The 288,358-nt window shown below is 39.1% G+C and overlaps 1 long non-coding RNA gene across 1 annotated transcript; it reads right to left on the bottom strand.

Moving 5' to 3' along the window:
* Nucleotides 1-22,441: 22,441 nt before the first annotated feature.
* On the bottom strand, nucleotides 22,442-33,571 carry LOC135447228 (uncharacterized). Its single transcript, XR_010440025.1, has 4 exons — nucleotides 33,474-33,571; nucleotides 32,259-32,402; nucleotides 24,074-24,228; nucleotides 22,442-22,523 (listed from the first exon to the last, which is right to left on the bottom strand). It is a non-coding gene; the product is annotated as an uncharacterized LOC135447228 (long non-coding RNA).
* Between the last annotated feature and the right edge of the window lie 254,787 nt (nucleotides 33,572-288,358).

The raw sequence follows: 288,358 nt of genomic DNA, 5'->3' as shown, positions 1-288,358 counted from the left end.
AGGAAAACCAGTCTGCTTGAGAAATATTAGAGACAAATTTTCTGGGTTATTTAGGGATGGTAGAAAATTGACAGAGAGGGCTAGCAGCATTCATTTTGCTCTCCAGTGAGCAGCAATAGCAGAGAAACTGCCAAGGCTTCTTTCCTATGCCAGAAACACAAACCAGATCCGATTCATGCACCAGGAAAATTTAAGTCAGTGCAGCAAAATTGGCCAACTAGCTTACCTTGGGCAGAAGTTGTTTGTGTAGAAGTTCTAGACTGTATTTCTAGTTTATCTGAGTTGTTATAAAATACTTTCCCCACCCCATGTACCTCTGTGTAAAACCAGTTCTTCCTAAGGATTTAAAATTTGATGGCATGGGCTTCAGATAACTGAGCATGATTTCAAGCATTTTGCAGCAAAAAAATGGGTTTAGACCAGCAATTTCTACTCCACATCCCCAAAATTATGTCAAAATGATAAATCTCTTGACAATGCTATAGGTCATAATCCATACATTTAGCATTATTTGGTGTAATAGGTCATCACCTACGGACATTTTTATTGAACTGAAAAGCAGGAAAATGAATGGTTTCAATGTCAGGAGCTGACATTACAGGAACCAGGGATTTTCAGATGTATAGAAACCCTAGCTGAGCCAAGAAAGAAGAAACAACAACCTGACCTGAGGCCTCAGCAGTTACCATTACTTCAAACTGAGACAGAACAGTTGGATTTGATGCTCTGTTTTCCAACCTGATTCTGTGATTCTCTGTCTACAGATGGGACAATCTGGAGCTGCAGTGCCAAAGCTTGTGCACTTTGCTGAAGCTGCCATTTCACCTCAAGTCAGGAGCTGGCAGCACATTTCACATCTCTCAGAAGTGAGGCAGGCAGCAGTGTGAAAACCTTCCTCTGGTCCAGGAGCCCTCCAAGAGGAAAAACAGAGCAGCTCGAGACAGCGGCACTCACAAATCGTCCATCACCACAAGGAACAAATGTCCTGCTGCTGTCAGCAGCCCCACTGGCCGCCAACAGCTATCACAGCAACAAACAGCTCAGAGATCACCAAGGCCACAATGGAGGGGTCTCTCCTGTGCAGCATGAAGACAGCTGGAAGCAGACATCAAACGCAGCAGCTGCAGGTGGAGCGCCTTGTCCGAGCCTGTCCCCATCTCCTGGCTCGGGGCTGCTGTGGGGACAGCCCAGCCACTAAGGATGCCCTACAGGATTTGGAGAGAGCAAAAAGCACTCACAGGCCTCCACATAATCCTAAATATCGTTGCTCACAAGCTGATGCAAGGGCACTGTCACTTCCCTCCACCTCTGTGCATCTGGAGTCACAACCTCATTGCACAGGTTGGCATAAAGGAAAAGGGTTAACACCAAGCTCCACTATTATGAGGCCCCAAAAAGGACACAAAACTAATCTTATCAGGTCCAGAGTATGGGGGACACATTTTTCCCCACTGCAGTAAAAAGTATTTTCCAGAAATATAATTTTAAACTCGTTTTTCCATAATTTCTCATCTAACTCTTTTTCCCTCTAAATCACTAACTTCAGTTATCTTTTGCATAAATATTTGTCTGAATGCATTTCAAATAAAAATTATTTCAATTTATTGACCCACAAAAAAATCATTCCATAATTCAGTCAGGGATAATAATTGTTCTTGAAGCTGTGAAATGCCTCAACTGCAATTTTCCATGTAATGAACTATAAACTTTTATATTAAATAATAATGATGTGTACATTCACTGAGGCATACATTTCTAACCACATAGTTTTGAGAGGAATGGCATTTTTAAAAGCACTTACACTCTACACTAATTAATTTTGAGAACATAAACACTCTCCAAAGTTGCAAAATTAGGCAATTATACAATAATATGTTATAATCATAACAGCTTTTCAGCTCTGAAGATTTTTTTTTACTTATTTTCTCACCATTGCTGGGCTCTTGGCACATATGTATGAGCACTACAAAGCCAATCAGCACTACAAAATGTATGCTTTGCATTTTAGCTCAGACTTCTGGTGTTTGCAGAACAGTGTGTGTCTAACTGCTGTTCCCACAGCTGTAAAGCTTTAAGACTTAAGAAGGCATTGAACCAGAGTCTGTCCTCACATAATTGGAGTGGTGCAAAGTTTTGTTTGGGGGTGTTCATTTAAAGCACAAAGCCCCATCTGACCAACCCCAGGTTGTTCCCCACATGATAAAAGTGAGGGGTTATTCATTACCCTGTGACATGTAATTAACATGATGATTGGCTCTATACACCTTATAAACAATGAACACTTCTTATTTCCTTCTTAACTACCACCATTTAAAATCACTAGGAGAGAGGGAGGAAAAAAAAATGTACAGCCACTGAGGGAATTTCCAAATTAAGAGGTCCTTGAGATTCCAAAACAAACCCAAAAAACATAACAGACACTCTTCTCTTCATAAAACACTCACAATAGCAGAGGCCCAGCTTACAACTTCTGACTGCTGCAGTGCTCCCACGTCAAGGCAGGATGCTGAGGTCCTACAAAGGGATCCCACAGCTACTGCACATCACGGGATAATGAATCTTTTCCCATGACAGGTACAGACCTCGGGACTGGGGTGGGAGCCAGGCTGTCAGAGGAAAAGTTCAGAGCATCTGCAGTGGCAAAGGCTCAGGGTAAAAGATGCTGCACAGTCTGGAAGATTTACCTCCATGAATCTATGCTATACCAACTATTTTCTAAGTTCCAGGGCACATCTACCTGCCACCATATTTCAGCCAAACATACACAAACCAAGATGCTGTCAATCTTGATGTTACTTGCTGAAGATAAATATACCTATCAGAGCTGAGAAAATTTTCCTTTTATCCTGTGAAAACCTTCCTTACTGCCTTGGGTAGTTCAATTGTCCAGACATCATTACAAGTCCAATCATTACTGGCATTTGAGGGAAATGTGGAGAAAACTTTCTTCAACTCTTTTTTCTAGTTGCCGTTTACTAAACATAATGGAATAATTCTGGCCTATTCTTAGTAATTAGTGAATAATATTATTAATTCTATTTGATGTGTAGCCTAGGTCCCTGAATATTTTCTCCAGTTATGTACAATGTAAGCCTCCAGTCTGATTTCTGAGAACCTGGGTACCAAGCTTGTTGCTGCAGCACAGATTTTGTCAGTCTCTACTTCCTCACAGAACACCAGGATTTCTCCCACTCCTGCCACAAAACAGCATTGGCTTCTCCTGAGCCAATCTAATGAAACTTTTTCAATCTAAACCAATACCTTTCCTTTGACAACTTTGCTTGTTTCTGAAACTGAGAAAGCCTCAAAAGAATTTAAAAGCAGGATTCTTCTCATACCATTTCAAATGTCACTGTATATATGTCTGTTATGAGCCAGGCATCAGAACTGACCCTTCAGCCAAGAGGGGAGTAAACACTTCCAGATCTTAACTATTTTAATTTAAGTAGAGATTAGTTATGTGCTAGATGCTCCTTTCTTTTCCTGTGCTGATTATGAGAACTGTTAAAATGATAGAGAAATCATGGTTAACCTATCAGTTAAAAGAACAGGATCCCTACAGACATCTTCTAAGAGCTGTTTAAAGGTCTCTCCATTAAGTCCTCCTTTCAGTCTCATCAAGAAGTAATATGAGTGAAACCTATTTTAGCCAGACTTGTCCTGACAGAAATCACAAACTCTGGTTGACAAAAAATCAATCAATCAATTAATCAATCAATCAATCAATCACAAACCAGTTATGATTTCTATTAATTCTTTTGGTTAGGAAAATGAAATATTATTCTGTTATACTCCAAAGAGGACATTTCCAGTTAGACATTTTTCTAACTAAACCATTTGTAGTCAGAGCCACACTTTATTTTGAAATTTGCCTGCATTTTAATCACAAAACAAATTATATTGGAATGAGCCAAGCAAAAAAATCAACAGCTCTAGTCACAAGACCATGTTCCACATTTAGGTTGTTGTCCTGCCGGGGAGCACAATCTCTTTTGCAACTGTACCCTGCCCTCCTTCAGCTTCTTACCTTGTGTCTCAGGCCTTACAAAGGTGGAAATTTTTTGGTATTTCAATTTATCTTCCCCTTCAGCTTTTGGCTCATCCCTAGGGCATATCTGATGGGCACTAATCCACCCTAATTAGCCTACTGGGAAAACAACAGATAGTTTGCAAGACTTGAAAGGCTTGTTCAGGAAAGTCGACATCTCTGGCAAAGAGCTTAATGTGTCTGCAATCAAGACAAAAGGAGAGATTGGATCACCATAATGAACTCTAACTTTGTATTGCACTAGAAGGATAAAATGAGGGTGAATTGAGGCTCTAAAATCTTTTAGCACAAGAGCAAATGAAAGCTTTAAATTATGCATTTTTTTCCTGTCAACTGAATAAGCACGACTTTATAAGCATGATTTAATCCAAAACACAGATGCACTCTTCCCTTAAGACAGAAATCTAAGCCAACTGGCTTGCACAAGCATTTTCTGTGCGTGATTATTGGACGTGGCAGGTTGAAAGAACCAAGAAGTAGGATTTTGAGCCATGGCAGGAGATGCAAAGAACAGAGGTCCAAATCTTCACAGGAAATAAAAGCAGGCAAGAGAGAGAGAGAGAGAATAGTGGGGGGAAGACATTCTGCAGCATTTAATGGCAGAGTTCAGGAATCAGGCTCTGAATGCAGCGATGACATGCACAAGTGGCGGTAGGTCCTCTTTGTGCGCGGGCGGCATTGCAAGCTGTCCTGCATCACCCATAGCCATGGTTACAATTTTTACCTAGTAATGATTCCATTGTAATTAATGGATGTTCCCACTGCATAAGGCAGAATACTGATGAGGAATGTGAAGGGCAGACAATAGTTTAACTATCTTTGATTAAAGTCTCACTTTGGGTAGAGCAAGCTGCATTCATCATGTTGCCTCTCTGTTTTCCATTCTTACCAATTATGAATAAATTGAACTATGAGATTTCTACCCCAGTAGATTTTTCTTTATTCTGTTTCTTTATATTGATATTTCTTTACCCTGTGCCCTGTCTTTCCTTTTTCTTTTCAAGACAGACCACAGATAGAAGTAGGAGCCCCTTACACTCTGAGTCAACTTCACTTTTGCAACAGAATGGATGCAATTCTCTGTGTTGCTGTAATCATGTCTCAAGCTTATTAACAACTAATTACAGAATGTCCTGGATAAAACTGAAAAACATGGAGTTAGATTTAATACTAACATATTACTGTATGCAAAACTTACTGCTGATTGAACTCCTCAGTCAGCAGCAAACAGCTTGAATATTTGGATTGTGAACACACATAACTGATAAATTGACAAAGTACAGAGGGAAAATTCTGGCCCACAGTACACCTACACAACTGTCACTGTTTCAGTGGGAAGCGCAACAATTCTCCCTTCAAATTTCTATTAATTACTGTAATTTTTCAGTTTTGCTATTTCAATGTCCCTTAATTTTGTCCTGATGTTTCCAGCTGCTTTTGAGAGCTTCGTGAAGTTTTCTGCAACAGTTTTTGACTTTGCTGCTTGGTTAATAAAACTAAACACATGTTGGTGCTTTTTCTCTATTTATTCCCATGTCCCTTGCACCCAGTGGAGAGAGGCCAGAGGAGCAGCAGATGAAGCAGGACCACAAAATACAGGAAAGTGAAAGCTGGCTGCTGCCAGCTCCCCACCAACAACACTCACTACATGAGAACTAGTGCCTGTAATCCCAAATACGTGCACATGCATATGCATGATTGTAGTGCCACTGATGAATAGAAATGTTTGTCTCGCTCATGTGAAAAGACATCAGCTGCTTTTGGCTTCAAAGTCAAGATGTCTGGTTTTAGCCTTTTTTCTGTCAGAGACACCTGATGGATCTGGACTGAATCCCACAGGGATTCCGATCAGGAGCGTTTAGCTAACTTTTCTGTAGATCGTGTAGAGCTAAGGGAAAAGCCTAAAGTTGATATCAGTGGTTTTAAAACTTTCGTTCAAGTCTCTCTTTTTTCTTTCTTAAGGAAGATACCAATATGCTGGGAACTGTTAACAGAGAATGGAAAAGCTCAAATCCACATTTGTTAGACAGAGGAGGTGGGCTAAATATCATGCACAGAATAAGGAAACCTCTTTAATCCTGGTTGGGTATTTAGAGGTAATCAAATAAATAACAGCCATGTTAACATAAATATTAACTTAACATGAAAAAGAAAACCATGAAACTGGGGGGGTTTTCTCCATCCCAAAAGAACTTCAAGAAATCGTCAGCTTCTGTGAACCAGCAAATAAATTTATCTCCAAAAACTTCCAGTTATGATATGCCACACAGGGATAAAAAAGTGATGGACTACTGTTCAGCCTTGTGTCCTGCCCTGTTTTCATATTGTTTGACTCAAAAGCTGCACAAAGTACTTTTAATATGCATCTCAGAACCAGAGACAAAACAATGTTTTTAACTAGCTACAAATCTAAACACAGAAACTCCACTGAACAATTTCATTTTCCATTTTCTTCTTGTTCTAAAAAAGTAATTAAAAACTCCAACCTTACAACCACAATCAACTCCTTGATTTGTTTTAAAACAAAGAAGGTAAGCATTACCAGATCATTAACTTGGAATATGGTGAACGGAAAAGGAAACTCTGATTTGATAATATTTGTTAGTTTTAGGCAAGCCATTTCATACATTATTGGAGAGATCCAAAATCACAAAAAAAACTTGACCATTTGAACTATTTAAGTAAAACATGAGAAATACACTATATGGAAAAAAGTGTGCAGAGGTAATGGCAAAAGAACCAGATGTTTCTGTAGGGCTTTTCAGTCTTTAACTTCAGCATCAGGATGATAAAGAGCAACATAAAAACCTGTCACTGCTATGGCCAAGCAAATACACACACACACACACTTCCAGCACGGCCAAGATATGACATTTTTAGGAACATGGAGTGCATCCATTTTGTTCTCATGTTTGTACATTTCTGTGAGCACAGCCAAGTTTCTGCAAGGCAGAACTCAAAGAGAAAGACCAGGAGGCTGGATAATGCTGAGTGTAGTCTAACAGGATATACCGGGCTGTTGGTTTCCCTCCAGATGTTTTTCAATGGAACCAGTGTTTCAGTGGCCAAGTTTCACTAAGCCCCATGATGTCAAACATAAGGTTCCCTACCACATGACTCAAGAAATTAAGGATAAAAGCGCTGACTTAAGTGTGATTGTGAATCTGGACAAACTCCTAGGAATAAATTCTCGTTGCAGAATGCATATATTGACTGAAGACACACAAGGGGATGCTTAACGAAGATAAGTGAAATATTAATAAAGTAAAAATCCATGAACATGTATTTAAAAAGAAAAGGTTGTAACAATAATTAGGAAGTTTTCCAGAGGAACGTAAGTTTTCACTTAAACCAATGGATAAGATTAGGTACACAGTTCAGCTGGAAAACCTTATTAATTACTATAATGGCCAAACTCCAGGGCCTAAATTTTTATGTTATTTCTTGACATTATGATTCATATGATTGTCCTGTTCTGGTGACCAAAAAAGGACCAAAACACGTAAAAACCTTGCACCAGAAAAAGAGAGAATGCTTAGTGACACACACTCTTCCCTCTTTTAAATTGAGATGAGGGATTCTTACATTATCAGATTCCAACAGAACCTGTCCTCAGAAAGACACTAAAAGATCAGAAGTAGAAAGACAAACAGAATTTTCCTCTTCAACACAGTGAAAGGCATAGGATGAAAGGAAGGAAACAGCTCCTGTTTTATTGCTGCTCTGATTACTATTTATGCATCACTTACTGAAGAATTTGTCATACTTGACCCAAGCTGCGACCTCATCAATGACAGTAACTGAAGTATCAGTGCTGATTCGTGGGTCAGCCATGTATTATTGTCTCTGTAGGCTACAGAGGATGTATAAAAAGAAAAGTCACAAAGAAATCCCAGCAAACAAAACAGGTGGAAGGCTACTCATGGGGTCTTTCAGGCATTCACCTGCTCCCACGTGGAGTCCTTCACTGGCTGCAGATGGCTCTTTGCTCTTCCATGGGCTGCAGGGGCACAGCTGTACCACCACAGCCTGCACCACAGAAGGAATCTCAGCTCTGACACCTGGAACCCTCCTGCCCTTCCTTCTGCACCAGCCTTGGTGTCTGCAGAGTTGTTCCTCTCACATATTCCCACCCCTCTCCCTGACTGAAGCTGTTGTTGAGAGGTCTTTTCCCCCTTTTTGAACCTGTTACCCCAGAGCTGCTACCACCACCGCCGCCGGTGGGCTCAGCCCTGGTCTGCAGCCGGTGTTTCTTGGAGCCAGCTGGCATTGTCTCCATCAGATACAGGGAAAGCCTCCAGCAGTTCCCCACAGAAGCCACCCCAAAACCCTGCCCTGCAAACCTAATACATTCTCCTACTCAAAGCAGACATGTTCTCAAAGCCCTTGCCAACCCTGTGTCGAGGATATCTGTTCCCTTCTACACAGCACAAACTGTAAGAATTGATGGATTGCACCCTTCTTTCTTCCTAAGAAATTTTTTGTTTCACAAATGCTAAGGTTCAAGAAAATGGCTTTGTATCAGTTCTTCAGGAAAAAAAAAATGAGATTTCTGTAGGATGCCTGATAAGCTCCCACCACTCTTGTATCACATTCAGGCAACCTCAGCTAAAGTCCTTGCCACTGTGCCATCTATAAGTCTAAACCACAGCATCACATGATTTCACAACTGGCTCTCATTATTTTCTACCACATAAAATCCTTGGGATGAATGTGCCATACTTAGTTAATTCAGCATTTTTTTTTCCAGTTATGGAGAAATGAAGAACATCTACATACCAGGTTAAGATTCCTTGGAATGTTTGAGAAGAGGATGCAAGTCTATAAATCATTTGAAAATGGACATGCACAGATGGTTTTAATTGACACAAGGACATGATTCATAGCAGAATATAAGGAAAAATCTAGCAACTTTATTTTGGTCTACTGATTAACCCTCCTGTGCAATCTCTGCATGCAACCAATGTTGGGTCTTGGGGTTTCAAGCACCCTGCTGTCAAACTGTCCAGAAATACAAGGGTCTGACATCTTCATGTCATTAACATTTTCAAGGCAGACTCTACCAACAAAGTGTTTTCTAGAGAATCAGTTCACTAGAGCTCTATCTAATTTCAAAGCTACACCCAGAATTTCAGAAATGCTCCAGACATTACATTGCTTTGGGAAATACACTACTACTGAGAATTGAAGCTCTGCTGAATGTTAAAGAAGGTCAGTACTTCCTGCAGCAACATTTCTCACTTGACTCTGCCAAATGTGACTTTTAGGCACTGATTATTCCCAAAGCAGAGGGCCTGCTTCACAAAACTTCTGGAAGATTCAGCCAAAACCATTCACCTGTTTCTAAGGAATAGAGAGGGGAAAACATGGGATTTTTTCTCCTGCTGGGAAACAAAAATTAATAAGCTTTGCTTATTAAATTGGTTGTGAAACAAAGCTTTTCATTTAGACGGGAAAGTTGTTCTGTGTCAAGGATAGCCTTTCAACCACACCTGTAAAAATTTGCCTATACTTGGCCCACCCAGAATCCTTAAAAAAATAAAAGTCTATTTAAGCAAGTCCAATACGAACTGGAAATTGGAATTGAACTGCTAATTTCCCTGAAGACTCCTCAGCTCACTGGAACATGCAGCTGAGCAAAACATTTCCTGTAATTAAAGAGGAGAAATTGTAATGACACTTTTTATCCTCTGTGACACTTTGGCTTAAGTCTGAAGGAGGAAAGATGTGACTGGATGCACAGTTGGAAATGTGAGGGTGGAAACCAGCTAGAGACTGAGGAATGAAGACATTTTTTTAAGAGAAATCAGGAGTGCAACTGGGCCTGCTTGGCCAGACACAAGGAGGGAAACAGATACAATGGGCAGGAGAAATTGCCCAGTGGAAACATGTGGGAGCAGAGAAGGGAAGGCAAAAAAATGTTGATACATAAGGAGCATAGATGGTATAAGACCTTGCAGACAATGGGAATTACAAAAGTTAGAGCCTTCTGGCAAAACTGGGCTTAGGCTACTTGAATATTTTAAAATTCAGCAACTGAGGTAGTGAGAGAAGTAAATTTCTGTGGGCAGTACATGAATTAGGGTGAAACTAATTCTGCCCTCCAACCCAGCATCTTGTGTCCTGCTGTAGCCACGAGCAGATATCTGGGGAGCATGAAGTTGTACTTTCCCCAATGCACTCACAATCTCCAGTGGTGGAAACAGGATCTTCCTGACCAGAATCCAACCAGAGCAGTCTTTCTTTCTCTTCAGTGGGTTTACCTTTCGAAGCTAAGTCAATTTTAAGTATCCACAGTGTCCCAGGCCAGTGTACTCCTTTGTGTGAAGCTGCTCCCTGTGGATGGTTTTGAGCCTGCTGCTGGCCAGTTGCATTGAGAGCTTTCTTATACTAGAAAGCAATGTTTGCCTTTTTTGCTTCCTCCTCTATCTCATTTGTCAGTTCATAGGCCTTTATCCTTCTGTTTCCTGAATCGTCTGCAAGGCTGTAAAAATTTGATCATTCTTATACAAAAAAAATTACCCCTTATTGTCTTTCCCTCTTTCTTCTCCACATCCTCTTTAGTAGACACAAAAGATCAGAACATCCATAAATATTAAAAACCAATTACATAACTGCAGATGCAATGCACTAATGACATCAAGATTTTTTATCTTTGTGAATAACACTCAGGAAGTAAGGAAATGGCTGCTGTCATCTGTGCCCAATATTCAGTGGTTTCATACAGGTATTAGATATTAGAGATGAGCTTTTAAAAAGATATTTCTAAGGGAAGGCAATACCAGCATCCTTCTAGAAATGCCCTAGTTCTAGTAAGAGAAGATTTTAAATATATTGCCCACGTCCACACAGTGAGGGAGGAAAGGAAGAGGTTGCTTTGAAAAGAGAAACAAACAAGCAGATGGAGCCTCCAAAGAGGAGAATAAGAAATTTTAATTTAGTGCCAGCAAACTCACTGAGAATATCAATGAGGAAGGAAGGACAATACCCAAAGATTAACAACTGTGCTCATTCTGGAGGTGAAATGGAGTCAGGGATACCAGAGCAGATAACAGGATAATAAATAAAGAGTGAATTGTAGAAAAATTTTGGTGTGTTTGAGGGCACAAAAACTAATGTTGAAAAATAGAATAAAAGACCCCAAAAATGTAAGGAATTTGCTTCTGAAGGTGTGTTTCCTTCTCTTTCTCCAAATATATTTAGCTTCAATCATGACATGGGGTAAGAGCACACTGGGGTGACCTTGAGAGTAACAAACCATTCAGCAAACAGCAACATCATATAATGAGATTTCAAATCATAGGGGAGTTTTTGATATAGTCAAAAAGCAAGAGGAAGAGAGGGGGGCATTAGACACGTTGAATCAAAACATACTCAAACTGTTCTGTGTTCCTGAACATCAGCCCTCACATCACCCTTGCAATCATGCAGGATCATCATCTTAACAAGAAAAAGCTTGAAGAAGTAGTGCTTAAAAGCATTTGAATGGACTCCAGGGAGTCAGTACAACAATTCTTAGAGAAAGCAGATCAAGCAAAACATCAAGGTTATTACAGATTCCCAAAGCAGAAATTAAATGTTTGCAGAATACCTTGCAACCCTGAAAAAATAATGATGTCCAAAACAGGCAGCTTTTCACCAAAGGGCCAGTTTAGATCTTCATCTGTTTTCAAGAGAGTTACCAACATTTTCCACTGCTGACACGGAGATCAGTCTCGGGTTCCAAGTGTGGGTCCAGAGGCCATTACACCAAATGACAAAAACTGCCACACAAAAATTACACTGGAATGCATATTCTGAGGGCCAAATTTAACATCATATATTTGGACAAAGCATTCTGGAGCATATTTCCAAGTTACCGGAAGGGAAATCCATTTATGAGAGGACAAAAAACAAATACCAAATGCATCTTTTCTGGTATAAGCATTTGCAGAAAAAAATCCAACAGTTCATGAAGACCAGCTTAAGGAAATTTCAGTCCGCCTATACTGCTGATCTGAAATTCAAAAGAAAAAAAACCCCAAAACCAATTTATTTTAAATCTTTTAAAAAGAAAAGTGGATGAAAGAAAGCAGAAGTAACATTTCAGCTTTTGGGGAATGAATTACACAAGTGCAAAGCAAGACATACAAGCCATGGGCAGAGGTCTTCCTCCACAGGAGGAAGTTGAATACTAATATGGAGGAGAACTGAGGGAACACACTGAAGAAAAATTAACAATCCCTGGCACTTACAAGCTCTATTAATACAGAAATTTTAAAGTGCATAATGTTCCTTTAAATCAGACATACAATTTTATATAAACCTCAGCGTAGAACTTAAATCTACAACAGATCAAGTTACATAAACTGTGTAACAGATGCTTTATATTCATTTTTTAATTCTTGTTTAAGGTTTTATTCATTCCTAATCAAATGTTTATATGATTAAAATTTGGGTTAACTTGAAATTATGTGTTTTATTTGAATTCTTGAAAGAATCCAATGCCCATAGTTGTCCTGTCAGTATTTAAAAACTGAAGTCATTAAAATATTTTCCAGTCCAATAGGGAAAGGAGTAAAGTTGAATGTGCTGTATGGCAACATTTTTCTACTGGACATGCTGTCGTATCCAGCAATCAAAATTCAGTGTTTTCTCATACCACAGAGGAAACAATATTGTGGGGTTATAAAATCCAAATCAGTTTACATCAATAACAGATCATAAGAAAGTAAAATCATCAGGACTATATAATGAAATACATCATGCATTTTTATTTCTTTTCTGCAAGAAAAAATATGGGATAAGAGGAGATAAATAGTTTTTATTGCTTTAAAAAGTGCAAGCAAAGAAGATGTTAGCATGAGAATTCTTAATCTGAATTTAAAGGGTATGTATGAAATTATTATGGTCTAGATTGCAAAAAGGAACCTTTTCCCAAGTTACCGTGTCTTGAAACTTTAGAGATCAGTGTATTTTGAAAAATTCAAAACTTCCAAAAAAAAAAATTCCACTCAGTTTTTAATAGCCATTAGTACCTGATGGTACTAATGTGTGAAGTATCAACCTTCACTTCAAGAACTCAGACTAAAATGCTTATCAGTAGGTTAATGAGACAAACATTGATTATCACTTAAATGGCAAGAGGAGACCAGAGAAGAGAGAGAGCAGTGGTGACATTCTGTCTTCCACCATGAGGTCTAAAGTTTTTTGAGTCTGTGGCACTTGCAGCCAAGGGACCTACACAATAGATGGTATTTGAGAACTATCTGTACCAAACATCTCCATTTACACTGGCCCTCAGTTTTAGGGACCTGGGCTGGTTGGCCCAGCCTCTTTTATTCTCAGCTTGTTTTCTTGAGATGAAGAATAGTCAAGCAATGATTTTTTTCTTAATATTAGAAATATGACAAATGTTAGGGGAAGGAGTGCCCAAACAAGAGGGGGGAATCTGTCCATATGTCTGTCAGGATGCCTGTTCATGCATTTTCTATGTTCCAAACTAGTTGAGTTTGTACCTTAGCTTCAAGCCTCTGAACATTCCTGCTCCAATAACAGCTACCTTGACCAGACCACTAAGCTCTTTTCTTGATGTTGTTCCCATCACACTATTGACTGAAACAATATTAGCTTAGTTGCAAGCATAAACTTCCAAGAAATTATTATTTTTAGAGATAGTTCCTTCTCTGAGTATAAATGGAAGCTAGTAAAAGAAAGATGATGATGTTGTGCTGCTATAAAAACATCAGTGAGTAATATCCATCCTATGCTCTTTCCAAAGATGGTACAGATGTTTTGGAAATAATAAACTGATAAATGTTTAAATTGTTTAAATTGCATCATTCTGCAAATAGAACACCTTATACCTTGCCAAAGTCAGTAACTATGTGGCATTTATAAATCAGTACTCATGGTATATGCCTGCAATCCCGCAAGGGTAACACAGAAAAAACAGAAGCTTTGAAGTTGTAAAGTTCAAATCCAGACTTTGCCCATATTTAAAGATAGCTGAAGCCAGATATTGTTTCAACACAATAGAAAGTTTGTAGCCAGCTGCAATTTTCTGGCCATATAAATGATTGTTTCTGAAATTCAAGTATGTTCATGAGTTAAGCTTTGGTTTGAGCCATGCGCAAGACATGGACCAGTCACAAAAGTTCAGAAATTAATTTGGGCCCACAGTCTGTGTCAAAGCTTTCTGTATCCAAAGTGTGCAAAAACTAGCACTAATTTTTATCTTTGGTGCAGCTAATGCAAAGAACAAGAAATACACTTTGGATGAATGTGAATATTCCAGTTTTCTTTTGTAAAAGTGCACAATTCTGATGTAAAAAATTAGCACTGTGGCATGCTCCACAACAGCCTTTAGAAAATTTCTCCAATGGTGACTAAAACTGTTCTTTTCCTTTCTAATCTAAATTTATCCAGGTATCAACATGCAGGCATTGGATCTTCTGACAGGTTTCTTTGCTACGCTGGTAACCCAGATTTTCAAGTTTTGTTCACCTTAGAAGTATGTATCAGCACAGACTGAAATACCCATTAAGCTTGTCATAGGCAGGAAAAACAGTATAAACATAAATATAAAACACACTTTCCCTAACCCCTCCTTGATCCTAACAATTTTTTTTCTGATCAGCTTTTGACCATCCAACTTGAATTCACGGTGTTAGGGCACACTAAAACCCAACAGACACTGCATCAAGACCCTGGATTTCTTTGCTTATTTGTGCATGGATCATATCAGCTTTTTTGGCCACAGCAGTAGTCCAGAAGGTAGCAATCAGGTATTATCCATTTGGATTCCCAAGTCTTTATTTACTCTTTCCAAGTTGGAGACCCTTCTCCTGTAATTAGAGCTGTCCTCCTGGCTAGTGGATGTAAGAAGTATTTGGCCATATTCAGACACATTATTTGCTGCAACCAGATGATCTAGATTTTCCTTTCTCATTAATCACTCCCCAGACTTCATGCCACTATTACAGCATCAGTAAAGCTTTCAGGTTTCATTCCAGCAGGTTAATATGGATCAATGTTAAACACAGTGTTAAGGCAAATTATCTAAGTCAATACTCTTTGCAGATACAATCCTGTTTATGGCTGTGGAGGAAGATGGTGTTTTCACTAGAATGAGGACAATAACATGACCTTAGAAACTTCTTAAAAACTCCAAAATCCTCAAGTAATATAGTCTGCCAAGTTCTAAGGTCAAAGATTCTCACTGAGGAGAAGATATGGAACAAGACAAGGCGCTGAGAATTTTGTGAAGTTCTCAGGTTACTTGTCAATATTCCAATTCTCCTTTTCCAACCCTCCATCCAACATTATGGGTTGAAACCATCTGAAGGAATGAGTTGGAAAAGTCTGATGGATGACTTGAAACTCTTCTTGCCCTCTGGAAAATTCTGAAATCCCTCCTATTTAATTACAACACAGCTTGTATAACACTTTGGCTGCCTTTCCTCCTCTGCTTTGTTTTGTTTGCGTTACTAAGAATATTTGCATGAAAACAGGATATTTGTTTATTAAGAGCTCATCATCTCCTGCTGTGTATTCTCCAGTTTAAGTCATATTCCTTAACATTTATTAGCAAAAGGAGACCATAAATCCTGTTTCCTGTAAAAATGCCTAATAATGAAATGAGCAAAGAAACTAAAGTGAAGTAGAGAGATTCAGGAAGAAAGAAAGAATGAGGAGGAGACACTACACGATTGATTGTGTAACTTGTGTTTTCCAGAGGAAATGGCCTAAAATGTTCCCCATGAAGTGTGAACTTTTCTTCAGCACTTCTTATCCACCCTTCTAGTTCCAAGCAGGCATTTCTCAAACTGGGCAGACGCCCATAAAAATTCTATCTTGCCATCAGCAGACAAGTCAATAACTCCCTCTCATCCCTTTTGGTTCTCCTGATTTTCTCAACAAAGAATGCCAGCCTACAGGAGGGATATACAACATGGGAAAGAAGGAGTCACACAGCTGGCACCATGGATATGGAACAGCAGAAGAAAAGATCGAAGTGCTTGCCAAGAAAGGACTAAGCAAACCTCAAGTGCAATCTTAGGTTTAGCTTCATACTGTCTTCTCATTTATCATTTTCCTTCAAAATATGGTTTGCATTTCCAAGATGTACTAGATTGATAGATTCCCACATGACTGAACATGTTTACAGTTTTGCAGGCTTTTTTTAGCTCTAAAATCTGCAAAGATCTACAAGTAGTTGGCTAGAGAAAATGAGCACGGAACCATTCTGAAGTGGTAAGCAATAGTCCAAAGCACTCAGATACACAACACACACCCAAAGGACTTCCACTTATTAACTGTGCAGGATAAAAATGGAGACTACATGGAGTCACTAAACTTTTTCAGGGCTGTATATTTATATATATATACAAAAATGGGGGGGACATTTTTCTTCCAAATAGGAATCTAGGCATGAGAAAAAGATGGAAAGGGAAGGACTGGGAATGATTTCACAGCTCTGGCATACAGTGCAACCAAATTACATCAACATCTCTTCAGAGGTGTTATGCAAACAAAAATGCCAAAAATAGGATAAGTGTTGCCTTTTCAAGATGGAGTGATTAGCTTCATGGGGTATAAAGTTCATCTATCCAGACTGGTCTCAGCTAGTATAAAGGCAAGGCAAAGTTCTATTTACTTAATAGAAGTATTTTAAATGCTATCTAAGAATGAAACATTTTATTGATTTCACAAGAAATTGGCATTCCCATTGAAATCCTCTTCTTTTCTTTGTCTTTCTTGAAACATTACTTTGTTTTGCCTAAAGTTACATTTGAGCTCTTCTGACATTCTAGACCCAAAGCACATATTTTCATTGATCTGCATTTACATCAAATTTTTCCTGAATATATGGTTTCACATGCACAAAGTGAGTCCTAAAATTCTGCCACTTAAAATTCTCCCTGCACAGGAAGCTTGACAAAATAAGAAACTTGGCAGTTCCCTATGAGCCCAAATATATCCGCAACATTCATGGCACCTGTTTCCATGAGATGTTTCTTAGTTTTTGGTTCTATCCAAAATGTTCTGATGGACCAAATCCCAGTACTGTCTCTCACAATATCCAGTACTAATTGCAAAAAAGCCCCCAGTGTTAAACAAACCTACTGCAGAGAAAAGTCAATTAAAAAAGATAACAAAGAACAGACTAAGTGCTTGTAATACATAACATATATAGATATAGATAGAAGTATAGATGATATAGATATAGATGATATAGCTATAGATAATATAGATGATACAGATATAGATAGATATAGGTAGGAAGATGGATAGATAGATATACACACTGCTACAGCTACATATACATAAACGCATACTAAAAGGCGTGCATGTGGAACATACATACAATCCATGGCCCATATTTGGTTCGGGAGTACCCATAATTCAGTATCACACCCATTTCCTTTGTCCTGTTCAGTGAACCAAATATTCTTGCTGGGAGAGCTGATCTCCCACACAGGGTGACAGCACCTGGGATGAACTGACTTTAGGAAATTCAGATAAATGGACAGAGGAAGTGTTGCAGGGAATTCCAGGAGCTACCCCAGTAGAAGCAGCTGGGTCAAGACCATGTTTTTACTTTACAGCTTGCAAAAAGCAGCCAGGGATGCCTTCTCTTTTTCCATTTGTTTCCTTCAGGAGGGCTGAGGACAAGGCCTCTACTGACAGTTTCTCACCTTTAGTGGTCTTTCCATTCTCACTAGGGTATAGACAGAGAGGTACAGGCTAAAACATGGGTTGCTTAAATTTTAATCAGAGACTTGACTACCTGCCAAACCATCCCAGAATTGGTAAGGAATCAAAAAAGTCTTAAATCATGCTTTAGACACTAGCTATAAATCATTTGGACTTTACATTTATAATAAACTAGATGCTTTATATTTTCATATAAAAAACTCCATCAGTAACAACTCAAGCCAACTGCTCACTAAAACCAAATTATTCCCATGACTACAAGTGCAGATTCTTTAAATGTAGTTGAACAGAATTTGAACAAAAGAAGTCATAACACTATTCCAAAATTGTAACTGGCAAATTCTAGAAGAAAAAAAAACAAACATTAGTCTCAGATACCTGCTCTGAGACTCCTAATTCCATACTTGTACTACTAAAATACAATGTATTTACTTTCAGAAGCAACAAGATTCTACAAGTTCCTCTGAAGATAGAGATCTAAAGAGCTTGAGTAATCATCATTTAGGATAATTTCAGCTGTAGAGCTCTTGCTATTTTCCATTGTAAGGATATAAAGTGCGAACTATTATGTCTGATGCATCTTGTTGGGAATTTGGGACCCTCATGACTTATGTTAAATAATATTTGTATATTCCATGTTTTTGTTGGACTTACCAACACATCTGCCTTCTGCCAGAATGGGGAGAAATTAGAAAAAATATTTAAAGGGATTCCAGTTCTCAAGCCATTTAATTTACAATCCTGAATATTTTCTCATTACTTGACTCCAGCTAAAGAATGCCAATGTGGTGCATGAGGCTTGGAAACAGGTACCATATTTTAGTTTAGAAAGAATAACAAGCACCACAACCACAGAGAAGTGATTCCTTTGCATTGTGATAGGACCAGGAGAGATTACAATCTGTGATATAGGCCAAGAGGGGAGGACAGATATTTTTGCCTGGGTGCTCTGACACACCCTCTGATACATCATCTTCAATATTTTAGGACCAGGCCTTACAGTAGGATGTGCCTGTGCAGGCTCCTGTTCCCGTGTGGCATCTCAGGAAGTTCAGTGAGAATGTGCATTGTTCCAGTACTTAGAAACACTTGGAAACACTATTCCAGTGTCTAGAGGTTTTATCTCAGAACAATATCTAATCAAGGTGTACTCATATGTCTGAGATCAGATTCCACCAAAAAATATCCCTTAAATATTTACTGGAGAACAGTACTTTTCTGTTTATTTATATTTTTCCTCCAGATTTCTTTCTTCTATCTTGCAAGTCACTGGCAAAATAGAGATAGAAAAAATTGAAGGATTTTCCTTAAGATTGATTTTCTTCTTCAAGACAGCTTCAAGCTTCTTAATCATCCAAAATCACATTAGGAAAAAAGGCAACACAGATCCCAAACTCTGAGTAGAAATATTCTCAAAAAAATTTTCAAAGTTGAAACTAGAGCTCTCTAAAAGCAACTTTTTCCAAAGATCAGCACATACAACCAACAGAAAGACTTCTCAAGGTAAAAATTTGCTGTTGAGGACCCAAAGTCCACACACTAAGCCCCTGAGGGGCAGGACTGTGAGTCTTGCAGATATTTTTGTTTGTCTGGTTTTTTGTTAAACTTTGGACCAGTCAGGTTTCATGGCCTGAAAGCCCTTCAGCAGCTGGAGTGCATTAGCTGCAGTGCTGGAGTGCATCTTCCAGCATATTTTCACTGGAAAGGAATCTTGTCCACCTTCTCCAAGATCTTTTGCCAATGCACATCAAAACAAGGTAAGTGTGGACAACTGGTAGATTCTCCTCACAAGTCCTGAGATGGACTAAAACATGCAGGTAGATGTTCCCTGTGCATGTGTTTTGCAGTGTGGAGGCTGGCAGAGTTCACTGACCCAAAGTATGTCACAGGGACAATGCCATCACTGGTATGGCCTTCTTATTTAAAAACAAAAACAAACAAACAAAACAAACACCACCAACCCCCCCCCAAAAACCTAATAAATCATACTACTAAAAAAGTAAGATATTATTCCTTCCCTATAGCACAGTTTTTCCAAATGCCAATTTGTCTGGCTTCATCAAGTCTGCTATATAAATATGCATGGAAACTAGAGATAGTCAAGCAACTATGAAACAAACTCATCAGTTACATAATCCTTCTGTTAAGATATGATCACATTATGGAAAAGTCTGAGAAATCTTACTCTAAGTGTTTCTTCTACCATTTCCTTTCAATCTTCCTTGCAAACAACACATTGGCTCTGGTGCCATGGCAGCAGATAATTCATTTACCTTGATTTACTTAGCCTGTTCAGGAAAAAGTTTGATAAAAAAAAATCTTCATATTCAAGCAATCTGACATAATGAAGCAGATTGTCTCCCTGTAGATGTTAGCATGTCAAACCAAAGGTAACAATGAACCTTTTTAAAATTAAAGGAAAACTGAAAATGCTTCCATGCACCCCTCTCTGTAAAATCTAAACATCTGCTCAAGATCCTGATGCAGTAACACAATATGTCTGCAGCTTTCATAGTTAAGAATAAATGCATCTTAAAACACAATACTGCAAAACCCATTCCTCCTCCATTTGCCTGCCAAATTCAGAGTTCACAAATCTCTGACCTGGCTCCTCTAATCAGCTCCTGGCCCTCTGGCCTCCCTTGGGAGCTGCAAAGGTGAAGGGAGCTGGCTGTGGCCAGCATTGTTCCCTCCTCCTGCACAAGTGCCCTCACTGGCACACAAGTGCCTGACCCAGAAACACTTTGTGCTTCCCACTGCCAGCCCTGGTAAGTGAGAGGCACAGGCAGGAATGATGTCAAAATCACCTCATTGAAACCACACCTTCGAGCTGTCATGCCGTGGTCAAAGGTGTCCCCTAAATACAGCACCAAGGGCTTAACAGGTATGAAAGCCTGAATGTTATTTTCAGCACACCTTATTATATCAAAAAGAAAAATTACAGCAAATAGAGCCTTGAAACCTTGAAATAAAAATTAAAAAAAAAAATTAAAATTGGATGTTATTTGTTTGTGGGCTAATCCCAGATGAAGAACAATTTAACTCACTGTTCTTACCAAGAGACAAGGGCTGAGGTCTTTGTTGCCTGGGGCTGCAAAGCAAGTTCATGGAACTCTCTTTGAGCTCCTCTTTAGCTATGTCATGATTGCTTAATTCAGATTTGGCTTGGTCAGTGACATTTCATGGATCATAGCTGTGTACCAAGGTAAATGTATGGCAAGACTCCTTTCATTTGATGTTTAGTATCAACACACCTTGTGACTATCACAGTATTAGAGCAGCTGCTCTAACAAGAAACACCTTTAAGTTTGGAAGGCTTTTTAGCTGAGTCCAATTTGTTTACCCTTGATAAATCATTTCTGATTTGTTACTTAGTTTGGGTTATAGAGTTATCAGCTCTTCATTAAAGGGCTAAACCCCCAAACCTGCTATTTTTCAAGGGGGCAGGGATATTTTGTTATTGTGTTCCACTTCATTCCCTTTTGTTTCGTTTTTCTCCTGGTAGAAGACTCTGCCAAATATTTCAAAGCCCTTCTTGGCAAGTAATAAAATAATTTGGACAGAGTAAAGTGCAATTAGAATTTTTTGGCAGGTTTCATATTTTGGATGCTGATGAGAAGGGTATCAGTTTTAGTGTACTTGACCAGTTCATTATTTCAGATAATTTCCTGCCACACTGCACCATTGCTACAGATTGTGTTTGGTTGAAAAACCAGCAAGGTCCAGTTTCGGGGTTTTTTCAAGTGCAGATAACATTAAATAAATTGGTTTTTCTCCACCTTCTGTCATTCACTCTAACTTAACTCATAAAATCTCATTTCTCTCCTCAATATTGTGTATCCTAAGACTGTTTCTTACACTCCATAATGTAATGCCATGCCACTTATTATGCAAGAAAAGGCTGTAAAACACACAGAGGAACACATTTGCATTGCTGTTATTAGGGGCCAATTTCAATTATTCCCTCTTTTGCTTGGCTTTGGCACCAAAGAAATCTATGTATATTCCAGTGAAACAAATTTTTTTGGTTGTTTTTTGGGGGTGGGGGGCTTTAGACGAGGGCTGTGACCTTCTGCACTTTTCTGCACACCAGAAGTCATAGGTTTTTATTGGATCCTGTTCTAAATTCGTGTCAGCACTTCCTTTATAAATCCTTATTTTGATATGGATTATAAACAGTTCTTAAAAAAGTCCATCCCAGACAAAAAGCCTATTTTTTTGGCATGGACAGTGTTAAGTATCAAACTTGATGATTTGGTATTTCTAGAGCCTAAGATTACAAACAAAACACACCTTGTGAGAGCTCAGAAACACTTTTTACCAGTCAGATATTTCTTCACTGCATGTTTTAAACTATCAGGCAAGCTGTTTGCTGAAGTTTTTATTTCCCCTACACAGCTTTTCCAATAAAAACTTCCAATGACACCATCAGTGACAGACCACAATGCAAGACATGCCATTATGCCCATTTCCCCCCCTGCTAGGAGAAGTCCTAGTGGTTTGTGTTATTTATTCCTCACAGAGTTATCACTTTTTGAAGAAAAATACTCACAATAAATCAGGGTCAGAGAGCACTGAGGGAAAAGTGAGGTCCATGTCTTCATTGCCAGGGAGAGTTGTTTTTCTCAAACTTTCTGTCTATATTTTGGTATTGCACAATAAAAGAGATTTGCATTTTTTACCTGTTGCTGAAGACAACATTGTTCAAGGATCAGCACCCAGCTTGCCAGCATTCTTAGTCCTTCAGCTCCATCTCCAGCACATGCCACGCCTCTTTCTGCAAGTGGCATTGAACAGACCTTTATTATATGGTTAAGGAATATGTGGGACAGTTCTAAAAGTGCAGCTTTCCCCCCTTCTTTTTTCTCCTGTCCTCAGAAAAGACACATCTGCTTTGGGCAGGCAAAACAAGATCTGTTAACAACATAAGCAGTGATTTCTTCAAAATTGCTTCATTGCAATGATCTCACATTGCAGGGCGACCTAAGGCAGCAAGATGGACTTTCACAGTGAACTTCTTGATCACAGAGTAGCTTTGCTGTTTGCCTCTCTGTTCCACACAATTTTAAGTTACTCTGTTCAAGGAAAATGCACACAGTCCTCAATCTGTTTTCCCCGCCCACCAAAATGTGTTTGATAAGACAGAAGTCATGTGCAACACCTGCAGGAATGAAAAACTGCCTCTGAAAGGCCTCAAAGAGAAGGACAACAAGCACATCTTAAAAAGTTCAAAGCTAACTATAACTTTAAGGACCAAAGTTCTTAGTGGAAAACATATGGAGAGCTGACACTGATCAGTACGTACATCTTTATAAGAAACAAGAAGAGAGGCCCACAAGAATTCATAGTGCTGTTCACAGGGCTGAACTGAGCTCAGCTTTGTGGAAGCACCAAACTGGAGTCCCATGTTGCAGGGAGAGCCCTTGGTGTGGTCCCTGCTGGGGGTGTTTCCACAGTCCTTGTAAGTAATTTGATATGAGTGTTCTGGCAGTGCTGGTGGCTGAGCACTGCAGAAGCTGGATATCACTTCACTGATGATTTGCAGAAACCCCTGTATGTTTATATCTTCAGCAGACCATCAAATGCACAAAACACTTTGGTCAGTTTAATAATTATCCTGGGAAGCAAAGTAGGGCTGCCACTATCAAGATGCTAGCTTCTGCCTAACAATTTCAAGCAGCTTTCATTCCTTGGGGTGACAGATGTGCTTGAACATTATGCAGAATGCATTACTTCCATAATAGGATTGTGACTTGTTATTGATCCCCATTGCTTTCATCACCACATTCACATCAGCTATTTATGTCAATCTCAATAACTGGTCACATGTATGTCTATCTGCATGGCTACATGAAGACTCTCAAGAAAACTTGTGAATCTTGCTCATTTTGTTCTGCCTCTGTTTTACATTGCTTGCTTCTTAAAGCAAATTTTTTTTTTTTTTTTATTTTTCCGTTGTTGAATATTAACACGTTCATCGAAACTCTCATGTAAGGAAGTGTTCTCCCTTAACAGCATTCAGATCTTAGGGAGTTGGTGAAATCTTAGATTTCAAATTAGTGTTATCACATACAATCAGCAGGGGAAGAAAATCTGGGTATTCACAGTAGCTGCATTTAAAAGAATTAAATTTTAAATGTGCATGGACATAAATGCCACATTCCCCACTAAAAATACAAGCCCTAGTTAGACTACATCGAATGCCAAGAATGGGAAACAAGCAACACAAGAGAATGTCAAATGAATTGCATAATTTCCATCCATGTCTTCAGCTTTCTTGTTTAAATGAGGATAAGGCAGGCTCTTAACAAAATCTGTGAGATTTACCTGTCCCATACCTACAAGGCCCTCAGCCTGTCTTCTTTGCATAGTTTTAGTTCCTGATGTTTCATTTTTTTCCTGCTTGCAATACGTTGATAGACAATAGAAATAGAGCTGGAACTGAAGAGTTTTTCAAAGGTTTTCCCTTTTCATCAGTTTTCCTGAAATCCAAGACCAAATGTGTGATTGGAATAAAAGAATTATACAAATCCCTCCATATTTTACTAAAGGAAAGGCAACAATCATGCATACTAATGACAATTGGAAATATAAGTCACAAATAATGGTGCATTACCCAAAAGGCAAATTCTCCAGAAGACTGAAGATAGAGTCAAAACTGCAGCTCCCTTTCCTAAATGAAGGGAAAATTTGCTTTTCCTTTGTTTTATTTCATAACCATGTAAATGAGCAGAGGTAATTTCTAGCTCACTTCATGCTTCAAGGAAAAGAATTTTCCTCTGCACAGAGTCCTGCACACTTAGCATACTGAATCTAGCAAAACCTCATGATTTTAATAAAGACAATTACATATAATTAGATATAATATAAAATAATGAGAGAGAATGTCCCATCCATCATAGGATGTTACACCAAACACACGAGGTGTCCCATATTTTAGTTTCTTTCAGACAACTGTATCATAATATTGCTGCTAAATTATACTGAAGTTACACTGTGAGATACACAAAGAAATGAGCTAAACGCTGGTTAACTGAACTGTGAGATATCAGCAAAATCTGGCATTGAACCCATGCTGGCTCAAAAGCAAACATTCAAATTGAAAAGGGAGGATACAAGATTAGTCATCCTCTGCAATTAGGAGGATGATGATGCAGTCTACTGTAGATGACCTTCACTAAGTCACTACTATTGTGAAACATTGTGTCTTTAGCTAAAAAAGCACATAATTCTTGCCATAAAACTGTCTTTCCCAGGAATAACTTTTGTTTCTGCCCCAGATGAGTATTTTTGGCTGGAATCAATTTCAGCTTTCAAGTCTAGAAGGAGTTAGTTCAACTTGGTCCTTATTCTACCTACTGGATAATACCATTCTGTATTTTTAGGGTCAGTTTGAGGTGCTTTAGTGAAAGTATACCACAACACACCATGTTTCCTCCTGTCTCTGGTCTCAAATCATGATCTCCCTCTCCTGCACTTTAAAGCAACAGCCTCCTACCTTAAACCTTCAAGTATTAATGTAGATGAAATTTCACTCCACTGGGCTCATTTCACTACAATTTCTAGCTATTTTGTCCCTCATGGTCTCTTCCTGCACTTTCTACAATGTGACCACGCTGTTCCAGTGCAAGCCCTCTCCCTCACACCCCACCCAGAAGGAGAACCATGCTGCAGAAGGATTAAGAAATGCTCACAATACCCACAGTGTGCTGGGATTTGCAATCTCCTTCTCTCCTGAGGGAGTCTAGCCCAAGGCCAGAGTTGCATGCAAGCAATTTTTATGCATTTCTGCAGTACCAGACTTTTGTGGCAAAGGGCCAAACATAGCTGTGTCTCCTTGCAGGCCCCATATAGATTATGGTATCAAACCCATTGACACTGTTTAAGAGAGTACACGTTAAAAGGTCCAAAGAGAAATGTAAGGTAAAACGTGTGGCCTCCATATGCAACTCTGCTCCCCAAACAGGCAAGGATGTAAATCTCTGGTTTCTCAGCAGCTGAAAGGAAAAGCCTAGGATCAGAAACCTGAAGTCCACTACGTCCCAATGCCTATTTTCCACTGACTGGCTGTAAGTCTTCAAAAAACACCTCACACTTGACAGGGATTAATTGGAGATTAGTCTTTCTGACCTGAAACAGAACTTCAGAGAAACACTGACTAATATCCCCTGTAGCTGTAACAGACGAACATCAAACTGCAGACCCTGGGAAAAAAAAAAGCTCAGCTGAATAAAGGAAAAGCTACAGAATGCTCTTCAGGAGATCCTGTGTAAAATGGAATTTATATCTAGCCAGGCTCTTCAATAAACCTACTTGATTCTTTCTGTAACCCCGGATGATCCAGTTCCCAGAGCTGCCATCTCACTGGTGAGGAAAGTAAAATTTGTCATGTACACTCAAAATTGCTTCACCATAAAAGGATGTTGATTCAAGTAACCTACAAAATTCTTTTTCCAAAAGACTGGATGTACTGGGTCGTACTGAACAGGAAATAACAAGAAAGTATTTTTCTCTGTTCACATGTGAGTAGAAGGCTGAAGCAGCTTGGGATTTCTCAGTAGAAGCAAAAGGAAAAAGGAAATCAGCATATTTATGCTCCTCTTTGTCTTCAGCCTATTCCACCTGCTGCCATAATATCACAAGCTCCTACAGGGTGCTTTTCTGCCCTGATAAAGAGAACCTTTCTGTGACACACACACAGATGCCAATTAGCAACTCCTGGAGTTACCCCATTTTCAGGGTGTTTATGGATTCTGGATGGCAGGTTGGCATCAGCTATAGCCAGCTGAAGTAAACTGAGCTAAGAATTTCCTCTAGAAGAATGAAAAATGAGTAATTTCATGGCAGTGAGTTTGGGGGCCCAGAGCACTCTTCTGCAGGGTCTCTGCTGCATTTTGGCCCCAGCCTGATCTGAGCTCGTGTTTAATGTGGAGTTGAAAACGCCCTACAATTGTAAGCCTGAGCAACAGATGAGTTTATTTGACTTACACCATATGATGAAAAGACACTGAGCCAGATTAGATAGCTTAGTTTACAAACAATAAATGAGGTCATTTGACCCAGAAATCTTTGCTTAAATGTTTGACTAAGTAGAACATATGGAATATGCACATAAACATATAAAATATAAAAAAAACACTTTCCCATGTGTTCCCAAAGGTGTTTCACAAATATGCACTTTTTTCACACAAATGCATAAATATTCATCTGAGCTCACATAAATAAAACTGGTAATATTGCTTGAAAGAAAGCTGAGGGTTGCTGGTACTTTTGTAATTTCTATAGGTGTAGTTTAAGCAGAACTGTTTGCAAATCTGTTTAGCCTGGATATAATTGCATTCAGTCAGAAAAACTCCAGAGCAATGCAGAAAATAGAAGCTCCTTCCACATTTGGAGGGAATTATGGAGGTTTTTACCTTATGAGAAAATAGTCTATCTAGAATTTCTTTCAGAAGTTTGTGTTTGTCTTCCAATATTCCTCCCTGAGAGAGCATCCAGGACTAGAGAACAGCTCTGTATTATGTTTATGAATTATCTGAGAGCACAGTGCAAGTTATTACAATTTTTACTATCTGAAATGATTTAATAGTCACCCACAAATTGTGCAACTGGTTACCTAATATACAACATCTCACTTTCTCTCTTCCTAGATTAGATTAAGCAAATCTGAGCCAGGGGCTCAAAATGTGCTTTTCATGAGTGTTCTTATGAACAAAAAGGTACTTTCACTAATATTCACAGAAGGAAAATAAAAGCCTCAGGTCAGGAAATCACTAAAGCATGTGTTTAATTCCTCCCCTCCTTAAGAGAGGAGTTATGCTCACACTTAAGTTGCATTGCTTAACTGCTGTCTGAATGCTTTTCTGAACCAGAACCAACAAAGAGGCAGCCACAGTTCAGTCATCTTTAAACACTAAAATGGTTTAAAGAGAATGAAGAAACACTAAAATGGTTTAAAGAGAATGAAGTTTTCTGATTTACTGTAGCACCCATGTCCTTTTAAAAGTTACTAATTTTGCATTTTTCTAACCTCCACTATTCCGTTAATATTGGTTTTCAACCCTTTGTCCTTAAATTCTTCCGCCCTCATGTGATTAAAACATGCTTAATAGGACAGCCTCCATATGTCCTATTAGACAAAATTTGTGTTTTAAACCTAGATCCAAGAGTAATTGAAGTTAATGGAAAGACTTAATTGTTTTCAATGAGAGTTGGATGAAGAACTGATAGTTTAACTCTGGACACTCTCTTTTGAACCTACTCACCAAGGTGCTGATCCAATTCCCAGTGAAGTCAATAGAGGGATTTGTGTTGGGATTTGGATAATAACTCTGTTCTTCTTGGAGTCAAATCCCCTTTGTCAATATGCACACGCACAAATACAGAGATATAAATGAAAACAAATGTTTGGCAACTTGTGACAGAAAGTCCAAATCTGTATCTGTGTATTTGGGCCAAACCAAAATTGTTATGCTTGACAAAAACATCATTATGCTGATCTGGTTTTGGTTTTTGCTTACTAGTAATTGTTTGGTAAGTACAAATCTAACTTCTCATATTTTATTTTTTTGCATAAATATATTCTTCTGTCACTGTAGACAGTAAAATGAGAGGGATTTCTATGTAAAACTTTCTGTTCAGATTTGTCATAACTTTGACAAACCTAATCCTCTCAGACCAGAATTTTCCATGCTTGGTCTCCATCAAGAGCAATTCTGTTTTTGCCAAGTATGAAGAAGTTTGCTTCAGCTCCTTCTTAGTTTCCAAAACACAAAAGGTTTCTCATTTAGGGTCGATCCTACACTCAAAACAAAAGGGATGTGGGCTGGATTCCCAGAGGTGCAGCGCTCTCGCCGTTCCCATTGGCTTTAGTGTTGCTAAAATCAGCTTCTGTGTTTTTAAAGCAAGAATTCCAGGCGGATGAGGGAATTCTGCCTTGGACACAAGGAGCCAAGTGGAGCCTTGGCTAGCAGAGCTGCAGGGAGCAGGGATGTTGCTGATTGCCTCATCTGCCCAGAGTGTGAGTTACGTGCCACACGTTGGTTGTGCTCATGCCAACAGAGCAGCGCTCGTGGTAGCACACAAGGACAAAAACAAGGTGGATATCAAGGGAAGACAAAAGGAAGGGAAATCTCCCAAGCGTTTGCAGAACTCTGTGTTCAATATAACTGAAGCAGCTTTTTCTGCTCTCCAGATAGACAATTTCAAAATTTATGCCTATAACAAGTCAGGCAATTCCGTACCCCTAAACAGAACAATTTTAAGACTCAGTGACAAAATAACTGGTTCATCCCCTGGTACCTTTTCCAGAATGATGCAGGCACTCTGGGCACTCTGCCATTTTAGGCTAAGATGATTCTTTCTGGATTGTGCTACCCCTCCAAATACCAGCTCAGCTTACTCATTAAACATTGAGGTCATCCTGCAGTTACTTAACTTGTGTTCTCCAAGATATTGTATTGCTGTAATTTTTACTGCATGAAGCAAATAGCATCAGATTATCCATCTCACTGTGTTCTCAAGATAGCCACCTTTAAAATTCATCCATATTCCCTTATGACGATATACGAGATGCATGAAAAATATATAGATATTTAAAAGTAGTAGTCAAACTCTAAAGGTCAGTAAACAAGCACCAAAAAATTCAAGTGAGACTGGCAAAGTAAGATTCCCTCCCTGAAAATAATTTAGCAATTCATCAGTTACATAACACAGAAAAGTTTCTGGCTATTCATTCTATGGCTGACACAGGCATAAAATACCTCCCTCAACAAGTCTATTTGTTGCAGAAAGAGGGCTTGGGTAATTTTTTGTATGTTTTGCTGTGTTTGTTTTTCAACAAAGCCTGCAGAGCCTGGAAAATCTGTGAAATAATAATTATAAAATATAAAGTTGCAATGAGAATTTGGAATTATGTTAAAAGGTATTTGGTAAATGGATACTAAAAGCGACTAAAATGGCTGACAAACACATCCATGACTTGAGAGCAGTAAAGTCAGAGACAAGAGAAGGAATTCCACCTCCATGGGGACAGAAGATAGAATACTTCAGTAGGAAAGGACCTACAACGATCAGCTGCATATGTGATAGGTCCAGCTGCAAAAAGGTGATAGTGATTTGAAGCCATCTGCCACTGGAGAGAGAAAATAATATAGGTCATGCCAAAATCCTGCAGTTTGAGCAGCTACTTATTATTTATGGATGAAAACTGAGTCCCTAAAAGAGTTCACCAGCCTACTGTGGTGTTTATTTAAGCTTTTGCTCATTTTATAGACCTCGCTACTGCTTTTAATGACATAAAGAAAACAAATCAAAAGAAATGAGAAGAAAAACGCCCCTCACAGCAATAAATAGGCTGTGAATTACAGAACAGCAGTAGCTGCTTTCCAAGGCTAGAATGGCAAATACACACATGCTGTAACAGCCCCAGGGGCTGACAGATGCCAAAAGGCCTGGAAGATCTGTTCATTCATATCCAGGCAGGTACTGACAACAGCTCCTCTCCAAAGGGGAGCCTGCATATTATGCTGACATCCACATCAGATGACTGAAATCCCACCAGGAATTCTGTGCCACACATTTCTTAGCCTGAAGATCAGAGAATGATTTTAAGGCATTTCCTCAATATCTGATTTATAAAAGGCAGCAAAAATGGAGAAGAAAGAGGGATGCCCTTTCAAATACATCTTTAAATACAGTTACTAAAGTCGTGCTCAGCTTTGTATTTTTCCAGACTGATCGACATTTCAAAACAGCAAACATATACCATTGATGGAAAAACAAAAGGAAAGCATTTTTCCAGAAACTGTTTTTCTGGAAAGGGCATGTTAGCATGGTAAAGGGAATTTACATTTTATATTTCTCAAATCTTGATTAACTTGATTTCTTGCTATGAGACTCCCTACATCTACTGAATCAGGTGAGTACCTTTAGCCTAACTCCTAATTTAAGTCTGAAAACTCTTTCCTGTACCCACTGTGTATTTCAAAACCAGATATTAGAACTCAATATATTTCTTGGGGAGCCACCAGTGTTCTCTGTATTTAACCCTGTGACCTATGCCTCTGTATGGGCTGAATTACACCAGCCTCAGTGGGAAGAAGGTTTAAGTCACAGGACTGGAGGGGCCTGTCTTTAGAAGGATGAAATTAAGCACACACAACTTTTGAGAAAGTTCAGATTGGTAAACTTGGCAGGACAAAAGGACAAGTCTTCAAACTTGCTTCACTTAGCAAGATTCGGGAGAAACGCGCCGACTGTACATTCTCTACCCTCATTATATTCTTGGAGTTTGGACTTCCTCTGCTGCTCCCCAGCCACAGATAGGTATCTAAACACGGGGAAGGCAGAGTGTTTTCACAGCTGTGAGCACCGTGTTACACCTATGGGCTGCAGGCCACACAGGGGGAGCATGGCTGCTCGACTATTGAAATAATAAGATGTTGCTTAAATCAAAAGGTTTTAATTGCTTTACACTCAGTTCTCTACCTAGACAAAAAAAAAAAAAAATTGTTAGCAAAAGGAGAGTAGTTGGATTTCTCTGGGGGAGTCAGAGCAGGAAAGAATGCAATCTTATGAAACCACCAATGCTCTGCAGCTCTTTGTCTATACTTGACAGTGTATACAAAGCTCTGCGTTTCAGAATGTACCAATGCTTCTCAGAAATCTAAGCACCTGGTAGGCAAAATGGAACTTCAGGAAATATTTTTGTCACTTCTGAAGTACCACTAAGAAGATGAAGAAGAAAGAGAGAAGTCCAAACTCTGAGACACTTTTTCCAAATTAAGACGTCATCCCCTTCAGAACAGAGTATTGCACTTAAAACGTCTGAATTTCACATGAAAAACAAACTATTGTACTTGTATTTGATCTGAATTTCAACTGAAAAACAAACAATTTGTATTTGACATAGGGCTCAATGTATTTTTAGCACATTCAGAGTCTCACTTCACTATCTTATTTTGAGCAATGTCATCTGTCCAGTGTCCCAAGAGAGCACTTACTGCCCTTTATCTAAGGAGGGGAAGATTAGCATCACACAAGCAGTTTTGTAACTGGTTCCCTTGGCAGTAATGAAAGACAATGATTCTGAAACACTTAGGAAGCTATTGCCCAAATCTACAACTTCTGGAAATTCATGTAGGTCCATTACAATGAATGGAGTTTTGCCAATAGGCCAACTGATGACCTGCCTGTTAAAACATAAGAAACCCAGCCTTGATCATCCTTTTATTGTTCTGATTCTTTTGCAGATTTAGAAAATGTAACAAAACTTCTTAAAATAACCCCACCATTTATTATTCCAGGAGCAATGTTTTCTTAATAATACAGTCAAAGTGTGTCTGGAATTTTGAAACACGATTTATTTTCCCACAACACGCCAGGCAATCAAAAAAGTTACATTCCATATCCAGAAAAAAAAAAAAAAAAAAAGTGGCTGTTACAAAACAAGAAAAAGTAAATCATTAAAAAAAATATTGCTAAGCCTAAAAATCTATAAAATAACACTGACCTTTTTATATACCTCATAAACAGCACAGAGAAATTCCTGCTGCTGTCCAACACTCCAGTTTGCAATGGTGTTCCAAATTTTCATTAGCACAGCAACCCTGCTGCCTGATACCCAGTGGCCCAAAATGTTTTCACATTCTTCCTTCTGAAATAAAAGAAAAAAAAATGTGAGGGGAAAAGTAACTAAAAACCAACCAGATAGGTTTATTTTATATCAACATGACACCTCTAGATAGTGAAACATCTACAAGTGATGCTGTTAGAATTGAAATGTGTCCAACCCAGAAGCCCAGGTTATTATTCAGATTTTGGAAAAGATTTTCTTAGGCATAAACCCTTTGCTCTAAGGTTCTTCAAACCTGGTATCTGTTGTTAGAACAGCACGTGCATGGACTGGTAAACAAGACTATTTTGAGAATAACTTGAAGAATAAATACGTTTGTAGATGATTATTTTCAGAAGACTGCAGGGAAACATTTGGAGGTTAAATGGTTGTGTTAATTATGGCTATTCTTTTTATTTATAATACTCAATCCAAACACATTTTAAAATTTCTCAATTTCTCTACCATGACATGAAAACAAGATGCCATAGAAAGCCTCTTAGTTTCTGAGTTTCTTACTGTAAAAAGAAATTTAGGGACCATAAGGAAGAGATAAAAATACTGACTGTATAAGAGTCAAATTAGGATTCTGATTTTACCAATCCCAAAATTCCAGATAATTTGATCTAGCATTTTCAACCAATAAGCAGATATCCCTTCCAAATACACTCTCAGTTTTGAAGGTCATGGTAATTACCTGTTTCTCTCATGAGACATTTTGATATGTGAGATGTTCCAGAACAAGAAAACTGGTTGGTGGCAGTTCAAATATTTCATGCTGCTCATATTGGAATAAAAAAGAGTGTGCTAGAATGATTCTTACTAAAGCAAAACAGGAATGAGATAGACCTCCCTTATTCTTTTTCTGATGCAAAAAAAAAAAAAAAAATCAATCCAATCCAACAACCAAAAATACCCCCAACCAACCAATAAAAAACAACCCAAAAGATGGGAAATAGGAATAGAGAAGAAGAGGAAAGAAAAACCAGTTGATTCAATGTTTTTCCAGTTCTCTTCCCTGTAATATATACATGGAAAACAAAACTCATGAAGGGGGCTTTGGGTTGCTGTATGACATTTAGGTGTCACTAAAAAAGTCTCCTAAATCCTCACCAAATATTGTTTCAGCTGCCTCAGAGCACACTCTGCAGTCACATAATGTTGAAGGTACCTGATTCCTCATCAGCAATGTTCAACACCTCTTGGGCCTGGGTCCTGTTACAAGAGAAACAGTTTAAAGGAACTGGAAGTGAAAATAATCTTTGTAGCAGATCATGTGGACAACATAAGCTCATTGTTAGGAAATAGTGGAAATTAACAAAAGGGAACCAAAAGTCCACCTTTGTATAAAGTGAGCTAAGGTTTATGTCATAAGACAAAGAATGCCAAATAATGGAAAGAAAAAGGAATAATCAAATTTAATTGAAAGATGCAGTTTTAAAGGAAATAATTTCATCTGTTAGACTAGTAAGAAAAAAGCATGAAATACTAAATTATATATAAATTTATTCTAGTCAGAAACATATTTCACAATGCCATGCAAGTGTGTAGCGGGATAATTGCTAAGATGCGGCTAAATAAGCAATATTTTATTATTTTAATATTAAATACAACCATGATTTCTTGTTTTCCTAGTTCTTTCCTTCACAAGGACAGTCATAATCCATCAAGTCCCAAATTTGGCATGTGTCTCTGTGTGACTTTATGATTAAATTCCACACTCAAAATTCACAAAGAATAAACCCAATGAAGTGCATGTGCACCTTAATAAGTGAAAGGGACAAATGAATCCATTGTCTATTGAAGCAGTTTTATAATATCTAAACATATGCTGAACAAAGCTGCAAGCTATTAAAACAAATCATACAGGCTTTAATTACAATCTAAATCTGCATTATTAAAGTAATAAAATGACCCTAAAATAAATGTTATGGAAGTCATGTTGTCCCTACAAATGAACACAGCATGAGGGAGTGACAGAATAAAACACTCTAACATCAATATGTTGTATGTACCACTGTGGCTTCCCACAGGGCTAAATCAACAAGACCTAACTCTTCTCTTCCATAGCTGTGGCCAAAATTCTCCTCTCCCTTAATTTGCCTTTGGTGGCCACATTCACCAGGGTTTCAGGAGCCTGTGTGGGGCAACATGACCCTGCAGGGCCCAGCCTCTTCCCCAGGGTCCCTGGAGATCTCCAGTTCTGGGGGATGTCAAGGCGCAAATCCTACCAGGAGCCAGATGGGGCAATGCAGAGCTGGGGAATAACTCAGCTTAACTGCAAAAAGAGTCCCAGTTTAAACAATAAATTTCAGCATTACTGTGTGGCAGCCAATTACAATAGTGGAGTCATTGTTGAGATTATACATGTGAAGAAGATTATTCCTATGACATTTACATATGAGAATTTGGAGGGTCAGCCATAACTGTGTTTTGTTTTTTTCTTCTGATCTCCAAATGCATGATCTGATATTATTTCCTAAAATAATCTGCTATTTTAGAATACTCGATATGCGATCATGACATTTTATGATCTGTTGCAGAGCCTCTACTACAGTCTAGAAGCATTTTAACCACAGTATTTGCTGCCATTTCTTAAATCATCATATCCCACATTGATTCTGACAATAGAAGAAAGGATGACAAGGGCACTGAAATAGTTGAATGGGAACAGAAGGACAGAGTTCTTACTTAACCATGTATTTGCCATGGACATGAAATAACACAAATAAATAACTTCCCCTCCTCTGTAACTCAGACAGGGAAATGTCCAAATCCTTCAGTCCAATTTAAGCACATGAGGGCACCTCCTCAGCAGGGTCCCTTTACAGACAAACACTCACAGGTCTCTGTACCTTCTGCCAAACCCCACAAGATCCTTTCTGGATTCCTTCTGAGCACTCATCCTTTCACTTGAGATATGGCAAACAAGACCAATCTCACATGGCTACATCTGCCTTTGAGGTGGAATGCCATAAAGTCTCCCCAAGGTTCCTTTTCCCCAGATTAACACCCACAGCTCCCTCAGCCACTCATCAGAGATGTTTTCCAGACCCTTCACTGCCCTTCTTGGGACAGGCTCCAGCACCTCAGTGTCCTTTTTGATGTGAGGAGCTCAAAACAGAATGCAGCACTCGAGGTGCAGCCTCACTGCGACTGCAATATTGGTTCTAAGAAAGAGATTTCTGACTTCTCCACTGTTCCCTCCTCCCCTCCAAGGGCAAGCACATGAAAAATAGATTAGAAAAGGAGCACATATCTTCTGTATCATAAAACATGAGATTTAAACAGACACTAGACCACTTAACCTTGTTGAACACACAGCAGAGATCAGCAGGTTTTCTGCCATGGCATACCAGGCCTAATGTACTCAGGCCTGAGTAAAAGAAGAAGCTGCTCATAGTTCCTGCATTAAGTGTGGCAGCCTTAATTGCTAATTCCTTGAATTATGTTGAGTTCCCACTGAGGCAGGCAGGACACTGGGCATTAGTTCTTCTTCAGATGCATTGATAAGAAAAATATGAGTGTGTTGATTTTTCCAGTTTCACTTAGGGAAAATAAAACCATTCCACAAGTATAAAATATTATGTTTTTAATGTGCTCAGATTATCCTACTTGACCTCGCAATGAAAGAGGGTAGGAGAGCTCACACACTTCATCCCCACTGTACAGTTCTGCCTTTGGAAAATGTCTCTCAGCAAACTCCCAGTCTTTTTCTGTGCAAAGTCAAAATGCTCTGCTTAAAGCACAGGTGACCACCTCAAAGCAAAAGGCAGCTTTACAAACTTCTACCTCTCTTCTTAATTACCACACCCATGTTTCTGTAGGTATAATTTTTCATGACCTGGAGGACAGAGGAATCACAAGTTCATCAATGCTAGCTGGCTTTCCTCCCTCTCCAGGGGTGATGTAAGGGGAGGCAGAGTTTAATATGTTGGTCAGTAAATTACAGCTCAAGATCAGATGCCAGCAGAGGCTCTGTGTAACAGGAGTGTGCAATGCAAGAGCCTCTGTAAAAGGCACCTTACTGAAAATAAAATGTGCAAATTAAATCCCATGTTGGAAGCTGGGTCAGAGCAGCAAGGATACTGCAAATTCACACTGCTGTTCGCTGCACATTCATTTTTTAGGTGGACGACTCTAATTGAGTGCAATCTTAGAACACACATACTGTAATGATTATGGCACCCTCCTACAAGGGGAGAGATCAGATTTCAGCTGGGAGCTGTAACAGGGGTCTCCTCCTTCCATGCAACCATTCCAAAATGCCAAAACACAAACTTCGTGTGCAGTTCAGTCGTGCTCTGTGGTGCCTGCCAGATGAACTCCTGAAGGTGAGCTGTGTGGAGTACCAAAGCTGCTCACTGAGACTTAGGCAGGAATTAGAGGCAGCTGCATTCGACTTAGGTGGCTGAGAGCACGTCTAGGAACAGAAACAGAGGTACTGCTGGGACTTTCCTAGAAAGCTTTGGCACCTAGAAGTATTACACACTTCTGAGGGCAGGTAGAATTGAATTCTTTGCAGACAAAAGCACGTGGAAGTGTTGAACCTGCTGCCCTACATAATTTGCTTTAGTGATGGCCCATCTATTAAGGCATGTGTAAAACATCTGAAACCTCATTTCATACCTGATGCCTTTCTCATCAGTGTTAAGTTACAAAATCCTGCTCATGTCAGCCCTGCAAATGCAGATTTTGGACAGATGACAGTGTCTAATTAATGTTAGATATTACCTAACCTTTCAGGGACACCTGAAGAATTCACCCTTCTTTACATTTTAACTTGCTAAAGAGAAAACAATCATATAAAAATAAATATGCCTGTCATACTTTATAGACCGCTTTTAAAGATGGCTATGATGAACTTAGTCCTTGTCACATTTTTACTTTTCAAAATATTTACACAGATTAGACAGCTGCATTTTTTTCATTTTAATCTCTGATAAATGCTTTGTAACATTTTAAATGCACAAAAGCATTTGTATTCCCTTTTCTTTGATTTCACTTAAGACCTTGGCAAAAGCTATTCTTCTTAACTGCAACATATCTGTACAGTCCATCATTTTATTCTTTGGAGAAATGACTTCAGTCAGGTCTCAGCAGCTATAAAACCTGTTCTTTTATAATTTCAGGATTAATGCAGTGGGATTAATCACTCTTAACCAGCTATTTTATAGCTGTGGTGTGAGAATGTCTAAGGTTTATTTGGAGTATTGCATTTTTTTCAGGATAAAGCACAGTAGACCATGTCAGCCATAGAAAAATATTACTCACTTCCTTCTCGTCACTCTTAATTGGGATCAAGTGGTTTTAGGTCAATCACTTTGGTCAAGAAAATTTATGAAAAATACAGGGCTATTTATACTTGATAGAGGTAACTAATGTTTTTTACAGACAGTCATTATAATGAAAGCCTTTCATTCCTCACTGCATCACTGTGAGAGATTCCACAGAAGAGATGAATGTCTGGACTGCAATATTGATTTCCCTGGGTTTTCTGGCATATGCTCAGAGTAGCACACAGCTCAGTACCACTCACTTGTTAATCATCAAACAAACACATACAACACAAAGTTTGTTGCTGTTGCTAAATTTGTGAGATTTGACCAGATGGCAATCTCAGGCTGACAGGTGTATCCTGAAAACTCATTTAAATATTTGTAAATAGTGGCACCATTCCTGCTTTAGGTGATTAATAACTGCTGATCCTGTCACTCTCTTTAACATCATTTGTCTTAACAAATTTGAACTTCATAACTCAAAGGAAACTTTAACAAATACCTTTTCAACCTTAACTTACTTGTCTTCATTAATTATCCAGCAACTTCTTTCCCACAAACACTGAACAGCATTTGTTAGGCTGTGAAAATTCCATCTCTAATTCACACAACTACAGGAAGTCAGGTTTTGCTTATCAGTTTAGCAAACATGAGTCACTGGGCTGAAAGTTTTGGATATCTGTCTGCATCACGGTGAAATATCCAGCAAAGTTCATTAATTAAAAAAAACTATAATTTAAATACATTGCATTTTTATTAAATATCTATTTCTTGGGAAAAGTTGTGGAGGGAAGGGAAGAGGAAGGGGAAGGGGAAGGGGAAGGGGAAGGGGAAGGGGAAGGGGAAGGGGAAGGGGAAGGGGAAGGGAAGGGAAGGGAAGGGAAGGGAAGGGAAGGGGAAGGGGAAGGGGAAGGGAAGGGGAAGGGGAAGGGAAGGGAAGGGGAAGGGGAAGGGAAGGGAAGGGAAGGGGAAGGGGAAGGGGAAGGGGAAGGGGAAGGGGTCGTGCAGAACGGAATGACTTTGGGAGCAGAAGTCAGGGAAGAGTACAGAACCAGGCTTTGAGAACAGAAGAGCAGAAATGGAAGGGAAATAATTTGACACAAAAGGAAGGGGATCACAGACGATGCAAGAGGACAATTTGTGGGAAGGAGCAATAGAGCAATGGGAGACACTTTGGGACAGAATGGACACCAAAGTTGAACAGAATAAATGGGAAAGAGAAAGAGCAGACAGAACTGTGAGAGAACAAGCACTTCCAAGACCCAAGGCTGTAATCAGGACATCACTTTTCTAGGGGCAAAACATGTGCTTCCATTCCCCTCTAGTGGCAGGTACACTTTAAAAAAACACCCATCAGTTAGCATTTTACTCCTGTGAGGTTCAAGGTGACACAGTCACCTAAACTTTAAAACATGCCCGTGACTTATGTAGGGTGATCATACTGCTTGCTTTACCCCCTCATCCTTCCTTATTTTGTAACCTTTTAAAAACCTTTGAAACTGCAATGAAAAATATTACATTGCTATTAAATATGCAAAATCAAACAAGAGAAGTCAGGAAATTAAGCCCGTCTTTCAACACCTACCAAAGGGCAGAGCTAGGGAAATGCACTTTTTAGTAATGCACAGACATTTCCCAAAGAGTGACAAATCTGTGCGGTTGCAGACTGGTTGGTTCCCACTGAAAGAGCAGATAATTATTACTGCTATCCCATAACATAGATTGGGAAATTGCCACTTGGCATTCTGGCACTATCCCTTCTGTGCAATGATATCTTTAATTTGCATGTTAAGAAATGTCAAAGCATGCCTTCTGCTCTGATTTGATTTCCACTTTTTTTTTGTGATCAAATTCATATTTTTCCACATACTTATTTCCTGCATGATGCCAACCAAAGTATTAATCTGCAAAAGTCATAAAAAAATAATTCATTTTACCCAATTTAGATTTTTTTTAGAGGAATAGGTATCCCCATATACACAAGGATTCACATTATGTAGGAATTAAACACTGATCACATCAAATACAAGACTTTTATATATCTTGCACATTCCAGAGAACCACTCTTCACTAAGTCCTTTTGTTCTCTTCTCATTTCAGATCCTATTTTCAGAAATAAAATTGCTTAAATGAAAATTGCTGTAAAAGGGGAACTATGCTGCTTACTCTTTCTCTGCATTATGTTGATATCTTTACTGAGATTGAATGGAACACTTCAAAGTGAGTCAATTTTTGCCTTGGAGTTTTGTGTGAAATGAAAGTGAAAGTAATTATTTGTAATCACTAAAAATTAGTAACTGTTTGCATTTTACAAATGACCTGATTTGAAAGTTAATCAAGAGCAGGCATTATTTGTAGGGTTTATCAAGTGACCCAAACTACAAGCTCAGCCTAATAGCTTCTGTAGGAATCCCTACTGTTTTTTTCTTTTCCTATTGTTTAAAGAAACTCACCAGGGGGACATATGCTAGGAGTTAACAAACCATATTAATTCCATTCACTGTAATTGTTCTTATCCTGAGTTTCATTACAGATGAATCTTCACAAATCTGAGTAATTGTGTTTTGATCCCAGAAACCTTTTTGAAGCAGTACTTTATACTTCAGAACACCAAGTTTTTTACTTGAAGCCCTGATTTTCACTCAGCATACAAAATCACTGACAAAGGCTGCACCTGAAGCTGCAGCACAGTCAGAAGGTCCAGCTTAGCAGTCTGATTTCTAAAGTTCAGGTTGCTAAGTCAACCAGAAGAGAGAGCTTCAAAGACAAATGTGATAAATGGTTTGGAAAGCCTCAAACCACCAAATGTCAAGGTTTTAAGACAAGTAAACAGAAAGAAAGTTCATTTTTGCTGAGACTACTATGGCTTACTTTCAGTTGTAAGGCAGGGAAAACGCTCTCTGCTCTTTAATTGAATGCTCATAAAGTTTTAATTAGCAAAGTTTCAAAACATGGCAATCGTAGTGCTGAAAATCAGCCACAGTTTTGATTTACAAGTCTGCAAAGGATTACTTGGTAGCAATCAGGATGGATTGCAGTGCCTAAGCCCAGAAAGCTCTAATATGTTATAAACACAAGCAAATGATGCAGTAATTGCCCTTGATTGCACTACTTAGAAGATTTCTAGAGGTAAGCCAAAGAGAAGTTGATAGCACCTATGTGCCTATGGCAAACAGTTTGTGACAAGATCAAATCCATGTAGGAAATCCTGGAGCACTGTTTCCTTTTTCCTAAATGCAGGTGATACTTAGAAAGCCAGCTCTGGGACAGAGCAACATCAGGTGTGAGGACCTGTGAAACTACGAGCACCCAAAAGGGGCTGTGGAAGGAGAGTGTGTGTTTCCATAAGGTTCCAACAGAACCATTAATGCAGATACCACAGTCACAGAGGAGTGGTTTTCTTCCCTACCTTGTCTGCCTGATGGGAGCAAGCTTTCCTTGTATTATATCCTTAAACCTTGTCATTAGCCAGCAAGAGAAAGGGAATGGGTGAAAATTGGGAGGGAGCTGTTAGGCTGTGACATTACACTCAAGGCAACTTCTGTGTAAGCAGTAAACAAAATAGTTCACAAACCCATTATTTATCAATCTGAAAAATCCACACTACTCATGACCAATGTAAAACTCTTCCTTTCTCCTTTAAATATACCCACTTACTAAAGCAGGAAGGACTTCCATAGTGTGGTCATTTCAAAGTTACAAATCTAAATTTCCATAAGCTTACACTGCGTGAAGAGATTACTAATTTGCCTTTGTGTAATGACCTTCATAATTTATTTCCTAATTGAGTTTCTAAGAGTAAAAGTTTCCTGAAGCCTGGGGCTGGAGAGGACTCTGCTCAGGAGCCTGAGGCAATTCCTCCTCCTCCTCCCCTCCTTCAATTTACATCAGAGGCACCAAACTTTAAGAAATCACATCTGTTCTGGAAACCTAATATCCACACGTGTTAAACTTAGCAAATAATTGCACACAAATTTGAAATTCCTTGAACTGCTGGTATTTCAGGTGGTTATGTTTTCAAATATTTCACAAGCCATTAAAAATTTTGGATTTGAGACCCAACTATCAGTACTAACTTCACTGATGACAATACTGTTTAATTTCTGATCAGCATATTAAATCTCTGGGCATAAAACTTAAAGCTGATAACACAAGTCAATCTGATGGAATTCCTAAGCAATTCTGATAGCTGCAAAAAAAATTTTATTCTGGAACCACATGCTACCAGCATCAGATAAAATGCCTGTTCAATTTTACTGTCAGATTTGAGAATACTATTTCTTGAACTGATATTGGGATCCTTCATGTTTCTAAAGAATTATTTGAAATCAAGAAAGAGTTATACCCCAGCAAATTCCCAGAGAAGAGCTCCCTGTGGAGCTACAAGGATTTCCCTGCTATAAGAATTTCAAAATCTCATTAGAAAGCATTTCCACAGCTCTTTGAGCTCTAATCCCAAATGTAAAGAGCTAGATAAAAAGAATGTGGATTTAATAATTTTTATGTCAGCCATTCTCTTTTTTTATAGATAGCTTATATTCACCAAAAAAAGATTAAGGTGGCCAGTGAGCTCCTAAATTTAAAAGTAGCAACATTTCTCTGGTGGCTCAGCTCTTGGCTAAGTTTGCAGAAATCTATAAATTTATATTTTTTTAGGACAAGTCACAAAGACTCAATTACATATTTCATTGTTTATTCTTCTCTTCAAAGCCTTAAGCAAAGCCAATATGCATATCTTTAAATCAAATGCAAAAGTATATTAAAAAAAAGAAAAAAGAGACATTGCTTTTAATAGCCTTTAAGAAGGCTTAAAGAAGGACAAATAATTGCCTCAAAGAAGGACAATTATTTTCCTCCAGTTAGTATCTGCAGCAATAAAATAACTAAGATCAAACATGCTTCATGTCCTGAGGATCTTGTTTAATATTTAATATAAAATATTTGAGAAATGCACCACCTTTACTGTCTCCTGATTATTTTCTTTTTCCTTCTTTTGGTGACCCACAATAAGTTACCATTTCAAGATCACAAACATAACGCTCCAGCTCCCATTTGATTCATGTGTATACATAAAGCAGGCCAGTTCCTGAGTTCCTTTATTTAAGGATAACTGGCTGCAGTCCCAGAAGGAAAATGAGTAAGTCAAATCATATCTGAAGTCTTATGATGTTGTTTATGATGACTATGATCTTGGACAAGTGGCCTGGTGGTGCTGAACAAAAATTACATAAGTGGGCATAGTTATTCACTTCAGCATTTATCTGGAAATGCCATAATCTTTTTTAAAAAATAGTTTTAAAAATATAGTCACTTTTATCCTTAAACCCTCTTTGATCTATATTACTGTACATGCACACAAAGGGGAAAAAAGAGAAGTTTTATGTTCTATAAATGTTATATGTTCTTATAATACTGTATTCCACTGAGGTTAAAGAAATGATTGTAAATATTCCCTTGAAAAATTGAAAGAATCGTGTCTTCAAAATAAATGGATGCATGTTTATTTGCTCTTAAACACAGAAATTTGTTTATGTCACATATATAAAGTGATTCTCTCTTGATTTAAACACAACTAAGACCCAGTCTCAGTCTGAGGGAGCTCAAAGGAGCCACCAGTTACCTCAAACATGGCCAAAATATGTTCTTTGGAGAGATTTCTACATTTTGAGGCCAGAATTACACTTCTGATTATCTAGTCTGATTTCCTGCATAACAATTAATCCATAGCTTCCTGTACAGAGCCTCACCAAGTGATTTCTCCATCAAGCCTTTATTTTCTGATTTAACTAGACCACACAGTTTATAAAAGAATTGGGTTCATTTTATACAATACTGACTTATATTTCAAGTTCTCACATGCAGGGAAGGAACCAGCTGACTCCTGTGAGTACAAGATTTAAAATGAGATGGTCAGCACAAAGTACCCCTTAGAGCTTTGCATTTTCCTCTATTGCTTCTCCTCTGAAGGAAGAAACAATTCTAAGAATTTCTTTGGCTTGGTTTCAGCCGCAGCATGGGCTGCTCTGTGCACTGCCCTGCAGTTCTCTTTCTGTATTCACTTTCTGACTCTTTCTTGCACACACAGACCCCTCCACTAAAAATATTCCCTGTATGTGCTCAGACCCCAGGGAAAACATAAGAATCCAGCCTGGTGCTCTGGGCATCTGCAGGCTAAGGAGAGGCTGCCTAAGTAATAGGAGGATAAAGTGCTTCTGACATTTTGCTAACTGACCTCTCATGCTTATCAGTTCCAATGAGATCTCCAGCTCCTAACATCATAACAGTGAGATTCAGTCAAAAGTAAGAGTAATACATAAAAATCTTAATTGTAGAATTCTTAAACTATATTATGTCTACCCCTTCCAAAGCTTAAGCAATTGCAAAAAGTGCTAATAAAAGCATTGTACTTTTCTTTTAGTGGTTAAATAATACTGAATAATTATGAAATAGACATAAATACTTCAATATACTTAAATATTATGAAATAATTACTTAAATAAATAAGACCCAAAAAAAATCCCATAAAATAATACATAAATATCTCCATCCATAAGCTAAACAATGGTCTTGAGGCAGATGTTTTGGTTTCCCAGAGTGAAACTTGGGAAACTAGAGTTTTTCCTTGAAGACTACAGTTCTGTCACTGAATTACCAGGGGAGAGACAACACTTTGGTTAGAATATGATCTTCACCAGACAACACTGATAACAGCCAGAGGGAAGGCAATAGCTGAGATTTGCTTCAGAGATCTTCCTAGCCAGCAATGGGAACACCACTGCTTACCACTAGAAACCAGGGGAAAACAAAATACACCCAGAGATGGGCATTGCGGGAGTGAATCTGAAGCTACAAAACTTTCTGACATTAATTTAGCTGAATTTGAGACATTATCTGGGTAGCTCTATATTTTTCTGACAAGTACCTTTTCCTCTTTGCCCACAGCTGCTGCACAAGTTCCAGCTGCAGAGATGACCCTCCATCTTACTTGCTTCTTGCTTGCTTGAGAAGATAAATCAGAGCTCAGTGAGGTGGGTCACAATGACCTGAAATTTCAGGCCTTCCAGCACTTTCCAAGTATTTCCAGCTCTTCACCACCATGGGCATTTTACTCAAATAAAACAGAGAATATCCTGAGTTGGAAGGATATAAGGATCACTGGCTCCAAGTCCAGGCTCTGCACAGGACAACCACTAAACCCAGTTTGGGCTGTTTGCTAATGGCCTGACCTTTCATAGTCACTCAGCTTCTTTCACTACCAGGTGTGACCCAACCCAACCAAAACTCACCTGCACTTGTTCAGAACACTTCAGCAAACTCTCTCCTTCCTGCTTTCAGCTCCTACCATCTCTACTCAGGTTGGCTTTAAAGCAGATCCGCTGATTTAAAAAGTACTTTCTTCTCTCTGTTCATCTTCTGTCTCCTCAGTAATTTAGAAGCCTTTCCTTGCTAAACTCTTTTATTAATTTCAAGCTTTCAACATATATTAGCATCAACAACAGCCTCTTCCACAGCTTTTAAAGGATTTTTTGTTCAGTGGTGCTGTAACATCAACTATTTCCTTCAAATGTGGGTATCTTCAAGTCACACTTTGCTAATGTTCCTATTAACAGTGTTAAAGGCTCTTGTTCTGATTAGCAACCCAAATATAATTTCAGCTTCATGTTGCTGTTGTTCAGTTCTTGACAATTTTTCTCACACTTTTACACCTAAGAAAATAGAGATGTGAGCAGGAAAACATTTCAGAGGCTGCAGGAAGGTCAGCTGGAGAGCAGATTACTAGAAAAATCAAAGACAGAAGCATTAGAATTGAGTATCAGCAAAGCCTCAATGTCAGCTTCAATGCTTTTCGATATTTAAAACCCTCACCCCAGAACCCTAAATTTTTTTTTGTTTCGTTTTCTTTTCTGTTTTTCCTTTTGCTTCTTTTCTTTGACGCCTCACCTTTTTTTGTATTTTTCCCAAATGGGAACTGGAAAAAAAACCCAATCAGTTATTCAGGGTCTTCTCCCTACATCCCCAACCCTGGGGGATCTTCTGGGACTGGGGACTCCCCAGGGCAGACAAGCACTTTTCCATCTCCTCTAAGGCTTTGAGGCAGCAAACTCTGGTAGAAATTTATTTTAAAAGATTTGGGGACCTGGACTGGGGGCAGTCAAACCCAGAATTAGAGTAGTTTGGTGCTATTTCAAGAATACCACTGGGATGGCACCTGCTTACCTTAGCTTAGCCTATTTTTAACTTAATTCAGCTGGATAGCAAACTTTGCTGCATGCAGATCTGTCTCCAAAAAAACTAACATAGCATTTAAAAAAAAACCAAGGGAATTGGAAATGCTTCTCTGTCTGGTTATTTGCTGACTTAAAGTAATTTCCAAGGAGACATTCTGAAAGCTGTCCAATAGCTTCTGGCATTTAGGAGGGAGGCCACACTTACTTTATATGGGTCAGCTCTGCCCTCAGATATGTGATTTTAGTTTTAGTGAGATTCCTATGCTATACTCCATCATCCAAGAACAAAATTAATTAAGCCCTTTGTGCCCAATTATCAGTTCTCTTAAACTGTGATGAATTACATCTCTTCTTCCCAAAAATATCTGTACAGAAAATTAGGAACAAATTCATTGACAGATACTTCTCTGGGAAAACACAAACACATGAACAAAACAAATGAACAAAAACACCCACCAAAAAAATCCCAACATCCCCCCAAAACAACAAAAAAACAAACAAAACCTACAAAAAAAGACAGAAAACCCCTCCTCCCCTCAATCCCATTATATTTCAGTGTGAATGAGAACTAAACCTTCACTGTTTGTGCACAGTTGAACTCATTGTGATGAGAATAGCAGTCCTGTGATTGCCACTCTTGAGTCTTATTTTGAATAATTTTATTGGCAGTCTGGTTGCTGTCTGTAAAGATGAGGCCACATCTGGTCAAGTGCACAGTCAGTGGGTTCAAGGCTTCAGTTCCCAAATGAATATTGCAACATTCAGACACTTCAGTGACCAGTTTCTCTTTTTATAGACTCTGGATGTAAAGAATTAAACAGCATTTACCTCCCAGAAGCTGTTGCCTTCTTAGCCCATCTGGGTAATGAGAAGTATCATTTACACCACATAAAACTGTGACATCTGGAAAGGAAAAGGCCAGGCTGATAAGATCACACAGACAAGCAGAGTGAACCAGGTCTTGATCAGCATTTCAAGTTTGTGGGCTGGCTTGGGTTTTTATGTAGTTTGTTTTGCCTTTAAACAGTGGAGTTGAAGTAAATGAATGCTAAAAAAATTAGTTGAAAATAGACAAATAAAGCATTTCCAAGAAATAAAAGCATCTTCAGTTCATACTGCAAACAACTTAAAATGGGAATGTGATGAGCAACCACAGGGTTTCTCTAAAAGACAAGCATGAACAACCCAAAAGTATAATGCAAGCCTAAAGTTCACAGGCATAAAAATTTGTATTTCAGTATTATCAGAGGATGAATGTTGTCATGTCATTAGCGTTGGAGAGGCTCCTACTTTCTACCACTCACATATTTATTGCAGAATGCAAAGGTGATCTTTAAAGTAATGTCATTTTACTAAGAGGGATACATCACTAATAACTCCAAAACCACACAGTAATTCCAGTTCTGTTCCTCACAGTAAATTAACATGCGCACTAAGTTTCTTACATTTATCAGTCCAAGAGCAGGCATTTTCTGCATATTTCCCCTCTTTGTTTTATTGGAGGTGACTCACAAGAGACACAAAAAACATCTCATTGTGCCCATGTCCAGCTTCCCCTCTCTGCAGTCAGACCAGCTGGACAGTGACATGGAAAAAAAGCTAATACAAATTAATTCCATGCTAAAACTCTTCCTTATCTGATGACAAGCACAATACCAGAAATCTTACAGGAAATGCCACCACCTCTATCATTTTGTTTCTACCTCTGTCCAGTATCTGACTTACATCAACACAATGTAATGGACATCAAATTTCTTAATTAATTAGGTTTATTTCAAGTCTATTTTATTTTGTTATTGAAACACCTCCCTGAAGGCGACTTCTTAATATACTTAAAGGCATGAATAACCCAAGTAAATGTCCCAAAGGACATCAGAGAGACACATGAATTTAATATGAGTTAAATACAGTCTAAAGCAAGACAGGAACTTAAATGGATCACAAAAATATCCAGAAAATTCATAACCAATCCTTGAAGTGCCCATATTACTAAATAATAATAATAATAATAATAAAATTTTTTTTTCTCTGCATGTTTAGGTTCTGCATCTGTTCTCATAAATACAGAGATTTAATGCCATCTCCTCTTCCCATACTGATGGTTATATTTACTGCACAGTAATTTCTTAAGCACCCAGTCCAAGAGATCAACAGTTGAGTGATCAAGATAAACCAACAAGAATTCTTGTTGTTTTATTAGCAACAAGAACTAATTGCACTGACAGACCAAATACAACCATGGCTTTCTTGTTGCTGTTAAAATTGTTTAAAAGCAGGAATATTTCTTCCAGTTGGGGAAAAGCAAGACCAAGCTGTACCTTAGTTTTCAAATATTTTCTTTATATAAAAGCAAAACCAACTTTTTCCTCAGAGAGTCTAGAATAATTGTTTTGGAGAGTGAACCAATCATAAAATCACTGTGGAAATTATTCCTGAGGAAGGAGCACTGATAGCAAGACATGGCCCCCACACCAGGATCAATTGTAACTAAAACCATAACCTGGCATCCAGGAACATCCTTGGCTTCAGATGCACATCTTGGCAATGCTCTAACTTCAAAACAGGGAGCCTGACATGAACCAGTTCCTCTTCCCACATCAAGTGAATTCAGATTGGGTTTAGAAGGTTTCCTAAATGAATAATTTTTGCTCTGACAAAAAAGTTTCAATATCAGAATATTCAGTAAATCTGCAGTTTTTTGACTCATTCAGAAAAATGCTGGTCAGCTGCAAAGATCTTTACAAGGGCTACTTAATGACAATATGTGCATCAGGCTGCAGGTAACTATTGCACAGAGAAGTTATTGTCCTTTTAAACTACCAATACTGAATCTGCACAGGCACAGCAGAAATTTGCACCAAAGAACAAAATCTGGGGAAGATGTGGCAGATACATTTCTGCTTTTCTGTGTTTACTGTTCCACATCCACCTATTGATTTCAACATGCTGCTGATTTAGCTTTAACTTTTTTTGCAGAATTTTTTGCCCCAACTGACCAAAATCTTTGGCAGCATTGCTGCTTGGAAAACGGAAACTGCACTGCCAAAATAATTGCCTAGGATAAGGATAGATCCAGTCTCTGGAAAAGGCATCATGCTTGCAAATTGCCAGTTTTCACCTGTCCAATACACTGTGCACTTTGGCTTAACACAGCCTAAGCTGGCTCCAGTGAAAACAGAAAAACTCAAGACCAAAGCTCTGACTTGGGAGGCAACTAAGAGTGTCCTGTCCTATTTGGGGATGGAGGCCTGGAGAATAAAGTGTGTGCTGATTGTACCCAAAATAGCTGTGTGCAAGTAGGGGTGAAAAAAGGGTTTACTCAGTAAGTGTTAAGCTCAATATTTTAATAATTTCTTTGGCTTTTGTTGGCTACTTTAGGGCAGTTTGGGTTTGCTTTTTTGAGGGTCTGTGCAATTTCCGTTTGACAGGTGCTTCAAATTCCTAAAAATAAGCTCTTCCTGTGGCTTAAATGATTTTTTTTTCCTTCACTATTTAAGTGTTGGAATTCTGCAGAAAGTAGAACTTGGCTTATACTTTAGTATAGTCTCCTTTCAGAAAATCCTTTATTAACAGAATGTAAGGAAAAGGATCCATGAAGTTATCCACAGTCATTCACTGTCACCCCCTGTAAAACTGCTACTGTGTTAATGTCAATAATTTTCTTTATTCATAAGTTCTATGAGAAGCAGCAAAAAGGGACTGTTCAAATCCTCAAAATGTTAGAATTTGGGGCTCTGGTTCTAGAAATCTTTTCTTTAGCCCTCCACTAAAAAAACTCTGTGCTCAGGTGAGGTTTTCTTCCTCCTCACCTCCTGTAGGTTCAGATGCAGTTCTCATTTCCAGTCATACTAAATGTTCACAACTATTTCAGAAGATTATTTTGGGGCCTTATCACACATGAACTGCCTCCACCATCTCAGAGAGCTGGAGTTCTCAAATCACCTCCCTGCTTCATTGCTAGTCTGAGCAGGATAGAAGCCCCACCTGGAAATTAATCCCACCATTAATTATTAACCTGCTTTAACTGTCACACTATTAAACAGAAAAAGTTACCAGAACACCAAAGTTCCTGGAAAATATGCTGGTTCTCAGTATAGGCAATATTCTAAAATGAAGCTTTTTTTGAAAATGCAATTTTTCAAAAGAGCTGAAATCCACGACTCCAGCTCACTCTCACTTAGCAACTTTTCAGCTCCAGCACAGACAATGCAGATATTGTTCTACCTCCAGCTGACAGCAGGAATATCTGGGATGTTCAACAACACATGGAGCCATCTGATGAGAGATTAGGCAGCCAGCTGAAGGCAGACAACCTCCTCCAAGATCAACCTCTGTGAGCCTCATCCTGCAAGGTGCAGAGAGCCTCGACTCCCGCCGGCTGCAGCGGGAATTGAAAGCAGACAAAAAGTTGCAGGAGATGATCAATATCTCTGAGACATGGGCCCTGAAGGGGCTCACATTTCAAATGCCTGGCTCTCACTGCAGATGTGCAACAGGAATAAAACTTCCTACAGCTCTGAGGGGCTGTTACATTGGAACAGAACGTGGCCAAATCTTAATGGTTATAAGGACATGAGATCCCCCTAAAACGTAGGAGCCAGCGAGACAGATGAGCAAGTTTTAAAACCAGATTGAAAGCAAAGTCCATAAATGCACTGGCCAAGAGTGATAGTGAATTTGCCTGTGGTTCAAATTACAAAATCACCTCTCCTGAAAGGAGCCATGGAGAAAAAAACACTGTATAACACACCAAATGGAAGGTACACAGCAAAGTTTTAAACACAAGGCCAGCACTTCTGTAGATGTACATCCATGATGCCAGCAGCACAGGCAGTGACAGAGTTAAGATAATGTGCCTTCAGGTGACAGGGACTCCATCTAATTGTGGTGCTCAGGGGTGTTTCTGTCTCTCAAGCCCATGACAGCAGAGGGCAGAGGCTGCTCACACAGCCCTCTCCTTCCCTCAGGGCAAACCATGACAGAAGTGGGATTCCCTGTTTCAGAAGGATGCCCTAGTCCAGAGCTCATTTGATTTTGATCCCTTTTTGGCCCTTCTTCAGGTTCTTGCACTACTCCTGGTGTTGTGTGGCATGACTACAAGGAAAGGATTAAGATCTTCCCCCTTCTCAGCCCATTTCCCAGCATTTTGTTACTGTATTTCAGCTTAGTTCTCAAAGCACAGTCCTTCAGAACAGGGTTTGAAGACTTGAGGACACGGATGAACCCTGAATCTACTTCTTGGTTTGCATTTTATTTTTTCCCCATCCAAGAGCTCTATACAACAGGCTGTTATACAAAAGATTTGCACTAAAACTAATTTTTATTAAAATTATTATGACCATGATACACTTAGATGAGCTCTGTTCTCCTACCTTCTGTCAGCTTTTTATCTAGGAGGTTCTTTGGGTTTTTTTGGGATTTTTTGGGGGTTTTTTTATCACTTGCACTGTTAAGTCTGTACCTAGTCACACTAGTTTGTCATTTCTAAAACATTATGAACTTTTTATTTACTTGTTTTGAAATGTTATGTCAAACAATTCTTAAATATTACAGAAGATTTACTCTTAAAAAATCTGCATAAATAGGCAATTGCTCATACACATTATTTGATGGCGGGACAAGGATCCACTTTACAAATTCATGACCAAACATACATAGAAGTAAAAATAGGTAGCTAAGCAAGGTATATGAAAGAAGAAAAATGACATATGAAACCAAATTTTAAAAAAAGATCCTTTCAACAAAAGACCACTAAACATGTATGGCTATTCCAGATGTTTCCTGAGATGAAACAAAACATTTTTAACAAATTGATGATAGAGGATTAAAATGGATGGAAAAATAGAATTCCAAGGCACTGAATATATGTGACACCTGAAGGCTCCAAGGTTAGGCTGGGAACCCAAGAGAACAGAGGTTCCAGGACATTGATCATCCATCAGGTAGAAGCACAGGGCTAAAGGAAGCCCACAAGCAGGGAAAATATTAAGCAACATTCATGGAGAAGAGGGGAATGAGCAAGGACAAACACATGGAAGAATTACTGCACTTTCTTCATGGATTTACTTTTACCTCCAGCAAGATAAAGAGCAAGGTCCCAGGGCATTTAAATGCCTTGTGGCTTAGGATCCAAGGTTTTGGAACTGATTACAAAGCCCACAAAGCCTGCATTTTTCACCTCTGCAGTAATAAGGACCTAAAGTTACAAGCAGCTGAATTGATTCCGTAACAGATAAAAATCAGCATATGGCATTTTGATGTCTTTGTTTTAATCCTGCAGTTCCCACTTGTAACATTAAAATACATAAAGTCCTCTAATAGTTGTCCATCTTTGTTCATTACTCTTGGAAGTATTTAGCTAAAGAAGAAAAATGCACATTTTTTACAAGTTCTCATCTCATGTTTCAGCACAAAATAACAAGCTTGCTTGTGTCTCCTGCAAAATAGGGCTTAACTGTTCTGCAGCTCCTAAATTGTACCCAACTCCCCTCCTGCCCTCCACATCAGGATTGAAATCTCCATTGTTTAACTTCACTTGTTGCTGTGACTTTCCACTTTGGGTGTTGAACAAATTTAGAATCTCTGGATTATTTTTTTCACTTTCATCTACTCACCAGTATTTATTTGGGATCCTGGCACTTTGATACTAGGGGAAAAATACTAGACCCCAGTAAAATCAAACAGAGGTGTTAGATTCAGGGACAGCACTGTTTCCCATATTCTGTCTATTTTTACCATGAGGGTAAATTGCAGCTGAGTGAAAACAGGCTCAAATTCCTATTCCAGAGCAAATAGGTCTTTCTGTTCCCAAATACATTTTTAGCTTATCATGAAAAATGATATGATGATATGAGACTCCCATCCAAGATAATAAAGATGAGCTCCAACTATGTAGGGCCAACTTGTGAGCCTAAATGAGTAGGGAAGAAGGTGACAGTTTTTTCTCTGTGTGCTATATTCTACATTTATACACATTAATGTTATTCTATCTTAATTGTTCATAAAAAATTGGACTCTGAAGTGGTGATTACCAGTCAGGACTGAAATCCTGAAGCCATCACACATATTGTCATGAAAATGAGCTCAGGAGCTTAAAAAAACCCCACCACACAAAACAAATAAAATTTCAAGGAACAGCCTCGCTAAGCCAGCATGGTACTGGAGATCCAGAGAAAGGTAATGCAACCTCTTTCACCTCAACATTTATTTCAGAAACATGCTTGCAAAAACCTGAAAATCCTTCTAGATTGACCAGTGAGTACAGAGCTGCTGATCCTTTTCTTCTTACACAGAATCTTGACTGGTACCCACAAGTGAATATCAGCCACCCTTTAAATAATTGTCATTGTTCAGACTCTTACATTTTGCTATAAAACCTACTTCTTGCTCCAAAGATGGGATTCTGGCTAATTGATCTGACCTGATTAAACTGCTCTTAGCTGCTTCTCTTTCCCTGGAAAGGAAATGAATCCAAAGCTTCCACAGGGATGTGAAGACTGATTCAATTTATCTGCATTTTCTCCTGCCAAAGCAAACCACTCCATGGTGATGGGGGGGCATAAACTTGCCCAGTTTCAGTGAGAAATGGAAATACTTGACTGTTCTTATAAAACATTCCAGAATAAAAGTCCAAAAATTCTACAAATAAAAGTGAAAAATTTTCTATAGCTCTTCACAGTGAGAAGTGGCAATATTTTCTATTTACACTTCACTCACTGGAGAGGTTTCAAAGCCACCATCCCTATGCTGTTTCCAGCTACCACTGAAATCCCACAACTCTGTGGAGTTCTTGCAAAAGAAGTCTTACCTGATTCTCACAACTGAAGGTGGATCCAAACTGAAGCTTTCTAGTTTTCCTCATTACAAAATCCAAGAGCATGTCCCTGGGCAGGTAAGAGCACAGGACTAAGAATCACACACACTTATTATCTATTTTACACACCATGGTATCTGAGCACTTAAAATGAGAATCAGTTTCTCATTTTCTAAGATTAAGTTTTATGAACTGTGGTCATTTATTACCAATTTTAAGATTCAGGTAGTGTCACAAAAATTAAAACTAAACATTAACACTTAAAATTAAAACTACCAGAAAACTAATTTATTAGCAAGATAAAGTATATTAGGTGAGAGCTACTCAAGAACACAGTAAAAAGAAAAATTATTCTCAATCCCAAGAGAAGAAAAAGAGAGAGCCTTGGGGAATGAGAAAAACATAGGTGGATGTGTGGAATTCTTTCTCTACTTTACTCTTTTATACATTTCCCTCTCCACTCCAGGTAGTGGAATAAGGCTTGAAATTTCTGGCATAAAAGCCTTTGCTGACACAGAAGGAGAATTGAAACCTACTCCCCAAAAACATCAAACACTGACACAGATTCATTGTACAAAAATAAAATAAATTAGTTAGAATCCCAAAGAGGTTTGCAACAACCAAGCTTAAAACCTTGATGCTGCTTTGTTCTGTGCTAAGTTGTGTCATCTTTGTCCTTTCTACTCTGCAGGAACCATTATCAGTGCACCTCACCCAGGGCTCTGCTGCCTCTCCCAACTCCCACAGCAGATTTAGAATTTACTGGGGGTAATTCAGTAGTGCTGTATTTCCTTAGAGGAAAAAGAACAAAAGATAGCCCAGTAAATCCAAAGCAGAAAGAAACAGAACAGAGCCAGGCTAGGAAGGATTTTCTAGGGATTTTTTTTTTTTTTTTTTGGTTCATTGCTGAAAAGATTTTAGGTTCAGAGGTACAATCATGATCATTTAGTCTGACTAAATTTTATGGTCTCTTATGCAGCACCTCCAGTTTGATTTGTAACCCAGTGAGCAACCTTGTTGCTTCCCCTCTCAGCAGCCTCTGCAGGGGTGAGAACACCATCTATCTCCTGTGATCTGAGATCTCTTGATCTCCAAAAGCTGGATGCCAGCCTTGGGGATACTTGGCTATTTGCCAAATAGTATTAAAAACAGGCCTCATACTTCACATGAGAAATAGCTGAGCAAACGAAATGTCATTTTGGGGTAAATCTAGTAAAGTTTCCTTTTTCTTTTTAAAATCAGAATTATCCCTTTCTTACTGTCAGGCCAAGTCAAAGCTAACACATTTTAGCCCATGAAGAAACTTCAGGGGTGAAAAACCTGCCATTACACTGAAGTGACAACATAATTTTTGAGGGCACTTAATGAGACAGAAAATATTTACAAAATATTACCAGCAACAAATTAGTATTGACATTGTCCTTACAGACATGTTGAAACTTTAATTATTGAACTATTTAACATCTTGAACTCTAATTATTCAGTTAAGAGTGTCTGCCTAAGATTCTTACCCCATCTTGTCCTTGCTTCCTTTTTCCAGTCTCTGCTGCAATTAAAGCTCCATTATTAGCTCTAAATAAAACCTTCCAAAGCATCACCTTCCTCTTGCTCACCTAATATCCTTCCTTGCCACCCTCAGCAGCCCCTCTATCTTTCTAATTATAACTCTCATTTTTTTTTTCCTTCAAAGCCCAGAATGTCTCATTTTTTTGTGTTCAGAAAGGGGTCTGAATTCATGAATTTTTGTGTCTCAGGGGTACCCTAAAACTATTTTCATAAATACTTCCTATGTGAATCAAAGTCCCTGATTCTCTCCAAAATTTGTACAGCTACATTGGAAGAAGCTGAACTGTTATTTTGGAAAAATAGATTTTTTTACAAAACAACCACTTTATAAAACACTAAAAGCTTTAGTTGTGGTGATAAGCATTACTGTAGAGTGCTGCAGTTAAGAATTAGATCAGGACAGTTTAAAGCTGACTTAAAAATACAATCTTCTAAGGCAGGAAAAAAATAGAAAAAAAATTTTTTTTCTTATTTTACATTAAACTCATAAGTATCAAGACTATCTTTATAAATACATTATGGTACGGAAGAAATCTATCATTAGGTATTTGGTAGCGGGTTTTGGTACTAAATAAGGCTGACCTTTGGAAACATGTTTTGCTCCTTGTGCCTCAGTCCCTACCCCATCTCCCTCTTGCAAAATATTTACAATAGGATCCTATTCACTTATTACTTCATGAGGACACTGTGTATTTACTTTTGCCAGCAGAAATCCCAAAGTATGTCTCTATTTCCTAAGAATAATCTTTCCAACAGCAGTAAAGAGGAAGGAAAACTGGATCAGCAGCACTGAAAAGAGCTGTCAGAAGATATCAATGAAAACATTCCAGGAACCCCTGTACTCTAAACTATGCACTTCCACTTTGAAGCAGCTGTTTTTTAAATTAAAAAAAAAAAAAATCTCTGTTTGATATTTATGTTTTGTTAATAATTTAACAGAGCTGTCAGTGCCATGGTGGCATCAGTGCCATCGCTGCAGTGGTACCCACAGCTGCACAGTCTGGAGGCAGCTGTGCCCGGCTGGTATCAGGCTGGCTCCCAGCTGAGAACACTTCAGTGCAGGATTTCTTTCCTCCTTGCAGCAGGACCATTTCCCTCCTCATGCAGGGGCAAACAGTCCCCAGCTGTGAGGACAGCTATTATTAAAATACCAGATTATGAAAATTGACTAATTCGTCGCTCTGCAAATCCTCTCCAAAAGAAGGCAAAACATATTCAGATTAAAAAAATAAATGTTAGAAGCAGTGAATGCTACAATCAGCCATTTTAACTCAGCAACAAGACCTGTTTGCAAGCTTTCTTTCCCTGCCCAATAGCCTAAAGACTCTCCAAGTGTTCTCAATTTATTTTATTTTAGATTATTTTCAAGCCGCTAATTTAGATGATGCTCAATCTCTCCAGGCAATTAATTGGCACCTCTTGCCCCACTGCATGAAAACCTCACCATTTTCACTGGAGACCCTCCTGTGAGTGAAATCAGGCCCACCAGCACTGCTGCCTGCTTACTGTGATCCTCCTCAAGCCTCTCAGCCCATCTGAAATCTGCAGTCATTTGCAACACATCCAACTCTGTTCATATTCTCATAATTCCCAACACCTTCTGGGAAGGAGTGAGCCATGATCCCCAAATTATCAGCTTCCCAGAGCTCAAACACAGCCAGGGAGTGATGACAACAACAGGCTGAGCACCAAAGGGCATCATTTCACAGCTCTGAAATATGATTAAAAACTTACAAATGACACTTAACCCCTGCTGCAAACCAGACTGAGTGGCATCCTCCCTTTCCAAAGGAGCTTTAATCTGGTGTGCTGGAAATCCTGACATGCCAAGTGTAACACTTTCAAATGGTGCTAGAGCTCAAACACTGCGCACTTAAAATAGGTTACACACAGATATGTGTGGAGAGAGAGCCAGAGGGAGAGATGGCTCATAAAACAGGCTCAAAGTACTTCATTTGGCTGCCTCAGACAATTCCTTTAATGTAAAGTATTTCTGCTCCAAGAAAGAGGCTTGAAGAGGGCCTTACAGAGAGTAACCCTTTTAATGTGTTTATTTATGACTGTCCCTCATGAAGAATTGTGCCTGGCTATGCCAATGCTCCCAAGGATGCTTCCTTCCTCACATGTGCTAGTCCTTCCAGGCCTTTCTGCAGGCAGAGTGATTCCTGCTCCCAACTACTTCCACATCAAAAAATAAATTAATTAAAGGAATTTTTGGAGTTTCAAGCTCCAAGCTTCCTTTCTCCCTGTCCATTTCCTTACCCCAGTGCACTGGAAAAGCTCCTTGTCACATATTGGTGGCTAAAAATAGTTTGAATTAAGATTCCCCCCCCCCTCCTCTGTACTTGTTCACGGGATTTAAATGACTGTAAGAAGATAAATGACATATTAGGATATATTCAGCTTTTGGCAGGTTACCTAAAAAGATTTTTCAGCAGAGTTTATGTCCTGTCAGATCTTATGCATGATAACTATTGAGTATTTATGTAATACTATTTATCCATTAAGACCGTTGCTTAATCTTTGAAATTTCCTTTGCTTTTTACCTAAAAAGTACTCTTATGAGTTAAACATGGACAGATGCCTCTCAGCACCTCTGAAAACACCTGAGTCACAGCACTGAGCAGCAATGGTCATCCTGGAAGCATTGCTACGACAGAATTATGTTGTAGCATAATTCATTGATTTTGATTAAAACATTGATTTTGATTAATTAGAGGTTTTGTGAAGATTTCTAATAAAGGTTGTAAAGAGTCACATCTCTTTTTCACATGGGCCCAATGCAACTTTTTTTTACCCCTCTGGATTTCATTTAAAATGAATTACCACTAACTATATCTCTCACATAAATAAATAAAAAATCTTAGTCTAAGATTAATCCATCAAATTATTTTACAGAGAACATTTTGTGTTCTCCTGCACCTCACACTCTTGACATGAGCCTTCCTGCCTACATGTAAATCTACCCCATTACAATCCTACCATACCATTTCACTAAATAACCTAATTTAAATTCCTCAATAGCCAGGGCTGAACACAGCTTAAACAATAAAATGTATTTCATCTTTACCTGGTGTTTTAGCCGCTTTCAGCAGGAGTGTTTCCACTCCTGACCTCCAGACCAACTGTGAAGCAGGAGAGAAAGAGTAAGAGAGCAGCATCACCAGCCAGTACATTCCCCACCTGAAAGAGATAACAAAAATCACCATGAGAAACACCTGTGGTCAAATCAAACAGCTCCTGTTTGGGCTCTGATGGATAATTACTGCACAGGTGCATCCCACAGCCCTCAGGATCCACTTTAACATTCCACAGAACTCCTGGCAATGACAACTTTTTATTTCCCTCTCCACTTACAAGCGGAACCCTGCCATATGCTCTACACACATAAAACACAGACATGCCCATGGAGTCAGAATTAGTGACAAGGACAGAATTTAGCAGCACCTCTGCAGGGTGCTCAGGGATTCCAAAAGGAATCCTCAAATCAACTGTGCCATTCAAGCACTTGAAATAATCTATCCAAAATCTTAATAAGCATAAAATAAAAAAATAACACAGCATAAGCCATTAATTATTGTCCTGTAGCAATGAGAAATCTTTACTGAAAAGGATGCAGACTCTCCACTCTCTCCTTGCCTGTTGTTGGAGTTTCTAAGCTGGTACAAAGTCTCTGACTGAAAACATCTATCAGGTGCACGGAATGTATCTGAGAGACATAGTGCTTAAACACAACTTACAGTTGTCACTTGCAAAAATCTGAAGTGAAAAGATAGAAAGCTTAGACATCTTCTGACAAAGAGAAATCAATGTACAGAACAACTGCTCTTCCATTTCCGTTCATGGCCATTTGGGAACACCATCCACTGGTTCTCATCACTACTTATGAAATGCTTTCAGAGGATTTGAGGCAAATCTAACAAGAAAGCAAGTATTATGTGGCTTAAATTCTCTATAAAAGTGTCCATACCAGCAAAAGGAAATGTTTCCATCTCTATGTTCTTCTTTAATTTCTAAGTATCCTTACCTCTGTGGTCAGAGGTAAGGAAATTTAGATTCCAATTCATTTTGTAAATTCCACGATTTCCCCATTTTCCCTCCAAGCAAATAAATTCTCTTTCCTGTGGTGGTGACAGTGGGGCCAAAGCACACTGATAGTTCTAACACTCACCCAAGAGATTGTCTGAGCCAGGCAATTTTTAGGAAAAATTCAAGGGAAGGTGACAGGCAGGATCAGTCTGGGTGATGTTTGACACATTCCTGGCCACCTCTCTTCCCTTGGTACACAGGAAAGCCTCACATGGGTTTAACTCCCAAGAGTAAAAACAATAATCCCAAACAATAATCCCAGTGGATGTACTGGCTTTTGCTGCTGAAGTCACCTCCCTGAAGTGAAGAGAGTTTTGCTGATATAATGCAGTGTAATTTATGAACCACTTCAGGCACAGTTTGTCCAAATGTCTTTTGAAAATTTGGTCTGGCAAGTACAAGAGCTACATTAGCACTGTGCTGCTAAAACTGCCTCAAGGGTTATCAAGCTATCCATCTATCTTCCATGGAAACTGTGGATGGAAAAGAGCTCCTAGGTGCTTAGCTCACATCCCTGCCAACACAAAACTGTTCCATGCTGTGTTCTGCAAAGTTTGTCCAGTTTTTAATTGAGTAAAGAAGCTCCCACCATTTCTCCCAATGGAGAAATTATTCTCTATCATAAAAGATTTCAGTGCAAAGAAACAGTTCCTGACACTTAGCCTAAAATATTCCCTTGCTGACATTTTTACATTCATCTCTATTTTATGCACACATATATTTATATGCATATGCTATACAACAAAAGCCAAACTGCTCCCACTTACATCATACAGGCCTTGAAAAGTCAGTCACACTGCCCTGGTGTAAGACTGGAAAGAATTTGTTCTCACACTTTGTTCTTCAGGAAATCTTGGTGGGGGTAACAGCTTGATTTTAATGACACACATTAAAAGAATAAACTATATAAACTGTCAGAAAACCTCACATCAAATGAAAATCTGCAATTCTGCATCAGCCAGGCCCTGGTTTAAAGTTATTTTAAAAAGTAAAAGGTGCTGGGGAGTGTGTAGGTAGTAGAATCATGTCATTTACCAGCAAAGAGATGCACTCTCTACAAATTTTCCTCATGGCAAACAATTCTTGCAGAAGTTCATTTCTGCAAGAAGTTCATTTCTCTTGAACCAAGAGCTGCTGCTTCTTAGTTCTTCAAGTCCATTAAAAGGTACCACAAACAAAACCAGCAACAACCACATTGTAGACATGCAGATTCCTTGGCTCCTCACAGTAGTATTTAATGTTCTGTATTTACACTTAATTTCTGACCAGCCCAGAACTGCCGCAGCTCTGTGGCACATGTGACTCAGGGATTAATAAATCCCACATCGCCAGCTGCACAATGGTTTTGCTAATCTTGCTTTCCTAGATATCCCCTAAAAAAAATCTTTTTAAGAAAAGCCTGTTCATTTCAAAAGTTCAAAATTCCTTTCAAAGCAGGAACTAGCAAAGCAATTTGTCTTTAGGTTTTAATCTGGATCACTTTGATTATTGATCAGATTGTTTAATGCAATTTTCTGAAAAATTGTACCATAAGTAATTCTAGAAAGGTCTGTATGCTTCAGAGTTAACATCTTTATATGTGAAATAAAAGCTGTATTTGAGCCCTGGTAGATATTAAAAACAGATGATTTTTTTCTGACTTTCACTGAAAACTCCTTCAATTAGTTTGCTCTTTAGGTTTGCCAAAACTACTTGTGACATTTTATGCATTGGCACAATAACTGTAGGTCATTTTCAATAACCCATGGCTAGCCCCATAGAAAGAGATTAAGCAAATTCCCTTATTTCTCATGGGAAACGTTAAGGTCAGTGTTAAGGCTGTACAAAGATGGAAGGGTTAAAATTCCACCACCAGAGCTTTTCCAGCAATTACAGATGGAAAGCAAAAGAAATCAATGTTAATTACACCAGTCCCTCCGGAAGGGGGAACAAAATTTGCACAATGAAAAAATATCTTCATCTCTCTCCTTTTTAAACTGGCCACCTGAAATACTTCATTATCCTCTTTTTGATATGGTACCCCGACCCAGTTTTGGTCATCCTCACCTCCTGCCATCACTCTGATTTTCAATAAAAGTGAAAGATGAAGATGCAGGAATAGTGAGAGGGGTCCACAAAATGTCACAGGAGATTCACTGGCCTTGCTCTCTTGATCTCTCACAAGCACTGTGACAGCTGAGACCAAGACCCGGGCTGAGCCATCTCCTGATGGTTTGGGTCTCAATTTACAATAGAGAAGAAATTTGGGCAATTCCTACTGAGAGCAGATCCCAGCTCACCCCAGTCCCACCCTTAGGATTTGTCACTACATTCATTGAGGCTCCCAGTGACACCAGTGCAGAGCAAGCCACATCAGCAGAGTTGCAGGGACCGAAGGCTTTGGATTTGAGGAATTCCTTTTACACAGCCCCACATGTCTCCAGATCCCCTAAAAGAAAAGCAGGCCAGCAGTCTGACAAAAAACATGCTGCCTGAGCTACTGCATTTTGAGTTTGCAGTGCCATGGAGATTATGAATGCCCAAATCAGCACATTTTTTTTCTCCTGTTTTTTAAACCTAAAATACTTTCCCTTATGGACCTAGTTTGTCCTTGTGACCTGCAGAGTGTGGCAGCTCTGCAAAAACAGGCCTTCAACAGTGGCTTTGTGAGAGTCTAAGTATGGCTCATTGAATCAAGCCAGAAGTTCCTCTGTTTATTTATTTAACTTTGCTAATGCAAACTAACCCCCTCAGAGCTTACCTGCAACTGAAGGCTAGGATTTTTCTTGGTTTTCATTGTGTTGGATTTCTATTTTACTTTTCTGGTTTAAAAAAAAAATCCAAAAAACCTCAGATAAAATTAATCCCCCAGTAATACTGCTTTAATTCAGTGTACAGATGATAGTTAGATGCCATTGCAACCAGAAATTATGATTGTATTAACAGTTATCTCATTCAAACTAATTTCTCTGAGAATGGAACCTGAAAATCTGACTAATGCAATCCTGGAGAAAGGTCTCTGTTATTCTTGCAAAACTGAGCTGCTTTACTTGCAGATTAGGGGCAAGTTAGCTAAAAAGAACGGGTCTGAAATAGTAAAAAGGGCAAAACCACAAAGATACCTAAAACAGAAACATGTGATAAAATTACGTTTTTGTTGACTCCACAAAGCTTTAGTGTGCCTGTTTGAGAAAAAACAATTTAAAGATAAATATCTGAGATGAGGCAGACATGAAGGTGTTATCGGTGGGAAGGATTGTCCAGAAACTCACAGGTATTTTGAGATGATTAAAGTAAATCTGAAATGTGACTGTGAAATAACATTATGTACTTCTGCCACTGCTGCTGCATGTGAAAAGAAACCATAACAGTTGCAGAATGGTTTTCCCAAGCACCATTACAGGTATATTTGAGAGATGGAGTTTTGCCAATAAATCTGTAAGTCTTCCATGTTCCTCCCTTATCACCTTTATCTGTGAAATTAGATATTGTATTGAAGAATCTGGATTATTCAAACAGTACAGAAAATCCATCTCACAGTGTTCAAGTGCATGGTGGTAAGGTTTTGGTTTGTTATCATTTTTCATGCTTTGTAAGAAAACCACCAGGGGCATGCTTTGCAATGCAAACTTTTTGACATTTTTGTGGTAACTGCAACTTTAGGAGACAAATTGCCTTTATAAAGGAGGGTCCAAGACAAAATATGACTCTATTCCCAAGCAACTGACATTTCCATTCATATTGAAAGATTTTGGCAAGAAATTTCAAAGTTTTGCTGAAACCTGAAAGAGCTCTTGCTGCAGACTCTGAGGGAAAAGCAATGACTGATGAATGACCAGGTTGCAGGAGTAACACTCTTCCAGTAAGAGTGCTTGGCAGGTATCTGCAGTTCTGAGGGGCATGAGGCTGGAGCAGGGATCCAAGTGCTGCTTTATCCATGTCCCTGGAAAGCACTCTTACTGTAAGACTTTGCATTTTCAGCTAGAAACATTTACACAGCTGCAATATTTGCCCTAGTCTTGTAGGAGAAGTACGTTATGGTGGGTTCCCCATCCCTGGAAATGTTCAAGGCCAGGCTGGGTGGGGCTCTGAGCACCCTGGTCTAGGGGAATGTGCCCCTGCACATAGCAGGAGGGTTGGAACAAAATGATCTTTGAGGTCCCTTCCAAGCCAAACCATTCTGTGATTTTGGGATATTGCACAAAATGTGATGAACGGTCATTGTGGATCATTTAAAAGAGCAAGAGACTTCAAATATGCAGTCTCAAACAACATCAGTGACAGTGATTAAAAAAGTAAATTAATTTCAAAGTTGTAGGATTTTAACCCGTATTTGTATTGGTAAGTATGGAGATCTTCTGTTGTCACTGAACATCATTGTCCTGATTCAGTTCCTACTGGGAGAGATGCTATCACCTAGCACCAATGCTATAATTCAGGGTTAGTTTGAAAGCTTAGGGAAATCCCTAATTAATTTCACACATATGAGAAAGCATTTTGGAAAGTGGAGCCTGGCTAGTTTTGTCATTTTTACACATCTTCCTTGTAGCCTCCTTTTATTATTACTTTATCTTATGGTCAAAAAAGTTGAATTTGCTTTTCATCTTCTGCAGCCTAAACATTTCAGGAAGCATGAGCAAAAAGACATTGATTTTTCATATTGGATGGCTTCTGCTGAGCTCCAAATTTAGAGCTATGTGCTGGCAAATACGCCACTCCTCTTCAAATTTTTTTTTTTTTTAATGAGATACCCAGAGTAAGTGCTTTCTCAGATTATTGCCTCCCAACTTGCATGATTTAATCATGATTTATGTCTTAAATTTGGATTCTATATTTGAATTCTAAACTTGGAAGTTTCACCCTCCAAGTCCTTAGAATACTGATTAATATGAATTACTCACTGTATCTGCACTTTTCTCTCAAATTGCATGGGGCTGGTGTTCAGATCAACATTTCTATTCCTGGTTTTTGTGCTCCCAGTAGTGCTCTGAAGAAGCTACAGTGGTTGCATGAGGGACTGAAGATGGCTGTATCTGCCTCCTCCTCTCTTAGATCTCTCACCTTGGATAAATACCTCAGCTGCAAAAAATGAAACCCGTTCAGGTCAAAGCGTAGGGGTGGCAATTCCCTTTCACAGCCTGGGATAAAACCCATACATTTTCCACCAAATTTAGTGAGGACTTCCCCAGTATCTTTATCATTGTGCGCTCCAGAAGGGGCCTTGAAGGGCTACAAGGAATGTTGAGGTCACCCAGCCAGCACATCTGAACAGGGTTGATGTTGTACCAGAGCTTTTCCAGGTGTCCAGAAGAATGTCACAGCCTACATGCAAAGGAATGAGGGAAATTATACCAGAAACTAAGGACAGAAATAATTTTACAGAAATACAGCCCTGACAAGAGTGCAAGAAAGCCATCATCTCCTCCAGGTTCCAATACACGTGAATGCTGAAACCATATTTGTCTTTGGCATCTGGCAATGTCATTTAATACATTCTTATGGACCTGCATGCAGTTAAGCATGCACTGTATATTATTTTATGGTGTTTGGATTGGAATCATACTTTCTGGGTACAAGTATTCATGTTTTTGCAGATTCTTGTGTAAAGCTGGGAGAACCTGTTTCCAATTTCAGGACCGTTTATCGCTAATCCAAAATGACTGCAGCATTACCTACAGACAGGAAGCTGGATGAGGTCTTGTGTGTTTTGGATTCATCCTGCTCTTCCCAGGAAACTCTGTTAAACTAGTTTTATGCTTACATGAGAGGAAGACAGAAATTACTAATGGACATGACTGTGCCTAATCTATATATAGTTTTACAAAATAGAGTTAAAACTGAGATGGGTCTTGTAGCAGGTCTTCATCTATAGGAGCTGAAATAATCATTTCAGCATTCCATTCAGGTTTCTGCTTTTGCTTTCTGAAAGCTCAAACAGCATAAAAGCACCCTGCACTCACTAGTCCAGCCAACCTTCAGGAATTTTACTGGTTTTAGTCTCTAGGCCTAATGATGAACTTTTCCTGAAATAAACAAAATCTTGCACCGAAGCAATTCTTCTATACAATTCACACTACCATCTGGCAACAGATTATGGTGGACTGTAGTCATATTACATGTCAAAAAAACATATTGGAGAATATTCCCCTGAGGAGCAAAAACCAATGTTAACAAAAGGACAGATTAAATTGTCCTCCAGAACTGGGAACTGCCTGAGAAAGATATGCTTATCATTTTATAAACTTCTAAAACTTTAGAGGCTCATTTTGGCCAACAGCTGATTTAGAATTCTCCTAATAATTTTTGGAGGAAAGGACTTCTGCTGATTTATGTCAGTCCAAGATTTTGATGGATAGAAATACCTGTCAGATTACTCTCTTAATAATTCTGGAATTTTATATTTAATCATAATCATACAGTAAAGGTGCACATATTCTTTTCCTCTTAAAAAGTTGATGATTTCATTGGAATTTTGCCAAAAAGTATTAGAATCCTACTTGTCTGTGAAGGATTTGAACTGATTGGATTGTTTATTATTCTGTTCAAATACTTTGCTCATTATGTTACTCAAGCAAGCTTTTCAAGGAACATGCATTGTTGAATACCATTCAACAGTTAGAAAAATTACTCTAAGTTTAACTTCCAATTAATTGAACCTGTCGTTAGTTAGGGGTAAGCTTAAATGATAGCAAGCAACCCTAAAAGTTGCATCTTCATTAGACAGCATTTGATATTAAGGAACATTTACATGACCTATTCAGCGTTGCGGGGATAAAAATGAAAATGCGAATTTAAAAGACACTGGACATAACAGCAAGACAACCATAAAAGATATTAGTAGGGCTGTGAATAAAAATCCATTTCCAGAAACCATTTAAAACTATTTGATGCAGTAGTGTCATGCATTATTTAGGCCTTTTGCTGTCTTCTACAAACTTTCCTTAAGAACATGAAATTTCAGTCAACCAAATCCAAATGCCTGCATCTAAGCCCTTCCTTCATGACAACCCCATACCTAGATTTTATTCCCTGAGACAAAGCTGTACCTACACTTGCTCGTTTTTCTTGTGAGAAAGTTAAAGAAGGAAACCCCCTTTATGAAGGAGACTGCTCTCAGTACTTCTGAACACTATGGAGATCTCTGAAGACAGTCTTTTCTAGTGCTTTCTTAGTCTATAGGATAAAATCTGGCACTTTTTTTCTATTGAAAATAACTCATGGTTATTTGACTAACATAATCATGAATTACACCGTGCTTTGGTGTTTCTTTAAATGATTTACATTTTTCTACATGACTTTATAAATGCCTTCAGGGTTTTTCCCAATAATTTTATTATTGGATTGTTATGTATTTAGTTACAGTAGATTATGATTTCCCTGGCTAGCTTTTTAACTGTCCAACCATTGAAAAGACTGGAAATGTAAAAATCAAAAAAGAATATATGTCAAAGTACATTCACAATCGATTTGTAAACCCCTAGAAATAATTACATTTGTAGGAAACTAAGAACAAAGCCATGTTTGTCCCTTGCCATTTGAGCTCTGGAGTGTGAAGCCCACCAGAATTCAACAGCTGTGAAGCCACAGGCACTACTCAGTATCCTGAAAGGAAAATAACCTGAGGCAGCTCTAACAGCTCCCCATATCCATTGAGCACCAGCTCCCCTCTCCTCAGAAATGCTCTGTCCCTCAGGCTCAGTATTTTTCAGGCACATTCTGGGTGATTTTAAGGAAAAAAATATGAGAACCATGTCTACTTGTCCAGAGGGTACCAACAGAAGCCAAGAACCTCAAAAGGGAAAACTACTGCCCATCACCTTCCCCAAAGGAAAAAGCACTTCAGCATGAAAGGGAAGTACAAAATAAGAATTTCTGGGGTGCGCAAGAATGAATTACCTTGACAAGCTGGGGAGGCACATGAGGATCCAGAAATCATGAGAATGGCTGTGCCCAACATGTAGCAAGTCATAAAAGACTGTACATCTTCTGTCTTTTCTTCCTGCAAAATGAAGGACTTGATCAATGATCACACTCACACACCTAGTGCCAGGTGTCATGTCTGGAGGAAAGAAAATGCTCAGTTCATGGGAAAATATCATAGTTCAAAATACCTACAGGACTATCCAGGACCCAGAGAACAGTTCATGAATGAAATGCAGGAAGAAGCATCAAAAGGTGCCTATTCCACTTCCAGCTTCCAGGACCTCTTGGTGAAACTTGAAAGAAGGTAATTAACTTTGCTGTGACTTAATATCCACAAGATGTTTTTACATTCCAAATTATTCTACAGCTTGTTGAGAAATAGGCTCAGTCCCTTCAGATAAATATTTCACATGGAGTAATTAAATATCCAGCAGAGGAAAAAGAGTGTGAAATCCTCAGGCACCTTCCCAATGGTTCAGATTTTTAAATTCATTATCATTATTATTATTGAAAAGTGTTTCTCTTCAAATAGCACAGATTTGACAAAACAAAACCATTTGTATGAATGTATCAAAGTTCTCCATGTCCAAAACATAAATTGTGTTGCAACCCCAAGATTTTTTACTACTACCCATCTCTCCTGTATCTTAAAGGTGAGACATTCATCTCAGGAGTGCAGATTTAAGTCGTGATTTAACTCACAGATAAGTCTTGAATCTGTGTCACACAAAGCAGAAGTCATCTGTAACCTTAACCAAAGGATAGAATGGTCTCATTCATAGTTGTTTTTAATTAATTGCTATTGTTATCCAGACACAAAGCAGGAAAAGTTCTACATTCCTATTTAATTTTAATTTTTTTCCCTGTGGGCTGGTAAATCTATTTCCTATTCAGCTTTAGGTACAACTTACTCACCCCTGCACTATTTGTCCATTGTAGGACTTCCTGTATCTTCAGTTATTTTCCCTAAATAATATTTTTTTCTTTTTCTTAAAGCTTCAATCAGGGAATTAGTGTTCCAGGCTCATTTTCAAGCAACTTCCAGACTGAATGTGTCTGTCAAAGCAAGTGCAGTGCTCCCTGTTAGTTACATTCAACCTGCGAAGGCAGAGCTTGGCTCAAGTACTGCAAACCCAGCAGCTCTGAGTTCTGGACCTTGCTGGCTTCTCATTTCAGGAGACAAACCAGCCTTTCCCACAGCAACCTGCTCTATGTTTAAACCCAAAAAAACCCTCACCAACCCAACACATGGGTTTGTGAACTCACTGAAAAGATATAAGACCAGATTCACCAATAATTTCCAGCTGCTTTGCACTCCTTGGCAGCAGAAAACAGCTGTAAGCTGGTTTATCTGTGTTTAGCCAAGCCCATGGATATTTTGCATCATTGGAGTATGGAAAAGTCAGGATTTTATACTGAATATGGCCAGTAGAAAATATTATACGGCTACTACACAAAGCTCAGGGAGTAAAGACACAAAGGTACCTTCAGCCTGCTGTACCTTCATGCTATTATTTTGGACTAAATCTTGTCACAGGTTGCCCAGAAGGGGAGGGAGAACCTCAATTTTGTTCTTCACAGTTATGTATCTGAAAAATGCGCCACACAGATGCTTCTTTTAAGATACTCAAGACAACAAATAACCCCATTTAAATGTCCCAAAAGTATCAGTTTCTAATGATACTTTGAATGCGTTTTGTTATTCCACATATTTGAAATATTATGAAAATTGGCAAAGTTGTCCCATTTTAAACAGACTATTTTATACAGGGGATATATATTTTAAATACATGTGCAATAAATTTTAAGCAAATGCATTGCAAGTATATAGAAAACCTATCTTTTTTTCCATGTGCAAAGCAATGATCCCTGTTACAGCCATTTTATTGCTCACTGCAGACAGTTATGCAAAGCAGACTGCATTCATTTTATTTTTTTCCTCCTAGAAATCTGGAAAATTTTTGCAGATCCCTCACTTACCGTTAGCACGATAACTGAACCCTATTACAGACACTGTGTAGCTGCAATGTAAAAGCTACCTCTTGAGCTCCACTGACAGAGCTGTGTGTTTTAACATGAGCTCTTAAAAAGCTGGAAAGCACATCAGTCCTACTTGGGTTCATGTCCTCGCTCCTCAGAGATCCATATCTTTATATCCTTGACTTAATCGCGCTGCATCTGAAAGCTTCCACTCACAGTTTCCTCTCAGTACTGGAAATATCTGCATCAGAAGCAGAGGGCCACAGTTAAAACAACCTGGTGACTAAGCCAAGGATTACTTGCAAAATCCCCCTAATGTTGGTGGAGTGATTTCATTTCACAACCAATTTGTTGTCGCTTCCAAATTTTTGAGTGTTTCGAGCTCTGAAAGAACCAGAGCTCTGGGTTTAGCACTTGGGATCATGGATCTTTCTTGGCTGTAAAACAGCTTTTGTTTGTTAAAAATGAATTTCCAGCTGAAAAAAAAAAATATTCATATGCTATAGTAAGACCAAACAACTGATATGCCTGAGATGCAGATTCCAAAACATTTTGTGGCACCTCTGAGGTGCCCAAACAATAAGGAATTAGGAATCAGAAGAAAGACAGATGTGTTCTCCAATTGTGCAAATTTTTGATCCTACTTGTACAAAAAACTATTCTGTTCAGGGGCAAATCTATTTCTGGAACTTTAAAAGATTTTTTGATTGTCATCTCATCCTGTTATTTTTATTTTATTTCAACAGCCAGCTATTTCAGTATTTCAGTTTCTACATTATTGCAGACAAGATGTGTCCTCTTCTGACAGATCTGAAATACCAGGGTATGCAGAACATGCAGTCATTTTATGGCTTTTTCAGATAATAAATTTTACTCTCCACACAAGAAATTGTTTAAATCATATCCAGATACAAGCTTACTTAGGAGGCTCCTTGCCTTGAGCCATTAAACAGTATCTTCTCCACTGCTGGAGAAAGAACAATGCTCAGTTTCCCCCATCAAACCCCATCCTGACCACAGCCAGTAGATGACACCTCAGACTTACTGAGAAATCCTCTCTGAGGCTTCAGGCTCTTTGTAGCCATTTCTGCACCCTGTGTATGTGCACCAAGTGGAAAAATTTGTGTGGCTTCATAAACAGTCACAAAGACACAAATGTGGTTCTGGAATCATCAGCTCAGTAAATGACAGGACCTTTAATTGCTTACATGGCAAAATACTTCATTACTTAATAATTCATGAGTTCCACAGTAATCAGCAGCTCTGAGCCACAGCACTTTCCCTCCAGCTCTCAAGAAATGCTGCCTTCTAAGAAAAATTATCAAAGTTGGCATTCTCTCTTTCTTCCTCTTATTTCAGTGGCGTGGTAAAGGGTTTCTGGAAGTTCTACAGTGACTTTAGATGCAAAGAAAAAACAAAGATATTTAAGTGGTGACTGCAATGCACATGATGGTAAACATCCCAGCTTAAACTAATCCAGGTAACAACAGCATAGAAAGCACAGCATCATGGGTCTGTGGTTCCTGCACTTAACCAAAGCTGGGGAAGGGTCTGCACACTCTTTTGATGTATAGAAAAATTTGTGCCATCTCTGCTCCACTCTTATTTTGTCATGCTTAGCAGGATGAGTTAAGACAGGGATGCAAGCACATGCCAAATGCCTCTGGTTTTATACATGGATTTACTCTTATAATTACATGCCACACCCTGACTGTGGTGCTGGGAGCCAATGCATCCCAGTGGGTATGAGATCCCTTGGAAACCTCTCCCAAAATGGGAAAGTTCTGTAAAGTTCATCTATCTTTGTATATTTAAATGACAGGTATGAGACGCAAAACCCCATGGATATTTATATATATTTATAGAGAGAGTGCATGTCTGCAAGTGTATAGACATACATAATCAATCATATAAATCTCAGACATATATGTGATTCATATGATTGGATGCCACCATTGTTAATGAGTAAATCATGTGGCAAAATTTACATTAATCTATATCAGCATGGCATAAATTGTCACAGATCAGAGTTAAGGGCATGTGTGTATCTTTATTTTTCATTTGAAACTCAATTTTTTTTTAGTATTTTCTCTTTTATTTGTTTGCTTTTTGGTTTTGAGGGATAAATGGCTTTCCCCAATCGTCTTGAGCAGAGAGAACATGTACCATCATTACTTAATGGTAGATATTTTCTAAATTTCTCTGAGTACAATGAGACTGATTTCCAACCCTTCCTCAACTGCCTCCAAAAAGTTAGATCCATTTCTGAAGATGCTTCAGCACAACTCTTCTGGAATGAACCATCTTCCTATGCACTAAAAATATACAGGGCCAGAAATTAGTGTGTCTCTGTGCTTCCACTTACCATCTCCCCAGAGGCTGCCTCAGAGTCCAAGTCCACAATGAAACCCCAAGAAATCCATATGATGGTATTTCCATCCAACATCAGAAGAATGTCTACCTCTCCCACACTGCCAACTGACTCTGAAGAAAACAAGAAAGAATTCCATTTTTTTTTTTCTAATGTATCAAGCCAACTCTGACCCTTTTTTTATCACTACCTGTAGTGAAAGATCTCACAAACATCCAGGAGCATAATGCAAGCAGTGCTAAGCACTTCGGGAATTCCCTCCTGTATTATTAAACATGCATTCATTTTGGCTTGCTTTTCTGCAAAGTATTTTTGTGTACATCAATTTTTGTCAAGGAGCAAGTGTTCCTCTGAATGCAGCACCTGAACAAATACTTTTTGCATGTATGTCTGTAAATATCTAAATGAATGTGAATCAGCAGTGGAACTGCTGCTTTGACCACCCTGTCTGTAAAGCAAGCCCTGTGTTCAAGAAATGTGACCAGAAAGAAATTAAATGAAAAGCCTGGTAGGTCAGCCAAAAAATCTGGCTGGTGTCTTACTCTCTTCCTCAAGCAGGAAGCAGCCCAGATATTTCAAAGTCTGGTGTCCAGGTACATAGCCAAAACCAAATGCTACTTCTGCTGGAGAAGAAGACAGGAAAAGGTTTTATACATTCTAAAGATGTCAGAAGGCTTGGTAGTCTCCTCTCTCTTTGTCCTTGGTGTGTCACATACTCTTATCCCAGGATAATTTACTTCCCACTGATGTTTTTCAGGTGCTGCCTTATGCAGTTAGCAAACAGGTATGACACTGCTCTATTTAGAGTACAGGCTTAAGAAAGAAACAAAAGCCAACTTCCCTAAAAGCCCCCACAAGTCTACTTAATTCTGTATTTGCAAAAGTCAGAGTAATAAATAAACATTTTTGCTTCAGAATATTGACAAACATTCCATAACTCAAGTCTATTCAAATTATTTACTGTCATAATTTCAAAAAGTAGACACTGTCATTATTATTACAGTCAAAAAGGGAAAGAAATATCTAAGAAGTCCTGAAGTCCTTTTCAGGACATTTTTTTGCTTCCTTAAGTTAAAAAATGGTTCAGAAAAAATAACTAGATTTCCCCTTTTTACCACATAATCTAGGTTTACATACATAATGTATCATTATAAAGTCTCCTGGACATTCACAAAACTAATTCATATAAACTTCCAGATTTTTTGCAACTATCTTCCATAATTCATCACTACTTACACTTTCTCTCCTTTGATACTCAGCTAAAAAGCATTTAAGTAGTCTTTAAACCAAAATCAAATTTTCTTCATCACTTCTCTGTTTTAACTTCTCTCCCCATGCTCTTGATTTCTTTTTTTTTTTTTTTTTTTCCAACCCTTAAGGCCTGACCAGAGCTTTTGGAAATTACATTAAAGAGTATCTTCCCTAAAAAGCACATGTGATTTATTCAACACTGCATCTCTACAGCAATTCTGTGCCATAAACTGAGATCCAGTTGCAGCTATTCTTCTGAGAGTTTCAGATGGCAGGCAGCTCCAAACATGGGCAGGTAGCATTTCAAGTTGAGTGTGAGCTGCCTACAACAGAAATATCTCACATCCAGTCAGGAACTAATCCAGATCCAACTGATGCAACTCTTGAACCTCTTCCCACACAGTCAGCTTGCCAATTTCAATAACTTAATAAGAAGATATAGTTGCCAAAGGACGTTTTGAGACATGAAACAATATAATTCTCTTTTAATCATGCAGCAAAAGGGCATGTGTACTCCAATGTTCTTTGATAGACGCAGCTGTATCAGTAATAAAACAGAGAACAACATTGTGTGAGTGCATCTTTCAAGCCTGTGGGGAGCACAAGTGACAGAATTCTGTGTACATAACAAATGTGTGGATTCCCTGGGCAACAGACCTAAACAATACTTTATACTAGACCCCTGCCTTTGAAAATTACAAAATTTCTTAAGCATTCCAGTAAAATCATTGTGTTCCAAATTCATCGTGTCATGGCCAGGTTTTCACTAATTGTCAAGATAAAAATTCTGGAATTCAATTGAATTCCAAGGAACACATGAGCTAACAGAAGAAGAAAAACACTCCTGTTCTTCACCATAGATTGATTTTGAAGGTCATGTTTGGGTTGTTTAGCTAAAAGAAGCCCAGGAAGGCCATGCTGTATCCTCACTCACCCTCAGGAGTGCATGAGGTGATCGTGTTTGAAGGGTTGGAAAGAGCAGGCTGAAACTCAAATGGATCAATTAATATGTTTATAGGAAAAGGCTTTATGACCCTGTGTTCTCTAATAAACTTTTCTCATTATAAAAAGGCAATGAAATTATTCAGCTTAATAAATCCTCTGGAGTTTTATATAAAATATAATATTAAATAATGAGAAAAGAAATAGTCTGCTTTTTTTTTTTTTTTTGCTAAACAGATGTTCCCAGAAAACCACTGGAAGAAATGCATTCAAAATATTCTTTGCATCTAAACTACTTTGTACCGGGGTTTCAATGAGAAAAAAAAATCCAGAGCCCTTATGGGAAAATGAGCATAGAAAAAGCATGCACTGTCCTGGCAGGACAGTGGGGAAAAGTGTATCACAAACTGCCCTGCCATAACCTCACCTGGCCTGCAGTTCAGCCAAGAGATCTCCTGGCTGCAAGGCTATGAAACCTTCATTTCATCACTTACACTCAGGAGCATCACTGCAGTCATTTTACAGGATCTGTGGAAAAAAACTGAGGGGAAAAAGACAGAAGAAACGGTAGAGATAGGGTCACAAACTGTAGAGAGTGATGAAATTTGTTTTTTCCACAAAGCTGGGCTTTGTGTGTGTCAGTAACATTTCTTAGTGATAAAAAATGCCAAAAGGAACATAAAAAAAAATCACAGAGTGGAATGATAAAACAAGGCATTTCCCCATTGCTGTGATAGAGTGGGAAACATAAAAAATTAGACTCTCACACCAGGGTGCTCCAGGATGCAGTCATAAAAAATGAAAGTACTCCAGGAGAGCAACAGCATTCTCAGGGCTAAAACACTTAGGGGTTTTATTCCAACATATTTAAAACCAATGTATTCCCTTATTAGTTTTCATCTTTCAACTCAGAGGAAAATGCTCTGATGGTCATTTACCCGTCAGTAACTCCACTTTGGAGCTACAAGTACCAAAATCCTATCAGCAGCAAGCAGTTCCCATTGTGTTGTTGACTGTTTCCCTTACACTGTTGCTTTCTTATGGCAAAGGTTGGTTTAACAAAGCTTAGGAGCTTAGGCTGACTAACTCAGACTGAGCCATCTAATTTGGGGCAGGTAAGTCTCATCTTGCCTAAGGTGATCTGTGTGTTTAAATGCCCATCTGTTCCCTGCACGCACATATCCCATCACAGCTCTGCAAGCCAGAATATGAAATATTGTGTTATGATGGCTTCAGGGACAGCCCCTGTATAATCATTTTCTACACACACCTGACACACTGCATCTTTTGATGGCAAGAGTCTTCCACAGCCCTCTCTCAGAGGCAATGTTCAAGTTATCCCATATAACTTGGGATAGAGTCTTTAGGATATGCACTGTAGTTCTGCCTCATATGCTAATTTAACCAAGGTATTTCTACAGTATCACTGTATTTCTGTGTTATTTCTGGGACCTATTGAACTGGGTACATGCAGAATTGCAGAAAAGGACTATTTCACACCATCACAATCAAAACAGGCATTGTTTGGCCAGATTCTACTTGACTCTACTTCCTGGATGAGCTGCTCATGAAACATCCTTTGAAATACACTGCAGGAATAAAATGCACCCTGTAATACTTCCTTTTTAACATTTTTCTAACAGAAAGAAGTATTTAAGCAAGCCCAAGAGCCCTGCATACCATTTTCACCACTGATTTACATTCTCTATCACAGGTGGAATGTTGTGGTTGCTCTCCTTTTAGATTAACCCATTTTCTCCTGAACACTAAGGGCAAGTCATCTGCCTGTTATTTCACAGCTCAGGCCATTACTTAACATGTCCCATTTGTTCTGTACCTATGTGTTTTATCCACCTGAGAAAAGCTACTTGACAAGCCACTAGTTTTATTTGGCTATTAATGGGAGAGTTTTTTGTTTTGTTTTGCCTCCAGACAAGCATTCAATCAATGCTGCAAAAAGATTCCAAGCACAGAGGTGAGCTCTCTCACTCTGTTCATCATATTTGGTGCACACACTATACTTCCACTGGAAGAGATTTTGTACCTAACTTCAGTGACTTAATGAAAACATCCATAACTTTTCCAGCAGATTCTTCCTAGGTTGCACTAGCCTGAAATTTTGGGGAAGATACAGAAGAGATCTGTCTTTTACTGCCCATCATAACAACCCTTTATTTTTATCCCAGATTTCTCTATTTCCTAACACACATCCACACATACTTTTGCTTGCAGACATATTTTAAGACAAGACAGAAAGTCAAGAGCTTCTTTCATTCCTACAGTGGAAAGGAATGAGTTTGTCTTCCCAACAGGACCTTCTCCAAAAGACAGACCACTGAACATGACTCTGAGCTCTTGCTCAAGGTTGTATATTGCCTCTGTTCTACATTTTTCAGAAAGCACTCCACTTCTGGTTTAAAAACTTTAAGATGCAAAGAAAATTCTACAGTTTTGTGAAAATTCCACTCTGTGTAACTTTTAAGGCATCATTTTAACGTCTGCCTAATGTCTATGCCCATAAAGTGATTATAGCTTCCCTTGAGCACAAACAGTATTAAAAGGCCAATTAATAACAGAAAAGGTTTTATGACATGCAATTAAATTGCACCTTTACTAATAATTTGAGGTTCTCAACATGCAAGACATATATTTGCAGATGCTAATATAACCTCATGCAAAAAACTCCCACTTTCTGCCCTCCACTAGCTATGTAGATGTATTTTTTTCTTTTTTTTTAAATATATATAGGTGCATTTCATCTTTAGCTTTAAAGCCCTGATATTCACTGAGATTTGAAACCTCTTCTATCTTCTTTTTACTCTTGCCTATCTCTGAAAGTTCAGAACACAGACATGAAAACCATATCCAGTAAGGATTCAAGGCAGAATTATATATTTCCTCACCAGGACTCTAAATTGACACATTATATTTTTCTAGCAGCTCTCAGTGCCCTCACTCTCCACACCAGTGACAGAGCCATGTGTACCAGCTCACTGCCTTTTGAAATTGTCCTCTTACACCACTGCCTTTTTCACTTCATGGTTTCATAAATCCAGCATTAAAAGGACATGAAAGTGACCAAGGACAAAGCACCCCCTGGAGAAAGAGGATTAATTTCCTGATACTTCCTTTGAGACAAGAATTCTAAAGACTGTATTTCTCAGCTTCCTCATCTCTCAGACAGCACACATTGCATCCACAGCACAATCCACATGATTATTTATTAAGTATTTAGAAATGTCATCTTCTGCCAAGTTGGCATTTGGGATACCAGCTCTTTTAGGGTGAATTTAAATAAGGCTGGCCTTCTTTGTGCCTCAGTCCTTCAGCTTTAAAATGGAAATTATTCTCTTTATCCCCTTCTAATTAGCAAGATACACAGTGATAAAACAAAAACTCAGAACTTCCTCTACTTCCTGAAAAGGAAATAAAGCTTTGTGGCCTCATAAGTCTGATTCATTACTCTATCATGATTATGCTAAAACAAGTATTGGAATGAAATACACATTTTGAGATTAAAAACCAAGTGAATATTTAATGGCCATCCCAGTTTAAGAGGCAGCTGAAATTCCTTGTCCCTGAAGGATCTACTGAAGACCACTTAACACTATCAGAAATCCTCCTCTAAAGCTTTTATGGATCACCACCTTCAACTAGCGTCCCACTCTTCCAGTATCTCCTTGTAATAACCTACACCCCAAATATTCCATCTAACTCATCAGAATAAATATGGAAAGGCAATAATCTCCAAGTCCAGCCTCAGATATTTATGGCTGTGCTCACCCAGCGTGTTTTGAGAAGTAACGCAGAAAGAGAAGCTCTCCCCACAGGCTCAGCCTCGTGCTACTGTTTGCTGCTCTCTGAATGCTGTCAATAGCTGCACTCCTTCAATTAATTCAGACTGTAAATAAGAAGCATCAAGTGAGATGGGATCACTGCCTCCTCTCCCAAAGTGTGTAAGAAACTTCTGGCCCAGTAAATTAAGTTTCTGAAAAGGTTTGTAAATCAGAGTTCTGCAGCCATGGGCTTTTACTATTACTGGCTGTTACATTTTAAACACACAATTGTAAGGCAATACTTTCATGCCATAAGAACGGGAATCCTCTGGCTGAGCAACTTCAAGTTACAGGAGGACTGAATCAGCTCTTAAACTTTGAACTATGCCTGTGGACAGCCAAATTCCTCTTTCACTTGCACTCCCTGAATTAGAAGCCATCCTGGATTTGAAATGGATAGCACATCTGTAAGAGTCTCCATTTGGTGATGACAATACAGAAAAGGGAGAGATCAGATAAGAATATCAGGAATTAATCAAAAGCATAAGATGCCTTCTTCATAATTATTCAAAGCCTTGAGGCCATTTTTGAGCAATCACTTGGTGATTACATTTTGGCCCTCTGTAGTTGTCATTCATTTATGTACTTAACTGCATGTTAGTGAAGGAAGAAATATATCACATATTCATCTTTGGTGAGTTTATCTTCATGAAATAGAAATTATTCTACAGATAGCAACAACCATAAGAAAATTCTGATGGTTTTGATTTATCCCCTTGGGCATGACAAATACTGAAAATGCTCATTGCCACACTATATGCTGTGTGGGGAAAAGAATGCAAAAGGAATTTTCACTGTGACCCTGGGAATGAAGCCACAAGTCACGTGCTCTTGAGCATGTAGAGTGAAGGCATTCTTGAATAATCAAATCCATTAATGTTCATACAGCAATAGCCCCAGTCATAGTTCCAGTCCTGAAAGATCTGAGTAAAACCTTCAAGTGTATTTGGGATTCAGGAAGAGCTACTGAAAGCTGTAAGGATTCTTTTTTGCTGGCACTGTGAAGGTGGGGATATGCCTTTTGACAGTAATTCATTTTTCAGACAAAAGCTATCTTCATTACTATTTGCCCAGCACTTAAGGCAGCTTACAACAGCACAAAGGACGTGTTCTCATGTTCAAACTCCTTAAGTAAAATCCAGATAGAGGGGGAGTCAGTGTAGCCTCACAATAGGCAGCTGTCTCCCTTACCAACAGCCAGAGACTTCAGGGCTCACAGCTCTCAAAAAGCTGTGGCTAACACTGCTGTTTCATTTTCTTCTACAAGCATAACAATGTGGGAGATGATGTTGCAGAGGAATCATGGTTAATTCCTTTTTTCATTTAGTCCTGCCTGACTGAGGCAAGACCAGCTGGTTTGGGATAAGGCAGGAGCAAACAGAAGCTGCTCTGGGTGAAGATTTGAGTGCATTTTATCCAACCTTTCACAGCAATCCAGCCAAGTCAGCTAGCAATCTCACTGAGTGAGATAGCTTCAAGTTTTCCTCCTTAACCTACATGAAAGGAATAAACAGATATGCAAAATCTGGACATCTGTCCTGGCTGAAGGGAGATACCCAACCTACTTATCACTTGAGTTTCAGAGATGCAGCACTTTTGTTTATCTCCTCCAGCGTCTCAGAAAAGTTTGGTTATTCATTTATGGACATCCTTGCATGCTTTCCAATCCTTATAAGCCACATGCATCAACCTCTGAGCTTCCTCCTACCTACCATGTGCAAAAGGAAGCTACCACACACACTGAGCTGGTGGAACTGCAGTGGTAATGTTCAGTTTTCCTCTAGTAAGGCAATCCTCTGCAAGTAAAGAGAGCTCCTCACATCTCCTTCACTGCCTTTCACAGTTTCTAGAGGTGTAACAATTTATGTGATTGGATGCCTCATCCATTTTTATACATGATGACAGAAAGATTCTTCCCTTTACAGCAATATATACATAATTAAGCAGTTCTGGATCCAGCTATAGAAAAAAAAAAAATGGATGGGTGCCCACACCCATTTCTCATTATTTGTCCACGCTCCAAAATGGCCCAGTAGCATTGACTGAACAAATATGATACCAGCCATTACTTGCAGTTGGAATAGACCAGGACAAATCAAGTGAAACATCTTTCCATTTCACTGCAATTAAAACCTGCTGGAGCAGAATCAGTGGTGTATTAATGAATCCAAATCTTTACTGTTGTGGTATTGGAACAGACAGCTTCCAGAAGAGGAAATGGGAAGGCAGCCATCAACCTCAGGATGACAAGAGAAGAAATATTTTTTTCTGTAGAATCCTTATGAGGACACTGAAATAATGCTCTGTCACAAGAAAGGAAAAATGGGGGGGGGGGAAGTGAAGGCCAGAGAAAAGGAGAAGTTTCAGGAGCCTCTCCATCAGATTCCAGATTCATCTTCCTTTTTCTTAAACTAAGAGCAAGTGATGATTGTGTGTACAGGAATTTTTTTTTTTCTCCCTCACAAATATATAGTTTGATTCCCTATTTAGTGACACTTCTTATTAATGCTCTTTTATGGATACTTTGGAAAGAGATTGTAAGAAAGGAACAATACACATCATAGACATGAATGATACATGTGTTGCAAATAGCTTAAAATCTAGAAATTGGAAGGTAGGATAGCTATAAATGACCCAGCTGATGAATTATGTAACTATTTAAAGCCATTGATTAACCAATTATTGAAAATTTATTAAACCCCAAAGTACCTCGAGAAAGCAACTGCCACACAAATCTTAGCTAGAAAAAGACATGTACCAAAAGAGAGGAAAAAGGACAACAGCTAATCCATACGGTCTGTTGGAAACTGTTAAGACTTGTGTGTTGGCAGGCTGTCCAGGGAAGAGAAGGGAGGAAGGGTAAGGGCCAAATTCCTGAGATGAGAAGCTTTCTAAATAGGAAATCCCCACAACCTCCCATGGAAATCTTCACCTGAGGAACAAACAGCCAGTGGTATTCCCCACATCTCAGTATGGGGTGAGAGGCCATGTCTTAGATAACAGGTCCCAGACATGGTGGGATTTAGAGATAATCACCAACAGCTTGAGTTGCACCTGGATGAGGACAGGAAACTAGTGCAGAAACATGAGCACAAGCATTATCCTCTCTCAGCAGCTCACCTCACAGATGGGAGTGCTCTCTAATAGCTGTAAATTCCTCCAAGATTGGCTTTAATTAGAGCCTAACCTTGCCAGGAGAGGCATGGAGAGCCATCACCCACCCAGCAGGAGTGATCCCAGTCTCCTGCCTGGCTGGAGATGATGAAAGGCACCACTGCTCACTGCTGCTACTTCAGACTGCAAAGCCGGTGACAGACTTGAAAGGCAAGGCTACAAAACTTCATCATGGTGAGAAGAATGATTATGAAATAAGGAGGATGAGAATTCCTACAATCAGCCTGAGCTGGCCTGCCCTAATTCCTCTCTGGCAAAGCACCACAGGCATTTAAACTCTTTCCTCATTTATGGTCACAGGATTTTATCATGCAATTTAAATACAACAGCAATGCAAGAGCCACATCTTATGGACACCTAGGTTATATCTGTACTGCAAAACCCCTCAGCAATACTTGGTTTCCACTTCTGCATCCTAATTGCAACCTAGATACACCAAGGGCAGGTTCATCCATGCACCACAGCTGTCTTCTATGTCCTGGTTTCAAAGGAGCCTCGGTGCAAAGCCCTTTAAGGAGACAGAATGCCCCTCAGCAGGCACCCTATGAATGGCACCAGAAAGCATCCCCTGACCTCCCTCAGCTGCTGCTGTGGACACAGCTGCTTCTGCCAGTGCTTCCCCACACCTACAAGTTGGTTTGTTACTACAGGATGATAAAATGATTTCACAGTCTGCATTTTTGAAGCCCACGGAATACCGTAGTCAGAGACTTAGGCATAAAACCAAATCTAAATTCCAAATGCACAAACTATCTGCTCTGTAACTCAGGGCGTGCTAAGCTGCAGCCAGCCCTGTGCCCTCCAAGGTGCTCCATCAACTCCCATATTCCCAGCAGGGATGAACCACACCCCATTCATGACATTCTTCAAACGTCTCTCCAAGCAAAGCATTGATGCTGGTTTATCAATGTTGAACCAGGGACAGTTCAAGCTCAGCTGGATCCTTACCTGGTCACAAAGTAATGGCCAAATTTAACCCTGGGCACATAAACTCAATTTAGTATAACTGTGAGACCATAATTTTACTCAGAAAAAGCCCTAAGAGTGAAGAATTTCTGTTATGAAAAGAAGACAAAAATCAAAATATTAGTTTAATGACTCTGCAGTTTAAAACTCATCCTCAGAGTTTCCTGGAAAGTCTATAAGGAGAAAAGGAAACAAAATAGGAAAAGACAAACCCCAAAGGAAAAAAAAAAAAAAAAAAAAAAAAAAAAAAAAAAAAAAAAAAAAAAAAAAAAAAATCCAAACTGGAAGAGGAGCTTCATGAAAATCTGGAAAGGAGAACCTCTAGGAAAGCTGAGTCACTGCTCAAGTACAATGTGTATTTGATCAAATGGAACTTTTTGTCCACTTCTCACATATAAGGATGATATGAAAACAAAAAGAGACCTCCAGGTACCTTACAGATATAAATGGCAAACCTTGGGTAAAAACACCAATAGAATGAGAAGGTCAGTTAGTGCCTCAGTGTGAGTCAGGTCCAGAACTGAATCACTGAAATGGAAACTGTCTCCCAGTTACCATTAGCAGGACTGGAACTGGATCTTCCTGCGATGCCATTCACATTAATTATGGAGCAGTGAAGTAGCTGAACCCTGGACATGGGTTTAGTTTATCTCTGCTCCAGGCATGGCTGCCTCCAGCAGAAGGCTGAAGCAGAGCTGTGGGGGTAATTTCTTCAACTTCTGCAGACAGTTTAGTCTGCACTTTCACCATGAATTACTTTATTTATAAGACAAGCTCACTTTGATTTCTCTTGGAAATTTACCATTTCTGCTTTCTTCTTACTGTTTTCTGGGAGAAAGCAACTTCTTTTATATTAAGGATGTACAGAGCTGCTCCATTTGCAAGGGAAATGTGTTGGAACCCAAATGCTTCAGAGGAATGCAGAGGGAGGAAGAAAACCTTGGAACTTATTCTATCACAACGTAAATAATCTAAAAAAGAAGGGTTTGTCCAATTCAAGTGAAAGCTCAAATATACTGCAGAAAAATTCAGCATACTCAGGGAGAAAGATGCTTTGAGCACATTTCTGAGACTTTACCACAGCATTTGTCAGACAGTAACCCTGCAAATCCAAATTTACCCAGAGTATTCAAGCTCCTGTGCTTTGCCATGTAATTGCATCCTACCCATCACAAGACCCATGGCTGCATCAGCAGCAAGCATTTCAGCTAATGAGGGTGCACAATGGAAAAAATTAAAGGTTTTCTGCATTATTTCCAAACACAAACCTTTCACAAAAGTAACTTTTGACTGCTCTATGTAAGGATATGTCCTCACTCTGCAGTCAAAGCTAATAAGGAGAAAAAAAAAAAAAAAAAGTAACACAATGGTTCGAATTTAAAATGTATCATTTTAAGTGGACACAGAGATGAGGCTTTCGGCTGGGTTTTGTTGGTTTTTTTCTCCTTTCAGGCTGTTGCAAGTTTTCTGAGCAAAGAACGCAAGGCAGCTTTGCTGTGTACCGCTGCCATCTAGTGACCTGTCTCTCTCTGAGAACGGGACTGCAACAGCAGCGTCTCCGTGCCAGCACTGTCCCGGTTATACTCTTCATTTCAGCTTTGGCAGGATGTTAAACCATTAGTTCAGTTCACAGCCCCTATTGCACTGCATAGGTACTCAAAGCAAAGAATAAATTTCAGTTAATGGGGGTGGCATATGTGTGATCATATCACAGTAATAGAACATTTATTCACTCTGCATAATTTTTATATCTATAAATCACCCACAGGAGAAAGGTAGAGAGAAAGAGAGAGAGAGAAAAAGAAAGAGAGAAAGAGAGAGAGAGAGAAAGAGATTTTTTTTCTGTGAAAGTTAATCCATGAGAAAATCAATTGTATTAGTAAAACATAATTAACATCCACAGACTTCATTATTTGCCTATGACATTGCAAGGAGCTTCTGTGGCATGCACAAGAGCAGAGATTATGGTCATATGTTTCTTCCAGCTGCTTGTGATAAGCTCTCCATGAAAACTCAATCTTGAACAGCTTCTGGCAATGACAGTGATTTAGGAAATGCAAGGGCAAGTTGTGGCACAATATGATTTAGAGTGGGTCTGTCTGAGCTGCTTAGGAGAGGTCCCATGAAACATCACAGTGACCCTGCTGGCTCTGGGCTAACTCAGCTGAGCCAGCCCTCCCTGTCTCAGAATTGGGGATGTAGGTCTGAATGAACAAGGATTTGAGAGACCCTGCTATTTCAGAGTCAGCTCTGCAACTAAAAGGTAGGTGTGGGAGAAGGGGCAGAACCCAAGAAGCAGGCTGTTAACATATAGGAGCAATAAATGTAATAGCCATAGCCTAATACCACAGCCCAGACTGTATCTTCATTTCTTTTATGCTCTAGACTTCTGGGAGGTATCACACAGTCCTGTATGTGGCTGAAAGTAATTTACAAGCCCATGGCAAGGGCCAAAATCAAGTAAACCTATATCAGAGTGTTCCTAACAGGGAAACTCATAAAGGTATATTGGGGAAAAAAAAAAAAGCTATTCAGCAAATTACACAGCCCATTCTCTAAGGAGGTCATTGAAGTGAAATAAATTTCATAGGTCTTTCCTATGCAATAATTTAGATGGAGTTAATATGCCCCAGAACACCAATAACAGCTAGATGCAGAGGTCATTTATTCACATTTTATCAATAGGATCTTTATGAGATGCAGGCTCCTTCTTCAAGATCCACCCCATGCCAACTACCCAGAACATCAATGCTGTCCAGAAACCCACCTCAGTGCAATCATCCATTTCAGACTGCTGACTGAGCAATATGAAGCTAGAAAATGTCTTTGGGAGATACTCAGCCCTCTGCCTCCACCTCAAGCCAAAACTAACTCCAGACTTGCTGGGAGAAGGAAAAGGCTGCCGTGCCCCAGCCATGAGAGGTTTTTATATGAAGTATGATAGCATCATGTTTCCTCTGAATAATAACTTACTTCAGCTTAATGCTTGTTGCTTCCCTGCCTGGGGTTCATCATTTCAGTAACACAAAGACGTTTTTTTCTACATACCCTGGACCAAACAGACATTTCTGGTGCTTCACTACACAGGATGCAAGCAGATGAAAAATTAGTTTAACACAACACATAATTGGCTAATTGACTACATCCCCTTCCCCTAACATGGATCTTACTACAATTTCAACTGGGGTGGCTTTTCAATGGACTTAAGACAACATTGTTTGAGTACACAAGATGAAAATGTTGCCACACAACAGACAAACCAAGCTCATTTGTTAAAATATATCCATGACAGTCTAAAGGCCTCATATAATCAGCTGATGAGTGCTCCATTGTCCAAGTTTAGAAAGATTTCCTTTAAGGTGCACCTACAGAACAAATATTCAGAGCAGTCAAATTGGGGAGTGCTGCTGATCCCCCTGCTTCCACAACCAGCTGAGGAAAATCACTTTCAGAAATCACATAGCTCATAACAGAGAGTTCTGCTTAAAAAGTCAGTAATGTGATTGATCCAGCTGGACAAAAAGCCTGAAAAAAATCAAACAAGATTTGGCCTGAAGATCTAGAACATTTAGGATTTCACTGTTTTCATTTGTAAGTGCTAAAAACCATTTTCTCGGCGCATTCAGCAATTCTGCTTATGTAAATACATTAGGGTTTCAGGAATACTTTTCAGTTATTCTGCTTATAAAAACATCACCTCCTCCCTGTCCCCCCAGTGATTTCCAGGGAGCTGCTACAGCTTGTTTCCTCCAAACTACCATCATCCTCCACCCCCGCCTACTACCCATTAGGAGCCTGATACAGATATCAAATATGGGGCATAATGGGCATTAAATGAAGACCTCCCAGCTGTCTCCTGACAGTTTCATTGCATAATGGTGACCTTTGCATGTCTTATTCACCAAATAAAAAAAGACAAAACTATACAATTCCAAGCTGCAGATTAAAAAAAATAAAAGTCTATGATATATTTGGGGGGCAGGTTGGGGGTCTTCATTTACTTGCATATGTAGATGCTCTTAAAAGGCTTCCCTTGGTGCTTCCTAGATGTGTAATATTTTATTTCTTAATAGTCATTCTTGCTTTCTTTTTTGCTGAAAAGTGATAGTTCACTTTGAAAGCAGAGATTTATACTGCAGACTCTTCATTTAAACCTTATGTAAAGAAATAAAATCTTTATGTCCACACATATTTGAGCTCCTACCTTCATACATTTATAGCGTGTTACATTTCCCAGCTTTCCCATATTTAATGTTTTACAGCCTGTTCTCCAGATTCAGGTAGTAAAAGGCTCGAAGGCCAGAAAGCAGGCAGCAGCTCACCATTTAATTAGAAAAGAACAAACACAGAGTTCTCCAAACTGCACAGTTGCACAAAGGTACTAGCAAGACCTCTCACTAGAATAAGAACAATCTGACCTATGACTTCCACCAAAATATTTTAATTTAGAGAGTTTTAAAATGCTTTAAGTGAATCCCTGCTGGACCCTGTGTTGTCTCATCAGTATTTAGAAATAGCACTGGAGGGGAAAAAGAAAGAACAGGAAAGGGAAAGAACTATACACTAAACAGAAAGAAGTCTGGGTAAGTAGAAATAACTATTCCCCCATTTCCAAAAGGTTTCACTCCCACTCCATTTGGCTATGCATCTCCCAGCCAAGATGTGTGACATTTTCTGCGGGTGGCAGCACACTTGTGTTGGTATTTAGCCTGCATCTGACAAGCCTGTGCATTTGGAAGAATCATAGAATCATAGAATATACAGAGTTGGAAGGGACCCATGAGATGATTGGTCCTGCACAGGACATCCCCAGGAGTCACATCATGAGCCTGAGAGCATTGTTCAAATGCTTTGCGAACTCTTACAGGCTGGTGCTGTGATGCTGCCCTGGGGAGCTGTTCCAGTGCCCAAACACCCTCTGGGTGAAGAACCTTCTCCTGATGTCCAACCTAAACCTTCCTGGCTCAGTTCATGCCATTTCCTTGAGTCCTGTCCCGGCTCATGAAAGGGAAGAGGTTGGTGCCTGTCCCTCTACTTCCCCTCACAATGATGTTGCAGACCTCAATGTCTCTCCCCTCAGCCTCCTCTTCTCCAGGCTGAACAGACCAAGTGATCTCAGCCACTCCTCATATGGCTTCTCTTCCAGAGCCTCCACCATCCTCATGCCTCTCCTTTGATGGTGTCTACTTGCTCAATGTCTTTGTCATACTGTGGTGCCCAAAACTGCACACAGGATTAAAGGGGGGGCCACTCCAGTGCAGAATTTGCTAATAAGAGAGAGTTATCAGAAAGAACTTATTACTGTGAAATAAGCTAAATACTGTGTAATAAGTGAAATATTACTTAATATTTCACACTTGCAGAGTCTGACTACATCCTTTCTATCCTTCCCACTTTGACTCTCCATGATTTTTTCCCCCACTTCACACTATATTTCCTGAAACATGAAACAGAGCATACGAAAATGCCATCAGTCTCAGGAAAATTACATGGCACCTTTCCCTTGCTCCAAAAGAGGACTAAATATCAACTCTGCAATACATTTCAGATGTTTGACTAATCCAGAAATATCCTCTGTCCCAAAACAACCTCCAAGGCTCCACACAGCCATCTGAGGGGGTAAACCATGCTGGCACGTCCCCCACCTTATTGGATCCATAGCAGGAGCCTCCTCCAACACGTCCATACACAGCCTTGCAGGGCACACACTGGAAAAACAAATGGGAAAATGGGCACCACAGCCTGGGTCTTGTCCATAAGTTAATGGCCAGAAAGTGGGTACACAAGTGCTGACAGAAAAGCTGCGCCTGGCACACAGCCTGCAGGTTACTCCTTAAAATACTTTGCTAAAATTTTCCTTTAGTTTTTCCATGTAGATCATGCCTTCCAAACCTCTTATTCCTGTTGTTATCCTCACAACTCTCTCTCTTATTCTCCCCTTTACCTCTTTCCCTTTCTCCCCCCAAAATTAGGTCATTAACACAGGGCAAATTAGGTCATTAATACATTAACACATGTTGCCAAGCAACACTACTGCTGATGACCATGGCAATGCCTACCCACAAGTTATTTTTATTTTTTCAAATACTTCTGAGGACAAGGTCCCTCCTCTGCCAAAACATGACAATGGTGACTATGGCTCAGCCTCCAACCTGCTCTGACTCACAGATGTTCCTCTGTGCTACAGCTCACTGGAACATTACCCAGGTTTATGCCTCAGGTTTAAGCATTACTTTTACATTACACTACATTTCTTAGGGGAATTCCCCAAGTTCCTCCAGAAATCCAAGCACAAAACTGGGATGAAATTCCAAATAGTCAAGATTCCAGGTGCGACCAGTAGCAGAGGCTGTCTGCAAGCAGCATCTCTGCTCTTCATGGTGCACAGCATAGGCCAGAGGTTTTGCTGTCCCAAGGCTGCAAGAATGGTGGAAACCAGAATACCTCGCTCCCTAACCCTTCATCCAAGGTTCCTTTTAAACCAGGGGATAGAGACCATTGGGAAAAAGGAGCTGCTGTCCTTGAGGCAGTGGGCTGTTCCAGGGACTCCCATTTTAGAGATTATCAGCCAAGTTCTCCATTAATGCCATCAGTATAACACAAAGCTTAGGAGGCAAAATACCAAAACCCTGTTCTCAGTGCCTGGCATCTGACAGAGAGAATGATACCTTGCTTCCAAGCAGTTATGTTAGGGTAGAGGGATTTATCCTGTGTGGACTTATTCTGACATAAATCCTTGCCTCTGATTGTAATAAAAACTCTTTATGGTCACTTTTCACCAAGCAAACTTCTGTCACAAGTCTTTCAGCATTACAAGCCTCCTTTCCCACACCCTGCCTCAACAAGAGGGAATGGAGGAGAACAGCATTTCTTTTGCTGCAGGCAAACTGGCTTTGTGTGCATGTGTTTTGGCTTGGGGTTTCTGCACAAAATTCAAAAAAGTTTTCATGTAAATGCTTATTGGTTTGGAGGGAGCAGCTTACAGTGGCAGCCTGAGGCAGGGTCAGCTGTGGATTTGAGGGGCTGCAAGGAAAATGTTTCTTCTAATTGAAACCCACACTGACTCCTGTATGGAAAAGCAGAGACACAAGAGGACACTGAGTCCAGCAGAGATGCTGCCTAAGCAGCTCAGGGAGGAGATGGGTGCTGGCAGGTTTCACTAAAATCAGGGAGCAAGTTGTGCTCCTTCCTCGGAGGAGAGAAGCGCCGCGCACGTCCCTGCCTGGCAGGCTGTGAAGTGAAAGCCTTATCTCTGAAAGCACACATACTCCAGGGAGTCTGCTGTGGAAAATCCCTCCATCAAACAAATCCCTAGGAGTTTCCAAGGAGTCCCAAATCTCTCTGGTCTGTCAGAAATGGATGCTTAGCTATTGCTAAGGCTTTTCTAGAAGGATGCAGAGAGCCAGCTGTATGACTTTGGCAACAATCAGTGAACCACCAGAAAAGGTTGTCTTTTTATAATGGAGTTAATTTATAAGAGTATTGTCACTGCTACTCTCTTCCAAAAGCTCAGTTTGCTACAGTGGCTCAAACTCAGACTAAAAAAAAAAAAAGAAAAAGAGCACGTAAATGTATATCATGTGACGAACTCACCTATCACATGAAACCTCCCTCCACATGACAAGCTGTCTGAGACATCCTGCTATGTATACACAATAAAAACTGTGGGAAACTGGGACTCAGAGAAGTGCTTACTTAGTTTACAAAGTTGGAAACTTTGTCTTTATTCAGCTGAGGTTTTACACAGACTAATGTACTCTCAGCTCCAGACACAGACTTGCACATATTCCTCTGTATAAATTCCTACAAGCTCCAATTACCATATGTAACTACACGTGTTGGAATAACCAAAGCAAATTTTTCACAGAGTACAGCTACTGTGTGCTACAGTGAGTAAAACTAAAGTCTTACAATCAAGAAATACCAGATCTGCATAGCCAGAAAGGAAAATAATCTTCACAAAATATTAGTTCATAAACTTGGGTAAAAAAAAAAAAAATTGTTGTCATGCAGGACATGGGACCCAGGTGAGGGATACAGGCAAGCAGCAGTGCAGATTGCTGGGAAATTCTAATTAAAAGTATATTTTGACCCCAGAAAAGCAAATAAAAATATATTACTTTCTAAGAGAAAACAAGCTCTCTGTTCTCCTGTACTTTTTACCAGCAACTATTGGATTTAGCAATAAACATATATATGTTCAGACCCCACACTATGAAGAACATTACCAAACATTTATAATGTCATTTATAATATCGTATTATAACCATATTATTTATTATAATATCATATGACTGACCTAAAACTTCCTGCCAATCCCATTATACATTACAGGAATCCACAAAGCTGCAACTTGAAGGTAGTGGTCCAAAACCTACTGTCACTGATTTCTGAATCTGCTTGTAGCAGCTACACTGACAAAACCTGACACAGCACTGCCCCACATTCCAATGGACAACTCAAGCCTCCCTCACTTAGTTTGTCCCTGAGGCCCCTATAAAACAGCAGCTACTACTGAGAAACTTGAAATCCATATACAGAGACCCCCAAAATCACTGTGTCCCCCTGAAATCAGTGTTTTCCTTAGATTTTCAAGAAAAGCAAGGCTTCCAGCCACAATCTTCAGATTCATATGGAAAAACCACTTAGAATTTCATTAGAGAAAGTAAAGCATAAGACCTTTAAAATTTGTTATAAAGTAATCCTTAGGAATAGATAATTTACTACAATTCTAAAATAATTTCTATAAAATTCCATAGAATTAGAAAGCGAGCATCTGTTCTAAATAACTTTTTAATTGCCATATAGAATTGGAGAAGCAGAAAATCTTTTCTTGTTCATTTTTATAGGCTAGTAGGTAATTCATATAGAAAGATTATCAAATTCTATTAAATGCCACAGCGCTTTTTCATGCAGGAGTCTTACTATTTTCTCCCTGTGATCCTGTCTTATTTGAGGAGGGGAATGGGTTCTGCAGCCAAGTCTCCATTATTTGCTTTGGACACTCAATTTTGCAGCTGAGCCCATAAGGTTTCTCCATATAATTATAAAGCATGTCTGACTGCTTCAGTGGTGGGTGGACAATTACAGATGTCAAAACTTTTCTTCCAGATAATAACAAAACTGCAAGGATAGCAAACCTGCTATATGAACCTCCAAATTAAATACCCAACATCATATCAATTCTTCATCTGAAACACCCTGCTGGGCAGCACACATGGAAATTACCTTATTTGAAAGAAAGAGCTGTTAGGCAGGGTAAATATTAGCACTATCTGGCATGAAAATCTTGCTTTGGCATAAGTTACAGGTCAGGAAAGAATAAACAATGACAGAAGAAAACCTCCCAGCTGAATACATTATGCTAGTTAAAGAAAGCAAAAGGTGAAAACTCCTTCCAAGATCTTTTGTTTTTTAGACATCTTGTGAATTACCTGAATCAGGTTCCATTTCAGCCATTCATTCAAGTATTATCTTAAGTATAATTTAAAAAGCATTAACATCACTCAAAGTATAGTTTTATTTCAGATATGCACCACCAAACTAAAGACTCCCAACACACTCAAATGCTCCTGAGGTTGCTTGCCTGAAGTCCTCCCCATTAACTTACAGTCAGCTCTTCCAAAATTTAATCTTTCTATTAGAGCAATAATAGTTCTGTAAACAAAAAGCATTCTATGATTGTTTCTGTATGTATCAAGATGTGTTTGGCACTGCAGTCTGCAAAAGAGAATTTCCTGTTTACAAGCTCATTTGCTGTCCTGAATTTGAATGCATATTTGAGCAAAACCCTTCCACACAACTCCTCATCTTATTTCATATGAGAAAATATTTTGATGAGCATTTTTGCTTTAAGTTAGCCATAATTATTACAACAGTTTGACCTCTTCTTTTCTTACAAAAAAAAAGAAACAAAAGTATTGACAAATTAACAACAAAATATGGATATTACAACATAATATATGAATCTAAACAACTTTATAGATCTGAGAAGTCCTGTTCGGTTCAATGAGACAACTCTACCACGTTGCTGGCCATGTTTAAATGCAGCCAAAGCCTTTGTTTGTCAGGTTTTTCTCAACAGCTGTTAAGCATCAGTCTCATAAGTCTGACTTTTTGTTATACTTATAATAATCCATACATTATTTTAGACAAAAGACTCATGGAATTATGCAGAGACATTAATTTACCTTATTTTCCCATTTCAAGATATCAAAAAATAGGGTTTTTTTCCCTTTTTGTTTCCCATCTCCTCATGAAGAACATGCATTAGTTATGCTCTCACTACAGAATCATACAAGTTCCAAGTTAATATGTGTTACATTCACGAACGTGAGTATTTGTGCTGTGCAGAAATGAAGCCAAAGAAACCAGGATAGAAATGAGGCTGAAATAAAGAAATACAAGGTGAGGAGTATGATTGTGCTGTTCAGGTAGCCCTTAAAACACTGACCTGGAGCTGTTCCTGAGAGCCATGGCAGAACCTGGACCCCACATGATCAACCCAGGCTGCTGGCTAAGTCTGCCCAAATTCCCATCTCATTTTCCTGAAACAAGTCTAACTTTGCTGCCTTCAACTGAATAATTTCTGACTTACAGTAGAATAAAGGATTTATCATCAGGTTTAAAAGAACATTTGGATGTAAACCAGCCTCAAGGCAATCACATAACCCTTGGTCCCTGGTAACCCTTCTCAGCATCATGATAGAACCCAAAAGTGCTTCATACATTATTCAGATCCAAAGTCAGCAGAAATTCAGAGAAATGTATTTACTTACTTGGATATTGTATCACTCAAAACAGCTGCCAGGTACAGAGCTTGTTATTTTGTCAGTTACAAATTTCTAGTCTTAGAAACCTGTTTCATACCATTAATTTGCCAAATGGTGGTAACCTCTATTTAATATTCATATTCTAAAGCATAGAAAAGCCTCAAATGTTTTGCAGAAAACAGCCACTGAATTAATGCCTCAACCAAGTCATTTTCTATAAGAAAGGGGTTTTGAACAGACTTTATAGTGCTTTTTATAATAGTTTTCCTTTACTCAAAAAAGCAAACAATTTTTCTTTGTGCAAAATAATAAACCCAGTGGGGTGAGGCTGCTTAAAGAACAGTAAAGCCAATCACAGCACAGTAGGGCAGGACCACTCAGGTCTGTTAGAGCCTGGTTGACTTTTCTTTCTTCTTCATTTCTATGACTGAATCTAAGGTTTGCTGTCCCCCTGATTATAAAACACTCAGTCACAAGATAAATGTCATCAATAGATTTGAACTTGCTCCACAGGATCCATAACTCCACTTAGAAATACTTAAAAGATTTGAAAATTAAAATGTGGTAAAAAGCCATGTAACAACATAGCTCCAGGCAGGACCAGTTGCTCAATATTTAGGGAGTATAATCCCTAATAATTTAAATTAATTATTCAACAATGCTGGATCTCCATTAGATCATCCACATCTCATCCCTCTGTACCCTTACGTGGGGTGTGCTGGGATTAATCTGCTGTGGGAAGCACAGTTTAAATACATATGGAGGAAAGCAGAGCCACAGCCTGGGAATGGCAGGCAGAGCAAGCCAAATTAAAATCTTTTCAAATGCACACGTTTGGCAATCAGGTCGCACACGAACATTGTCAGGTGCAATTTCTTCTGCTTTGCAAGTACCTTGGTAACTAGAGCAAAACCTCATGAGCATCTCAGCTCAGGAAGTAGAGGTGTGAGAACTGAGCTAATCCTCTGCTAACAGAGGCACAGAGGACACAGCAAAAAGGGGAACCTTTGGCAGTTCCTCTCCATCACTTTAATTGCACCAACATAAACTGAGCATCTTCACCACTTCTCTGCTGACATTTGCACAGCTACAGACCATCAGTGTCTGACAACTGCCATGCTTCATACAAAGTCAAGCAGGTCAAAGCTTAGCTTACATTAAATCAATCAGGATTTATGAAATAGAAATGAAACTGTCACCCCTCAAAAGGCTGATCTAACAGATACACTTCATTTGTAAATATTAAAGTAATGTATCTAGTCCAGAGGATAAAGCTTCTTGCAAAATAGAGCTGCAACAACTGCTTTGCTTTAGGTGGTTAAGCTGTGCTTTCATGCAAGAATGAAATTGTCAGGGCACTTACCCTCTGTGTGAGAGACCCAAGTCGTTTTCTTTTACATCTGCCTCCACCCATGAGAACGAACCATCTCCCAGACTGCACAAAGGAAATTCTTCAGCCTTTCAGTTGAATCACTGCTCTGTTTTCCTGTAAAACATAAGTCTCAGTGATACAGAAAAGAAAAAAAAAAGCATGCAAGAAATCATGCTTCTAAAGTCTAGTAGTTATGTCACTAAGAAAAAGACAGTCTTGGTTCTAGTCCCAAGACTATGCCTGTAATCCCCATCATGGCATAAAACATATGAACACAGCCTCAGACCTTCCATCCCTTCTTCTTGAAAAGAAAACAAATTTTTCTGTTCAGTTATTTAAAATAAAAGGTATTTTTCAGAAATACTCAGTGGATGTGCACCCACACAAGTCACTTTCCTCCTAAGCAAAGTGCCTAAATCTCATAAAATTATTAGAGCTGGACACAACCTCCTGTATTTTTGTCTTCTGCAACTCTTGTTAACTATCTTGAAGCATCTCCTCACTCAGCACACCCCCCTTCTGAGATACCTTCACTGCACACTTCCTCTAGGGTGCCAAGGCATACGAACATTTGCATTCTGGATTCCAATTTGCAACCAGGTGCTCAAAGGTTAAAATCAAATGCCTGCTACATTTTGCACCCTCCAGAAAATAAAACCAATATGCACATTTTTAGCAGCCGGGGTCTGGAAGCAAGCTCTCCTCTAGATTTCCATCTTTTTCCCTGCAGTTTCCCTCCTCTTCCAGTCTGTCCTCCCAGTATTTTATCAGATGAGCAAGCAGCAGGTGCTCATCACTGGAGCTGTGCTGATAAGCCAGGATATACTTACCTTGTGACTGCTTCCATCATGAGAAGCCAGGGTTTCCTGCCTTCTGTTGGTAGAACAATCCATTGGGAGTCCACATCCTCACTAATTACTGCTTTTTTCACCACATATCCAGAAATTTAAAATTTCTAAATCATGAACTCTTGCCAAATGTAAATAACTGAGTTCACCAGCAGATTTGTAAGATTGTTTGGAAGCCAAAATCTTTGTCCATGTGTACATTTACATGCTCTTTTTGACAATAGCACATAAATGTACACGTGGACAAAGATTTTGACTTCTAAACAATCAGGCTTAATGAGGAGATGCGGCTGGGGCAGAGAAAGAGAGGAATAGGAATTACGAAAATAATTGGCTATTTCTAAAGATGAGATTCACCCATCATGGACACTGCAAGCCTTTTGAGCACATGCTCAAGAAACCACCAATTCAGCAGCCAGAGACTGTGTGTGTGAGCAAACAGGGCTGAGGAGTGGGTCCAAGGCCTGGCACATCCTCCAGGATGCTCAAATCTCAGCAGGACCCCACTTTGGGCTGAGCACTCTGCAGGACAGGGCTGTGAGGACAGGTGGGACCCCAAACAAGGAACACATTCCAGGGGTACATTGGATGCAGTCCCTCCCTTTGGTGATTTTGCTATGCTGGTGCAAGCTAGCCTGGGCCAGTTGGCCTCAGGAGCAGAAACAAATCCTGTAGAAGTAGCCAGAGAAATTGGAACATCATCATGCGTTAATGTTGGCCCAGCTTATTGTTCATGAAGGGAGGGTGGATAAGTAGGGGAGTGTAGCTCTGTCCACAACTGGAGCCCTTTGGCTCTCCCCACACCAGCAGCTCTGAGCCTGCATTGCTGTGAGGACATTCCCAGTTCCAGGAACTCAGTGTTCCCAGATCCTGAGCTGATGTGCTCATGGGAAAATGTTCAAAATATCCCTCACAGAGAGTGATCTCATGTTTTTCCATAAATGCTCTTTTCTTTTTCAATCCTTCTGTGAAAAACTGAGATTCAAAAACTTGAAAGCAACATTGACAGGTCCCATCAACAGCATTTGCTGCTGCCCATAGGGGTTAAATCAGTGCTCAGCGACCTCAGTCACAAACTGGAAGACAGGAGTAGTAACAGGAATTAGTCAGAAATCCTTAGCCCTGGACTTGAACCTTCTTCCCCCATATTAGCGCTGTTGGCAAAATATAGATACAGAAACACACATGCAAACAAAAATTTGCATAAATATCAATGCACATATAGAGACATCTATTAACACATTTACACAATAGTTGTATTTGTGTCTAACCAATTTCTTAAACACATGCTGAGTATAAATATCTAATGACATGAGTATTCCTGTAAGTTTGTTTAGATACACACTCATATGCACACACACAATACAAATAACATACATTAAATACTGGTAAGGGAGCAGCTCATGGCATACATCCTGAAATATTTTGGCAAAGATACTCTGAAGGATGGAACTGGAAGTGTGATCTGCTAGAAAAGTGCCCATAAGTGCTGGCCTGGCCTGTTTCCCTGTGCTAGCCTGTATCACACACATGTATGTACACACACAGAAACTCCCACCAAAGCCAATATGAGCTTTGATGCAGAAGCAGCCCTTTACAAGCATTTCAGCAAAAAGAGAGCAAGATTTGGGTCATTTTGGTGTGTGACAGAATAACCATTCTGGCAAACAGGAAGAATTTTACGCTAATTCTTCTTTCATTTTTATAAATAAAAAATTTCCCAGACTAAAAAGTAGAACATAGAGTTAGGTAATCACATTCTCCAGCCCTCAGTCACATACTCAGAAATGAAAAGACTTGAAAAGAATGCACTGTATTTCAAGACTTTGACAGTATTTTTTTTTAAAGCTGACCTTTTCTTCAGGCTTCTATTTCCAGATAGACTGGAAATATGCTTCCAGATAGTATTTCCAATATACTTCATGTTTTAAAGCAATAAATTCAGGAGCATATTGCCTTTCTGGAAGTTTCTGTCTCTTAATTTTACCTACCCTGGTACCAGGTCAGCATTGGAAATGCTTCCCCCTTTCCTTTGGTCACACACAGTTTGGTACCCAGTAGCACACTTGCTACAAGGACACTGAAACCAATTCCCTTCCCTTCAGGTAAAAGTCTAGCTTTAAAATTTAGATCCACTACTCTAAGGTATCATCTTCTCTCTTCATACACCCTGGACTCCAGCTGTCATGCTCACAGCAGTGTTGGTATTAAAAGCCTTAACATTAATGTCAGTGATAGCATTAACCATTAATATTAAGATTAAAACCTTTGGCTTCATTCTTACTGAGCCCACCATGCTGCTATTTTAGCAGCAAGATTTTTAATTCTCAGTTATATACAGGTCTACTGACTATTAGCCTAAAAGGCAATACCTTTCCAAGTGTCCTCTTATTTAATTATCATTGACTGATAACAGCAGAGAGCCTTTCCTGCAACTGCTTTCCCACAAAATGCAGCCCAGACACTTTATCAAGAAACTCTTCAGTCACTGATGATGATTTTTCCAAGATGGGTAAAACTTCCCATTTTCTCAAAGTCTGTGTTTACTAACTTTTGACATATGCTCTGAATGCTTTTTTCAGTCCCTAAAACAAGGCAATAAGCTAAAAAGTAAAATTCCTCAGGGTATTAACTAGTTTAAAAGTATTGCAGTGTGATCATACACATGCAACATATAGAAAAATAAATGGTGCTATATTTCTCTTAAAAATAAATTTTAAAAGTATATAGAACCTCACTACCATTTTGAATTAAACCTCATGATAGCTGAGTCTATAGAATTTTGTTTTCTGACAAGCCGAGCATTTTTATATGAGACTTTTAATCAGAAATTTGTAAAGCTGAGGGAAAAGCAGATGGGTATTTCAGAAAGGGAAGGAGAAGGCTCATAAATTAACCAGTTGGCACAACCCTAACTATAGTATCACGAACAGTGCTGTTATAATATTATTGCTGTAGGTTAATGTGATCCTTTATACAGCCTTTTTTTCCTCCACAGTAGCCCATTTTCAAGAAGTAAAATGGTTTCATTTGAATTGCAAATCCCAACACATATATAGTTTGATTCTTTTGGAGCAGGATGAGTGACAGTGGTATATTAGAGTTAACAAACCTTACCCACTTTTAAATACATTTCTGGTATTGAAAGCTAACAGAGCTGAAATCTGAATGGGTAAAGGCTCTGCTCTGGCATTCATTCCTTTATTGGAGCCTTGAAAGGACCGTATGGAGGGAACCTGATAGAAATTTCGTGTTGCTGCTAAATAGAACTCAGTCCAAGGTAGAAAAATAAAAGCTTAGCTCTGTCGTCTTTTATAACATTTCATTCCTGGGGGCCACTGCTTTCAAAACTGAAACTAGGGGCTGTGCAGCCTCTTTGATTCAACTGGTCCCTCAGCTTAATGGACTACAGGCCTTGCAAAATTGCTGAATTCAGCCTTTTGAAAGATTCGGTGCTTCCTGTACAGAAATCCATTAGCGCGTGTGGTAGCAACAGAAGATTTAAAAAAAAAAGAAGAAAAAAAAAGGAAGCTTCACGAAAATGTGCAGTGGGAAGTAGATAATAATCTCCTTCCAAGAGTCCTCACTTGGGAAGCTGTTGTTTTTAGGTCCAGTATGGAAGTTTAACCTGCACATTGCCATTAGCAACAACCAAAGGCACACCATAGACAGACAGAGCGGCCAAACAACATGAATCTGACAGAGCCATGTCAGGCTGAATTCATTTGCTACTCTTAACTTCTAGAAAATTCTAGATCCCAAAGGGATATACAAGTATAATTTTATAAGAAGGAGAAATCAAATTTGTAATAGGAGAAATAGGACCCAGCCAAAGCTGTGCTCAGGTGCTCTATCAAAAATACCTGTCCAAGCAGGAATTCAAGGCAGAATTCTTGAGTATCACCCTCTATGTGCTTCCAAAACTTAAAAAATTAGCAGTAAGACATTTGCACAAATAACACAAATATTCTTCTTGTAACCAAGCTACCCATCTGTTTAAAGCATCGAGAAGCAGAGCACTCACTCCACAGCACGGGCACAGACTCTAACGCAATGTGTCCCCACAAAGGCATTTCATGTTTTCATAGTTAATCTTCCATTCAGCCATTGTCCTTTGATGTGCTCTGAAAGCAGAAGAAATTTACTCATCCACCCTTCACGCTGCAGCAGCTGTGGCACTGCAGAGCAGCACAAAGGGACTGCTCTGTGGCCAGGGGATGGCAGAGACCTGCCTCCATTTGAGGCTGATAACTCATTCTGCCATTTAGAGCTCCAGTGTTCAACAGATTTACACTCAAAAATGGAAGTTATTCCAGTGAGAGATACAAAATATATAAAAAGAATGACTTGCATACAGACATTAAATATACCTCAACATCAGCTGAGTTAAAGAGTGTCTGATCCCATAATCAAATTCTGACACACATTTCAACAGCTTTCAAATTCTTGATCCTAAACAAAAAATCTTTTCTACTCTTTCCTATTTCTGTAAGACTAACACGCAAAATTATTTGAATTTTACTCCTCACCATGCACATGATTTTAGATGCTGACTGCAAATGTACAAAGTAAGAGTTTTAATGCTCTGGTACCTTGCCAAAATAAGCCAAAGACATCCCTAATAACATAAATGTGTTATTATATGGGCCATCCTGCATTTATTCTACCAGTTACTGTAACAATAATTAACATGAAGACCATGAAAGCATCAATTTTAAATGCTTCAGGAATAAATTTCCAACATAAGGTGAATAAGTGAAAGCCCACTCAGCCATGGGGTGGACTTTCATGCTTTCTTTCCTAGTGGCTTTGATTCCTTCATCAACCTTAGAACCAGACAGAAAGCCAAGAAAAATGTCCCTAGATTGCTACTGCAAATGCTGCACAGACAATAGATTTTTCACACCTCACTTCTTTTAAACGCTGTCTTCATTTTTATATTTCAGGGATTTCCAAGAGATGAATGACAGATGTAGCAAATAGTGTTAGCTGCCAAAACAAACACTGGTCACTTCACTCATTGTCCAAAGCCTTTGACTAAACAGATTCAGGATGTGAAGGATGTAAGGAGAAATTCCACACTACAAAATGTATTCTGGGTTTTGCAATATCTGTCTTTGAAAAAAAAGACAGTCTGAATGTGAAAATCACTTTTAAAAAACTGGTCTTAAATCTCTCTCGTTGGCAGCACAGACTGTAGAAGTCAGAGACAGAAAAGACCTTACAAGAAATCTACATGTTTCCTCATGAACATCATTTCTTCCAACACAGTTACCCCTAATATACTGTTGTTTCAAATCTATGTTTATGAAAAAACTTGGATGATCCTCATAGAAAAATCTGTAACCAATATATTGGATCACACTTTTCCTCAGAGTCTCCCTGACCTTTCCCAGTTTCATTATTCAATTCTTTTCATAAATATCCCAAGCACAACTGCTTTTGTTTTACTAGTTACTGTTTAAGATTGAACACAAATGGAGACAGTTAAGCCAACAAACTTTATGGGACCACCTGTACATAGCTAGTATTTTTTAATTTATATGTTTTAAAAAATAAATATTCATTTTGCATCAGAGGTGATTGTGCATGGAGTTGGAATTTGATGGTCAAATTCAAGAAGTGAGAAAAAGAGCGGAAGCAGCTGACAATAGAAAAATAATTGAGTTTCCTGTATTCATGTATTTGCCTACTAGGAATAATTTTAAACGAGAAAATACCACCTTCCAATTAAACTGGGTACTTGTCACTTGCAATGCTCTTTGCCTCCTAAACAGGCAAAGTTCTTTGTCAGGTAACATGAAAAATAAAGAGCTATTTTTCACAGTTTATCAGCCAAGGTTTTATACAATCTTATGATAATTCAGGCTGTTCCTTTAGGATTGAAGAATACCCATAGTGGTAGGGTAGTAACAGAACCAATCAATATAATGGAAGAATTGTCAGTGGGATTTCCACACAGGAAGGGTTTCTAAACAAGCAAAACAACCAGTCCATTACTTGCATTTCTCTTATTACCTGCCAACAAAATGGCAGTGAAATCTGAAAAAACTCAGGTTTTGAAGGCATGTAGTAAACATTGCTTCCATCATTCAAGCCAGAACCCCAGAAGCTTTTTTTTCTGTGATATTTTATAAAATAATTAAAAAAAAAAAAGAGGGAAATCAGAGATTGTTATCACGACTACTTCAAAGTAGGCCTCTTATTTTGGCTCCTCTCTAATTCTTAGGCTGACAAGTGAATCTGGTGAATTAATGTTGGAGATTTGAACAATAAACACTCTGGGCCTTTTCTGTTGCTTCAGTGATGCAAAGCCTAATTGGATGATTAACTAGGCATATGGCTACTTTGCATCATTGTAGAAGCAGAAAGCATCTGATGTGCACACTGCTTCTAGAAATTTAAAAGCACTGTAATTGTTGACGCCAGTAACAAATGGTTGGGGTTGTAGAAACATGGAGCATATTACAGGTTTTTTCTTTACTTCTTGTAAATATCAACAGTATAAGCAGAAAACCGAAAAAATACAGTGATTATTTTTTATTGCAGACTCATAAATAAGTCAGAGTCAAGCAACAGAAATATACCAAGATAAAGGACCTATTTTAGATCAGTACTTGGCTTAGTTAAGGACTAAGTTGACTATCACATTTTGAAAGCAAATTCCAGCTTTAAAAATTGGTGGTAACCATTGTAAATAATGCTGCAATCTCATCAAATGTTACAACAAAGGAACAAAGACTGAAAGCTTGTGAACAACATTTTTAGGGTTGTACAAGGCTCATCTGTCCTTTGAAAAACAATGTTTGTTTTTCAATACTGATATTTCCATAAGCTAATCACCAAGAGAGTAACAAACCACAGCAGTTCTTCCAGAACACATGGCTGATCCTTTTTATCATTTGAAGCTCTAATCTAAAGGATCAGGATCTTCTCTAATGCCTTCATTATTTAAATTTATTCATAAAATAGGTTTTTAAAAAGTTACTTAGTTTACTGGCAATTTACAATCAAATCTTAGTGCACATTACATATACAGAACTCAAGCTCTTCTTGAATAATGAATTTGTATGCTTTGCTTCTGCTTTTTTTTTTTTTTCCTTTGAAGAAAGATTATATTCAGAATTGCATTTCCCATTCTGATTCCCTTGAATACAAACTTGAAACCACATTTCCTGCTAATTTGTGCAGGTTCTTTTCAATCAGCCTTATCAGTGAATGTTCCAGCACTTGTGTTTGTTTGGTAAGAAAGTCACAGCAATCAAAACCAAAGCAGAATATGAAGAAAGATCACAGAATTTGAATTCCTATGTATCAGGAGTTCTCCTGATACACAGGAGCATTTTTAACAATTACGAAACCACATGTTTAACCTGAGAGCTGGAAAGACACATTAGCACATCTAACTGTAAGAGCTTCATGGATTCCACATTTTTAACATTAACTCTAAAATTCCATCGTGCTTATAACCCTTACTTATTCATTTTTACTATTTTAACAGAGAAAATCAGGCTGGTGCCATTTAGCTACCTATAGGTGTGCTTCCAGTGGAATTTTCTGTAAGAATGTAATGAGAATAAGTGACACAGGGCTTGTTTCTGCCAAGTCAGCATGATTACACAACCTGAGCTATCCATGATCTCACTCATTATTCAAGGAAGAGCCTGGCTGGGAAGTTCCATGCAGTATTCCAGTGTCATAGCTGGGTATTTTGGGCAATTTGCTATATTCCACTTACCCTGGCACAAAATATCTTTTCAGAACCGATGCATATTCCAAAGCAGAACAGAAGGTTCAGATACATACAGTGGCCCAAGATTTTTCATTCCAAATTGATTTTGTTCATCTCAGTACATATTTTTTCCTAAATCTGAATTATTTTTATAAGGCATAGAATACTTTTTTCTCCCCTGTCAATAATGTCATTTGAAAGTTAAAATAACTTGCACTCTCTTCGTTCACCAATATTTATAAAGTTGGAATATCCTTCAAGTACTACTATCAAAAAAAAAATCCAACCCAACTGTTTGAGTTGCTTGATCCTTATATTATTAATCAAATTACTGAGTCTCTCCAATTCTCTTTACATCCTGTACTAATGGGCCCACTGCAAATATAAACCGGATTATTACCACAGCCACCAACTTTGTGCATTCAGTAGCTGTCATTCTTACATTGTAGCAGGCACTGCACAAGTATTTGTGATCTCAGGAGGTCAAAGCAAAGAAAAACAGGTGCCCAAAAGTAAAATAAAGGAGGTTTCAAATTATTTCTTTTAAATATTTGAAATTAAATCAGTCAATATCAAGAGACAGCCAATGATGGTATGCAAAATAAGGGCAATGGGCTTTCTATGGTTTATCAATTAATTCCAGGGATTAATATCAGTTAATTCAACTCTCTGACAGGAGGCTATTAGCAAGGAACAGCCCAACAGGAGAAGTTTAGTCTTAGAATAAATAGGTAGTGCTAAAATCTCATTAATCAAAAAGGAGTCTATAGGATCTTTCAGTCAGGGATCATGGACAAGGCATCTTACAGATTTCAGCATGCTTCCTGTGACATTAGAACGAGAAATTAGAACAATCATACAACAACATGCCTCTGCAGACACCAGAGTTTGCAACTTCTTTCAATGTTGCTCCACAATGTAACCACTAATGAAAAAACATTTTTTTTCCTTTTAAAATTACACAATGAATAATTGGCCTTGGCCAACTCTTCTCTTCATGACAAAGTGGCTGCTGCCACTTCCTCTCAGTGGGAAGTGATCCATGTCAGATGAAGGCTGCAATTCACATTTTTAAAATAACATCTCTCCTCTTTAATGTGAAGTGATCCTCAATCATTTCATGCAGATGAAAGAGGAAGTTGAAATTTATCCCAGCTTTTTATTCACTCTGCTATAATTAGCATTTACCTATCCCCAGCTGACGTGTCTTACATGTAAAATTCAGAACAGTCTGACAGGAATGAACAAGCTTACCTTATAAGAGAGTTGTACATAAAAGAAATGGTACTAGCTCCTCCCTGGAAAAGTAGAATCTCCAGCATGGAATAAGGAAAATTTTATTTCAGTGGAAATTAAAAGAAATAAATCTTATGTGGGAAAAGAGAGGATTTGTTCCTAAATTTAAAGAGTGTAGATTGAACGGCAGAAGGCCACCTTGCACTGAAAGAAAATAAAAACTTCAAGAATGTAGGTGTTTTAGTTAGAAATACCTAGCTCTAAATATCTGAGAAAGAAAATCCTGCCAGCCTTAAGCAGGATTTGCATTCAGGAAAAGGGCACTCTAAACATGAGTGCAGTGACACACACAGACAGAGAAGCAGAAGTTCATCCCTGGAGCAGAAAAGAGCAGGAAGAGGTGAAGATGAGATCAAAACTGAGAGCCACAGGAGCCATTCTCCAAGGAACAGCACAGCCAAACATTCCCAGGAGCCATAACAAGTAATGCATGCTGTGTCACAGAAGCACAGCCTGTTCTGTGCCATGTCAGCTCTCTCCCAGGACAGAGAGGCTGTGGCCACCCACTCAGGGCCCTCTCCACTGCAGCCCTGCCACCACCGGTAGCCAGCTGTGACCAGGGACTGCTGCCTGACAAAAGGGGTGACAGGCACGGCTCACTCAGGCTGGCCAAGTAAGCACACACCCAGCCACAATACTCTGGAGTTAAGGGTGACTTCACAAATACGAGCTGAACCAAGATAATGGCCTCAGAGCTCAAAAACTATGACTTAAAAACCCAAATTCTTCTATTTCCATATTTCTAAAATGAAATATCAATTTATATCCAATACTTCCTTCAAACGCTTGGCCAAGACATTTTATGTAAGAAACTCTACAAGCCAAAACAATAACCTTAAAAAAACTATTTACTTCCTTTCAAACCATGTATCTTTTTTTCTCTTGCCAGGGGAAAAAAAATGATGAAATTATTTTTCCTGAGGTTTTTTTTCATCTATTCATAAAATTGAGGGAAGCAAAAAAAAAAAAAAAAAAAAAAAAAAAAATCCTTACATTGCTAAAAACCTCCTAACAAAAGGCATTAACTGTCTCATTGCATACATGCACTAGCCCTTTGAATTTCCAACTGGACCACTTGATCCTGGAAATCCTTCCTGCAAAAATGGACTCAATGTATTTAAATACGGAAGCAAGGGAGACCACAACTGGAAGTGAGCAATACACATAGTAGTGGGATCCACATTTCCATTGAAGTTCAACCTCACTTTCCTCCATTGCAACTCATCCAAGAGCTGCAGAGAACTAACTTTTGACAGGTGGTGTCAGAAGGCAAAATTCTGTTTAGGACACTGGAAAAATTATCAAAAATGTGTTCTCACATTTAAAAACCTCTAACTGCAGGGTACTACCATGTGCCAAAAATGATAATAAAAACCTTTAAAAAACCAAAGCATGAAAAAATGCTTTCTGTTTGCCAATGCTATCTAACTCTATTTCTTATTTAACACATTACAGCACATGAAAAATAAAAACTCTTTGAAGCCATGAATGAATCTTACAGGTTCAAATATACATAATACGTGTACACACATACATAATCACCCATATCCTTACTCAGAAAACATTCTTCATATTTTTCCCATTTTTAACAAATTTAAGTTTTCCTAGATTTACACACAGAGCACTATCGTGCTCTCCTCAGATTCTTGAGTGGACTGAACTGCTCAAAAACCTCCTAGAAAAATATGTGCAAGGATTGAGAAATAACCTCAGGAAGTTGGACTGACACTCTTGGAATGCAAAGATCAAGGGTTTCTTTGCACTATTTTTATTATAAACAAAGAACCCATTACAATTGCAGTGGCGTCACTGGGGGAGGTAGAGGGAGGAGATGAGGAACAGTAGGAAAGCTGGAAAAAAAATACAGATAATTATTTGAAAGCCCTGAGTATATTCCTCCTGTACTCCTCACATCATTATGGCAATGAAAATACCCCAGGCTTGTTCACCAAGATCTTCATTTCTGTCTGAATGAAGTCATAACCTTACAAGTTTTGGAGGTTGTTTAAAACATCTTCATGTGAAGTCAGATGTGAATCACTAAACAGTTCCCTGTTTAAGAAAAGGAACAAAACCAACAATCAAACAGCAAAATACAAAGAAAAACAAAAGTAAGAGGAAGAAATAAAATGAGCTCAGCTTTCTGACCGTGTAAATCATCAGGAATTGTTTCATCTTAAACACTAAATGCCCCAGCCCTTGCTAGCATGTAGAGATAAGACATTTCCACCTCCACATGACAGCTCATACAAACTGTTCCTTGTTTATTTCCCTATTAGGAGTTCACAGCAGTCACCGAGATGATTTTGCTTGATTTGATTCCTTCCCTGCTCTCTGTGGTTGCTTTACCAAGCCCTGTACGAGGCTTTTCCCATCCCTTGGGAAGATCCAGAGTCAGGATTTGTGCTGACAAAAGCCACAGCAGATAAGGCTGCGGGAGCCGCCGCAACGCCGCTCCTTTGGCCAGCGCTCTCACCCAGGGCACCTTCCCAGGCAAAGAGCTGGGACAACACTCCATGCTGCTCCCATCTCACTGCTTCTCCCACCTCTCTCCATCTACCAAAGACAAAACAGCCTACAGTGACAGCTAAGGTGACAACAGGGACAGTTGTGAGGTTGGTGTCTGTGGTTGTTGAACCCCAGGTTTCCAGGGATTCAGCCTTTCCATTGCAAATAAAAGTCAGAGTGCCTGAAGTACATCTGGTTAAAACCAAAATACATTCCCAGCACTTATTTAAAACTCTTCTTTTTTTAGAGATATGAAATGAGGCCTCAGGTTTTAGCTTTTATATTTTTCAGATTCTGTGCTGCTTTAGTGGGCAGTTCTGAGCTTCATATGAGGGGATAGTGAGCTGTCTTCACAGAATAGGTGGACTAAACGATTCCTTCTCAGGCTGGGGACCAAGGACAAATGATCCAGATATCAGCCATAAACAACGTGGACTGAAGAGTGAAAAACAAGAAGGATGGGACTTCAAAATCTAAAGCTGTAATTGGACAATTAACTCCAATATCCTAATGGACCAGAAATTATAAAAGTGAGACCCCATGACTGATCATCCATTTTGTGCCCATTCTGGTTCATCTGAGGTGTAGCCCTGGCTGGGCTCTTGTGCTGCCCAAGGTGGATCCACTGAGGCCTCCAAATAAATCCCTACTGTATTCTTTAACTGCATCTAGTCTCTGTTCTAGGTCAGAATTCACAAGGCATGTAGAAAGCATATATGAGTGCTGGTGATGAGCCTCTGGTTTGCTGGTATTCTCTTACTGCTCAATCAAAAGCTAAAGAGAATCCCATTGTATTTCACAAGAAATGTATAAAAACAGTTTCTTCCACGATATAATTACTAAAAAATCTCAGCTCCAGATAATGCTCTCTGCTAGCTGACAAATCAAATTACCATGTTAGTTTCTGCAAATGACTTTTGGTTAGTTATTTCCAGCATACTGTCCAACCATACACTTACTTGTACAGGGTAAAATGTAAGTAATACATGAATGAGCTATCCATTTCTGCTCTAAAACCTGATGTAGTAGAAAAAGCCTTAAAAAACCCCAAAAAAGCAAAAAAAAAAAAAAAAAACCATGAAAAAGAAAATTTGTCAGAGTTCCTGAAAAAATGCTTTTTTCCATTGTGGAGAGCACCATCATCACCACTGAAGAATGAAAGCGGAATTTATTCTGGTACACAGCTTGCAAAACTAAGCAAATATTTGGGTTAGGAAAAGAATAATTTGATACCACTGGGAAAAAAAAAAAGAAAAAGAAAAAAGATAACCCACACAGCAAGGTTGTCTGCACCCCTTTCTGGGTGAGGGCCGTACCCTACTTGGACAATAGTTTAAGAGACTATAATAGTTCATAAGAATTTACTCTGGTGATAAGACAAAGCAGATTTGGTAGCATAACCAAATCAAAATCAAAGCAGCCATGCTTGAAATTTTTGAAAATATTTTACTAGCTGCAAAACCTGTAGCTTACCGTGCCCAAAACAAAATGGAAATATTGGGGGGGTGGGTATTTATTCCCATGCAACTTTTTTGTTGAAGTTACAGAACAGACTAATTTTTCCAGTTAATTATTACAGGAAGAAAAATATTATAGCAGGCATAGGTTTATTTTTTTTTAAGTATTCCCCACATCATAGTAATACTGCATTCTTTTCGTTTAATATTACAACTTGTAGCTGTTCTAACTGAGATACAAGTCTCCTGAGTGAGTGTTAAAACACTTCAGTATTACTCTCTTAACTTCATCTGTAAAATATGAAACAAACTGCAATTGTAACACTGAACACTTACCAACCTTCCAGAACATTCCAGCCTTTAACCTTTGTGTCAATCAGATCTCTGTACTCATATCACATGCTGGAATAGATAATACATGCCATACTTGTGAAAAAAAAAATTGAGGACCTGCAACTACAACCAATAAAATATTCTTCCATATTTTTTTGAAGTGATCAAAGAACAGGAGCTTCCAGAACACCATCCAGCAATAAATGGCAGAAATAGATATCTGAGCTTGGTGTGATTCATTTGCACATGTGACCTGGGAAAGAAATCAAATAAGTATTCTGGAAGGAAATCAAAGACAGAGTCAGTCTGAAAAATTTTAAAATAAGAGCTGGAAACAATAAATGATACTTAATCTAGAGTACAGCAAGTAAATACAGTAGTAGAGAACCCAGAACCATTTTCTCGAAGGCAGATGTGCAGAGAGAGGCAGTAGTATTTAAAATTAACTCTAGCTGAGACAATTGACATCTCTATACGTGATACAGATGTTAAATACAAGCAGCTATGGCCAAGTCCCAGATGGTCACTTGTGATATCTGTGACTGCTGACCTAAAATTCACTGAACAAAGAAATTGTAGGAGCTGTTGGGGTTTTTTGCTAAAACCTTCATTGCTCTTATTTGTTCCTGGATGCTTTAGTAGTGAAAAATCAACATTGTTACAGAGAATCAACCAAAACAACTGACTCAATCCAGAGGCTGGTGCCCAAAGACCAACCTACAAATGCAGAAGTGCAAATACATCAGCAGGGAGATACTGAAACATTTGGTTCACTCCTTTACTCATCTCCTCCAAGTTCAACAGCAAAGGAAAAATGATTATTGCATAATTTCAGATACTATAGAACATCTCTTAATCAAGAACCCAAAAGCAGCTTTGGGGAATACAGTGCTGAGAAGTAGGTCTTGGGAATTCTCCTAGCTGAAACCTAGGAAGGAAACTAGAGAGATGCCTGAAGTAGACCATGGGATTAAACATTGTCACACTACTTCAAATTTTTTCCTCATATCTATTTGATTGTCTTTGTCTGCAGAATTTGGCACAGATCTCCATTTTTTCCTCCTCCTCTTCCTCCAGTCTTCAATATTTTGATCTGCTGCAGACATTTCTTAGAACCACATAATAAGATTGTTTCATTTTACACTTGACATTTTCTTCTAACCTTAGATGTCACTGTATATTCTTAAAGGAACAAGAGAAATCCACTCTAAACTATGGCAACACTGGACTTAGCATGGGGCTTGCCTGGGAACTGCAGCTTTGTAAATTCAGGCAGCAACAGCATAAGTTCTGTTGAAAATAGGTCTCTTCTGGCTGAACAATAATGAGCACTGAATTCTAAGACTTTCTCTCTAACTAAATGTGTTTGGTACTCCTGAAAAGAAATTTAGTTTTGTACTTTGTTTTAAAGCAAGAAGGAATTGATACAATTAAATAAATGCAATAAAGCAAGGGGGATATAAAACATTAGACATGCAGGGGAAAAAATAAAAGTATGATGAAAACTAACAAAAATTTAAAAGTGGGGGGGAGTCAAATCAAACACAAGATATTCTACAGGGTTTTTTTCTACAAAAGAACAGTCTGGGGTATTCAGTTAAACTATAGATACTCAGGGTATTTCATAGGGCTGCAACCTGATGTCAAACCATGTAACCCCACTGTGCTCTGCTCTGTGGATCACATCTTTGTGAACTACTTCTAGGTATTCTCCAGGGCGTGTTTTCCATTACAAACTGGGTTTTGATCCTCTCTTTCCCATTCAGTGTCGCTGTGAGAACAGAAAATCTGCTTCCCTCAGGTGAGAATTCTTCAGGAGACTTGGAAAAACCTCTGGAGCCCATCAGCCATGGCCTTGCAACTCTCCCAGGTGTAGGACCTTATGCTGCGTGACTTTGGCTCTTTGCAAAAAGTGCGTTATCACTGTTAGAATATGGCACCAGAAGGTCCAAATTCTACTTTTAGTTCTAAAATAAAGTTGTTTTTAATAACTCCTCAGGAAAAGTGAGGGCCATACAAAAAAACTATTATCTCTCGTACCATCTATATAGAGATGCATGAAGCCAGAGTTTTTGAACCAAGCAGAACACATTTGGACACTAAAATAAGGTCAAATTTCCAGAAATGATCTGCAGCTGGAAGCTCTCACCATACTCAACATACTCTCACCCTCAACACACTAAACTCTTGGAAACCCAGCAATATATATAGACACCTAAACAAAACCTGAGTTGTTCAGAAAATCTGGTCCCAGTTGTGAATTCTGACATGTCCTGAACATCCAGTCTGGGGGTTCTGAAAAGCTGACTTACCTACAGCTCCCACTGACTGAGAATCCCTGTCATTGAAACACCTAAAAACCCATTGTTGCCTGAAGGCAGACTGCTGTGGTTCCAAATATGAAAATTCACTTTTGCATTTTTAATTTGAAAATATTCATCTTTGCTCCAGCCACATATGATATAATTTGGTTTTTTGAGGACCTGTTGCTGAAAGGTAGAAATTACAAGGATGCGTTAAAACTAATTAATGACACCCTCTAAAAATGAGCCAAACTTCCAGGGCTCCAGAAGCATCCATTTAAGTCAAACACTTTTGCTAGTGAAAATTCCACTATATTCTAGGAAAATGAGGGAAGAGGAGAGCTTTCTGCTGGGAACTTTGACCTGGGTATGATTGTGACTCCTTTTACACACATCCTAAGTATTTCATGATTTTGAAACCACCTATTTTTCCAATTAAGGTGTCAATGAAAAAAAAGAAATAAGCAATGAATCACACAGGGCTGGTCTTAAAAAGTCAACATCAACCTTAATTCTGTGTTGACACTTCATAGCTTATTTTCCACATAGTTAATTTCCCACCCTCACAGGATTAACATTTTCTTCAATTGCCACCACAGCATAACGTTAGTACAAAACAAGGATTTTTCTCATCACTTACATATCATGAGGTTCCCTCAATTTAGCTTGTGCTAAAATAATCCCAAAACTGACAAGGATTTTTCCCATCCATGCTCCTACTTCCACACTCAGCCCTGCAGGGACTTCTGTGATAGTTTTGGGTACTGGATTTTGAAAGCATAGTAGTGATACTACTTGAAGTATATAACTTTCATTTTTAAATGTAATAAAAAGTAAGAGTCCTACAGCTTCCCATCAGAGTGCACTACTTCAATCTCCTCACAGAGCTTTGCAACCAAAATTATGGATTTTTTTCCCCTCAGGAGAGAAAAAGAATAGAGCTTAAAACACAACAATAAAAAGCTAAAATAATAATGAATCTTAGCCTTTTTTTTCCATTAAAGCAATGCAAAAGACTGAACAATAGCTGATGAAATTTTCTCTAGAACAACCTCCTTGCACAATATAAGTATTACACCAGCTGTAAATTGAGCTGCAGAACTTCTAATGCATTAGGATACATGGATTAGGAGACAGATATTACAATAGTTTCTCATAATACCTTTGAAGAAGAAAGAATTAAAAGAAAAAAAAGGAAATTTAAGTGAGCCTCTGACAACTATCCATATTTCAAACTACAAACTAAGTTCCCTATAATCAATTTTAGTCCGCACCTCAAAAAAAGATAAAGAAATTTTAAAAATTGTCTTAATACTTCTGAGTATATTCACATCCTCAACTATAAACACCAAAACTATGGAAACAAACCCATTCTATGTACTTGAGCAATTTTTTATTTGCATGTAGAATGTTAAATTTAAGCCTAAGCAATCAACTGTGATTTTCATCCAGTATCCACAGACTTTTCCCTTCATGGTGGCAGGTGTTTTTACTTGGGGGCACTGCTGGAGTTTTGGGGGGTGTTTTGGAGGGAGAGGAATTGCTGATTTCAGAGATACTGAAAGAAAAGTGTACCTCTATAAGGATATCAGCATTTTAACTCAGTTTCTCATTGCAAAATGAATATCCCTGTGACTGATAAAGTCACCAACTCCATGTATTTTAGAACACCAAGGGAGCATGAAGATAAATATTTTGGAGAGCAGCAGAGAAGGCACAACCTGAAGAGAAGGGCGCCTCCCTGTGGCAAACAGATACAGGAGAGCCTTACTTCCAGTTTCTTTTCTCCATATGGATTCAAGCAGCCATAGCATCAAATGTTCCTGGGAGCACGCTCTCCTCTTTATGCTGTGAAAATCACCAGGGCAAAAACACCCCAAAAACACTCATAGAAACAGAGGAAAAAGTATACCTACAGAACATCTACAAAGGCAAAAGGCTTCACAAGTTTTCCCAAATTTGGGAGTTTAAAGTTTAAAGCTTATGCTGTATTTTGATTTTTAATTAAAACTAATTTAATTACACAAGCTTCTATCTTGACAACATCCAAATATAGACACAGGCACATTTCTACAAAGAATCAATTTTTTTTTTTTTTTTTTTTTTGCTGAGCACCAGTTAACATCCATTTTTTCTTGATGGTCCCTTTCCATTTTCTGCTTCTAAATCTTCCAAATCAGTTCCCTCTTTCCTGCAGAGTCCTACTCTTGTAAGGACTCCATAGTGCCTTTACTACAAGTTCCTTTTTCCTTATTTGTCCACATTTCCTGAAGTATGTCACTTTTAAAACTAACTCTAAAATTATCACAGCAATAGTTGGCCTTCTGCATTTATTTAGGTCAAACCTAATTTTGCCAATCAAATCTCTAGAAAAAACTGTATTTTTATCTGAATGAAGACTGCATCAGCAACAGTAAAGGTAATTATATTACCCAGAGAGCATCATCTCATACAGGTTGTTGAAGCATTTTCAGATGTTTCATCTTATTTCAGAAACAAATATTTTTGGGAGACAAGTTAGTTTATTTTTGTCTTCTTCCTTTTTGTTTTTAAGATTGTATTCTCTTTAGATTGTTTTTCCTTTCTTCACTGGTAGAGTGGAAAAATGACAGAAAGAAATGGAGGAACTACACCATACCAATTTCTTGCTATCCTTCTCTGCCTGCTTATCCTGCACATTCCTTTAATTATATCGGATACTATTCAAGATCCAGCACATGATTTTAAATTGTATTTGATACAGAAAATCACATATCATTGAAATGCAAACATAAAGTAAAAATAGTTTGTCCTTATAAAATTAGGATACGTATATAAAAATCTTCAAGAGGACTATTGCACGTTTGATGATACCAGTTCTTCATTTTGGGTAAAACAGGCATCTGTAAGATCAAGATGAAAGAAAAAAAGAGCCATATTTTAAGAAGGATAAAATTATCCTTTTGCAATCTAAGTGGAAAAATTTGGATTTAGGAGATGTAGGATCACTGCCTGGTTGCAGAGAACCTGTCCTGCATATTACCCCAAGAGGAAATAAGATTGAATATTAAGCAAATTATTCACTACAATAGCAAAATAAACTTTCAATATTTAATGAAAGCAATAAACAATAGACTGTAGTTGTCAACATAAAACTATTTTAAAGGCAGAACACTTATTATCCAAACACACTCAACTGGGCTAACAGGCTAAGTCAGGGTTTTTGGTTTTAAAATACACCAAAAAATCTTCAGCTAATTTTTCCGCTGTTCTACAGCCTGCTATAGGCAGATGAAACCTATCATGGTTATCATTGTATTCTGAACTAGTTTATTTGAAAATAATTTTGAAGTCAAGGTCTTGTGATGCTTTATGACCTCCTTTACTCTTCCTCTGAAATATTCTTGGATGGACTTAAAAGAGGGCTGCACATATGGTCTACCAGATTCAACAAGGAGGTAGGAAGGTCAGATTCTTACCAGAAAAATTTACATTTCCTTTTGCATTGGCTGTGTATTACATGAGCTCTAAGCAAATGAGACTCCCCAAAATTTATAGTCAGCTACGCTTTGGATTGAAAATCAGACTGGGGAAAAAAGAGATTTTACAAAAAGCAGAGAACAGAAATCACAATCAAAAACTGGAGATGAGCAGATGGTGATTAGAAATATCTTACCAAGCACCTGAAATGCAGCTCTTGCTGCAGCGTATACTTCACCAATTGTACTAATTTCAGTTAGTATTTCAGATTTTGAAATTTGTAATCACTTTATCAGGGAAAAGACATATTTTTTCTTTAGTCTCTCTTTACAGCAGTGAAGCCAACCACTCAGTGGTCATTATACTGTACTCCAACTGGAGGCAACACTTCACTGAAAGAGGCTGCACTGTTCCTTTGATGACAGCCTGATTGCTCTTTAAGAAGTTTCTTACTAAAATTTACTGCAAAGACCCTGATACCTAGGGTGGTCTGTGATACATCCACAAAACAGAATCATTTAAAAGGTGCATGTTCTGCAATAATCCTAGCAATGCTGATCTTTCAGAAACAATCTGTGTAGAATAAGGACGCCTGTTCACTGAATTTTTAAACAAAAAAAGCACACACTCCCCAGGGGGAAAAAAAAGGTGAGGAACTTTCTAGTCTGCATTCTCCAGTCATCTCTAAGAAATGAGGATTAATAACTAGTTGCCTGTAGGCAAGTTGTAATAGAATTACCTACTAAAGGGCTTCTTCCCCTTCACCTTGCAACACCCAGTTCTGCCTTGAGACAGCTTCTGTGTTTGGAAGGATATTTAAAAGGTTATTCAAAGTAATCACCATGATAAATGCAAAGAAAATCAACTGCAATTGGTTCAGGGAAGGGTTTTCTTTCCTTAGGAGAAAGAAAACTTCGGGAAGTGCTTTTGTCAATCCCAGTAAGACTTTGACAGTAACATGTAACCTCAGTCCTTGACCCAGCAAGTCTGAGCTGCATTTAATTGGTCTGTCTGCAAAGCTATGAAAAATTTCTCTTTGTGTACTGTAAAATAAAATGTATATATTTCATACAGCTGGGAAACAATATCTACTATTCAGAACTGCTGGCAGCACAACAGAGCACTTTCCTTGTTAAACTCCCTGAAACCATCCCCTTTTTTCCAGCCCTGCTTTTAGGTGCACTGAAGAAGCCAAAAATATAAAAGTCAACAAGTGGAAAGCATAATCACTGGAAAACTCAAAGGATATAAATCATTCTTAGGAGAAACACAACATTTGGTGAAAATCATGAGAACCTTACAGATTTGTTGGGTTGGTTTGTGGAGCTGGGGAAGGACTTATCAGGAAAAAAATACACTGAACAGCCACACTGAAATCAAATCCTCATCTCTGTCCAGCCCATCTCATTTTTTTTTTACTCTACTTACTGGTCTTCCTCAGCATCGAGCTACTCCCCATAAATCCACAACTAGCAGCCATGTGGACTTTTATGAGATAAATCTCAGTATAACTGGGAACCTAGAGTTTTTTTTAAAAAAACTAAGCTTTTCAATACATGATCAACTAAACATTCAAAGAGGAGGAATTTAAAGAGGAAGAGACAGAAGCTTTCTAATCTCTAATTCTCACGTCTGTCAGCGTGAGTTACCATGGCAGTTTTAACACACACTGAGCTTGTGGCTGTTTTTATGGCTGGAAACAGGATGGGCTGAGGTGTATCAATGTTACACAAGGAGTCAGCCAACAAATCCATGCCAGGAGATTCCCTTGTGGAGCAGCTACAGCAGCCATAAAGATGTAAACAAAGGTAGCAACAGGACTTATTTCACTGCTGAGGTGCAGCTACCCAAGGAGATTTGCTGGCAACAAGATCTTAGCAATGGCAGGGAGGACTTCCCAGTTTCCACTTAATAGACCCAAAACTAGTAAAATTTATAGCACAGGCTGAGCCTGAGCTGTACAAAAACATAGTCACTGAACGTTTACAAAGCACTGGTTAAAAGGAGAAAAGTGATTATTTAAAGGATGTCAATATTGATCGGAAATTCAGACTTTTCATTGATCCCATACTGACCCAGCAATAAAATGTCTGTTTTAAACATCACCACCTCATAGGTCTGAACACAGTAACACAACTTCAACTTCTTTTAAGCCTTCATTTGCAATCAAATGACAAAGAAACAGGTAAATTAGGTGTGTATTATACACATAGAAGTGATGCACATCATATATAAATGAGATCTATTTTTATTCTTCCAATTACCTGCAGATGCAGCAATAACTAACCAGAGAAAAGGTATTCCTGAATGCAAGCACTGTCAAGATGCAAGACCATTTTGAATCTTTAAAGCAGCTCACAATTTTAAAGTCACTGGCAGTAGAAAGACAGAAAAAAAAAAAAAAAACAAAAAAAAAAAAAACCCAAAAAAAAAAAACAACCAAAAATGGGAGTATTTTACTGCTAAGGGACCTGGACAACATTCTAACACAAGTTTCCTTGTTGTTTTTAACTAAAGCACAGAGAAATAAAATGGCCACAGTAACAATTGGTAATCATTAGGCCCAATTTTCTTTTTTAAATCCTGAGCAGGAAAAGAACATTCCTTCAAGTTTTGTTTGTGTGGGCACTGAGCAAGCGCTAAATCCACCCACTCCTGTTTCTCCCTAGATGAGTTTGGTGCTGTTCAGAGTTAAATGGTAAAGCATTAGCATTTATACAATTTTATACCTTCAAGCACTGGTATGAGTTGAAGGGATTTTTTTCAGCCTTCTGTAGGTGTGTGATAGTTACACAATGCAGAAATACAGGCTGCTGAACACTAATTAAAAACAAACCCTTAAAATACATATTCCATTTGCTTTAGAGCATCAATTATAAAACCAGATGTTCAAGCCAGATGTCAAAGAATTATTTTTCATAAGCCACAGCTTATAGCCATGTAGCCTCCATTTATCATCTCAGATGGGAACATTTAATTTGACAGCACACATTTTGGTTAATAGCCAGTTTCAACATTAGCACTTGTTTTTGCAATTTTATGTAAAGGGATGCGATAAAACTGTCTATAATGAAAATTCTGTTATTTCAGTACCTCAGCATTTACAAATCATGTCTATCTGTGCACAAGCTGAAAATGTTTTACACACTTGTGAATGTCTGCAGCATGTCTCAGAGGCATAGTTCTTTCCACATGCCAGCTTATTTAATATATATCTACAGATAGGGTTTGCTCCTAGAAGCTCTGCTCCTCTTTCAAGACATTTATCTTAAGAGAACACAAAATAAAACATCTTTGCTCCTGTGTTTCTTGAACATTACAAAACTTCACTGATTGCAGTGGATAATTTTGATTAAAAAAAATTATTGTACTCTGGTACTTTTGGTAGATGTTCTAAACAGAAATTTGGGCCTAGAGCTCTCATCACAGCGTATATTTATCAATACAAGTCCTGTCTTCTTGTGTATTTCTTGCATTTCTAGGTAAAATCTATGCCAGGTCTTCAGCTGTTGTCAGGCTGGCACAGATCCAGTGACTTCAGCACTGTATTTAAGTTTCTTTTACATTTGACAGGAAAAAAAAAAAAAATCTATCTGTTCTGAAGCCAGAAATAGTAAGGAAGGGATAACTGGCATACCTTAAAAATCTGCCAATAGATATCAATCCACCCTGATTTTAGCCCTAAAGGTGAACAGTCCCATTGCAAAACTTCTACTGAGAAAAACTGGGTAATCATATTAAATTATCTGACAAATTTGTGAAAGGAGCAAATTAATTTTCCTTCTGACTAAAGCCAGGATTTGACTCTCCAGATAGTGAGAAGACACAAGTTCATATTTCAACTGAGATACTTCAGGTTTGAATTATTTTGTCCAGACAGCAAAACAGATTTTTTGGATGCCCATCACACGTTTTCAAACCCAGACATTGATTTTAGAAAAAAATCCTGAAGAAGCAAAATCAAGATGTTTAATGCAGCCCTATCAGAAAGACATATTGTATGTGCTGCCTATGCTTGTGAAAAATGAAGGAATGTGCATTTTGATTGCTCCTGTTCATAAATCAAAGAATCTAAGGAACTAACACATGAACGGACTAAAGAGGAATACACAGTATCATCTATCAAGAAACTCCTACAAAAAGGAAATGGAGATGAATCATAACACACCTTTAATTTTAGATCAGACTCCAACTGCTAATAAGAAAAACACAGTCTCTTAACTGCAGATTAATATAGAAATCATGTCCAACGTCCTTTCATGCTGACATAAAAGAAACCATACCAGCCAGCTTTACTTTTCTATTAAGAAGCATTTCAAAATGTGCCCTAAACCAGGACACAGGGGTGCTGAACACCGGTGTTAAGCCTCCATACACTTCAGAGGCAGAAAGGCAGAAGGGCTGAGTGTAACCGTGCTCAAAGAGTCTCCCAGATTGTGAGCTGATGAGGATAGGAGGATTAAGATCCTTCCTGTGAAATGTTTCATTGGGGTTTTTTGTTTTTCTTTTTTTCTTTTTTTTTTCCCGTCTCAGGGAATGGAAGTTCCACCTATTAGAATTGGTGGAACATCAGTCTTACTCCTTCTGATCAATATGCAAGCAAAACAAAAACAAACATATTAACAAGTTAGCAGATCAGAATATACTGATCACTTCTTTTTACAGTTCCTGAAAATAAGACAGTATTGAAACATCAAAGCTATTCACACACTGAAAATTCTGATTTTTCAGAAATCAGTAGCAGTAAAGTCAGCACAAGGCTTTTGAGCATGTCACAGTTCCTTTCATGATTTTGGATATTTGTATACAAATACAACTTCAAGAGGCTGAATTCACTAGTGAACTTCTTATCCACACATGAGCATGTCACAGTTCCTTTCATGATTTTGGATATTTGTATACAAATACAACTTCAAGAGGCTGAATTCACTAGTGAACTTCTTATCCACACAAAATACTGTTCTGACCCAGGAAAAAGCCTTTATACAGTAATTGTAACTATTGGTTTCAGTTGTTATGGTCTGGCAAAAGGCTTTCAGTGCTCTCATATCTGCTAGCATCACAGGAGAAAGGCATTGCAGCTTAATTAACTTGTCAACAATGCAGAGGCAATGAGAAACTAACATTCTACCCTTTCACATAGATCAAGCATGTTGACCAGTTCTAACATTCAAATCATTAGCCACAAAAAAGTTGTTTTTCCAGTCACCAACATCCGTGTTTTTATTTCAGCAGCCATAATACTCTAATGGCTAAATGGGTTTGCTTTCCCAGAGTGTCTGGGAAATTATTTTGCTAATCTCAGTTCACAAACTCATTACCAAACTGAATTCCAGCATCTTTTCCAGTGTCTAGCCAGACTATCAAGTTTCGGGCACCTTTCACTACTCCTTATTTATGCAATTCTTTATTAAGCCTGCATTTTACAGCCTTTTTTTACAACTTAGGCATATTAAGTAACAAGGTTCTGGATAACTGGAAAAAATTCAGCAGCAGCTTGGGAGGTATCTCAGATGGGGGTGTAAAATAATATACAGAGCAGCAACGTACACAATGCTGCTGCTGCATGCACTCCATTGTACATAGGAATAATTGTACCTTTCCTCTCATCTCACCTTAGCCCAGGAATTCTTTTCTGAGGAATAACTGTTCAAGGGCAATATCCAATTTCCACAGCAAGGCAACCAGCACAGGAGCTAAATAACCTGCCCTTGTGAAGCCCTGCAGATGTTTGAAACACTGTGCAGACAATTTAGGGAGACACAACTCCTAAATTCAGCATCCATTCCAAGGCAGGCAGGCAGAAGGGGATGCACTGCAAGCACAGCCCCATTACAGCCAAAGGAGTGCACCAGGCATGAGGAAACGGGGGTAAACTCCTCTCACAGGACAAGGGACAAGAGCACAATCAGCACAAGAGATAAATGGAAAATTACAATTAGGGATTGGGGGGAAAAAGGCTCTTAGAGAAAGAATAGTCACACCCTGGAACAAGCTGCTTTGTTATGGCATCTCCATCCTTGGAACTATTCAAGGATTGCTTGGGAAAGGCCCCAGCAATCTCAGCTGATTTCTAAGTTGCATTTACAATGATGAAAGCTCTGCTGTGACTGCCTTGGAGCAGCCAACTTCCCCTCCCAGACTAATTTATTCCTTGATTTGATCTCACTTTCCACCCCACATTCAAGACTCCACAATTTGGGAAAAGAAAAGGGAAGCCTCAGCAGTGGAAAGGGGAGGCACATTTTCTGCCACAGAAGCAGCTTCAGCACACCCAAAATTCTTTTTCCTTTTTAATTCTTCCTCTACCCTCCATCCCCTTAGAAAAAGACAGCATGTACTAAAATCAAAGTTTATCACTAATTTCATCTCCTCAAAAAATATTTTTCTGGAAGAAGCTACAACGTGCTCAGTTTTCCATGGAATTTTGAAGGGCAATGACCTCCCTGCAAACTTGAATAATGTCTGCAGCTGGAGGTATGCTGGATCCAGGAAGCCTTTAATATTCTACCCTAAATCCATCACAGTGGATATAGCATTTTAGAAAATTGCTAACTTTTGAAAACAGACTTTTGCCAATTAAATGTCTGGCCTGTGCTACAGCTATTAGCTGATGACTTCTGCATTTTCTTTTTCCTCCTTCAAAATCTCATTCTTTCTTAAAATTTCAAATTATCTACCAAAATAACAAAAATTTTCAATTTTCCTAAAGAACTATCCAATTTCAATTTTACTGCTACAGTAAAATTAACAATTCCAACCAAGCATTTTCCCTACAGTTCACAAGAAAGTTAGAATTGCATTTAAACTGTAAAAATAGTTTGCATCTTATCAACTAATCTTATTAAACTAAGTAGCAAGGTTTTCTATCACATCAATGTCTGTTAAAGTCTCACAAAGAAAGAGAATTCCTAAACAGTTAAAAATTGAAAAAAACATAGGACTTTGTTTCATCCTTTCCAGCTTCTAGAAAAAACTGCACAATGAACTTCAAGACACTTCAGGTTGTTTCATTTTGGTTCTAACAGTATTTCATGAGTTGGTGGGTGCTTGCTCAAGTGTAACTTCAAGAAAACTAAATCAAATACAGTAAAGCAAACTGATAAGCTGCAGAGTGAAAAAAGTTCATAAATTCTCACTTGCACACAGAGATGGTATTCAGAAAGTTATTTCCACTTCTAATTATCACAAGCAAACAGCTGGTGTGTAAAATTGTTAGTGACGAAAAGTATGCGCAGATCTGTAATTTAAATTTATTTGAGAATGGAAATGGGCTCTTGGAATGAAGAAGACCTATAACTAATTGATTTATACACTCTAATTTGTTTATTTCAGTTAAAACATAAACATGTCGTACATTCCTGAAAGACCTGACAAGGAAAGTAACTGAAAAATAATGATGTTTCTTGCTTGAGTATTTTATCATTGTTCATTTTATTACTGCTTTTTTTTTTCCTACTGGGTATATGAAATATGCAAAAGTTCCTGTTATTATAATACAGATGCATAAACAGAGGAATTTGGCTTTTCCCTGACTCCATTGCAAAGGAAAATAAAACAGAATTTCACCTATTGTCAGAGTTAGGCACGGTTGTATTTTTTCAAATCTACATTAACTGTAGACCATATATGTGGGAATTCGGGTCAAACCTCATTCTGCCCATCCACTTTTCTTTCTGTCACACAAACTCCCTTTATTTCCTCCTGCCATTTCCCAGGCTTTCCTGACACTTGGAGCAGTCCCACTGAGGGGCTGGGAGGGATTATCCCAACCTATAACAGTGCTCCATCACAAAAACGGGCATTGCTCTAAGAACCCCTTAATGAGTAATTAACAGCACATAACCTGCAACTTGAAGTAATTATTTCCCAACATTTTAAGTTGAATTAAAAAAAATATTTATTTTTCTTAATACCAAGAGGACTCATTTTGAATAAATACTACTCTCTTTAATCCCATTTTAGTTCATTTTTATTTCAGTTTTTTGCTTTAATTTTGCTGGTACTTGGAAAAAATCCCAACATTTTAAAGCTTATAAAGCAAAAGGTAATGGTATGCCAACATCATTCACAAAGCAAACCTACTGCAAGGCTGGTCCCACTGTTTAAGGGTTACAGAGCAAATAAAGATTTTAAACTGCAATCCAGCAGTAAATATGCCTTGCTCAGTGCAGCCTGACAGTAGGTTTTGCTCTTTGTGTGTATATGCATGAGCATGCATATAAAACTCAGAGGGAAAAGCACTAAAAACAGCACTGGGAAGATTCAGCAAGCCTAAAGAGAATCACAAAAATCTTTTTTTAATGTCTTCAAATTCAGAAGTCAGACAAAAGTGGAAGTGGCCATGTTCAATTTTTGCATAATCCTTATTTCATGTTAAGAGCATAAATTAGAATCTAATCATTAATCTGAATCTCTCAAGAACACACCAAACCTAAAAACAGCAAAAAAAAACCATGCTGAGGGAGTGGCCTGAAGTTGTCTCACGGCAAATTTAGGTTGGATATTTAAAAAAGTTTCTTCCCCAGAGGGTGGCTGGGCACTGAACAGACTCCCCAGGGCAGTGGTCACCAACCTGGATAGATCTTAAGGAATGTTTGGACAAGGCTCTCAGGCACGTGGTGGGATTCTTGGGGTGTCCTGCACAGGGCCAGGAGCTGCACTCCATGATCCCTGTGTGTCCCTTCCAGCTCTGGGTATTCCGTGATTGTGTGCAGCCCCTGGGATGAACGGCAGCAGCAAGCTCCGTATCCCTGTGTGGGGCACTGTGACTGAACACCAAATCTGAGGGCATTGCACTACTCCACAGCCAGAAGGGACAGTCCAACCCTCCTTGGATTATAAGGAGTTCAGCCTCCTCATACCACCCATCCTGACTTTCACCCAGGCACACAAACACTGAATTTGCACCTTGTTATTAACAATAGGGAAGGTTGATGGTGGTATGTGTAATGACAGATGTTGCCAGTAGAAGAATGATGCTGATAAGCTCAATATGGAGTGAAAATCTTGATCTTTATGGAAAAACACAATTCTGAATACTTAAAATTGGTTCAGAAGCTTCATTTGAGACTGTAGATCATACTCGGAGTTTCCTTTAAGGAGGCTGACCCAAGCAATATGCCTGATGTATCAAAGAACAACTCTTAGTTATTTTAAAGAATAAATGAATCAATTAACTGGACTCTTAGAGCTGGCAAAAGAATGAGCTAGAACTGGTAAGTACAACTTAATGATCAATTGCTTAATATTTATAAAATATATATATATTACAACTGTGTTTTAACTTTTATATCTAGAGGGTTTTGGTTTCCCAAAAGTAGAAAAAGAACAATTAAAATTCTGCTTTTTTTTTCTGGCAGACAACAACCAAAGCAAACATCCAAATCCAGCCTCAGTGCCCTCAGATTTAAGGGCTTACATCCTGAATCCTGCTGGTCCCATGACAATCCAAATTCAGACATCCCCAAGGAGCCAAGCGAGGCACTTGGAGCCCCCAGCCTCCAACAATCCCTTTCACACATTGCAGCTTCACTTTGTGATGATTCTGAGCAGACACATCCCTGAACCATGACCTCTTCCAAAACTTCAGAGCACTTCCAGAAAAACAGAATCTTCCTTCAGCACTGGGCTCTCCTCACCTACCTGTGACCTGTTCCCTAACTTGCACACAGACTTTGGTTCTGTCTCCCTGCACATGAAGGGACCCACCCTCTTTCTGATGGGGATGCATTTCAAATACTGGTGTGAAGAGCATGTCGGGAGCTGCTGGCTCAGAGGAGCTTGGAAGCAAACATGGAGAGAGCTGGAGAAAGGGAGTTGGGCTCTTCTTGCATGACTTTTCCACACACTTTTGTAAGAATTTTAGGCTAGTCCAGACAGTTGGGAAATCCCAAATGACAGATGATCCATTTATATTACCCTTACATTTCCATTGTGGATATAACTCATATTGGACTTGTCGCAAAAAAGCACCACGCTCAAAGCCAAAGAAGATGTAGCACATTTCAAAACAGTCTTTTTCACATCTCTGTGGTTATTCTAGGAGGAGTTAATGTAAAAAGTAGCCAGGATGACATCTGCATTAATATATACATGCAGCACCTATGGGTTTACTTGTTAATTAAAGCAAGGGCCTTTATGTCATTTGTACAGCGTGAGGTAAAGAACATTTTTCCTGTCTGTATAAGCTTTGGTACACCAGTTTCCTCCCTAAAGAGCACATAATAGCTACATTTAAGTAAATCAGGTCAACGTATCCTCCTTTATTTTATGTTAAGGTAAACTAGCCTTCCTGTCCCACTGCAGCTTAATTTTTCTTTTATAGCTATTTAAAACCTATTATAGGTTAACATTAACATTCAGACCGCTTCCTGCACTGTCTGATTTTGCTAGATGATAAACTTAATAGCACTTAGTGACAGACAGCAACTGAGGAGCTGGGGGAAGGGGGGATTTCATCTCCAACAGCAGCCTACAACACTCGTAGCAGTTTAATAAGGACATCAATAAAAAGGCAGATCTACTGTAAAATGCCTGCGGTGGCAATTACTCTGCTTTGTTTACTTTGGCTGCAGCCAGCAGAGAGCAGGATCCATTCTGCTCACCACCTCTTCCCTTCCAGTCACTCCTATCCCACATCTGGCCAGGGAGAGGCATAACTCAGGGTGGGGATGAGAAAGTTGAGAGGATGGATAGCATACTGCACTGGCACAGACGCTCAGCCCGCCGCTGTGGCAGGACGCGTTAGCGTTCAATGGTGCGCACGCTGACTGCAACCTTGGAAAAGACATTACCTCACAAGCAAAAAATCTTGCACTCTGTTCATTTTTCAAGATTGAATTAAGCCTGTTTTGGTTAAATGCGAATATCAGTAGTTTGGAAACCCAAATCTGACGCATATGTCTCTCTATACTGCCTCAGAGGTTCAATCAGGGGATGTTTAAAAGCTTTCTGCTGGTAGCAGGCAGCAAAAGCCACTCAAGAGGCAGGAGGAATGATTTGTCAAGAGGTTTTTGATTCCCAAAACTGGTATTCAGGAGCAGTTTTGTTCTCAGGATTGGTGTGGCTTCTAGAGACAACAACTCTGCAGTTATGCTCTGAGGCTGCTTTGGAAATATCTTGATCTGCCAAAAGCAATATTTGTAGTATGAAAAACCATGTAAGTAACTTAGCAACACTCAGTTTCTAAAGACATTCACACTTAGCTGATACCTGACTCTTATCTTTCAGGAAAAAAAAAAATAAAGACATAGAAAGGACAACTGGAAAACTGGCTGTTCTCTTAAAATGATACAAATGGTGCTAAAATTATTCTAAGCTGGTGGTGGGTCTTCCTGGTACAGAGTAAAACACATGGAATAAAGAGAAGTTTCAACACCATAAGTTATGGACTCGGATTTTGCTCTGGCCGACAGTTTCCATATGGTCATGGAAAACAAGGAGAATTTTTAAAAGATGTCTATGTGCTTCCTTGTACAGATTTAGCTGCTTTGGTAGTGCACATAAGGAGGTGTCACAGAAAACATTGCTATCTCCTTGCCAAGGAAACCAGACAGGTATTCATCTGTACTCTCTAATGAGCAGCACAAAGCAGCCAGGCCTTTCATCTAATCAATTTCCTCCTAGAGTTGGACTCAATTATTCTTATGGGTCCCTTCCAATTCAGGATATTCTATAGCATGATAATGCAAACAGCTACAAGCATTGACTTTCCTCCATGTGAAAACAAAATGGTTTTGGAGACTTTGGGACAAATGCAAGACATCTCTAGCAAAATAAATGCCTATCACAGTTCCAGATATCTGCTAATCTTTTCAGCATATCGTGACTATTTTTTTCATCCCAAAGTGTGAGACCTCAAGATGGACCCATGAGATGGGGCAGGAGGAAGCTGGGCAGCCCTTTAAAGAGGGAGATGCTAGGCTGTACATCCAGGAGAGCTCCTCTGAGCATAGAGCAGCCACTCAGCACATCTGACCACGACATTTCTAGTTCACCTGTGCCCCATGACATGGGAAAAGAACAAAACAGTGGCAGGAAAGGAGGCAGAAGTCAACTGTGAGAGTTTCATTCTCAAAGCATGATACTCAAAAGTCAGAATGAAGAAGATATCAAGGAAAAGCCATGAAAATTTGTGTAAGCAGCAAAGCCAGGTAGTACAAATGCCCCTCCTGCTTCCCAGCCTCAAGGCACACTCAGTTTCAGGATACAGTGGCATCCCAGGAAGCTGCAAACGCTCAGGAGTGCAGTGGCTCCTGCCTCTCTGATCACCCCTTGGAAAAACATACTGCTTCATATAAATTAGAGGAAACCTAGGAATCATGTCTAAATCAAGATCTAGGCAAGACCCCAGCCAACCTAAAACATGGAGAGACACAAAAGTGCTGTAAAAGCACCTTTCCACTCCACCTCCCTTGAACTCAGGAAGAGCTAAGCCCCAAACCTCACAGCTGGAGGCAAATGCAGCTGGCTGGGAGAGGAAAACTCAAGTCTCATTGCAATGCAGCCCTCCAAGGCTGAGCCCCAGCCCAGGCAGTACTTGCAGCACCAAGAGAAGCTGTGCCACAGCCAGCAGGACAGTGCCAGCCAAAGGGCTGCCTGAGGACGGCCACCAATGGTTGCACTGCCAGCCCTGGCCAAGGGGAAACCTGGACACAGGACAAGGCAGAGAGGGGGCAAATGTTCTGCTCCTTCTCAAAACAAGCTGCTGTTTTTGTTTCCAAGCTTCAGGCTCTTTGGATCTAATTAAATTTGAAGAAGGAAATGAGGAGTAAGCAAAATTCTTGGACAGCAGGCTGGTTTGTTCAGCTAGCTGGGGCTGCAAGCCATGCATGAAAGGCAGGTGCTAAAGCAAATCCCTGTGTCCTTCAACAGCAACAAGAGAAGTGTGAACAAGCGAGAGGATATACCTATTTTAGGAATGTAATTGTTTTATAGGAAACATAGCAACCCCAGTGTTCTTCTCATCTTGCTTTTTAAAACTCAGCACTCATAAATTCCTTCAATTTGGGAAATCAAAGATTTCATCTGACAGCATAAATATTTGTTCAACACCATCTTTGGGTTTTTTTAGTTCTTAATATTTATATAAATATCACTTACTGAACACTGGACTGGTGAAGAATTAAGGAAATATGCCCTTAACTACCCTGAGCAGGTAATTTGCAACAAACCTCATGGCCCCTGGCTTACCACCACCTCCAAAACTTGGTGGTGATCTCCCAGAGACCCACCATGGAGAGGCCAAACAACTGTTACTGGTCTTAAAACGAAAAGAACAATTGCGCCATAGAGCTTAAGAGAGCATGCTGTCTTGGCATCAATTCCTACCAAGTCTGCTGACAGTACAGAGCAGTAAATAATGCAGATTTCTAATTTATACCTCTTAAAACACAACCTAAAAATAGGAAAGACTCCTATAACAAAGAATCCTCCACTGAGTGCTCAAGAAAGAAAGTCTTACATCTTCTTCTAGACCACACATAAACCAGGTGGAAGCAGTTCTGAAGTCAGATTTTAATAGCTCTGAGTGAGATTTTCTTTCACAGTTGCATTACTGAAGACTTGTAAACTCCCGGAATCTATATCATCTTTTAACTAGAAGCTGCAGAGTTTAAATTTCTTGCTGTGTGGAGAAATACCTGATTCAGTTTGTTTTGAATCTGCTGCCTGTCAACTTCTTTTGACCTTGTCAAAGGCTGTCTGGGGAGAACACTGTCAATGGAATTTTTGTGAAACCTACATAAGAATCTGAGAAGATTACTACACAGCTTGGATGCTAGAGGAACTGCTGCAAATAAAAGGCAAATTTTTCAGATTATTTAACTGATTCAGAACTTTGTTTCAGCCGACAATAGTTCAAGAATTTTATTTTCTAGTGTCTTTCGGTAAAACAAAAATAATCAGCCTCTGTCCTTTTCCCAGTTCAAATGGATATTCTTTTTCTTTAACCCTGAATTATGACAAAGAGACATTCAAAGTCAACATTAAGAAAGAGCCCTGAGAAAAGGCTACATGTTATATGTAAATTCCCTCATTTTATTCTGAAAACTGATTTTATACACTAGCTTTCTGGGTCTCTAGCTGTTTATATGATTTCTGTTACTACAGACCCTTCTAAAACTTAGAAAAAGTTAGTAATTTCTCCACCTTCACTTCGTGGGAAATTGTGGAGGGGGGAGGGGGCAAAAAACATGTTGTTTAGTCCAAGTTTGAGCAGAAATACAAATTCAGAAATACATTCTGAATGTTGGCCAGGTTTAATTTTTATTTAACACATTCCAATGGCCTCCTCTCTTTTTCCTGGAGTGAGAGAGGAGCAGATTATCAGATGACCCTCCTTGCTCACAGTGACTTAACCCAGGGACAGACCAGGAGCTCTGAACCTGCTCTCCCAAATCCCACAGCATTCCACTTGCTGTAGGATTGTTTTCCCTATCTGCTCCAAGCCATTTACGACACTGCAGCTTGGTAAATCACTACAGTTAAAGGAGAGCAGAGTCGATTTCCAGAGCTGTAACATTTTCCTAGAAGAAGCAGATTTTAAGAGCCACCTCAGTCACAGGTGGGAAGCTTAATTAAATGCCTTGCAGTGTTGAAAGACTATGTACTCACTCCCTTATTACTTGGGCTTCATTCCCTGCTAGATTTTGGGTAACTATATTAAGAACAGAAGAAAGCTTCCTCTTCTTTCAACAAGTTTTTTTAACCCCTCAAAAATGTGAAGAGAATCTGCACTATTCTGCAATAAATGCCTAAAGTTCTTTTCACACACCACCTTTAAAATATGATTGAGCAGTATGCTAGTGCTGTACTGCATATCCATCTGTTACAATTCACCTGAGAACAAAGAGAAATTTAAATGTGAAATATGTCTAGCTTTTGTGAAAAGAAATTGGACTTTTTGTGGTATGAGAGACACAGTTAAAAGCTAACACCAATGTATTACAGTTTTTAGTTGCTGAGCAGTTTACAAATAATTCCTTCAGAAGTTGCAGAAATCTTTGCTACAATTCATCTTAAGCAATTGTCTCAGGGCATAAATATTAACATATAATGATTTGAAGGGAGCAAAAAGCAATATGCAACACCACATATAAAAGGACATTTGGTGACCACTACTAAAAAAAGTGAACTACCTCATTTTCTGACTAAAAAGCTTTAAAAATTCTTGCACACCACTTTTGGCTTCTCCAAAAGTTGCCAAAGCAATTCCATCTTTCTCAAGCTGCAAACCCATCTAGAAGGGACTCACCAGGCAGCAGGAAAAGAGAAACTACGGCAATGCCTGGGTCAGCAACTGCAAGAATGATGTAGCTTCCCAGACTTTCCATGGAAAGTAATGGTTTCTCTTTTGCAGCAAAAAAAGGACAATCCAATGGTTCCAAACAAAACAGGGCTCAGCTCAATACAGCATTCAGGTTTTGCTTAGAGGATCCATTAAAAAAGCGGTGAAACATCATCCCAGCTGTAACTTGCTGTTGTTAAGAGATACTTCAAAAAAAACATGCAGAGTGCACTTCAAAGTGGTCCTTAGATGAAAAATTACCCCATTTTGGAGCATGCTTTAGATACTACAGTGATGAATTTTATAACCTATCACTTACTAGTCAAAACAAGAATTTGTTATCAAGATTCCTGTACAATTACCTTCATTTACAAAATTCAAGATCCTTTATGCTTCCGTGCACCATCAATGACAATACTCAGATAACAAAAACCACGTTCCCAACTCTCCAGTGGCTGGTTTTTCATGTGAACCATAAATAGAGAATATTACAAGGAAAAAAACAACTGAAGATGACATAAATTTGGAGAAACCTGCAGGATAATGGGGGCAGTATCAATTGTTTTGACTACAAATTCAACTAAATAATACACATTGTATACAAACATGGAGAGAGACATTAACTAAAAAGAAATAAAATGTTCTTTTAAAAAAAGCACAGCTTAGTGTTGGTTCTCTTTTCCCAAAGAAAGCTTCACTTCTTGAAAGCTGTGAGAGATGTGTGATTTCTCACCCATTTATAGGGCTAACTTTGAATTTTTATGTGTTAGACAGTTTCTCTGTTTTCGCTAACTTTTCTGTAATTTTCACACACACCGAAAGAAAAATTTAGTTGCCCAAAACAATACTTCAATCAAGTTTGCAACCACTCAATACACTCCACACAAACTACAGTCATGGTCAGACTTCCATTTCTCTGCAGCTCCAGCCCAGATCAGAAAAAATATACACTGAAGTCTGTCAAAGTGTCATCTGAGTTGAATTGCAATTGCAATACTCATCAGATATTTAAAGATATTTAAAAGTGACATGCAGTACACAGCTACTTAAAAAATTCTTAAATTAATTATTATGTAGAAGATTGCTGATATATTCTCTTGATCTTATTTAAGTTAATCAAAAGTCCAATGCACAGATTGTATGCTATAACATGTATCATTGAAAACATTTCTGAAAAAATGGGGTTTTTTTAAATAATGACAATTTCATCTAGTTTTAAAATGCTTTCACCAAAATGTATACTATGTCCTCTTGGCTAACCACAACAGTTAAAAGGCTTAAAGCAACTTTATGTCCTATGTAACCAGGAAACAAAATGCAGAACATATGGAACAAGCTGGATACTCTCTGAACCTGGGGTTTGGATAAACCCTCATAGCAAGTGAAGGCACATGAAAACCATGGACCTAAAAGCAGTCCATAGTCTGAAATATTCCAAACTTTTGACATTAAGAGCTGCATTACAGCCACATAAACTGCTTAAAATTCAACATGATAAAAAGATGATTTTACACTAAGAAAATTTACTCTTCATGACAAAACCACAAGTGTTTCATTCACCACATTCTTTGGCTGTGGGTGCCTTTTAGCTCTCCTAATGTTTGTGCCAGCCACCTTTCATAAACTCCTACCCCATCATCACCATCACACAGAGACAGCCCAGTTGTCCACTGGTGAATAGATATTTACACATACTTAGACAACATGAGGAGAAAGGCCAGTCCACATACTGGGGCTCTCATTCACTGTTTTCCCACTTCCATGTGAAATTTAATATGATGCTTTCCATTTTTAGAGGGCAATTTTCTGAACTGCTATGGAGATCTGAATCATCTGTAAATAATGATGTCTCTAGCATGGCATCAGCTCCCTTCTCTGCAGCACTAACCTTTGTTCGTGCCCTAATGATTTCTCAGCCACAGTTTCCCCCAGACTCTGATAATACTAAATTTACAACACCACAGATACTTTTTATTTTAGTCTCTGGCATCTTTGCATTACAACCATCACCTTACATTAGCTGCACTTTTTAGCTGCATTCCTTTATTCCCAAAGCTTTTTTTTCCCAGAGTGCTCTAACATTTAATTATGTGAGCGAATAGATAAGGAATAAACAACTTTTTTTCAGATGCTCACATGAATATAGTCATATTGTTAAATAGATTTTACCTACTTTCATCCATATATGTTTTTTCAAAAAGCAATCGAAATGGGATAGTTTAGCCTTCATTATCACACAGGATTACAAACTTACATAAAACAGATCTTTATTTCAGACTGGAAAATAAAAAAAAAAACAAACAACCCCCCCCCAAAAAAAAAAAAAAAAACAACAAAAAACCTCCCAGCAACAACAACAAACTGCTCTGGGAATAAGAAAACATTGAAAATCAAAAACACTCCATAGGCAAATGCAGTGATCCTCAGGAGTTTTTGACACATATTAAATTGTTAAAACACTAACAAAAAATTGACCAAAACATTGTTTCAAATTTTTGGAATTATGTCAGGTGCAAAGAGCACTGAAGTCAAAGCTTCTTTTTAGGACACATCTGTGTCCCTTCCTAAACATACCACAGTAAAAGAGCTGCTTTTCAACTTGCTCTAACTGGAAAATATTTTGAGAAAATTAAGCCATACAGGCCCAACATCGAATTCTCTTAACATGAGAGGCCTAACTAAGCAAAGACCTCAAACTTGACAAGTTCCACTGGGTTTTATGGGGGGGACAGTCATCACTGATGACCTGTAGCAAGACCTAAGCCTACTCAAGCCCATCACCCTGCTGATGGGCCTGTTCCCATTTCTGCTCTTCCCACTACAGCCGTGCCCAACATGGACAAAGTCCCTGCCAACACCCACAAGGACGCCATGCCCAGGTCAAGGGAGTGGCTCCTGCCCAGATTCCTCATTGTGAGGCCACGGGGACTGGCGTGACATCACCACCCAGGCCTGAGAGGTATAGACTGTTGTGCATCAACATACCTTTCAGTCGAGGAGTGGCTCTCTGAGAGGGAGCTTGCCCTAGGCTACTGAGTGAGTTTTGGTGCCTCTGAGGCAGTTCATAGGCGTCTCTCTTCACTCAAGGAAGGATCGGTACACTTTATCGGGAGGAGAAAGGCTGGCAGTGTTGCGGAACGCATCCTCCAGGCATTCCTCCATAGCCACAATGGTGCAGCCGAGAGCTGCTGAGAAGCGTCCTCCTGGGAAGGAGCGAGGTGAGAGCCAAGTCTCCCTCCCCACAGCTCCCCATGGCTGGCAGAGGGGGAGCAGTCAAGAGCAGCAGAAAGGGGAAGCAGGAACTCCGCAGAATCACCCCAGAGTGGAGGCCCTCCTCTGAGGGCCAGGCCGGGCTGTGGCCTCCGGCACTTCCCGGCCCTTAAGCCAACCCAGCAGGGCCTTGGGGACAAAGCTGCAGGGACATTTCCCAAGTCCTGCGAGGCGCTCACACCACCTGCTCTCTCTCTCTCTCTCTCCAATGCATTCTGTGTCACTGGGCAGAGGCAGATGCAAAGAGCAGCAGCCGCCTCTCCGGACAGCCCAGGTTGGACCCTGCTCGCCGCCGTTCATGGAGAAAGCGGGCCCAAGACTCGGGCAGCCAGACAGGAAAGCCCATCCGGCTGAACCGTGTGCCCCTGCTGCGTGCTGAGATCAGCAGCCCCAGCATCAACCCTCAGAAGGTGCCAAGGCTGGCCCAAGCTGTGGTGCTGGTCAGCAGCAGCAGCAGCCGCCCCAGCTTCCCCTACCGAAAGCAGGCCCTGAAGCGCCGCCGCCCACAGGAGGCCACAGAGCTGCAGGCCCCTGAGAGCCCGTTGGCAAAGCGCCGCAGGACGGATGATGTGCCAGCCCAGAGTGCTGAGTCCAGCAGCTCCAGACAGGTGGCACTGAGGCTGTTCCAGGACACTCAGCCATCCAGGAACCAAGCAGTTCCATACATTCCACCCTGGGTCTTGCCCCGCTCCCAGGCTGGGCCCATTCGTACAAGGCACGTCTGGCAGCAGCAGCGGCGAGAGACGAAGCCCTACAGTAGGCCCGAAAACCAGAGCAGGACCAGACGAGCACCAACCCCTGGTGCTCACCCCCCTCAATGCCCTCACCCCCCTCAGTGCCCTCAACCCCTTCAGCGCCCTCACCTCCCTCACCCCTAAAAATAAAGTTTTCTGTTTGTTTGAACTGGGGGATTCTACATTCCTTTTTCCCGTCATCTGCAGCTGATGTCCAAACAGAGGTCTCAGCTCAGTGAAACATTCCAGCATGTGTGTGCCCTCAAGGACCCAACCTGTCCCATGGCAACACCCAGTGTCATGGTGTCCCCATGGCCTGGGATACCAGCCCTACTTGTGCCAGGGAAAAAACAGAACGCTGCAAAAGGGGCAAGGAGATTTTGCAAGCATTCCTGGCTCAGGCAGCCTCAGGTGGGAGGGCACAGCTCTACCTGCTGCAGGTGCCCAGGAGGGAAAATCATGGATGCATCAGGATTATTCCCCTCCCAACCCAGCCCAGGCACAGTCCAATCTACCATTGCTGCCACTGGGGTTGCACATACCAGCCTGGAGAGTAACTGGGGTAGTGCAGCTCATGCTGAAAAAAGGCAAAACTAAACCCAGCCCCTTCTCAGTAAAAATATACAGCATCTGAAAAAAATAGCCGGCACCCTCCTGTTCTCCAAAAATTGGACAAAAGAGCTTAAAAAGTATAAAAAAATTAAACAGGTTTTGGAGAAGATACAGGTCAAACTATGTGAGGCTGGAAAACACTGTACAAGTTCTCAGAGGAAAACTAGTAGGAAATCCCTTCTTTCTGCTATTAAAATCTCAGGCTGCTGCCATCAGACACTCAGGCCACAAGAAAAGTGCTTCAGCACCAGCATCCAACTGAGCACCTGCTTGATCCACCTCAGCGGAAAGCCATCACTTTGCAAGCAGAATTCCTCCTCTGAGTTGCACACAAGATATTTTTTGCCAACTGGAAGTGCTGCTGGGTTTTGTTACCCAGCATTTAATATTAAATTGTGGAAGTATTTTAAATAAAAAGGGAATGAAAACTCGCAGTATTTAAAGAAAATTAGCTGGAAAACACTAAGATTTGCACCATTCTAAAAAGGGAACCAAGGTACCACAAGTCCTAAAAGACTCTCTAGCTCTCTCAAACAAGGAATAAAACCTAAGAGGTACATGAACAGATAGACTTGAATTTAATTGGGCATTAATACAGCTTTACAAAGGATTAGGTTAAGTTTGCAAAACACCTTTACTTTGATTCAGAGATTTGTTTGGGTTTTCCTTCAAACTCCAGAGAGCTGGCAACAGATCTTTTTGTGGTGTCCACAGGCCAGGGCAGTCAGGGCAAGGCAAGAGCCAACAGCTCATGGGAAGCAGGAGAAAAAGGCACCATGGAATGGATTGAAGTGAGATGGGAACAGGATAGATGGGATGGAGAGACCTCAGCTCCCACCTGAGCTGGCCTGTGGGTGTAACTGTGATGAATAAACACCTGCTTGAATCCAAAGGTAATTCTGCACCCATATCTGGGGTCCCCAGCATAAGAAGAACATGGACCCACTGGAGTGACTCCAGAGAAGGGTCACAGTAATGATCCAAAGGCTGGATCTGCTGCTATGGAAATGGGCTGAGAGAGGTTGTTCAGCCTGGAGAAGAGAAGTCTGCAGGGAGACTTCACAGCCCCTCTCAGTGCCTAAAGGGCACCAATCTTCTCAAATACTGCCATGGTTAGCCACCCCAATCCTGGAATTTTCCACTGCCTTAGAAACTAGACGTGGCTGCTTGTCACAGCACACGTCAAGTTGAGATGGCCATGACACAATTTCAGAAGGCTTCAAGCATTCTCCCATACACAGTAACACCTCATCAGAAGGCTTCTGGTGTCTGCCCACACAGAGTAACACCACAGCATCTCAGAAGGCTGCAGGCATTCTTGTCCCTCAGCCCAGCCTTTTATCCCCTCCTGTTGATGCCCTGCACCTGTGTGCCCTCTGCTCCCTTTGGTGGTTGGGCAGTGCCCCTGGGCTCTCGTTACTTTCAATATTATTCACCTGCTGCTCACAGCTGCAGCCAATTAGGGATGATGCTCAGCGGCAGCCCCACTCCCAATTACCACAAACTGTGTGCCTACAACTGCTCTGCCAAAATCCTGCCATGTTCCCATATCACTTTGTTCCTCGTGTTTCACTATCTCTCTTTTCAATACCCTTTTACCACACTTATTTTGGTCTTTAGGAAGCACTTCAGTCATAAAGAATTCAAAGGTTTTGTGACTTTTAACAAAGAAAAATTTGGCCCTGGAACTTTTGAACACAAAAGGATCTGTTCTATAGCATTATGGATTAAAAGCTTTCTTATAACTCCCATCTAATGTCCAAACCAAGATGCATAATCTTATTTGTCACCTACTATCTCTCTGGAATCCAGTATTGTAACCATGAACACACATGGGGAAAAGCCTAACCTCCAGTGTTACCCCAATTACTTGTGGTTATTAATCACAGATTAGCTTTTGATCTTCAGCCTTGCCCAGAGCTGCAAACAAGTTGTCCTGGTTTAAAAGAGTTTAAAGAGGTGGGAACTCTGAAATGGGTAACCTCCCCTTGATTCCAACCAAACCCTTTCTACCAATAAGGAACAAGTGAATAGATATATGTGATAAGATATAATTGGAAAAAAACCCCCAACAAAACAGCTTAGTAACAAACAGAATGTCAAAATGGACCTGCTAGAATCTGCTAGGTTCCAAAACCTGTTCTAGAATTCCAAATTCTGTAGCTAGATTCCAAACTGCTAAATCTCACAATGCCATGGGAACAAAGACACTAAAGGCCAAAAAGACCCATTCCCAGGGCCTTGCTCATCTCAGCCTGAGAAAGTGGCTCAGTCCTCTGATGCTTTCTGCCAAGTGTCACATCAGACTGCTAAAAAACTCTACTTAAAAGTTTTATTTAGTGGTACTTTTACTACCTTAAAACTGGCACAACCTTTTATTAACCTGGTGTGATGTTTACAAGACTGTTCTGCCAATTAGTTAACTCTGTGGAGGTAGATGACAGCCATATTTTCCCAAATACATCTTATTTAAACCTTAGGCTACAATTCTAGCTTTATTATCAAGAGATATTCCCCTTCAAAATAAAAATTATTCAAATTCTATATCAATCTTTAAGCTGCTCCAACACTTAAACCACAGATTTGAACTGAAAGACTGATGTAATGATAATAAGGAGTTCAGTCCCTCAAAAAACAAAACACAATCTACAGGATAATGTGAATTAGAAATGATCCATTGCATAGGAAAAGGAGTTGTATATTAAATGCAGACTGCCCTTGAGTTTCTGCATCTTTTAAATAGTGTGAACAGGAGACTTTCATCTGCACTACCTTCGGGGACTCAGGAACCCAAATTTGCATCTATTCCAAACCCCCAAACTGGGCTGTTGCGTCAGATTCAGGATTTTACTAGGAACTGTACCTGGACCCAAAACAACTTTTCCAGCTGTAAGTTTTGTTGAAATGCTATGCTTCCATCAAAATTTTAAGTTTTTGACAAACTGGCAGTTTTTGCTATGAAAGTGACTTTTGATATTAAAGTGACCTTCTCAGAAAAACAAACTCTAATCCTGAACAAAACAGATAAACTTTCCAAAAGACCATGAAGATTCTTCTGGTTATCAACAACTAATTGCTATTTAAAAGGAACAATACACTCTTGAAGTCAAGAACCTAATGAAGATATTGGAACTGTGTAGATGGAGCTGACACGCCTCAAAATTATGAGATCCTGACAATGCTCTCAGCACAGGGGTAAGACTGCACTAAATCACTGGAAACTACACAGAATTACAGAATAGGCTGAGTTGGAAGGGACCCACAAGGATAATCAAGTCCTGCACAGCACCATCCCAAGGAGTCACACCTGGTGCCTCAGAGCATTGTCCAAACACTTTTTGAACTGTCAGGTTTAGTGCTGTGACGCTTCCCTGGGAAGCCTGTTCCAGTGCCCAACCACTCTCTGGGTGAAGAAACTTTCACAATATCTGCCCTAAACATCTCTTGACACAACCTCAGACATGAACACCTGAATATTTTGTGGATATGCTGATTCTGTGTCCACAAAAAATAAAGTCACAAGTGCATGATTATTATTTTTAACTCTTTTCAGATACCTCAAGAGAGAGGAAATGGTAATGTGACAAACCTGCAGCCTGAATTAAGTTTCCATGGCCTAGAGAAAGACAGACATACACAAGATAATAATTTGGTTAACTGAAAGAGCTCATTAAATTTTGTTTTGCTGTCCATAAACTCCCTGATCTCTACTAAATGATGAAGGATAGCATGTAAAATATCTGTTCTATACCATTCACATCTAATGGCAGATTCTTAAGGCACCCCAACTGGACCAGAATTTTATGGGTACTGCACACCTTGTCTTGGTTGCCCTATGAGGTGCAGGCTCCCCATTAGGATAAACCCCTGCTCACCATTTTACCAACTGCATTTCCTAGGATCAAAACGGCCAGACCTCCAGAGTCCCTCCCCAGAATGTCACCAGGAATGTCTTGTATTTTCCTGTGAAAAGCTTCAGGTGCCAAACACAACCTAAGGAGCAGTTTGTGCAAACTGTCTCGGAGGAGTTGTTGAATGTGCACAAACACGTGCTCTGTTTTTGCAAGGGAACCAGCCAGATCCCTGCTGATGCATCGAGTGCAGGAAAGTATTTGGCACCAACCCTCAGCCCCAGAATTTATCCCCTTGTAGGCAGTGGAAAAACATTCCATTTTTAGTTGTTCAGGCATGTCTATACATAAGCAAAGCATTCTGTCTTGTTGTGCAAAGACAGAAACCCTGTCCACTGCTCTGGTGCTTCTAGGTATGGCAAGGCCCAGAGGACTGAACCCTTCCTTATCATATTTGAGCCCTTCTTTAACCTGATCTGTATTTGCTGACAAGAAGCAATCTAAGGACAGGTGGTGTCCCTGCCCTCCAAGGACAGGCCCTGATTTCCACTGAGCAGATCTGGGACTATGACTGGGCCAAGCCACACCTGGACTCCATCAGGAATTTGGAAAGCCAAGGGATTTTCTCATAACCTTATGTCTCAATGGAGGGGTCTCATACCCTTTGCATGCCTGGTCTTTATGCAATTCATTTTAAATTGGTTCTAATAAAATGCTCCTCTATATGTTTCTTTTGTGTACTAACAGAGTGACTCTTACCAAACTCCATTAGGTCTTGCTTTCAAAAATTTATTTTAAACCTGGTTTTATTCATACCTGTGATGGTGGTTCTTTAAGTGGCCAAACCCACTCATTTGCAATGGGCTCCCACAATGGAAACTGAAATGAAGTGGGGAAAGGATGGGAAATGCCTGAATTTTGTCCTGATGTACAAGGAAAATAAATTCATGGGAGCTGGGAAGCACTGCAAGTTCATTATCATAAAAGATGAGTAGGGAATAGTTTGCTTTAATTAGCTGGGGGGAGGTCCCTCAAAAATATGTGAAACTGAAGGATGAGGGAAATAAAATAATTTTGTAAAACCAACAAAACCAGCCCAGAACAAAGACAGCAAAGTGCCCCATGAGGGAAATAATGAAGCCCTCAAGGCAGAAAGAGAATAGAAAATAAGGTCTGAAAGCTTGAGCTTCTGACAAAACAAAGAGAAGCAAGAGCACAGTTCTGTCAAAGCTAACAGGAAAGACTAAGAGTGCTCAGACAGGATGAAGAGCCAGCAAGGTTAAAGGAAGAAATGTGCCATGGCCAGACCTCAGTGCTCAATTCCAGCTTTAACACTCTCACTGGTATCTTTGGCAGCACTGGCAGCTTTATTTTAATCATGCTGCACAGCCCCAACTGTCTGCACTCATCCAATACCCTTCAGGAAAATCTGTCTATGTATATTTGTACTTTATAACTTTAATCTAATTAGACTAAACATGCTTCCTATAACTAATTTCCAGTAAAAAATGAAATATATATGCCTCAACTCACTGTATTTTTTCCTATCAAGAATCTCCCAGCCTTCAAACATCTCTGCAATGAACTTTTAACAAAAGATTAAAAGGGTACTTTGTAAATGCTTGGAACAAATATAAGCAGAGGGGAGACAATTTCCTTCTTCTATTAAACAATGCAGCAAAGCTTGAGACCTTCCAAATAATGAAACAAATGTTTATGGCCTCCCTTTTTCTTCCCATAACAATCTCAATGTTAAATAAGAAAACTTTTAGCTTGTCACAGGCACATTTCTTTTCAGCATCTCATGCAGTACAGCCAAAAAAGCACAGAAGTACTGGTTTAATGGGGGCCTTTTGACAGAAAGGTTGAAACAGCTGTTGTATTGGATAACACAGAGAATCAAGATTTAAGGTATTTGGAAATATACTGTGATGCAAATAACAAACGAGGGGAACAAAAATTTGACCTTGCTCAGCTCCCTTCAAGTCAGGCTGAAGTTTTCACTCGCATAGAATGAGCTGCTTTAGCAGACACAACCCCAAGAAGGTTTCCATCAAAATCCAGTTTAAAAGAAGACAAAAAAAACATGGAGTGGAAGCATGTCCCATCTTTACAAACAGCATTCACACTTAGAGTGGCTACCACATGTTCTTAGCATCAGAATAGCAGACATCTTTTGATTTAAGATGAGAAATCTAAGACACACCTTTTCCTTCACCCACCCACTAAGGAGTGAAGACAATCACACAAAATCTGGATTTTCCTGTCCCCACAACATAAGGCAGGTCAGCTGTAGCGTTCAAATTAAAAACAATAAATTGCCTAAAATAGGCAAGATTACAAAGGAAAAAATTCTGGAGTTATATATCTCCAATCCTAATTCTTAACTCTTCCTAAAAATCGAGACACATTGGCAAGCAGATTGTTATTTTGGCAAAACTATTCTAAATTATCATCCCATGTTTACAAAAGATAACTCTGGATGTGCCTGAGCCACAGATAATGATTTAAGCATTCATCTGGTAATTTCCCCTCTTAAGTTAAATTGCATCCCATGAAGTTTTAAAAATTCACTTGCCAAACCACCTCTTTTCTCACTTTCGTCTGCTTGCAAGGTCTTATATCCATGTTCAAATTAAATTACTAGCAGTCTGAGGAACATCACAGCAGCATTCTTCCCTCTTTTCAGCGAGTGTAGCTAGTTTGCTAGTTTTTTTTAAGCAGTTTCTATTTTGGAGATTAAAAAAAAAGTCAAAAATATATAACTGACATCAGGGAATGAAAATATAATATTAATAATTTTTGGCCTCTGATATATTTCAGATTTAAAAACACTAAGCATATGTCATTTCAATGTAACTAGTATTCTTGAGGTTGGAAACAAGTTTCCCTAGGAATGGCCAATGGGAGAGGGGAAAAAATGAATCCTAGCCAACAACAAAAAAAGGCTTTCTAAAGAACTATTAATAAGAAATCTTAAGAGAAGGGCATTTGTCTGCCCAACTGAGTAAATATGAAGTATTTCCACCATTAATTTTCTCATACAGTAAATCACTAAAACATAGACTAGTATCAAGAAAATTCTCTGGATTCAACACATCTCTGCTCCAAAGTTAGTTGGTAAAAACAACTCAGTGATTATTCCTCTTACAAATAGGGTTATGTCTAAGTTCAGAACAAATTTTCAAATGCTCCAGAAAGGCAAACAGCCTTACAAACAGCTTGTTGAATGACATGCCAACTGAAACAAGCTCGTAATAATGTTGTGAAATTACATTATCTGACACGTTTCAAAAGCTTATTCAGGTGCTTATTTAAGTCCATAAAACCTGTAGGGAAATAGAGACAGGATGACATTTCAGTCAGCTTACCATAACATTTTTCTAGTGAAATTGCATAGCAACATATTAATGCTGAAAAAAAAGTGTCAGCAGTAAAAACAAATGCCAATAACCTACACACTTCCGTGAAGAAAAAAAAAAGCTACTGGTAACATACATCAGCACATTACAAAGGCACCACAGTCTTAACAGCAGTTTAGAGCATCAAATATATGCTCTAAAAATATCATGCAGCCTCTTAACTGCACTCTAAAATGGGAGAACATGCAGTTTATACCACATGCCGTGTGAAATCTGCGTCTCACATCGTTCTGCCAGTACGCACAATTTGCAGGAAACTGTCGAACTTTTCATTCCTCTCTGAACAAGCAGACAGCAAGAATGGCTGTCAGTCTAAGAGCTTTTCATGGATGATGAAACTCAACAAAACTCACTCATCAACTCACATGCTGCAATGAGACACACCATTCTGCCCAGCAGGTTTCTGGTCTGAAAATCAAGCTAAAAAGTGATAATCAGTTGCTTTAAAAGTCCTTCTTGTACCTAACAAGTTATTCCAGTGACAAAAATATCATTACAAAGTATCCCTTTTCCTACAACTCAATTCATCTGCAAATCAATTCAGATCAGACTATACCTGGAAAGGGCTGTAAGTGAAATCAGACAGATGATAAGGAGAGAAGCCTGTAGGAGAATTTAAATTAATGTCATGTGAATTGAAATGGAAAAAGATGGTACAATTCTTAATAGCAGAAGTGAAACACAAAAGACAGCACCATTCAATATGTGGGAAGTACCAAATCATCAATCATTTTAGTCCTCTGTTTCCCATAGCTTAGTAACAGTTGTCTCTATATTCTTTTCACACCCCAAAAATGCCACTGAAGTTGCACCAAAAGGACTGTCAGATTAAGATCTAGATGCTCAATGAATCACATTTGGGAAAATGCAGGCAGAATAAGCACTTAAACATCTGAAATTTTATTCTTCTGAGCTCTCTCAAACACGCAACACACTTTTCCAAATCTACTTCCCAAGCCATTCTTTACCCATTATACAATTTCCCAGGAGAGGCGTCTGTTGCCTCGACTAAGAAAAAGAAATACGACTGCAAGAACCCAGCCAGAGATGAAAGTTAACCATATTTTATAGGTACATCCCTTGGACACATACAAACAGCAATATGATCTCCTTGCTGCAGTTGTTCTCTCCGTGGTCTTTATAGTCCCCTTTTGTTCATTTTTAGATCTCACTTGTATTATTTTCTAGCGGTGTCTGATCCTTACACTCAGCACAAATGGATTAACACCACTTAGGGCAAACTGACAGCAGTGCTGATATCTTAGGTTGCAAGCTGCCTAGCTCTGAATGAAACTCTTCATGTGAAAAACATTGCACATTTCTGAATTCATAATCATTCCTTCAAGCGATACAACCAAACCCAGTGGAAAACATTTTCACCTATTCTAATAAAGACCTGTTTGTTTTTTAATCAAGAGTTTCAAATATCTTCCACTTAGAGCAAAGGAGGACCTTACTTGTAAACAGCAAAGGAAACACAGCATTGACAGAACACCAAACCAAAACAGGTAAAGTTTGAAGGATCACAAGCCAATTTGAATCCTGTCTGGACATAACCTGTGGCCATGAAGGCAGTGGGCAGCAGACTGAACCCAATGTTGGGATCAAAACACCAGAGTCTGAGAGCTCCCAGCCAACATCATTTTCTTGCCTTGGCCTTGATACAGCAGAGGTTTCCAGAGACAGAAATGAGGAGAACAGAGGAAAGAGAATATCTGAACAAAGAGCAACAAAAAAGGGGAAAAAAGAGCTTCCTGCTCTAGAGGAATTTAGAGAAGAATTTGCTTTTGGACATCATGGTGGCCATCAAATAGGTAATTGTGATATTCTTAGATGCCTATCATACAGATAGCAGAACTAAGCCCCAAATATTCTGCTTACAACATTTCTGAGGACCTAAAGATCTTAATTACAATGCACCTGAAAAGATATGCAGCCCCGGGAGAAAAAGTCACACCTCTTAATGGAAAAAAAACTTTCACTTTCTGCCAGCATTCATGACATCAGTGCTAAAATGAACAAGCACCAGGCTGTGCCACCTCTGCTTGGCTGCCACTTGTGTTCTCACACTCCCTCAGATAGAAGTGATGACATGAAGACTAAATCTGAATTACGGGGCAATTCAGCAAGAATACCAGGTTCTTTGAAAAGAGCATGTAATGTGGCAAGTAGATGTGGAGGTTTTTCAAGCCCCCATCTCAAGCTTTCTAACTTTGGTTAGTTTGGTTTAATTCCAACAAATAAGAATTCTGAAAATGGGGATATTTAGTAAAAGCTCCAAAGGTTTGTTATTTAATATTAGTTTTCTAAAGTAGATATTCAAGGTGTCTTCAAAAGGAAAGCAGAGGATTTGAATGCTACATAAACATCTTGCTTTGTGAACATAGTTAATGCTCAACAGAGATCACTTACACTTGTACCTTCCAAAAGATATCAGTAGTGAACAAATGTCATGAATCTCAAAATATTCACTGACTACTAATAAACCTCTAAATGGCCATGATCAAATTCCTTAGCCAAATGAACTTCAGCAAACAGATCATAGAATTCTATAAAAACTGGAATAAAATATTAATTGTAAATTTAAGAAGGTCTTCAGTTAAAGCACAGATGTATAGCTAAATGGAATTACAGATCTAATACTGACAGAAATTCCTTAACTCTCATCCATTCCTCTATCCACATGAAAATGTATCAGGTTTACAAAGGAAAAAAAAAATTGCAGATATTATCAGATCTCTTTTAAATAATTTTTTTTTTAACATGGAAGGAAGGATTCCAGCCTGCACCTATACTACTGATTTGGCTTGCAGCAGTGTCATGGTTTGCAAGTGAATCCCCTCATCCTTCACACTCACATCCATGGGCTCATTTCTCAGAGCACTTTAATGCAAACATGGCTGGGCTCACTCTTATCTGTGGAGAGCCAGTGAGGTTATGAAGCTTCTCAGCCTCTGGTGTTAGACCCCACAACCAGCAAGAGCTGTCAGAACTGCCCAGTTTATCTGGGCTTTTTGGAGGATGAGAGGGAGTTAGCGAAGGAAAAGAAAGGAAAACAAAGCAACCAAACAACCAGAAAATGGTTGTACCAATTTAACTGAATGCATGATTAGGTGTTGCAAGTTCTAACTCTGTCTGAGAAAAGTGCCCAGTTAGGACACAGGAAGCACAAGTAAAAGTTTGATTTCTACTCTCTTACTGCTTTCACACAACTTCTTTGGGAAATGATTTAACATAGTTTAGAGATTGACTAAATCCCCACTGGAGCAATAAGGCTGTTTCAAGGTGCAAGGAACATTTCTTTCCTAGCAAAGTGAAAATAAAATGTGTACATATATATTTAACTTTCACGTAGTTTGGCTGTCTTGAATCTTCGTGACAGTTGCAGACCACATGAACCATGTCAAGTCTTGGTCCTTTGCAGAATATACAGCACTGAAAGTGGAAACTTATTTTCTTTTCCTCTAATCATACAGCCAACATTTGTCTTCTTACAAAAGTAACCTGTTTTAATTGCTAAATTCTATTTTCAAGAGTTATTTCAGTATTTGAGAGTTTATGTGATAGCACAAAGGACTTCAGCTGGAATTTCCCAGAAGTTATTCAAGTACAACTTACCCTTAGGAAACCAAAGTGGGGAAACAGTAATAAAATGCTAAGCATCACAAATATTTGCCAAAGACAAGGAAAGGCAACTCCATGACAACAAAACTGATTACACACACACACAAAAAAAAAATCACTAAAGGCTTCAGTTATACCCTTGTTCAAAAAAAATGAAGAATTCTCCCAACATAAAGCCACCAGATTAAGAAGAATTCTCTCCAAGTTATTCATTGCTCAAATTACACTGAGTCCCAATCTGATGAAGTTAACATGGAAATTTACATAAATGCTTAGTCCTGCACAGGAGAAACACAAATCAGACAGCTAGTTCATTCCTTTTCCTCAGCAAAATCCCTGTTTTCATCTCTACTCTTTCCCCAGCAGGGTACAACAATCTCAGAAGCACAGAATGGTTTGGGATGGAAGAACTTTCCAGATCATCTAATTCCAACCCCCCTGCCATGGTCAGGGACACCTTCCACTGTCCCAGGTTGCTCAGAGCCCCATCCAACCCTGCCTTGAACACTTCCAGGGATGGGGCAGCCACAGCTTCTCTGGGCATCCTGTGCCAGGGCCTCACCACCTTCACAGAAAAGTCAAGATCACAGAAAAGTCAGGATTTTGGCTAAAAGTTGGAAATATAAAATCATGGAAATAAACCTCTAAGGTTTTCTAAGAACACACCCCTAGTATTTTTATTATTAAAAAAAAATGAAAGGCAAAAACTGACATCTCCATTACTCTCTTAATCCCATAGATTTGTCAAAGTATCCAAGCAAAACATGCCCATGTAAAGCTTTAAGAAATGGTAAAACTCTTAGCAGAATTCCCATTAATTTCTAGAGCATATAAGCATCCCATTTATAAGCTCAATTTTCTCATTTAACAAATTCATTTCCTTTCTACAGATACCAAGACTATCTAAAATAAGCTTAGTAAAGCATTCCAGTGGTAGACATATTAAAACCTTCAAAACTTCAGCCAAAAGCCAACTGGCAGGCAAACTTTCAATGAAAACATTTACCTCACATCATAATCTGAAGTGTACTCTTTGAAGCAATATTTTTAGATCAAATCTATGGTAAAGTAGGACTTAAGGAGATTTGTTCATAGCATGCTAATGTATAATGTCCTAATCTTATTTATTCCAAAACTTAGAGCTTCCAGTAAAATTCTGGTTTTTCCCCAGCAGTACTTTCTTTGGTTTTCTTCTGAAGATCCTTGCTGCTGCAGATCTGTTTGCTATTACCTTTCAGACATGAACACATTTATCATGATTTAAGGGTGATTGTCCATCTCTGTTTCCCTCTTCCCCCACCTAAAATTTCAGGTTAAAGTTTTGGCTACTTCACCCCCTCAACACTGAGTGCACACTTACTGAGACGCAGATGCTTTAGAGACAACTGCATCATTTGTGCACTGGCATAAAACATAACAAAACCAAGGCCAGCCTTCATGGTCTTTGAACTATGTACTCTAAAAAACCAGTATTTTTAACAACGGACTATATAATTCATATATATATATATATATATATATATATATATGTCACAGACCTTCAAATTCCAATACTGCTATGTAGAGGAAAAAATCAGTGTTTTCTTATTATATTTCCAGTCATAGAAAACCTACATTTTAATTCCAAGCTAAGAACCCAAAACAAACTCAGACTGGCAATAAGCCTTTTTCTCTTAGCCAACAATATCTTAATCAAACTTTCCATTTCCTTTGTTTACAAAGTTCTTTCTTGCTCCCATGTTACATTCAGCACTGATCCTGAGAGCACCATTCATCTAGGAAATTGCTGCTAAATGGGGTAGAAAAATGTTATGTGCAACAGCACTGTCACTGCCTATAGGTCCCCAGGATTTCTTCTGCATGGTTTGTACACCAGTGACAAAACTGAAGATCTCAAACCCCACCTCATTTTGACCTTGTCTTTGTTGGTTTTCTCTGCAAACACCTATATGTTCTTCTCCTTGAGGCATGCAAGAAAACAGTCTTTAAAAAAAAATATGGAAAAACACGTTTGTGTAAAGTGCAAGAACAGTGAAAAAGCCAAAAGACAACAAGAGTATCTTCAGAGAAAGTACTGCAGTAAACTGCCTCAGCTGCTGATAAACCTCAGTCCTTATCTGAAGGAGCTGCCTTGAAGACACAAGTGGATAGTTGTCTCCTTGCCCATTCATTCCCTGTTAAAGCTGCCAAATTTGCCTCTTTACACAAAAGACCACAAATCCAATATTTGCTTTTTCTTTTGAAACTCAGCTATGCAGCTCAGCTATGCAAAGCAGCAGAAAAAGTCAACGTGCATTCCAGATTAAGGACACAAAACCAGAACTTAAATCCAAACCAGTTTCTTTCTGTGGAGCACAGGACATGTATGGTGTGTGCTCATTCTTTCCACCCCAAACAATACATGCTGGAAGGTATCTTGTGCGTTCACTGCATGTTCTGGGGAAAGTTCCTGCTCTCTTCTATCCTGCTACCAGGGGACACCATAATCACCACTATTAAAGCTGTCCTTATCAAGTGTTAGGACAAGCAAATCATGCAGCCTGGGTCTGCTAGCACAACTTTTACATAGATGTCAAATCTGCCCGTTTGTAACGGGCACAAGACATTAAGTGAAATAAATGCCACAGAGAGATTTGGCTGCTCGTGCGCTGCAGCAGACATGACAGATTTCAAATACAAAACTTGCTGATTGGAAGACTTTTTTAATTGCCAAAATGTTACCATCTGTTTTTCTAGGTCTACTGAGAAATACAGCAAGGTTTGCTGCAGCCAGAGTTTGATAAATTGGTGGTAAATGACAGGTAATGGCTTTAAACTGACAGAAGCCAAGTTTAGATTAAATATTAGGAAGAAATTCTTCAATATGAGGGTGGTGAGGCCCTGACACAGGCTGCCCAGAGAAACTTTGGATGTCCCATCCCTGGAAGTGTTCCAGGCCAGATTAGATGTGGCCCTGAGCAATCTGGTCTGTAAAGTGGCATCCCTGCCAGGAGCAGGGGGGTTGGAAAAGGTAGAAAATGGCCTTTAAGGCCCCTTCCAACCCAAACCATTCTTTAAAAACTATAATTGCACATCTGAGGCCTTTCCCACCTGCCCTAGATTTTTCTCTCTCCTCTGCATATCAGATCATTTGGCCCAGCCCTACGCATGAGGCTCTTTGTGGAAATTTGATCACAAGCTGCTTCGTAGTGCAAGGAAGCTCCACTTCTCACATGGGCTTCTGCAGGTTTAAAACCTGGTGCAAAAATCTGGGAGTTGTCAGAAATCATTAGAAATTGAAAGCTGGATGGAAAAACAAAACCAAAAACAATAGCTCCAAATCCCTGACCTGGTCACACAGCTAGAAGACCTAAAATCTTCAAGAAAAATCAAGGCAATGACAGGACCTTTCAGAATAGGCTTGCAGCAAATCCAGCCTATACTTAAAACACTCCAGCCAGCCCTACTGAAGACAGAACTGAAGTTAATCCACTTCACGTGAAAGAGAAACAGGGAAAAGTGCGGGTGTCCTGGGAGGCAATGCCTCTTCAAGCTCAGAAACACTTTTTTGACACAATTTGACCTGCTGTATCCTATCTTGGAGCCCTGGCACAAGGTACAACGCAGCTCTCAGTGGGAGAAGGATAAATGTGGTTATAAAAATCAGACAGGAAGAGACCTAAGCAGGGAGACAGCTGAATAAAACTGAATTCTTGCAGTTTGACTAGTTGAGGCTGGTAGTTGTCAAGAATGAGATACTGAACTAGACAGAACTAGCCTGCCATCATGGCAGTCCTGACTCTCTTATATTTCTAAAAGGAAAGGCATGCTCTATTTCTTTGCATAAATCCTAAACACGATTCAAATGCTGGAGTGCAGATAAGAGAATAACTGTTAAAAAGCATAGCTGTCTCCTAAACACAAAGCTAAAAACTGAAGGAAATATCTTTGCCAAAATATAATTGCAACCTCTGAACTCTCTTTAATTCCATATCTGGCTTCTGTTTAATCAAAGCAATCTCCTCCCCCCTTTAAAAGCCACTTTGGCTTAGATCTCTAGCAAACCCCAAGTGCAAGGTCGGTGCTGGAGCTGTGACTTGAAAGAAGTGCCATTTCACCAACACAGGGGCCAGGCTGTCACCGCAGCGTGGCATTCGTCATCCCCCATCCCATTAATCTGTGAGCCAATAAAACTCTGCATGCTGCCTCTTGCTCAGGAATTAAGAGTCCTCACATGCCAAACCATGGAGCCTTTTCCATCTTTCAAAAAGTAGTTACCCAGCAGCACAATTGTCTCTTTGCTATGAGCAGCAAATTAATAGGGGTAATGGATCTAACCATAACCTATTCTCAAGGGTTTTTACAGGTATCAGTTAGTGACGCTTCAGAGTGAGATTATCAATCATTCCCTCCACAAAAGCAAAATTTAGGGCACTGTTTTAATTCTTTCCACATGGGCAATACACCTCAAAATTACAGATCTGATTACCACCGCTTGTTGTTCCTACAGTTTCAGGGTTTTTCACCTGAATTAAAAAGTGAGACCTGAAGTTTTCTAATTAGAGCCTAAAAAACCCCAAAATACTTTACTATAATAGATAATTCTACCCTCAGAGGAATTCCAGATTTTTATTCCTTTTTCATACCAGATTTTCACACTTTGTTTAAGGTTAGGGTGAATAAAAATTTCTGACTTTGGAGATGAACAAAGTTCCCCATATTTTTTAAGACTATAATTAAGGAGCATCCTGGGATCCACACTGTGCAAGCAAGAAGCTTCAATTCAGCTTCAGTAAAACTCAGACTTTTAGTGAAGCTCTCTAAAGCAGCTAAAGTCTGGTCCTGCTTTGTATGTTGAAGGACCTATCATTCATACTTGAAAAAAAAAAAAAATCACTCCTTATGGGTGTATTCACTGTAGAACATCAAAATACATATTTTTTTAAGAGAACTCCACAAGTAGAGCACTGAGCTGAGTTACACAGCAGCTTAAGGCTGCAACAATCTTTTGTTTTGGTAGGATCAATAACCAAAGCTAAGTATTAAATACTGTGCTTGAAAAATAAGTGTCCATTTCAGGAGTCATTTTTATGGCCCAAAGCAATATTTCAGCATTTTTGTATTCTGCTATAGAATTTCTGTTTCAGCTTTGCTTTCGTTTGTTTCATTCATGGAACAAAATTCCATGTGGATGTACTCTGCTCTTTCTTGAGGGAAGGAAATACATTTTTAATTAATTTACCAAATTAGTCACATTGCAGAGGCATAAATAACCTCTGTACTAATACCAAGTTCAGTAGCCCTTTCACAGCAGCTGTTAACACCTCTTCTCACTGCCAGAAACTTCCGGATGGCAACTTGGAACAGAGTCTTTCCATTGCACAGCAAGATAAGCCATTCTAATTCTTTCTCTGTTGGAGCAGGACAACAGTATTTTAGCACTTTAGAATTTAGAGGGGAAAAAAAATTTAAAAATGCAAAGATCAAAATTATGAAGTGAAAAATGCCAAGTGAAAACCAATACATTGCTTTTTTAAAACCAAGTATGAGAATTAAGTTGAATGAAAGCCCAAAAAGTAAAAGAAAACAGGCAAAACCATGGAAGAAAGGGTGGAGAAGTAGCAAGAGTGTGTGAGTAAGCACCAGGAGCTGAGGGAATCAATAAAAAGGTTATGATCCAGAGGGAGAGATACAAATCTACACAAATCATATGCCATAATTCAACTCCAGCTCCAGATGGGGCAGAAATGAAAGACAGGAAAATATCAAAGCAGAAAGAGGAGGGGGAGAGAGAGAAACAGAGAACCACAGAGATTATTTTACTTTAAATAATGTATGGTTTATTAGAAAAGCTCAGTGATAGTCTGCAGTTAAAGTATTCTCAGCTGTAAACTTCATCTGCAACGGCTCAGCTTTGCCCTTGAGTATTTAGCAATTTTAATTAAAATCTCACATATTTCTAAGTAATTTTTGCTAATATGTTTCTGTTCCAATTTCAGGCAATGAAATGGGGTCTTACTCAGACCTCTAAAACAATCAGTAAGTTCCACAGAGTGTGTGCTGTCAAGAGGCCAAAGCCATAAAACTCATGATTCTCTTACACAATGTGAACCGAACATGAGAAAATATCCTGCAGGGAATAGTCCTATGCTGGCAAGCAGATAGACAGGATGGCTTAATGAGCCTTTTCTATCAATTTCTATGATGTTATCACTGCAGTACTTGACTTTATCATTTAGGTAGTTTAAGGAAATTCCCATATTTTAAAATATCCAAGGAGGTTAAAGCTTGGTGTCATTAGACCATCTGATTCTATCTCTTGCTGCTGGTCATAAAGCATCTCCTCCCATTCCTTCCATGTTTCTGAAATTAAAATTGAGAATTATTCCTAGACCTTCTAAATCTCCATGCTCAAGCAGGACTCCCCTCTACAAAGTAGGAAGAAACGGGGGGAAAAAATCATTCCCCAGCCAGCAATGCCAACCACAGAGTGAACACCTGATTTACTCCTGATGGAATTTTCTCAGGTGGAAACATTTCACTGTTGAGATCATGTTCACCTGCCTGTGGTAGCACACAGCTGGAATAAATCAATCGGAATGAGACTCGTGTCTCTCTTCACTGGGATCATACAAACCCAGCAAAGAAGAAAATTTGTCAAATTATCATCTTTGATAGCTCACCTAAAGCCACAACCGCTCACTTTTCCATTCAGCTTGGAAGTGTTTCCTTTCATTAAGATAAATTTTCCCAAACAGCCTCTATCACGGAATTATTTTGCCCTCACACTCAATGATTCAACTCCCCCACATCCTGAAAGGAAAACAGCTGTCTACGCCCAAACTGCTTCACTGATCCAGCACAACTACTGTAAGCAAGTCCCAAATTCTGGTTGTTCTTTTATTTGGAGACCTAGGGAAGATTATGGAGTAAAGCATCCTTAGCTTGAGCCTCCTGGGGCACAATATTGATTCCTTCCAACCACAGCCAGTCACAAAAGATCTGACTCGTGCAGTTCTCGGTGGATAGGCTGCCTTGCCAAGCAAGCAAGAAGATTAAATTAAATAACAAAACTCAAAATATGAAATATCTTCCACTGTTCCAGGATCTTTTTCCTCACTGGTTGCAAGTGAAGGCAGAAAGATGATCCTGCCACAAATTGTGCTTTAAGGACTGGGTGTGCAGTTGGCAGGTACTCAAGCCTATATTTAAAAGTGCAGTGGGGATGAGGGAGAACTGAGATGAGGGGGAAAGAGAGGGTTGCTGAGAAGGGTGGGCTATTTTGGGATAAAAAAAATAAACTTTGTAATCAAATCAGGGTTGATTTTTTTTTTCCCCTGGGGATATGGGAGGTGGGGGAAGAGAGAAGGAGGGAAAGGGAAAGGTTTTACAGTTCCTTCAAAGTTGTTGAACAAAACAAAACAAACCCTTCCAAACTTAAAATATGCGAAATCTAAACACAAGAAGTGTTTTTAAAAAGAAAAGTACTGATAATTTCTCCCTCAGAGTGCATGGAGAAGCTCTGTCACTGAGAAGATAAACACTAGGTGTACATCAAGAACATGAGTAAAATGGTTTTTTCCCTTGGAAAGAGAATCTGCTCAATATGCATTTTAAGCACATTGATAACTGATTTACTGAATCTTCTAATGGTCTGACAGGTAATTAATTAGAAAAAAACCTATTTTACATACATACCAAACTTCTAAGACCTGATAAATCTGTAGCAAATATGTTAATTTAAAAGGATCAGGCCAACTTAAACTGAGGATGGTATTTCACTTTTCAATATATTGCTAGGGTAGGAATATTTTCTTTGTAACTGAAGTTCCTCAGAGATGCCTTATTTATTTAATATATTAAAAAATACACTTTATTTCCTGACCAGCAGACCATACCACTTTTATTAAAGATTATTCCTCTGGCAATACCTTCTTTTTTCACTTTTTAACCTATTTTTTGGAAAGTTACTTAAAGCACATAAAGATTATTTGAAATATAGGTCAACAGATATCTCTCCTATAACAGTTACTGCATTGCCCCAAGAGACAGGCAGGGGATTACTAATATAGTATAAACTGCATGGCAATATGAACAGTATCATTAAAAGAGCCTTTACATTGTGAGAGAATCTTAAAATGGTTTTAAAAGGACTGGAAGAATGCCAGAAAACCTTCTAGTGAACAAGGTTGCCTTTAATAAAACATTGCCTAAAATTTGCTGAATTAGTCATAGGCCCATCCTGCTTCTTTTAAACCAAATGAGAATTAAAAACTGGGAAAGAAATATTACATTTAGGAGCAAAAAGTATGAGAATAACTTTTGAACATGAGAAATATGCTCCAGTTTGTGTCAGGTAGTGGGGCACATACCAGTGGCCTCCCTTCCCAGCTGTGCTGTCTTTCTAACCCATTTCTTCACTCTCCTTCCCTTGATTTCTCATCCACAAATAACACCATAGAATTATTTTATCTCCTGAACACAGTGTATTAGAAAATAGTGGAAAGTATTAGAAAAATAAAAATCCTCATAAAAGCAGCTAGCAGCTGAGAGCTACAGACAGGTAGGAGACCTTTGCTATCATCAAACCAAAAGTCAGAGCAGTGATGCTGCAAAAAACACGTTGGAATTTCAAGGAGAAGAATGATCAAGAACAGAGAAGGGAGACCCTGCAAAAGATCGATTCTCAGTTTACAAAGACTCTGGGCATTGGTTTGTGTTCTCATTAAAGCTAGAAGAATCAGCAAGTCTGCCAGATACATAATGTAATATAGAAAGTATTTTAAAATAGAAGCCTTCCTTCCCACAAAATGCATTTTCCAAACTTCTTATTGTGCTCTTCTCACTTACACACTGCAGCTCTCTGTCCTGCTTGTTGATGAAAATGCACTCTTGCTGGCTTTCTTTTTACCTTGCTTCTCATTTGTCCCTCATGATTAATTATTGTCTCTCTCTGGTAATACTGGCTCCTGTATCATTATTCAATCCAGATGAGAGTTCCTGACTAAACAGAAATTAATTCATTCATGGACTGGACCCATCTGCCAACAGATGTAATGGGACTGAAAACAAGAATCCTCTAATTTCACTATTACTCTGTAAAATATACTCTTTTCTTTCAAGAAGGTTTTTATCATCTTCAAACTGGAGTTCAAAGAATAGGAAATTCATACTTCAACTTTATTCACCACAACCACGACATTTGAAGGGGAGATAATCTCAAAGATGAAGACTGAGGGGGAGTCTCAGGTTACAAATTAGGTGGGAGAGCAGGTTCCAGTTCCACCACCACAATAGGGCTGATGCTCCAGGGGCTCTGCCTTTCAATGATCTGATGGCAGATGTACCAGCACAGTCACACAGCATTGCAAATTTTGCACGATCATTGCCAGTCTTGCAGCTTTTGGGATTTCCTTACTTCTGCAATAGGTTTATTGCACACTCAGGAGCATGCACACGTGCTCAAACCCGTGCTCAAATCAACACTGAGGCAAAGGAGATTTCCTTTTGTTCCCCAAGTTCCTCTGTGTGAAAGAACAGAACAGTCAGGGAACATCATCATCGACTTTTTCACTGCAGCCCCAGATTAGAATAATGAAACAGAAATGTTGGACACTCTCAGATTGCACATCCTTTTAGTAATTAGCAGGCAGAAAAATGCATTTCAGGGAAAAGAAGGGAAAGAGAGATAGAAATCAATCCCATAACAATCAGCCAGTGTATCTGGATGTTTTGCCACCTCATCAAGGAGGAAGGGTTGTGGATGTTTTATGTAGAGAAATGAAAAAAGCAATAGGAAAGTTCTGGGAAATTTGTCCCAGAAATACTCAACAAGAATATTGGTTTGTTAGGGTTTTTTTCACTAATGCTTTAAGGAGAAAACAGCTGGCCTTCATGGCTATATACTCAAATTTCCAACAGCAAATAGGCACTGGAAAGGAAAAGCATCTTTTGCACAACTTGGCTGTTTAACACTTTCAAGGGTATCCTTTGATTTTTCCCACTAGAGTAAGAGTACCAGCAGAAATGAAGTCAGTAATCCTGTCTGCACTTTGAAGTGTCCTTTTTTCTCAAGGACACCTTAAATCCACTTAAAATATACAGCACTTACTGCACACTAATGATGAATGAAACAAAAATCTGTGTATTGCTAAATTCCAGACTTTATCAACATCTACATGTATTATCATAATACATATTTTGTTACCAGCAAAATATACAATCTGACCAAAAGTGGAGTTCTTTAAAAACCTTTCATTTCCTTGAGCTTATTGGCACCTGTGAGCCAATGCAGAATATATTTCTGAAGATATTTCAGAATATATATCCTGATTATATTTTGGAATATAGCTCTTCTCAGAGCTATATTCTAAAATATTCAGAAAAGATGAGTTATTCCACCTCCTGAGCAGATCATCAATGTTCTATTGTTTTCCCACCAGGTTATCTATGGTAGAAGTAAAGAAAAACCTGTGATTTTCAAGGAGAATGCAACAAATATGACCAAGGGACAGCCTCCTGCACTAGCTCCAGGAGCAAAATTAACCCAAACGAGAAAAATCTGGAATTCATAAAAGACATTCACTACCAAATATGTGACCACAGAAATTGCCAACACCAACTAAGCGACCGCAGAGTCCGGGGTATTTTAATCACAGCGTTTCCCAATTTGAAGCCAGAAGCACTAATGCAATACGTCTCAACCAGTCCAATCCATCACATGGCAAAAGGCAGCAAGGAAAGGAGCACTTTGCTTGCCTTGCCCCAGCTGGCAGAGGGAGGGCTGGGCCAGCACCTTCAGGGGACTGGCAGCATGGGCTGTCGCCTTGGGGCTGAGCTCTGGCCAGCTGGCACCACCTGGGGCCACTTTCTGCTTCCCCCTCTCTTCTGGTGAGCTCCTTCAAGCTTTTTAGGAAATTATTCTGCATTTCTTCCCCCTGCCCAAATTAGTCTTTGGCAGCCAGGAAAATAAATGCAGCAGGAGGAATATAGAAGGGCTGCTTTTATGACATGGCATTTTTAGATATTTATAGCAACAGATTGAGAAATCTGCTTTCACAGAACAATCAAGCATCAGATGACAATATCTATTGCTTCTTAGGGAATAGTTTTGTCCCATTACCTCAACCATCTCCTTTTAAATTCCACACAGCAGCATATTTTGGTCAGCCATGTCGGTGTTCTTAAACATACATGTATTTTTTTAAACAGAATCAAAAAGAACCTGCGTGGCGCCAGCCACCTCCAACTACAGGCAACCACGTGAGAGTCCAGAGAAGACTGATCACCTCCTCCCCTGGCTTCCTCCCCTCACCACACACTAGGAGCCAGAGACAGGAGCTCACAGCATGCCAACACAAACATGGGAATTACCAACATCAAGCGTCATGGCAGGATAAAAAAAATATGAGGAACAGGAAAGCCCTCTGGGGATGGGCCAGTCTGGGTGCAAAATTCAGCTGTGTCTGGCTTTCAAAGGGTACCTGCCAGAGCTGCTGATCCATGTTATTAATCAGGGAACAACCCAAGCCAAAGAGGCTGTCAGGACAGTCCCAGCACTACTGTTCTCCCAAGGCCTTTATGCTACTGTCACATTCATGTTTTCTGGAAAAATCCCTTTGCCCACGATTTTTCTCCTGGGAAGCTGAGAAGCCTCAGAGAAAAAGGAAAACAATAATTATCTGATTTGCTTCTCCTGTGTTTTGCTCCTTTGGAATATGTTTGGAGATTGTTTATCCAACAGGTAGTTGCATCATTGGTCTCATGTGACTTGTTTTGACTCTTTGGCCAATCAGTGCCAAGCTGTGTCAGGGCTCTGAAAAGAGTCAAGAGTTTTCATTATTATCTTTTTAGCCTTCTGTAAGTACCCCTTCTGTGTTCTTTAGTATAGTACAGTATTCTTTAATATAATATAGTATCATAAAATAATAAATCAGCCTTGTGAGAACATGGAGTCAGAGTCATCATTCCTTCCTGCCACAGGGCACCCCACAAATACAATAGGTTACCAACCTGGGCATAGCACACCCAAACTTTTTTCTGATCTCCAATGTTAGCATGCATTAATTGAAGCAAATAAAACTATGAGTACTATCACTATGGCCCAATTCTAATCCCAGGTTAAAATTAATTTATTCTGGAATATCAATTCTTACACTTTAGCACAGACAAAAAAGATTTATTGCTTTTTTAGTAAAGCAAGACTCCCTGCAAGGCAGCTGATGATAAATTACTCCAGCTGAGAAAGTCTAAGAGGTGAGGCCAACTTTACTGATCACCATTCAATACCTGTGAATAATGCCAGCCTTGTCTTCACCACCTGGTGGCAATTGAATTTTTTCAAAGTATTTATCTGTCCATACTGCTTAGCTGCTTGTGTAAGAACATCTGCAAAAGTAACACTCACTGGCTCCCAATGCATGTGATCTTCTGCTATTTTCCAGCTATGCAGTGAATTAGCTGCTGTTATATTCCTGTCTTGGCTGGCAAAACAGATTCCTTTTTAAGATGTGTTAGTTCAATTAAGTTCATATAAATTACCTGAAAAACACTATTAAGGATGTTGACACATGAGAACCTCTCCTTTACTGGCTGTTGCCATTAAAATGAGTGAACAAGCACCTTTTTTTAATGCAGTCCCATTGAAAACTGAAAATATAGAATGACTTTTCATGGTGGTTTTTTTTAAAGTGAGTGGAGGGATGAGATGGATACTTATTGTTAAGCCCCATATCAGCAGTGAAAGAATAGTTTATCTTTTGTCTCCCCAGCGGCCTCCTCTGAAAGGAGCATCACAGGAGTCTATCAGAAGCTGCCTGACAGGAGCATTTATAGAAGCACTTGAAATTCAAGGGAGGTTTTAGCTCATTCAGGCAGAGGAAGCTGACTATGAAATGGCAACACAGGAATCTGAGGGGAAATGCACTCCGTGCAGGAAAAATGAGAGGCAAAAAGATAATGACTTCTCAGAGTAAGGCAATAACACAGAAGTGTGTGCTGCCAGTGTCAGCCTGCAGAGACAAGAACAGAAAAGCTGACTCTGGTGACAGACCTGGCGTCACAACTGGGATCAAAACACTCCAGCACACACTATTGAATGACCCAGAGCTAGCCCTTGTTGAGGCACACAGAACTTGCCATACAAAATGAGCTGGTTTTTGAAGGAGGGATGGTCCTCAGCCATCACAGATATTGTCAAAAACCAAAATTTGTCTACAGAAGTCAAATAAGGTAAAAAAGAGCTACACATTTCAAAATGAGAATTACAAAAAAAATACTTGGTAGTCACCATCATCAACTAAAAAATGCTGAGAATTTGGGAGAAAAGATGCACTATGAAGAGTTCCACATCTTGGCTACAACGTTACCAAGAGGCAAATTAAACACGTGGGGTTTACAAGCATGCCAAAATCTGTTATCTCAAGATAATTATTCAGAGAAGAGAATATCTCAGAGAAAGATAATTGAACAACAAGCTAGAAAACAATACAGGCCAGTTTTCCTTTTCATTTTGGCAACAAGCATAGAAGCTAACATAATAGTATATAAAAAATGCTCTTTTCTAAGAATATTCACAATCACTAGATGAATGGGTAAATAGTCACCAATCCTCCAAAAGGAGTATGCATATCAGTCAAAAAGAAACATAAAAGATCCAGTTTTGAACCATTTCAAACACTGAAGGAGCAACTGCTGCACTGAATTTGCTCTTATCAGCAGGAAGAACTGCTAAAAAAGGACAGCAAAGAAATTCAGGAAAAAGCTAGCTACTTTTGCAAGCACTGAGGAAATCCTTGAAATGAAAAATACAGATCAGAAAATCCTCCCTGTTCTTATCACAGTGATCCCAATCTTAAGGCATATCACTCTGAGAATCACACACTGAGCACAAGTTTCAACAAAATGGGTAATATGTAAGCAGGTCACTGCCACAGAAAAACAGGCTTTTTTCCCCTCAAAATATATAGAGTAGTCAAATAAGAAGATGAAGGGATTTATTTTTTATAATAGAGCAGAATCCTAAAGATAAGGCTGATGCAGAACTATTCTACAAAATTAGCCTATCTGTATCTACTACAAAAATCAAAATTCATTACCAGTGTTTTTAGCACATCTTTTCCCCTCTGCCACTTGGGATCCACAGAGCTTCACCAAGAAATACAAGTTGCAAAAGGAAATAATTGCTACACACAACACCCATTTATAATTTGAGAGAAAATTATGCAAAGGTACAAGTAAAAGTTGTATCAACACTGAGTTCCTGATTGTTCTTCCAGCACCACCTTTCTTCAAGCTTCCCTACTAATTTCTTATCACTACAACATGATGGCAAGGAACATTTATGGTACAAATAAGTTTCTCCAAAATTTAAAAAACCACCCCTCCCCAGGATTACTCAACAGTGATGAGAGTGAATGGTGCAAAGGGATACAGGCTGGTGGTGGCAAACCTGAGGAGATGATGAGAACACCTGCTCCTGATGGTCAAGGAAAAGACAAGAAATGCTCCTTAAAGCACCAAACTACATATTGACTTCTTTTTTCCTCCTAATCCAGACCCAAACCTAGCAAGAGTATCAGATTTGCAGTTGGAGGAAAGGCTGCGTTCTGGTAGACTGTATTGGCACAGGTCACACAGTAAAATTTTCTACAAGGCAAATGAAGGTATCACAGCTTGTCCTCAAATTCTGCTCTCTGCTAAATGCTTGCAGCCAGAGCTGAGCATGCTTTTGCTTATATACTACAAAAAACCCCCAAAACTCAGCCATTATAATATAATAAAGGAGTTGGAGGAGGTGAAAATCCCTGCTAACCTCTGAAACATAGCAGTCCTTCTAACTAGAAAAGGTTAATAAAAGCAAAATGCTTTTAAGTATAAAAGGTTTAGATTTTTTGTCTTCATCCTATGTGCCAGCTAATTTTATCACACAGTCATGTCAGTATAAAATAATGATTTGCAGTTGCACCTTCTCAGGTGATGAGGCAAAGGACTATGACAAGGAACACAGGCAACTTTTGGTGAAACCAGAGGCTGTCCCTGATTGGCACGGGACGAGTAAGACCTCTGTAATGGATTCACCCTTACAAAAGCTCTCAACATGAAAACAATACTGCAATGTATCGGTCTTTCTTCTCACAGCATTTCTATAAAATATAATATTAAATAATCCACCTCGGTTACTGAATAATAATTGATCCCAGAATCCCATCTGAGGAGAGTGCCACAACTGCTTGAATTTTTCCTATCCAAAATTTTTTTGCAGAACAAGCAGTGCTGAAGTCCAGTTGTCCGTTTTTGGGGTTTTTTTTAACACTATATTGTTTAGTTATTTTACTTTTTGAATAGCTGGCTGAGATGATGGAAAATCCCCTATCATGTTTATCAATTCCTGGATCCCTGTTATTAGCCCTTGTAAATGCACACCAGCATTATCACATTCTAAACACCCAAGCACACTGTCAGTGTCCTAGGGAAACAACATGATGTGCTACAGTCCACTCTGAAAACTGAAAAGTCAGGAGTGTCTGGGTTTTCATTATTCATTTCCAGATATCCACTTTTAACAAAGAATCCTGTGGAAAAGCCATTTTTTGATATCATTTAGCAAATTTTAAAAAGTAATATTGCTGAGTGGACATTTGGTTTCTCCATAGTCGGAGAGAGGAAAACATTCACCCGTGCACAATCAAAAAATAGAAAGCATATGTGTTTTGGTATTTTTATGTTTGGAAGGGGAGTTGAAGAAGAAGGGGGCTTAGAAAGAGTCCATCTAAAGAAACAAAGCAAGAAAGAGCAGTGGGTTTGGAATAGGAAAAATTCTCTTTTCCCAGAAAAGAGAGACAACTCCCCATGAGCGCATATTGCACATATTCAGGCTGAGTTGGTTCTGGAAGGTGTTAAGTGTTCTGGCTTGGTTCCAACAAAGCACTTAATCACGTACTTAACTTTAACTACACCCACAGTCCTGTAGGACATCAATTAGGCTGATTTTTAAAAGACTACTTGAAAATATTTGAAGTCTCATACTTCTAAGTCCTGTTGGATTGGAGTGAATCAGAGCTTTTAAAGCCTCCTGTTCTGGGACAGGTAAAGGCAAAAGCTGCTAGAGCTGGGGGAAACTTAATTTGAAAATGGTCTGCCTTCAAAACCAGATTGCATGGAAGTTGTGTATTTCTCATCAAGATTAAGAATTCCAAAAACGTACAACAGGAAGAAATAATAACCCTCACTCTCTCCTCATTCTCCAATTCTCCATTTGCCTTTTTCTTTCTTTTTTTTTTTTTTTTTTTGATTCAATAACTTTGGAGTTTATTTCTTAATTTGGAGAAATTGCAAAAAGTATTTTTCCCAGAAGGAAAAAGAGAAAATGAGCAGTGCATTAAAATGTCTACACTTGTTATTTAAAGGTCTGAAGTGTAACCTGATGAAAAGAAATATTTTTGTTTCAGGTGTGAGCATGTGTAGGATTGTAATTTTCTGATTTTTGAATTAGAAAGTATTAAAGCCTTTGTAATCAAAACTGGCACCAGTTTACAATAAAATAGCACTCTGGAAGACTAGATGTCCAGAATAAACATCAGTAGCACAAGAACTGCAAACCTAAGTGCAACGAGGGAGCCAAGTTTATCTGACTCTGAGCCCAGGGAATCCTGCTTCCTGCTAACCAGTGCCTCTTTCTCCTACAACTGTGCTTTATATTGCTGCAGGACAGCTGGTACAGAAAGCAACCCCTAAAAGTCAATACGAATGTGCTGCTTTGCCAGCTTCTGCTGCTGCCCACGGGTTAAGCAGGGGGCTGCATAGCTGTGGTCTCATTCCTGATACACACATCCCCACACCAGCCAAGGCTTCAGGGGAAACTGAGGCCTCAGAGCCTTCCAAACCTGCCCTCCATGCCTGAAAAAAAAAAGAATGAGTAGAGCTGGAGCTCAATCATTTAAGGGGTTTACCTAGGGGAAGTAGAACAGGAGAAGAAAAATTTCTTTCACTCTGTTCTGCTTCTCTGTTTCCACTTCCAGGTGTTTCTCCTCTTCAGGAGTTGTGTGCATGATTAACATAAGCTAAAACAATTTGAGACAGTGTTAAATGCTGTAGCTCTCTACATAGTTGAATATTCTTCACCCAGGCTTGGCTTCCTGGCAGATACAAACAAATGTTGTGTAAACCTCCCTGTGAAATCAGAAAAAACTTAATAGTCTTTCTAAGCTGTATCTCTGAGCCACTTATTCCCAGAAGTTCTGTGTCAGATGCAAAGAAACAAGTTTCAGGGCCCCAGGTAAGGCAAAAGCATTTTATATCTGCTATCAGCATACTGGCTGCAAATGCCTTCCAGTCGACACATTTGGTCAAGAAAGGTTTTGAGCAGACAAACCAAACCATATTACACCATAGAAAATGCTTGAGAATTTCAGATACTTAAATTAGTTATATTTACTTTCCATTGTTTTGAAACATACAATGAGTTATGGCCACACTGTTTCCCCATATAAGCACCAAGTTTAATGACAACCTCAACTTACTACAAACCCTTGGCTTCATTTTTTTCCTTCTCTTTCTAGTACTAATCTCTGATGTAAAATTCTACCTCCTTTTACTATTGAAAAAGCAATTAAAATCTGATCATCTTAATGGCTGATGAAACCTTAAAAATATAATGGGATTGACACAAAACTTCTAATTCCATTGGTAAAAAGTCAACAATTGTGTCTCATTTATGACTATATAAACTTGAGCTGCTCCACAATACAACAGCTAAATATTGGTGTGAAGACCTAGATCATCACACTACTTGTTTTGACCAAATGTCATCCCTTCTCTCACTGCTTGGTTGTTAATCCATGTTAAGAAATGCAAGGCTAGAAAAGAAAAGCAAGGCTAGGATGTCTTCTGGAATATTGCCCTTTTTTCAAATTGGGTTACATCATTTACATGCTTAATCTCTTCCAGGCTGGAAGAAAGAGTTTATAGCTCACTCCCAAGCTATTAATGTGCTACAGAACTGCAAGGCTACTGCCCACTAGCTCGCCAAAACCAAAACACTCAATTTGGGGGACGTTGGGAGCAGCAGAGCAGGGGGCAGGGAGGAACAAGCCCCTCATTTCCCAGCCTGATCACCACTCAGCACCACAGTCCCTGGCACTTCCCACTGTGCTGTGGGCAGCCAGAGAACACACATTGACCTGCTGGACAGGCTCCTCCTCACCAACACCTGCTCTGGCCCCCCAGCTGTCCTGAATGATTTAACACAGGTAAACCCTGCAGAGAGAGGATTGTTGAGCCTGTGCACAGACCAAGACATAGGCTGTACTCAAAGTCTCTCCAGCCTGAGCACATTTATACCAACCCATAAATGAAAAAAAAGAAGTTGAAATGGATGTTTGCAGCAGCAATACTGGACTTTCCTCTCTACCTTCCTATCCTATATGGGTTACAGAGAGGTGCTGAACTGCTCACTGTCTTCTTTCAAAGACTTTTTATGTCCCCACAAGAAAAGTGAAGCTCATGCCCTTCCACAGAGCTCCTTGAAGGATGCAGTCATGCATCCTACCACTCCTATGATTCCTTGTATTCACTGTCACTTTTGTCAGCTGGCTCCTTGACTTGGTTAAGTGATCCTGCTCATTTAAGATGCAAAAGCTGCTCCTCTACCACCCATTAAAATGGCTGCCAAGGTTATTTCTGATGCCACCAGTTCTTCATCAGAGCCTACAAATGGCCCTGTTTAATTTCTTCCAGCATGGCAGAAGGATGGCTTTGCCAATGGTGTGTTGTGCAGTCAGACCCCCAGCACCAAACCCAGACCCATGCACCTCCCCAGGCACAGCCCTTCCAAAAATCTCATTACCTAGGCTCAGGAGGCAAGTACCAGCTCCAACTCCCAGAACTAACACACCAATAAAACATGACCTGTACTCCAGCAGTTTTCCAAGGGCTCTTAAATCCACCCCCCTCCCCACAGCACTGTGAGAAAGGCTAGTGCACAGGACAAATAAACATCAGCCAGCCCAGGAATCAGTGCTGGATGGCTGGCATATTTTCTGTGTTGCTTGCAAAGCAGCAGGCATCTCCCTTTGTTGCTGATGCAGATTGTTTCCAAGCTCTCAGCATGGCTTTTTCAGCCACTTGCTCCTGAAACTTAAAAGGAAAACTGTGCACACTTAATTTGAAAAATGCTTTGCAGATTCCATAGCAGAAGGGGTTGAGTAGGTGGGAGGGGGTAAAAGAAACTGTTTCACAGTGTTATTGAGGCCATGTGTGACAGGCTAAACAAAACCTCCAGGCAATTCTGTCACAAGTTATTTTCACTTCTTACAATTTGCACAACCAAGTGGGTGGCCATATGTCTATCCCTTCTCCCTCTTTTTCACCAAATGAAATGAGGAGGATTTTAATTTTTTTTAATAGTTTATTTGGTAACAGTTCTGCCTTTATTGTTTTCAGATTGAATATGTGCAACTGAACAAGTTTCCTCGTTAAATGCAAAAGCAGATGATGATCATGCTGATGAGGCTCTTTGCACTATGGGATTCCTTCTGCATATCAAGCTATATTTATCTTTCATTCCTCTAAGAAAAAGGTCATGTAGTGTCTTACACACATCATGGAACCAGAGTGCAAATGCAGAGCCAAAACACCATCCTAGTCCAAGGTATTCAAGGAAAAATAACCAGAATCTTTAAAAAGTTTACAGTAAAATAATAAGCCAGGCTCATTCCTCTTTCCTTTTCACACTCAAGAAAAGGTCAAGATTAAGATAAACATAAATAGGGCTTTTTCTCCCCATACTTGTAGAGGAAAGGATAGTGCTGCCTTCACAGTCTGTGCAGACTAAAGGAAAAGTCACCCAGCAGAACTCTTGGTCCTGATGGCAGATACACTGATGGGACAGTACTGCAAACAGCAGATATGGGGGAAAGAGCCTCAAGGAAGTCTAAAAGAGGTTCATATCTCCAGTCTGTCTCAGAGCTCAGTCTGTCAAAATGGTTTATTCCTTCTGCCTGCGGCTTAATATTACTACGTTTTTTTCGTCTTTTCCAAGCACACCAAAGCATGGATTTACTCAACAATCAACTCTCCCTGAGGAACAGGAGTGCACCTCTATGATCCTCTTCTCTGATTTAAGCTACTCAGCATTTCTGACTGAGCAGTGGACACCACCGCCTACACAGAAAAGCAGTTGTTTGGGAATAAAGCAATACATTCAAGTACATTTTTAATATCGGCTAGAATGAATTTGCAACAATGGAAAGTGAAAAGACATTTCATTCAAACTGTTCAGCAAATCTACAAGATATTAAACTGAGCTTCTGGTAAAACAATCCTATTCCCCTTCTAACTAAAAGCTGGTCAGTCTGTGCTTCAGGATAAGAATTGAGAATACCATTCCTCAGAAAGAGGTCATTTCATACAACATAGAGTTCAGTCCCAGCATATTAGAAAGGTTTTGGATTTAGTGTTGCTCACAGGGACTCTGACTCCTGGAAATTGATATTCCAGCATGGCAATTATCTTAAGTGAATGAGCAATAAATGTATATATACACACATATGTAAGGAAACAAAGAAGGAAGTTGGGCTATGTGCTTCTCTTCTCTACCCTGGTTCTACATTTTCCATCCATTCATGCAAACTCCAGCTTTTTTGTGTGTTTCTTAGTCCCCATCTCTTTTTAAGTTCTTTGGCAAGGCAACTCCACTCTTATTTTCCCTCCAGAATATAGAATGCAACTCCCACTCCAAGCACCCATCCTACACAGCATTCCGTTGGTGTGTCCTATTCTTTGTCCTAAACAATGTCTTCAACGCCCCACGTGCCCTCCGCTTAATCTTCATTTCCTAAATGCTAGCCCATCCCATCATCATCTCCACCTGTAACAGAATTTCCCAAGCCATTCCAAACCCTTTATACTACTTAAAATACTGTGACCAGCATCTAAGAGTGATTTTCCCCCTTGCCAGGGCAGACCTTGTCATCTCCCAACACCAGGATAGTTCCCACTACCCCAGGTCCACATTTAGCAAAGCCAACTGTACTTCTACTGCTGCTTTCAGCAAGACCCAAATTGAGTCTTAACATTTCAGCTTCCAGATGATGTCTACTTAGCATGAAATGTAGTTATTGTCCAAGATTTGTATGTGCCAAGCAATTTCTTAGCATAATAAATTTTAAATCCATTGGGTTTAGGTGTTTGGAAATCATCTGCTAGGGTATGTAGCAAGTTCACTACATTCTTATTTTCATTATCTATGCAGAGCTAAGGAATTCCAGTTATGAAAGGCTCTTTTCTGTAAGCTCATTAAAAGTTAATATCCACCACAACATTGTCTCTCTATTTCACTGGTTCTTTGCAATCACTTAGTACAGAAAATAAGCACCAGGCTTTCTAAAAGAGAGACACACTTTCATACATAGGAGGACTCAATCTTGTTCTCTCTCACACTGGTGAAAGTCACAATTTTCCTGACTCTTCATGCTTTTCCAAACCAATGCAGCATGAGAGAAAGTAACTATTTCCCAAGGCAGATGGATCACAGGCAGGTAATATGACATTGAGGCTCATTCCTCAGAGGCAGTCAGCAAGAAGCAGAGGATCATCTTAAGGATCTAAGTAACACCATCACCTTCCCAAGAGAGGAATCCTTTAAGCAAGAACATTGCTCATCACTTCCATCCTGCTTTGATTTAATGAACCAATACTCCTGGCAACGAGCAGCAAGAGGATAGAATTTGACTATCTTTTACTATCCTTTTTACATTTTATTCAATCATTACATCAGAATAGGCATTTTACTTTTGTTTCACATCACTCCAGAGGACCGTGGCACAAAGCAAAATGAAGCCAATTGAGAAATAACTAGTTTAAATTTATATACAGCAACAAATCATACATTTCAGCAAGTGTAAGAGAGACACGGGACTTTGCTTCCCTCTGAGCAGCTACAAGCATAAAAAAAAACAATGATGCAACAGTTGTTAATAAAACTGCTTCTTAGACATCTCTTCTTGCGGACAGATTGAACATCTGCAAGAGATACCCAAAACATACTCTTGGTGCTGCACTTCCCTTTTTCCATTCACAAGCTGTACATACTGAAAATGTGTTATGGAGGAGGTAGGAACACACCATGCTCCCAAACTTTCTTCTGACACATAGCTATGTATGTTATAAACAACCAGATACAAGGTAAAAGTATGGCACAGATCCTGCAGCATAGGAAATTCATTCCATTACAGATCTCCTCTGGAGAGCTCCACCTAAAAGTAACTTGGGAAACAAGAAATAATTGGCCAGCACCTCAGTCAGTGATGTGAAGGAATTTCTCACTGCCCCATTTACAGAATCTGAAGCAAGAAATAGCAGAGGATCCTCTTTAAGGACCCAACACCTTGAGCAGTGTCCAACACAGCGCAGAAATTTAAACTGAGCAATTCACAATGGGCAGCAATACATCTGGCCAGCTCACACCTCAGATAACTATCAGCAAAATCCAGACCAGCACAATACTCCAAGGGGCAGGGAGATAGCCAAAAGATTCTCAGCTAAAGAAAATCAGCAAAGAACACATTGTTGCTTAGCCTGGCTAACCTAGACAGCATCTCCCAGACATGAGAATGAAATTAAACAGAGAGAGAGAAGCTGAATTACTTCCAGTGAACAGATACTGCCCAAGTGAAATGTGACAGGTGACCTACAACACAAAAAATGCACTTAACAGTAAAAACTAGAAAGTGAAGCTAAAAATGAGAAAAATTAAAAGCTGTTCTTGGATATGCAGTAAAAGGCACGCTGACATAATAAATGAGAGAAGGAACACAAAAGCACCCAGCTGTTGAAAAGCTGCACTGTTAAGGTACAAAGAAATCAAAATTTTTTTAAAGGAAAAATCCCTCACAACTTGAACGAGCTCAATAACACTCAAAACAATATTATTTATTAGAAAAATCATCTGCTCCAGTGCCTGAAGCAAAAGCTTTGCAGTTTATTCCACCATTCCTCCAAATCCAGGGATTAGTGAGAACTTAAAAAAATTCCTTCCTTGCCCTATGGTTCTTCAGCCTCACCAGGGCCAAAGCTTGCTGCTCACAGTCAGTAATGAATCCCTGCAGTGTAACCATCCACCCTAAGTGAGAAAAGGGCTCACAATGGTGAACCAGGACTTGGGGCAGTTGTCTGATGTCTGAGCAGGATCTTCTCAGCTCAGTGGCACAAATTTTGCTTTTGTTCAAGCAGGAATTAAAAGAAAAAATGGCAGAAATTGATAGTAGGGGTGATGAGGAGAAACACTGGGCTGTGCACACAATCAATCCAAGCAAGATCAGCTCTAGGTGTGGCTTAAAATTCACATTTACTCTTTATTGAAGTCATGCACTGTATTTATGGCTCTCAGCGAATTCTGTATCCAAAAGGGACACATTAGATGATTAAGAATTAGTTGGATTTCTTTCCTTCTCCTGTAGCAGTGCCAGCAGGAGAGGTAACACAGGCAGTTCCCTGGCCTTCAGGCATTGCACAGCAGTGGGATACACAGACACACTCCTGCAGTCATTTAATTCAGGGCCTAAGACACAAAGCTGGGCTGCTTTCAATAAATCATGGACAGGGATGAGCTCCTAACTTTAACATTCCACCCCTCCCTCTTTCTCCAGAGACAGTCTGGACAATATGGATATCCCTGACACAGATCCAGGACTCCGGTACAACAGCCACCCCAAGGATCCATTGCTCCAACCACCTTTCCTTCTCTGCATCACACCAGCAGGAATAAAAGGAAATAAAACATATTTCTTTTCTTATCACAGATGAAAACTCCTCTAAGTCCACAGAAGAGAAGTTGTATTTTGTAACCTTGTTCTCCAGCTGGAGTTAAAGCAAGGTCTGGTGTGAGGCAACAAGAGGAGCAAAGAAAACGCTGAAAAGAAACTGAGGAACGTGAAGCCAAATTTTCAAGCATTCCAGGCAATCATACCACTCAGGGACATTGTGCTGCTCTGCAAATCACATGCTGGAATGCCATGGAGTAGGGAAATAGGGAACTGCTCACCAAAACAGGTGCTGCAGCCTCCCATGCTCAGACTCTCAGCCCAAAGCATGCTCCAACTCCAGCTGAATGGAGCTGTAAACCAGAAGAGCACGGAGCTTTTTGACCTTCTCACACATCAGTACTCATGCAGATCCTCCCATTATCATTTTTGCCATTTTCACTACTAGCCATAAAGTTTAGTGTAGCAGCCATCCAAGAACACAGGATCACTATATTAATAATACAGAATGTAGCTCTCAGAGTGCATTAATAAGGTACCAACAGAAAACCAAAGGAACAGACAAAAAATGTGTGAAATCACTTTTTTTAACATGGCTGAAATAAGGTAAATTCTTAAAATTAACTAAATTTCTGAAATTTAAATTTAAGTAAATGTAACTGTTGCAAAGTATTCAGAGTGCACATACAATACAACATACTAGAGTCCAAAATTTAAGAACTTAGTCATGGAAATATGGGGTAAGGGATATGTATATTTGGAAGTATCAGTTCAGCAGAGATCTCTTTGCTACAAATATCTTGAATTTAATTCTTCTACCTTGATACAACCTCCTGAGAAAATAAAAAAATAAAATAAAAATCATACAGGAAAAACTATTGTTGGATGCAATCTACTTAGAGCTGATAGAAAATTCTGATTATCTTGATTTATTCTCTTAAGGAGAATGAATTAATTATTCTTCAACTCAGAGGTCTGTGGCATTAATCCTTGAGTTGAATCAGGGAAAATTCAGTCTCTCCTGAGTTCCAACTCCATTTACTTTTCTTGTAGTATTGTGTTTCAGGGAAAAATTAATGAGAAAAGTGACATACAAGCTGCTTCACTGTTTTTCATTTGGCACAAAACAGTAATGCATATCAGCTAGAGAAAATTCCACTTCTACCTGCATTGAGAATTTTATACTCTTCCTTCACTGCACTGAAATCAAAGTCAGTGATTCTAACCATCGTTAATTGTGCTGGAATAGAGTCCTAGAGACTTGTGAAGTAATCCCATAAAACGTAGTGACTGCCTCCACTTCAAACCCTAGAATCCCTTTGGAAGAAGCCCTAAAGAAGCTCAAATCCTGAGGTCTATTTATTTAAACAAGAGGCTGAATCACCTTTTAACCTGCATTAAAATTGCCTCTGAGGTTTTAGAGGAGCTGTAAAATATGTAAGAGTTGGGTTTGATGTAAAGAAATGCAACAAAAAGACAATCCAGACAGAAGAACTCAAGGCTGAAGCTACTTCTCACATGCTTTAGGAGATAGGAGCTCCTACATTTTTGTCCTAGCAGATGACTCTAATCCTATTCCCAGTGGCACAGCCAGCGCAAAGCAGCTTGGACAAGGGTCCCAGCCGAGGGCAGACACCATCCACAGCATACCCCCAAACACAGATGCTGTGGCAATTCTTATCTATCTGAGCTATAAAAGCCTCTTCCAGATCTAGAAAGATGCAATTTCTCTAGTCCTCACTCCACAAGCCAAGTCCACACTCACACCCACCTTCTTTTGTTTTAATGACAAAGCCAATTTTTTGGTTTTAAAATGATAATTCATTTTCTCCGTTTCCTCATGTCAATACAAAGGAGGGGTTTTTTTCCTCCTTCAATAAGCATTCAATATTCCATAACATTGAAAGCTTTTACACAGTATGAGCTGGATTTGAAAATGCATAGTTCTGAGAGTTTACCTCAATATATTTTGGGGCACAAAACAAAAAATTAATTTTCAGTGGTGAGTATTGCTATAGATGAAGCAGCAATTTACAAAAAGAACCCTTAAAACTGAGGATAAGCATCTATGTGCAAAAGCACTTTGCCTCCTGCACCCTTTCTGAGAAGCAGCAGTGATCTGCACATGGGAAAAATATTTGCATTGTTTTTTAATTCTTTTTTGAAAGCACCCTGTTCACATCTGTGGGTGACTGCAGAACTGATACACAAAGTGCTCTTACACGGATCTTTTGCAGAAGTAGCACTCTGGAGAACATCTGGGGAAGACATATAGGGATGATATGAAAGTATATTTCATTTACTTTATTTTTTCCAGATGACTCAGTAGCAGAACCTCAGCGTGTACCAGTCTGAGAATTTTGGAACAGTTTAGATGGTAACAGATCAGTGAATATTGCTGACAGTAAATGTTGATGGGGTGCACTGCCTTTGGTGCTGTGTCTGAGAGAGGGAGGGCTTCACCCTGCAATAAAAGAATGGGAAACTTAAATAATTAAAGGTACAGAAGAAGCTGACTGGGCTGTATGCTTTGTGGCAGCCCATTCCTGAGCTGTTTGAACAGGCAGATCTAAGGCTATTTTAGTGCCATTCTTGAGAGCTTATTGTGGTATTCAAACAGCTGCTCTCTCTTAGCACAACTCTATTAACATTAGCTTGATGACAGTGGGTTTAATATTATGGTTATGTCAGTGAAACAGGCTTGGGGGTTCCCCTGGCTTTACCATACAATTACCTTGGTTTGCTGCTGTGTCTCCAAGCTTCACTTGGCACATTTTGCATCCTAATCTGTGCCCACCTTACCCACATGGAACCATTTACTCATGGCAGAGTCAGGAGCACCAGTCCAACCTTGCACCATGTTACATAATTGTACAGCCAACAAGGCTGGGAAGTAATTTACCAAGTTATTCCTAAGTGACACAAATAAAAGTGAAAATAGGATTGTGCCTAAGAGGACAGTAAACTCTTATATTGAAGGGTAACATGAAAAGTTAAATAAAACCATCAAATTAAAGAGTCCTCATTTAAATCATTGTGGACACCAACACATCTAGACAAATGGGAAAAACATCTACCTCTATTATATCTATATTAATCCCAGAATGCTTACAAATAAAATGGTGAGCAGTATTCCAGTAGCCCAATATCTGTTCTGCTCTTGCTCCTCCTTGCCGAGAAATCAAAATAATCCCAATTTAAGAATAAATATTTTTGCTAAAAATGTTAACATCATGCTATTCCAGCTGGCAAGTCCCAAAAAGTAGGATTAAGTACATAAACGAAAATTCAGCACTGCACATTCAAACTTGAATGACTGAGGGAAGACATAATTTCTAACAGACAGAGGAGGTGTTAGTACCTGAGTTAGCTAAACTGAAGAATGTGGATCCAAATTTTTCTACACAAGATAGTAAAAAATTTGTACATATACTTGTGTAGAAAAGTAGAAAACAACAAATATAAAAAGAATTCAGAAATACAGTGGAGCTATGGCAAAGAATACCTGGAGAAGCTCAGAACACCCAGAAGTCAAGATTATTCATTCTCCCAGAATTGCCCTCAATGTCAATGGCCTCCTGCAGATTTAGAAATAAGGATTCCCACAAACACGCTCCCTGCATGTCAGCAGCCCATGGGTATATCTGGTCCTGCAAAAAGAAACCTATTCACTTCTTTCATTTTAGGATAACCTATTCATTTCTTTCCCACCTGAACATATCTTCTTAGAAGGGGCAAGAAAAAATATACCTTAAACATTACCTGAAATTGGCAAGCAGCTCATCCCTACAAAGAGAACACATTACTTTGAGCTGGAGTTACAAAAGCACAAATGCTTCTTTTGCTCTTACATCAGCTTTGCTTCAATTTGGTACAGATTCTAGCTCAGTCAGATGAAGGATATGGGGAACAAATATGTACTTCAGGTTCTGGATTTATAAATTCTGTCCCTCGAGCTCCTCATTACCACCCCCAGCAGTCTCCTCCCTGAGATGGGAATGGACCCTCTGAGCTCCAGTGAAAAGTGGGACAGAGCACCTTAAACTGACACGTGATTAAGCTGATGAATTAACACCTTTTACTCTGCACTGGACAAATGAGGAATGTTTACAGACAAAATTCCAACATCTCAATTGAGAAGGCTGTAAGTCCCAGATAAGGAGCAGTAACAAATAGCTGGATAGCATTTTACATTATCTTCATTGCGCATCTTTATCACATTCACAAATGAAAAGTTCTCATTTGATAAACTAGTTAAACATTAAGTTTCAATATATGTTACCTCAGTGGATTTAGTATTTGGGGTGGGGTTTTTTTCCCTTACATAACCTATATTATTTGTAGTGGCTGAGTGTGAAAGTGATCTTGTCTTGTGTGGAAGAAAGAGAAACAAAAAAAGGGGTTGGGATTTTTTTAGAAATATTTCAGCAGGTTTTTTTACAAGGCTGGTCTCCTGAAAGTCTTTCTTTAATGATACTTTCTAATATCGAAGACAAGTAATAAAATAATAAATACTCTTTAATAAAAGGAGTACTCATCCAAAACTTAATGACAAAGTACCTTCAGCAGAAAGAACAAACTAATTCTCTACAGAGAAATTACTCACTTCAAAGGCAAAAAAATTATCCCAAATGTTTTGTGCAACTAAGATGAAGGGGTTTTCAGGGGTCCCCTGCAGCACACTGTGTAAAAATAACGGTGGGAGCCACTGCCTGTGAGACATCCCAAGAGCAGAAATCAATCATCTGCAGAGCACACGCTTAGATGTTCTCTGCCTTTATTACTCTGACTTTGGCTGGAAGGTTGATAAAGGCTCTGGCAACTGCAGACCCAAATCTATTTTTTATTAAAAGTTTTGGCAGCAGGACGGGTGCGTGCTTTACAATGAGCGAAGGGTGGGGGGAGCGGAGTGCTGAAAAACCTCCAGTCACAGCGCAGGGTTCCAGCACATCTGCCGGAGCAGCGAGGGCTGCCATTTCTGAGGGGCTTGTGGTTAACCTCATGGCACGGAATGAATTATTACCCCCAGCCCTGGCCTTCATTAAACCACCCATCCTCTGAAATGTGGCGATGAAGCCGACACATGGCCGGCCACTCATCGGCACCGCGACGGTCCGTCCCCTAGATGATTTCTTTTTTGGCCAGGACTGAACAGAGCTGTTCATCCCGCATAATCCTGAGCTGTTTACACTGTGTGCTGCCCAGAGGGATGAACAACTGTTGTGATTTAATTCAAACAGCCTGAATATTCACACATTCGTGTTGGATGTCGTGCAACGCGCCTCGCGAGCGCGAACACTGCTCAGGCCCTCGCCACTGCATTCGCAAACATAAATCAGATACAAGGAATAAAGATGTGCCTAAAAAGGGTAAGGGCATCTGAAATGGCCTAAAAAGGGGAAGGGCAAGGGCAGCTTACAATGAAATTTGCAAAACAAGAAATTTCCACAAGAAAGTCTTAGGACAGAAGTGACTGGAAGGCTGAAATCTTTATCTATAAAAGCTTTTATGCCTCCTGTGAGGTTTATCCCTCTCGTGAGGATCATTCATTATATGAGTGATTATTAAGTAATTGCTACTATAGAACACTTGAAATGGTAGAAAAGCAAAGAGAGAGAAAATAAACATAATTGAAATTTTGTTGAGCTGTATTTGACAAACAAAAATGGTATGAGATTTTGGGCCACCATTTAAATTAAGGTTTTCCCAGATAAGATTATTTTGAAGTGTTCTTATGGTGACATCTGATTTGCTGGAGCATTTTGTTACTATTTGAAGCAGGTATGAAGATGACCTGGGCTGAGGTGCTACAAAACACTAAGTTCTGGGAGAAATCAGTGTACAAGTAATTAATCAGGCTCCTTCAGTCAGACGCTTCAGACACCAGAATCATCACATGTCCTTTATCCTGAAGAGACCATCATATTTTCTCACAGGGAGAATGGAACAGGAAAAGAAACACCATGGCAATGAGGGAGCTGGAAAACCTCACAAGGAAACTGCTTAAACTGTTCTCAGAGCAACACTTCAATGGTATTAAGCAAATAAGGCATGTGAGCTACAAGAAATAAACACAAAGCACAAGTTTCTTACCAGCACATTCACTGAGCACAGACTCTCCTGGCAGGGTATTTGAAAACTGAGATAACACTCTACAATCAAACCAGATAAGCCTATCACCAAAAGGCAAGCTGGACAAGCCAAGCAATCCCCAGATCCAGATCTCCATTCTGGTTTAACATTTTGTGAAGTCTCTGCACTGTCTCTTTTCTCATACGGCATAATTTCACTCTTGATTCTGTGAAAGTCGTGCTGTGTTCCTGCTGACTCTAAGGAAAAGAATTACAATTGTCTGGCTGTTGGGGGAACCTTTTTTGAGGGTCACAAAAACAATAAATATTTGGCAGTGGGGACAAAATTTTAAAAGAGAAAAGATAAAATAATTATCTGTGATAGAAGTTCAACAAAGATCAACAATTTCAGCAAAGAAAGGAATATATCGCAAAATGCATTAAAGGCATTTGGTCAATACCTTTGTACAAGAGGTTGTTTCTCTCATTGCTGGCAGAGGACAACTGAACATATCTGCAGAACTTGAAGATTTATGGTTTGTACAATGAGGGGGTGAGATGGAATACAAAAGATACAAGTGCTTAAAAAAATTACATGCCTACTTCACATTTTTTTAAAACAGAACAATAGAAGTTTCAGTCCTTTCAGAAGCCAGCTATAAACTACCCTAAATTTTGGCAAGTCCAATGAGCCATTTATCCTCTGAGTTTGGTGTAGTGGATGGTGGTAGGTTTTTTAATCCTATTTACATTGTCGGTGGTAGGTTTCTTAAGCAGTATTTACATTGTCTTCCTTTGTTCTTCCTCTGACCCTTATCAAAACAACCCAAGGCTAAGAGAAAAGCCCTTTAATGTTGTATGCAAGGAATGTGTGTCACTAGAAGGAGCTGCTATGAGCTGACAAAATTTAAATATGAGATTAATTTAATAAAAAAGTGCTGTGGTGTGTTCTTAAGTTCGTTAGTTTGCTCCCCCCATTTTCTGTATTACTTCCTGCTGCTACCCTGCCAGTTATGTTGCTATGGAAATGAAACTGCTCCTCCCTTGGTTTCTCTTATAAAGTGAAAGTTGTTTCCTCCTTGGGGTCAGTCAATCACTCTTTTTCTCCTCCCAGGTTTCGAGAATTTTCCTTTCTCTGGGAGGTATGGTTGGCTGTAGCCCCGGAGCCCCTCCTATGATTTATAACAGTTAGTTACTTTAGTGTATCAGTTATGTTTCGTACCTCCAAATATGTATTTCTATTAGATAGCCGAGTTTCCCTGCCTTCTTCCCCCCTTTTCCCTTAAAACCCTCTCCTGCCCCTTGTTCGAGGCCATTTGCTAGGTGTTTCCCCTCCTTTGTTAGTTCTTCTGTAATAAACCGACAGTTTACCCCCAGCAAGTGGTCGCCTCCTAATTCGTCTCTCACTGCGCTGCTCCGAGCTATCACCCAGCTCAGCCCGAGGCCAAAGCCGCCGAAGGGGGCTGTTTTCTGATGCGCAGGGGCCCTGGCCTTCGCCCCTCACCAGATAGCCGGATTCCAGGGCCGTTCACGCCCCCGCGCAAAAAAGGGAGTGCCAAACAACTTTAAATTCTGTATATGCAGCATTCAGGTCATCTGTCAGAAGGAGGGGATGCACTCCTAGAGTTCAGCTTGGCTGAGCTCTCATTTGAGCTTTTGTCCTGCCTTCCCCTTTGTCTTAAACCTAAGCTTAAATTACTGTACAGTAACTAATGGGCTCAGTTTCCTCCCTTTTTTCAGTGCTGAACATAATGCATTATAGATGGGTTGAAAAGGTGCTTTAAAGGGGCTGAACTTGATACCATTCTGAAACTCAGGCCTGCTTATATATTTCTTAGTTTTGCACAGGAAAAAACCCAAAACACAAACGTACATACATATATAGGTATATATATGTATGTGTGTGTGTATATATGTATATAGATGCATCTGTTTCAGTCTCCACCAGTCCTGCAATGCCTCCCAGCTCTGTCTCAAATTTCAAGTTGCTGAAAAGAAGCTGTTTCTCCCTCCAGCTTCACAGATGCTAATCCTCAGTGATCACATCTCCCCTTCACTTGCTCCACATTTATTATAGAAGTCACTGGTGTAAAGGAGAGGCTGGTCAGGATAAAAATGGGGCGGTGTTATACTTAAATAAAGCAGTAATAAACTCAAGAAGTGCACCCAAATGATCCTGACCATCATTATTATTGTAACCCTGACCCTTCCTCTCCCTGCTCTTGCCTGCCCCCACACATATAGACATGCACTTCTCCTCTATTCACTTTCTGTCTGAAATAAGATCTTTTGCTTCCAAGGACTGGCCCACTTCTTTCACATAATCTCTGAAATCCTCAGTTCAAGTACCTTTATATACGTAAAAAATAACTCTGACAACCAGGCAGATACCTGGATAAAATTAGTCTAATTGCCTGTAAGAAAGGATGTTCCTTAACTAACACTCCAGTGAGCATGGACTACAGGCTTTTCCTACTTATTTTGAAATGATATTTCAAATAGAAACAGAGGTAGGGGAAACAGAGTGATGAAGTGTGAATAAAACTGTAATATTGTTTCTGCTCATTGCATATCCACTTTATCATGTATATATAATAATTAACATTTAAATTCATAATCTACAATGTGCTAAAGCTCTCAGCTTTCATAAGCCCTGTCTATCATATGAACAAAAACTTTTTTGACTTCTCTAAAGCATGTCAAATCATCCACTCATTTTTAAGAAAATAAATAAACTATATGAATAAACAAACGTTATTGCTGGCAGCTGTTTCACAAAAAACATAAGAAAGTTGGTTCTTCCAACCCAACTGGTTCAAGGCAGTTATAAACTCAGTGAACTAACAAGTCCACTAAATGAAAAAAATTAAACTCAAAAGTGACAAATTAAAATTTGCTTTGCATACTATGAAATACATCATCCTTATACTCATGTTTTCACTCAGAACACAACTCACGACCATGCAGGGATGAATTTGTTAATGATAAAAAGCTACTCAACAAAAACAGACACAAATTCATAGCTTCCCTAGGAAATAAAATAAAAATTTAAAAAATGAGACAATTTTATACAGTTTTTCACTGGAGATTATTCAGTTTGAGCAGAGCTCTGTGCTGGTGTACCTGGAGTTGGTGCTCTGAGACCCAGCTCAGCTCTCTCTGAAACCCCTGCCCTGCACCCAGTAAACTAACCTGCTTTCCTTCCATTTCCTTTAGCATTAATTTCTTCCAGCTTTTTAACATTTTTTCTCCCAGAGAAAAGCAAAATCAAAATGAGGAGCTCAGCTTCACAGAGTTTCTTTGGCACAGTCTTCTCATTTTCAAAACCAAACTATTCTTACACATTTTGCTGTATAACAGAATTCCCTCAGAACCTGAGGTTTTTCTGTGTTCGGGTGGTATCACTGAGTTTCCTTCAGCAGGTTTGAACTGAGTGGGCTGAGAGGGTGAAAGACAGACACAAAACAGTGGCCACAAACGGATGATCTGGAATTGTCATATTTGTATTTTTGCGTTCAGCAATTCTAAGAGAGACCCCACTGACCAGAAGCAGTGCTAAAAGGGAAAGAGAGCACGTGGAGAGGAATATATTACATAAGACTCTCCACTGCACACAGAAATAGATGCTTTGGGCACAAACCATAAAACATTTCTGTGCTGGAGAGAGAGTTTCTTCAGGGAGGTCTCACAACACCTCATCTCACCAAAGACTGAAACAGCAACCTTCTCCTTTCTGTAGTCTCCACCTCTCATATTTATGGGCACTGATGAGGGATCTGCCAATCTGTGAAGGGCACATCCAGTCTGGTTGTGTATTATTTGGAATTATTTGTCCTGCATGCTAAATGGATACATCATGGACAAAGATTACCTGTGGCAAGGGAGCATCATCAAAAGAAAGAGGCAATAGCCTGCAGCATATGGGTGGTGACTGGGACACTTCTGCAAGGAGCAGGGAACAAAATCCAAGCCCCAGGGAAGAGAGAAATTCAAGATTTTTCTTTAGCATCTCAGAGGGGATTGATTGGAGTTTATCATAACACAGCCATGAAAAATTGGTGGACAGAAAGCAAAGAGTGAACAATCCTCCTGGAAGGACAAGTGGGCAGAGAGCATATCTCTTCTCAGCCTTGTTTTACCTGTATTTTGCCCTACCCTGCAGACCTAATGTTTTCAATTTCTGAAGTCAGCTGTTCTGGCCATCTAGAACTGAGGGATTCCAAGTCCAGCTGGTAGACATGTCTCTGGGAAAAGGCACAAGTATTCACCCCATTTCTGCATGGCAACCTGCAGGAGCCAGGACAGTGCTTTGCTGGTACATCCAATCCCATCAGACATCTTAAAGCAAAGAGTGTTGAGTGATTGCTGTTGTCAATAAAAAAATTATGCCAAATTGTTACCATTTTTTTGTATCCAAACTACAGTGAGTCAATCAATCCCTGGTAATGACTGACTCATGCTATGACCCTTAACAGGCATCCAGACAAATAACTGCATGATACTACTTTGAAGAAAAAAAAAATATACACCTTACAGAAAGGACAGCTAAACAGGGGAGGACTCTTTCTTGATTTAAAAATATCATACTAGATATTACTTTCACCTTGAGTCCTCAATTTTGAATTAGATATATGTTTTACCATAAGGATCCATAAATTTTCCAAATGATTAGACCATATTTAAAACACCTAATGGTATTTTCTGAGACCTCATACATAGCAGTGGACTAAGTTACGTCTGACCAACGCACATATTGTCCATTTCATAAAAAAAATTGTTTATCATTGACACGTGCATTAAAATGTTCAGAAAGTGTGCATTTCCAGGTGATAAATAGCTCATTTTCAGCACTGACATGAAATGCTCTCATTTGTGGGAGGCCAGGACATGGATGAGAAGGAGAGCTGTGCTGCAGCACTAAAATGAATGTTAAGTACAAACACAGGTGTCCCCAGCCCAGGTGCACCCGTGGCCTGTATCTCACCCATGCAGCCGCACTGATATCAGCACTGCACTGAGGCACAACGTGGCCACTCCTCCAACGCAAGATTTCAGGAATCCAGCATCCTGGCACAGACCTTTAGAGCAGACAGGAGCTGGAGAAACTCCAGTCTGAGAGGAGCTATTTCAACTTCTTTTCTATTTAAAGCACAGTGTGCTAAGCGTTGCTAAACCCTAGAAATGACTGGTGTCCAAATATCCTGCATTTCCAATTACTTATATTCAGTCACTCCAAACACATGCCACAGCAATAAATTCCGCTCAAGATTTTGGCTCACCATACTTTATGCTCTGGAATACCAACTTTAGAACAAAATAATTCTAGGTTAAATGGTAAAAGCCCAAACCCTTAAAACAAACAAACAAAAATAAAAAAGAAGCCTAACAAAAAAAAAAAAAGGTGAGGGGGAAAGCAAAATTCATTTTCTCAAGTAAACACTTTTGCATGTGTCTTTAATACATAAATCTGGCAATGCATCCTTCCAAATAACAACCTCTCCTGCTATGAAATAAAATACCAACAGATAATAGATATATATGAACAATAGATGTGAATTTTTTTCCCCAAGATGCAACAGTCCTGGACAAGATTGTAGAAGTCTTTTACAGTGTTCTAGAGATGTGGATTAAGTGGATAAAGAAAAACAGAAAAGTGCAAGAAAATATTTACTTAAAGCAGGAGTTTCTAAACAGATGGAGGTACCACAGATTTGCCTTTTTTGCCCAAGTGACTCTTGGGTGGTTTGCATTTCAGGGCAAGTAAGACAAACCAAAGCAGTGTGCAGCCACCTGATAGAGGCCTTGAGCATTCTGCTAGAGTAATTCTGCATTGCCATGTCCAAGGTAATAACTAATCAGTCCCAGAGCACAGCTCTTTCTTCAGGTAAGATGAGCACTCTCAGCACATTCAAGTATTCCCAGCCCAAACCCAGCTCCTTCTCTCTATAAAATCCTCTCTTCCTCCTCTTAGGCATTGCCTATTTTTTTGCCCCTGTAATTGTAGTAGCAGAACAAGTGTCAGGGAGATTGCTGGAATTGTATCAAAGTACAAGGAAAATAAAACAATTACAGGAGTGTTTTTACAAGGGAGCAGTTTTTATACAAATCACAAAACAGTTCCGCAGTTTTGCTTCCACAGCTGAGGAAACTGGGTGCTGCAAAGCAAAGGTAGAGCAAAAGCACACTGAGCTCATCATGCCACTGAATTGACTTTGTACACAAATCCATATTCAAATGCAAAGATCACTGAAAAAAGAACACCAAGAGACAGCCAGTGAACTGTGGAATTCACCATGCAGGGTGAGGAGGAGACAGTGACTTTGGAACTACAGAGTCTTTCATAAGATATTGCTTCCTTAATGATTTTTGACATCTCCCTGTTCAGCGCTACCAGACGCTCCAACAATGAGCAAGGAATTAAATTTTATCACCCCCAACATATCCATGGGTGGGCTAATTTTCAACTGATAGCAATAAATAATGTTCATTGTACGGAGTCTTTGTGGGTTCTTTTTCACTGCTGGAGGAATCACTTGACAAATTAGGAAGTGGAATTGCATACTGACAGGATAAAGGCTCTTGAGGCAGTAGCAGGCAGTCACAAGTTGAGTGACACAACAAATTATTTAAATTACTTAAGTTCTTGCCTTACTTGCCTATATATATTTATATTACAGCTGGGCTTGAGGTAGGATTCATAAAACTGTCCCTGAAACAAGCTGGGCAGGGACCCAGGGGATTTAAAGGCTGTGCTTGTTGTGAGGCCACAACTGACTTCAACTGCCCTTGGAGGTTCATTACTCATCTTTGTTCTCTCACACTCAATATTCTTCCCAAGAAACGATGGCAATAAGGAATGATGCTTCATGTAGCACAACAAGTCAGATGCTACTTCAAGAATCTGCTTGCAATTCCAGAATCTATTTGCACAGGATATCAACTTTAAAAAAAAATAAAAATAAATCATTCCACTCTGACTAGATTCCACTCCAAGTTACAACAGGCTAAAAGGACACAACACCAGCTTTGTGCAGTAGAAGGCTCCTTCCTAAAGGGAGAAGCTGAAATAAACATGGAATAGCTTCCCAATGGCTTGCTAGGTTACAAATGCTGCAGAGCCATCTCCCTTCTCCACGGCACTAATTGCTCCACGTTTAGAAAGATAAAAACCCAAACAATCTTTATTCTTCAGCTTCCAGAAGGGCACCAAAATATGTGAAGTGCATATCTACCCCACATACTCAACCTACTTTATCTGCAAGATGAAGAGTTAATTGCTTGTGGAAGTTACTGACACCTACCTACATATTCAGTACCTGAAAACAGGGACAGATCTTGAATGCCCTTTGAGTAGAATGAGCCGGAGTGAAAGGTTTTTAGCAAAGCAAACTTGAACTGACTTCTTGGCTAGCTTGCAATTCACAACCACATGTAGCTGCTGGTAGGTAATAGATGTCAGGACAGCATCACTGCTTGTAGCTAAAGATGACCAAAACATTAAATCAAAACTTACACTTGCCCAAGAAGTCATATCCATATTCCAGCCACTTCCTCCATTTCAGCTCTGCAACAAAACATAAAAAAAAAAAATAAAAGACACCAGCCAACAAGGGGGAAAACATTTCAATAAGGAAGAGAGATAAACGCAGAACAGTCATCCATTCTGAAATAAAATATATTTCATGTTTGCATTGATGTTTACATTGAACGCCTCTGCCTTTTACATGCTGTCAGGCACAGTAAAACTGAGCAGATGTATGTGCAAGAATATAAAGTCAAACTGCCTCAGGCCAGGCCAGCTTGAACTCTTCTGATTTTTTTCCCCTTGGTGTTTTAGTTTTAATACTATTTATGTACATTCTTAGGGTGGGGAAGGGGGGAAAGGGGAGGATAAAAGAGAATTATTTGTCCCTTTGTCAGTCTGGAGGAGAAGATGGATTTTGGATTTTTGTTTTAATCTTCCCTGTCTCAGGAGCACAGCTTCTGCTGAGCTACTAAACTAAGGCGTCTCAAAAGCCTCGTTACTATGATTCCTTTATGAATTAAGATGTTTTCTGAAGGATACCAACAAAAGCAACAGAAACCACACACTGTAAACCATAAGTTAGGATATAAAGTCAAGAAGAGGAAAAGAATAACGAATTCAACTTATTTGAATTAATTAAAATCTGATTTAATTCCAAATTCAAATTCTCTTTGTCCTGAACTCAAATTGAACCTGTAGCAAAATTCTATGAAAAGAATATGTAGGTATTTTACAAAGTACTCAACACTGTTCATAGAAATCTACTCTGCTTTTATCTATAGATATATCTACATATTAGACTGACAAGAAATGTCAGATTTTAAAAAGAAAGAAAACAAAAAAAAACAGAACAAAAACTAACTACACCAAAAAAAGCAAAACACTGATAGCCAGAACTGACTGTATTTCAAAGCTTTTGTTTTCCTCTTTATGGGTCATGGAGATTTCTTTCCAATGATGGGTAGGTGACTGGAATTACAATAGCTCACATTAGTTTTTTGTGCAAGCGGAATCCTTAGCAAACATTAAAAAAAACACCACCAAAAACAATTAATGGAAGGCCCAAGCCTGGCATAAAATCAAACTGCAACATGCCATCTGGTAAATAGATTTTTCTTTTCTCTACCTCTGCTACAAAAGATGAGTGAGTGTGTAGGAATTTGCTGGGTTTTCTCCATCTTTTGTTTGAGTTTCTGGTGTTTGGTTTGTTGTTTTTTCCCCAAAACGTGTGCAAACAAAGAGTCCCTTTAGGTGCAGTAGATTATTCTGTTGCTTCTTTATGTCTTCCAGATTTTCCAAAAGGTTTTCTTATTTATTCTGTGGTGTGGCCATGACAGCATCACCTGTTTGTCACGCAGGGTATCTGACCCAGCCCTTTGACTCTCCCCTTCCATCTGGGACCCTTTGCTGTTTTCCACATCCCTCCATCCTTTGGAAGCACAATAGAGCCAGGGCAATGTAAGGCCTGGAAGGGTCACAGCACAACAACCTTTTTATGGAAAGATGGAAAAGCAAGACTGGGTATGTGTCAGCTTTAATTTGTATTTTTCAAGATAATATACTATAGCACAATCCATCACAGGCTACAAGTTTGTGCTTTACTTGATAATTGTTGGGATAACTTTCTTGGTTGACATTTGCCTCACCTATAGCTAATGAGCAGAAGCAAGCTGGAATTTCCTCCCCTCATGTCTGTTCTAAGTCATTCCCTTGCTGCATGTTTTACCTGCAGAAGATTGGGACTCAACTTTCTGCATAATTTTTTGTGGATGAAAAACAAATTCCGAGGGAACAAAGAGAAGTTTCTCCATAATAGGTTACTAGAGGCCAGCTATGAGTTTACATAAATTTTTTCCAAACATTTCTAAAAGCTGTGTAAAAAATAAAGAAGTGTCCTCTTGTATATTGTGACTTCTAGCACAAGCAGCATTATTTTACCTTAATGGTAAAAAGAATATAATTCAGAGGTATTAAAGTTCCAAAAGAGACATTTTTGAAAAATTAGGATATTGACCTAATGTAGGTCACCATTCTAATTCCCTCACTAATTTTAATTCCTTATGGATTGCACTCCCACTCTTAAATTGTTGCAGATCCAGCAACCGAGCTTCGGTCAGCACAAACCCACAACACTTCATTACACAACACAATCCTCCTCTTTACCAAACAAAATCTGCACAGAGTTTTTCCAGGGCATCATGCACTTGTGTGCATATATCTCTCTTAAATACATAATGAAGGACAAATATGAATATTTTTGGAAAGGCCACTGTGCTATCAGGCATTTCCATTTCTCTCCGCGCGTTGTCAGTGCCTCACGCTGCACACGGTTTCCATTCTGTTCCCTTCAATGCTCTTGGAAGCAACTGAAGTCAAAACATCCTGGAAGAAGAGTTCAGGTTTTTACACCCCTGGTTTCAATTATTTTTAAATCTGACACACAAACACAGCTTTTTAAGATATGTAAGCCGAGTGCCAAATAAGGATCTTTTGATTTTTTTGAAATACATGTGGTTGAAATCTGAGACCTGCCTGCTGCCAAGCCACAGTATTTGGAATCAAGCACTGGCACAAGAAAATAAGCCATTGTTCAGAGTATAATTTTAAGAAGAACTATCCTGCAAAAAGGAAAACGTAAATTCCCATAGTTTAGCTCATAGTTATAAGACAATCCCATAATTCTTTGTTAAACACTTGAAAGTTGAAATATAGGTCCTAGCAGTGTTTATCCAGGCTCTCAGAAATAATCTTTTGCTATAAACTACACTAAAGCCATTAAGTTTTTCTCCATTATAAAAAGAATCTAAATTATAGGATGGAATAGTCTATCTCATCAATGATTTTCTCGTGGTGTGCTGATATTGTCACTTTTATGTAAAGCTGCTTCCATATTTTTTTACTGTAGCTGCAAAAATAGTAACAGCTTCTAACTGAGATAAGTACCTTGAAGGTAATGCTGTATCATTAGGTGAGGCTGAGCAACATCACATCCCTGATTTTAGAGGCCAAAAGAGCACATTTTTCAGGTGTATAAACATTTAACCAATTATTTGCAGGTCCTCTGAGGGAGCTAGAGCTTCAGCCACTCTCAGCTTTAACCAAGTAATAAAACTTTAAAGGAAAAAAATGTTTCCTGTATTAATAACAGCTCAGAACTTATTTTACTACAAGTAACTCTTCCTAGAATCACGGATGAGCATGAAGGGCATGGACAAATAAAGTATAGTGAGAGAATCTGGTGTTTAGCTTTTGTGAGGGCTAGGGCTGCATAGAAAGCACACAGTTATATACCATGGATAATCACATTCAAGATAAATTAAGCTGAAAGTAAACTGAGAAGAGAAGATTGACCTCCTGAAGATAAAACTGAGTCATTGATTCTAATCTCAGGTAGTGAAACAAAGGAAAAATTTTTAAAATATACATTTTTCATTTCATTGAACAAAAAAAAAATGTACAGTAGATTTGTTTCCTCTGACAAAAACACTAATACAGTAAATGAAACAAAGCATTAAACAGCCAATCTAGCAACATCTCCATCAGCCTAGGATTTTAACTATGAATGTCCTCTTTCCAGTGCTTGATGCCAGAGTAACACACCAAGTCACAATGCTTAAGATGGACTTAGAGGAAAACAAGTATTAATCTATCTCAATGCTCAAATTTCAGTTCACCATCTCAGTCCCTTATGAACACACTAGTTCAATATTCCCCGCCAGTTTGTCACCCAGGTTTCCCTACAAAGTCAGAGCCAAGTTAGACCAGCTCTATCTTTGACAAGAAGCATCATTTTTAGGAATCCTTCCTATTGTTTATCTTAGAGCAGAGTAACAACACCACTGATTTTTAGGAAGTGTGCATTATGAGAACAAGTCTGCTCAAACCAAAAAACAAACATTCACGTAGCTTAAGTCACCTCCCAGAAGATTCCCACAGTTTGGACACCTAGTCTAGAAACTTTAGGGTACTGATCACTTAATGAATCATGGGAGACTTGATGAGTCACAAAATTAGGATGTAATGTATGAAGTGTCTGTGTGCCAGCCTGCACAGGCAGAGCTGCTCCTCTGCTCAGGCTGGCTTGTAAAGCACCTGCAAGTAGAGAAAAACCTGACTCATATCAGAGCACTCTATATCAGGGCACACCTGCACCGCTGACTTCTCAGTCCAAGCTTCTCGTCTGCTTTGAGGACCTAACTTTAATCAAGTCTGGGAGGAAGATAAAAGAGGATTGTAAGAGAAAACTTATTTTGATTTTGCCATACAGTCAGGTTTTAGTGCACACAGCACATCCTAACTCCAGCCTGATGTCTCCCATGGCTGAGCCTTTGCTGGAGCAGGCTGTTTCTGACCATTCTCTGCTTGTGTATGCACAGAAGGAAACTTTATCTTGTATATCAAAGCTGCAATATGTATTTCTTCTCCTCTTAAGACTGGTTGTTGTTGGTTTGATTTTTTTCCCAGAGAAGCACCAACTTACTCCTCCCTGTCCATGACACAGATTGATTTTACTTTGCTCCACAATCTGTCTTAAGTCATTCACATATCTGGAAACTGTTCCCATGTTTATGCTGCCCTTGAGAGGTTTTCCTCACATTGCTTTGTTTCATAAATAATCAACTCTTCCTTTTTTGTGCTCATTTTTGTTTGGATTATCTCTCAGTGTGCAATATGTCATGCTCAGGGTGATGCAGTGTCAGGATGCACTGACCTGCTGTGGACAGAGCCCACCCCAGATCATCACTAGCAAAGTGGAGGGGGTGTAATGCCCATGGATGCATGTCTGCATCTGCCTGCACCAAAAATGAGCCAATCCTAGGGTGATGCCTGTCATCTGGCTTCTAGGCTTTGATATGCCAATACTCTGAAATAAGCTCAACCAAAATATTTTCTTTTGATGCAGCAGAGGCATTAACGCATGATAGATACATTTGGAAATTATTTATCGCTCATTAAACATTCTCTAAATAGAAATTATGCAAAACAGACTACACAAACTGTCTACAAACTGACTTCCTCTGAAGCACCGAGAAATCTCACGAGAACCTCAGAGCAGGCAACACTCAAGAAGCAGGAAATAAAAAGGCACAAAGCTTATGCTGTGTCCAAGCAGAACCTTCAGACATGATTCTGCTCAGAATTTCCTTCATCCAGGCACTCTACTCACCTTCATCCATTGCCCCTGCAAGGTCTTTTAACTAGAAAGTTTTCTTTCAACACATGGTACATGGAGTAACCAAAAAAAAGACATTTAGGAAAGCCAACAGAGACACCAACATGAGCCTCAGGCAGCTGGGCAGGAGAGGTTGGGCATGAATAGAAAAGTACCAACACGAACAGCTGATGACTGCTTCCACCAGTCCTCAAGCACAGCCCTGCATCATCTGGAGGCCTTCAATTAGCATCCTTTAATTAGCACCCTCATTACATTCTGTTCAACGTGTAACACAGCATTTCTGGGCAGTCAACATGCCAGCAGTCTGAGGCTGCTATGCAGGCATCTGACACTGCTCAAAAAGAAAAGTGATCTCTTCTACAGGTGCACTTTCTGTACATGTGGCTTTTGTTTATTGACTCCATTTTATTATTAGAAACATGCAGACTTAGGTCAATTTGGGTTGTCCTCTGCAATTACAGAAAATGTCAATTATGCTGCAAAAGAAGCAGGTGGGTCTGTGCTCAGTTTGCCCCCACAGAGTCCATCCTAACACTTCGACTGCCTGGAAGCAAATATCCCACTTCTCAGAGTGTATTGTTAATGGAAAAGATAGATATTTTATTTAAGAGTTCTAAAAGAATTTAGTTTTTATAACAGCTGTGCTCCACTGTGTAAACAAGGAGAAAGGCTGTTCCTAGCAAGATTGCCATGAAAAATCTGGAAATGTGTTTCCATCTCAGGTATACTAAAATGGTGTTCCCAAACTGGATTTCTGAAGTTAAGTTCATTAGCATTTGTTTCATTAAACATGAAACTGAACAAGATTCTGGCTACAAACTCTATGGCCACTGGCCAAATAAAGTAATATTTAACATCTTAAAAATATAAAATTGAATTTTAAAAGTCAGCTGGAAAAAAAAATTACTAAAGACATAGTAATGTGTGATCAAAAAAAAAAAGGTATTCCTTGCAGTCCAGTTCTTTTTACTGAAACTGTTGTACTTTTTTAGCTACACTTAAACCATCACCCACAAACTCATGGGACACAGTGCAATCAAACTGAGACCCGACGTGCTCAATTGTTCCAGTTTGTGCTGCTAATAAATGCATTTACAGAATAATGCTTTCCATCTCTTCTCTGAAATGTTTTCCATGTGGTAAGAAGGTTCAGGTCTGCATCTGATCCTTGCATGCCATAATACAGGGCAAATTTAAAATTAATAAGGCCTTTCTGTGGATTAAAAAGTCAAGGATGACTTGTCAGTTCTGTTGACAAAGGATTTGTGGTTTCCTACAGAAATACATATCCATTCCTTGCTCGACATGCAGCTAGATTCCAGAGATGTGTACCTCTCCTGGTACTTATTCTGTTCTTTTCCTTTACCAGAGGCCATCTTTCTCACAGAATTTTGTTAGATTTAATCATTATTGCTAGAATCAGATCAAATGTATGTCAGCTCCATAAGGGCTGGCTATGTAGCTCTGTCTAGTAATACTAAATGCTTTCTAATAGCACACAGGGAATACTCTAACTCCTGCATTGTGGATCAGGAAACAGGGACACAGGTCCTACTTGAAGCCTCCAACATCACCAAGTGTGTTGGTGGCAAAGCTGGAAAGAGAACTTGTCTCTCAAACACTCAAGGGAGTGAATGAGGGAAGCAGTTTGCCAAGCCTCCCACACACACACATAAATGGAAGTTTGCTGTTGATCTGTTCAGTTCTTTGGCACTGCAAACACTTGCAAATTTACAGCTGCAGCCATAACTTCATTAAGCAGAACATCTCACAAGAATGTCAATTTCTTTATAAGGAAACCCACTCTCCCAGTAACCCGACCCTCTGTCCTGACATCAGTGATGTAATGCAGGGCAGAGGCTCTGAGGAGCATCTGGTAAAACGTGATGATTCAGTGGAATTCTGTAAAACAAGAGCTGGAAGGGCCGAACACATCTTTGAAGGAATTCCACTGAAGCTTGAAACGGAGGGAAGACAGCACAACGATGCAAACAAGATTACTTGAGGGATTAATCTGGCCTGAGATCAGCTTCACCTGCCCCTCCAGCTACTCCACTTAAATCCATGAACTGGCCAGAGAGAGCCATTCCTCTGGAATTAGAGCAGGCTCCCTGAACTTGAAGGTTTCACTCATCCCTGCTCCTGACAACTTCATTTCAATTCCCATGACTGTCTGGCTGAGCATCACCTTGGCTCTCCTCCCTTTTGTTTCTGCTTCCCTCCTGTCTCGTGCCGCCTCAGCTCTGCAGCCACCTGCACAAACTGAGGGGACAGCTGCTCTCTCCTGGTGCTCAGCCTGCTCTTCGCATGCACAGGCTGCAGTGATGAGCTCAGTGGAAGCCCATCACAGCACCTCAGCCCTCCTCTGGGAAGCCTCTGCGCAAAACTTCTCAAGGTCCTCCCAGTGATTTTCCCTCACATCTCTTCCGCAGGGAGAAATACCAACATTATCTGACATTCTTTCCACTGAAAATCTCTACAGTTAAAAAAATAAAATAGTGCAACATGGAATTTATTGAGCATTTTCACAGTCTTTGCGTGTCTTGGTCAAAAAAAAAAAGTCAGTTTTGCAGTGGGCTTCATTGTTGGGGCACAGCTGGGGGAGATGTCAGGTTGATTTTTGAGTTCCTAAAAAATCATGTTTGTGCAACCATAGTTAGGTTCCTTTGTTGGTGGTTTTGTTTGGGAGTGTTTTGCTTTTTGGGTTGGTATTGGTGTTTTTTAAGGGAAAACACAAACTTTATGGGAATAAAGGAGAAGATTCCAACCCAGCTCTAATAAAAGACACTGATTCCTCCTTCAGCCCCAGCCTGCACTGGGCAGACTGCTTGCTTGGAAGCCAGAAAAGAATCAGAAAAGCCATAAAAACAGTGAGCTAAATTTTTCCCAATAAAATCTCCAGATAAAAGAGTACAGAAGTCATTCAATGAAACATTACAAATCCAGAATAACTGGTACCCCAGACACTTGACAGACCATGACACATGACTTGCTGTTGTTGTTATTGTTTGGGGTTAACACCATTTTTATTTCTTCACTGCCTGACCCAAAAGAGTTTGAACAAATATTTGGGAGGGAAAATGAGATTTTCAAAAATCATGTTAAAGGGGTAATTTTGAACTCCCAGTTCTAAAATATGCTGCACTTATGGCTCCAGACAAAAGCCTCAAAATTCCTTGCATTGAGTCTACAGACAACCTGAAAATATTAATCCAAGAAGAGTTACCTTCCCTTTTCCCTACAGGACTTGGAACAATTATCAGGCTTGGTAAAAGGCTGTGCCAATGACAATTCACAGAACTCTCGTGCTGCTGCATGGGAACAAAATTATGTTCAAGACCTGGACTTTCTCTTTATTGAAGCATTTTCCTGACCTGCCAGTCAACATTATCCAATCTCATTTCCATGAAGCATCAAGGGAAATTAAAAAGAAGGCAAAATAGACCAGAAAACTTACTCAGAGAAAAAACAGCTACAGAGCTCCACAGCTACCTTTGTGCCAGGACAAGAGAGATGCTCTCTCAGATGGATTTTTTCACCTGTGCCCAAGTGTTGGCTTCTACAACACCAGTAAGATCTTTTTGTCTTTGACCCCCATCCTTAACTTCATCAAGACATTGAAAAAATTATTGGGGCAAACTGCTAGGTGAGCAGACACAGCACAACCACACCACAATCACTTCCTAGGAAACAAGGAAATTTCAAAGGAACAGAGGGAAGAATAAAACCTCAAAAAAGGTGGAAGTAAAACAGTATAAAGGAAGAGAGAGAAAGTTTATCTGCAATCAGTAATCTCTCAAGAGGCTGCCAAAGGAAGTGGCTTATCCTGTGCTCTACACTATTTTTATAAAGAAACCAATTTAAATGCTTTTTACCCAAGAAGTTCATAAGCAGGTAAGACCTGCAAGAAGACAGATTCTAAAATAAAGCATCTATTTGGAATACCACAACTCACATAAATGTAAGGTTCAAAAACCACAAGGAACTGTCCAACTGATCAATATTTACCCCTGTGGAAGGAGAAAAATGTGCATGCATTGGGACCAAGAGCCTTTCCTGGCATTACTCTCCTGCCTTTTCTCAAAGAGTTGCTACAAAGAATAGAAAAAAAAAATTAAAAAAATCTGTTTGGGAAATAACCTCTGTGGTCAAGTAGAACTAAACTCTCTCCTGGTACAAACTAGGAAACTTCCAAGGAATGGCACTGCTTTCTTTTTTGCTGGCAGGAACATGTGCCAGTTGAACTGGCAGAAGCCGAAGCAGCCCATCAGAGCAAACAACGGAAAGAATACTGCAGTAACAGCAAAATAATTTTCTTTCAAAAGTATTAAAAGAAAATTCAGTTTTACTCTGGGCTTATGCATGTTTAGTTTCACAAATAAGTGTGAAAATTGCCATGCTCTTTGCTAAAAAAATCATATTTTTCCTTTAGTATCTGAGTGACAATAAGTTACACTATTGCCAGACACATCAAATTCCATCACTCAGTGTCCTGCACTGAAAGTTATATCCACTGGTGCTTATTTTCATAGCTCTATTTCCATTTATCAGGAGAGTCAGAAAGGCTTTTTGCAGTAAATGCTGCTCTAGTGGCATGGTCAAGCTTCAAATTCTGAGCAAAAAGACAAATTTAGGTGTTATCAGTGCAAGCTTAAGTCCCTCTCATTACTATCACAAATCAAACCATGAGCTGTATGAAGGAGTTAATAAGGGAGATATCACACCTACACCTTGTTATTTGCTGATTTTATTACAGTGAAGACATGCTTCCTAAAATTAATTGTAGCAGACACTGATAAATACAGAAGTAGCTCTTCAAGCACCACTCAAAAGCTTTTTTTTTTGTGTTACACAATTTCCATTCTCTTCTCTCAGTAACCCAGGCCCAAGCTGGTTACCTAGGGCAAGAAAATAAACATCTGTGAAATGGGCTCAAGATTTGGGCTCCTTGGGCCAGACACAGCCCAAGTGATGCTGCAGGTACCACCAGTACCAGCAGCAATGACTCCTTGAGCTCTTCCAGAGCTCTCACCAGAGCATGACTTGTCTTCCAAAAAACCCAGTGGGGTTTGCCATTCCTTCAAATTGCCTGATTCCTTCCTAATTATTTTAAAGTACTTTGCACTTTCCTTAAAATGACATTTTCTGAATTAGGAACATTTCAAACCAGATGCTTGGGTTAAGAATCTGATATTAAAAACATTGCTATTTTTTTCCTTCAGCACTAGACTGCTCTCTTATGGGAAGTAAGTTTATATGTATCATCTGGTTGCAGAATGTTGCTTCAGGGCTGGAGCACTGGAAGCATTTAACCTTTTATTTTTTGGTCTCTGTGCAAGAAAACCTCAAGAGAATTCCAGAACTTTGGAACTTGCTGGATTGTCAGCAAGAGTTATCAGAATTATGTAAAACAAAAGCCTATTTAAAAAAAATAATCAAAGATGTCTGCTGGAATGAAAACACTTTTTAAAAACTCAGTTCTGTAATGTATATTGGTCATCTGTACTGCCCATAAATGCTTCTGCTTTTAGGACAGACACTGAGTAGACTACCTTACTGCCCTACAGTATCAAAAATTGCCTTTTTGATACTAAATGCATAATTGTTTTCCCTCTGTAACTTATTTCAATTATTGGCAGTTACTCAGGTTTTTTCCTCAGCATTTTCACAGAGTAAACAAAGCAGTTTGTAAATAGTTGCACATTTCAAAAGTCGCACTTTTAGAAGGCAGCTGAAAGTTCAGAATCACACCCCTTAATTTTCATGAGCAATGCAAGCAACAAAACCAATTCTGCTAGCCAATGGCTAAACCAATTAGCCATTAAATGTATCTGCATTCTTGAAGAATAGGGAGATGGAAAAAAAGAGACTTTACACCCCAGGAAATGTTATGTAGCTGGAAATGTCAAGATTATCAGGGACCTAATGGAAGTACCAATAAAAACATTCATAGGCCCCTGTACCATTATGCTAAACTTTAAAATCCAATGTCAAAAGGTCAGTAATTCCTATCTTGTTTTCCAGTATTATTGCATTTAACTTAAACCACATTTTCTCACCCGCCTGGAAGTAGGGCCATGGTCCATTCCTATGAGCTGATCACTACAAATACAGTTTGGAGCTCATGCAAAGCACCTAGGTCTGCTGTTTGCAAAAAGTGTCAGGTCACTCCATAAAAAGAAACAGACTGAAGAGTTCTGGTAACTGCCTGATGCATTAATTTATAAGATTTATGACTTTTATATAAAGGTAGGATTAGCACAATGTATGAAAATTCCAACTGCTGACAGAACTTCTACAAAAGCAAAAAAAAAACCCTAATGTTTTCAATAAATTGGGAAAAACCCTGTAACATTTTCCCCACCCTATGGTGAGTTTTTCTTCCCCTTTGAAATGCTCCATGTCTTTCATCACAGCACCTTTACAAGCAAAGGCTGCTCTCTTGTCTCATACATACCTCCACTCTCCTGGGGAAAACCATTCCAGAGCTAGGACTTGTTTCTAACATGCTGAGTTCAAATGAGAAGCTGAAAATCATGTTCTGACTTCCCAGCCTTCCACTTACCGGCTTGTCCTCAGTCAGTCCCCCTTTCTCAGCTGTTTGCACCCAGTAAAAAGTATTTTTTGAAGAAAAGCTCAGTCAGAATTCAGCCTGGACTAGTGGAAGTTGTTTCTGTCCATGGAAGGGGCTGGAACTACGTGGTCTTTAAGTTCCATTCCAACCCAAACCATTCTGTGATTCTGTACTAATATAGTCTGATATAAATAACCACATTACAGATTTAAGTATAAGAATTCACAGAATTTAAGTGTAAGAAATCACAGATTCCAAATATAGCCTGTCCCATTCTCCTGCCTCCTACTTTCCCTATTATTTTAAGCAGAACTAGGCTCACATTCTCAGACAAAGCCTTGAGGCAGTCTTGCTTAAACACAAGAACATAGTTGCAGGCTTAAGTGAACGCAGATTCCATAATTCTATATTTCTCATTAATGAAACATCTCCCAAAGGTTGTACCACCATACCTTCACTCCAAGAAGAACATTGAGATTCACAACAACTTCTGCTGGCCATCCAAAGGTCATTCAAATGAATTTACAATGGCCTTGTAACTCCCATTATGAAATTTATGCCATAAAAGAAGCAAACAGATAATGTTAGTGAGCACTGGGCAAAGTATAAATTGGAAAGATTTGAGAGTGAAACGGACTTTCATTAGAATGACCTTTTTTTTCATATTTATTATCCACAAAGATACTTATTACCTTGCTGCTATTGCAAATTCACATTTAATACCACACAGCTTTGACTATCAAATTGCATGTGTAATTGCAATGACACTACAATCTACCCAAGAAATAAAAACTGCAGTGAACAAAGAACAATTTTCCCTTGCTCCCTACTGCTATAGCTCAAATCCAGGTTTTCTGCAGCAATGGCAGTCTTCAGGTAGAAAAAATATTGGCTTTTGGGGCTATTTTTTGGTTAGGTCTGCCCTGAGCTGGCATGGTGGCAAAGATTGGTAGCCCTCAATAGTCTGGCAATACCAAGGCATGCTACTTAAAAACAATACCAAAAACAAACAAAAAAACACAGCATAAAATGAGGTTAACAGAAATGCAAAAGAAATGCAGAAATTCCCTAGCTCCAGAAGAGTGCATATACACAACAGAATTTGTTTGCTGAAGGAATTTCACAGATATTTGCAAAATATGAAGGTATGCAAAACACTTTGGCTTTTGTACAAAAGCCACAAAACACAGAGAATTGGTTGAACTTTCATTACAAATTACCCTTGTTCTACTTCACACAGCATGACCAACACTTTGAATTGTGTCAGCAAGAAAACAGATGGCTGCAATGTCCTGGAAAGTCCGACATGCTCGTGATCACCTTCCATGATAGTACAAATTTTGATTTCCATCTCAAGGCTGCTCCTGACAGGCTGGGGCTGAAACCAATGAAATCCTCATGGCCTGAGCAAGCACAGGCCCTTTGCCAGCAGCTCAGATGAAGAACACCTCGAAGCAGGTCACAACCTCTCAGCACTCCGACCAAACCCCGTGAATTCCCTCCATTCCCAGCTGTTTTCCAGACACTTTAAAGCATACATGGCTTACATGACCATGAATGAAAATCAGGCAAGGGTTCTGGAAAGCAGCACTGTCTTTAAGCATAGGCAACTGCCCATGGATCCAGATGGCTCAGGAAGCCCAACTCCTACACCAGCTCATCAGTGGTACTTGGCATCCCAGACTGACAGAATATTTGCCTTCACTAACAAAACTCATTGGAGGCCCACAGCAAGCAGGAACACAAAGCTACTTCCAAATTTCAAACATCACATTTCTTTCTAAAAACATCTAGAAAGCATTTTCACAAGAACAACTCCAGTCATTCATTACAACCTCAGAAATTCCATCTCTAAATTTTTTTTATACTAGAATTCTCTATTTTTCCCCACTAAAGAATTAAATTCACTGTCAGAAGAGCTCTCATTTATGAAATACAACATGGTTGTTCTAACTTTGAGAGGGCTGCTGTGCAGAAGTTAGTGTACTACTGCATGACAGACTAATGAATTAAAAAGTTTTTACAGATTTTGAGATACTGTAAAATCAGAGTCCTGAAATCATCACCTCTATCCAAAACCAGCACAACTGTCATGCATGAATAAATTTCTCTGTGGAGCAGCCAGTATGGTGGTGAAAGCAGCTAGCATTACATCCTCAGTGAGAAATCTTTGCTACCTCACTTAGAATCAGCCTTCCCCACTCCATAGAATTGCAGGTTACCCATTTCATTCCAAATGTTCTTACTCTGCTGCCCTAAAAGCTCATTACTGACTCTGAGTCTGGTTAAAAACATCACAAATGGTGACAAAGAGGCCAAGGAAGCAGACAGAGGAAATCCCCTTCTCTTGGCATTACCACTCCTACAGCAGGGGAATTGGGTTTTTCTAATTATTATTTACAGCAAATTGAAACATGTATTGAACAGCAAACATAGCAAAACTGAGCACACTAATGCAAGCAGATGAAAACAAAATTCTCATCTGCCCTCCAGACAGCCAGGATGAGAAAGATCCTTACATGTATTAATCTATGTTCTAAGACAATGATGTGCATAAAACTTGCAAGTGTTGGAATATTTGAGCATGAGACACATCCAGAAAAATTTGGCTGAGCAAGTTATCTGAGTCCTTTGTAAGACCTAAAAAATTCCCTTTTTTTAATTAGAAAATTTTACAGGAAATGAAATAAAATTTGATTTCTCTAATAATGAAAAAGTAAAACAAAATATATAATTCAACAGTATATATATATATACACACATTTATATATATATATACTGTTTATATATATATATAAAGTAGTATATACCTGCTGTCCTTATGTCCTACCAGATCATAAACATAAGAGCTAAAAAAAGAGCTGTTCTGCTTTCAAAATGTGCTAACCAGCAATCCATAAAATTCTAATATCAAAAAATTATAATGTCATGATGAAAGACAGACTGAAAACCTCAGTGCCACTCATACCACCCACCCACTCTACTCAAGTATTCTGGCAAAGATGCTGCTGCAGGCCTGTTGCTCAGTTTCTCCCTCACTTCTCAAGAGGTCCAAGATCCCTTTCCCAAATTCCTCCTTGAAGCATTGTGATCCATCATGAGATGACAGGCAGCCCCTCCAAACTGAAGGACACCCCCTTGGGACAGACCCTAGGCTCCGTGGATAAACACCATGGCTGGAAATAAACACCATACTCTGGAAATCTCATGTCATCACTTCGGCAGCCCAGCTGAACCCAAACCCTTGGCCAGCTCCCAAGCCTTGTGTCACTGGAGCACCAGGCAGGGTTGGCGGACCTGGAAGAGCAGCACAGTGATGGAGAAGGTGCTGAAGAACAGGAGATCAAATCCCCTGTTACAAAATGCAAGGTTCAACAGAAAAGGGTGTTTGTGAGCAGGCTATTGAAGGACAGACGGGAATTCTCCTCATAATAAAGATGACTGACAGGATTTCTTAAGGATTATATAAAACACACACAAAAATCAAATCTCTACTGCTGCAACCACTTCTATAGAGTAACAGCTCATCCCTTACTTGAGCTGTGCACGAAAATATTGAGAGTTTAGACCAAAGTGGGCATGTCGGTAAAAAACAAGTGCAAGGACTCAAAGGTGTCCAGTGGACTTCAGCAAGGAAGAGAAGACACCATGGCATCAAAAATATTCCTTAGAGAATGTTCAGACACTAAAACAGGACAGCAAATCAAGTCTAGCTAAATTATGGAAGAGTTTCAGTTTAGAAGCCACCAACTATCAGATTTTCTATTCTAACTTCAGATTAACTTAATAGTAAACGGTGTGATTATTATTGGAACTAGTTGGCTAGTTTGGCTAGTTCTAACCAGCCCAATCATTAAATCTTGTAGCCACTCTTTGGTAACCGACATGCACTAACTGTGTTTGGGTATTAGGAAGTTTCTATCCAGTTACATTACTCCTGTGTAGTTTCAAAGCCATAAAATTACAGCATCACACACTATTCTGAGTTGAAAGGATCATGAGGATCATCAAAGTTCAGTTCCTGGCCCAAGCATTCAGCTAGTAAATAATTTCTCTCATTTATACTTTGCATGGGCCACAGCACAAAAAAGGATGTAGCTTCAAGTGCTACATGAACTCATTAAGCAGTGAAAAGAAAACCAAATTAATATATACTTTTCTTTCAAACACCATTTACATGATTAATTGGAGTGATGGCTCTGAGATTCTAAAAGAAAATAAATCTCATTATTCCAACACAGGTTCTTTAAAACAGGCCACATAACAAATGACTTACCAAGCATGTTTTGCAGGAAGCTGAGAAAAGTCTTTGCCCCACAGATGCTTTAATTTAGGAATTTGCTTTGTAAGGCACTCAGAGGCAGATGCAGCAGGTGCATAAGACTTTGCCTGACTGGGACCTTAAGGAGCAAAATCAGAATGACATCAAAATGTACAAATGTACTTAAATGAAACACACCAGGGCTCTTGCAATCAAAGCAGCATAATAAAAATAAATGTAACAAAGTTGCTTTCCTTATGACAGTTCCTTGTCTGCCAGGGAATGACTGGAACTCTCTTTTCTAGATAACTATTCTTGAACAAATCAATTTACTTAGCAGCTCAGTTTTTCTCACTTTCAGTGTAAAAGTGACAACATTTCTCCTTAAAAACAAAATTTATCCCATACTTTCCACGCACAGTTTGAGAATTTATTTGCCATCTAGCAAAGCAAATTCCCCTCATCACCTTCAATTTCATGTATACTTGAGATAATCATGGCTTATTTATAGTATGTGCTTCATATACAGAAATAAAACCATGAAAATACTATAGAATGGAAAACAAGATGAGGGCATGTTAGTCCATGTTCCTTTGGATGAAAGGAAATTTGATTTTTGACATGAAAATAACTATTTTACTTCAACAATTTAGTTGTTAAGCTCTCAAATCCAGTATTAGTGTATTCTTTTCACATCAAAAATACCCCACAGATTTGGGCCTCAGACAACGAAAGCACTACCTATGATTGTAGGTTTGAGTAGAAATGATATCATGGGAATATCTGTTTATTAAACTAACCAGAAAATAGATTGTTATGTTTTTCAGCCTTTGAGTAAGAGCAACATAAATATTCCACAACATTGCTAACAAGGATTTCCAACAACTTTTGAAAGACATTTAAGTCAATTTAATTTAGCCAGAATTAGCAAGACACATCAATTTGATGCGATTCTGCATCAAATACACAAAAGTATACTGGTTAGCTGGAAAACTTACACTGTACCAAGTTTTCCTCTAAAGGAAGCCAACATCCACATTTATTTTTTCTCTTGTTTGTTTTAAATCTATGCCCATTTATTCCTTTTGTGTTAAAAAATAATGACACACAGTTCATTAGCAGAGCCCCAAGGAAATGGGGGGTACCTATGGAACACAGGTATATAGGTGTACTGAAAACAAAGAGTTTTATCAGAAGGTGCTGGAAAAAAGAAAATAGAAAAATATTATTCTGTGTCTTTTCTCCAGATTTGTCACAAGCACTTTGACGGAGGAGGACAATTAGTCAAGAAGCATCAGGGACTGCTGGCAATTGGCTCTTAAAGACCTTTCAGAAAGGATGCACAACATTTCACTTGTGTATGCACTGTGTTTCTGCATCCATGCAAATGAAACAGGCATTAATTTCATCCTCCTGTGCTGCCATAAAGAAATTTTCATAATTTGCCTTACTGTAGGTTATAACGCCTTCCCAGTTCCCACTTGGTAAGGAGCAACTGGATCCCTCTTCCAATATGAAACAAATTTCACAGACCATCACTAGACGTTCCTCAAACAGCTTTTTTGAAAACATGCAAATAATTACCCTGTGACACAACTTGTTTTTAATCAGATGGTTGCTATTTTTAAGGACTTTGTGCTTGTGACACTTTAAATACATAAACATGTAAAGTTCATATATGCTTGCCCTAAAATTCTTCTATGACTTAAACATAGAAAAGAGTGAAAAAGGAGACACCAAGTAAAGCAGGAGTGTAGGCTATAAAATTGTAACAGGAGGTTGGATGTACAGACCCATCAATCTATACTAAATGGTGAAACTGTCAGAGAAGACGACTTCATATCAAAGGTCATGCTTCATTTCTGTTCTTTGCTTTTTCCCCCTCATGCTTTCAATAAAATGCTTCACTTTAGCAAAAGAAAAAAGAAAAATAAAGGTGGCTGTTAATGTAACAGCCATATGTTCTGCTGTTAAAGAGGTTAGCCCAGCTTTTGCAGATTCTTGAGTTCAGCTACAGCTTGCTTGCATCTGGTCTTTGTCTAGATTTATTAATAGCATGGCAAGAATTCCAAATTTTGCAGCAGTGTCACAGAGATCATGCAGCATACATTCACTCCAAGCTTAAGTACAATATTCAGTTTAAACTTTTTAATGGGCTTCTTTAAAACAAAACTGGACAACACACCAGAAAATACATTTGAGAACAATCCTGCTTTGAAAGGCTGATTAATTAGGTGATCTAGTCAGTATTTTCTAACTATATTTTCCATGGCCCATTTAATTCTCTGTTATCTCATTGTTCCAGTTCAGCATCCAGGCACTACTCAGAGGCTATATGTGATGGATTCAACATCCCAGACATTGGATGTGCTGCTCCTGGTGGATCAAAAAGCCACTTTGGGAATGTCTAGCATCACCCTCAGGGTGTGCAGGAGCACAGCAAGCCCACACACAGGTGCTGCTGAGGCAGACAGCAACATTTCCAGCCCCCTTTTCCTTCTCTCTCCAGAGCTTATGAGCATGGGAGGTGGCATTTCACTCCCCATGCCTTAGGACATTTTTCTGCAGTGACAGATGACTGAGGGCTGGCAGCCTGTGCATGATGTGAGATGGCTCAGGGATTTCTCAGCCACTCCATACACCGTCTCCCACCCCAGGAGGAGATTCTTCTTTTCCTCCAAAGCTCCCATGCCGTGTTCTAAGCTCTGTTCCACACACAGAAAGACTTAACAGCCATGTCCTCTCAGCCTGCTGAAAAGCAGCCCCTGTCCAAGGCTGAGAGAAGCAGAGGTGGCTTACATCTAAAGGCTCATTATGTGCTTTTCATCACATTCACTGCTTCAGCCAAGATGCCTGGAAAGTATTTAAACCACAAGTGAAAGGGAAGAGGTGAGATGTGGCAGGTTCAAGAACTTAGATGCTGCACAGCTACAGAAATGTCACCAGAACATCAGGCAGACAGGTAACCTTACAGCAGGGACCTGGATTGCACATTGGAGGGATCCAGCAGCCACCAGGTAAACCTTCTAAACCTAGCAATATTATTAATATTATTATTATGGGAAATATATTAATATTAATAATATTATTATTGTGGGAGTACCTACCTCTGACATCTTTCCTGTGGCTGGATAAGACCCTTGTTAAAAATCTTGCCCCAGTAATTTCACAACTACACCCACAAACTCCTTATATTAAAAAAATATAAAGACAGAACTTAAGGTCCACAACGTTATTTGTTACAACGACATTATGGAAAATACATGAAAAAGCAACTCAGAATGCTGCCAGATATCATCATATATCTGTTTTTCTCCATGTGCATTATACATAGCTCAGGCATATAGGTAAAAATAAAGATTAAACAGTCTGGATTTCACATTTTTGAATTGGAGATGAGAGCAAAAGCCATCATCCTCTAAAGTTCAGGGGGGAATGCTTTTATGGTAGAAGGAAGCAGTGTAGCCTTCCTTCCAGCTGCAGGGCAGGAATGTGCAAAGAGTGGGATGGAGGAAGAATGGTGCAGGGCCAAACAGCAGAGAAAATGATGTACCAGAGAACCAGGTGAACTGGCAGGCAAGCTAGTTCTTTTCAGTGAAACACCTAGAATAGCTCCATGCCAATATCCTGTGTTCATCCTGATAGATTTATTCTTTACAACCTTCTCAAAGAAGTTGGTTGGAAAATACCATGGAAATCATCAAAAGTCAGCCAAATGCTCTTTTTGCTTTTCCCCTCTCATTCCCAGTGGTAACAGTTGCCCTATTTTCATTCTTGGTTATTGCTTCAGACTTGATGGAAACTGTTGTAGGAACAATCACAATCCTGTAAATGTGTTTATATCGACTTTCAAAGTAAAACATGCAAGAAAAATGTTCATGCTTCAACAGCTTGAGAATTTAAGTAAAAACCAAGGATGGTATCTTGATTCAAAGCTAATGTGGGAGAAAAAATAAAGAATGACTTCTTAATTTCGCATTATTTGGTCAGAAAAGAGAAGACATGCAGAAGGATGGGGATCATGGCAGAGCCATCTCCAAGCAGAGACCCTTTCCCTACCCCTTTGTTTTATAAGTAGGAGACACACAGGTCCCCATCCCAAGTGCCATAATGTCCTAAAAGAGGAAAAAGCTTGGCATCTCAGCCATCACAGATGAACCAGCCCTGGGATTCTTCCAGTGGGAAGGTCCCAGTACACAAGCAAAGGGCACTCACTACCTCTGGAGCCAGATAGAGGTCAGCTAAAGGAGAGAACACACATTCAGCATTCACCAAAAACGTTAGTGTGCCTCTGTCTGATAGGTGATGTGGGACAGCACCACAAATTCTGTAAATGAACCCTAAAGTTATTGAAAAATAACAGTATTCTCACAAGATTCCAATAAAAAAGTGCACAAATCTAAATAACACAAATATGCATCATTTAATCCATCTGCACTGACAGTGAATTCCTTCTGCATACAGTTAGTGAAAGCTGCTGTAAGAAGACCTAAAAAAAAAACATTGACTGTCCACAGATGCAACAACTGGAATTCTTTCATTCAGACACCATACATTTAACTACTGAAATTTAAATTTGGCATTCCCCATGTGAGCACAGGAACAGGCTTACAGCCCCAATTCCTAGAAACCATTAAATCCATAGAATTCCAGAATGAATTTCAAATTTTATAACCCCCATTAATATTACTGAGAAACAGCCTTGAACTACCACAGATCCACTCTCCAGCACAACCAAAAAATCAGGAATTAAGAGGAGAACATTGCATAGGAGCTTTATATTTTCTTTCCTGACTGATCTTTTGCATTTCTTTGACAACTATTTTCCCTCCTTCTCTCTTTCTTCTTTCCTAGAGACAACTTTCTCTGTCGTGGAGCTTTCCAATGGTGCTTTTCGGGATGATTTCCCACTGTTATTCCCAGGTGCCACATCAATGGCAAAGCAATTCACACAGACCAGGGCACATTCACAGCAATCATCAGGGAGCTTTGTCTCTTCTGGTTCCCTCTGATCTTTAACAGCATCCTGTCTTTCCCAAGGCTTAGAGAGGTAAGGAACAGCAATAATCCTTTTCTACCATCCTTGACTCAGAACGCTTTTGGCATTTCCTTGCCTCTAACCGAACATAAAACTTTGCTACACCTATTTTAAGGGTCTTGGCTGTGACAGAAAATGTGCCTTGCCTTGTTGTGGAATTCAAAAAGCAGAGAAGGCTTAGCTGCTAACTGGGTAGGGACTGACATCACCCTCTCTGCTGATGGTACAATATCCCCTTGGTCCGACCCTCAGACTATCAGAGCTGAGCAGGTTTCAGCCTCGTGTAAAAAAGGGCAGCCCAATCCCAGCGTGGCTTTGTAGCTTAAATAGCTGTGCAGCCAGAAAATAATTGCCCAGGTCTATCTGCCTCTTGCACAAAACTGGTATTTTGCTTTTCATCTTTCTGATGACTTGAAATCCCCTTTCTGCTAAGCTGAGGCAGGAGGGAGGTGGGCAGTGAGTCCCAGGGGTTTGTACCACTCACTCTCAGTCACAGTAAAATGCTTTTCCTCTTTTGACATTGCTTCAGCTGCTCTCTCCTTGCCCCATTTCATGCCCAAATGTTTTGTGTGTGTCTACATATACACAGCATTATATTCATTTAGCAGCATTTCCCTCCTTGGCTCTTTTCCACGTGGAGCCCAGTGAAAGCTGGGCTTTCTGGCAGCATTTTTCAGTGGCAAGCAGCACCACTGCCATTTCCAGAGTCTCAGGGCTTCATTCCCACTGCAGTTACACTGTGAGCATCCTTGTGTGTCTCCACCACAGGTGAAAAAACAAAGGCAGCAAAGACATAGAGAGTAAGAATTTTTAAGAGGGAATTAGATGCCAAAACTACCCAAGATTTCAATGCATGCTGCTCCTTTAATAAATTTACACCAAAAACATAGAGAGCAAAAGTGGAAATTAAACCATAAGCCTGGTTTGTCCCTGGTGAGATAACACTCTTCTTTCCTTGCTCGAAGAGCTACATAAACCCAAAAAATGCACAAAACCATCAGTCACTTTAGAAGACAGTGAATTTCAGAGCAAGCTGTGCATTAAACCACATTTTAGCACTTGACTGAGATTCTTTCTTCTCGGAGACACCAGTGGCAGAAAGGTCTCTGAACCACTAATTTTCTACACCTGAAAACATCAGCCACAATTCTGCCCTTTCAGCTAAAACATACTGCAAATGTATGGTAAAAATACACCAGTGTGACCAAATGCAGGTAAGTGAACTGTCAACAGCTCTAACATACCAAAAGACTATTTCAGAAGGCTTCTGCTAGGAGTTAACAGCTAAAAATTGCATTTATCTCCAATTCCTACACTTCACTAAATTGATATATCCAAGACTGCTTGATTAATCGAACTCATGATAGGTAAAACATTTATTCCCAAGCATAAAACTGCAAACATACTCAAGAATCATCACTTGAAGTGGTTTTATTTGCTTTGGGTGCTATAGCACTAATCTAACTTTTCCCACCCTAAGATTTGGAGCCCTCACATCTGGTGTTTAAACCTGAATCTCTAAATGTTGACACATCTATACAAGGTGTTTGGGCACTGGAACAGGCAGTGGTCACAGAAAAAAGGAGGATTTGGACAATGCTCTCAAGGACAAGATGTGACTCTTGGGGTGTCCTCTGTAGGGCCAGCAGTTGGACTCAATGATGATGATGGGTCCCTTCCAGCTGAGCATATTCTATGATTCTGTATATTTTTGATGCCAAACAAATCCAAAAGAGCCTACTCTTTTAAGGGCTATGTGAGCAAAACTAGGCACATTTTTAGAGTGAAGATACTGTAATTTGGTTTAGTGCAATGGTTGGTTCTAAGCACTAGGGGAAAGAGTCTTTTTAAGAAAAAGCAGATTGCAAATACCATTAATTGATAAAGTCCACTTTACAAAACAGAGCGTCTCCAATTTACTGTACCTGGATTTGCTTTGCAAAGCTACCTAGAAAAAGCAAAATAAGTACTATCACCACTTTCACAAACAAGAGGAATATGAAACACACACACACAAAAGGAAGGGGGAAAAAAAGCAAAATTAACTAACTGCCAGATGAGGTCACCTCACAGCAAAGACTGAAGACATGCAAAGAGACAACTTAGCAGACAAAAGTCAATGGAGACACAGATTAAAAAAGCCTAGATCAAAATAAATATGAGTCACACTACAAACAGGGCCAAAGGAAGTTTTAGTTTTGTTCTCTTTGCTCAAAATACTTCAAGCAACTATCCAGAAAAAATAATTTTCAGCCCTTGTCTGCCTCTTTTCCCATGGAAAAGTTGATGTAGATGAGTGATTCCTTTTGGAACCAATGCTTACGAGCAGCATACTTTAAACATCCATAAGAATACCTGTGTTCTTAAATACCATTCTGTTTTTCTCTATTGCCCACATTTTTAAAATCTGCAGGAATGTTTTTTTTTATGTGGGTATAGAAAGCAAGATGGTTGCAGGGGCATCCATGTGGCAGAATGTCTGAAACTGGGAGCAGAGCACGACAGGGTTAAAATTGGGTAGGTGTGCCCAAGGCAAAGTAACTCATGCTTGTGTTCCTTTTCTTATTATTGCAGTTCTACAAATCCCACTGGTGAAGTACAAGGAGCTGAGCAGACAGCTCAGGAGACATTTTTCAGGTTGATTTTGATCTGTTTAGACAGTTTGTGTAAAGGTTGCTCGCAATTACTTTATTTTCTCTGCCTCAAAAGCTTCTTCGAAAGAATTATTTTAGTCCTGTAGCAATTCCCAGGCTTTTGAATCAGAGAAGCCAACACATGTTGTTTGAAATATTCAGGCCTGACAGGTATCATATTTTCTACCTGTAAACAACCATTTAGCCATCTCTCTTCTATCAAACACCCCACTGAAATCAGCAGAATTATTGTCACCTTGCATCAGCACAGCTTCAGAGATAAAATACAGCAAGTATGCCCCACTCCAGGTAAAAAAAACAAAAAAAAAACCAAAAAAACAAAAACAAAAAAAAACACACCACACCAAAATACTGAGATTTCTACAAAAAAAAAAATAATCTCTCTCCATCTCAGTAAGCAGCTATGCTGGCAGTCTTGAGCCACAAGTACTAAACAGAGGAACATTAATAAGTTAAGAATATGAGACATTTATTGCATTAAAATATTTTGCTGGTGGGAATTTCAGAAGCCTGATGTCAATATACCTTACGTGTTTATGCTGCTATTTCATCTCTGGGAGAGTTTATTATTGAGGATAAATGTTTGTAGGACAGAGCTTTTTCCAAAATAACAGATTACAGTTCTTCTGGCTGTTTACACTGCAAGGTCAGGACCGAGCTGTCTGTTTGGGAAAACAGACATCCCAATCACCACTATGCTCCTCAAGTACCTACATTTTTGGCAGTCCATTCATATCTTGGGTGGTAATCCCCAACAGTTTTGTAATTCAGATACCTCCTCCACCCAATGCACTGAAAAATATCCTGTTCAACAACAAAAACAACAACAAACTCTAACCCAGATGGGTCAGTGGTGTAAACACAGCAGAAGACAGAGACGAATCACGAGAAATGGCAGACATGCCAATAACATCAGACGGCAGATACATTAAAAAATCCCCAAACACTGAAGACCTCAACTTGTCCTATGACTCAGGTCAGAGTTCAGTCTAGACAATCTCACGCAACTCAAATTAAGCACAAAAAGCCCAGCCTAAACCAAAGAGTTTGCACAAAATATTCCTCTGTGATGATTATAATCTTCTCATTTCTTGTTTGAATTTATTTATGGACAAAATAATTTCTTTTCTTATAGAAAAAATATTTTAAGCTTCAATACCAAGAATTCATTATTGCTCACAGCCATTGCTTGCCACAGCAAACAAATCAAGCTCCAGTCATAAAAACCCCTTATCATTCCCCTCTTTTGTTCTTCCTTCATGTTTTAAGTCCCTCCAAGCTTTATTTTTTCTTAAATGTCCAAAACTGACAGCAGGAAAAGCTCTAACAACCAATTTCCCTCTAATCTTGCACTTCCTTTCCCAAAGCATGAGATTTCCTGGTTTATTATCTGTCACTCCACATAACCTATTTTAGACAGTATTCTGGATGTTGTGTTTCTCACGAATAACAGACACAATCTTAGTTTTCCACAGCTATCCAGAACAAGCTAGAAAGGCTTCTTCCTTTCTGCTTCAACATTTGAAGGGAGGTGGAAGAAATAGCAGTGCTTACAAATGAGAACAGAGTAATACTTCAGTACTCATTTTGATTTTCTAGAGAGCAGACACTGAAGTTTTAACTGTTGAGGTTTGTGAATTTGTGACATTTATGAAAAATTCTGGCAATCTGGACCTGAGACTTTATTTCCCTGATATTTCCTTCATCATCCTGCCTAGCCCTCACCTCTCCAAGCTCAGCATTTTGCCACCATCTCCATGATGACAGAAACCTTCTAATAAAGTTTTCCTTCTTCTCATTAAACTATATTAAACTACTTCTCACTAAACTACTATCAAGGTCCTTAATATAAAGTGAAACAATATTTCCATGTCTTCATTTTTAATCATACTTGAGCCAATCTCTGTTCCATGGGCTCTTCATATTTATTCTACTGGTCTTCTCCATACTGCTGTACTTACCATGGCAAAACAGTATTTTATAACTGATTCCATTTTCCTTCTCAAGGCATGCAACAGCCTCTAGTTTCTGCAATTCCTTCCCTTTCAGAAGGTCATAGAATCTGAAGGATTTTCTGGGGCTTTAATACATGAGCCAATAATTTTCTTTCATACCATTAGTAAATGTACCTAGGACCCAAGATTTCGCTTTTTTAAGCTCATTAATCCCTTTGATAACTTCTTTAACTTCTTGTACACTCTTGAGTTACTCTAATACCTTTATTGAAAAGATTAGTTATTAATGCTAATATTAGTACTCTTCCCTGAAAGCTAGTATCCCTAAATTCTTCAACCAGTTTAAATCTCTTTCAATTGCTCCAATCACTCATCTGTTTCAGCAAATGCTTACACAGGAATAAACTGAGTCACCCTGAAATTACTTAGACCAGAGTTATTATCTATGATCAGCTTTTCATGCCATCCTCTACCCAAAATAATCAACTATACCTTTGGACTCAGTGATTACCTGTTGAAGGAATTACTAAAATTTGGCATTGAAATCAGTAATGTATCGTTTTGTGGAGATGCAGAAACCTGGTAGACAGCAATGTCTCTTGATTAAATTCAAGTAGGAAACATGCTTTTTTCTCCTCAAAATTCTTTCTTACTGCTCAGTAGGCATCCAAAGGTCAGGATGGAAATGCTGATGCTTTGAGGCCAGCATACTTTTGATTTCATCCATAGAAGAGCAGAAACTGGAAAGCTATATGAAATGTATACTTTTCAAGTTTAAATGCTGCAGTGTGTTTCTCAAAATATTTAAACAAGTAGGGAAATAAATCTCTGAAGTGGAAAGCTAATAAACATTCATATATGCATTTTGCTCATCTCTGAATGTAGTGGTAATTTAGTTATTCCCTTATTTATGCAGTGGGACAAAGATCAGGAAAGATCATCAGTGAAAACTATTTGGCTGTTAATTTTCTTTACTCCTGGTTGTTTAACATTTATTTTTAAATTTATAACAAATGGATCTTTTCTGTTTGGTAGGAAAGCAGGATGACAGATTGTGGGAAGGAAAATGTGAGCTGTATGGAAAGAGAGCAAGAACAAGAAAAGGAGAGGGGCTAATCCAACAAACCTGTGATAGCAAGTGGAGGGGAGAAAGTGAAAAGGGGTCTCTCCCATCCCACCCTGCCACAACAGTGATATCCTGCATAGAACTTATTCCCAATAAAGTATTACAACAGCAGCAATTCTCCCCCAACAGGAGAGAAAGTCAATTTAGAACAAAAAGAACACTATACAACATTCACGGAACATGAATCAAACATCAAATATTAATCTAGAAGAGGAAAAGCTGCTTCTTTCCAGAACAAAAGGTGTTCTACCCACTCTTTGTCATCACTGCCACTCAAAGAGAAGGCATTCAACCCCTATTGAAAAATAACTATAACAGACCATCTCAAAGGAGCATTACAGTGAAATAGGAATAAAAATATAAGGCGATCCTATGGGGAAAATTATTTAAACAGTTTCAGTCAGAATGTGCCTGACCATCACCAATTTTTTCTTCATTTCTTGCCAGGAAAGATGTGAAATTTCAAGGTTTTGAAACAACAGTTTTTTCTCAGATTCAAAACACAATGCAGCATCTCTTTATCCCTTTCTCTTGTACCAATCCTCTAAACTTCCTGCTGACTTTCATTCCTTCAAACACTGGGGAAGTGGAAATCTTACACCCAGCATGTCAATAAAATTACATGGGATCAGTGAAATCACACCTATAAACAACCATTGGAGTGATTACAGCTGAAAAGGACAGAGAAGGAATAAACTTGTAAACACACAAGCCTGGCTCTATTTAAATAGGAAAAAAAATATGACAGAGCACATTCAAAATAGCAATTCAAAGATTTCATAAAATATAACATAGGTCTACTAAAAACAGACAGTGTAAGACAGATGTTTGGGTAGAAATCTAATCAATCTGCCAAATAATGAGATCACAACACAAGACAAGTTCAAAGCTGAAAAACAGGGAGGAATGCAGAAATATAGAAGTATATGAAGAAATGGTTAAAATGGGGTTGTTACTTATATGTACTGCTAAGTAATCTTGATATGAGCAAAATTTGGAAATTAAATTTCTCAAGGTTAGAGACATGATTTTGTATTTACCATCAATTATAGCTGTTTGAAACCAAAACCTTGCTAGTGACTGAAAAATAGAAAGAACTCTCATTTGCTGGATGAGTATGAAAGATAAACAGGCCAGCCCAAGAACCTCACACTACCAGGTTAGAAATGGGTTGAGAGTAACTGGTACAATAATAATTTAGAGAAAATAGCTTTAAAGAAATCCAGTAGGCTGGGAGTCAGCCTTCTGGAGACAGAGGAGGAAACAACCTGGATGGAATTAGGACATGACACAGACAAGGTGGGAGGATGGCTTGAGATCCTGCAGATCTGTTGAAGCTTGGTTCCCTCAGAAGCAACCTACAGTTTCTTATCAGCCTTAAAATTTAATAAATCCAGACATTCAAGAGCTTGAAGGCCAGGATAGGAAGCTGGTGCTGCATGATACACAAGTCTTTCTGGAAAGCTGCTGAGTTCACCTCATGCAAGGATGGGTGCCTCAACACACTTTTCTCCCTATCAGTCCCAATTGAGTGAGGTAAGAATATGCTAACCAAGCAAACAAAATGCTGTGCTATTTTTCCCTCCAACTGAAATTAAATGGACTTCTAAATTCTAAAAGCATTTTTCTTCACTTCAAGTTCCTGACTTCTTGCATGCACTTTACCATTCCAGGCTTAAAAATGACTAGCATGGTTTTTAGATTAAATACTCAGTACCTATCCATGCTAAGCCAAATCCTGGCCTGATTTAAACCCCAGGCAACTCTAAGAAAAAAAATATGGAAGCTCTGAAAAATTCCTCTAAGGCATACCTTGCTACATGGCAAAAGGCCCTTGCCTCAAAACCCAAAGTATATTCTACCATAACTGTAAAATGTTTGCCTAACACATTCCCAGAATTCATGGCACCAGTTTTTGGTTTTTTCCCATCAGCCTACTTCCTTCAGAGAATATTTGCTCCCACCCATTGAACACCACATTTTCTATTTCATTGTCCCACAACTTTCATCTGATCTGAAAAGAGATGAAGAGAAAGGCTTGCTACTAAAGACTTCAGTAAAATCACATATTTCCCTCTGTTGCTTGCATCCATACCTGGTATATTAAAACTGAGTCCCGTAAGCTTTCCTTATTCAGGCATTTAATCATATGGCAAATGTGGTAATTTAATTAAAACAAGCAACATAGGTTAGATATCCCAAGGGATAAAGAGCAAGGAAAAACTATCTAACTCATCGAGTTTCCATTTCAAAAATGTATTAATATTAGAGAAGGAGACCATAGTAAGAAAAAGAAATTTTAAAAAACAATGGAGAAAAAAAAGAAGGAGAAAAAAACCATGGTGTTCATTTGCAAAGCAGTAATCCAACACTAAGGCAACTTTAACTTGGGAAGCCAAAACTTGAACTGCTCTGTCTCATGTCTGCAGAGGGTGTTTGTCAGAACATAAGACAAGCAGCAATTACTTGCTGCACCACAGCAAAGCCTGGATTTATTTTTTCACATGAAGAAGGGAAGACAAAGTGTTATTAGGTTAGACATCACTGCTAAAGATGGCACTTGTCAGACAGTTCATGAAAGGTTTTCACTCTTCCTTGCTATAAAGCGCAAGTGTTTAATTCTTCCCAAAACTTATGTCATGTACCTGGCACTCAACTTCAAAATGATTTATCAGCCCACTGTTGGGAGGGGAGAGTGCAGGGGGAGGCAGATCCATACACACAGATGTTTGCCATTCCCTCTAAAGTCCAGGACACGCTCCCTAAGCCAACCTTTTGTTTTCACATATTATTAAATAGTTGCTTTGCTCAGACCAAGTCTTTTGCTTCCCCTCCCTCTCACAAATCCCTCAAGCCACAACCCTAATTCCAAAGCCTTTATAGAATTTGTCCAAAATACTCCTCAGGCAGACTTCCATCAGTTATCAGCATCCTAGAAGGCCTCAGAGGTGCTTATGAAGAGGCACTGCAATGTTAAATTTATTTTATGTAATAAAAGTAGTTACTGCATGCAGTGTTGACACATACTTACAGCATCTATGTAGCCATTTGCTCTCCTGTAATTCTGACTTTTTTACTTAAATTGACTCAATCCTACATTTCCTCTCTTTCCAAAACTCCAATAGAAATTAGCAAAAGATACAAGCCTGCATTTTTCTATATGTGATAGAAAAAAAAAACCCACAAAAGCACAGGCACACTACTCATCTGGCCTATGTCTGCATAATTTCAGTGACATTGCCATAGTTTACATGTGCTGTTGTAAAATACATCAACGTATTACATACAAAAATACTCAACTTCCCACACATTTTCAATAAACATTAAGCAATATTTTACCCCAGTTTTAAATATCCTTTCAATATTTTGCATCCCTTCCTTTTCAGCATGCTCACATTTTCCAGTTTCTTTGGCTCACGCAGAGCAAGCGAAGAAAATAGCAAATATTTTAAAAACTAATGTTTCACAACAAATTCTGCATTTTTTTTTTTAAAAAAAAAGCACTGCAGTGTATTCTTCTCCATGATGCTGCTCTTCTTTTCTTTTTGTAGCTTAAGCTCATCTGCTAGCACAGGTAGGCATATCTCAATTTGGTGAGAAAATGGAAATAACTCAACCCTACCTTGGAGCAAAGGTGGGCCAGGAGCTTGGCCAAAGCCCTGTAACAGCTCCAAAATATCTGAGCAGCCACAGGTGCAAAGAGTTTGATCTGATGATCAAAGTGTGCACACCTGAAGCTTGTCAGGTAATTGAGATGTGAGGGATTCCTTCAGCTTCAATTTCACCAAAATAAGGAAGAGTGGGAACGTTTCTAAAACACATTTTGCATTTCACACTTTCCATTTAACAATCTGTGTATCCTTTGCATGAGCTATTTCATGCTGTGGGTTTAGGATTTTTCACAAATTAATGAAAACAGATAATGAAAAACTAACATAAGCAACATAAAACTTATGGATATCTAATACTGAAAAAATCTAAAAGCATTTTTCTCCCTTATTCCTTAGGGCAGAAAAAAGAAGTTTAGCAGCTTTTATTATTCATTATTCATTGTTGTGGGAAACCTAAACCCAAACATCACATTTAATTCAGTTTAAGTGAGAGAGCTTTGTAGAAATAAGCCACTTGCAGAAGAATTCCCAACTGCAGCCCTCACACACCGGCCCTCTGCATTCAGCACTGAGAGAACAGACAGCCTACAACTACACAACTTTGGTTTTTCAGAGCATTTATGTGTTTTCACCACCAGCAATCTTTAATTTAACATAGTAAGAAATATTTTAGCAAGTATCCAATCCATCAAGATATCAAACTTCCATCAGCTGGTCCCAAGAGTGGAGCTCAGCCAACCTGGCAGTCATGGCTTGGAGGAGCATTACATGGTACAAACCCAGGCCAAATAATTAAAACTCTGTGCAGAGTTTTAATTATTTCACTAAAAGCAAGTTTAAATTATTTCAGCTATCCCTCTGCCTATTTTGACCTGTTATTACTTCTGGTTTAGAGGCATTTTTTTCTCCCTCCAGGTCTTCAGAATTTACATAATGAGAAATGCTACCCCCCTTTTGACATTGCAAGCTTCCCAACCAGCCCGTCATCATCATCAGAGAGCTGTTATTTGTCACTACCAACTCCTACCATCAGCTGGGCACGATTTGCTTTACAAGGATGCAAAGCTTGTTGTGCCTTCATCTGGAACGATTTTTGAGATAAAAAGCACTGAAAAATTCTCACTTTTTTCAACCCAGAACACAGCATGTTTTGCCCCAGGCAAACTGCTCCTCAGTAGCCAGCCAGAGGAATGCCACACACTGTAAAATCTTCAAGTGTTAAGTCCTGACAACTGCTTGTGCTCCGGAGTGCTGAGGATGCAGTGAAGGGGGTAAATAATACCACAAACACCACCTCATTGCAAGCATCCCATTGCCCAAACACTATTGAACCTCATTAAGCTTTTCTACCAACAGGTTTAGGGGTTTTATCTGCTAAACTGTAGCAAATAAAATTGTAATAGAGCAATTACAATTGCTCTACTAAAAAAAAGAAAATTTAGAGTCTGGTCCACAGTGTTTTGTAGGCCAAGTTCAACATATTTTAACTGGAGCAAATAATGAAATATAAATTTTTTTCAGGGAACGCAAAAAAGTATTTTATTAGCATTTGAAAGGACTTGAGATGTCAGCTACCCAGAACTGTAATTGTTAAATTACTAAACAAAAAATAAGCAGATGGCACTCTCTTGTACCTTTCAGACATTACGGTCTTGTCTTCTCCAAGCACTGGGGATGTAGAAGAGGAATAATTTTTCATTCTTCAGCACTGGAGGAGTCAAAGCTGCCAGGAATATGCTCCTCCTTTCCCAGATGATGAAAAAAAATAGAAAATAAATAAGGAAGAAGGGTAACATGGCATAATGCAGGGGCAGAGGCTGGTCACAAGGTTGTGAAAACACAAAAGCTGCGATGCAGAAATCAACCACCAAACACTTCAGAAATGCAGAGTATTGATGGAAAAAGTGCACTTTCATGGACATACATCTAGTGTACAGTAACAAGGCTTTAATGGAAAAAATCTCTTATTGTCACATAAAATGAGAGAAAAAAATTAGAGTCAGAAGCTCTCCTCCTCTCTCTTCCACACACATCTTAAAATTCTGACTCTCTTCCTGTATAAAAAAAAATTCATCTACATCTTCCAGTCCCATGACTTGCTCATTGTTATTAGAAGAACATTTTAGAAGTCATGTGTTTTGCATGGAATTTTTTTTTCCTAGAAGGGGTGTGGGTTTTCTTTCATTTTGCATCGTGCTAAAGAGAACTCATGGAGTTAAAAAGCACTGCAAAGTTACAGGCTGTAACAGAATTACTGTGTGCATTCATGTAACTGATGGAGCCTTAAGATGCAATTCAAATTATTCTGAAGACAACATTTAATATGAAATCCGAGGCAAAAAAAAATTGTCTCAGAACATTAGTCCTAAATGAAAATTTCAATTTTCACACTGAAATATTTTCAAAACCCTGATGAAATCACGGAACAATTTTAGATGGGTTTCAGTAGGCTGCTTGGGCTATGAGGTGCTTTAATTTCAGAGTATCAGTGCTAATTCAGGTTACATCCATCCACCTTCAGCTCACTTTGCCTTTTCAACACTTTGCAAAGCTCCACCTCACTGAAAGCTTTCTTAGGAAAGAGAATCCAGGGATAAACTAAAATTCTGGAAAAAATCACAGGCATGGTACTCTTCAGAGGGGTGGGAAGGGAGTTACCTTCAGGCGCTCCAACAAGAGCATCTCCAAGGTGAATTGTCACATCAGTAAGGGACCACTGGGTGCCAAACTAACCTGTGACTTGGAGAATCAGTCCAGAAGGGATCAGCTTGAAGGGAAGGGAAAGCACACACATTTGTGCATCACTACCACTTGTTCATACTCCACTCACATTTTCCAGTCATTTTAGACTCCCCCAGAGGTTTCCTCTGACTGACTAATGTCCAGAGGTGGATCATGTGGACAAGCTCTGCTATTACTGAGCTCTGACATGAAATGAAGGGTATTGTCATCATGAAACCCACAATATGTATCTTTAATATAGAATATTCTACCCTCAGCTGTTTACACATAGCTCTAACATAGGGGAAAGAATGTAAAGGTTAAATATAGCACTAAGTGAACTTGCAATGAAACTCTTTATTTGCTGGAACTACAAGTCTGAGAGAAATAAAAACAATCATCATGACCTGAAAGGTCCATTCTAAGAAGCAACAAAATTTTCCTCTCAGTGTTCTTTTAGGTAAGAATCCCACGCCATCTTGTTTAGGACAGGTGGGAATCAATCCCAAAGAAGAAATACCAGTATTTGCTGGCCTCCAAGAAGGTTTTAGCCCTACTGTGGCATCCTCAGGGTGTTTTACTCTGCCCTCCCTGTCAGGCGAAGGAGCTCAGGTTCTTCAAAAGGCACACAACATGCTTGGTCCAGAGACTCAGGAACTACAAGAGTTCCTGGAAAAACTTCCCTGAACAGAGCAGAACACCATGGACTGCATAAAGGAGAGTATAAAATGCAGTCAGACTTAGCAAAAGGAGAAACAATAAAGATAATAAACTACCAGCATAATTCATCACACTGTATAACCTAAGGTTGCTGAGAGAAAACGTAACCCAACTGCACAAAAGAGGAAAAGTTGTCATCCAAAACCTGTGCTGATCTACATCTTCAGCTGGCCTGTCAGCCTCAGGGGATTGTGTGGGGTGGGATCACCATAAACCTGGCTGTCTCTGCCCACATGTTCTTTCATGAGTTGGCTCCATCTCCTCCAGAACACTTGGGATGCTGTCTGGAGAGCAGAGGCAGCTCCACTTCACTTGTCAAGGCAGGAACCATAAAGAGCAATGAATAGCAGTCAAGCACGCAAAGGCCCAAGGTACAAAATCCCTCATCACCTTTATTTTAGCCCAATCCAGTGCACAGCTCCATCATCTGCATAAAAACTGTGAGAATTCAGCAGTGCAAACTACTTTTTTTTTTTAATGTCTTTATGACCACAAATTATTTCCACAGAAGTTAGCTCTCCCTACAGAAAGCAGCAGACTTCAGAAAGGGCCTTAGAGACTGCAAAGGATACGTCATTTTCCTGCCTGTGAATCTCACCATTTTATAAAGACATTATATGGACTGACTGATATATTCAGCTCTTCATAAGCACCTGGGATTTAACAAATCAGATTTAAGCAGACAGGCTCCTAGACTTCTTATTCTATTCGGTCACAGTACCCAAAATCTGCAAAATTATCACCAGATACCGATAAAATTTTTCAAATAGTATCATCATCAAATCAAATGGTTCAGAAAAACAATAAAAAAATAGTTTTACAAAATAAATGTCAGTTGCTTAAGAGATTTTGTGGTTACAGTTTGCTTTGCTTCTCCCAAAGTACAGCAACTTAAATCCCCTTGTTTCTAATCCACTGGATTATTTAGCAATAACCATGTGACTCAAATACCATTTCAGCAATTACCACCACACTTGATAAGAAAGTAATTTTAAAATATGAGGCTTTAGGTTTCTTTCTGAGATTCAAGGAGTTACCTTGTTTTACTGCAAAAACTATGCTGAACAGGTGATCTGTTGAGAAGATAAGAAAAGGAAACCCAGCACAAATCCAGATGCAAAGGGTACTCTCTTCATTTATCCTTTTTTTCCTTGACCCAAGTATGGTTACATTGTACAAATACCTCAGGATAAATACATAATAATATTTTAATTTTTTTTTAATAAGATAATCCTTCCAGAAACATAGGTAGGGATTTTCCCACCAAGGTCTGCTACAAGTTAAATCACATCTGGTGTTTTGGTCACTCATTTCCAGCTGGCATTTACTACATCACAGCTTAGACAGACAGATTAGAATGAAAAAAAAAAATCTTTTAAAACAAAGTGGAAGAAAAGATGGTAAAGGTGTCTATCTTGGCTTCATTTCCCCATGATGGTTCACATTCCATCTGCTGCCTTACTCTAATACTGACTTATAAGGGGCATGAGACTTCTTTTATTGCACAGCACAGATTTTATATTTTATGCTAGCTGCAACAAGTCCCTCTGCCAGTTCTTGTGGAACCACACACCTGATAGCATCAAACTGCCTTCCTGGGTTCCTGGTGCTTTTAACACCAATTGTGACACCACCTTTTGCCCCAAAGCCATTTACTCAAGCTATTAACTAACATCATCATGCAGATGATTTCATGCCTTTAGTTAATCCCAAATCTGTGGAACAACACAAAAAAAAGAGTAGGTGAGCAATTCTCAAATTGCTCACACAGACCTTGAACATGCCTTACTTAAAACCTATCCAAGTGACTTAGAATTTTTAGTGGCCATTTTTTGGATACACTTGAAAAACACTCAAAGATGCTTCTGAAGTCCAAGAGGAGAAACGAAGCATTCTGGAAAACCAGGCTGTTAGTGCATGGAGATGCATCAAGACAAGCTGAGATTTGCCAAAGTAGAAACATTTTTTAAACTGCTGTCACTGTGTTTGAGTCATTAAAGGCAAATAGCAAGGTGAGAACATTACTTGGAGACAGACACCAGATGCCCTATGCACTCTCTTACAGTACTGAAGGCCTAGATAAAACCAAGTAATTTTTGCAGCAATGACAAAAAATTTAATGTTTTTGCAATGCAATTTTGCATTATCTTTTTTAGAGATGCATTTCTTCTAGTTACTTAGGTTTTTTAAAAAAAGGAGAATGGCATGGTGGCTTAGGTAGATCTGCATACTGTGATGATTTAGAACATGCACATCAAGTGAGTGTTCTTCCAGGAGAAACATTTTCCATTTAGCCTTCAAATGCTGCATTCCTCCTACTGTTCATTATCTTTCTATGAGGAGTTATACAATTTCTGACTCCAGATTTCTGCAAAATAGATTTGTGTGCCTCTCTAGAATACTGTACAAAGCCCAAAGCATCTTTGTTTTTCAACAGAGGGGGGAAAAAAAGGCAATTGCCTGCAAGTAGTTTAACACTTCATTTTCTCTTGCACATCTGAAACAGATCACACTTTTGTTTCAGAGGCATAAACACACTTGTGCTGGTGTTCTTCTATTAGACAAGGCTGCACCTGGAATGGGTTTGATGACGTTCTGTGCTTGGAACACTGTCTTGTTCATTTACAGAGGAATCAGAAATGTCAGTATTAAATTATATCCTGCATCGGCACATGCTCCTGTACATGACCTACACAACATATGAGGTCTAGTTTAAATAATAACTTCTGTCATAAATTCAATATGCATTTGTAATAATGAAGACACTTAGCATGTAATCAAACTTTTGGGGGCTAAAGGAAAGCATTTATGGCTACTAGGACTTTCTTTTCACGTTCTAAGTTGCAAAATTTACCACTTTGTTTTATCTGATTATTCCTAAGACAGAAAGCTGGATTAACCCATACAGCAAATCAAACAGGCCTCCTGAGTCACTATTTTATGGATGATACATAAAGACTTTCATGTTTACTGTTGTGTATCTTGAATCTTTTTCTCCTTCCGTGCTTCCTGAAGCTGCCCTCTTCCCAAAATAATTTGCACATAAAAAAAATCATTGCGGATGTCAAGTTACAAAAAAAACAGCAGTAAAAAAAGTAAAAAACATTTTGTTTGCATATATCATTCAAAACCAGACCCTTTAAGGTTTCGTTCTGTCAAGCCTGTCCAAAACAGGCTGTGAAGAAAACAGCTCAGAATAACTCCCTACTCCACAGTGTTACTCTCCTGTGAATGAAGAGCCATTATATCTATTCTGCTCAGGGCTGCAGCAATTGCCCGTGTAAGGACACCCTAATGAAGCCTGTCATTAGCATGCTGAGCCACTTCAGTAGCTTAGCACTTCTTTTTGTTTTCATTTTGTAATTTGGCATGTAATTTGCATTTCTATGAACTTCCAGGAGCTAAGCCTGCTGGGCTAGCAAACCTCTGCTCCTGGGGAAACTCCAGGGTAAGCTTCAGCCCACACTGTCACCTTTCAAACACTTGAAACGTTTCAGTCATTCACATTTATGAGAAGGGATGCCAGCAAAACGTTTGTCTTGGAATTTTAGTAGTTAACTGCTTTCCAAGACCGGTTTAGCAGTCTCTGATAAAACACAGTGCTGGCTGACCAATGCCCTTCATCCTGAATTCCTACAGAACACTCACTTATCTCTCAATTCAGCCCAGGGACATGATGTTCTCATTCAGGCCAGACAGATGCCAACATTGAGATCACTTCTGGAACTCACCTAAAGGAGTTGCACCTCCAGCTTGTGGTCTCTGCACGGCCAAATTTGTCCTCTCCCAGCTAAACAGAGCATTGTCTTCCAATGGTTGTATTTTATACCTAGGCATTACTGTGTGTGCCCTAAGCTTTAGCACCTCTCCCTCCAAAAATATAAAAAGAAATCAAGCTATTCAATTTTAAAAGTACTGTTTTCCTACAGAACACAAAATCACAACTCAGAGCTTTTTGCTGACTTGAAAGAAAAGCCTCTCCTTTAAATAGAATTAAACAATCAGATCAGAACAGATCTAAAAATTAGAGTTTATTGCATGGCTTACTACAGAACACTGCCTAATATCCAACCTGCCACCCTGCCAGCATGGCTGTGCAAGAGAAGAAAATTGTAAGGAGCATCAAGACCAGACAATGCCACTGACAGATTGAGATGCAATCATTTTTCTTCTGAAACCATCTGAAGGACAGCTTCAAGTTTATGTGGATTTGCACAATTACAACTGCATCAAAAAGTCGAGTCCAGTTAGTCCAAGTAGAAAGAATGTCCAAACATATCCTGTGAGCTGCCAGCTGGGCTTGTTTAACTTGTATTTTATTAAAAGATGCTGAACACACTGAAATGGCACTCAAAGGACACTGTGCCTTTGATTGTGGATTTAAAACCCAATAAGCGTGATCTAAGAGTATGTTAAAGCAAACATGTTTATGAACTAGTTGAAAACACAAGCTAAAGATGTGCCTATGAGACAATGTATGAAATCCTGCACATGTTGACTAAGGATTAGCATAGATGATGGAGAGAAGATGTCATATGGGGAAATTAAAGAAATTTAAGTTAAAACAGATGTCTGGAAGTCTCTCCCTATGTCTTTATTTAAAATTTTAAAAAAAGTATTATGAGAGCAACCATCACAACACTCAGGTAAAAACAGTGGGGCCATTCAAAACAAACAGTAATAAAAAATGGAAAAAAGTATGAAAATTAATGGGTTTTATAGAGGGCAAGTCTGGTTTTTGGTGAAGGCACACATTTAAGTACAAACACCACCACTATATATACATATTTGTACACAGAAACCTTGTGTGTTATTCTGAAAGCAGTTCAAAACAACCAGAAAAAGAAAAACAACATTGCCAGTACCAAAGGGCTGGCAAACCATAAATAAAAAAACAACCCAGAAAGCTCCATCTTCACCTCTTTCCGTATATTCTAAAATTAATTTAAATTTTCATGTTGTTTGGAATGTCATTTTCGCTATGCTAGGACAAACGACCAGGACACATTTCAAGTGCTCAGTCATGACACTCAAATCAGTTCTTGGGCACAATACTTTGGTTTTCATAGATCCTGTAAAAGTAATTAAGAAATCTTACACTCAGATGGTTTACACACCATATCCCTGAAAACACCGTTTATCAAAACTGCTTTTGCTTCTCTGTTGGAAAGGTACCATATTGAAAAGCTAAAGGACACGCACATGCATGCACAAAAACAAATCATATCCACAAAATTCTTGCAAGTTCCCATGGAAAACTGTGTAACTCTGTAACAACATTCATTTTTATTATGCACCTTTGACCAGCATTTTGTTTGCCCACTAATTCAGCTTTTGGGATTACTTTTAACTTTCCAACTCTTGAAGTAACACTGAACTGCAGCCATTTGGTTCTTAGATCAGATTCTGAAACGATTCTTCAGTCTCCCCTCAGTTTTGGAGTTTCCATTAGGATAGCACCTGTCTGTGATCCAGAGAGGAAAAGTTGTCCTAGCCAGCATTTATTCCGTCCTAGCCAGCATTTATTCCATGTCAAGGCTATGTTTTATAGTTCATTATTACTAGAATGACTGTCTTTCTAAAAGCAGCTTAGTGTCTCATTCTGCTGGATACCACATCAGTATCTTTTTTACAAGTTTGTGAAGGAGAAGCAATTGCAGGTGAAGGAATAATTCTGGAGGCATTGCAGGGAGGGCAGCCACTTCCAGCCCTTACCTATCCATACCTGTGTTAATCACATGAGCCTCATGTTCTGCTGTGAGCTGGAAGTTATTTAAAGGCTGCTTCTGAGGTGGGAAATGCAAACACTGCAGCACTGCCTGAGACATTTCATAACACAGCGTGTACCCATCCAAATAAAGAATATTTCTCCAGATCACAAGTGAAAGGGATAAGCAGCCTTGTTTTTCTGGAGAAGCTGGGAGAGGAACAATCTAGTTCAACTACCTCCAACAAACTTCTTGAGCACTGATTACCAGAGAGATAAATGATAACATGAGCAGTGAAGAGCCTTGGTGCCCACAAGAACAAGAAGTTGCTGGGCTCTGAAGGTCAGACGAGACACAGGAGCTGCCCCAGGCAGTTTTATCCTGCCTTGCTACCTTAGGTACAAAACAGACTATTACCCTCATTATGAGGAAAACCAGAATCACACCGTCTAGTGTGAATAAAATAATTATACTTGATGCACAGGACAAAATCCAGGCAATTGAAGCTTTCTGTGAACACAGGTCTTTGTTTTAAGTTCAGTTAGAAACCCAACCATAGTACAGGGAGTTCTGGATCTTCCCAGATGATGGCCTTTGAACTGCAAGAAAACATTTCTGAAAGTCCACAGCAGTGAGAGCATTCCAGGCTGTCCAAACACCATTTTCTTTAGGTTAAACTAATTTTTCAGCAAATATCTGTCCAAGAATCTTAAAATCCTAAAGAGTATCCTCACAATTGCAAGTAACTGCCTTGCCAGATGTTAAGCAGAACTTATTTTAGGCCACAGAATAAAGCACAGGAGGCAAAACCCCACCACTAATAATCTCCTTTAGGAGCAGAAGGACAGCTGAATATTGCTATTTTGCCACTTTCAGACAAAAAGTGATTAACAAAAAGAAAAATAGTAACATAGAAAAGCAGCTCAGAAGCTCAAGAATGCATGACTTTATCCTACTCAAAACTTCCTAGACCTGACTACTTTGGGGAACATTCAAGTTCAAAACTGTATCAAAATTTCAGCATCCAGTTTGATTCTATTTAATACATATCACCTTTACTTCGCCCAAAATGCTGGTCAAAACCATAGGCAACTATACAAGCAACTTGACCATCTAAATTAAATACAAGCAGAGTTACATAGAAATAATGTGAGGGCAAGGAAAGGACAGGAAACCCTGACAATTAAAGCAGTGGAAGGAAAGTTTCCCGTTCCGGAAAAATACAGACAACACAGGCTCCCAGCTCTTTTGATCTTCAAACCACTATTTAAAAGGAAATGCTGAATTACAAATGTATTAAATGTCTGAGTCTCTAATTTCACATGGAAAGAAGAAGTCTGTAAGGAAAGGCAAGATATTAATCAAAGTAGCTTAGAAGTTTTTGAGGGAAGAACTACAGACTGAAATGGAACTGTGGATTGTTATCATCTACTAAACATTTACATTAAAAAACCATTTGTTCTAACTGGGAATTGATTTGCACCAGAGCTGTCATAAATGCCAAATTGTTCTCTACATATACAATAGGTATAAATTGAGGGTTACCAGTGAGGACAACACATCAAAAAAAGCTAGCATCGACCTTTCCAGTTCCATGCTTAACTTGTAAGCATGGTTGGACAAAACCAAATTTTTCCTCACAAATGAACCAGGTTTTATCTAGACATGATTAAAAGCAACTCCACCCTGAAAATTACCCAGCATCACTGCTAGCAGTGGAACAAGAAATGCATTTTGGGGCAGTGCAAAGCACTGCATGTATTTTGTTGATGGCTGTTAGAACTGACAGAAGCAGGCATTTTGATTATTCCAATGTTTAATGCTGGCAAAAGGAGAGATCATAGCTTTTCATAAGTCTGGTGCAAAATACATCAAGTGCTGTACATGAGGACTCCCATCTCCTCCCTATCCCTTGAGAGAAATCATTATATATGTTGCAGGGGAAAAAGAGAGAAGGGGAAAAGCAAAAAAGCATCTCAGGGTTATTTTCCTTCTCAGGTAGGCAAAGGCTTGGATGGATCCTGAATTTCACCCATCCCAAACACAACCAACAATATGCCATGACATATTAAACCATGGGAGCTTATTCCTCAGCCTGAGGTACAGAACCTGAGGTATTTCTGTGACATGTGAAATTGCAGGGACAATTCCAGTCCCACCTGACAGGGCTGCAAACTGACAATGAACTCCACAATACATCTTCTAAAATCATCTGTGAATTAACGGATAAACCCTTCCACAATTTGACTGCAACTTGAAGCACACAGGCAAACTAATGGTCACTACTGCAGGCTAGAGATTTCCATTCATGTTTAAACAGGTTTTAACATTCAATTCAAGCAGGATTCCAAGCAATCCCAGTGAACAGCTCTGGAGCAGAGCCAAGGTGGCCCAGAAGGTTGCACGGCAGGACACTCCTGTTGTGGAGCACCATCAGCCAGGGCACCATCTGCCTTTTCAAGTACAGTGAGGGCTCTGTGAGTGCTTCCATAGCACATCTCACACCTTGTTTACCTGACAGCCATGAGATGGAACTGAATAGCTACAAAACCTATAGTGAGCAGTCATTACAGCTGGGCAGGCACACAATCTCCACTTGGCAAAGATCTCCAAAACTGGCAGGAAGAGAGGAAACACCAGTGCAAGCTTCAAACCGAACCTGATTGTCATTCAGTAGTTAGAGGGAGCAGAAAACCTGCACACAAAGACCTTTTGCTCTATTTCTGTAACAGAGACATAAACAAAACGTCAAACAGTAAGAGAGGAAACTGGATATTTGCGGCTCGGCTGCCAGAACAAAGCGCGAAATCTTAACTTGCAGCTCCATCTCCTCAGAGGAAGTTCCCCAAAGGATAAAAGGATAAAAGCGAGATGCTGAAGCCAGCAGCCCCACTTTCTCACTCAGGTCCTTGCAGCCACAGAAAAGCAGAGACAGCACGCCAGCCCTTGGCACGGAGACCAAGAGCGGAGCGCAAGGGAGCCGGGCGGGCTGGGAGCAGAAGTGGAGCCTCCAAAGGCAGCAGAAACAAAGCTGCTGGCAGGGCCGGTGCCATGGAGCAAGTATGTCTGTCCATCTGCTGAGTCAAATGACAACAGGCTCATCATGAACCCCAAAAGATCAGGATAGGGATGGCTGGGCACAAGGGCAGGGCACACACCCTATTAGTGCTCTCAGCAGCCCTATTAATTCTCAGAAGCACTCCCAACAAGGCATCTATTCAATTTTCACTCCATGTGTTCCATCTAATGGGACCCGTATTATGTTTCACACTGAAGGCAATTACCTCTTGAAATTTTTGTGTACAGGGGGAGTAAATGCTTTAATTTTCTGCAGGTGCCTTGGACACATTCCTCACAAATGCTTTGACCTAAAATGAGGTGTGCATTCCTGTTTTACAGGGCTGCTCTCAAATAAGGATGGTTTATATTTGTGGGCCAAGCTGAAGTCATTTATCCCATTCTTTAAACAGAGATGTACACAATACCTTCTAACATCACCACAACATAAACAAGACCTGCTCCAGCGGAACAGATTTAATACCAAAACCTTTCTATTCCTAGTTACCAGAATATTAATGGCTCAGGGTTTTACAGCACAAGACCAGGAGGCTGCTTCCCTCATCACTTCATTCAAGGCATCCTTGCACAATTTCCTGGAAAGGCCAGCAGAAAACGCTACAAGCTCCACCATCTCCTTAACTTAGCAACTTCTGCATGAATAGGAACAGCAAAACCTCAATTCTCTTCTCCTGTTTCTAAAAATAGTTTTTAAAAACCATATAAAAAATTATCAGAACGCTGGTCTAATGAAAATACTTCTTTTTCCAGCTGCATCATTTTGCTAACAAAGTCCTATTATCAGGCCATAAGTTACTAATCCAACTTTAAAAGTTTCAGTATTTCATCTTTACTGGGCAGAAGAATCCAACATACTTTGTATGACAACTAATGTTTTCATTATTTTTTTAAACGAGGACTGTTGCTAAGCTATTCAACAAACTAACTGTTACATTCATAGTTCTTGAATTATATCAGCCAAAGAACCGCAATAAAACACAAATAAAAGCACAGTCTGGAAAAGAGAAAATCAGCTCCCCATCACCAATAATTTTCTAGATATAAAGTGAAGAAAGAGCTGTACCAAAACTAAGCAGTACTTCTGAACCACTCAGAAAATCAGCTTCAAAAAATGTGCATTTCCTTCTGGTGGAATGAACAGACCTTTCCAGTCCTGCTGGAGGCTGTTACTGAGGCTACTCCCTGAAAAGGTTTCTGATGCAGGCCACCACTGCTCTTCCACAAGCAAGCTGATCATCTCCAAGGAATTCACTAGGCTGACACCAAACTTTGGTTGCTTCTGTTGGAGCTTCTCTACTTGTTACAACCATGACATTCTTTAGAAAAAGGACTGGAATTAGAGCTTTTGTACAATATAAATCCATACCAAGAATGAGGCAGGAGGGAGAGGGATCTCATCTGTTTTCCTCCATATGCAATTCTTCCTTTGATTGAAACATTTCCAGTTGGACCCTGCTTTGACTCAGAAACATTTGAAAAGCGTTGGCTTTGACAACCTTTCATGTTTTGACCAAGAAAAAAGCTACCCTATGTTTATTGCTCCCTGCACCTTTCTTAAGTAATGGATTAGTCTGCTGAAGGATGTAACATGAGGAGCACCTTCTTCACCAAGTCATAGCTTTATTAAAGATTAGGAAAATATCCAGAAAGAATTGGAGCTTTTCTGCTCAGTCTCACTCCACAGGTGCATTTTCCAGGTTTGCCTGGATTTGGCTTATAATTTAACCAGAAATAACCCCCCTAAAACATGCTCAGGCACTTCTTCCAGAGTATAAAATACTTCCTTGTAAAAGTTATTTTCCAACCTTGCTGGACTTGGGTTTTCCTCTCTCATACAAGTGATTGAACCAATTTTGCTCAAGTCTTCCAAAAAAATGCATGTGTGGCCACAGTCCAAGACACAGAACAATTCATCTGCAAAGCTGAATGTTTCACAAGCCATCTGCAAATAGGGCTTTATGAGAGGAACCATTTTGTTACCTTAGCCATGCAGCAGGAGCAGCAGCCATAACATAACATTCAGAAGGAAGGATTACAGCTGTAAAAAATGTTCACAATGAAGTCATAAACTCCACAATGTGCCCCTTTTGAATTTCTTTACAAACACAAAACTTTTCATAAAAGGTTAACTAAGATTCACACATCTTTAGAGAGAATATGGGCCAGTGTATGGGACCCACATAAACCCCTGTCAAACAGTGCTTTTTCTATTTTTTATTTTTTTTCTTTCCCCATGAACCTGAAACTCAAAATAAAAATCATGGGGTGCAGACCCACGTGGACTGAAAGCAAAATTGGTGCACATGAAGCCCCCAGAACAAAACGCCCCATGTTTTGCACAGCTCATTAGGATGACATTATTATAAGAACTGGGACCACTTAGGAGAGCTCATGGAGAAGCCAAGAACATTCTTGGGTGGGGGAGGGCAATACATGCTCCAGTTTGCCTGCAAGCCTAAAACAAGCTCAATTAAAAGTTTCAGAAATGTTAAATAATGGTAATTTGCTGCTCTGGCAAACTGCCTGCTGCAGCTCTGCAGACTCCATAAATGAAAGTCTGTGGCACCATTACTGAAACCCCTTCCTGAGCTAGCTGGGCTGTTTAAGCCCTTTGTGGTTGTGATTTCTGACTTTAAAAAAGCCACTGAAGCAAAGCTGTAGACAGACTCAGGGCTATCTCAGGTTTGAAAGGAAGAAAGGCCCATGGATTCCTTCCTGACAGCGTTTCTGATAGAAAACTCTGTCAAGAAACAAAGCATCCTGCCTTTCTCCAGCAGGATCAAATCCAGATGGCCTTTATGAAAAGTACACAAAATCCTACATGATATGGATGTCTATTCAAGAATTATTTTCACTTTAGTACACATGACAGGACAAGGGGGCATATATGAATATTACAAGAAAAAAAAAATTATTTGAAGCAGATGTCAGGAAGCCCTGTTGCATGCAAAATAAAAAAGGAAAAAAAAAAATCAGGAATAACTGTAAAAGCCAAAGAAGCAGATTTGTGCAGGTACAAACACTGGACCCATTCACAAGCAATTGGATATCACCTCAGGTGGACTATGGCCAAAGGGTCAAAAACTGACTGACAAGAACTTTAAATACATTCAGTGCAGCAGTGTAGAGTGGATTTAGGGCTGTGCTGCACTGAATGTCACACCTAGGACCAGCTAGGGACAGCAGCATTTCCAAACATTTCCTTTCTTAGTGGCTGTGGATACATTTTTGAGTAGAGGTCAATATTGCTGGTTTAGAGCCCCTCAGACCACTAATTAACTGAAATTTAGAAGTAAATCTCTTCTATCTTTTCCAGTTTATCTTATTAACTACATACACACACTGCAAAAGTACATGGAAAGAAGCCCAAGCAGCATAAAAAAATTTTTACAAGAAAAGAAAAAGAGGAAAAAATAAAAGAGGGAGGGGGGCAGGGAGGCAAAGTTATAGCAAATTCAAAATATGGACCATCTAAAACCCCAAAAGCTTTCACACTTAAACCCTCAGCTCTCTCTACAGAAAAATGATATTTTTATTATTATTCTACAGACAAATAGCTTTCATTCAGATCAGATTTATTCTGTTTCAGATCAAAGGGATAAGAAAGGAGTTAGAAAGTTTAAAAGAACTTAGAAGCAACATGGAATACAATGAATTCTTTTCAAATCTAGAGACTCATACACATCAACATTCACAATCACAGTTTGCAAATGTAAGGATTTTTATTTCCCCTGCTCTGGCTCAGATGCCTTTTAAATCGTATTGGTAGCACACTGGCCCATATGGCAATGTTCCTTAGCAAACCTGCACAAGAACTCGGGGCCATATTCCTCATTTAATGGCCTCAGTAACTTTTCCAGGGGGGATGAATGTGGCCCAAACCATCACTTCAAAGCAATGCTGGAAATGGTTGAACTGAGTGGCAACAGTTTTTCACAGAGCTGCCATGCGTAAGGTTAGCTTTAAAGTCACTGAGAAAGTTTATTTTTGCACACTGTGCACAAAATTAACAAGGAATTCTCAAGGCCTGTGTAAAAGGTAATCTTTCTTATGTGTATAAATGAAATAATTTCCAACAATTAAGCTACAACTGAAAGTCAACTTCAATGACAAGCTTCTCACCTTGTTTTAACAAATAATCTGCCATTTACACCACAAACTGCTTTCTGAATTTTTGGAATCCAAAAGATTTTATGATTTAGAAATTATTAATAATGAATTAAAATTTTAGAGCCTGCAAAGATTAGCAATTGAATGCTTAAAGCCTCTTACAATTAGTGCAGCAGATCACTGACATTTAACCAGGTTCACCTGCAGTAGTTCATTTATAGTTTGGAAGGAAACCAGAATGTTGACTAAATGTTCTCTATTCATGCCAGGAAAGTGCAAATAATAGACAGGTCAGAAGCAGGCAGGCCAGAAATGCCTTTTAAGAAGAAAGTATTTGACAACACATTCAATTTTTTCTGGGAAAGAGCAGCTTTCAAATTACTGATTAGCAGGGAAAGCCTTGATGTTTGCTAGACTCAGACCTCTGCATTTAATGTGCCCATTTATCTTTCAAATTGAGACAAAATACAAGACATTTTATCTGCCAATAATTTCCCTAAACTTCAGCTGGTGCACCCTCTTTTCTAGGATCTGTCCTTTTCCACTCATCCTAAGGCAGCTCAGAGTGACAGGATTCGGGAAGACCAAGCCATCTCACAGTCATCCATCTTCCACACAGGTCCCAGCTCTTCCCACTGCCTTGGGCAGTGATCTTCCAAGGAATTCCACCTTAGGAAAGGCTGCAAGGCAAGTCTGGCACTACACAACTGCTTCAGCATCAAAGCCCAGCTCAGGTGCAGCCCACACCACAGCAAAGTACATCACATCCAAAAGCCAAATCACGGCCGTAAACAGATTAAAGTAAAGCAGCACAAACACAACAAATGCTTTCCTGAGAATGGTTTCAGGCACCAAATCGTGTTTGACACTTGGAACATGGGAAAAGAAAGCCACTGCCCTCATGGTGAATGCTCAGCACTGCAGTGAACAGGTCAGGCCAGTCCCTGTGCCCCCACAGCTAAAGCATTTCCTGGCTGGAGCGTGGGGTCCTGCCCCCAGCACTTTGGGAAGGGCATCTTTTACCAAGCACTAAACTCATGTGGGAATCCACAAAATCAGAGGGTTTTGGGAAAGCTGCAAAAGGCAGGCCTCAGTGACAGCAGAACTGTGATCAGAGCTAAGCAGCAGCCATGAGATTGGTCAGCAGAAAAATTATTTAAACTGTAGAAAACGCAAGGACCAATAGAACAATGGTCTGTGTATTAACACTTGTCTGGAATAACTCTCTAAGCTACAGAAGAGTTTATCTAGCAAGATATTAGGAAGTTTGAAGCTTAATAATGGAGCTCTGTGCATTGTGTTTAAGGCTTACAAGCAGGTATTGTATTTGAAATAAGCCAGCATTGTTTTAACCAAAGGTACCTGTGCTTATAGTGGTTGGATAGAACTGCTGTCAATGTGCTTTTGCTTTGTGTGATTGGTCAAAAAACTTATAAAGTGAGTTGTAACATTAAGTTCTTGGTCTGCTGCCTGGGATGTGAGCTGGTGGCATCTTCCCATTGTTATAACCATGGAATGAGACTGATGCTGGAAAATCAAACAGCTCAAGGCAGTTCCACAGCAGCCCCATCTCATTCATGGTTTGTAAATATCCCCCAGCTGGTGATAAACTCCCATTTCCATTTCTTGTCCAGGATTTTCACCCTCAGATATCACGGTGGTTGAGTGTCAGCAAGAAGGGACTTGCCCAAGAAACCTAAATGGATCTACAAACTTGAAAACCACTTCCAGATTCTCTAATGCAGATATAGGTTGGACTAGCCAGCTCTAAGAATGCTGGGGGGTGGATCTGTTTGTTTGGGGTTTTATCTTTTTCCTTCATCAATAACAACACAACTTCTTAGCACCACTTAAAATAACCCAGCACCTGCCTTAGGGATCAAGAACTTCTTCTATTGGAACAGTCAAAAATTTTAAAAAAAGAGAAAAATATACAAACTGTCTTATGTCATCAGTTAAACACTGACAGGGAATTCACAGAATAAATACTATATTAGTATTTGATACCTTACTAATTATTCACATCACTAATCTAAATTTATTATTTTAACTTTTATTTTTTTTACTCTGACAGCCCCCATAGGATTAAAAAATAAACAAAATAAAACCCATTAAATCTCTCAGAAGGAGATAGAATACTTTCCTGGGTGACTTTGAGACTACAGAAGAAACAGTTAAAGGTCAGGAAAGATTGAGTTTCACTCTTTCTTAAGTTTCATCATATAAATCTGGAAGGACCCCTAAAGACTGAACCTGTAGACCTATCATTTATATTTTGATACACTCTCCCAAACATTGAGTTCTGACTCTAAAGAGCCAACACAGACTATTTTTTAAGAATGCCCATGAACTAATAGGATTTATAACACAAACATTTGGTTTATTATCTGCTTCACTAATGAACAGCAACTAAAACAAATATGAAGGTCAGCAAGTACATTTGAGACGGCAAAAAGGAGACTTCAGAGAACAATGTTCATAAAAGACCCTGATCTCTGTCCTAGTTAGTCATTTTGTATTGTTAATAAAGCACTGGAATCCCCGAGTCACATTCTTAATCAACTGCTCACCAATATTTTGCCAAAGTAACCTATCACAACTTAAGCATAACATACTTTATTGCTTAGTCATATGAGCTTCTTTTAGCTAGTATCAGATTTTACTTCAAGCACACCCATACAGAGGTGAAATAACAATACCATTACCTGAGATTTCCTCATTTGTTACTCTGCTTTTCCACTACCTGCACTTTCCACTGTGTTTGCAGTTTAAGGCACAGCTTTAGCAAAACTTTAGTCAAGCAAAAAAATGAGGGTTTGTGCTATTTTAGGCCATATTCTTTATGTTCCAGTTACAAGCTAAATCCTGTGGGTAAACCAAAGAAGAACAGTGATCCTGAGTTATGAGTTATGTGGTAAGAATCCTGTAACACCATGTTGGACTTATCGGAAATATTCCTGCTCTATTAACCCAATAAAACTCTGCTTAAAACCATCCTTTTGTCTGTCTTCAATTACCTGCATGTCCAGAGCAGCACTGTCTTGTCAAAGGCCTGCTGCTGTAATTCTCACTCTCTAACACCATGTGGTTTTAGTTTCATCCTGGATTTGTCTCCATATACTTTTTTTTCCTCCTTTTTTTATACACATCTCTGCCTCTCCCTTAAGCTGTGTCTTCAGAAGCAAAACTGTTTGTCAAGAACATCAGTGTGATGACAGGAATTGCAGTTCTCTGTGTGCCAGAGTTCTCCCAGATAGAAAAATGTAAACAAAGTAAACACAACAGTGCATTTTGTATGACAACAAGGGAGCTCAGCCAAAATTTGAAGGCAGTGACTAGTGTACATTCAAGTAAGGAAGAGGCTGAGTTACTGTAATGTGCAGAATCATTGAATATACTAGAATCGAAAAAATGAATAGCTTGGACCAGGTCTAGTTGCCATTTACACGATTCAGCAGCATTTCTAATTGACTGGCTCACAGGTCTGACCCCTAATTAAGAATTTGCCCTGTGTAGGAATGTTTGAAAGTTTCCATGAACTGCATATCCTGAATTCTGTTCATCTAAAGTCCAAATTCAGATACCAGATTATCACCCCCACATCATACTTAAAACCATCTTGACTTTTTGTTTTGTGGAAAACAAAGTTTTTAGATGACTTTAGAAGCGCCTGAGACAATATATGTCCCTGCTCTCCTGTGTTTTCATGCCTTGCAAGCCACTCTGACCATGAAGATTGTAGCCAGCTAATTTACACTCTTCATACAAAGTCAGGCTATTTGCAGATTAGATTCTGTTATACAGCACATATGTAAGGTTATTGCTAGTCACACCTTTCTTGTACAAAGTGGCATTTAGGTTAGAGCAACAAGCCTGAGACCTGGCTTTAACTTCTGAAGTGCAGATAAAACACAGTTTAAATTTGTGCGTTTGTTTTGGAGGTTTTTAAAGATTTCTCCCAAAGTCCTACTGTGATCTTGACCACTTAAAAAGAACTGTAAATTAATGAAAGATCACTAAGCTCCCACATGCATAAAAATAAGGTAAATGTCACAGCAAGATGCAAGCACTCCAAAAAAAAATTAGAGATACACAAACAAGGCTTTCTTTATAAACACAGTAACAGACACGCAGGCTCTCCCATCCCCTTAGCAATGAACTTGCTGCTGAACTAATTTCATTAGGACTTGGAAAAGAGCAGGGTATTTCCAAACGCCAGTCAGAAGCTCCAGACTGCAGCCAGTGACACTCTCTGGCAATTAATGGCACAGACAATGTGTCTGTGGCTCCTGGCGACCCGGCAGGGCATCCTGCATCCCAGGGAGCCTCCTGCGGAAGGAGAGGAGCTGCGCTCCTGCCGCTGCTGCCACCGGGGAAAACGGCACTGATTAGGGCTTCAGTGCTCTTTTGTTTGCTGCTCACTCGGGGATGGAAATAGCAGAGCAAAGCATTCACTCAAACCCCACTATCAGTGCCGCTTCCAAAAGCCACATGTCCTCGGAAATGCAGAGAGGTAAAATAATACTGGGTTGCACCTTTGTTCTTATCAAAAGCATCAAATCTTTCAGAGCCACAGCAGCTTATGAATGGGAGAAATATGAATTCTATGCCAAGAGCATTTTTTCAAGATTTAAAAAAAAAAAAATTGTTTATTTGAATTTGAAAATACAGTGTGATTAATTTTTTTCCTCTGTATAATGTGCTAGAGCTCTGTATTCCTGTATAATGCTCAAGCCTGTTCATGAATGGGAAGAATAAGTAAACTGGAAAATAGATCCAAATTTTATCCAGAAAATACTCATATTTGGAATCCTGACCATCTAAAATATTCAAGGAACAGAGGGAAAAAACACACACAAATAACTTTGGTCAGAAAAAATAATTATCTTATTATTATTACAGTTCATTTGAACCAGAAAATCCATGCGCATTTCCAAGGCTCAGTTTTTCCCACAAAATGGAAAAATAATTCCCTTTTTGTCCAAATCAGACCTACTTTTGTATTCTATTTGTATTTCTTACAGAGTAATCAGGCTTTCAACAGAAAAAGTTGCAAGAGATATGCTAACAAAAAGAGATGTGTGTGTCACTCTGACAAAAGAAAAAGGGAGCACTTAGCCTCATCTCCAGGTAAACTTCCCAGTATAGAACACAGCCTTTTCAGAGGCAAAATTCCCCATCTACCTATTCCTTCTGCCAAGCAGAACCCATATATTTGTATCTCAAGTAGAAGTGGATCTTGTGGACCACAAATCTGCCAGCAAAGTTCTCTGCCCTCGCTCTGAAGGGCAAAATTCAATTTCCCAGACACAAAAGTCTTCATAACCTCTCTAAAAGTAAGGTAATAGCAAGAAAAACATATTTAGAAAGCCATAGCTTTAATTCAGTTCAGCAGCTTTCCAGCAGATAGACACGCTTTATGGAATCATATTCTCCCTCTTTCATAAAGAAGTTGACAAGAAGAATTTGCTTTCTTTGTATTTACATGCTTTTGTTTGGTTGTGGTCGTGAAGGATTTGTCTCCATGAAAAGCTTAAAGTCACTGCCTTCATCTCTGGGAAAGCCTAAAGCCTTGACAGAATTTCAAACAGAGAAATTGTTATGAACATCAACCATGACAAAGATCTCAATGGGTCATCTAGAGGGAGGCTTCACACTTTTGTGCAAAAGAAGAAAAAGATCGTGCAATGTAACATTGGATGTGCCACAAGCAAGAAGTAAAATCAAATATGGCATGTACTGGCTTCACAAGACACTGAAGGTGCTCCAGCCAAACTTCAGGACATTTTCTGAGCTTTCTAAGTCTGAAGCCTGAGCACAAACTTTCAGTGATGACTTCACAGTCAATTACAAAAAGCATTCCACTTTTGGGGAATTTAACCACTGTGACCAAGGCAAAGTTATTTGTAGCAACTTTCTGGAGTAAAAGAACTTTCCAAATCACATACATGGACTGCTCACATGAATGTCAGAGTTTTTTCAATTTTAAATATGTTCTTGGGTTTTAGGGGGAAAGGTTGTTAGTTTGATTTGGGTTTTAGATCAATGATCCTAAAATAAAAGGAATAATACAAATAAATGTAATAATAATAATAATAGAAAATGTCAGACCATCCCTTCTTAGAACAGCAAACAAGGCATGAGAAAGCAAAACTCTGGGCAGGTTTTCCTTCTTGAATGTGAAGCCCCAAACTGCCCATCCGATCAGCATTTTACTACTGCACAAGAACATAACTTTGTTATCAAAATGCTTAGGCAGAGCCACAGACTGAGAACGAACCCTGAGCAGTCCTATCCCATTCCCATCCCATTAGCTACTCACACGACCCCTAACACTAGAGCCATATCCCATATCACCGACGGGTGGTCTCATGTTAGGTACAAGGGGATTCGCCCCCATCCACACTCAGGAATTGCTTATGATGCTGTATGGTAGGTTATTCATTAATCCGGAAGCAATCCTGGTGGATCCTTCTGTTTGAAGTTTGGTAAGCAGGGCAAACAATAAAGAGAGATAGGGATAAGGGAATTGACAAGCTAAGCATGATCAGAGCTAATAATGTCAAACTGACCCTAAGAGCCGTGCCAATGTCAAGCTGACCTAAGAGCCGTGCAAGCCATGGAACAAGCCAAGTACACCGGGAATTGACCATATTAGGATAGGAGTTCAAAAGTTTAAAGAGGAAGACTCATCAGAAGACCCTTGCCCGCGATGAAGGACCGGAAGGACCACCAAGAATAATCCTCAAAATAGATGTCTCCGCCCACACCATGCCTCTTATGAATATGATGTAACCCTGCACCCAAGACTGTATAAAAGCTTGCTTCTGTCATGAGATAGCTAGAAATCCCTTTGTGATTTCTCTGACGCGTCGTAATAAAATACCTCCTGTCTATGCTGACTTACTTGAGTCTCTTAGGCAGTTATTCTCGCCTTTTGGGGCAAAATTCGGCATCAAATGGAACGGCACCATTTTTAACAACGTAAGTAAAACAATGTATGAGATACATACATTCTATTCCTAACAGCACCTACAAAGCAGAAAAAGTTAATTTCCATTAAGTAAGGCTTTCCTTGCCAAGAACACATCAAGAACCATCCCAGGCTCCACCAATCTCACTGTCACTGAACAAGTAACCTTCACCAAGCTTTTGGGAGCAGAGGCTGTGGCACAAAACTGGAAGAAATTCAGAGCTGATGGAAAAGAGAGGGATGCTAGGAGTGGGATCCTGGAAACCCTGCTCTCTGGAATACAGCTTTGCAGCCACTGCCATCTATTCAGCACTGCTTTGAGGAAAGAGGAACCTAAGCCATAAAAGTTCTAACATGATGCCTTAAAAAAAAGAACAAAACCAAAATTTTTGCTCTTAAGAAAATGGCTTTGTGCCAGACTTTGGTGTCAGTTCTCAAAGTTCAAGGGTTTGAATGAATGATTTCAAAATCCCATGTAAACCTACATTGAACTGAGAGAGTTTTCCATAAGTTGCTCCTAGATTGGAAAGCCATTGCAAGTTTGCATTACAACAAAGAAAAAAAATTAAGAAACATTCTTGACACTAATTTTCTCCCATTGTCTTCTTCGCCACCTATTCTCTCGAGTAAAATGACCTCCCAGTTTATTCACAGGTGGCAGGCTGCCTTCTCTTGAGAGCAAAAGGAGTAAAAGAAATTCCCCCTGCCACAGAACAGACAGTGAGGCAGCCTGACCACAGCACATCTGTCTCACCTGGGCTAAACCATAACGTGATCAGGCCTGCTGAATTCCCCACACTTCTCTTCACAAGGCTAAGACACAAAGGCTAAAATCTAATTTCATTCCAGAAGGAAAAGAACTACATTAACGGATGTTAACTTTCTGTTTTCTTCCTGTGTCCAAGAACAAAAAAAAAAAAAAAAAAAAAAAAAAAAAAAAAAAAATAATACACATTTTGAAAATGGTACAAAGAAAGTGGGTTACCCTCAGCCCATACCAAGTGCTGGGGAGGCACTGGGGGCTCCTTGGGCCCCCATTTTTTGTCCCTATCATGAGAGGGCCCCAGCCTGGCTGCTCTGCTCCAGGTCCCATGCACTAATCCCTGCTCTTTTTATCACAAGGGAGTCCTGAAGCACAGTGCTGTGGCTCTGACTGTGCCTTGAGGCTTCCCAGCTGCTCACAAAGGCCACAGCCAGGGCAGCTGTAATGGCAGAGACACAACTGAGAGTATTCCCAATCTGCCAGACATCAAGATCCTGGTGACCACTCTGTCACTTGGTTTTAGAGCCTGTCCTTCCAAGTCCATTCATTACTAGCAGATGTAAAGGGAAAACTCAATCACAAATTTTTGCAGGGAAGTGTTAACCAATGTTAATTAAGTCTTGTTTTCAGCATACTGTTCATCTTGAGGAAATCTAGTCATAACACATGAAAAGTCAAAAAAAAAGAAAGAACAGAAGAAAGTTCTCCAGTTGCATTGCCCACAGTGATCACACTGAATTGCTCACCTGAAATAAAAATCTGGGATGAGACTTCACATTTGAGGCTTTGGCTGCTGACACAGGATATTACACCAGGTGCTTGTAAACTCAGTACCAGAACATGAGACAGGCAAAAATTATTTCTGAAAAGGTTTTTTAATGAAAATGGCAAACATTTGCTGTAGGGGCATCACTGCAAAGGCATGACAAGCATGTCCAAGGCAGGTCCCTGAAGGAGAGTGGCAAGCCAGCTCCTTCAGGAATGTAGAAGTCTCTGAGTAAAGCCTGTTCCAGAACTCCCTAGAAGCTCCTCTTTCAGCCTAAATGGAACTGAACATGAAGTTTTACTGGAATCAAACAAATACTCAACTGAAATTTCGTTGCAATTAGATTTGAAATGGAAGCTATATCTTGACTTCAGATCCATATCTCAGGAGTGGCTCGCTCAGAACAACTGCTCACACTTGGGTGGTGAATCTTGTGATCCCATTGGTAAAGTGTCGATCTTGTATATCCCCCATTGGTAAAATTATGACCAAGCCTTGACCATTACAACACCATTCCACAAGGAGAACAAACACCCATTTAAAAAATAAGTTTGCTTGTTTTCCCAAGGGGAAAAAAATAAAAATGAGAAAACAATTTATGAGGAACAGGAAGGTTAATCGCAACAACCATAAAGGTAGTGGTAACAGCCAAAGGTTTGAGTGCAGAGTCCTGAGTGGCCCACGCCTGACTGCCAGATGTATGGCAGCAACAAAATGGAAGAGATCATAAAAAGCAATTCCACCACAACTTCTGGAAGCAAAGCCCTGAAAGCTATTTTCTTTGTAAGAAATTAGGGGCAAAAATGCAAGCTGGCTGCTGCAGAAGCAAGAAAACATAACATAGTATTATCTGTACTCGTTTTTATAGCTCATCCGGTTGTGGCAGCAAGTTAATATTGTTTTCCAAGAGTCATTCACAGCTATAATATCTCTTGGGAGGAGAACAGCTTTGGATATGCCTATAATATACTAGCTACTACTTCAGCTGAGAACACAGAGATCTGGTTGAAATTAGCATATTTTTCTTTGTGGCCACAGAGGCCTCTAAACATGGAAATATTTGAATATTTCCAAACTCTGTGGCTGAGTGTTGAAAAGTCTGCTTGATTTTTCTCAAAATACTAATGAACTACATTAGCTGTATTAAAAAAAAATGTATTAGAATCAAGGGGTTTGAGATTTGAAAATTTTTCAGTTGATTTTAATGTGTCTACAGACATCCCTAAGCACACTAGAGAGATGTTATCACTTGATACTGGAGAATATTTAACATGCATTTCAGGCTGTCCTCCTTATCTGCCAAAACCTTTTCTTCGTCACCAGATACTTCATGGTGTCATCTTTGAGTGCACAGATCCTGCACTGCCCAGGATTGCTATCACTGTACCTAGATTGACTCAAAATTCTGCTTCAACTACTCCAATACATTAGGGGAGGATTGCAAAGTGTAAATTTGAAAAAAATATTTTAAATTGGTGCACTGGAGACGAAACGAGTGTGTAAAGAAGTATTTTAATACAGTTGTAAATATTTTTGTCTTGTTTCTAATAAAATGCCTTCACCACAGAGGAAGCCACAAAAAAGAACCAAAATAGAATGAACTAACTTACAAACAATATGACAAAGCAGAAAACAGGGAGATTCCTTTCAAGGTAAGTATTAGTCCTGAAAAATCTCAATTTTTTTGTACAAACTACCCCCTAACTGTCTGATTCAATCTTCTCCACTAACATTTGTCAAAAGACAGCAGAAGAGGTCTTTCTGTGACAAGTTTTTGTTTCTTTTATAAGTAAAGAAAGAGCATTTGCTTTTTGATTAAATACAACCTACAAGTTTTTAATTAGAAAACATTAGACAGATCTCTCTTCCAATACAAATTTTTTTCAATATTCCACATTTTTACTTTTCTTTAAGATCCATCTATCCTTTTTTTACTTTTCTTTAAGATCCTTAAGATCCATCTATCTATTTCTCTAACATGGAATATTTCCACAAATTTTCTGTGGAAAATATTTTGCTTCTGCAAACATATTCGGGGTGGATTTCAGAACCTGAAAAATGTCTGGCCAAGTTTCAAACTACAGGTAGTTTCATGGGCATATATTTGGGTATGTAAACCAGTGCACTGAAAAGTTACAATTGATTGATGAATTTTAAATAAGGACTGAGACCTGATTTAAGTGCCCTGAATCTCATTGAGAAATGTATTTTTCAATACAATTAATTAATTTGGTGTTCTACATTTCTTTGATTGGTACTTTTTTATCATTCATTTACCATTTCAATATAATACGCAGATATAAAACTCATTTTCTGTTTCAAAGACTACCTAGGGGTAGTTCCAGATTTTTAACTGTTATGATGTTTTAACTGTTATGGTGCCAGTTGAGGAGTTACAGCTACTACCATGTGGAAACCTTACTTATTATGACCACACACAAGTCACATCCTCATGCAGTTTGAGCTTTGCCTGCTTGCATTTGCTTTAAAAAGCAGCATAGTGAAAGCCTTAGAAAAGCAGATATAAAATACTGGTTGAAGATGATCTCAAAAGATTCAGGCTGGGTCATCTTTGAGGTTGCCCTTTCCTCCTTCTATATGATATTCTCACTTGTCCTCCACCCTATTTCTTATAAGGACACCTTGGTCTCTCCTGGTTTTCACAAGTATTTTGGGGCAGATGATCACTGCTCTAGTAGCTCTTTGTAACTTCAGACACCTTTACAGGTTGATCTTATACCTTAATTCATTAAGCATTTTCAATTTAAAAGATATTCCTAAAATGCAATATGGCAGGAATGAAAGGCTGGAATGTTTGCAGTTCACTGATGTTTTCATTGTCTACTTGCAGAGATGCAAAACTACACAGAGGTGCCCCACAGAGCCCACAAGGCAAGAAAATAAACTCAATCCTGAGATCCCCTTGGACAGGAAAAGTGAAGAAAGACAAGAGAAAAGAAGAAACTTCTGGAAGGATGGGAGCTAACCTGGCCAGTGCCTTTTGTTCTAAACTCCCAGGGACACAGGGCTGCAGGTGAAGAAGTCAGATGAGAAATTCAGACACAGCAAATATCTCAAACAGATAATATTCAATATTCTGCCAGAAGTTTGTTCTACTGCAGATGTCTATTAAATTCCCTATCAAAATCCCCTATTAAAACTGGAATGCAAAGATTTGTCCATTCCAAAATAACATTTAAAAAGGGGGAAAAAAAAAATCAAACTCCATAGTTAATCTACACTTGGGAATGAACCTGCCTTAAAAGGCATACTACTTCAATGACTAAAATAGCTGCCTTTTGCAATTTTTATGACTTTGATCTCCAAAAAGTCTGGTTTGTGTTCAATGGGGTGGAGTAGAAGACAAGTCTGTGGTACATTGCATCATGTGCATATGAGGATAAACACTACCTGAAACAGAAAAATGAACTTGTAGGAAATAAATCATAGTTTAAAAAGTCTTCTTCTGTCTCCTAAGCAGCCTGTTTATTTAGAATAACTTTTATCCAAAGACACAACGTGGTTTTCTAAGGATGTTTACAGCTGAGGGCAACTGAGAAAACACAGTGGATCTCTTGGCTACATGTCAGTATTTCTGGGCAGTGAGAGGAGACAGCTCTATTATTGTGGGAAACATGTAAAAGTACACAGAAGGGGGAATGAACACCATGCTATAAACCCTCCCCACCTCATCCTCTCTAGTCTGCCCACAGGGCTCCTGGGCAAGCCACAGCTCCAACAACAAAGCTAGGGAGCCTCCAAGAGGGTGCTCCCCGTCTGTGCCTCAGCTCTCTGCAGCTGGAAGAGTTCAAAGTCACTCTCTTTTGGATAATTAGCCACATTAGATGTGTAACCAAATTAAATTCAACTGTAACACCCCCCATTGCTAGAGACTACCTGCTCAAATTTCTTCTGTTCGTTCAAAATGCCAACATTTTGGGTTTGATGACCAAACTTCTGGTCATCATCTGTCAAAAAAATTTTAACCTCTCTTGAGACAACATCAAGCCAATAGCAAGAAAAGTTTTTTCCAGAATATACTCAGCAATACTACTTTGATCAAGTGAACAAGCTTCATACAATGGGATGCATAACAATCCCCTTGAAATTCTATGATTCTCTGAAAAGTTGCAATAACTTGATTAATGTGCATTTAAATGCACATTAAATGTCTTTACAAAGGCACACATGCCTTTAAATGTCTTCATGAGGTCCAGACAAGATTCAGACCCTGAGAGTACACTTCTCATGAGATCTTGAAGTGCTGAGCATATAGTATTCAACTCAAAAAGAGGGCAGGGGAAGTGTTGTGAAGTACTTATTTACAGAAAAGTCACAGCAAGAAAAACACTGGTGTACAGTTAGTGGTGATGAAACCCTTGATTACATCAGCCTGGATTACATGCAGCCATTGAGAGTCACTAGACCTCACCCCACCCAAGATGTTCTTCCTCATTACCTCTCAAAGAGGAATTACTTTGATCTAACGGAAGATTAGGATTGAATTAAACTAAATTAAGAGATCTAGTAAAGGTTAAGCATGTTGTAATGGGATCATGCATTAACTCTACGTTAATTGTCTGCGGCTGAGCCCTTTGCTCATTTTGCTTCACTAAAAGAGAATGGATTGAGCAGAACCTTGTGAGGACATGCAGCAGCACCAGCTCTTTCCCAGGCTGTTTAGGCTGAGGCCATGGATTCTCCAAGGCTGTCTCAGGAGTTAGTGGTGCAGCTATGCTGTATTACCTCCTCCAGGGCAATAATTAAATGTCTGGGTTAGGCTTTGGGGTTTTGAGATGGTATTTGTTGTGGGGTTTGGGGTTATCTTCCTTAAATCTTCATAAATCCTCAACAATCTTTAAATAGGGGTTTAAATGGGAAATCAAGCAGTTAGTGGAGATAAAATTTATCTTATTTGTATAATCCTGATTTAGGTCAGCAAAAAAAAAGCTGCTGATGAATTTCTTTTCCCTGAGCAGCTGTCACAAAGACTTAGAGATTCCTATGCCTTGCTACCCAAACTTATTCCAGGCAGAGCTATATTTATTAAGTTTTTTTCCATGCTATTTTTCCTTTTTTTTTTCTTTTTAGTTAATTCTGAGTTTGGCTGAATATTTTTTTTAACTATATACTTACATCCTAAGGACCAGAAGGAGGAGTGCTCATTTCCATGAGGTCATGAGGTCTGAGCAATAGCAGCCAGCCAAAAAAATGATTTCCTACCCAGAGCCCCAGGCACAGCAGTGCAAACACACCATGTGCACCTTTTGGGCTGCATTCCGTGACACTGCAGCTAAATACTGCTACATCTGATAAACAAATAAAAACTCTTAATCAGAAATGCAGTTTTACCAACATTCCTTTCTCCTCAGCCTATGACTAAATACTTGAGTCACATGTTGACCAATACCTCCAGATAATTGTTTCATGTTATTATAAGGCCTGATCCTTTATGAAAACTGCTGTTAATTATATAGGAAGCCAACACAATTAAATTTAATGAAATTTAACTGGAATTCCACCAGAATTTCACAGAAGGGAATGAGGTCTACTGCTAATGAGGTAATATATACAAAAACAACATAACCTGAGAGATCCACTTTTTTTCAAAATGCTTTTTAAAGTGTAACTTGTTTTAAAGTGTAATTTTTTTATTCATTTATTTATTTATTCCTTACATACCAGATATGGTTATGTGCCTGAATGTAATGGATACAGACTTGAATAAACTGGCTCAAGTTGAGTACTCTGGGGTCCTTTCCTCTACTCACCTCCTTCAGCAACTCTGTCAGTCTCAAGAGTTATTGTGAACCAAGCCAAGGGAAAACACCTAACAGCAACAGCAGCAACTGAACAAACACACCCCTAAATACAAACAAAGAGAGAAAAAAAACATATTTAGTCAGCTTCAAGGTATAGCCTCTGAACCATCTAGTGCTGGCTGCAGTAGTATTAAGCAGTATTAACACCATGGCAAGAATTCCTCCCAGTCACTGTAATTCTCTTCAATACAGAACACATGGATGAGCAGCACAGCCTTTCAAAATGTCTCTTTGAGAAAAGAAGATGAAATTTTACTGTTTTCTAAGGTGATAATGAATAGCATCTATCGCCAGTCGGGGTCTGTGTACAAATCACAAATAGGACAGGGCTGCTGTGGAACTGCCTTGAGCTGTTTTATTTTCCAGCATCACTCCCATTCCATGGTTATGACAATGGGAAGATGCCACCAGCTCGCATCCTAGGTAGCACACCAAGAACGTAGTGTTACAACTCACTTTATAAGTTTTCTGACCAATCACACAAAGCAAAAGCACATTGACAGTAGTTCTATCCAACCACTATAAGCACAGGTACCTTTCGTTAAAACAATGATTGCTTATTTTGAATACAATACCTGCTTGTAAGCCTTAAAACACAATGCACAGAGCTCCATTATTAAGCTTTACCCTTCCTAATATCTTGCTAGATAAACTTTTCTGTAGCTTAAGGAGTTACTCTAGACAAGCGTTAATACACAAACCATTGTTCTATTTGTCCTTGCTTTTCTGATTTTTAAATAGTTTCTCTGCTGACCAATCTCATGGCTGCTGCTTAGCTCTGATCACAGTTCTGCTGTCTCTGGGGCCTGCCTTTTGCAGCTTTCCCAAAACCCTCTGATTTTGTGGATTCCCACAGCATCTTGCCCTACTTCATTAAAGGTTATATTCAGCAGAAACAAAACTTACAAAACTACATAAAACAAATTAGGTTCTGCTTGTTTAAACTAATTTCCCTAGATCTCTTGATGGAAAGCAAGAAATGTTTGTGAAAGCAACTGAAGCAAAGGTTATGTTTGACAGGTTTGTGCTGTGATATCAAATTGCAACAGGAACTCAAAGAATGGGTTTTCTAAATCAATAATTTGATGAATTGTTGATTCCCTCAGAAACGAATGTGCAGCTTGTCTCTGAGAGAAGAATTGTGGGCTTATATCTTGATTCCAGTATAAGAATAATGTTTCTACATTTTCATCTCAGGAGAGACACAGAATCTTAAGATTAGGGGTTGGTTTTTTTTTCCTGAGGTAATCTATTAAAAATCTAAAAAATATTAAAAGCCATAAACTTTAACCATAACCCATATCCTTTAGAACTTATTCATTGGTGGGGTTTTTTCCAGGACAACTAGAGTTTAAAATATAAAGATATTTCCAGCTTTGAGTCACTGTAGTCACTCACTGTTTCTAGTGCATCTTTGGCATTTTATATGACTTTGGAATTTCTAATTATCTGTCATTGAGATTATTATTCATGGAGGATGTGAGAGCAAAAGCAGCAACTCTGATTCCTGTTTCCCCACACAACAGGTGATCAATAGTAATGCTCTATTTGGTATGTGAAGCCTAGACTTGGAAGGATCCCCCTTCATTTCACAGAACCTTTCAATCTATGGAAGTATCTTTGTTGAAGACACAAATAACTGGCAAGATTAACACAAGGAAAAGGCAGGCAATAAGTATCTATAAATTCCTGGAATTTATCAAAAGAAGCAATGGATGAGTCCATGGATCAGCTTCACGTGGTCTGGATTGCATTTAATCATGTACAAATCCTCAGATACAAAATATAAATATCAAATGAAGGTTGATCGCGGATATGAATCAGTTTGATTTCATGCACCACAATAGCCAGGGTTCAGGTGAAAACAACACACTGCCTCTGCTCTGAGTGGTTTCCAAAGTTACCACATGAAGGTATTCCAAACATCTCTATTTCTTTCAGTCATTAATGTAGACATGAACTACAGTAATGGAGTTCATGGGCAAAGCCGAACAGAAGGCAAAATGAGTATGGTTATAGTGTTAAAGTGCATATGGTATTTAACTAGAAAAACTGAGAATATAAACCCCAGGATTCAGAACTCCTGCTCCATTTCCTGAACTTGAACTGAGTACCCTGTCAATTTCTCATGCTTTTTCCCCAAATAAAAATGGCATGAAAAATTTCAAAGTTGTTCTCAAGTTTTAAGTCTGAGTTCTGCAAAACTTATCTGAAATGTTAACACATATTACATTATAGATATGAATAAGGATGGAAGGAGAGGACAAAAGGTAAATCTGTAATGAATACAGTATTAGTCACACTCTTTCAAACTATAAAGAATGACAATTTGCAATTCTGACTAAATATTGGGTTTGCTTCCTCATATTCTAGTCTCCTGCCTTCTGAAATTGTTGGTTAAGGAAAAAAATCTGTGTTCCCTTAGCTCCAAGGAGTCAGCAATGAAATATCAGGCTTAAGAGCCAACAAAGGAACACAACCTAGCCCATAAAAATCTAGTGGGAATGTTTAATTGATTTCAAACTATTAAAAATCTTCTCAATTTAGTTTGCAACTCAAAACAGAAGCATTCCTGTAGCACATAAGGAAAACACATCAGCTACAGGACTTGATACCACTAGAGGACAAGTGGCTTCAGTGCTTATTTCATGCAACCACCTTCAGCCACAATGTGGAGGAAAAACATGACTATTTTCTTAAATTAGTCAGCTTTTAAGAATAAAGAACACTTTAAAAATGTCCTCCTTTAAGCTTTGTAAGATTTACTTAAATGACTTGTAAACACAAGCCACAATTTCATGATGCCAGTATGTTCTTCACAACTCTTTCATTGCTCTTCATTCATTTTTAGATAATGATAATGGCAACAAACAAAATGAGCTGGCAGCATTTCCAGCTGAAAGTCTGGAAAGACAGAAGGATTTCCTCAAATTGCTTTAGAGAGGTCACAGTAAAACCAGGCACAAGATGCTCACAAATGCATGCCATGTCTTTTTCCACTGTATTTAGGGACAGATACCAGCACAGACACAAAGCATTTGAATTTGAGGCAAGCTCAGGGAAGTTTTGCACATCCAGTGTCAGGAAAACATCTCTCTGTTCTTAGATGATAGAAGTAACACATCAGAGCAAACCTAGCCACATTTGTCTGATGATGGACCTTGCTAATTAGGATCACATTAAGCCACCAATTGGCCAACACATCAGCTACAACTCTGCTCAGTTTATTAACACCACATTTCAATCCTAAATCAAGTGAGCTTTCAGTGAGAGCCAAACATCTGTGTGCACACATCCCTTCTGAGGAACACACTCCCTCTGTGCTGGCAGCAATTCTCCTCTCTAACCTTTTAGGCAGATACTTCCAGCAGCATTTTGAGAGCTGCAGCCCTCATCAGATCCATCCCATCCCTAAAAAATACCTGGGGTCACACATGATATCAACAGCCTCATCCAACAGGACTGCAAACACCCACGTTCCCATTTTAAAGAGGGCCTGAGGACCAGGACCTGCTCTCCAGGTGGCTGCAAATCTTATGTCAAGGCCTGGCTCTCAGATTATTAATTATTAATTTCTTAACAGTATTCCATAAAGACAATCACCTATGAGATTTTCTAAATACCAACTCCCGGCTTCATCTCTACCCCAGTGTTTTTTCCATCAAAAGCCTGGAAAAAGTTTCACAGTGGAACAGGCAAAACCAAAACAATGCATGAAACCAGAGCATGCAATTGCATTGTACCACTGACTAAATTCTCCTCTGACACATTGGCATAGATGAGCATGGAATGACAAACATGCACAGCTAAAAAGTCTTTAATCATACTGAAAGGGCTGCAGGAGAGAAGGGAATAGAGAAGATGAGAGCTGAGCAGTGCCAGCCCCTGCCAGAGCAAACCCTGCCTGCCAGGAGGATCACTCACAGAACCAGCAGTGTGTTTTCTGCTTCTTTCTTCCTCTTTAGACATAGAAAACCCAATTTTTTTTTTTTTTTTTTTGTTCTAGAGGTGAGGCCACTGCTTATGACAGCCCCTGTGATATGTACAAAGGAACTTCCTATAGATTCTATATGAGGCCAAGAAATCTCTTGTCTGTTGACAATTTGAAGACAATTCTTGAAAATTGAAGTCCATTTTTCTCCAGATATCCCACTGAAATTGTCAGCTGTGGAATAGCAGAATCAAAATTCCTCCAAAATGCAAGAACTCCAAATCTATTAAGGGATTCAAACACATTGAATGTGGTCAATGGAGGAGTCACCATGTGTACCACTGAGCACCTGAATCACAGCTAACACCCAAGCTTGTAAAATGTCTGTTCAACATGTAGACCGGGGGGAATACAATCAGGTTTTAGGTATATTTCGTCCTGATTTGACAAAAGGCATCAGCCTAAGTTTTGGAGTTTGGTTTTTTGGGGTTTTTTTTCCGTAAAGGAATACAAGAAAACACCCATCATTCTGTATCAGAGTGGCCCAACACACTGCAGTCAACTGTTGCTTGGTTTTCATAGCTGGATAATCTTTACTCCTTATTGTGATAGGAAAGTTTTAATAAAAAAGTTTTCATTGTGTGTCAGGTCAGTGACTGAACTAAACTATATTATTACCACAGCCTCAAAACCAAGGCATATGGAAACAGAGCTTACCACAGCACATCTGATGCCTTTGTTATCCAAAACCACAAAATCTACACAAGCAAATTTCAGTTTATTGGATTCAATCCAGAAATCCACAGGCAGACTAACTGCCCATTGATTCCACTTATGAGGAGCTGCAGCTTTAGGTAGGACTGCTCCTCTTGATTAGTCAGACAGATTTAAGAGCTTAATTACTTCAGATTAATCAAGCACTGGAGTCTGGCTGAAGCTAATAAATCCTAATTAAAGATTATCTCCAAATACCTATTAAAGACTAACCTATCTTTTGGCCACAGAAGCTAATTTGTCAGTAAAAGCAGTTTTAAATAATAAGATCAGGAATTATTTGTAGGCAATATTTTTTAAGAAAATCTTCTTTAAAAGTTAACTCTTTCACCTTCAATATCCATATGGTTTAACATTGTCTAAACAATACTTGAAGATTCTAAACAAATTACTCAATTCAGAAATGTTAAACTGTCAAGCCTGCCACCAGTTTCATGACATTAGGTTTAACAAACATCTATATGTATCTTTTTAAAACTGCAGCCAAAATATTTAAGAGCCCATAGCAGGTGAAAACCCTCAAGGTATATATTTTTAATATAGCGTATATCCTATATATGCATATGTAAGACAAATACATATTACTGGAATATGAATTTTATATCTGCATTTATATACATATATTCCAGTCACAGTACAGCAACATATTTAGCTTAGCATAAAAAACTCCAGTGTGTTTGTTCCCTTACAGTTTCCATGCTAACAATTAAACTGCAGAGCTTTCTTCCATCTAGAGAAGAATGAACCTTCCTCTCTGGAAAACAGAAACATCTGTTTTCTCAAGACATCTGCTAAAGGAGCGAGAGCAGGATGTAAACTGCTTAGTCAAATAGTTTAAAGATAATGAAGAAATAATTAATTACAAGGAAAAAAACTCCAAGATTAAGATCTGCTTGTAATTAGCTGTACTCAAAATGCCAAAACACTGTGCTCAGAGAAACATAATTAACGAGCTCTTGAGAGCTCCTGATGCTTCTCACTAACGCAGAGAGAAAAGGGTGCTGCAATCTGCTCCAAATGTTTGCTGGGCAGGACCTGTGGAGCTGGGCTCCCTCCTAGCAGCCAGGCAGATGCTGGAACAGTATGTTTTCATGCTGTGCCCAAGTCCCATTAGACTTGGCAGAGCCCTAACCTATGGATTATGAGCCTTGCACGCAGCCAAAGGCAGCTTCACCAGCACAGCTTGACTCGGTCCAAGCGCCGCAGCCTGAAAATATATTATGCTTTGGGGCACTTGTGGAGATTTCATTGGTGAAGGACACATTGGATCTGATCCTTCACAAGCCAGTAATTTATTATAAGGCTATGGAAGTCAAAGAAAAAGGCAATTTACATTTATTTAACAAAAAAGGGGAGTTTATGTCCAGTTACTGTTCTTCCCCTGCTGGATGTTTTTAAAGACAAACGGACCAAACTTGAAAAATAAGATAAGCTCAAAATGCAAACATGGTTTTTCTGAAAGATTTAATGTTAATCAAGCTACTTGTATTCTTTCACTTCATATTCCTATCTGTGATGGATCCAAAAGTTTATTTTAACTTGTTGGCTTTAAAAATTGCCTCCTCTTCCCACCTTCATTTCTTCTAACATTAGAAAAACATTTTGCTGTCTTATTAACTTTTATCTTCCAGCAGAACAAAAGAGATCCACGCAGCACTGCTAGCAGGATTGGGAAGCTACAGGATGGCTCAGTCTGTTTGATGGTGGGGCCAGTTCCAAGGCACCTCCATGAGCTGACAGCAGAAAAGGGAATTGCCTAGCCCAACACAGGACTGAACTTCCACCTGCCCAATGTTAAACTGCCTGACTGGACACCAGGGAACACCCCTCCACCCTGGGGCCAAAGAATTCCTCTGACAGGCAGAGTTTTCCCTCCCCAGCAGCACTGGCTTTTTGCAAGAGTGCCACAAAGTTGTAGGGAGCAGAAAATGGCACCAGGAACCATTTCCCTGTTTTACACAGGTTGAATCATGCCGAGAACAATGCCCTACACAGCACCTGGTCATCTGGGTGAGCAAAATGGAACTCTCTCTCCTTTTTCCACTCTTCCTTTTTTATTTCTTTATCTACTGCAACATATCCTTCTACACAGATGAGGGCAAGGAAGGCATTCTCTCCAGTTACCTACCGTTACCTACCTTGGCTGCTTATTCAAAAGAAATCAGCCTGCAGGCAGCACTGGGCTTACAACCTGCCCATTGGGCCATTCAAATACTCCATATTTACAGAGCACTGTCAGATGAGGTCACAAAATTCCTCAGTTTCCCTTCAATGTTTCTTTTCCATTAATTATAGTCAGAAATTCTAGAAAAAATTTTTTTATTCCAGTAGAAAAATGCTGATGTGTAGAAACAAGCTTCTACAGGAACTGATACTGTCAAAAATCTTTCAATGAAAGCCAGATCCAAGCAACCAGCCAGCCCACCCACAGGCAAGCTCCCGAGGGGGCATTCTTCTTGGCAGACATCCTGAGCTCAGTTTTGCAAAGAAAAATTAGTTGGAAACACGAAAATTTCCACAGTATGGATGTTCCAGTTCCCACACAGCTTCCATGTTAGTTGGCTGGGTGAAATAAAAAATAAAAAACAAACCAGAAAGAACTAAGTACCTAAACTGTAGGCTCATCCTCTCAGGAAATCAAAACCAACAGTCAATAGCAGTCTTCACCATTTATCAGGACACATTGTGCCATCAGCTAAATTAAATGCAGGAGGAAAGACTCTACCACCACAATCACAAAGAACTGCTGATTCTCCAAGAGAAGGGAGGGAAAAGTCTCATATTTACTCTCAACAAAGAGAAGCATGTAGTTTATATGGTTCTCCTTCCTTTCAGCTCAAGACTTAAGGGGAGAAAAGTTTACACCACCAGCTTAGCCACCTGAGCACACAAAACCAAAATTGTTAGAATTCTCACTTAACACTGGCATAAACCCTCTAGCCATGAGTTATTCTCCCTGCAATTTTCAAGCAGGCATTCTGAACACAATTGTTAAAACAATCTCCCTTCAGCTAGCAGGGAAAATAAACTTTGATCTTTTCATCTAGGTTGTATTTATTACGATATACAAACAACAGCTGGCATAATGCAGGTATGAGCCACCCTTTAAGTTAAAAGCTGAAATGTTAATGTAATTAAACTTTTTGAGAGAATTTAGAATTTTTTTCACACTGAGTAACACAGGGATAGGGATGTTTCCAAACTCATAACAATTAACCAAGTCCACTCTGGCTAACTCACCAAATTAGGTAAGAAAATGGAATTATTTTATAACTTCTCCCCAAAAAGTTGTTTCATGGAAGACCGAGACTGAGAATGCTGCTCTCTACGTTTCACTTTCTGCCCTGGCAGCTACCAGACACATCACATCCATATGTGCATCCAGGTCCTGATGTACACATGTGCTCATCTCCCCCAGCAGCTGCACAAGTGTTCCTCTTGGCCAGGCAAGCCCCCTCCCGAGATCTGAGTGCTGCTCTCCTGCCCAGAGAGACCAGATCCAAAGCTGAGGCCATGCTGCTTTCAGCAGAACAGTCATTAGGTGCTCTGACTAGCCATGTTGAGTATATTAATTCCAACCACCCCAGGATTTCCAGCTGAGAGCCTTCGACAGGGAGTCAGCCAAGAGGAAGGAGAGAAGGTTGCTCCTCTATAGGAAGCTGGCTAGACTAAAAAGGGAAGCGGGCCAGGCTAAGTCAGGAAGGCAGTTCTTTGAGAGGTAACACAATAATGGGACCTGCTCATTTTTGATTCAAAGGTTAGTGACCTTTTTTGTTCTTATTGGACTGTTTTGTTTTCTGTTTATTCAAACTAAACCCCTATGAAGACTTTTATTTGCCCAATCTTGAAAGCCAAGAGCTCGCTGCAGAAAGGCTGTAGAATTTCCATCACTCCTCAGTTTGACCACAGACAATAAAAATGTCTGTGCCTTCAAGATCAAGGTGAAACCTTAAGACTTACCTAGATCTACAAGAAAATAAATGTTTTTAAATAGCAAAAACAGCAGACAAGTAAGTACATTTCTTTCATTTCTATACATTTTCCTATGAGCAGGACCAAGTATTCTCATTGGACAGATGTCACAGTGTTCTGTTACTTGAAGACAGGTTTGGGCTTGACAGGTTCTAAGCATACGCTGCTTCTTAGGAGTTACCAAATTAAGAAACTCCAGCACTGAGGAAAATACAGAAACCTCAGAAGTTTTCTTCTGAGATATTTAGTTATTGTAGCAGTTTGATTTCTTTCTAATAATCTGGTGATCCAAGAAAGATGCATTCCACAATACATTAGATGGTGCAGGACTGCCTGATCTATCTCCACTTCATATATCATTTCAAGTAGAAAATGTGAATGGGAGACAAAGTGAATATCCAATCTTTTGTATTGCTTATTGAGCATAGGCCGAAAGAGCTTTTGTCATCATAATAACAGCTCAAAGGACTTTTTTTTTCATTATATCTTTTTTGTTTTGGGGGGGTTTTGCTGTTGCGTTTGGTTTGTGGTTTTTTTTTTTTTTTTGGTGGTGGTGGTGGTTTGAATGGGCTCTTTCAAAGAAAAAAAAACAACTGTTTCCTCTTAGCCAAGCCTCTGCACATGCACGCCCCTTATTAACTATTTTTAATTGACCAACTTGTTATGTGCTGACAGGTAACAAGGCTTCAGAACAGGAACTGAATACTTTCTGATACTGACTTAATACTTTCCGGAATAAAACTTCCTGATTATTTGTGAATGCAATGCAAGAGCAGAGAGAAAGAGTGAGGATGGCCAAGAAAAAGACCTGTCTAGAATCTGTCTGAAGCCTCTTGGCTACAACAAGCCTAATAAACAGCCATACTGCAAAATACACATTACAGAACTTCTTGCTCCCCCATGCCTCATGACACTCACCCTTGCCAGAAGCATTTTACTCCTTTAGCCTCTAAAACCACTCTAAACCAATGTACTCTGCATATTTGTAGCACCTCTGGATAATACTCCTAGACTGCTGCCTCTGATTTGGCATCCAAAGAAATGAATTTGTCCATATATACAAACCCAGAACTATTTGTTTCAAATGCTGCTCATACTAAAGAAAGTAAGTTACACAAAGAAAAACCCATTTTGTCAGCACTGTCACTTTCCAAAGCCATATGACAGCGTGTTGCCATCTTCTTCAAAGTAGGGAAATATTTTTTCCGCCATCAAGTGAGTGTTATTTGATGAAAGAAAAGCTTTACTAGCTCACAGATAATGAAGCGTTTTTAGCAATGCCTCTCATCTGCAGCCAAATGGAGGACAAGCAAAAGCAAATTGCTTCTTCAACTTACAAAAAAAAGAGAATCATTTATTTTCATATGTTCCACTTCTATTATCATCCCTGGTATTTTCCATTCTCACGACAATGTGAGCAGATATAATATTGTAACTTTCTCGCTTACCTGTCCTTATTCAAAAATCATTCCAGCAAAAATGTACCATTTTCACTTAAAATTAGTCCAAGAACCACCTGAATTTTGGGGCTCTGACAAAAGAACAAATCAGTCCCTCTGTACCACAACACTTGTCGAGTACTAATACCAGTGGTTTTGGTGAAATAGCTTCTCAGCTCTAATACTGCTGCTTTTGATGAAAGTTGGGATGAAGTTTGCTGCTAAACCCAAGACTGAGAAAACACGACCTTTGAAACCATACCAAAATTTCCATCACTTCAAAGATGAATTATACTGATCTGGCAGAGTGGGAGTTTCCTGTTCCAAACCTGTGCCATACAAGCTCAGTCAAGAATTCAAGGACATGGATCTTCAATAACAGATCAGAGAAATATTATGACATACAGGCTCCTAAGTCTGACTTCTATATTACATTTATGGAAACTGTAATAGAGGGGGAAAAAAAAGAGAAGAAGGAATGTGATAAATTCTGGAACATTCAAAAGAAGATCGAGAGTTCTGTGATCGCAAGGATCACACAGAAGATATATTTTTTAATTTCCAGAATGGTTTTTTGTTGTTTTAACAAACATTACACCAAAGGCAATTGAACGAGAGAGAATGTACTCTTCCAGAGTGATTCTTGATAAAACACTGAGGATAAACAATAGGTATAAATGGTCACATTTCATATCAAGAAAATTGTAGAATTTCCTTGTGGGAGCAATTGGATTTTAATTGGTCAATATGATAAGAATGAGGGGGAAAACAGTAAAGTTTGCACATTACAGACAAGCATATTAATAAAGCAAAACACTTTCTAGAACTAAAGCTAACTGAGAAGACTGACAAGAAAAAACCCACCATCCTGAGTTGTATGGTAGAGAAGTAGAAATAAATGCACATACCCTTAATAATAGGCCCTAATTAAGCCATTCCTACCCACCAAGTAGAACCTGGAGTCACTTTGGTTACTTCCTCTAGTCCAGAAAACACAGAAAATTGTGGCCTTGGGAAACAGAGATATGAAATGTCTTTTCCTGTCAGAGGAGAGTCTATAAAAGGTAAGGACTCAATATGGAATACAGACATCTCTTGACTGGATCATGTCACTAGTTTGTAAAAATGGTATAGAGAAATTCATAGGATGCAAATAACCCAATTTCTCCTTGTTAAATGAGAACTGGGGGGCATTTATGCAATTATCACATACCTGGTTCAAGGCAGCAAAAAGAAAATGCTTTTCAGACAACATAAACTGTGAAACTCATTGCTACAGGATGGGGGGAAAGACAAATACATAAATAGACTCAAAAGGGAGACAAAAAATTCACAGAAAATTTGTAGCTAGGTCTGTTTGTAGCTATGAAATACAAAGAAGCAGACAGGGTCTCTGAGTCATTAAACAGTCACTAAGCAAAAATTGGTTGTCATGCCTTAATTGTGCAGCAAAGCCAGTCAGGAACAGCACAGTAGATGGGTGAAGCCCTGCTCTGACCCTGCATAATCATCCCAAACTGAGAACACCGTCTGTAAATCAGCAGAGTCCAGAGAGCTGTGCTCTGCTCCCAGCACTGCCACAGGTAACAGGCGCTGCCTCAGTTTGTGTCACTGCCTACACGTCAGATCAAGTCCCCTATAAATGTCAACTTGCTTTTAAGCTTGATAATGGGCTCTAAGGACAAAACAGCAACAGCACAAATACAGGTCTGACTTGCACACTATTCCCCTCTGGAGCTGAGGGGTTGAGTCAATGTGAATGTCCCAGAACCCAGACTCTGACTCTGGGCTGTTAATGGCTATGTGGGGGCATTACATAAACGAGAATAGATGGAGAGTGCAGGGAAGCAGAGGAACAATTTCTAGGTGTATGAAAGCAGGGCTAGCTCTTAAGACTCTCTCTCTTAATAGATTTACTTCACGATAACACTGCCAGATCAGCACTAAAGCTACTGGACACAGGAGAAAAATCTATTTATAATAGACTACAGGCATCCAAGAAGAGGCTGCAGTCACAGCACTTTGACTAGAAGTGTTTAACATGCTGTGTCTTCAACTTTGGTACACTTGGGACTGTTTTAAGTCATTGAACATGGCCAATTACCTCCCCTTAGTCTTGCTTAAATAACACATAAGGAAAACCAAAGAACTGATATCATCAGTCAATCTCATTCAGGAATTCAATTCTGTGTATTTTTCTTACTACTTCATCATGACTAAAATAAAAATCTGAGGGTTATTCTCATCCAGCTTCTTTTTTTCTGACCAGTTCAAAAAAAAAGAAAAAAACAAATCAGGAAAAAGACCTGGAATAAAATCACAGAACCACTATATTGGAAGAGACCTTCAAGATCATTGAGTCCAATCCATGCCTTAACCCCACAAGCTAAACCATGTCACTGAGTGCCACATCCAATCTTTTTCTAAACACAAAGGCATCAGCTGAGTGCACAAAGTTAATTCTGAAAAACTTTTTATCAAAATATTCTTGGTCACTTGTCACTATAAACACAATTGTGTAGAAACCAGTGTCACACCATACCAATTGTTACTGCTACTTTGACATAATCAAAACACCTACCCTGTTCCACATAGACTCTTTTCAACTAAATATGGCAACGTGGCCAAGGTTCCAAGTCCAAAAGCATGAGCCAAATGGAAGCAGGAAAACATGTCAGGAGCAAGAAAACCAGCCTGGCTCACCCAGCACAGGGTAGGTTGTCACTGTCACATTTTCTGACAAATCCTTTCACCAGGATTTCTTCTCCTGGGAAGCTGAGAAGCCCCAGAGAAAAATGAAAACAATAATTATCTGATTGCTTCTCCTGAGTTTTGCTGCTTTGGAATGAGGCTGGAGATTGTTTATCCAACATGTGAATTGTTTTTACTTAATGACCAATCACAGTCAGGTTGTGTCAGGACTCTGAAAGAGGTCACAACTTTTTCATTAGTATCTTGTTAAGCCTTCTGTTAAGTATCCTTTCTCTATTCTTTAGTATAGCATTCTATAATAGAAGTACATAAAATAACAAATTAGCCTTCTAAGAACATGAAGTCAGATTCATAATTTCCTTTCTGCCATGGGGGATCCCAAAAATACCACAAGGGGTGTCTGCTTCTGCCACCAGAGAGATTCTCTCAGACAGGACAGCACTTTCCATCTGCCACTAAGAAGAATTTCACCCTCATTTCATCTGTATTGCAATTAGAAAGGGTATTTAGAGAACAATCCACAATATTGGAATTGCCATATAGCCTTTAATCAGTTTCTGCTGCAACAACTGACTTGCTCTCACACAGCACCTCAGGACATGCTTCTCCATTGCTGTTTACAATTTTTTTAATGCTGGCGGTGCCCTACCCTGTTGCTAATTGTTTATTTTCCCCCTCCTTCACCATGGAGTTTTGTTTGGCCAAGACCATCTTATTTTTCATGGAAGTCCTAGTGGGAGGCAGGAATGGCAGCGCCACAGCAATTAGTGATAAACAGACTCTATTTACAGATTAGTCTGAGTATTCCAGTGACAGAAGAAAACAGAGTTCATTCTCAGCCTCTGTAAAATCCAGCACTATCTTTCCATCTCTTCCATGATTCTTCTGGTAGCATCCAGTGGGGAGAAGGTGTTTTGGTTTTGTTGGTTTTGAGGTGGAGGTTTTTTGAAGTTTCCTTTTGCACACAGGAAATTTGAAAATCTGTGCCTTGTTCTATTCCCTCACACTCATAAAATTCTCTTTTTGCTGTAAACATCTCAGAAATTTAAGGCCCTTTCTCCCTATTATAACATAGAGAACTTATGCCCATTTAACCTCAAAATCACAGAGGAGATGAGAAAACTTCCTGCATTCTCAGGGTTATTTTTATCTTGTGCATTGAGGAACAAAAAAAAATCAAGTTTTTTTTAACCTACCTGGGCTGTACCAACAGCAGCAAGTAATCATCCCCACAAGATATAAATGAGAGAAAGCAAATAGGAGCTGACACTTGTTTGCACCTGTGCAACAGTGCACAGATAAAAAGGGTATCAATTCAGAACAGCAGCATTTCACACAATTGTGAATGACAATATTTTGAGTGCCCAGTGAAAGGCAAGAAGGGGCAAGACCCACAGAGGAATTGTGGTTTGCCTGAGGGCACACATCAAGCCAGCAGCAGAAGTGAGAGGAGTTCCCTGCTCCTGACCCTACACAAAGTGTCACACCATGCTCCTTCCTCCCTTGGGGCTTCCCCCTTCCAGGACCTTCCTGCAGCTTTTCCCCTGCACAAATGAAAAGACCAAAAAAAAAAAAAAAAAAAAAAAAATGGAATGCACTGTAAGAAACAGATGGAGGCATTTTTGTGATCATCAGCCCAGTACCTGGAGCCTTGTTTACACTGTGACTTTTCACTCCTCTATCAAAGGAAATAAAACAAGCATTTGTGTCCTTAGAAACACCTATTCCCTTCTTGGGACATGTGTTACACAGCACAGGAATGGAGAAAGGCTTTTGATCAGAACCTTGGGAGCTGCAAAGCACAGAGTAGTGTAAGGTTTATGCTCCTGAGATTTGTTTCCTGACACAACAGCTACAAGAATTCAGCATGTACTCATTGGGAAAGCCATGAAGGATGAAAAGTGCATAAGCATATGATCCCTGTAACTTTTATTCCACGCAATACAGCGTTTAGTTTGCACTTAGCAGACAGTGCAATGTAAAGAGAAAACTCATTTTCTAAACGTCCCACCGTGAAAAGGTATTATACTTAAAATTCAAAGACTTCAGTTAATCTAGGATAAAAGATCAAGTTAACAAGCATAACAGCCACTCCACAGGCTAGATACAAACCTTCCTAATTTGGTTATTTGTATTCCTAAACTGCTTAAAGATACAGGCAGAAACTTTAGGAAGGGGCTGGTCTCAGTTTATTCATACCTCTCCTGTGCCATCTACTGCTCACAAGTTGTTACTGACAACTGACACTGTAATACTTGAAAAATGCTGATTACCTGACTTCCCTGCCCATGGCAACGTACACAAGAGAAGACACCCTCTCAAATTCAGTGAGGTAAGGACTAAAACAAAAGAAAAACATGCAGAAATTCATGAAAAACAAAATTTTAATAAAGTTTACACCCCGGTATGGAAATCCAGAACATGGTTGTGGAACCACAATGTTTAAAAAACCCCAACACTGTCTCCTAGCAGTCAGTGTAATTGTAGTACAAGCAGCACACAAATTCCTGTCAAAAGATCCGGGTAGGAAAAGACACAGGGGAGTCAAGCCAAATAATTTTCTCATACATAATTCTTTACATCTGCCCACTTTCTGGTCTAGCTCCTGTGTGGTATCTTGTCAGAAGTGCCACTGATAACACAGCCTAAAACAGCTATTTCCTGCTTTTCCCAGCAGTTTCAACCTTTTTCCTGCTGTAGACTCCTCATCTTCTGAGCTGAAAGCACAGACTCCACACCTGGACAGTGCTCCCCTTCATCAGGGCAGGTGTTCCTTTAGCCTTGATGCTGCCAGTTTTGTGGTTGAAAGGGCTAAACCCAAAAAATGCACCTACAACCCTGTCCTATATGCCAGAACTCCTGGCAAACCCAGCTCCTCTTTCTGGCAGCTCTGGCATTGTTCAAGCACACCACAAAACCATTTGTCTGCAGGGTGATGAAAGGGGAGTAGCAGGTTCTTTCAAAAACTATCAAAGTGGGGAGGAAATACTTGGGAAGCTAACTTGCCTCCTGAATAAAATCCAAAAACCTGTTCATGTTCAAAAGCTATTGGTGAATTGGAAAAGAAAAGGAAGAATTCACCAGCTGGGACAAGAAACACGGGTAACAGTGCTTTCAAATCCTCAGTGTCCCTGTAAAAAGGGCACAGCTGGAATTCTCACTGGAGGGAACTGTTTTGCCCTAGACAGGAAAATTGCAGTTGCCTGTATTCTTCTTTGTGGGCCCTAAACTTGAAGACACAAATGGTGGACGCAGATTCCAAACTACAGTCCCACAAAGGAATTGAATTTATAAACCAAATCAGGAAAACCAAGACATTTTTATTGGTTCAAACTCAAGAGTTCCCTCTAATTCAAGTCTTAGTGCAAGACAAAAATATTTATTTTCCAACTAGAAGTCAGGGGGAAAATAAACTAACTACTCAATAAAAAACTTTTAACTTTAAGGAATTTTATTTTTTTAACAAAGCAAATCTGCCTCATCCCTGTAACTGGATTTTTGTGCAAAAGTGTGCAGTTTGAAAGATAAATCAGGAAAATAGATAGCATACAGGACTGGATAAAAAATTCTGTTGTACAGAACAACTCAAAAGAACAGTATTTGCAAGAGAAGTAACAAAAAAGGAGTGCCATGTCAATATCACCTATGCCTGATGGTCAATGTGTCAACAACCAGCAATAATTATTGCTCCAAACTGCCCAGTTCTGTCAGACTGGGCTCAGAAACACAGAAGAGATCAAGAAAATTGGAGGTAACAGCAGAATTACAACAAAAAACATTCACTAGATGATCCATTTTAGCCTATATAGGGGAAGGCATTTCTTCCGATATCCTACTGTCCTATTATAAGGGACTTCACACCACCGTAACACAGCCAACCCAGCTTTGCCTTTCTTGGTTGTCAAGGTCTTAAGTGTGACATCATCTCAATAATATGAGAAATTTCATGAACCAATCACAGAGGCAGCAGCCCTTTTTCCAAAGGTGTTTCTAAGATAAGTTCCTGCTGAACAACAAGCAAATCACAAAACGATCCAAGGCTGGAACTGTTTCACCAGAGCAAAGCTCCTCAAGCTCAATTTGAACCATGACTGTTGACATCTTAGCTAGAGAACACATTTTTCCCCATGGAAACATCAGATTTCCATGGCAGAAGTAATATTTCTAACAAAACCTATGGGACAGTATTTCTCCAGCTTCCCAAAATGCAGAGGGTTTTGGTGGGGGTTTTGCTTCAGGATACCCACACCCAGCTCCACACTCTTTCCCTCTGCCAACATCCTACAAGAACCATGGCAATCTTCCCAAGAGAAAATGAGCTGTCTCACTTGGGTAAATGTCCACTAAAATTCCCACTGACTGAGAACTGAAAGAGTTCTGCTTTGGGAAGTGGCATCACATTCACTCCACACCTTCCCCCAACATCTTCCCACCTGTCAGAGAGATCTAAAAAAACACAGGTGACCAAATTCAGAAGAAGCATGGCAGGATCTGTTCTGAATATACATGTTACTGAACATACCCTGACCTAAACAAAAAATGAAATTGTGGAGTATTTTCCTATGCATTAGGCATGGAGAAACAGTATTGCAGACATCTTTACTGGGAGCAAGGGTTCCATGAAGAGTCTTGATCACACTACTGTTTTTCATAAAACATTGCTTAACAAACCTCACAGCAGAAACAAGAAAACCACAATCAAAAACTAACCAGACTAAAAACTACCCAGCCTAGAATAACTTTATTTAAAACAAATACCAAATCAAACCAAGATATATATCAAAAAATATTTTTAAAAAAGAAAACAAAAAGGAAGAAAACCATCAGAGTTCAGTGTTAGGAACAAATAGAATGGGCTGATGTGAAATCAGTAATGCCAATGAGCTCACCACATAACTTTTTAGGTGAAACCTGTCCAATCAAGGAAAGAAGTTCAAATGTTTTAGCAGCTCTCTGAAACTCTACCAAAGGGATTAAAATGTGCATTCTGGAAAGCTTAAAAAAAATGGAAAAAGAAAACAAATGTAAAACAGCAAATCTTTCTTGGCAATAGCAGGGAAGCTTGGCCTGACCACAAGCAAAACACTACCCAAGCACCTCAGATGCACCTCACTCTAATTGCCAAAACATTCAAGTAGCCCATCCAGCCTGTGTGTTGTCTGTTTAGCTTCAATCTATGGAGTTTTCTATATTAAGGTCAAAGGGGAATGCAATGTAAAGAGATCATCCCCAGGGAGATATGTGCCAATTTCTCAAATTATATGGATTCAATTAAATAAAAATGTCACTTGCTGAGATTTGTCAATTATCTAGCAAAGGTCTAAGGCTGTCTTTCCTTTGTTTTCCTATAATTACAACTCTCAAGCCAAAACCAACTAGTAATATGATCCTGGTTTAAGTTTACCTTGATTCCACTTCTGAGATCATTTTGTTTTCCCCAAGTGAATAGTATTTCTCCTATAACCTAAAATAGGATTAACCAAGTTGTTTTGGAAAAGACTCTGTAATTTATTTACCATACAAAATTCCCACACAAAGAGTTTTCCTTGATGCAAATGCCTCATGAAAGCAACCATTAACATGATTGCTATCCACAAGTATGTCAGCAGGACTGGACTACTTATGTTACAATCAGGCCTTAAAATGGGGTTTGGCTCTTCAGCTATAGACAACAAACCTTGGAATTCGTGGAAAAAGCTAACTTTGATCTGAGGTCATTAACTTGTATCTCTAGTGCTGAACAAAAGGCCCAATTCATTTTAATTCACTGGTTGTGATGGTCAGAATTCCAGGGAAAACAGAAAAAAAGGCTGCATTGCCTCAGATTCTGGGTGAGAAGTTAAAAGCAGAAAAGATTAATCATTGCTCTGAGAATCTTACAGGAAAAGTTTAAGACAAATGACACCACACTGGAAGGTGCATGAAGGAGTGCAAGGGAACTAGATCAGCACTGCCAACATTATCTGGCACAAGTTCAGACAATGAACTGTGAAGGATCCAAAACACAGCAGAGTTACCAGAGATCTGGGACAGCAAAGAGCTGCCTGGGTTTCAGGTAAAGTGCTGATTTGAGCCTCTTCACCAATTCACTTCCCATTTTTTCTTTTTGCCTCCTCTTTAGTTCCTCTTTTCTTTCTACTATTCTGTTAGGACCAGCTGCACAAAGGAGCAAAGACAGCTTCCAATAATATCAAGAGAAGTACTACATTTAAATATTTTCACAGATCTAGGTCTTCAGATCAAAATGTGTCTTTCATTTGGGTGATGCCACAGCAATAACACTTCCTTCCCATTTGTAGCAGTTGTACCGACTTCCCCACCAAAAATTCTCAGCAGAGCAAACTACCACCTTCCAAAAATGTTATTAGAAATTAAGGGTTTCACTCAAACTAGCTAAACAAACAGCACTACTTTTCTGTGTAAGTACTCAATCCTCAAGAGTAGAAAAGTCAGTTGGGTAAGAGCAACCCTCAGCAGCATGGCGGTAGCAACAATAATAAAAGACAGGAGGGAATCTCTTCTGCAAGAATGAATCCCCTAATAATTCTCTGTCCAAGTCTTCAAATATATTCCATGTGCCAGTATTACAATACATACAGCCTTAAATGTCCTAGCTCCACTTATGAGGTTATGATCAATTTTCTTCTCTAAGAAAAACTGATTTTATGTGTCCATTTTGCAATCTTTCAAATGATCAAATTACATAAATTTTAAACTGCAATGATGATGGCAGCTTTCTCTCAATATGAGAATAGGGGGAAATGAGTATTGTTGTGGTTATGTAAAATGGTTTACATAACCAATATTGGTTATTGGTTACTGCTAGGAAAGTTAATCCACAAACACCAGAGGTTTATGTCCAAAAAGGAGACAGAAGTTGTTTTTTGCTTTATTTGAATAAAGGCAGAGGCCATGAGGCATTCCCCTGGGATCTCTCAAATCTTTGGAGGATGCAGCCTCCCTTTTTTTTCCTAATTTCCTGGCCCCATTTCCCTTCTCTCTTTCCCCATTGGCTGAGGTACTTGAGAGACTTCCCAATACTCCTGATACCAAATATTTCCTTTTAATGTACAACCCTCCCTTTTAATTTTTAATTCTTATGGAATTTAGGGGCTTTTCTTCCTCATTGTTTCTTTCATCTTACAATGCCTAATGTAATTTATCAGCAAACCTAAAGTTTATTTGTAAAAGCAAATATTTTCCATTCATCACTCAGTAGAATTCTTCCTGTTTGTTTTATCTCCCAGTGCTAGTTTTACCTACCAGCAGACCCACAGCTTGTTTGTAAAGACAAATCTGCTATTCCTCTCAGTTCCCAATAATTGCTAATGGGTATACACACACACAGAGCAGCAACTTCTGCACAGGCATGCCTATGTCCTTCCGTTCCCCATAAAAAGGGATTTCCTTCCTAGTTCTGGTTTTTCAAATTCCCCCTGCTGATTCAAACCAGAACACTGCAACCTGTGCTTCCTCAACAAGCCCTACTTCCTCTTCCTTTTCAAAATAACATTTTTTTTTTATATATAACTCTAATAGCTAAGCAGACACACAGATAGAAAAGTCTGCTGAGGATATGGAGGCTGACATCTAGTTATTTGTACAACATCAGCATAACACCACACATTAGCACTGTTGCTCAAAAACATTTCAGCGACGGAAGCGTGTGACATATTACGACAACATCTGACCTTTTCCTAAAAATAATGGAGTTCATTTTCTTATTCCCTAAGCAGACTTGATGAAATGTAGCACTTCCTGGAGTATCAGTAACAGTAACACACACTTTCATAACCATAGTATCTCCAGTTTCTTCAGTAGTGAGTATTTCCAAACCGACAGCCACCCTCTCATGTGGCTCACACCGGAAACATCCAAAATAAAAAAATCAATGGGATTCAACTGGGTGCAAGGCAAAGCAGAATTAAACCCAAAGGTTCTGACAGGGAAAAATTATGTCAGGCTTCCAAGCCTCACAGAAGCTTATTTTTCATGGCTTGCTCCCCCTGCCCCTGAGGATGCCTATCGTATTCTTTGGCTGAAAGAAATCTAAAAATCTTGGGTTCTTTTCTGTTCCACTGAAACCACAAAAGTTTGGAGAATCTCGCATAAACAGACACATGAGAGCCTCTGGTAAAACTGCAGACAACAGTTCTAAAATTTTGTTACACTGGAAAAATAAGCTCCTCTTGTTTTCCTAACTGTTCCTTCTTCTCTTATAAACTCAGCCACCAAAGGTCTTGAAAAATAGGAGGGAAGTTAATAGTTTAAAGCATGGGAATATATTTTGCCTATAGGGATGCTAGAGGGGTGCTCACAAACATTCACCTGATGATAGAATTTTTATCTCTGGGAAGATAACCTCTGAAGTCACTACCTTCCAATATATTCCTCAGACTCTTTTTCTACAGAAGTGTTTAGTCAACTTAAGCTTGATAGTTAGTTAAGCTAATTACAACTTCCCCTGATGAATTCACAAAGTGCTCTTCTGCATCACAATTAGAAAAGCCAGCATCTTTCTTCTGCAGAGATGTTTGCTACCAGAAGCAGCACTGCCCTTTGAATTGTCATTATAACAGGCTAACATGATGATGTACCCATGCAACAAGCACACAGAAAACCAGAACTGAATTTATAGGGGAAAAATCACATGTATTCTGCCATAATAAGATTAAAGGATTGAGGCTTTAAGCTCAGCAAGTGTTAATCCATTTATTTTCACTCTGGTACATAGCAGCATCCTGTGATCCTCAAATTGCAGTCAATGACAAATGGTGCTTTTGCCGACAGTGTGCTTCACCCTCACATGTTACTCAAAATTCTTTTACTTTTAAAAATCTTTTACTTTTAATTTTCTAGTCGAAATTAAATTTGGCTTAGGGGAAGTAAGATCAAGCCACTCATTTCATTTTAATGAACAAAAAACCCTTCAGACAAGTACACCTGTCCTAGTCTGCTCAGTTTCCTGGTGTTCTTACTGCTTTTTGCTCTCTGCATATGTATTATCTTTTAGCTTCATTCAGTGACATCAAAAACAAAACAAGCTGGAGAAAACCAGCATCCCAAATGCTAAGAAACAAGCCAGATTATTTTATTTGTATAAAACTCTGGATACACCTTACTTACACTGGGCACATTTCCCAATCAGCACCAGGACTTCATACTGCAACAATCAGCAAGGCATGGATGGAGGGGAGTTACAAGCATATATTAATTCCTCTCCTCTCATTCCACATTCCCAGTTTTCCTTCCGCCTTCAGTCAGCTCCATGGCAGTGTCCATTCCAGTGAGAATAACAAGCCTACCCAGCACAATGTACATACAATACCTTTCTGGACTAAAACCTTTTAAAGAAGAGAATATTTCCTGGTTCCTTCTGCAACTCCATCCTCTTCCCACTTCATATTCCTTACAGACCATGATCTTCAACGTCTAAGAGTACCCTAAAATTTCCTAGCATTCTCATATCTTTTTGACATTCTCTATTCTTTTAGCCCTACTTTAACACATCTACATCTACTTGAGCTTCTTCACTATTCCCTGATGAGTTCCTTTTGAACTCAGCCAAACAGCACCATGCACAAGGGGAAGCACAGACAGGAGATCTCACTTGCAAGAGCACTCAGTTATTTAGGTGGGAGATTCCTGACCTCTGCTGTGCAGCTACATGCTTGCCTTGAAATGAAGTTATTGAAGGTATAAATCTCATCAGATAAAGAGTGGTTTCTAAAAACTTACACTTTAAAGTTGAATAAATCAAGGGGAGGGGGAGAAAAGAGCGAGTGATTCTGAGAATTTGACTCTACCTTCTATCAACATATAACTCGATTTTTCCATTTTTTCTGCCAATATGCTGACTACTCCTTTCTCAACTCCATCCCACAAAACTGCACTAAAATATTTATTTATTAAGAATTTTGTATTCAAGAAAACACTGTTCACAAACTGACCCCATAGCAGACTTTAAATGATCTAGGTACTCTTTATCTGGCATTCCTTCCTTTCATCATCAAAGCACCTGAACATCTTCCAACAATTCTCTACACATCATAGCAAGCACGTGCTATGTTAAATTCCCTCCCTTTGATCAAAACAATCCTTTTTGTTCCTAACACATTGCCTTGTTTGTCTTAGGGCAAAGATCTGGCCTAAGAGATGGATCAGCTGGAGAACTTCACAGGTCTTGGCCCTGCCCCTGGGAAAGGGCTCTCCTTTCCTTGTCCTAAAAGCCTTTGCCCTTGTGCAATACAATTCCATTCCACTAAAGAAGTGGAAGTGAGAACACATGTGGTATTGTGGTCGTCATTAACTAATTCTGGATTAAATAGCAGACTAGATCTATCACCATAAAAAATGCATCACCCTACACAGCAAAATATATGACAAAATTCCATACCACTCACTGGCCATAACTGTTAATAATGGATTTCACTTAGAATGCAGTCTTATTCTCAGTAACTGTAACCAAAATGCTGCAAAGAAAACAAAACTCCAAGTTAGGATTGTATTTTCCAAGTGATGGGTGGAAGACTGGGACATAAATCTATAGCACGTGCCCCTGAAACTTCACAGCAGATTTTCAGATATACACCCTCTAGGTCAATGATAAAGATTAAATAATACAAAAGTCCGTCCAGAAGTTCTGAAAGTTCAAACCAAACCTGAGTTTACTCAACCCCTACAAACATTCTTTGTTGAAGTGGGTTTAGAGACCACACATAGGAAGGAAGGGAATGTATAGAGGACAGAGCTATCCCAGATGAAAGGACACAGCACTGGAAGCAAAGCTCTGCTGCTGGATCACAGGTGGTCTCCAGCCTTGACACTAAACAGTTTGGGCTTCCCAAACCAAAAGGCAGGCCAGGATTTTGGCTCCTAACAATCCTCTGTGGAAGAGTACCAGCCTAGAAAACCTGGGGCTCTTGATGGACAGCTTGAAGACATTTTAAAAAAATTAAATCTATCAGATATTTTATTTTATAAAAATGACTTACCAAAATCTAGCCTGGCACCATTTCACATCCTTCCCTGAAACCTTAGCCTGAAATAACAGCAAAGCATCTTCCCACATGCTTCCCTTTTAAGGCAAGGGCTGATGAAGTACAGTCCATCACTCCACATGACAAGCTAACCAAACCTGATTTTTGTAGTGGGGCTTTGAGAACAATAATTATTGCATGACTCACTGTGCATTGCCAATGTCAAGCTGGCTTCAGTGCATATCTTTCTTTTGCACTGAAGGGAAGTAGCATCTCAGTTTACACAGTTCTTGGTGTACCAATCTTGTCAGTGGTGTGTGTGTCTAATGGGGGCTTTGACAGTAAAGCAGTCTTGTTAATAGATGGTGATTTATTCCATTATTCACCATTTCCTTTAAGCTTTTTTATTTCAGAAAAAAATAGGTATTTTAGAGTCAAGTTGTATTTTCCTAGGCTCTCCACCAACATTACTAGACTATACCTAGCCATCTTCAGTGACAACTGTAAATGATATAAGCAGTGGAAAAATCTGATGAGCCACACATAGACCAAAATAATATTTGAGTGATGTAAGATAGACAAAACTTAAATAACAGCAAGAACAGGAGAGACAAGAAAAATGTTCATTTCCCAGTGAGGATGGAAGCATTTATAGAGGATGGTTGTTAATACAGCCAGTTCCACTTCCAACACCCCAGTTCCACACCCCAGGCCATATATATTAAGACTGTTTCTATGCAGTTCAAATGTCAATTTTGTTACTTGTTCCAGGGAAGCTTATGAACCTTTTCGGGGTTTTGGTTTGGCTTGTTTTTTCCTTTCTTTGCAATTCATTTTTCGTCTCCTTCCATCCTCTTCATCCCCAAGGTCTGTTTCTTCCATTGCTCCCAAAATATCTGCCAAATCTCACCTTTCATTTCCTCTTCACATTTTCCTTTTTTATTCCTTTCTGATTCTTTATTACTTACCCCTACTCACACACACCTTGAACCATCAATCAAAATCTTCCCACCTAAAGTCTTCTCATCATCTTAAATTTAAAGCAATGCAGTCACTGGACCATCTTTAAAGGCACTTTTTTTTTTTACTGTAGCACAGCTCCAATTTTATTAAAGACTTTTTTTTTCTGTATAAAGAAAAAATGAGAGCTGCAGAAGTTCTACAGCAAAACCACCACTCTGAGCCCAATCCAGGCAGCCTCAAGTGTGGGCAGCCTGCCTGCCTTGTGGAGAGCACATTCCAGCTCCCTGGCACTGCTGGGAATTTCTAATAGCAAAAGCAGGGCCAGTCTCATATATCACTGTGTCATCCATCCACAAGATACGGTGGAGCTCTGAGATTCTTCCTCCACCTTTTTCTTTTTTTTTTTCCAAAGGAAGTAACTGATTTCTAGAAAATAATTTGGAGCTTTTAATTGGGACTTTACATTTGGTGAGGCACCCTGCCTGCTCGTTACATGGTACACAAATAGGGTCTATGACTTCAAGCTATCCCACCTCCATTTTGAGCTCACCTTTTCCTATGTAATGCTGGTAACAGAACTAGAAATTAAAAGCCCAGAGATTCCCATCTTCCTTTTACCCCCATACAACAAATATCTGTTTCAGTTCCCCACCAGTGCAGCATTTTTGGGGATTTTTCTTCCTTCAAAGGGCAGTGGATGGACCAGGCTACTGGAGCTGCTGTTACTTGACAACAGTGGTAATAATTTGATGATATTCAAAATAATCCCTTAGAAATTAGTAGAAAAGGGAAATAAAATCTAAAAAATGCTTTTATAATTGACTGGGAAAATATTCTTATATAAGCTTATTACATATTTCATTATCTCTGGTTTTGAAACAGTAATTTAAACCTGTAAATCTTTCAATCATCCTTGTATCTTGCAACCATAGAATTCAGAGCAAAATGTCAAAAACACATGCAGGAACCACCCTTCCCCAGATACAAACAGAAAAGATGGAATATCATGAGATTTACTTCTATTTTTCTTGACATAAGTGTTTGATTCCTGCACAATAGAAAACTACCAGAACAGCTGTACAGAGAGACAGTTTCTACCACTCCTGCACAACCCACTCAAGAAACACCAAAGAGCCCCTCAAAAACACCTCTCCATCCCCTTTTATCAGCAGCAGATAATTCCCTCTGCTCCACCAAGGTGGATTAAGGGATCTCACATGTTGTCATCTCCCAGGTGACTGCAGCTGAGCCCTGCCTCCTTCCTATCATTCAACCCCTCCTCCTCAATGCAGCCTGCTGCTCCCACAGAACTTCCTCACCAAAGCCTGATAACAAAGGAACTGAAAATTTGAGTTCTACAAATAACATCACATTTTACAGGTCTTTTCCTTACCACTCTCCCCCTCCAATTTTGGTATTTTGCCCAGCACCAGCATGGTGATAGCAAGAGTGCAATAGCAAATGCTGACAGATGCATTGCCTGGCTTTGAAACAGTTAACAGAGAAGCTCTAGAAGGGTCTGAATCTGAATTGTATTTTCCTGGATATAATTGCTTCTAAACAGAGGTAATATTAAACAACTGCTCTTCTGCTTGGCAAGCTCTCAGGATGCTGCCCAGGGCTGTAATACTATAATCTCCTCCCATCCCTGTTGCACACAAAGTTAGAGGGGAATATGATGAACCAGGCAGGCAAAGTTGCTCTGCTAATGTGAAGACAACATTTAACTCCATATTTGTGTTCAAATCTACATAAACACACACATACATATATACACATACACATCTTTATCTCCTTAGTCCCAGAAAACACTCAAGAACTCTGGTCTCATCTGCATCCTGAGTAGGAGTACAGCCCAGAAAGCAGACTATAGCATGAGGTGCCCCCTGAGCCTCTCTCTGCATTCCCAGTCTCAAATTCCCAGATGTTTGGATGCTAGAGGAGCTCAAGCTGGAGCACAAGCATGATGCTATTCCTAGAACAGAGTGTATACACAACCAGGTCTCTGTGGTGACTTGATTTGGGGGCTTTTTACACTTCCAGGGCTGAATAAGAGGGGTAGGAACTGAGTACGAACATTCCTGCCCCAATCAGAATCAAAACTTCACCAGCAATCCCAGCCTGTTGCAAATGGCATTTGTGCACTTAAACCAAATGAATCAGAGTACAGAAAGTTGTGGAAAACAATAAAGCACTGCAAGTCATGACATGAAGATTACTCTTTTAAGAAGAACCACCCCAACAGCAAATATTTACATGGTGAGGCCACAGCTATTTCTTTTGAAGCCAGCCTCATTAAGTACACTAGGAAATTTTTCCACAAAAGGACAAGCCACCATGAAGGCTTATTTCAGCCTTGCCATCAAGGAAACTAAATACTTGTGAGTGATACTGGTGGCTTGTCTCAATGCAAGTCATAACTCCTGCTCTGCATTTCACTGAATCTTTCCTGTATACCAAAATCTTCCTTTGAATCATGGGAATTTGCATTTACCTAACTCCTTAAATGTCTGAAAATCCTGGAAAAAAAGTTTTTCCCTCTAAATTTTCTCAGGTTTTTGTTTTGTTTGGGTTTTATCAGTACCTTTTTCTTAAATGCTTTCTTCCTCATGTTGACTTGCAAACATAATCCATACACTTATTTTCTGTTTTCCTATAGTCAGAGACATCCCAGTGCTTTCTGGTTCTGGTACATGTTCTTGGAAGATAAGGTTAAAGCCTTTTCTAAGTATTCTCTTCTATTAGGAGTCCAACAGAAGAGATCAGAGCATATCCTTGCTCTACTGTTAAAGCAGAGGAATTATATCAAGAGGGATCAGAGTAAAAAATCAGGTTGTGGTAATCTGTCCCTTGAGATAACATTTTCTTCAAAGATATATTGCACTGGCTCAGATCTTCTCCCATGAGCTAAAATTTAACAAAGCAAAAATCATTCCCTCCACTCTCTATAGACACTCTCATAGAGCTTACAAGTGTGAGCAAGATAAATTTTCTTTCCTTTATTTCTTAATGGAGTAAAAACACTCAACACACCACAAGAGGCCCTGAAAGCATGGACAACGTGCAAAATTCTTTGTTTTGGGAAATAGCTACCATACCAATAGCTTTATCTTGTACCAAGCTCTTTAGGATTACTTATCCCAAGATAACACGTGGTGGTTTTCAGATCCTTTGAATAAGCTACAAAATGCAAAACTGGTTGGTGCTAATATCACTGACAAAATTCAGACTGGAGAGACAAGTGAATGTGCATTGAAATTAATTAGGATTCTTGTATCAAAGGGTTTAGGCATCACTGAATTCTTCAAGGAAAACATCTGCTCAACAGCAAAGCAGCTGTCAGAAAAATTAAAATTGACAATTAATACGTAAGTTAGCATAAGGCCATGCATGTATTGTTGATTCTAGCTTTGGTCTAATTAAAACTCACAAGTTAGGAGGTGAATGAGGGATGTGTATGTAAATAAATTTGGGAAGGTGTAAAAAACAGTCTGGAGAAAGATTTCTGAATTTACAGAAAGAATACCACACAAAGAGTATTTTATAACTGAATTAACAGAAACAGCAGTTAATAAAAATATTGTGCTATCACATAATTTAAAATGGTATTTTAACACAAAAAAAGGGCCAGGTTCACAAGTTCTCAGTTTACTTCACATTGCAATCAAGCCTGAAAGGTGTTTCAGCAAGCTTTGGGGAATATTTTTATGATAAATAATAAGAATGCATCCCTATTTACAAGAAATTCTACAGAGTAAGAACCCCGAAAATACCTCTCCAGCAAGTGTACGGTTATTCCTCACTGTACCCAAAAATATTTGGGCTTCAAAAAACCATTTTGCTTTTTACCTCCATATGTGGCTTGCACTGGAATTTCAGTTTTATCTCTTAAACTATATTTCATCACTAAACCTGGGAACTCCGAACTCTCGTACACTGGACATGAACTCCAACAAGAAATGGCATCAAAGTGTTCCTGTGGCTAATGGGGCTACCAACCCTAAGACAGACAAACACTTAGAAAGTTTTACTTCCAAAGAACATTCCAAGATGACTTCCCACCAATCAAATTCTCAGTTACTCTCCCCCACCCAAACACTGAGCATTGTGGCTTTTCCCCAATAAAACCACTCTTCTTTTCCTTCATAAAACCACTGTGCCATCTGAAAATTTCTTTTATGCTTGGAATTAGGAGAGTGTGACATCTTTTTTCCAGATATCATGCATTAAAATATTTATTCCTAGGCAGCAGCTGTGTATACAAAGTATCAATGTGAACCATTGTCAGAAGTTACTGAAGTAAAAATCTTCAATAGTGGAAAAGATGAGGAAAATTAAGCTTTGTTTTCAATTTGTTACACTCCTTTGAGAAAGTAGGATGATTTTCATTAACATGCAAGCAGTTCATATGCCTCTGCTTTCCAAGAGCAAGCATTTCAGAAGCAGAAAAAAAAGGCAAAAAAAATTAGGAAATTTCATAAAGACCTGCCCATCCTAGGTCTCAATGATTAATGAAATGGAAATGTTCATGCAGCTCAGAAGTGGCTATATCACATGGAAGCTCAGAAAATAACTATCAAGTTGTTTCCAGAAAACTGCACCCAGCAATAATCCCAAACCTCAGCTGGAGCACAAGAGGCATAAGGGAAATATGCTGACCCTGATGGTATTGATTAAACCATGCTATTGAAAGTTTCACACACCAACCACAATCCATCTATGAAAATCACCAAGAGCCTGAATTCCAGTAAGGACAAAATCATTTTTAAATGGACATGTAATTTTTGCAAGGGCTCTAGCCAAGACCAGTGTAGATCAAATGAAATCACAAACTTCTCAGCTCTTCATGCCATATAAGATTTCTTCAACACCTGTACAATCTTTCATGCTTGACATTCTTTGCGTCTCAAGATTCCTCAAGTCTTAATCGTACCAATTCTTGTTGCTGGTAATTGCTGAGTTTGTTCTGTACAACCCAGTTCCCTTTATTATAGACTGCAGTATCAAAAGTAGATTAAAAATAGTATTAAAAGTATTAAATAGTATTAAAAGTAGATTAAAAATATATTGATAAAATATTAAAAATACAAACATATTCAATATATTTTCTGAGGTGATAGAAGGGTAAACTGTGATTGCAACAGTAATTATCTTAATTTCTGTTAGTGGAATGTAGTACAAAATGTGCTGTTAAAGGCAAAATTGTCCCACAAACAGAAATAATATGGAATATGATAATCAGAGCTCAATTCCCCACTGACCTGTACTGGAGATAAAATATTATTAATGGGTAAGTGTAGTCTTTGATCTTTCCAAGTCATTTGCAAAGCACTGAGCAGCTCTCGGGGTATGTGTGTCAGGGCTGGAGGGACAATGGGGACAGAGAGCTTCTAGAGAGGCAAAGTCTGATCCACATCCAGCATGTTGACACTCCATATGTGCTCCACCAAGCATAATTGCTTTATTCTGAAGCAACTGTGATAAATTAACCTAAGACTCCTGCAAGACAGTAAATCAGAGAAACCATGTTTACGTGGTTTTGTTTTCTTTGGCAGTTGTAGAAGGTTAAAGAACTGCATGACTTCACTCTGAATTTGCTATCAGAAGTTATTTTTGTATGGCTACCTTGCAAGACATCTTTAGGAGAAATTATTTTCCTCACAGAGATTGCATAAAATCACTAAACTTGCTACCTATCTAAAGAAAATCATGTAATAAACCAAATTATTAGCCTTGATATGCTTATTGTGAGCTGCTTTCTGAATTCAACAGAGGGGGTACAAGCTATCCAGCTACAGGTCAAGGCAAGAAAACCAAATGGAAGAGTGTGTCCAGGTAGGATACCTATCCTTCCTCTTTGCTCCTGGGCAACACAGAGGGATGCTCCATAGGAAAATGTATTCAGATGATATCATTAGCCAGTAATAGAGCACCCAAAAATGAACATTAGGAGATTTTAGCTGACACACCATAAGATGATGGAATTAGGTTCCTTGGGATTGCCTTCTCTTTCATGTTTCTTGAATGCTTTTACATCTGCCCTAATCGTAAATGAGAATCAGCTTTGACATTCAAAATGCAAGCCCAGCAGTCAGACATTACCACTGTCATGTACTTGGATCAACTGTGTGACTTGAATATCAGGAAGAAATTTTTAACTGAAGATGAGCTTAAGATGGATATTTTTAGTTTAAAATGTACATTTCTCCTATTTCTGGCATGCCTGAAATGCACTGGATTAATTTCAATCACAATTCTAGCTATGTACAGTTCAAATCCAGAGAAAAGAAAATGAAACCTTATACTTACACTGGATGTTTAAACATTTAAATAATCAAAAGCAAGTATAAATTAAGGAAAGATGCTCTGTACTGAGATTCAGAAAAGCATCTACAAGATAGCCTTATCTACAAGATGGGGAGGCTGATGAGAACTTGAGTCAAAACCTGAGGTGCAAAAGCAGCAGCTCTGTCAAATGGCAACAAGGCTGTATGTGACAGGTATTTGTATTTAGCTACATTTTCTTTTATTTAGAGAAAAAAAGTACTGCATTAATCTTTTCCTTGCACAAGACAAGTATATTAATATGGCTCATACATGTTCTGATCTCAGCTGAGTTCCTGATTAGCTCATTTTTACTATCAGATTTCAACAAGCACAGGGGAGTGCTTGTGTAATAAATAACAAAATGCACAGCAACAGTAGAAGTAACTTTGCAAGTAATGAATCAAACTAAGTCTATTGTTTATTATATTATATATTATTATTATATTGTTATATTTATAATTATTTATAATAATTATAAATTATATTATTATATAGAATATATATTATAATATATATTATATAATTATACATCATAATATAATTATATATCATATCTAATACATAGAGAGTTTATTATTATAGTTTATTATTATTTATATATTTTATATATCAAACTAAGTTTATTATTTGTCATCGCACTGTTGCCACAGTGATGGCATCGCCACAAGTCAGAGGAACAGCACAGAAGCAGGATTTGTCTGAAGAGATAACTTTGGTTAGACAAAACTGCAAGTAATAAGGAAGGCTGACAGGTTTTCTCGTTCTGAGATTTTCTTCAATTATATTACTTGATTTAACATGAGCTACCACCTTTCCCTTCACACGTCCACATACATGTGGCACTTCACAGCCTGCACTATCAACTCCTCACTATTCCAGTCACAAACCATGGGAGCAGACAATATTACCACCTTACCCAAGGAAAGAAACAGTAGGAATATGTGAGATTGTTGTCCCTGCTTCTGGATGGTCATGCTCATAAAAACTTTTTTTTCCTTACTTTTTAAAGTGTCTTCAAGTGAGAGACAAGTTGAAAGAGCTGGCTATCAGCTGAATGAATACACATGGAAGTACAGCAGTTAAATAAAGAAAGCAGGTTACTGTTTCAGACGTAAAATAGTCTGCAGCATTATTGGAGAATTAGATGAACAAGCCAGACCCCTTTGGAGTTGTTCTCTCATCATACAACACATCAAAAGACAACACCAGTGTAATTAGTCTCATAATTAAAATTCATTAATAACACAGTCAGTAACTGATTTGAGACCCAGCAGACCCCAGATACACACACAGTTCACCCCTAGGAAGGGCACAGATTTATGCTGTAACCACGTGGCTGAGGACACACCTCAATTTCTGTGTCCAGTTTGGGGCCCCTCACTCCAGGAAGGACATTGAGGAGCTGGAGTTAGCCCAGAGCAGGACAACAAGGCTGGAGAAGGGTCTGGAGCACAATGCTGTGAGGAGCAGCTGAGGGAGCTGGGGGTGTTCAATCTGCAGCACAGGAGGCTCAGGGCGGACCCCATCACTCTCTGCAGCTCCCTGAGATGAGGTTGCAGCCAGGTGAGAATTGGTCTCTTCTCCAAAGTAACAAGCAAGAATAAATGGTCTTGAGGACCATTAGAGGTTTAAATCAGGTATTGGGAGAGTTTTCTTCACTGAAAGGGCTGTCAAATACTGGAATTACTGACCAGGAAGGTGGTGGAGTCAGCAGCCCTAAAGATATTTGAAACACATGCAAATATGGCACTTAGGGACATGGTTTAGTAACAGATTTGTGCTGGGTTACCTGTTGGACTCAGCCACCTTAAAGATCTATTCCAAGATAAATGATTCTGTGAGTTTAGAGAGGATATCAGACAGAGAGACCATTCTGACCTATCTGGTAATAAGAACTCATTGTCTTCCATTCTACACACTAAACAGCAGGTGACTGAACTGTAAAGGACTAGATGAAGTTATTCTAACTAAAAAAAGATCATTTTCTTAAGGCAGCAAGCTTTTTTTAAGGCCTTGTCTTCAGGAATATTCAAGTTATAGCTCCAACTCAATCTTGTAAACATAAATCAAAGCAAATTGTTCCATGTTTTCAAAGCAAATTGTTCCATGTTTTCCCCTTTTAGTCCGCAAATATCCCTTCTCTTCACTAGGATTATACTCTATGGTGATAAAAGCCATGAGTAACCTAATGGTAGCAACCACAAGCTAAGAACAGCCTTTTCTGCTAGGTCTGGAGAATAAAGTAGCAAATACATGCACTTAGCACTAGAATTATTTTGCACAAAGTACAAATGCTAGAGGAGTCTCTTATTTGGTAAAAGTACTTTTAATTTATTATTATTTTTAAAGTATATATTATTTGGTAAAAGCATATATTTATTTGATATAATGCCCTTGGGTAGATCAAATTCCTCAAGACTGAAAATGTACCAAAGTGATACTAAGGAAATATTTAATGAGTACAAAAGTCACTAATTTTTCTAATTTCGGAACACAAATCTGTCAATTCAGGTTCTTCCAGAAGATTAATGAGGCATCAAACCATCTCTAAAAGAAGTCAGAAAAAGTCCTGAGCCTTTTAAGCCTTGGTATTATACACTTGATTTCATATCCTGAAATTGTGTTTTGTATTATTTGGCTGCTCTCTCTTCATTTGGCAAATAACAAAGTGTTTTTCTGTAACAGAATCTGACCTAGGCATATGACAGCACATTACTACAAGTTTTACACAGATCTTGCAATTTATCCAGACCTGCTGAAAGTGAGCAATACATCAAATGGCACTGTATGATACTGGTACCATACAACTTAAAAACTCTATTTTATCTCTTTCCTCCACCCAGAAACTGTAATACGTCACCAAGAAAGGCTATGCTACCCTAAAATAAAAAGAAATACACACTTAAGCTAGTCAGTAAAACAGAATATTCTAGGTCAGCATTCGAAGCGAAAGCTACCAGTGTTCACATTACTCCAGATTCTGTTTCTGAATATGAGAATCTGAATCAGGCTGTCAGATCAAATCACTTCAGAGGTAACACAAAAAAATCTCCAGCAAGTCCTCTTAAGACAGGCAAGGTCAGAAATCTCCAGCTCAGAGGACTGACATCTTCACAAGTACAACATCGCCCTGCAGATCTGACGCTAAGAACCCTTAACATTTGACATTTCTTTCAGGAAATTAAAAAAAAAAAATGAAAAAGAGTCTTCTGTGCAATATTTTCTCATTCTTCAACTGACAGGTTTCCTGGGAATGTCAACTGGGAATTAAAAATTATTTTCCTAAAGACAAGTATTGGGAGGCAGCATGCTCATGTCACACTGCATTGGTCAGTCTGTCAGGACAGCTGGTTTCAGGAAAATCAGCTAATTTCATCAAAAGCAGCTCACTTTTTTTCCCCTTAAATAATGTGGCTCTCAAATCACTAGCAGACATAATTTGAGTCTCTGGTTTCTTTGCTACTTTGCTTTTTAGCCCTGTACATGCAAGAGGGTGGATTCACACTAGTTTCCAGCTAAGGCAGACCCTCCTCTCTGACAGATCTCTGGCACCCTGTGTCTTGTGTTAATGAGCAGCAGGAGCTCAGATCAAGGCATCAAAAGCAAAATTATCTCAGAATACTATCCTGCAAGGTGCTTCTAAAGGAGCTTTCCCTCTGGGTGTCAATGACCTCAACTAAGCAACACTTCTACAGTTCAGCTTGGGACAGAGAAACATTGATATTTTGGACAAGCCTTTCAGATAAAACCTCACACAGCTGCAGACAAGGACTTGGCACAGACCAAGAGCTCTGGTCCATCACATCCAATTTGCACAATCCTATCTAGAAAGATTTAGGGGGCATCCATGGCTTGGCTGTGACTTAACCCTTGAGTCTGACTCACAAGCCAAGAATTTTTCCTCTGTTTCCATTTCCTGCTTAATTTTGGCAGGCCAACGTGGAGTCTCTGTAGAGCAAGGCCCACATATATCATGTGCTTCCACCCTGACCACTCAAAAATTTTCCTTCAGGGGTTCTACTGCCCTCCCTTCAGAGAAGATTCTGTTGCAAAACTGTATGGTTCGTGTAGGAAAGGCTGTCTGCTTTTTAAAAATCTGAAAAGCAGTTTTAGGCAAAGAGTAATTTTTATATAGCTATGATCAGAGACAGCTAGGAAGGCTTACAGAAAATGCTGAGGTTCATAAGCTGCATGGGCTGGTTCTTAGTGGTAAAACCACTCAACAGGGAACTGCTCAGAGAAAAAAAAAAAATAATTACTCAATCATCTCAAAACAAAGACAAAACTTCCTCAGCTTTATGCCTTTGCTGTTATGTCAGTAAAGGTTCACAACTGTCATCCTTCTATCTCCAATTATACCAAGAGGAGAGGCACAGGAGCCTGGGATACTTTTTTTCCTTTACCCACTCTTTTGTAGGTAAGAACACTTGTCTCTTTATAATGTAAAATTGTGCTATCTCAAATGTTTGTGATTTTTTTCATGTCACCCAGTTCTTAGCCCTATGTACATTCACAACATTCCCAAACACCTGCATCTTCTGCAGGCTCTTTTTTTGAGTATGAGGATCAGATGAAATTGTTTTCTCTGTTTTTTGAGGGGTAAAGGAGGTCATAGAGTAGTTGCCCGAGTTTTTTGCTTCAAGTCCACAGCAACACTTGGTAGTAAAAGATCTGACCTGCAAATCTCCAACCCACTGAATGACAACACAAATAATCAGGAATTAACAGCAAGCTACAGACTTAAGTATTATTTATTTCATCTGCTGACTTAGGGCATGATTGTTCTCCAACAGAAATTAACAGTAAATTCCCTTTGAATTCAACAAGAGCAAGATGAAATCCCTGGTTTCTTGCCTCCTTATAGAAGCTGACAAATCACAAAAGTTAAATGACCTTTTTTTTACTTAGGAATAAAAGTGATAAACACACACACAACAGTTATTCCATATTTCTTTCTCCCATTCTTTTACCAGACTTCTGATTTTTACTTTGAAAACTTAACAGAATAAACACACACACCAAATAATAATAACACCCCTCAATATACAGTAAAAGGCTGACCAATAAAAAGTTTGTGTTCACAAAGCAGACACATTTGCATTTAGCATGTTTTAAAACCACATTAACTGCATTGCAAACCCTTCACCCCCTCCACTGCCACTTCCCTCAGGTCCCTTTGTCACATGCACACACTGTGGGGAGTGCCAAGACAGAACATCCCACTGACCTTGGCAATTGGCAGCTGGGATCAATCACTTCATAAAATCCTGTGTGTCAGCTAGAAACCACTTGTGTTTCTTAAGCAAGTCAATCTGCTAAACTGCTTAAGTCCAGAAATCCATTCAAAAGGCTAGGAAGACAAACTCATGTAGATGAAATGTTTCTTTATGCCTGATTTGCCTTTTTTTTTTTCTTTCCTAATGGTTAATATTAGAGTAGAAATTCCTCTCTCTCACTGTGAGAAGCTGCTAGCATGCTCCAGTGGAGGTGTACTGGTTAATGGAGGGGAGCGCATCACTACAGGTATCCCTGGCCAGGACAAAACTTTTTTTCAGACAATTAATCTGCCCTAAAAATGAAGTGAGTTATCAAACAAAAAGAAAGGGAACATCCCTCCATAGAAACAGAGCATCAGACAGAATTGTTATTACCAAACACAGCACTAAACAAATGAGACAGTTTTTAACCCTAGGCTGAACTTTAGTGGAATGAGACCAGCACAGAAAGTCACTCTTTCCATAATTATTTTCTCTTTAAAAACAACATTTCAATGGATTTCTTTAGACAATTTGCTCATTATTGAGACTGTATAGTCTGCTCTTTGCCCCTAGATTGTCCTATGAGCATAATGTAAGTGATTTGTTGACTGCTTGCATACTTCATCTGTCCCACAAAAATAACAGTTTTTCCACTCAACCCTTTGGATAAATCAAAATTAAATAACTTTAAAATACTCAGATCAAACATAAAACTTAAAGGAAAAAAGTAAGGGGAAAGATGAAGAAATGAAGATGGTACACTGAAGAGACAAAGAAACAAAGAAGCCAACTGTGGAAAAGTGAGGATAGCATGACCATTGGAGTCATGAATGAGTAAAATGGCCTGTGCAGCTTATCTACAGCCAAACCTGATCACAAAAGGGATTTTACTACTTGACTGCATTGTGATACCTTTTAGAAGTGGAATAATAAAGCAGAAGCTTGCCTCTTCAAACATCATTCACTCCCACAGCCGTCCGTGGGAACCAGCTCATACTCAAAGAACATAACCATTCCAAAGTGCAATAATAAAGCAGGTTTCCATTCACAACCTGAGGGAAAAGTACATGGTGTTTTGCACATTTTTACTGGGAAAGGTACCTTCTTAGTGACACACTTCCTTTCTCACCTAGACCAATAAAAACATGCAATGCAAGAAGGGAGTCACTCCTCACAGGTGTCTGTCCACTTGAAAGTTACTCTGAGGCAGCATCAATTATACATATTATAATCAATTATAATTTCTCTAGTAGATTGTGCATTCTGTTAGGCTTCTAAATTTGTCATCTAATTACAGTCTGCTCAAAGGGTTTTATTTTTTTCAGATTGGGCTTTGGCAAGGAAAAGATTTTAAATGACAGATTCATTTCCAACTTAAATCTGACAGAGAAATTTTGAGTTCTCCTGACATAAACAGGAGAAAAAGGACTTGGCAATAGCCAAAATATTAGTTTCAACAGCAAGAATGGGAACAAAGCTGTTTTTTCAGTGTGTTCCTGAAGCAGAAGGCAACAGGTTCAGAATTGTTGTGGCTTGATGGCATTTCATCACTGTGATAGTCTTTGAGGAAACTTTCCAAGCAAAAGCTTGAAATTCATTGCCACTTAAACAAGACACTTTCTCTTTCCCCTCATTGCACTTTAGGATGGCTGCTTATCACTGATACACGAAAAGTGCTTCTGGAAGGTGAAAATAATAGCTTTGAAATGCAACTGGGTCATAGATTTTCTTGATTGTTTTCATATGTTTGAGTTAGGATACATGAGTTTGTCTCTGTCTTGCACAAGCCATTTGTGAAAAAGCAGAAGGTCACTTCCACAGAGCTGAAGATTTCTCACATGCACAACGAAAGCAGCAGCCAACACAGCCTTCTCATAACTGGATATTGAAATCAGTTTCAAACATCACAAATTTAAAAGCTGGGGGTGGGAGGCAACTGCCTTGCTAAGAACTGCAGCTACTGACTCCTTAAATGCTGTTACAGCACCTGAATTCTGTTCACAATCTGATTCCAGTCTCACTTGCATCAGACTCTGAAGTATGCTTTGGACTTCTAATTGGAACTTGCCATCAATTAATTGGTGTAATTAATTAATTGTGGTCAGGCACTTCACTGGGGACAGGAGAATCAGAGGGCAAAACAAACAAAAGAAGACACTGGTTTTAGCTCAAGGAGATAACAGATGAGTGAGCCATCAGCTCTAAGAGGAGAGATAGATTATTTAGTACAATGCAAAGTTAATTCCTACATGGGTAAGAAAGCCTGCCTTTAGGCACCTAGGATCCAGAAGGTTTTCCTGTGAGGCAGAAGTCTTTATCAATATATGTAAATGAGATCACAGGCATATGCAGAATCCTGGAGCTACTGAATGTGCTTAACTGGTTTACTTCAGTTGGGTTTTTACCGGATATTTCATTGCCCACTCCATGTCTGCATCTAACCATGACTCTAAAAACTGCTTCAAAACTTCATGCAACTTAATTCAGCTGAAAGAGGGTGAGTCCCACAAATTTGGGATACAGACACACCCATAAGGTACAGTGCAACCTGCTCAGTGAAAAGTGACCATAAGCATGTTCCTACCCCATGGAAAATGCAGAGTTATTTAAAGGAGCAAATCTTTAAACTAAAACTAAGTTCAGAGTCTGAAACAGCTCATGTTGCAGCTAAGCAGACAGTAACTTGCTCACAGAGCTATTCCCTGAATTTAAACAGGACCCATCAGCAGGTGAGATGCCAGGCAATAGTACCACAAGCACAGGCAGCATTTTTCAAGACAAAGATGCTGAACCTCCACCAGAAAATCCAGCAATGCACATACAAAGGCTGTAAGATCCTGCTCTAACAGAACACATGCTTTGAAACACATTTCCAAGGGTGTCTATTCTGACATTCTCCTGTGTGCAATTAACTGCTCACTGAAGTCTGCACTCCATAGCTTGAGGCCTTCTGGAAGTGAAGTCGTGAGACTTCCACAGGGCACTGAATCACACACAGCACCAATCTCACATTCTGTTTAAAAAAGCTGAGAGTAGAAATCTTCCCTGGTGCAAGGCCCTGCCCAGTGAGCCACTGGCTACATTTACTACATAGCAGGGAGATGCCCTTTCCACCAACAGGACCCATGAAACAACATCCAAGAAATATCTATGCAAAGTTTCACAGAACCAAAGAAACCCCAAATGTAAAGAAAATAAGCTATTTTTGTAAGTATACATTGATTGTAGTTCTATGTATCTAATAATCCACATGGCACATGAGTGCATTATCCTAATTATATTCACCCAGCAACCACTTGAAATTACTCAGGTTATTTTTTATGCTGTCTGTGGGTAGTGAAATACACTTGTTCCAGGAGAGGTTCTCAAGATAAAAGTTAACCTTAAAGGTAGAGTTTTAGTACCCTGATGCATTGTATCCTGTGGCTTTTAAAAACAAAAGCAAATGAGACAACATACACAAAGAGAATTGCGCTAGACAGAAATTGACCATCTCATGGAAATGCAGCCTTCCAAACAGATCCTGGATTTCCAACTCAGTTTCACTGAATCCACTGACAAACTCAAACAAGGCTCACTTCAGAGAAATCAAAACAGACTCATTTGACTGGCAGTCTCTGATGATAAGTGAAGCTGTGAAGTTCAACATTTTTAAAAAGCCTTTCTATGTCCACACAACTTTAGCATCTAAATGCAAGCTAAGCTCCAGCATGTAAATTGAATTAGAAATTGCAGAGAAAACACATCTCTGTGTTCTTTGCTTATCTTAGTGAAACAGAGGTTACTAACACTGTATAAAACCAAGAACACCAGAGGTCAAGTCCAAGACAGACTGAAAACCTGAAAGAAAGCATTATTCATGTCATCTTGTGAGGAATGCTTTACAAATACCATATACTGGCAGGAAGAATGACAAGACATGCACTCCTGGTTGTCTAGACTGAGTTTGAGACTAACCAGCCACAAAGACTGCAAGAAAAAAAATCCCCCAAAGCATTGGAAAAACACACTTAAATTACACAAACTGATAATAAAAGCAAATAGGCTCCTTCCAAACAGACCTAATTGATTTCTAGTTTTTTGTCTCACTAGAGCCTAGAAGAATAGAACAATACTACACATCCCCAGGATAGCTGGAGATGAGCACATAGTGGAGACTGAGGATCCTCTTTATTCTCTTCAAAGCCTTCAAGGCTTCTCTGTCATAATACCACAGAATGAGTGGCTTACAATCACCTCGAAGTTTCTGCCCAATTTATAATCTGAAACTTGACAAAAAATTCTGGGAAACAAAGTGAACTTGCTTCAAACTCTCTCAAACTGCAATTGCATGAAGGTTCCACTTGCAAAAGACCAGAGCACCTTCTCTCTCAAAGGCATCCTGTGACAAAATCTACATTAGAGAGCTGGCCTCTGCCAGCTTGTTTCTGTGATAAAATTTAAAAAAACAGCACAGTTTGGTTGGTTCTTTTCACGGGCATCAGCAACAGAGGCCTAAAGAACAAACAAAACCATAAAGGCGAAAACTCACAGTAGGTCCAAAGAAAGGCATCCAACTTGTCTTCACAATGATCTGAAGATTGCACAGCAGTCAAAGCTGCTCTGATGTCTAATTAAGCTGGTTTTGGGGGGCACAGAAACCCTGCCTTTAAAGAACCCAATCAGCAAGGCACAAGTGGCTTAATACCGAAGGGAGTTGTTTTGTACTTTTGAAGATCAATGAATACCTTCATAAAATGAGCCTAGGAAAGAAAAGCTAATAGTAAAATTGTTCAGGGACTGTGTATAGTGAAGATCAGCTCTATTTAATACAGGAGAACAAGAAATACCACAGTTACAGATTTGGAGTGGAGGGCTATTGCAAGGAAAAACAAATTTTTTTTTTTGTTTTTTTCCTTTTAATAAAATTTGAAAGGATGCCTTCTTTTTCCAGAGGATTTTCATCTCACTCCCAGAATAAATTTCCACATTTCTCAGCAACACAAAGGAAATATATCAGTATTTTAAAGGTGTGTTGAAGTGATTGACTTCAGACCCTTTAGTTACTTAATGCTACAATAAAATCAACTGAATCTTTTAATCAGATCCCCAAACGAGCTTTACAGGCTCATTTGCATTAATCCTTAATGCTGCCAAGAAGAAAGCTGCCATGAATCTGGCTCTATGAATGCTCATATGCCATCATCACCAATAAAACCCAGCCACTGATCACATACCTCCATCTAACTTTTCCCAGGCATCTCCTCATTGGGGAAAATTACATGGCAAGTACAGGTATCAGCAATGCAGAAATGTTATCAGGAATCCCTTTTGATGGCTAAATCAGGGTTCTGGATTACTGAAATAGACTGGCACAATGCTCTGTAAATCCCCTCTCCAGGCAGAGCTTTATTTTCTGCCATATAAAGCAATTCCCTGCACTGCCATCACACTTGTCTGTCCCGTTGCCCATTGTGGAGTTTTATTCATGAAGCCAAAAGAGCTTCATCAGGAGTTATAGGCTTGAAGCATATATACACAAGATAGCAGGCATCTAGATTTATTTTGTTGTGATTAATTTGCCTTACTCTATATAGAATAAATACTACACACATGATTTTTTTCAATTGCTTCTGTATACATATCTACCTCAATGTATACACGTATCAAATATACATATCTGACCATTTAAAGCTTTCCCTGCTGGGCACTGAGGTCCTTCCCTGCTTTTCTCCCACATAGTAATGAGGTGGCCTTTAGCTCCATTTTCCTTCTGAAGCAGCTCAGAAGGAACTCTTTCCCCTTTTGCCTATCCCAACCTTCAAGTAGCTGCCTGCAAGAGATTTTTACAGCACTGACAAGTAGTACCACCGCTGAGGTGGTAGATCAGGCTTAAAATATGAAAAGAGTCAAAATCCTAACTTGGCTCCAGCAGCATTTCCACCATGACAGAAATCAGCATTGCCAAGAAAGGAGCCCAATGGAACTTAGCCTGATTATTTTAAAATTGAAATTAGTTCTCTTTACAAAGGTTAAGAATCATGTTTTCTAGAGAGGGATGTGTATTATACAAGACCACTTGACAAACTATGTGAATCTAAAAAGCTTTTCAGCTGTAGACGAAAATCTCTGACCTCTCATACTTGGTTGCTTTTTCTAGTTTTATCACCCCAGCTATTACCTCCTTCTGCAAACTGGCTTCTAGGCATGCTTTACAGAACTGTACACTGAGAACTAACCAGGATTACATCCATTTTTTCATGCAGCAGCTCACATGGCACATAAAATCATTAGAGCCACAAAAGTTCACACTCTAACAAGGTTTTCTTTACAGCATTCGGCACCTCAGGAGGTGGCTAAACCCACAACAACCTGCACTATAACACACCTTATGATAAAGATCCTTTATCAGTCTCTTTAATAAAAAACTTGAGCTTTACAGTGAATATTTACACACATACTTCAAGTAACACATATATTTGTAGAAATCAGACTAAACACAGGCAGAAAACTAAGATGCAGAATGAGGCCTAAAAGGGGCGGGTGAATACACCTAAAAACAACAAAAACCTAGAAGGCACATCTTAAAATTTGGATGCCATAACATATTTAAAGAACATATCCCACATTTCTAGCTCATATATAGAGCCCAAATCAGAGGGAAAGCTGGGACGGAATTTATTTTCATTTCTTTTACAGACTTGATTTACTATATGTGCACTCTACCAACAACTTATTTGAATTATTATAGTGATGCCTTTGTTTCAAGGTTCAGCTGTTGCAGTTCAGATTCTCATCTTTGGTTTTTCTTTAAATTATCCCATGTTCTTCACCAGAGATAATTTCATTAGCTAAAACATATAATTGCAATTTGAAAGCTTGATGGCAAATGCACCATTTCCTGGAATTGAAGACATGGCTTAACCATGTCAAAATAAAGTAAAAATAACTAAATCATGGGAATTTTGCACCATGAAAACAATAGATATGGCTCTTGGCTCCTCAGTTGCTTCCTAACAAATTTTTTGGCAAATAAATCATGATCAATTTGTTGAAATTGTTCCCAAAATTGCTGTGACACAAAATGTTTTACCTCACTGCTGGTGAACATTGATGTTTAAATCTCAAATCAAATGCTACAGCAGATCTAGAAAGTTTATTGTCCCTACAAAAGGGACAAAACACCAGCAATTAAATTATTTTCACTGTCTAACAGCCAAGGGCTGCATGCAGTCCCACCACACCTTGTGGTGACCGTACAGATGGGTTTATAGTTCATATTCCCTATAAACAGCCACTGAAATAAATATGGAATAAATATTTCACAAGAGTGTTGGGATTCCCTGCAGGATTTCAACAATCCCTGTGCTCAGCAAACTGGGTTAGGACTGAGATGCTGAATGAAAATCAAGCAACACAACCAGTGCCACCCTTGGTGCTGCTCCAGAGGGAATTTTGGGAACAGTTACAGCAAAGTTGGGAAGCCATTGCAAATATTAGTGCATTATGAGCTAGCAGCCTATAAATCCCTTCCCAGTGGCATTTCCCTATGGGAAAGGGCATGCAGCCTTCCGTATGGTGGTGATATATCATGGGATTTTTTTTCAAGGCATACTGCAGCTCAGACTTATTTACTGTTCTCCTACTATCTGTAAACAAGAAAAGCTTAAAAGGTTACATTCCTTCCTACTCCTCTCTATGTTATTTAAACCAAACTGAGTTTAGCCACAGAAACATCTGTCATCTGAACCTAATTCTTGGAACTTTCTCTTTTTTCTTCTTCTTCAGAAAATAACTGACTACATAAAAGGGGAGCTGAACCATATCATTTTTCTACATAGATATCAGAAATAATGCTAGGTAAAAATAAGGGGAAATTAAAAAAAAAACAAAACAATTACAAACAATTAAGCATGCTGAACAGCAACCATATCATGAATAGACTCCTTCTATCTGCATCCACAGATAACACAGCACAAAATAAACTCAGATACCATTTACTTGTGGTTCATAAAAGAATTTAAATGACAGCAGCCAAGTGGTACATATCAAACCTAGGAAAATGCATCAGAACACATGGGAAGAAACAATTAAAATGTTCACATTTTCTTTTTAATTTTTTCCCCTACCTCTGTACTACACTCTTGAAGATTTCATTAATAAGATAATCAAATAATAGGACATATTCAATCCCTGCTTCTTGCCACATCCTTTTTTTTCCAGAGTATACTATTTGATTTTAATTTATTATTCTCTACTAATTTGATATGGTGAGGTAAACACAGCAGTCTCAGAGAACAGGAGACACAAGAACCACAAGAAAACTCAGGTTGGAAAGTCAGAAACTACCTCAGGGGTGCAGTGATCCAACCTCCTGTTCAAAGCAGGGTCAGCTCTGGAGTACACCAGGATGATCCAGCCAATTTCTGAACATTCCCAAGGGTGAAGGACTGCAACCCTCTGTGAGCAGCCTGTTCTGCTGCCTGCTTGCCCCCCAGGATTAAAAATTTCTTCCTTGTACCTACTTTGAACCTTACATCTCTGAAGTGGTATTTTTATACATTTTAAGTTGTCATATTTCCAATTGTATTAACCAAAATGGCTACATACCTCCTCTCCTTTGCAACCAAGGTGTTCCACAACGAACCTGGCATATATTTATATATGCATACACAGTGGTGTTTCACTTCAATGCACCCCAAAGGATCTGTTAACCTCAGCTGTGGGTTTTAACACCAGCCTGAGGCACAGGGACATGGCCAGAGGGGTGCAAGGCTCCTCACTGGGCAGGGAGAAATCAAGCGCCCATAGCTCAGCCTAAACAATAAAAAAGAGGGTCATAAAATCGATGCAAGTTTGTTATATTTAATGTATCAACACTGCTATGGGGCTAATTTGGCTTGAAGAGGGAAACAGGGCAGCTAAGGAGAGCTTTGGTTTGTTGGCCAGGCAGTGCCACCTCTGGAGAATGATGGAACTCTAGAATGAATAGAGT

Source organism: Zonotrichia leucophrys, chromosome 4, assembly GCF_028769735.1.
Source record: "Zonotrichia leucophrys gambelii isolate GWCS_2022_RI chromosome 4, RI_Zleu_2.0, whole genome shotgun sequence".
Classification (NCBI taxonomy): domain Eukaryota; kingdom Metazoa; phylum Chordata; class Aves; order Passeriformes; family Passerellidae; genus Zonotrichia; species Zonotrichia leucophrys.
This window is presented reverse-complemented; position numbering and strand designations above follow the sequence as displayed.